The 288,358-nt window shown below is 37.0% G+C and overlaps 1 protein-coding gene across 1 annotated transcript; it reads right to left on the bottom strand.

Moving 5' to 3' along the window:
- Window positions 1-151,415: 151,415 nt before the first annotated feature.
- LOC142053108 (cadherin-10) lies at window positions 151,416-266,167 on the bottom strand. Its single transcript, XM_075084227.1, has 12 exons — window positions 265,678-266,167; window positions 222,979-223,357; window positions 193,474-193,768; window positions 180,563-180,682; window positions 179,769-179,936; window positions 174,447-174,634; window positions 171,308-171,561; window positions 167,465-167,601; window positions 165,096-165,217; window positions 155,786-155,894; window positions 153,594-153,845; window positions 151,416-152,739 (listed from the first exon to the last, which is right to left on the bottom strand). The coding sequence occupies exons 2-12, from the start codon at window positions 223,207-223,209 to the stop codon at window positions 152,246-152,248; spliced, it is 2,370 nt and encodes a 789-aa protein (XP_074940328.1). The 5' UTR covers window positions 223,210-223,357; window positions 265,678-266,167; the 3' UTR covers window positions 151,416-152,245.
- Window positions 266,168-288,358: the final 22,191 nt, after the last annotated feature.

Here is a 288,358-nt window from a genome sequence, read left to right as displayed (position 1 = left end):
TCTCCCTACCTTGAAGTATCCTGGGTTTGGATTCACAAATATGAAACAATAAAATATATTCAGCTTGGAAGATGGACCACTGATGCCAGTGAGCTTAATATGACTTCAACAGGCCAAAATTTGAGCACATCAGACACTTTCTTGACAGGGAGTAAGGTTCTCTTCTGTTCCAGATTCTTTATATCAACACAGTCTTTTCAGATGGAAGGAAATAGGAATAACAAACTCTATCGATACTTATCCCAAGGATTGTGGAATGTGGCAGAAGTAAAAACTGAACCATACTTCTACTGGAATCTTAAAGTTCAGTAATAAGATCCATTCTTCATTTTTTGTGACTATAAGAAAGACATAGATAATACTACCAGACTTCTTAGTCTTATGGGTGTGATTGTTTGCACTGATATTGAAAATATTAACTCATCAAGTCAGGAGGTATATTTTAATATGTATAATATGGTATGCTATATATATGCACTTCCAGAACAGAATGGGATTTATAAATTTTGCTTAAAAAAGTGAAATGGAGAACTGATATATACTTGCTGAAAAATCAGAATTGCCCAGGAAATCTGACAGCTGGAAGCTTAAATAAGCCTCATTTATTATTATTTTTCAAAGTGTGTTTTACTAAGCAGTCAGTGGAATGTCGTGACTGGAAGTGACTGTTGTTGGACCACTAGTCCAAAGAAATCAAACTTGGAGATAGACTTCCAATGGGAAGATGACCTTTTCAAAAAGGTCAGTTTGCATTAATGGCATCATCTACTTGTTACTGGTCTCTTCAGAGAGAAAAAAAAAAAAAAAAAGGAAAAATCTGAGCATTGGCAATGTTTCTCAATGCTACATGGTAACGGTACCTTCAGTAGCAGGTCTATTGTATTTATGTCATTACATTCTTTTACTTCAGTAGTATGTTTGTCAGCCGCCACTTCTGATTCAGCAGTCCTATAGGTTGATGAGATGTAGCGTCTAATACATGTCTTAAAGCTTAAGAGAAATATTCTTTCTGCTTGTCTATGGCAGAGTCAGTCATTTCCAGAAGGTCACAACCATTACTCTGCACTTCGCAAAGGGAGTCTGTCTTTGGCAGACTGACTGTAGCATTAACTTCTGCTGAAACAGCTTGCTTCTCTTGCATACTACAGATCCTATAAGTAACTGTAATTTCTTCAGCCTGTAAGGAGACCCCAGAGTTCAGAAACCTTCCAGTAAGATGCTGACTCTGAAGAAAAAGCTTCATAGTGAGAATGTTCATATTTCAGATCTGATAATGGTCATAGGAGATGAACAGTCACAGTTCTGCAAGACTACTGCTGGCCATTTGAAAAGTTACTGCAAAGGGAACAACTAAAGGCTGACAGATTTGTTCTTTCAACTTACCTAGACCTGTGAGTATGTTTCTGTTATAAAAGAAATCAGAGAAATTCTGCCTCAGCCTGTTTTCACTGCAGGTTATCTCAGCATTTTCAGAGGATGAAAAGTCAACACCATCATAATTACAGCTTCTTTTAAACGGCATGTCTGATGTATTTATTGGGATTGTTTGTCCATTGTAAAGAGACAGATGACTAGTTGCCCTCCCAAAACACTTGATAGCCTCCTTCTTTTCAGAGTGTTATGGTAGGTTGCAAAGGCATCAGGTAAGGTGTTCTGTTCAATTCCACATGTTTACATACTCCTTCCATATCTTTCTTAAAGAGATACATTAAGTATAATGTTTTCTGTCTTGAAAAGTTCAGTATTGTTATTGGACCCAACTCAGCCTGTCTGACATATCCATGACTGACTGAGAAATCCTTGGATTTTTGGATCCTGTGCAAACATCCAATACCTGACTTTGGTCTTTCAAGTAGAGTATCAGTCCATCAGACACCAGTGGAGAAACTGTAGGTCGCTCTGGAGGTCAGAGATTTACCTTTAGATTAGTGGCAAAATCTGACAAGTTTAGGTATTGTGAGAATGGTATTCTTCCATTACCATCCAGAATCTTAGTAACAGATTAACTTCTTTTGGCTTGCAGGTTGACCCAGACTTAGATTTCTTACTCTTTTTCCAATATTGTCTGAATGTCTCAAAACCTGGGCTAAATTTCTACCAATGATCAAATCAGAAATTTGCTGCTTCTCTATCAATTTGTATTGCTTGTACTTGCAATGAATACACTGTCAGGCAGTGGTATATGGTTAATAGGTCCTGATAGGTAATAATCTGATCTGTATGATTGTGATTGTAGTCTTTTAAGAAAGATAAATGTGCTATTCAATACTCTTTCTCAGGAAGGTATTATTTAATTAAAATTTTTATGATGAAACAGTCCAATTCCCAGGCCCTCCAGAACAATTTGGGCTGGCAGCTGTATCTTCCTCCCAAAGTCTCTGCAATCACCTGTCAGTCCAAGACAAAAAGTTTTGGGCACTTGCATTGTGAAGCATGCATAAAAGGGGCAAAGAGCTTGCACATCTGTGCTGGACAGGGGAGAAGTCACATGCTAGAAAAAAATAAAATTAGTTCTTTCCAATATATTCTGCAGAAAGAAGTCACAGCTAGCTGCATTTTCTTCTCTAGCATTTCTAAGTTATGCTTTTCACTCCTCAAACATCATTCTAGGGATTAGTCTTTCCCAGGTATTTTTAATATTGCCTCTAAGCATCATTTTGTGCTTCTTGTAGGCTGAGGTAGTTGTTCAGTTTGTACATACTGTCTAAGTATACTTTAGAGATTCCTGACTTAGACTACTAATAAATAGAACAGCTATAATCCTCTACTCCAGAAACATTGCTATTAGTCCAATAGCAATGTTTCTGGAGCTTTAAAGCAATGATGTCTTCTACGCAGACATTCCAGAACTTAGCTGATTATAAAAGGAAATAATTGACTATGGAAATGCACCTTATCTTGTCCATGACAAAATACTGACTCCACGGTCATGAGCTCCTAGAATGCTCTTGCTGTTTTTATAACAGCCAGTTAGAAAATTAAAATTTCATTCAGATAGCTACTGTGAATGGAGCTATTTTGAACTGCAGACAAGACATGTCAAACCCTCCTGTCTCTGCTGGCTGTTTATGTTGCCCTTCCTAATTATGGAAGAAATTCACTGTATTGATTATTGTTTTCCTTGGTGTACTGGCTAGATTGCTTCCTGCAAGTTTGGGAGACTTATAAAACCTGTTTTGCACATTGATAGAATGAGAATTGATTATTTATTGCATTACCCATTTCATAGCTTGAGGTCATTTGGCATACAACTCTGGACATCAGCTGGTAGTTTTAGTCAAGAACATGGACCAGGGTATATGAGGTACAGGTGTAATATTAATGGAAATATGATGGTTTTTAAAATATTGCATTTCCTGTCATGGGAATAATCACTCTTCAAAGTTCATGCTAGAAAAAAATGCTGCAACATTTTCTTTATGTATGTCTTTGGGTATGCTACCTCTGAAAAAAGTCATAAGATGTCTAGTTATAAATCTGATGAGATGCCAATTCACTTCTTCCAAAGAAGTCTCTAATATAAGCTAAGACTACATTGTAATACATCAAATGAAAGTATAATCAATCTTGTCCATTTCCTGCAGTACCTTGTTTAGTTGGTCATGCTAGTTTAGCTTATAGATCCTAAAAAAGTTCAAAACATTATTTCCAGGTATAAAACTTTCTACTTCAGGATTCTTTAAAAGAAATTTATCCCATTATATACAGGGAGATAGAATGATTATCTAAAAAGTTTTATAGTATATGACTTGAATATATTTTTGTAGTAACATTTTTGTTTACCATTCTTTCTTGTGTATGTCAAGACAGCACAAGCAAATCTACATGAAACCACTCAGTTGTCAGCTTTGCCCTTAGCCAGCAAGAGATTCTGAAATGAAAGTTTATAAATATCACTGACTATTCAGAGTAATGATCTAATTTCTTACTGTACCTTGCTTTCTTGATTTTGATTTACTTAGTAATGCCTTGTTTAAATCAAACTACTGGTGTCTGAACGTCTGTGAGAGAAAACTCATTTTTCTTTTTTTTTTATTTTATCTGTTAGTCACTGTTAGGATGTGGCTTTGGCTTTTGGTGATTCTTGTATCAAAAAAAAATTCTAAAGGTAAAAAAAAAATTTTTTTGATTCAGAGCTTCTTAATTTTCCTTAGTCTGTGGCAAGGATGATCTAGGACAGACAGGAAGCACCCTGAAATAAAAAGGGATTCCATAAAACCATAATAAAAGTTTGTATTTAACAGATTAACTGAGGAGTCAGTCTAGGTTTAGAGTTTACTTATATTCACAATTATTTTCTAACATCCTTAAGTTCTTATACTTGGAGACAGATTCTCAAGGAAAGCAAATTAATATAGTTCCCCTGAGATATTCTAAACTATACCTATTTATATTCATCATTAACTTGATATTATTTGATTAATAGTTTTCCTGTAATTTAGTTTTGTGGTTATTAATATTTAATGACATAGAAATATATTTACTTATCTTGTGATTGACTTTCTGTGTTTTTCCTCACATTTTTCTGTGTTGCTAATCCTTCTATAATTGACACAGCACAGGCATGAACTTTTAAAAAATACTCTTTCATAGAAGTGTATTAGACATTGGTCTTTAAACACGTAGTGGTAACTGAAGATGTCATAATCAAACAAAGCAGCATTCTTAAAAGGTAGCTGAAAATCCTATGCCTTTCAAATTGTTTGCATTTCATTTTCTTGAATACTTTGATGTCAATTTCACAGTTGCCACAGATACTTCTCAGCATGGGCAATACTAAATTTATCATCCAAAATGCAAGCAGGAAAAAATCCCAGTATTTTGCTGGTTTCAGAAAAAATCCATGCTGACTTTATGTATATTGAGATCATGTAAGTCACAGGTGACACCAGTAGCAATCTAGGCCAGCCTTTTCCATCTAATGGTGGTTGATACTAGTTCTTTCACAGAAAAAAGCAATAACTCATAATGAACAATAATGACCTTAAAGGAAGTTTCTTCCAGACCCATTTCAGATGGTGATTGGTTTGTGCCTTTAGAAGAAATTTGAAATAAAACCAGTATTGTCTGTTGTAGTTTTGAATTATTGAATCCTCTTCTGTCACACTGTGATAGTGACCTTCTTATATATATTCAGTGTTATGTAGCAGAATATACAGGTCATTCTGGTTACCATATTATTCTTTATAAATGTAAAAACAGCCAAGTTAAATTGAGCAGTTTCTTTCCTGTGTTTCCTGTTTCTTCTCCCAGTGACAAATATGTAAGTAATGAGTAAAAGACATTAAATACCCTAGCCTTTTGGAAAAAGAAGGGGGGGGGGAGTACAAGCTGATCTTATTCTTTTAAAATAACAAATTCAGAATGAAGTGTCATGACTATGCAATCCTTTTGTGTTTTGTTTTTTTTGTGTATGAAATTTCTGTGTGATTTTTATCCTGCTCACACTGGACTGGAAGTGGTCCAGCACAACACCAGAATCTGGATCTGTTTTTTAATTTTGCTAGATAGGAAGTTCACTTGTCCATGTAACTGTTTCATCAAGAGACTGTTAAAGTAAAGCAGTTGCACAATTGTATAAGCTAATTTTCAGGCAGTCTTACAAGGAGAAACCTTAGCCTAAAAACGGAAAGTTTGAGAAGAGCAGTGATTGACAAGAGGAGTTTTAGCTACACTGTAAGGTTTGTAATTTGTTGATATAGAAGTTCTATCAGACCTTATGCCAGTGTAGATGGCTTCTTTTGATAGATGGATTTTTCTTCTGCTGATGTGACTGCATTGCCTTTTCATGTGATGTGTACTAAGATGTCAAAAGTTTACTTCTTGGCAGGCTGTCTAGACCTGTTTGAGCCCTCTTTATGAAATGTGGAGAGGAAGGGGGAGGGGGGTTTTAGTACCTTCCGGCATTGTGCCTGCAGTACTTTGTAGTTCATATGCACTGGGACAATTAGGACAATGGAAGAAAAAAAGACAAGCATTCTTAGTTATATTTGTTGTTAAAATTCACAACAACAGAAGTACAACACGTTTATAGACAATGTTCATCTTAAAAGATTCACTATATGATCCATTGTAATCTATTTTACATGGGGTGGTTCTTAGATATGCTGGAGTAAATTTCTTGATTTTTATGAAGTTGCTTTGGATTTGTACCAAAAATACATATGTATTTCTTTTTTCACATTGTGTATGTCAACCTGTCGTTCTCCAAAGCTGCATATAATTTACTGTGTACCGTATTGCTGATGAAAGGTTTGTTGCCTGATGAACTTAATTGCTACAGATTATCCAATGCTATACAGGTCTTTGAGAAGACTAGCAGTTTTACATGACTATAAAATTAGTCTTTTACTATATAATTAAAATAATAATGTTGCTGTCCCGATTACTTTATCATTTGATTGACATGCACACATGCATGCCTAAAATAGTTCACACATATAAAAATGAAATTTTCTCTCCCAGCCTTGGTCATTCAGAAATTATATACGGCAAGTACAAAATAGTATACAGTCTAGTGATTTAGAGAAAGACAATGAAACAGGAGATAGGATTTATAGAGCTCATCCTGTGCCATTTATTCTTAGGGATATGGGACGGAATTTATGATCTACTCTGCTTTTTCTCTTGTGCGTAAACACAAATAACAGAACAATTATTCTATTCGTGACTGTTTGAAGATGGAAATGATGCCTTAGGGGTAAGTTTATCAACACCATGCAAGGCCTTTGTTGTAGGGAGATGCGTTACTGGTAAAATAGATGTACAAATACACATGCATGTATGTTTATATACCAATGGAGGGCTCTGACCCGCTGTGTTACTGAGGAAGAGTTTACAAAGAACAACTGAATTTCAGTCTGAATAGGGTGGCCTTCTTTTCTGGGTGGTGCAGCTGCCTCTGAAGAAGAATCTACATTAATAGGGTATTTTCACATCCGTTTGGCAAGATCAAGACTCTTCTTCTGGCAGAGGAGTAAAAAAACCAGCAGGTAAGAGATGCTGATGGTAACCCTCTATATTTGCCATATTTTCATTAAAGGGATAAATGTTTTGTAGTCTTTGGCAAAGGCCAGTTGCTGCAGTAACCACTGCCTTCTATTACTGCTTCCTTTTCCCTTCTTGCAACTCCTGTCATCATCTTCAGGATACTTAAATAGATTCATTCTTCATACTGTTCTTTTTAAGAGGCTTTTTGGGATGTTTGTATCTCTTGGGTTTGTTTTTGTTTTTCTTCCCTTCCATTACACCTTACAGCTTCCTCTTGGGGCAGTTATTCTATCATGCTAGAGTTATCAGAGCTCTCTCTTCTGGTATCAATGTGTATTCCAGAAAACTGCTTAGATATTGTTTGTCAGAACCTTCACCTTCAAGGGTGCTAAAGTAAATGCAGTACAGTGATGAATTCCAAATTCCTTTATCTTGGAGCTATTTTAGTTCATGCTAGTGTAACTTTTATTTTTTTGTTTAGTAACTTTTGGTGCTTGTAAACTTGAGGTGCAACCTCCATACAAATGCATCTTTAGTTTTAATTAGAAAAAATCCAATGCGCCACAAAGTGTTTTTTTAGCTTCTTAAAGGGTGCTCTGTTACTAAACTGCTGAAATGGACTGTCTTCATAACTGAGGTCGTTTCGAACTGTAGGGTTTTTTTCTCAGACATTTTAGTCCAAGCTTTCAAAATCTGATACTTGTCCTTAATTTGACATAATTTTGCATGGAAGTGTCTTCTGAACACATATCAAAACATCCAGTAGTACATCAGTGCAAATCACTTGATTTTAGGGGAAGGTAGAAGTGTTGTTTGGTTGTCTGTATTTTTAATTTGCCACAGCTGAAATGGTCCAATGTGCAAAAGACCCATTAGTGTGAGCTCAGAGCAGTACAAGAGAGGACAGACAATATGCTGTCTCTCTTGTAGTACTGATGATAGCAAACATAAGCATAGTCAGATAGCTAAATGCCATTGAGCTTTTTGGAGTAAATGGAATGCTTTAAAAGCCAGAATAGATGAGTGAGACTTAGAAATATTTATTAAAAGTGAGACAGAAAGAGAAAATATATTGTATGAGTTTAACTTTTAAATTCCAAAGCTATATTTGAAATGCTCTGTAAGAAGTTCAGAGAACAAAAGCAAGGTCTTTGAATCTTTCCTTATGTTCTGCTTTGTCATAAGTTTTTCTTTCCCCCTTGTAGTTAAGTTAACTTATCTGGTTTTAAATGTCACCAGTAATTATTAGAAAAGAAGAACACAAAGTGGTAGCTCAGTAGATTTGAAGCAATTTTGTTTTGTTTTGTCTATTCTACCTTATGGGGTTTTTTTTCCTGATATTTGCACTAGAGTTGTGATGCTTCTTCTATGCTTGCATGTGTTGCTGCTCCAAACAAATTTTAAAAATTGGAATAGTTGCTGCAACAACTCAGAAAGAAGCAACAGAGGGGTTTCTTCTGAAGTGCGTTGTGTGCTCCTGGTAAGATATTATATCTGGCTATTCAAAAGTCCAGAAGGAAAGAAATTGAGGACTCACATTTTCACTCATTGTTTAAAAGCTACATATGCCCTTTTATTTACTCAGCCTATCTCTCCTAGTTGGCTTTATTTATATAGAGAGAAAATCACAGTTTTTTTGAGGACTGAGCTATTTGATAGGAAATGGAAAGCATAAGTATGTTAATGCTTTCTCAGTTAAAAGAATGCATAATATACCATACCATTTTTGAATGAAATGAATAGCATTTAGACAATTTGGAGCCCAGAGTTTCTAATCAGCTTTTCTTTGAAACAGCTGTGGTATGAATTCTTGGTTGACTACCAGAGTGATAATGCCATTTTTAGAAGTAGTATGAAATTTTTCTAGGTTTCTCATTTAGCAATCACACAGTTAAAAGTGGCTTTAGAATTACTATAGATTAAAGACTGACAAGTTTTTCTGTCTGGAACTTGATTTGTTATAGGAAGGAATAATTTTGTTCAGAATCTGAATGCTTTAAGTCATCAAAATCTACAGGGAGATTCAAATTAGGACAGGTATTAGGTTTTGTGGCCTCTTTAATATGCTTGAAAAACAGTTGAGGCTTCTGTTGACATCAGCTGGATCTGGAGTGGTTTGTTATCACTTAAATAGGTGCAATTGTGTAAGAGATGCTGTCATCACAGTATATGCTCATCTTGATATTTAGGCCAGTGCACTTCAAAGAGCAAAAGGGTTGTTAACTTGTTAGTTCTTGACAGTGTAAGTTTGAGCCTCCCCTTTCCTGACAGAAAGAAGGAGTGCTTAGCTTTTTTTTTCTTCTCATAGGGAAAATTCTATTTCTCTTCCTTCCAGCTTCCCTGATTAGCACAAAAGTAAAAATAAGCTTCCGCTCTATCTCTCAACTCAGAGTAGACAAAGGTAGTCTAGCAAGACACAAATGTGTCATAAAGAAGCACGGTGCTCAAGAAAGCAAGCATGGGTAGTGAAAGTGTCCCATTTGCATATACTACGTAGATCATGGCAAATCTGCCACAGCCCTTCTCATTGGCTTTTATTGCATAAAATCGTACAGATCTTGAAGTAGGAAAAGGAAGAATTGTCCTAGCCTTTCAACAGTTGAATGTAAGCACTTGGTCTGGTTCACTTCTCATCCAGGCAAGGAAGATCAGCTTATTTTGACACCTGCTGGCAGCTTAGGTGATGAATCAAAAATTATATTTACAACATGATTAGCTACATGTGCATGTGTGAATGTGGAAGTGTTTATATGGGGGGGTGGGAGGTGGGATTGTTACTATTCTTCCACCACATTAATGTCATTGGATTTTGGACTGGATTGGATTGTATTTTGTATGGAACCGAAGAGTATACCTTTGCTTAAGCATGTATCAATACAAATGTGTGCAACAGATAGCTCCAAATCTATTTCTTTACACCTCATTTAAAAAAATAAAGCAAAATGTCTTCGATTGTTAGACTCTGTTGACATCTAGCGGCTACTGGAGCAATAGCAAGCTGTTTAACCTTTCCACGTTGTATAAAGGAAGTTTGTGGGGAGAACAAGTCAAATTTTAGTCCTTTGTAATACTTTTTTTCTGATGAGTAAGAAAGGTGAAAATAGTTATGCTATTTTAACTCTTCTGGTGATTGGTTGAGATCTTTTACTACAGAGTTTGAATAGCTATTCTTGAGCTTTATTACCCTTTGAGAACTGAAGGAAGAATGATTTCTAACATTTCAATTCAATTAGAAACATAGATCTTTACTTCTTTGTTTGGAACTAGTAAGATTTAGTATACTAAATCTTAGACTACTGTCCAAAATAAATTCCTTCTTACCTAAATAATAATTTTTAAAAACCCTATTTTTCCAGACAATTTAGAAAACTAAATTAATACTCACCTACCTGAATATTTTTCATTCTTCCATGGCATTTTTTGGTCAGGAAGGCAAATTTTCAAGTCTTATATTGTTTTCTGTTATTAAACAAAAGCATGTTCGTCTCTTGTTTTCTGTCTCAGTTATGCCTTGGTTGTGCATTGGATATGGACCCTTATGCAGCTAGGATCCTTCCCACAAGAAAATGACAGTGACCAAGTGTGTTATCTTTATTTGTATTGCAGTAGTGCTTTCTTCCTGTGCAGCAATAAACAGAGTCCCCTCATCCCATCAGCTAACCACTCTGCCAGAAGTTACCTATATCCTCTGGGGACCCGTCTCAAGCATTCTCAGTAGGACAGTGGGCCGTGTGTTCTGAACCAAAGCATTTCAAATTTCCTCAAGCTCAGCATACACTTTTTTTTTTTAATTTCTGTTGCCAGGCTTGCTAGGTCTATGACCCTCCATTTTTAAGATGAATTGTGTAGATCACAAGTGGCTTTCCACTTGTTATCTGTAATTGTACCATTACAGCTTGCAGAAATTTGAAGATGTACTGGAAAGTCAGATCCGGCCTCTGTCAGATGGTCTTCCTTGTACCAGTTCTCAATACTTTCCATTCCTCACCAGTTTAATTTTATGTAAATTGCCAATTTAATTTGGACCTTTAGGGTGTTTTGTTGGACTTAATACATTTACAATTAGTTCACACCACATCCTTATCATGAGGTCACACTTCTTGGTTACTGGTGTTGGATGGTAAAATCTCACTTGTTAATTTTCTGACTCGTCAGGCAACAGTGTTTGCTTTATTTTATCTTTGCAAACTTCTGATGTATTTAACATATAAATTATTCTATCTTGACAAATGTTTTGGTGCTGTTTGATGTTGCTATAAGTTGAATGACATTTCAGTGTAAATTTAGCTTATCTTCATTTTTTTAGCTAATAGTAGTTATCTGTTTCATTCATCTGTGACTACTCTAAAGCTTCATAAACAAAAATTATGTGAGATAAAACAATATGAGCTAAAATTGTAATGTTTATCTAGTATTGCTCTGGATATCAGTATTTTGGAGATACTGGAGCAAGGAAGCAAATGGCAGCTTACACCAATATTTCACACCTCTGATAAGAGATAAAGGATTCATAATACAGCCTCTGAAACTTCACACAGGGCCTTAGTTATGTGTTTCCAAAGAAAAATTCTCCATCCTGTTTCCAGAGACTTAGTAGGGTGTCTTTGCAGTATTGATAAATGAAGAAAGCAGTATAAATGATAAGGGACACATATAAAGAAAACATGCAGTGGAGGACCTGAGTCTGAAATAACAGTAAGGCATTTCATTAAATTACCTGTGGAGAATGCAGTGCACAAAGCGCTATATTGAACGGTCAATAGATAGGTACTGTGAAGAGATGGGGGTAGTTTTAACTATGCCTGGTACTGGTAGTAAAGTGAAGAAAAGTTAATCAACATGCCAAATAACATGTGAAAACATACATTTAAGTCCTAAAGCCTAAGGATAATAGCATTCTTGGTGGGAACTAACGGAACTTTCAGTTCAACAAATTAAATGATCATTTTATTTATTGAATGTTAAATGTAATAAAGAAATTACAGAATAAATGCATATTTTTCCTGTGTATCTTGTTCCTGGAATGACTCCACAGCAGTGCTAAGGAAGAGACTAATGAGGAGGCTGAGACAAGTAAAATATAAAGCAAAATGGGATTAAGCTACCCTGAAAAAAATGTTTTCCAGTGTTGTTTAGCCAGTGACATTTCATTTACGATAACTGGGGGATGTGGTGGTCTGGTGTGAAATTTTAGTTTTAGAATCAATGTTTCAGGGATTTAGATATAATTTTTTTTAAACATTAAGTTATTTCAGGGTGTAATTCCCCTTTATTTTGAGTAACGGTGAGATAACCATACAGAATTATAGCACTATTTTACTTTGTCAACTTAATTTTTATGGCTGGAAAGACTTGTTTTAATATGCTTTATACTCTACCCAGTAGACAGTGATAATTCATGTTAATGTTTCTGAGCTAAGGGCAGACTTCTGCATCTATCAGACTTCAGGCAGTTTTATGTTTGGTACCCTAGCTAGTTTTCCTAGGACTTGTCCGTTTTACCTTTTACTCAGTGTTTGATCAGTTTTACTTAGTGTTTCACTGTTCCTTTCTGCCACACCGATCATCTTTCTACTCATCATCTAGTAACTACTTTGCACTTGTCTTACAAGGACTGCCATGTGAGACAATAGATTGAGTTCTGTATCTGTAAAACAAAAATTCAGCACCCCTGGGATCAGTAAAAGCACTAGGAAAAGTGGTGGGCTAGTCAACGTTGGACAAACTAGACTTATCCTTGTGGTATGTGGTGGTATACTTAAGGATACTCCTTTTCATGATATAAGATAAGGTCACTGCACTTACTAATGACATCTCTGACCAGATGGTTGATGGCAGATGAGCAAGAAGCGTAAGAACTGCTGCTTATAGGAACAAGGCACATCAGTACTTCTCAGTCTTTGTTATTACAGGAAGAATGTATACAAATTTAGCAAATTTAGTGGCACAAAATGACATCCTTAATATCTCAGTATTATGATATTTTTTTTGACCCAGCCAGGATTCCCATAAATACTGACCAACTACTTCAATAGCATAGCCTTATCCATCATGTCATTACCACAGAAAACACAGGGCTTCTATTTCTTTCAAAAAAGCACTTTGGTATTTCTGTACCCAGGTACCTTGGTCATGTTTAACAACAGAATTAAAATTCAGAAGACTTTTAACCTTAACTTTTAGTGCTAGCTTGATCTTCTCTGGATGAAATCCTGACCTTTGGACTCTGTTCAGCAATTGGTGACATGGTACTTTTCCTTTTTCTCACTTTTATACCTTGGAGGGAAGACACTTAAAACTTCCATCCGAGAATGGGGTAGCTCAAAAAAAGGAAGTGAAGGAGCCAGGTAATAACTAAACAAACCTCTACAAGGAGACCATTCAGCCACTACAGCAGGATCTGTAGTACTGCTTTAGTGATGTAAAGTCCCTAATTGCCTTTGACCCTGAGTAACTGTAGAGAAAAGGGAGCTGCAATTTACAATCTATGCTTAGATTTAAGTATTCAGTAATACTAGTGGCAAATCATGTTCCCTACAGGACAGACCTCCTCTTGCTCTCAACTAGCTGAAATTTAATAGAATGTGGTTTTTTCCCTATATGGCACATTCTAAAGCTGTGATGAGATTTACTTGTCAGAAGAACTAGAGCATATGCTGCATATTTAATGTTAAGAGAATGAACATATTGTATTGCTTCTAGCATGTTTGCTGTATTACAGGATAGTATTACACATCTACTTTGCTTTTCAGACCCTTTGTAACTGTATCTGACACACTAGAAAAAATTCACTTCATTGTATGCATGTCAGCCTTTCTTGTGAATCAAGGAGATACATCACCAAAGCACAGGCAGTTAATTAGTCTGAAAGCTACAAGACAGAGACATGGAGTTTTTCCCAGCGTTACACAATTAGTAGCAGCAGCTAGGTCCAATGCCAAAACCAGGAGATGGGTAATTGGTTGTTGCTATTGAAACCTTTTTTTTGTTGCCCAGAGAAAGGTACACCTTGTTATTCTCCTTTAGGATATCATCACTGAAGAATTAATGACTCTATATGCATGAAAAGGTTTGATTCTCTGAGGTGTGTAATGCAGCACTAAGTACACAAATTTTTTTTTTGATCCTTAAAAATAACTAATCTAGGGTTTGTGCACTTTTTGTAACTAAATACATGTCTAGGTATACACATATCAGGGGTCACTGTCTTTAGAGTGTTTAAAAGACTGACAACTCAGGTCAGTTTCAAATTTCAGAACAACACTGGATTGACATTAATTAACAATACACACTGCTAATAATTAGTTCTTACCCATTATCCATTATTGTCACTCTGTACAGAATACAAGTAGTCATTTAACAATTTTTCTACAATTACCAGGAAGTTGATGCCATAAAGTTAACACTGATGGCTCTGATCCTTAATGGTCTTATCCATTGAGATCAAAGTAATGAGGCCTGAGAGCTCACAATAAGGGAACTGCTGTGAGCTGCTACTTTATTCCCTGCCTTTCCAGTTCTGTTGTTTCCTCATTGTTTCATTTCCATTCACTGTTTCCATGCTCCTCAGCCTCCTCTCCAGAGGCAAATAGAGAGATTTGGTCTGCGTCTGATGTAGTTAATCTTAATTTTTTTGGATCAGGACTCATTCTAGTTTTGTCAGTCATTTTTCTTGTTTGTTCTGCAGGATTATTTTGGGTTTACCACATATCTTTCCTGCTTGCTTTAGTCCTTGGTTCTCATCTTGCAGATTTTACTATGTGCATGCTTTCCTGTACTTGTTTAGACAACTATACCACAAGTCCCTATTTGTCATTTTGTGGTTGCCCATTATTTATACCTAGTGGCACTACAGTGTTAACAAAAGCTTATGTACCTGTTATGCATGTTTCTATGCCTTGGTTCAAGGGCAGCTGTGGTAGGTTAGCCTTTGCTGGCTGCCAGGTGCCCACCAAGCTGCTTTCTTAATCCCCTCTCCTCAACAAGAGGATGGAGAAAATACAATGAAAAAGCTTGTGGAACAACACAAGGACAACGAGACCACTTATGAATTATTGTCATGGATGAAACAGACTTGACCTGGGGAAATTAATTTATTGCAAATTATTAACAGTATGCTAGTAAGAAATTAAAAATAAAACTAAAAACACCTCCTCCCCATCCTTCTTCCTCCCAGACTCAACTTCTCTCCTAACCATTCTACCTCCTCCCCCTCCCCAGGTAACATAGCGGGAGGAATAGGGGGTTGTGGTCTGTTCATAACGCTACATCTCTACCACTCTTTCCTCCTCACACTGTTCCCATGCTCCAATGTGGGGTCCCTCCCACAAGATACAGTGCAGATATCTGCTCTGACATGGGCTCTCATGGGCTGCAGAGGGACAACCTGCTTCACTGTGGTCTTCTCCATGGGCTGCAGGAGAATCTTTGTTCCAGTGCGTGGAGCATCTTCTCCCCCACCTTCTGAACTCACCTTGACATCTGCAGGGTTGTTTCTCTTACACACTTCTCACTCCTCTCTCATAGCTGCTGTACAGATTTTTTTACTCTTTCTTAAATATGTTATCCCAGACGTGCCACCACCATCACTGATTGGTTAAGCTTTAGCCAGTGCTGGGTCTGTTTTGGAGCCAGCTGGACCTGGCTCTGTCAACATGGGGGCAACTCCTGGCCTCTTCTCACAGAAGCCACCCCTGCAGCCCGTCCTACCCCCCCAACTTCCCACTACAAAAACCTTGCTACATAAACCCAATACAGAAGAAAATGTCAAATATATATTGCTTAATCTGCTTCTGCTTCAGGAGTACTCAATGCTTATATGAGAAAATACCTGCTCAGGACTTGAGACAGAAAGTCACTATTAACTAGTTACTGAATATTACATCAGAAACCAGTGAGCTGACAGACCAGATTCATTTCCATGTCCTGAATTGAGACAGGAAATGTGCAGTAAGAGCAGGTATACATACTGTGGTTCACAATTAGTCTTCATTTTATTTCCTCTGAGGACCACTAAGCTTGATTCCTAAGGGAATGGGGGAATAACAATAGCCAGACCATATAACATTTTAAGAAACCAAACAAACAAAAAAAGAAACCCACACAAACACCAAAAAAAACCCAAACCACAAAATACAAACAAAGCCAGATCCAACCAAAGAGGATCATAGGAGATAAAGGAATTATATAATTTTTTTAACTATGTGATGAAAAACAGATATGAGACTTCCAAAATAATAAACAATATGGTGAGGAGACCTGCATGTAGAATTTGCTTGTACTTTTGCACAGATCTAAAAATAAAACTAAACTGCAGTTTATTTTTAAAATTTTTATAAATTTTTATAGCCTTTTCTAGACTATTCAGTTTTATCCTACAATACGTTTCTGACGAATATTGATTGAAGTCTTCAAATTATTAGAAAATCAATTACATTGGAAATCAATTATTTAAGATCAGAGGGTCGCACTAAATGAGGAATTAAGGCAAATGCTTATGGTGAGGTCCTCTATAGACAGAAAGGAGCAGCCTAAAATTCACAAGCCCTGGTCCTCATGGGGACTTCAACCTCCCTGATACCTGTTGGGGGGACAGCACAAGCAGTCCACGAGGTTCCTGGAGTGTGTTGATGATAGCTTCCTTCTCCAAGTGATAGAGGAGCCAACAAGGAAAGGTGCTATGCTGGACCTTGTTCTCACCAGCAAGGAGGGGCTGGTGGGGAATATGAAGCTTAAGGGCAGCCTTGGCTGGAGTGGCCATGAAATGGTGGAGGTCAAGATCCTTAGGGCACTGAGGAGGGTGCACAGCAAGCTCACTACCCTGGACTTCAGGAGAGCAGGCTTTGGCCTCTTCAGGGATCTGCTTGGTAGAGTACTATGGAATAAAGCCCTGGAGGGAAGAGGGGCCCAGAAAGCTGGTTAATATTCAAGGATCACCTCCTCCAAGCTCAGGAGAGAGGCATCTCAACAAAGCGGAAGTCAGGCAAAAACACCAGGAAGCCTGCATGGGTTAATAAGGAGCTCCTGGACAAACTCAAACACAACAAGGAAGCCTACAGAGGGTGGAAGCAAGGACAGGTATCCTTGGAGGAATGCAGAGAAATTATCCTAGCAGCCAGGGATCAGGTCAGGAATGCTAAAGCCCTGATAGAATTAAATCTGGCCAGGGACACCAAGGGCAACAAGAAATCTTCTAGGTATGTTGGGGATAAAAGGAAGACTAAGGAAAATGTGGGCCCTCTCTGGTAGGAAACAGGAGACCTGGTTACCCAGGATATGGGAAAGGCTGAGGTACTCAACAACATTTTTGCCTTAGTCTTTACCAGCAAGGGCTCAAGCCACACTGCCCAAGTCCCAGACGGCAAACGCAGGGACTGAGAGAATGAAGAACCATTCTAGGAGAAGATCAGATCCGAGACCATCCAAGGAACCTGGAGCTGGGCAAGTCCATGGGACCTGATGAGATGCATCTGTGGGTCCTGAGGGAACTGGTTGATGAAGTTGCTAAGCCACTATCCATCATACTTGAGAAGTTGTTGCAGACTCATGAAGTTCCCACTGACTGGAAAAGGGAAAATGTAACCCCCATTTTTAAAAACAGGAAAAAGGAAGACCCAGGGAACCACAGGAAAGTTGGTCTCACCTCGTGCCTGGGAGATCATGGAGAAGATCCTCCTGGAAACTATGCTAATGCATATGGAAAATAAGGAGTTGATTGGTGACAGCCAACATGGCTTCACTAAGGGCAAATTGTGCCTGACAAATGTGGTGTCCTTCTATGATAGGGTTACAGTGTTGGCGGATAAGGGAAGAGCAACTGACATAATCTAATTGGACCTCTGCTCAGCATTTGACATCATCCCACATGACACCTTTGTCTCCAAAGTGGAGACACATGGATTTGACAGGTGAACTACTTTGTGGATAAGGAATTGGCTAGATGGTTGCACTCAAAGTGTTGCAGCAAACGGCTCAATGTCCAAGTGGAGACCAGTGACAAGCGGCATTCCTGAGGGTTCCATACTGGGACAAGTATTATTTAACATCTTTTTCAGGGACATGGACAGTGGGACTGAGTGCAGCCTCAGCAGGTTTGTGGATGACACCAAGCTGTGTGGTGTGTTCGACATTCCGGAGGGAAGGGATGTCATCCAGAGGGACCTTGACAGGTTTGAGAAGTAGGCCCATGTAAACCTCATGAAGTTCAACAAGGCCAAGTCCAAGGTCCTGCACATGGGTCAGGGCATTCCAAAACATGGAAGTTGTGGCTGCCCCATCCAGGGAAGTGTTCAAGACCAGGTTGGATGGGGCACTGAGCAACCTGGTCTAGTGGAAATTGTCCCTGCCCATGGCAGGGGGATTTGAACTAGATGACCTTTATGGTCCCTTCCAACCCAAACCATTCCATGATTCTATGTTGCTAAAAGTCTGTGCTTATATCTTATAATCTGCTGTCCAGCTCTTAAGTATTATGAATACATGTCAGTCAGATGTGATGATATGCCTACTTTATCACTTCAATACTTTCTGAATTAAAGTGATTTCTTCACTGTCATAATTATGTATGTGATGCTATTTATTCACCAGTGTTTCATATGGGTGTTCCCGATTTCAACTGTACTGAACTAAAGTGACTGCATTTCTTTTCTAGTTGTCATGGTTTAAACAAGACCTGCAACTAAGCAACATACAGCTGCTCACTCACTTCCCCACAGTGGGATGGGGAGAGAATCAGAAAAGTAAAAGTGAGAAAACTCGTGGGTTGAGACAAAAAGAGTTTAATAGGGAAAGCAAAAGCCATGTACACAAGCAAGGCAAAACAAGGAATTCATTCACTACTTCCCATCGGCAGGCAGGTGTTCAGCCATCTCCAGGAAAGAAGGGCTCCATGTATTGCAGTTACTTGGGAAGACAAACACCATCGCTCTGAACATCCCCCCTCCCCCGCCCTTCTTCTTCCCTCATCTTTATATGCTGAGCATGACATCATATGGTGTGGAATATCCCTTTGGCTGGTTGGGGTCAGCTGTCCTGGCTGTGTCCTCTCCCAGCTTCTTCTGCACCCCCAGCCTGCTCTCTGGTGGGGTGGGGTGAGGAACAGAAAAGGCTTTGACTCTGTGTAAGCACTGCTCAGCAGTAACTAAAACATCCCTGTGTTATCAACACTGTTTTCAGCACAAATCCAAAACACAGCCCCATACTAGCTACCGTGAAGAAAATTAACTCTATCCCAGCCAAAACCAGCAGACTAGTACTTGGAAAACAAAAGGGTTTGCATAATCAACCATAATACAGCATTCTCTCCTCTTTGATCACTAAGTGCCTGCACAATCTGTGAAGAGTCTATACCTGTTGGGACTTGTTCTTTTTGACGTAGCTGTTCTTTATTCAACCTTTAATTCGCACCAGATATGCATCCGGTAGCTATATTTTCATAGCACAGATAGAAGCAAAAAAACCCTTATATTTTCTGTTTAAAATTTTTTATTATTTCAAAAATTTCCCTTCATATATTTTCAGACTTCTTTTAGCAACATATCATATTGTAGTTCATATTTCAATAGTATCTTCTGATTATTGTTAATGTTTTTAACATTGTAACAGAGCTTTTAGGGAAGAAAACCTTTTCTATTTATTTTATTTAAAGAAAAGCAAGTAAGGGTGTCAGATAATTTTATAATGAATTTAGTATCTAAATTAAGTAGGACTAGTTTGTATGATATATTCTTAAATTTGCTTACTTCTACATAGGCATCATAGTAAAATATATATATAAAAAACCAAAAACAAAGGAAAACTTTACAGGATGAAAAGAAATATATTTTAAAAACCAGCTCATTCACTAAGGCTTTTTTTTTTTCTAATTGCTGTGCATTAGGTGCATTCTGTGAGACCAGGGATATCAGGTCTTCACTGAAGATTTAGAGTGCAGTAAGAATCACTGTAGTTAACCTAATTTCCTGAATAAGTTGTGAATTTGAGCTTCATGCTGCACAAGAAATATTTGCATCTTCAAATGGATATAATCCATTTACTGGTAAATACAGAAAGCTCTTCTCTGAAATCTCACTGTCCCATATGCAAATGTAAAATTTGCTTGCTATTTCTTTGATGTTGATATAGGAATCAACGAAGTGTGCTAAACTTGAATCAAAATACTATGACTGTGGATAACAGGAAAGTAGCCAAAGCTGTTCTGAAATAGAATAATTAAAGGTAGTGCTCCATATATGAAAGGTTGAAGAGAAATATTTTTAAAATTCCTTACACCTCTGAAAGGAGAAGGTTGCCTTTAGTTACTGGAATAAAATAGAGATAGCTCCACATCATATGGTTTTCTGAGTATTGAATGTACTCAGGTGGATATTTGGGGGTAGGGGAGGGTACTCTGCAAAGGTGCAAGTTTTTACCGTTTCACATAAAAGCCTGAGTAAGTGTCTTAATATCTTTACTTTACTGGAGTATAATGGTCATCGTTACAAACTCCCCCAAAAAGGTTTGATAGAATCATGGAATGGTTTGGGTTGGAAGGGACCATAAAGGTCATCTAGTTCAAATCCCCCTGCCATGGGCAGGGACAATTTCCACTAGACCAGGTTGCTCAGTGCCCCATCCAACCTGGCTTTGAACACTTCCCTGGATGGGACAGCCACAACTTCTCTGGGCAATCTGTTCCAGTGCCTCACCACCCTCACAGTGAAGAATTTCTTCCTTGTCTCTAATCTAAATATACCTTCTTTCCATTGAAAGCCATTACCCTTTGTCCTATCATGACAGGCCCTTGTAAAAAGTCCCTCTCCAGCTTTCTTGTAGGCCCCCTTCAGGTACTGGGAGGCTGCAATAAGGTCTCCCTGGAGCCTTCTCTTTTCTAGGCTAAATAACCCCAGTTCTCTTAGCCTGTCCTCATAGGAGAGGTGCTCCAACCCTCTGATCATCTTCATGGCCTTGACAGGTTTGGTTCTGGTCTTGCTCCGACAGGTCCATGTTCTTCTTACGCTGGGGGCCCCAGAGCTGAATGCAGTACTCCAAGGTGGGGTGTCACCAGAGTCGAGCAGAGGGGCAGGATCACTTCCCTCAACCTGCTGCCACACATCTTTTGATGCAGCCCAGAACATGATTGGCTTCCTGGGCTGCAAGCGCAAATTGCTGGGTCATGTTGAGCTTCTCATCAACCATTATCCCCAAGTCCTTCTCTGCAGGGCTGCTCTAAATCCACTCATTTACCAGCCTGTGTCCATGTTTGGGACTGCCCTGACCCATGTGCAGGACCTTGGACTTGGCCTTGTTAAACTTCATGATGTTCAGATGAGCACTCCTTCCTGTCCTGAATGTTCCCATATAAATACCTACCAGGGTGCTGCTGGTCATCTCTGTAGCCAGAGCACGCTGCTGGCTTATGCTCATCTTGTGTCTGCCAAGGACTCCAAGGCCCTTCCCTCAGAGCTGCTCCCAGCCTCACAGGCACCAACCTCTGCCCTTGCACCAGTGCTTCCTGCCCAGGGGCATCACTTGACACTTGTTCTTGAACTTCATGAAATTCTTGTTGTTCCATTACTCTACCCTGTCTAGGTCCCTCTGCATGGCCTTGAGTGTATTGACTATTCCCTCTAATTTGGTGTCACTGCAAAACTGATGGCATCCTTTTCTGTGAGTTGTTGATAAATATATTAAACAGGTTGTTCTAATGTTGCATTTCACTGAACCAGGTCACATGTGATTTCTTCTTCATTGTCAATGGTAGTTATCAATATCATGTAGGAATCCTAGTCACAAAGTAAGAATATTGTCTTCAGACATTTTGCAAATGGTAAACCAAAATTTAGTCTTTTTCCTAAACTTATTTTTTTGTTCTTTTTAGTTCTCTGCTCTATAGTGAAAGATTCACAATTTATATACATTTAAATTTTTGTTAGGATTTTTGCTGCTCCACAAGTTCTATCTATCCAATTCTATATCCTTCCTTTGAAGAATTGAATTATTGTATATTTTCACATGCACAACTCAGCTTGTGAATATGCTTGCATTAGCATAATTGTATGATTGGCCTCTTGTAATAATACTTAGAGTTTCCCACTCCCAGGATGACTATGACAGTAAATATTCTTTCAGTCAAGGAAGTTTTAAAATAAGATCCAGCTGTGACTACTTTTTGTGTTTTTAGGGATTCTAATAATGGTAGGTGATAGGTTCCTGATATATGACTAAAGAACTTTTCAAGGCCAAGAGCTGAGTTATTTATTTATTTATTACCTTGGGCATGTTCATTTAAACATGAACATATTCAATACTTTGTACGTGAAAGGGAAAATTACTTGAGGTTTGTTGGTGTCTATATGACACTCAATAGATGTTAGTCAATCTTCTGAAAGATATGAGGTAGGTTTCTTTCTTCTCTGCCTTCTCACTTTCCTAATTTCCTATAGTATTTTCAAATAATGTCTTAACTGAGAGATTAATTTCCACTGCAGAATCAACAGCCAGTTTAAATGCAGTTGAAATATAAGTATTATTTTAATACCTTTTGTGTGGAGAGATGTAGAAAGGGTTGTAGTATTTTGGAAAATTTTCTTAGAATCTAAAAATGAAAACAATTTCTTTTGCTTATTTTCCAAGATTTGTTTCTGTTTGTAGAAATCTGGAGTTAAAATTCTTGACAGGAAGAAAGTCATCATTATTTATCTGTAGAAGGATGTTTCAGATCACAGATGCTTTGTTAATTTGCCTTGAAAACCTCTGCTTAGTCAATTAAACCTTGAAACTGCCACTTACCCCTTGATTGCAATTAGCAGAGCTCTTTTATCACTGTTACTGCTTACTGCTACCCATTTTCTTTATTCTTTGACCAGATGCATCACCTTTTTAGCAGCACTCATTACTGGAGTATCTTTTACCAAGAATTAGTTTTCTGGTTATATAATTATGAATACCAAGGCGGTCTGTTAATTTTACTTATTTTACTTATTTTATTTAGTACTTTGTCTTTGTGGAGTAATGCTTACAGATATCAGAAAGATTGTGCAACCTGCAGATTACTGATTGTCCCTTATATAGTAAAGGTACACATTCATTTTCTCCTTTTAAATTCCTGCAACATTCCCATTTTGGAATGTTGCTCTTCTTGGGATTTGCTGACTCCTCTTTACTAACTTATTCCTCCAGATTAATGGTTGGAAGATTTTTTGGGGGAGGGGTGTGAAGAAATTTGTTTTCCTCCTTGCATCTCTTCTGTTTATTTAGTATATTACAAAAACAAGAGCACCCAAAAGATGACCATTGAATCTTCTTTTATAACTATGACATATATGATGTTAGCTGTTACTTCAGCTTTTTTAGATCAATGTTATCATGGTGGATATTACTTGACTTTCAACTTCTGTGAAGAGCTTGAATATTTCTCCTGTGGTGGGAAAGGATACATGAATACCTGACTCATTTCAGCAAGCATTAATGTTGATTCCAAAGATTATACATATTTGCCTACTGAATTAAGAAAATATAACTGATTTCAATGTAAGTCTCAAATCTGCATCTTCATTACTTTATACAGTTCAAGATTGGTCATATGGCTGTTTTGAAGACAACAATGTGACAGTGTGATTGATATAACTGGGAATGCTTCTAGCCTGTCCAAGTTTCACCATACACTTTTTTGTTTAAAGCACTTGCCTTATTCTTGAATGTTACAAAAATAAGAAATGTTTATTTAGGAGTGCATAAATTCTTGTTTTTGGAGAGGACTTTTTGCTGCATAGGAAGCCTATTTTGCAGTGTAGTCATGGGTCATTTGTAGCACTGAACAAGGCATATTTGCAAGATAAGGATTTTAAGTGATTGATAAACTAAGGGGAATTTTCAATAAGTACTTTAAAGAAAAATGCATATTGATGATACTCTGACATTTTCTTTATAAGCAAAGTAAATCAGGGTGAGAGCTAGATTTCTGAAGCATGAAGCCCTCAGCTTTTAACTGTGAAGTCATAGAGATACCTATATGATGTTGAAACAGGGAGTGATCTGGGTTTATTACGTGGAGGCCTACTGAAATTCATTTTTCTTATGCTGTCTGTGTTAAAAAAAACCAGTGGTATATGTTTGTCTATACATACAATTTTATTCTACAGAAAAATGTTTTTAAGATTCGTTCATAAATATCTGCTGTGTTTTGCGAGCAATGCTTGAAGCACCTACGTTCTGGTTAATTTCTATTTGTAACTATGTGTTGGAAAGTGAGCACACTGGCAGGAAGAAGGAATGCTATAGTTTTTGCTGTTCTCAGGATAATAGCAGCCTGCCTAAGTCTCAGGTAGGGCACAAAAACTAGGAGAAATAGCAAAGTGTTTTTTATCTCCATGTACCAGGTAAAGGAAGCATTTCCCTTTTTGTGTGAAAAAGAAGTCACGTTTTATTGATGAATTACTTTCAAACTGGTATGGATAATTTATTGTCCTATAAAGCCTGCAGCAGCATTTGTCTGTTCATTCCCAGTGTCCCTGAACAGTCCCAATTTGTGGTGAAAAGAAGAAGAATCAGAAAGGTATGTCAAAATGTAAAGTTCTTTCTTTTTCTTTTAATTTTTTTAATTATATGTGTGCACACAGTGTAATTGCTTTTCACAGAAATACCTAATAAAAGACAGGAAAAGCAAAAGAAGAAATAATGGCAGCACATAAATGAAATACTAAAGGTACTGTTGCATAAAATAGATAGGAAATTTTAAATCCATTCTGACAGAGGAAGCTTCTGAGAGTTACTGAAAAAATGTTTTTAGCTGATGTTAAAGCGTAAAGGGGCAAAGGGGTTTGCCTTACTGGGGCCACTTTAATGAAATTTAAAACAAATCTACACCTCGTAAGTAACTTTTTCCACACTTCAATATTAACTGATACCATCATCAATGCTGCTTTTTATAATAATGAAGAAGATCATATTCTTCTAACTGAAGTACAGGTGTATCCAAAATAAGTAGCTGTTTGGCTTCACTGCTGTCTTGCAGAGGAAACACTGTTTCAGTAACATATAGGAAGCGGTTTGGGCCTACAGCCTTCTTTAGGAACGTCCCAGGAATTCTCCCACAGAGGTACGGGGCATCTTGGCACGATTGCTCCTACAACGTCAGGAAAAGTAGGCTGAGGAAAAGGATCCAATGCTTTCTAGAAAAGCCATAGTACCATAAAATAGATAATGCCGGTGCCTGTAGAAGCAGTGTCCTCTCTCCATAACTGGAGAGAATTTCTTTTGTTCTGAATGAGAGCTGGGGTGCCAAGACAACCAGCTCTTTTAATGTGTCAAGCAAAAATACTCTGCTTTCAAAATCCATATTTAGTTTTTCCTGGTTGACTGCTGTAGGACAAGTCAAACATTGCTGAGTCCAAATCAAAGATGGAGTACTATTCAGGAGGAATAATATTCTGTGCAGTCTTAAATCTTCATAGCATATAGAACTGCTGTGTGACAGAGCAGTTGAATTACAAAGCAGTTGAAGTTACAAAGGCAGAGTAAGTAGAAGAAGCACTAACATATATCCTCTTGCGTGTTTATTACTAGAGGTTTCTACTAGACTAGCAGTTCTGGATACTACAAGTATATAGTTACTCACAGGACAATCGAGCCACCATGCATCCTGGCTGCAGGTTCTTCTACTCTGCTCTACTGTAGTGTGCTATTATCCAGAGAGTTTCTTAGGATAAAAGTCTCTGTACTAAAACGGCTGAGATGTGTAGTGTGACACTGATGCTGACATAAAATTCTTTTCCACCCCCCTCGCTCCCATGGGACTCTGGTTTTTATTAAGCTTAATATATTCTGCAGTAAACATAGCAGCCTGTGCAAGATTCCATCCTTTCACTTTATTTAAAAATATTAATATCTAGTTCGATTTTTGATTAGGGATTTTACTGAATTTTCTACTGATACATAATTTATGCTAACACTATATACAAGGGGTGTGCCCTTACTCACTAGCCAAAGAGAACTACAAGATTATGCTGCATATTAGCACTGTAACAAACAGGGTTTATTTGAATTGTGTTTGTTATTTTTTCTTGCAATGACTTTTCCCGGAAGGATGAGGTAACAGAGAATGATAATGTAGAATTGTTCTGTAAAACATGATAGTATGCTGTAAATGTTTGACCTCTCCATCATTTAACCAACAAGACACTCCAGGGTGTGCTGTTGAAGCATAATATTAACACAGCTCACCTACATTGAGTTTAGTATGCATGCAGATATCATACAGTAATGGGCACCCTGGAGTGTTTTACGGAAGTATAAAATGCCAGATAAATTGTTAGAAGGAGGTTTCTTATAGATAAAATGTTAAATGATTAACACAAAGTTATATATAAAAACAAAACAAAACAAAAAACTTAACCATGAAGAGCACTTAAACAAATACAAAGGTTTTCTAATTATATCTATTTTTTTGTATTCAAAGGCCAACTTAGCCTAGGGCATGTTGCCATAAGCTCTAGTATAAATACATACTAGTAGAGACCCCTGTCTGGAGAGAGACTAATTGAAGTAGATAAACTAGCTAGTTTTGTATAAAGTGTAATTACTAAATAGGATTAAACATATATGCAATCACTTTACTTCCAGGTTTGTGTATTTTCAAGCTACCCAGTAGCTCAGCTACATTTGATGTATTAATTTCCAGGGTTTTCATGCAAATGTATATTTTTATCTCTTCCTAATGTTTTACTGTGTCCCTTGCCTTCATTAATTGTTAACTTCTTTTTTTATTTTTCTTCTTTCACATGCTCATGTATGAATTTCCCTTGCCTCTTTGTATTCAGTAAAAGCCTTAGTAAGATTTAGAAAAAAGAATATATCAAAAAGTTCACCTAATAATTTCATTGGAAAACTTGTTATATAGACCTGATTTTGCCTTATAGCTTTATCCTGGAGCCATTATCTTTTTTTGCAGAGCTGGCTTCCTGGGGAGTACGGCTTACCAAATTACAAAGATAGTTTGGATCTTGTAAATGTGGGTAGAAATATTTCCAAAATAATAGAAAGACAGTAGGAAACCTGTTGCCAAGCTATCATATGAGTTTGCATGTGCTCCTGCATAGTGTCATGGCCTCATCCACATCTCTGATAGGCTGTAGATAAAAAACAATTATTCTGTGGATCAGCAACTTGGGTATGGCTACCACTTTAACCCTTGAACACTCACTTTTTATGGTTGATTCTCTGAACTATTCTACTTGAACCATAATTGTAAAACTTATACCATTTTTAGCCATTTCTTGGGATGTTGATAGTAATGGTGCTACAGGAAAATTCAACATGGATGCACAGAGACAGTTGCCAGCTAAGCACAGTACAACACAACAATGTACTACTGAGCAGCTTCTGGATAGGATAAAGACACAGGAATTGTCATGTGTAAAGCTGGATAAGGAACCCAAAACCTGACTCCCTCAGAAATTAGATCAGCTGCTTAAAACACAAGCTTCCTCTGTCTTAGGGTTTTTTTTCCTGAAGGCAACACAGGAATTTGCTGTGGGGTGGGGTGGATGAGAGGGGAAGGCAGGGAAAGATGATAGATGATACCACATCCAGTGATACCAAAAATTGTTAGGAGTCACATGAGATGAAATGCATACAGGTGATCCAACTTAACACAGTGTAAAAGTTGTTAATCTTTTGAAGCTTGTGTTAGATGAGATATAAAAAGTGTTAATTATTTTTAGTTGTCTCTTTTTCTCTCTTACAAACAGTTGAAAACTTATAAACTAACCCTACAATTACTGACATTATATATAAGCAAAAATAAATCAATATTAAACAATGCATTGCCATAGATAATTGACTGCAGTACCAAAGTAATCCACATGCAGATTTTTGAGCATCTAACAACCTTCCTATAATGCCATGTATAGTTCCCAGATCTAAAGGAAAAGGCATGTGCAGTGGAGGTGAGTGTCGTGGTTTAGCCCCAGTCAGAAACCAAGCACCACGCAGCCGCTCGCTCACTCCCCCCTCGTGGGATGGCGGAGAGAATCGGAAGAGTAAAAGTGAGGCAACTCATGGGTTGAGATAGAGACAGTTTAATAGGTAAAGCAGAAACTGCGTGCGAAAGCAAAGCAAAACACAGAATTCATTCACCACTTCCCAGGGGCAGGCAGGTGCTCAGCCATCTGCAGGAAAGCAGGGCTCCACCACACATAACGGATACTTGGGAAGACAAAAGCCATCACTCTGAACGTCCCCCACTTCCTTCTTCTTCCCCCCAGCTTTATATACTGAGCATGATGTCATATGGTATGGAATACCCCGTTGGTCAGTTGGGGTCAGCTGTCCCAGCTGTGCCCCCTCCCAGCTCCTTGTGCACCCAGCAGAGCCCGGGGAGCTGAAAAAGTCCTTGACCAGTGCAAGTGCTACTTAGCAACAACTAAAACATCTCCACATTATCACTGCTGTTTCCAGCAAAAATCCAAAACAGTCTCATACTAGCTACTACGAAGAAATTTAACTCTACCCCAGCTGAAACCAGGACAGTGAGGAATGCTCTTGTATTACAAAAGGCAGATACAAAAGTATGCCTTGCAAATGTAGCAGAAGGGAGCTGTCACATAAAATCTTTAAAGAAGTAAACTCTCTTCCCAACAAGGGAATTATCATTAACAATAAGAAATTATCTATCCTGGGATAACCCACCAGTAAAATGATTTCCATTTAGACCAGGAATTTTGGTCATTCAAACACTCAAATTTTATGAAATCTCATACATCATCTGAGGGAAATGCATATTGTTCCTCTGTGTGTTTGGTTTTGCCTTTCTAAAAACTCAGTGTTATTTTTTCATATAATTTTCTTTTGATGAAGAAGTGCGCTCTCCTTTATTGATGAACAATATCTGTGTGGAAGGCATATTCTTGCCGTATTCCATATAGCTTGACCACAGGGTGCATTTATTTTTAATGACTGGCACCAGCAACAATGTGTAGTGATGATCTCCTTTACAGGTGGACAGATTAGTAATGTAGTGTTTCTGCATTACTGGAAGAAGTACAGATTCAGAACTAAAGCTCACATCCCTCTCTTCCCTGATTTAGCTTTGGCACACACCTGAGTGGTTAAAACCATTCATGTTTCTATTGTGGAAGCAAGAGAGTTAAGGTCTCATGGGCTTTTGCAGGCCTCACTAGTCAAGAAACGTTTGCAGCTAATGGTCTTGCCAGTCAGCAGGATTTAGTTAATAAAGGAGTGGATTATTCCTAACAGGGTGCACTGTCTAGAGCCTCCTTATCAGAAGGATTTTAACAGCTGTTGTTATTTACCATACCCTGCTTACCTGGCATAGCACTGGTGAAGAATGGGTAGTAAAACCTAAAGGTATATAAACTCTGTCCCATTCAGAGTTCATGTCAGTAGTCTGATACGTTGTTGCTGTGTGTTTCTCGTATAGCTGCAGTAACACTCTTCTGTCCTGACCCGATGTAAACGTTATTACTTTTTTTCCTGCAACATCATTAACTTTGATGAAAAGGCAGTTTTCTGCAACATCAAAACTGCTGTTTCCTTTAGGAGGATCTGTGGGACAAACTTCTGTAGAAATCATGCTCTGAACAGGATATCATGTTTAATAGTATGTTGGATCAGGAACACATGTATACATGTCTGTAAATTCCCTGACTGAGATAGAAGAAAACAGTTCCTCATCAAGAAAACCTGAGTTAGGATTAATGCTGTTTGTTTAGACATAATTTGACTTATTGATCCAGTATGTACCTGCAACCTTTAACCAACCTTTAGATTCCTGATCCTATTGTTTTCCTGAAAGTGGGTTCATTCACCCAATGTGCAAAATGCCATACTACACACACAACAGAGGCATTTTATTCATGTTTGCGCAAAGATGGGTGCTAGGTGGTAACTCCACAAATCTAGCATGCAGCACCAAGAAACTACAAGGTATTTATACAGTTAAACGTGTCAGTAACAGCTAATATTCACACACCCCCAGCTAATCATTGGTTAGTTTCTTTCTTACTTCATCTTAAAGGTACAGCTCCCTTTAAATTTGCCACTCACGCTCATATAGTAAGGGGCTTATTTGAGTAGGAGGCTTTCTGGCCTTTGGGCATGAATTTTAGTATTATAATGAGGATAGTTCACCTAAAGGACACTTAGTTTTGGTTCTTATCAACATGCATAAAACATCCCAATTAGTTGTTCTCCTTGATTTCATATTTTATTACTCAGATTTCAAATTCTTCTGAGGCTGGATGTTCCCTTTTATCAGTCTCTCAGTTCTTCTTCAAGGATATAGTTGTAAAACAAATGCTTTCCTATCTCTCAGCTCCCTCTTCTGATAGCTAGATTCTGTTTTGCAAGGTTCACATGGTTCACTGTTATTAGTTAGCAGAAAATTCAATTTTCTGTGGGATATAATTTTGTAGGGTTTTGTTTTGTTTTGTTTTGTTTTTTTGTTTGTTTTGTTTTTAAAGGAGGCCTTGGGCGTAAGGGAAAAGTTTTCTTGATTTGTGTACAGAAATAGTACAAGATACCTTAAACATTATGGAAGTAGAGCGATAAGACCACTGTATTTGTGCAGGTAATATATATGCATAAGTGAAATGAATATAAGTTTGGAAACTTCAAACAACATATAAACAGAAAGTTACATATTAGTGAACATGTAGTCTATTCTGCTAGTTCAGAGAATGTATTAACTTTTGTTCTTATTTTACGAATCCTCTTACATGGAAGCCCAAGCAGGAAAAAAGTTTAGATTGGGACTGTGAAGCTAGACACCATAGATTGTTTGCCTGATTACCTATAATGACTGTAAAGGATAAAAAGCTTGTGATAAAGACATAGTAAACGTGACATATGCTGTGGAATTCCATTAAAAAAAAAAAACAAACAACAAAAAAAACCTGTGACATATCAATGACTGAAACTGGGTAATTAATTTTATTAAAATATATATTTGTTACAGAAGAACAGACCCCTATCTAGATAAGACGTAAGCAAGAAAAAAGTTAATTGCCTGGAAAAAGTATGAAGGTCAGACTCAAAGCTAATAATTACAGGGACAAGGCCTCTTTAAATGAGAATGAGAATGAAGATAAACATTAAATTTCATTACTAAGTGATAAATGACTTATGATTGATTTAGTTTTCATTGCAGTCACACATTTCAAAATGTCATATTTAGACTCAAATAACCTTTCCAGGGAAACAAGAATCTGTAAGGGATGTATAAATATTTTGCTAAATGGTCTCATGCTTCACTGAGTTCTTTCCATTTGCAATTCATTATTTTGTTCATTTAAATGACAAGTGGTGTAAAAGCTTTTTTTAAAGAAACCAAACTAAAACCCCCATTCTTTCAAAATATGAAAATCACTTCCTGCTCTAATATACTGCAGAATATAATTAAACCTGAATAAAACATGTAGAATTTTGATTCTTAAATTGTTTTCAAATGGATTTATTTATTTGTTATTTAGACCTTATAGCAACAGTTGTTTTGTTTGGTTGGGGTTTTTTTCCCCCTGAAAGATAATGAAGAACATTTTGAAGGAAAGGGTAGGATATAAATATAAAACTATGTCATATAAATACATTTGAGTAACTTTTAAAAAGTCCTTCAGCCTGCGTGCAAATTTCTCACCATCTCATGATGGCATGTCACTGAAAGGTCAGAGTCGTTTAGTTCTACTTTCTCTGACAATTTTTCAACATTTTGTTCCATCAACCTACAATATTCAGCACCACAGGGCACTAAAATAATACTGTAGAATAATGTACTTGGTGGTGAGGGGAAGTGGGGAAAACCCTGTGCAAGCTAGTACACGGTATTTTTGTTTCTTCCTGTGATACTTATTTGCTTCTAGCATCAGATCTGTCACTATGCTTGCAAATAACTTTTGGTGTGAAGTTTGAAAAACAAGATGATTTTACAGAGGCAGAAAGCTTCAGATTTTCAGCTATGACAGAAATAAACTCATAGATTTTGAGAGAAAGACAAGTTACGCATAATGTTCTGTCTGCCCTGCAGGCAGTTACCAAAGAAGTGGTGAAGCATTCCATCCTTTAAGGTCTATAAACTTTATAGTTCAGTATAGAGGTTATGAAGGAACACTTTTACTCACCGAGAAGGACATCTACCCTAAAGTGTTTCTAGGATGAGTCATGTTCACAGAGGAAAATACGTGTAGCTGACTGTGGATTTGTTATACAATCAAGGAAGAACAAGATACTTCCTTAATGCATTTGATTGCCTCATGGAGTAAAGAAGCAAATGAAATCTCATTAAATATTTCCTAGAGGTGTGGGTTTGGTCCACTAACTGCAAAAAAGAGACTGGGTTACTAGCTCAGATGAGAAACCAAAACTAAGGCAGGATGAACTGTACTACTCTACCTTGTGGCCTTATAAATGGTTACTTAATAACACATACCACCACCACCCCCAACCAGCTAACCAACAACAGCAAAAACAAACAAACCAACCAAAACAAAAAAAAACAAACCCAAAACTCCAAGCACCATTTGTAACGATTGGTATCCTTAGAAAAGAGGTTAAAAGAATCCTAAGATAAAGAAGTTTCAGCTGTAGTAGCAATTTCTACTTGGTCTCCAGCTGAGGTAATGATACATACTTTTAGACAATGTATGAGAAGGAGAATGTCCAAAATACAGTAGATCTTACTAGAAGGTGTAGAAACACAAAAAATGTAGATACTTTTAAATTAGGATAGGAAGAAAGATCTTCCAAGAAATGGAGAACTGTTAGAACAAGAATATTGGGAAAGAAATTAGCTATGTTGCCTTTTAAGCCCAGAAGGCAGAAAGTGTACTGAACTCCTGAAGGTGAAATATGTCTTGTTTTAGCTTAAAACTGAAGAAATATTGAAGACAAAAATGATTTATTTATACAAAGAACATCTCTGTCAGCTCAGAACTTGGAACTATATTGGCCCACTTGCTCAGTATGATGTTATTTATTTATTTCAGAAATTATTACTATTTAAACTGCAATGAAGAGAGGAATGATTGTTTATTAGGCCATTTGATAGCAGAATCACAGAATCATTAATGTTGGAAAAGACCTCTAAGATCATCAAGTCCAACCATCAACCCACCACCACCGTGCCTCCTAAACCATACCCTGAAGTGTCACATCTTCTCATTTTTTTAACACCTCCAGGGATGGTGACTCCACCACCTCTCTGGGCAGCCTGTTCCAATGCCTGACAATCCTTTTGGTGAAGAAATTTTTCCTAATATCCAATCTAAACCTCCCCTGATGCAGCCTGAATCCATCTCATCTCGTTCTATCGCTAGTGACTTGGGAGAAGAGACCAACACCCAATGCACTACAACCTCCTTTCAGGTAGTTGTAGAGAGCTATAAGGTCTACTTTCAGCCTCCTCTTCTCCAGACTAAGCTCTTCCCTAGTTCCCTCAACTGCTCCTCACACAACATGCTCTCCAGACCCTTCACCAGCTTCGTTGTCCTTCTTTGGACACACTCCAGCGACTCAGTGTCCCTCTTGTGAGGGGCCCAAAACTGAACACAGTATTTGAGGTGCGGCCTCACCAGTGCTGAGCACAGGGGCACAAGCACTTCCCTACTCCTACTGGCCACACTATTCCTGAGACATGCAGGATGCTGTTGGCCTTCTTGGCCACCTGGGCACGCTGCTGGCTCATGTTCAGTCGGCTCAGGTGTCAACCAGCACCACCAGATTCTTCTACACCAGGCAGCTCTCCAGCCACTCTTCCCAAGCCTGTAGCATTGCATGGGGTTGTTGTGACCAAAGTGAAGGAACCAGCACTTGGCCTTGTTAAACCTCATGCAACTAACCTCGGCCCACCTATCCAGCCTGTAGCACTGGTTGGGAGAAATTATTAGCAGCATCTGGAACAAAGGAAGGCATCCACTTATTGCAGAGTTAAGAACCTGAAAGAGAAAAAAGAGGACTATCTCATCCTCTCTGAGGGTTACCATTCTTCAAGGAAAAATAGATGTCTGCCGCACCTTGAATGATTCCTGTCCTTTCCTTTGCTGTCTTTTCATCTAAGATCAAATGACAAACTCCTGTAAAAATTAGTAAAATATATTAAAAATAGGTATGTAAATCAGTTTGGACTCAGTGCATTAAAAATCAGTATTGGGTTATAAATTCATTCATTGATATTTCTAAAACTGCAATACACTGAAAATTAGTACTTTCAAATTATTCTGTTACTTATTTAGTATAGAAGTTACAAATTAATACATAAATCATGGCTTTAGTTTGTTGTGTACTAGTACTTTTATAAGCAGTTTTATACACGGAACGCATGGTTTTTAAAGCATAAACGCCTCTGAATTCCAACATGTAAATTAAAACTTCAGCCTTTATTTTAACCTGTTATCAGTACGTACTGAGACACTAAGGTTTTTAAGGCACAAAGGAATATTCTGAGTCTTGAGAGCTCTTGCTTTTTGTATTTTAAAACCATTAACTTAATATGAAAATTGCACACTTGGTAGATAGGCTGGAATTAATAGTAACCTTACTTGATAGAGTCCATATGTTAAGCAGAGGTGTTCTTTGATTTTTGGCTTGCTCTGGCTACAGAACTGTGATGGTATTCAGTCCTGAGGAGCAGCTGCCTGTGATTTAACCAAATGAAAGGACAAATTCTGAAGTTCAAATGGACTTAGCTGTGAAAATGAAATAAAAACATTCTTGCTCCAAAGACTGGATTTGCTTTACTGTGTCATAGAGGTCATGCAGAGTGTGTGATAAAGATGAGTAATTTGTTCTTACACCAGTTACTTTAGTTTAGATCGTGACTTGCTATATTTGGAGCTATTTTCTAGTAGCATGTACGCTTTTGTCTTGAACAGTTAGTAGGTATGGCCATGAAGAATTTCAGTCCTTAATACAAAATCATGCTGAAATGCATTATAGATGCCCAGCTCTGTGCTTTCTGTCTCTCCCATTACCCTTAGCTCTGTGCTACCCCTGTCCCCCTGAATGTGTTTTGTTTTCTCAAACTCTTTCACAGGGACTCAGATCCTTCCTTCTCCCACAGTCAGTATGAATTTCTGCTGGTTGCATGCTCTCTGTAAAGGCTGGGGAAGTTGAAAAGGTCCTTTCTCTTCAGAGGCATGAATTAGTTTCAAGCTTGCCCTGAACAGTTGCAAATAGAACTCTCAAACAGCCATATAATCTGAGTTATTACGTATGTGTAATAGGAATGAAAAAGGTAGGATGAAATATCTTAGGAATTTTGAAAAGTTTATTCAGAAAAGCCTGAGGAAAAGAGTAAGTTGGATGGGGATTGAAGCAGTTAAGACATATACATTTAAAGTCATCTGCAGGTATGGCATAGAATGTTACCTTCCATCCTCGGAACCGGAATGAGAAATGTGATAGCCGTGAGTGCATGATGATACCTACTCATCTCAGTATAGCTGTATGTACCATATAGTATTAGCCTAAAAAGAAGTAAGGAGTTAGCCAGAGCTTACAAATCAATCTTTCTAAGCTTTTCTGTAGTAGTGGTTTTCTCAAAGGAACCCTGAAAGATTTTGAGACACAAAAATTGGAATTTTTCAGAATATAAGCTCCCATATTTGCAATTTCTAATAGCATGACTATGTAACATATTACAATAAAAAGGCCTATATAAATAACTCCCTGCCTATTCATGGATCACTGCAAGCTGGACCGTGCTTCTAGGCTTAGTTTCAGTCTACTCAGTGTCTGTTATTCCAAAATCTGCAAAATCCCCTTCAGATCTTTTTTCCTGTCCCCACAGTGGCCTGCCTGTGTACTGCCTGCTTCCTTCAGCAGTCTGTGCCTTTGCATGAGCTGCAGTCTGGCCACTTGTGCAATGTCTGCTTGGTATAATTGGCAACATGGAAACGTCTGGTGCATATTCACTGTCTCCAGGCATATCACTGCCCTCTTTCCAGATCTACCTTGTGTGGTCACCCTTCTTGAATGAACAAAGCACACAAACAAGAGGTCAACACCTAAAAGAGATACTGTTTAGAAGGCTCCCATTTCACATACCAACTCTGTTATAGTTAGGGTTTAGAACTGCAAAGGACCAGCTACACTTGTGATGGATGACAGGAGTGCATAGGAAGCAAGCAAACATAAAACAGTCAGTTATTAATGTAAGGCAAAATCCTGCAGCATCATTGGTGAAAGCTTGACTGGAACAAGGCTGGACAGCTAGAATCTGTACTATCATGGTTTGCTTTCTGTGTTGCGGTTTGCATGATGTGGCTAGTATAGGTCTGAAAAAATGTTTGATTAAAAAAAACAGTTTTTAGGTGATGAAATCTATTGTTTCAGTATTAATACAGAAAATTTGTCTCAGGATCTTGGAATTTTTGCGTGTGTAAGACCATGGAATTAGATTCATAATGCTTGTGTCATATTTTAGCACCTAATACAACCACAGAATTGTAGAAAAGGTCAGATTTTTTTTTAATTTTAGGCTCCAGCAAGCCTGTATAACTAGGAAAATAATTCTATCAGACAGACAGGCTTGTCTGCAACTTACATCACTGACAGTAGAACTGAAACATGATGATGGTGCTCTTTGTAATATAATTAGTGGGAAACATTAAGTAAATTACTGAAGAAATCTTCTGTCATAGTAATGCACCTTCATCCTAATAAAACAGGTGGCATTTGGACTATTTTCTGTGGGAGAACGGAGATGGATGCAAGGAGAAAGGCTGATGGAACATGAATTAATATGCACAGTGATGATAATTTACCATGTTGTGCATTTGCTATAATTACTTGAAAGTAGTACTGTGCCGTATCAGATCAGTGCTACGTTTTTATATTGGTTTGAGAAAACTTTTTTTTCTCCTTTATTTTAGGTTGAGGCCAAAATAAAATTTTCATAAGTGTATAGTAATGTCGCTTTTCATAACCTGTTTGGATTCCAAAACGATTGATAAATATTGAGGTTTATAATTTACAATTTACTCTTCTGGGTACTAGTTTGTTTTCTTCACCATGTGGAAAGGTCATGGACAAAAAATAGAAAAGAGTTGATGGCAGCACTTATAAAACAACTTATTATTGTGCCAAAAAATAATAATTGGTAGTGAATCCTGTCTAATCACTGATGTTAGTGAATGCAGGCTTACTGCCTCCATTATCTGTCAGTGCTGATAGGGCAACACAGTCCACTTACAAATTTTTATAGGCTTTTAAAAAATACCAGGCTAGCTGGTAAACATTTCAAATTACTTTAGATGACAACTGTTGGTGTGCTTTTCATAGTTTGTTATGTTTGTTTTGGGGACTTTTTTCCCCCTAGTTGATGAGTTACAGTGGAAGTGATTTGCAGAGACTTGTTTGTTTTCTTATTTCTTTCTATTAGGAATTATATTAGCAGCAGTCGAGTAAAATAAAATTGAGACAGAATAAGACTAGCAATATGGGAGGATGATAGAATGTAATCTACCATAGAACAATACTATACTAATGTTTCACATGTTTCACAAAATAAATGAAATAGCTATAAAAAGCAATTCTCTTTGGTCTGAGATTTCACAAGCACAGCAATTACAGCCTCATTCTTGCCTCATGGAATGTATGGTGCTTTCCACCATTGACTTTAGTCTGCATTAGTCAAGCTACAGTTTAGCCTTCAGATTGTCCTATGTTTTTCTGTTAGTTGCATTTATTTTTCTCAGAAGATAAATTCATGTTGTAAATTTGTGGTTTTTACTGGAAATAAATCTGCTGACCTTAGACAATGGCAAGTAAACACAAGCTTCCTTTTTTGCCACCGAAAGAAAAGTTACTTGATCACTTGGTCTGTCAGTATGTATGCGTCTGTGAGCCTGTGTATAAAATTACTTTTTTTCCTGAGGGAGAGAGAGAATTTGACAACCTAATGTATTAATGCAAGTACCTCTCTATATGCTTTTTTCTGTGAAGAGCTGAGTTTTATGACTGTTGTATTTTCTTTGCACAGGCTACCACTCTGCTCCTCAGGATTTCTTTCTCTGAAGTGTTCAGGTGTGGTTGGAATGCTAGGCTACCAGGATAACTTGCAGAAGTAGGCTAAAGCAAGACACAGTAAAAGATACCCTTGTGCGACTGTAATAGGAAGATACAGTGGCTGAGAGCAGGGCTCTTGTTTGGTTAATACACCACTGAGACTGTACTTGTGGTTGTAGTTTCCTTCAACAGCGGAATGGAAGCTTGGGATCTGCATGCATAGCCTGTAAATATGATTTTTCCATCATTAGCAGAAACCTGGTGGTGTCCTGGGGCCTGCAGAGCTGCGGTCTGGTCATGGTCATGGTCCAGGTTGTGCTGGCCTCCCCAGCTGCTGGGGGGTGAGTGACCCTCACCCTCCCAGGGTGAGCTGGGGCTGTGTAGTACCATCAGTGGCGTGGGCCATGCTGAGTGAAAGTGCAGAAATAGAACCCTACAAGCCCAAGGCTGAGGAGGAAGAAAACATCAACATCTTGCTCCTTCTAGACAAGAGGAAGAAGAAACCCTAACCATGAACTTCTCCTGGCAAGGTCCTTGCGTGTGACCTCCTTTTCTCTCCCCAGTGCTTTTGTGTAAGGAAGACTGAAGCTGCCTGTGGGAGGATGCAGAAGTGCATTGCAAGCGTGAGTTCAGAACCAATGAAAAGGGGTCAGTATTAGCAGTTTTTCTTGTATGGTGATTTTAAAGGTGATATTATTAATGAGGTTTTACTGTGGCAGTTGGACTATGGATATTAGTATTACTGGACCAGTCATAACTGTTGTATTTTGGTTAAATTACTAACATTTTCACTAAGCTAACAATGGTTTGGTGTTATTTTCTGTGCGTATGGTGTTTTCCCTTTTTGTCAGTAATAAGATTTTGAATGTAACACTGTCTAGTCTAGCTGCTTTAGGTTTAACTAAAAAGTTCAGTATTCTGGTCTATATTCTAATGAAATCTGACTTTTGAGTTTAATAAAGGGCTTTTTGTGCTTATTATAGGAAAATGAGTGACCTAAATCTTTTCCAGGCTTCTGAGTCCATCACTACAATCTTGCAAAGATCCAATGAGACTCGTCCATTTTTCCACATCGGTGTGGGTCCTCTTGAAGTATGCCATCTTTTAGAGGAAGAAATAAATAAAAATCTATCTAGTATTAGAATATTTCAGAAAGATTTTACAGTTTAGTATATTTTTCTATTTTTCTGTCTGGAAAATGTCATGCATTAGTGCATCCTGAAAATCTATGCATATGCCTGAAATGTTCTGCTGAAGGAGGCGGACTACTTTTAGTATTCTGACACAAGGAATGGCATTTATATTTTCCTCTCCCAAAATATAAAGTCATTTTTCCTGTTTGTCCTGCAGTGGTATGAGAAGTCACATTTTAAATCTGTGCAGGACTGCATCTTGTTTCTCTTTGACTTTGTATCTATGACATCTTATAGAGTATATTAACATCTAAGGTAGAAGAAATGTTGCTGTCCTGGTTTCAGCTGGGATAGAGCTAAATTTCTTCATAGTAGCTGGTATGGGACTGTTTTGGATTTTTGCTGGAAACAGCGGTGATAATGTGGAGATGTTTTAGTTGTTGCTAAGTAGCACTTACACTGGTCAAGGACTTTTTCAGCTCCCTGGGCTCTGCCGGGTGCACAAGGAGCTGGGAGGGAACGGGACACAGCGGGACAGCTGGCCCAAACTGACCAATGGGATATTCCATACCATATGACGTCATGCTCAGTATATAAAGCTGAGGAAGAAGAAGGAAGGGGGGACATTTGGAGTGATGGTGTTTGTCTTCCCAGGTAACCGTTATGCGTGATGGAGCCCTGCTTTCCTGGAGATGGCTGAGCACCTGCCTGCCCATGGGAAGCAGAGAATTAATTCCGTGTTTTGCTTTGCTTCTGTGTGCAGCTTTTGCTTTACCTATTAAACTGTCTTTATCTCAAACCATGAGTTGCCTTCACTTTTACTCTTCCAATTCTCTCCCCCGTCCCACGAGGGGGGAGTGAGCGAGCGGCTGCGTGGTGCTTGGTTGCTGACTGGGGCCAAACCACGTCAGTTGCTTTCTCTGGAAAGTTTTTTTACCTTTCTAATTTTTATTTTTTAATAAATCCTGGTTTAATGTGAAAATAGATCCCAGGAAGAGGATTTAGTTACCAGATAGAATATGCAATTTTATAATCATTTTAATAATAATTTTTTTATCAATTTATTTTTACACAATGTATTTTTATGTGTGCATACACAGAATGAAATCTATCTGCTGTGGTTAAGTAAGGGAACAAAAATCATCAAAACCTGGCATTAAATTTCACATGGAGGTGATTATTTTTGTATTAGAATGTAGGTGGGGGGAAGGCAGATGACTTTCAAATTTATTTTCTTTAGATTAATAAAACCTTTTGGAGACTTGCCTGGATGTTGTGGCGTCAACTTCTTGAAGCAATCTGATAATCCTCAAAGGAATGTTTTTTCTCAGATTAGGAAGTCCAGGTCTAGATTTTTTCCACCAGAGCATATCCACTTGATTGTCTTAAAAAAGAAGTTTTGGTAGAGAGTCCGATACTGTGAAAATTTCATTTAAAGGATTTGCTTATAATTAAGCTTACTTTTGATGTAAAAAAAATAATTTATAAGATATGTGGTAACTGAAAAAGAAAAAAAAATTGCCTTGTGGAACCTGGAATCTGCCTGAAAATTGGAGGGTGGGGGGATTTGCTTGTGTATATCATCATGTTTATGTTTATGATTTCTTTTTCAACACTGTGATTTTTTTTTCCTCACATAGCATATTGTTCAGATACTGTTAAGTTTTTTTGGTGTTTTAAGAAATGTTTCCCTATATGCATTCTTGAACTCATTAGTCTGAACTTTTTCAGTCTTTGGTGAATTCTAGGTGAGCTCATGGCAATGTGGCGTTTGGAGGTTTACTGTGTTTTTTAAACTTCAGTATTTATAATAACATGATGTATGTGAGTGTCCTTCATTCCTCCACAAATCCTTGTCGGAATAGTTCTAAAAGCATTCCTCAGTTCTGTTCAAAACAATGACTAAGCTTAAGTTCAGGAGTGAAAAAGTAATACAGTTCCTATGACAGCAGCTACAGAAAAAATATCTCATAATCCTAAATGTTTCCAAATTAGACATCTCTGAGGGTTTCCTTAGTGACTGTATGAAGGTTATGACTAATTTCAGGTTTGGAGAAGCAGTGGCTTCATAGGTGATCTTCTGTGGAAAGTGAGGTGAAGAGCTCTCTTTAGGAAGGGATACTTCAAGAGAAATCATCTGATCTAGAAGGTCTCCTAGGTAAAGGTGACTTTTCAGTGGTACTGAAAATGGGAGGAGAGACAGTGAAGTAACCTACAGGCTCTTGACTGCTACGCTACCTGCCTCCCAAACCCAAACAGTAGGAAGAGGCCACAAAACTGTGAGCTTTCCATTGCAGTTTTTCTGCATAAGAAAGATCTTGTAAACATGTCTACTCTGCATGAGTCTGTTCATGTACCATTGGTTTTCACGGCATAATTGTTCACATTACACAATTTTTGTAACTGATTTAAATTTGTCTACAATGATTCTACAATGAAGTTATTCCAGGTGGAACAAGAAACAGTTATCTTGAACTTTTAGGTTTGACTTTTTCTGACCTATAATGTCAAATATTTTTTCTTGCTACTAGCTTAACTACCTAGTATTTCGAGAAGGAATGGGAACCATTCAGATCCTGTATAGATAAATGGTCTTCTGCTGACCTCTAATGGAGAAGTTAAATCTGAAACTACCTTGTAGCCAATTTCATGTTCATAGCTCAACAGAACAAGAACTTATAGCAATAATATTGTGATAATACTGTCCTCCTGTTAAAAGCATCTTGTTGTATGAGTGGATATGAAGAAAATGATATGGAAAAATAATAGGGCAAGAATTGGCTTGTTTTGCAAAACTCAAATCTACTTTGGACTGAAAAATCTGTGCCTGCTTTTAAAACATTTTAGACAGAAGTTGAGAGTACATATGCTTGTGAACCTGGCTATTGTGCTAGAAATCCCTGCACCCTGTGAGCTATTGCCAGTGTGGAGTTAAAGACAGCAGAATATAGGAGTTACAGTGCCAGATTAAGCAAGAGGTTTTACATAAGGGATCTTCAACATTTGGTGTAGAGGAATAATGTTCATCTTTGCTTTGTCTTTAATTCATAGGTCTAGAAAATTGTGCCACAGGCAATTGTATGCATGGAGTACTCATTTTCAGATTTTTTTTTTAAATCAAAAATCAATATAGTATTGTAGAGAGAAATCTTGTAGTAAGTCAGCTTCATGTGTATGATATTTTAGAAACACAGAATAGCTGAAGCACCAGAAGGCACCTCTGTAGAGTGTCTAGTTGTGAGGGTTGACCCTGGCTGACAGCTAAGGCCCTACTTAGTTCCTCATTCTTTCACCTCCAGCAGGATGAGGGAGAAAATCAAAAGGGTAAAAGCGAGAAAACTCGTGGGTTGAGATAAAGACAGTTTAACAGGTGAAGAGAAAAAAAAGGAAAATAGAAGGTGATGCAAAGGCAATCGCTCACCATTTCCCACCAGCAGACTGATACCCAGACAGACTCTGAGTAATGGCTACCTTGGAAAAATACCCCCTACCCCATAGTTTTATTGATGAGTGTGATGTTATATGGTATGGAATATCCCTTTGGTCAGTTCAAGTGAGCTGTCTTGGCTGTGTCCCCTCCCAACCTTTTGCTCACCCCCAGCCTGCTCACTGGGGGAGGGGAGAGGCAGAGAAGGCCTCAGTACTGTGCAAGCACTATTCAGCAACAGCTAAAACATTAATGTGTCAACACTGTTTTGCTCACAGATCTAAACCCAGTACAGTAAGGGCTACTATTGAGAAAATTAAATCCATCCCAACTCGTACACAAGCCAATCCCCCCCTGCTCTGAACAAGGGAACCCAGATCTAGACGCAGCCCTGCAGATGTGTCTCACTGGGGTGAGCAGAGGGAAAGAATCACCTCCCTTGACCTGCGGGCAGCAACTCCTCCTGCTGCAGTCCAAGATGCTGTTGGATGCTTTTGCTGCATGGACACATTGCTGGCTCATGGTCAGCTTGTTTTCCAGGACCCCAGGTCCTTTTCTGCAAAGCTGCTAATTGGTATATCAGTTTTCCTCTTTAACTGGGTACAGCTTACCTGCTTTATGCCAATTGGTTTTGGACTGATACCTAACACAATTCCATAAGCCTGAATTTCTTGTTAAACTCCCGGTAGTTTTTTAATCTGTTGGACAGTTCCAACAAAATTTTCAGATAGCCATTCCAAGAAACAGCTAACAGTTTGCCAAACAGCACATGTGCTGGTAGAGTACGCACATAGTTCTGACTATCCAGAGTCTGAGCAGCTATTGTCTAGTGAAAAAAACCCTTCTTTGAAGGCGCTTCTGTGAAAAGAGCTGTGTATCACGCTGCAGAGGAAGGCAGGCACTAGTGACATAGAGGGACTTGGCAAGGTTAGGAAGGTTATGTGCTGGGAGACACAATACACGAGTCTGAAACCATGCTTCATTAGTTACTCTGCTCACAGAACAATTTGCTAAGCTTGCTGCATATATAAACATTTATTTAACTGACACTCAATGCTCTGCTTCCACCATAAAGAGTTGTAAATGCTTCATTTACTCCAGAAGATGGTGCTCTCTGCATTTATTTTAGAATTTATTGTGACAGAAACAATTTGTATCCAATTTAGCCTTTGTTGAGTTATAAATTATTAAGGATACCTTTGTAATAGGAGCTGTTAATGCAGACCTGCTCCTGAGGCTTTCACATTTACAAATAATTTGCATTACATTTCCACATGAGAGGTTAGAAAACGCACTTCTCCAGTAATCTTACATTAATACATCCTGATTTTAAAACAGTCTTAGTTATTTTTCTACTACTAGAACATACATATTAGTTTAAAAACAGACAAAATAATATTTTATTCAATTCAGTAATTGCAAAGTTGATTTTTTAACAAGAATAATTGTAAATTCCATTGTTGTGATGATTTTTAATGGAAGATATGAGGTCTTTGCTATAAATATTTATACATGGTTATAGAAAGATGCACAGAATATGCATATAACTATTGCTTCTGATGTAATGTATGAACTGTAATGGCGAAATCGTTATGAGAAATTACTCTTTGCAGTACTGAAGTACATCCTCAAATTTGCTTCAAGCTTCACCTTGAAGTGGTATGCTTCTGCTTTTGTAATTGATCTTTTACTCCTGTAAAATTAAATCAGAATTTTCTAGCTTTTTGTCTTTCTTTTCATCCTGTTTCTAGGGAAGATACTAATATATCTTGAAAAACTTTCTAGGATAAGCATACATTTTAAGTGCATACCACAGCCTGTGAAATATTGCAGGTAATTCACCTTTGTGCAGGGTATCAGAACAGATGACAAGCTCAAACCAAAAGAAGCATTGAACTCCTGCCTACCTCTTGCCAGTAATCACAGCTGTTCCTGATCAACCTCCCATGTACAGGTATCATGTTTATTATTTTGTACTATTTTGCCATTTTGGTACAGCTAATGAAGTTGTTTCATGTCTGGGGTTTGGGTGAGAAAGCAGAAAGATGTGGGAGAAGTAGAAAATCTGAGGAAAGAACACAGAAGTTAGTAAATAAGATGTGTATATTATAGACTAGGACTAGAGAATAGCTGAGATTGGAAGGTGTCTCCCCAGGTCATCTAGTCCAACTCACTGTTCAGAGCAAGACTGATTTTGATGTTGGATCTGGCTTTGTAGTTCAATCAGGTGGCTCAGGCTTCATCCAGATCTCATTGGGCACCCTGTTCTGGTGTTTGACAGACATTGTGAATTAGTTTTTTTAAAATATCTGACCAGAATTTCCCTCATTGCAGTTTGTACCTGTTGTCTTTTTGTTGTGCACAGTCAAGAAAATGCTGGTTCCAACTTGTCTGTAACCATACAATGAGTAGCTGAAGACAGCAGTAAGATCCTCCTTTAACCTTTCTTTCTTTAGGCTGAACAAGTCCAGCTTTCTCAATAAGTACTTCATGTCTTATATTGCAGCCCCTTTATCATCTTTGTGACTACCATCTAATAGGAACAAGCGAAGTGTGAAACTCTAAAGGTTCTCCTGTGATGTTCCATGTTTCTCATATTGCTCTGGTGTTATTGTTCTGCAACATACAGCTTGCATTTAATTTTAATATATGTGTGAAATATTTCTCTACCCCATGTGTGCAAATTCTCTCATAACTTTGTTGATGTTGTGGTTTAGCCCCAGTCAGCAACCAAGCACCACGCAGCCGCTCGCTCACTCCCCCCTCGTGGGACGGGGGAGAGAATTGGAAGAGGAAAAGTGAAGGCAACTCATGGTTTGAGATAAAGACAGTTTAATAGGTAAAGCAAAAGCTGTGCACAAAAGCAAAGCAAAACATGGAATTAATTCTCTACTTCCCATGGGCGGGCAGGTGCTCAGCCATCTCCAGGAAAGCAGGGCTCCATCACGCATAACGGTTACCTGGGAAGACAAACACCATCACTCCAAATGTCCCCCCTTCCTTCTTCTTCCTCAGCTTTATATACTGAGCATGACGTCATATGGTATGGAATATCCCATTGGTCAGCTTGGGTCAGCTGTCCCGCTGTGTCCCGTTCCCTCCCAGCTCCTTGTGCACCCGGCAGAGCCCAGGGAGCTGAAAAAGTCCTTGACCAGTGTAAGTGCTTCTTAGCAACAACTAAAACAGCCAAAAGACATTTTTAGGTGCTGCTTTAAAATTTAAAAAGGCATCATGGATGTTTAAAAAAATAGAAAGAAAAGAAAAAATTAATAAACAAAAGAGAGATCTACAGTTTTCTCTGTATATATCTGTGTTTATAGATATGTAGAGAATCATCTACACTGACTTGTTTAGTAAGAATATTTCTAAATTATGCTGGGCAGGCCAGGCTAATAGCTATAATCTGAAACACTGCTGTTCTTGTTTCAGTGGATACAAAGGAATAGTCAAACATTTAGGTTCTGTTCTTATGGGTAGGATATGCTTATCACTGATAAATAATGTTAACAGTGCCTCTCATAAAGAATTAGTACATATAAGAAAATCAGGTTATTTCCCCTTTTTTAGATTATTTCATTTCGTGTTGTGACCAGAAATTAGAAATTCAAGATTTAGAAATTCTAAAAGTTTTTGCACCACAATTTGTGCTATGCAATTTCCAGTGACTCAGAGTACCCTCTGGGTTGAGAAACAACAGTGACCTTAAAAGCTTTGTTTTCCAATTCACCTGTTAGTGGTTATGCTGGGGCTTCAGAAACTGTCTCCAAAATAGTTGCCTTTAAAAACAAGGTAAAGCATGATGTAAATTCAGTCTTAGGCTCTAATCGAAACTCCTAATTCCTTGCTTCTTAACTGCCTGGCTGTCTGTATATTTTCTTTTAAAAGCTTTCCAAGCTTTCAACAGATCAAAAAGACCTCTTTCCAGCCTGCCTTCCATCCCCCCCCTCCCCACCCTGGTTTTTTGTGTTTCCCAAAGTTCAGATGTACAACATCAAACTCATGGTCAAGGTCAACCTGACCTCTTCATCATGTAAAATTTAGATTGATTGACATGTCATAATGTGTGTGGTAAAAGGCTATATAAGACAATCTTTAGAAAAGAATTTCACCATTGATAAAGGGTGCTTAAAGAATTAGAAAGGGAGTGAGCAGGTTGTGAGGGTTATGCATGATGCTTGAGATGCTGGAGAAAAACAATGCTGAGAACTCTAGTTATTGTAGAAAGCTAGAAGAAGATTTAGGATAGCTTAAATTAATTGAGAAAGACTTTTGAACTTAGTTTTGATGGCAGTGCTCTCATTGTTACTTTACTACGTCACCTTTGTGGAAAGAAACTGTGCCATATCCACACTGTGCCATTCCAGCAACCTAAAATAACTCAGAGATTTGTGTTAAATAAGAATGAACAAACCTTATGGAATTAAATGTTGAGTCATCTTCCAGATTAAACTAATTGTCGTTCTTTTTATTCCCCCACAGTTGTAAAGCAAGGGTAATTCAATTGATATTTATTATGTATTTTCTGACTTGCACTTCAACCTTCTTCCTTTTTACTTAAAATAATTCTTTTAAATATTTTTTCTCCACAAGGTTGATCTGATTTGAAAAATTAACACCTTTGTCTAGTCTAAATGAAATATTTTATTAAGATTAAGTGTGGAAGAGCTTTGCAAACCTTAGACTTGTCCGTAATAATTCAGATTTTATAAAATATAAAAAGGAGAGCTGACAGAACGTCCCATCTCTTTATTTTGACAATAACTAAGAAAATATATTTTATTTTACACAGGAAATTTATTTTCCAATTTAGAAGAAGAAATTCTATTTGTGATTCTTAATTATTCTAACTCAAAAAGTATGTATTGATAAATGAATGAATCATAAATATAAATAGTTATTAAAGCAGTAAACCTTTCCTTAGCTTGGTTAGGAACCAATAAACCTAGGAACTGGCATAATCTATCTAGTCATAGATCATAGTCAAAAGATCTTTTTATTCAATAAGAGGAAGCCTGATAATTCAGTAATAATTTAATAAACCCTATAATTGTTAAGAATAAATTTCTGTAATGAACACAGAAAACTTATTTTGGATAGTGAAAATAAATTAATTAAATGTTTATATGTTATTGATCATAACAATGATTCATTTATCTGAGTAATTAAAACTAATAATCTCAATTTTTGAAAAAAAAAAATCCACAGGGTATTAGACAGAATAAAGATAATTCATTAATCCCATTTGGTCTCCCACAGTAATCTAAACACCTCAGGTCTTACCAGATATGTACAGTTTAACTGTGAAAAAAATGAAGACAAGTATTTATAAAATATTATTGTCTGAAAATACATTTGGGAACTTTTGACTTCTGTCTTTGGAAACTTCAGTACTGTGAAAGAACATTTAAAAAATCTCTGTGGATTGCTTAGAGAAAAAAATACCTCAGAAGCTATGTCTGTTGTTAGCAAGTTTACATAGGAGAATCTGTTTTCTTACATAAAATAACAGTTAAAACAACGAGATGTAATTATGTATTGTTTAAATGACCTTTTTAATGCCTTTTTATTATTCAAATTACCCATATCTGTGGAAAGACAGAATGAGAAGGGCAGATCAATCAGAGGAACTATTGAATACATCTTCTTTGATTTTATTTAACTCTTTAGTGGAGCATAGAGAAGTATTTTGGAAAAGCGTTGAAAACTGATTAAATATGTTCATTTAAATCTGATTGAAAGGCTTTTAAATAGCTACCAGGTACTGTGAAAGAGTACTACAGAAATCTCTCATAATGATTTGATGAACAAGTATTGACATTTAATTTTCTTTCTCTTGTTCCTCTACTCTCCAAGTATTGCACATTCAATATTATTAAGTTTTCTCACTCTTACTTCAGAGATTAATCACTTGGTCTGAGCATAATGCAGATGGAGCCAGGCGATAGCTCCCAAAATGACATGTTTACAAGGAGTTATCAGGCCATTACCTTATGATTAAGGTTATATAAATGTTTCCCTAACAAAACCATTTTGTATTTGGTAACTTAGATTTTTGCTGAACCTTAATTTTTAGGGAAATGAGTCCTGCAAACTGTAAAACCCTCTGAAAGGTTTTGCTGTGGTGTTTTTTTCTGGTGCTATGAAAATATTCTCATTTTATCTTGGTATACATCTGCAGACACAAAAAATAATGCAAAACTCTCTCCAACCTCATATCCTATTTCCTAGTTACTAATTTTGAATGAAGCAGTCTGAAAATATTTCCTGAAACTAAGCTGTATCACTAACTTAGGGATGACATGACGATTTCTGCAGGTAACTTATTTGAAGAAGCCTGCTCTGAGGACGATCCTTTAAAGCTTCTCTCTGGGACTGAGATTCTCATCTCACATTCCTATGACCTCCCCATTCCTTCTTAGGGAATCCTGTTCCTTGAGCTTCCATTGATAAAATGGAGATAATTATAGAAGAAAAGCTTTGGAATAGACCTTAACATATCCAATTGTCTGTCCTCTGGATTGTCCACACCTTTCTTGAAAGACAACTGTTCAGACAGCATTTTCTATAATATTATGTGTATGCTAATATGATTTGGTTCAATATCTTGATTCATGTTCAGTTTGGGTAACTCATTACAGACTCTGATTTAATTTTTGCAAAAAAACCTATTTACTTCATGCTACTGCTAACTAATGATTACTCTTTGCTTTTCTCTACATGTAGTTGCACCTTATTTTAAACTATTTTTGATCTTTCAAATAGTGCTGCATTATGATCCTTTCTTCCAAATCCATAAAGCTCTTCCATCTGCAAATGCAAATATTTTCTGCTCCTTTCTCCTTTTTATTATTACATTGAATAGCAGTGATTACAAGACCTACTCTGGCAGAACATTACCGGATACAACCATCCAAGGTAACAAAGAATATTGATCAGAGTTTTGAGTGTTTTCATAATTAATTCTGTGCCCACCTTTTAAGTATTTTCATCTAAAATGTATCACCCTAAGATCCTTGAGAGATTCTCATAAGACAGGATGAAAATCTTTCTCATATTTGAAATATGTTGCACCTATTTCTTCCCAAACTACCAAGTTTTATTATTCAAATAGTTTCTAGGAATTTCTTTTGTTAAGCTGTCTAGTTTATAGTTTCTTGTGTCCTTTTCTCCTTCTATCACTTTGAAGATACTGTAAATATTTGTCTTCTTCCAAGCTTACTTCTTGTTTGTTCTAAATCTTAGCTGTTAACAGTTCTGAGACAGTCTCCATAGGTTTGCAGAGTAATTTTTAGCAATTTTCATGGCCTCCAACTGGTCTGAGAAAATGTACATTATGTATGCAGTCTATACACCATTCTTTCAATATTCTGGTTTGTGTTCTTACTCCTTTATTCCTGTCTGTTGTGTCAATCATCTGTTCTGTGATTTAGATTCAGTCACATTGGGACTGATGTATTAGAGGACAATTTTAAATATATTCTCTGTAACCAGTGAATGAGGCATATTCCAGAGTCAAGTTCATGGTCACAGTTTCCCAAAATGGAAGATTTACTTTCATAAGATTTTGAAGTAAAAAACCCCCTTCTTTTGCAAGACTTTTGGTCCTGCTCCTTTGCTCCATGTTTGTACAGGTCTTTCTAGATTTTTACTGACCCATTCTGAGCCATAATTCACATTTTCACAGTCTGAGGCCTTTTCTTTCTCTGAGACACTTGTCTATGCCATACCATTATTTCTTCTGCAATTTTCATAATTCTTAAGTGGAGATAAATTTGAGTCCATCTTTTCCATTGGAATCTAGATTTGTCCTGCTGATTCTTTAACAAAAAAACATTTGAAGGAGTCTAGGGCCATTCTGGAGACCTCATGCTTTTTGTATTCAGTGAAAAAATTCAAATAAGACCTGAAGAATGACATTGAATGTGGAAGATAGAAAGAAACTCTCCCTAAATTGAACAATGCAGAACCCTTGGAAAAAGACCAAATGCAAACTGTCAACCAGTCAGGTAGTAAAGACTATAGGGAAATGTGCATGCAGTAGGAACAAATTAAGGAAGCACGCTAATATCTCTAATATTTCTGACCTTTGAGTGCTTGGCTTTGAAGCTTTCCATACAAGATTTTTTTTTATTATAATGTGTTTTACAAGTTAGCGTACTAACATTCTGTGGACATTTCATCCATATTTGAAAAAATCTTTATACTATAAACACCAATCTCCTGATTCCAGTGCAATTTTTTCCATTGTTATAGATTTTGATTTCAATACAGATGAGTTGCAAGCCAATTGCCTTGGAAAAGTAAAATGCAGTACTATGCCTCATGTAAAGGGAAAACAGGAGAGAGCTGGGATGTTAAAATGGTAGCTTGCACTAGAAAGATTTCTTTTTTCAGAAGAGAAAACAAAATAATTTGCTCTAAAAAGTTTTATTTCTGCAAATCCTTTCTGTATAGCTGTCGTATGAATATTCTGATGTCTTCTGAAGAAAGCAAGGTTATCATTTTTCTTAATTCTGATTGTATTCTTTTGTCTTGTGTAGTAAGATATGTCCTGTCTTACTACACTTTCACAGATGGCAGTGCATTTTCCAGTCCTTTTCATATTAATTATTTCTCAGATATAATTAGGAGTATTACAAGTTTGTTTCTGCCTAATAACTCTTAATCCTGAAAGGGATACAAGGAAAGAAAAATAAGAAAACCCTCCAAATATTATTGTTTGATTTTAAGAATTTTAAAAATTGGATAGTCCAATATTTTTTTTGTAGTATGTTAAGACACTTAATGAGCAATAAGAACTGGTTAAGTCATCAAGGGACAATTTCTTACATGTCCTTATACAAGTATGATATTTGGCCCAAAGAAATATGGAAAAAAATAATGCTGCTCAGCTTATAATTTTTTTTTTTAATACTTCTGGGTGCACTAAAAAGATGTAAGTGTTGAACTGATATGAGGCCAGACTGGTTTTGTTGTCTTTTAAAGAAAACATTTTTTCATCATCTCACAGTGACAGCTTTCTGACATGAAAACTGTCATTAAAGGTGTTTTCCAAGTTGAGATGGAGAAAAGCAACGTAAGCAGCTAAAAAAAAAAAAAAAAGTGAATAAAAATGTCAGAAATAAAAGACAGTTCTTTTGATCCTCACTTTCACATCTTATCCAAAATATCAGTGATTTTCCTTTCAACACAGATGACTTCCCTAGGCACTCGTGTGCTTCTGAGGTGGCAACTGAGTCAATACAAAGGCACACAGGGTTCTGGTGCAGATGCTGTGTGGTTACATGGAGACCTATCAGGTTTTAGAGTGGGATTGGGTTTTATTAATACTTAGTTTTTCTATTATTGTTACTGTACCATAATTTATTAATATTTCACAAAAACCCAAAGAACAGACAGTATATATTGTTCATGTTCACAGATATGCCTATAAAAGCACTAGAATCAACAAAAAAAAGTTTATGTGTAAGGATGGTATCCAAACATCTACGAAGGGAAGTCAAGATAAATAATGTGGTAATGAAGAAAGCAACAGGACTGTAGTAGTGCTTCCCTCAACTATATTTCTTTTCTACTGGTTGAAATGGGTCAGGGGAGAGAGAATGCATTCTATATGTCCTTTTTTTGATTTTTTTTTTGTTCTTTTATGGAGAGTGAGTAATTTCTTTTCTGTTGAAAAAAGGGCTATATTTACTAGGTGGAAGAAAAGGATGAAGTTTTAATCTGTGGCTCCATTGTATATGCTTGTTACTCCCATCCCCGTATGGTCCCTGCTTAATATTTATATTTTGCACTTTTAATGTAAAAAAGGATGCTTTCTGTGCATTTAGGTCAGCAGCACAGGAAAAATATCATAAACACAGTCACAGCGTTTAGGCTTTAGGCAACAAGCAAGCATTCAGTAGCAAGATTTTGGAAAAAATGTTATAAACCAGATGTTGCATCATCACCAACATAACATGTTAGGCTTCTTAGTGATGGACAGTTCACACCAAACTGGCAGCATTAATGAACCACTAAAATAGGTAAGATTTACCAGCCCATCACTGTGGAGATATTGCCCTGTTATTTTATTAAAAATGCAAACAAAAATTTCAATTTGAAAAGGAGTGTTATATCTCTTGTCTGAGGCATTGTGTTCTCAGTGATGAGCATTTTAAACAATAATGGCTAGTTCTCTTTCAACATGAAATATTATTTAGTACATGAATTGTTATGGGAACTTGACCCCTACAAATTGATGGGCCCTGATGCCATCCACCCGAGGGTGTTGAGAGAGTTGTCTGACTTCATTGCGAGGCCACTCTCCATAATCTCCAAGAAGTCGTGGAGAACAGGGGATGTCCAAAAGGACTGGAGGAAGGCAGTCCCTATCTGCAAGAAAGGCTCGAGGGAGGATCCGGGTAATTACAGGCCCATCAGTTTTACTTCAACCCCCGGGAAAGTTATGGAACGAATCCTCCTGAGGGCCATCACAACTCAAATGAAGCATGTGATTGGGAAAAGCCAACATGGCTTCCCTAAAGGTAGACCGTGCCTGACAAATCTAGTGGCTTTCTATGACAAAGTGACTTGTCTGGTTAACATGGGACAGGCGGTGGACATTGTCTACCTGGACTTCTCCAAGGCTTTTGATATGTTTCCCCACAGCCGCCTCCTGGAGAGATTAATGTGTTATGGCCCAGACAAGTGGTCTGTGCAGTGGGTGGGGAATTGGCTGACAGGCCGCACCCAAAGGGTGGTGGCAAATAGCCCTTTCAAAGTAGCAACCTGTCACAAGCCGGGACACCCAGGGATCAATATTGGGCCCAATGTTATTCAACATCTTCATAAGTGATCTGGATAATGGCATCAAGTGTAGCCTGATGAAGTCTGCAGATGACACCAAACTGAGTGGGGAAGTAGACACTCTAGAAGGGAGAGCCGCTCTGCGGGAAGGTCTGGATAGGCTGGAAGAGTGGGCCAGCAAGAACCTTATGAAGTTCAGCAAGGACAAGTGTAAGGTCTTGCACCTGGGAAAACATAATCCGGGAGTGCAGCACAGACTGGGATCCACCTGGCTGGAGAGCAGCTCTGTGGAAAGAGACCTGTGGATCCTGGTGGACAAAAGATCAACATGAGCAAACAGCGTGCTGCTGCAGCCAAGAAGGCCAACAGGATGCTGGGTTGCATCAAAAAGGGCATCACCAGCAGAGAGAAAGAAGTCATCATCCCGCTCTACTCAGCGCCTGTCAGGCCACACCTGGAGTACTGTGTACTGTTCTGGTCCCCGCTATACAGAAAGGATGTGGACAGGCTGGAAGGGGTCCAGAGAAGATGATCAAAGGACTGGGAAGCTGCCATACGAGGATAGGCTGGGAGAACTTGGTGTGTTCAGCCTTGAGAAAAGGAGGCTCAGAGGGGATCCCATCACCATGTACCAGTACTTAAGGGGTAGCTACAAAGAAGATGGAGACTCCCTTTATACAAGGAGTGACATGGAGAAGACAACGGGGAATGGACACAAGTTGCTCTTGGGGAGATTCTGATTGGACACCAGAGGGAAATTTTTCACAGTGAGGACAGTCACCCATTGGAATAATCTCCCCAGGGAAGTGGTTGACTCGGCCACGTTGGACACCTTTAAGAGTCATCTGGACAGGGTGCTGGGCCATCTTGTCTAGGCTGTGCTCTTCCTAGAAAGGTTGGACTAGATGATCCCTGAGGTCCCTTCCAACCTGAGATTCTTTGTAGTGTTTTTTTAATCTTTCTTCAATCACAGAAAGCAACAACAAACAATGCAACAAGGCAAGTAGGCTTCTGTTAGTAATTTTCAAGGTGGGTCCAAATCACTAATTCATTGTTTTCTCTCATGTTTTTAAACACCAGTCAAAACAAAATGATAATAGTTTGCAGTAACTGGCACCAGAAAAAAAAAAAGTGCATTCTCTCTGCCATTTAATAATAATATTGTTATAAAGATAAAGATAAAGATAAGGTGAATGTTCTGTGACACCTGAAGCTAAGAGAAACTGGAGTAGGATGCAGTTCATAATTCAGAGACCCAAAGTTGGATGTCTGAGTTCCAGTGTAACCTACAGAAGTATTCAGCTGTCATCTACTGTCTCACATTTTGGAGTGGTTATAATTTCAGATCTGTATCATTTGTTGTCTTCAATGTTGCAGACACATAAAATTTTACTTGACTTTTTAAATTATTTTCCAGAATTTGTGAGATAACTCAGTTTTGTTTGGTGCCTGTTTGTTTTTATTTGGGGATTTAAACCTTATTTTTAATCAAGCCTGTAGAGGAGTAATTGTGCCCCTGTACTCAGCACTGGTGAGACCACACCTCAAAATCCGTGTTCAGTTTTGGGCACCTCTCTAGAAAGAACAACAATGAGGTGCTGAAGAGTGTCCAGAGAAGGGCAATGAAGTTGGTGAAGGGTCTGGAGAGCAGGTCTTTTGAGGAGCACCTACCTGAAAGGAGGGCGTAGTGAGCTGGGTGTTGGTCTTTTCTCCCAAGATAGCAGTGATAGAATGAGAGGAAATGGCCTCAAGTTGTGTAATGGCATGTTTAGACTGGATATTAGGTAAAATGTCTTTACTGAAAAAGTGGTCAGGCATTGGAACAGGCTGCCCAGTGAGGTGGTGCAGTCACCATGCCTGGAGTTATTAAAAAAATATGTAGACATGACACTTCAGGTCATGGTTTAGGAGGCAAGGTGGTGGTGGGTTGACAGTTGGACTTGGTGATCTTAGAGGTCTTTTCCAACCTTAATGATTCTATGATTCTATGAAAGTGTTATGAAAAGATAATCAAAACAGAGGAATTACATTAATGACATTATTTAAGAGTTTAAAAAATTTCAACTTCTTTTCCTTATGAAAATTTAATTGGGAGATACTGACTTGTGAAATTAATCTCTAACTAATCAACTATTGCATTGTTTGTTTGGTTTTGTTTTAATGTACATGATGTGCTATATTATAACCTTCTGTTCAGTCTGTGATCAAATATCTAATTCATGTTCTAGAAAAAGATTTATAAGAGAGACTATAAAGCATTAACAATAATATGTGTAAAATATTTGCATTTTGAAAACACTTAAGGAAATTTATGGTCTCCAATGCTATTTTTCTGTAATACAGAGAGGTTTATTTAAAATGCTTTTTCTCTATTATGTTTGACATAGATACACTACTAATGTTGAAGATTAAAATTAATCTTTAATGAAATCTGTTAAAGTACAACTAATAAAATACATAAGGACCTACTGCCAGAGATTAACACCTCTGATATATGAGAATCTTAGAAAATAATTGATACGCTAAACAACATAATTTTTAACAAAAATTTAGTGCTTTCATGAAGTAACAGCATTGTAATAATGGTGATTAATCAGTGCTGTAAAGAAGAAATTATAACTTGCTACCTACTGTTGTTCTATTGACTCATCTTATTTCATAAGTGGCAGGACTATATTTCAGCAAAAAGAGGAAAGTTTATAAGCTTTCCACAGACATTCCTTGTAGTCTCACTTTTTAGGCACAAGGGGTGACATGAAGTGCCAGATGCAATAGTAAGTTTTTTGTATTTGCTTGCTTAGCACAAACCCAAGATCTTTATCACACATGTAAGCCTGCAGCATCCGTTTGCATAAGTGACTACATCTCAGTATAAAACAATTGAAATACTGCTGTGGAAAAGAACTGTGAACTGATTTCTGGTTTGCATGCTGCACCCTGTCTTGCTGAATGCAGCAACAATGATCAAAATGTTTGAGTTCCTTTAGCACAGGAAGCAAGTTTGACAAAGTGTAGAAAGGGCTGTTTTCTTGAAGTTGCATTATACTATTTTTATTATGGGTTTCTGTTATCTTTTACTGTTTTAATTCTCTGATCAAGTAGCTGTGTTACACGTGTGTAGGGAAACACAAGAACCTTATCCCAAGTCTCCATCTTGCCCAGCAGTCATTTTGCTCCTTTTCTTCACAAAATCTGTCTTGTTTGAGCTTCTCTGATGCTTCTTACCCTCATGTTCGAGTCTATTTTTGAGAAGGTTATCCAAATGTCATGTTATATAAAGGAATATATGGTATATCTGATTCAGAAATCATTATCCAGCATTTTTTGTTCCCTACAGAACTGTTTGCACTAGTTCCTTACACACAGATCCCATGTTCAAGGTTGCTGAACTGATTTTCAAAACATTATATGCTTTGGACCTTAGGTGTTTGAAAGATCCTTTCCCCTTTTCCTCCAATTTCTTTGTTCCATTGAAAAACAGAATATGGGGACAAACATCTCCTGTCATCTAGGGGAAATAAAGTTTTCACAAGAATTAAGCTAAAAATTCAGAACCCAGCACAAAGAGCAGTCTGAACTTACCCTATCTTCTAAACAAAATATGAAACCTGCATCCTTCAATTCAGATGCAACTATTATTCATCTTTACACTTTCACTATCACTCTATACCATGTTCAGTATCTTCTTGCTAGTTTGGAGGTGGTTAATTTTTTTTTTTTTAAGGATAGATAGAGAATGATCAGATCTGGACTACTCTCATAATAAAAATACTGGAAACTTACAAAAAGAAAATCACAAAAACCTTTTAGGTGGACTTGTGGAGCCTTTCTAAAATGCAGTAGGTCAAACGCATGTTTGATGTATAAAGTAGTCAAGTGCACAAATCAACTGCTCTAGGGGAAGCTGCATCCATAAATCAATGACAGAGTTACATACACAGCAAGTTACATCTACAGCAAGTAGATATATCATCTGGAAAGACATATTGTATCAGATACTCTTAAGCATTTTGTGTCTGAATTCCATACAAATGCCTTGATCAAATTCATGGAACAAAATGTTTATCTGACTGGTGATCACAATGCTGTGTAGGATGGAGATACCAGGAGAGCTGACAGAAGGGATAAGCTATGTAAAATTTAAGATTAATTATATGACCTCATTTCAGATAGTGTATTTTAGAGCCTCTTCAAACTGGTTAAATTTCTGTTAAAGTTATGACCAGATTTGAAACCAGGTCAACTAAAATGAAGGCATTATAGAATCATAGAATTGAATCATAGAATCATTAAGATTGGAAAAGACCTCTAAGATCATCAAGTCCAACTGTCAACACAACACCACCATGCCTCCTAAACCATGCCCTGAAGTGTCACATCGACACATCTTTTAAATACCTCCAGGGATGGATATTCACAACGTTTCTGGGCAGCCTCTTCTAATGTCTGACCACTCTTTCAGTAAAAAAATTTTTCCCAATATCCAATCTAAACCTCCCCTGATGCAGCTTGAAGCCGTTTCCTCTCGTTCTATCACTAGTGGCCTGGGAGAAGAGACCAACACCCAACTCACTACAACCTCCTTTCAGGCAGTTGTAGAGGGTGTTAAGGTCTCCCCTCAGCCTCCTCTTCTCCAGACTAAACAACCCCAGTTCCCTCAACTGCTCCTCATATGACCTCCTCTCCAGACCCTTCACCAGCTTCGTTGCCCTTCTTTGGACACACTCCAGCAACTCAATGTCCCTCTTGTGAGGGGCCCAAAACTGAACACAGTATTTGAGGTGCGGCCTCACCAGTGCCAAGTACAGGGGCACGATAACTTCCCTACTCCTACTGGCCACACTATTCCTGATACAAGCCAGGATGCTGTTGGCCTTCTTGGCCACCTGGGCACACTGCTGGCTCATGTTCAGCTGGCTGTCAGCTAACATCCCCAGGTCCTTCTCTGCCAGGCAGCTCTCCAGCCACTTTTCCCTGAGCCTGTAGCGTTGCATAGGATTGTTGTGACCAAAGTGAAGGAGCCGGCACTTGGCCTTGTTAAACCCCATACAGTTGGCCTCGGCCCATGGATCCAGCATGTCCAGGTTCCCCTGCAGAGCCTTCCTATCCTTGAGCAGATCAACACTCCCACCCAATTTGGTGTCATCTGCAGTCTTACTAAGGGAGCACTCAATCCCCTCATCCAGATCATTGATAAAGATATTAAACAAGATTGGCCCCAACACTGAGCCCTGGGGAACACCACTTGTGACCGGCCACAAACTGGATTTAGGTCTGTTCACCCAAACTCTCTGGGCTCGGCCATCCAGCCAGTTGTTTACCCAGCAAAGAGTACACTGTCCAAGCCATAAGCCTCCAGCTTCTCTAGGAGGATACTGTGGGAGACAGTGCCAAAGGCTTTGCTAAAGTCCCGGTAGACAAAATTCATAGCATTTCCCTCACCCACTAGGCAGGTCAAATGGTCATAGAATGAGATCAGGTTGGTCAGGCAGGACCTGCCTTTCATGAAGCCATGCTGACTGGGGCTGATGCCCTGGTTGTCCTGCACGTGCCTGATGAGCACACTCAAGAGGAACTGCTCCATAATCTTCCTCCATTCCGAGGTCAGGCTGACAGGCCTGTAGTTCCCCAAATCCTCCTTCCAGCCCTTCTTGTAAATGGGCGTCACATCAGCAAGCCTCCAGTCATCTGGACCTCCCCTGTTAAACAGGACTGCTGATAAATGATGGGGAGTGGCTTGGTGAGCTCCTCTGCCAGCTCCATCAGTACTCTTGGGTGGATCCCATCCAGCCCCATAGACTTGTGAGTGTCCAGGGGGTGCAGCAGGTCATAAACTGCTTCCTCCTGGATTATCAGGGGTTTGTTTTGCAATCTGTACTTGACTTCCAGCTCCAGGGGTCGAATATCCTGGGGATAACTGTTCTGACTGTTAAAGACTGAGGCAAAGAAAGCATTTACTACCTCAGCATTTTCCTCATTGTCAGTTGCAATATTCCCTTCCACGTCCAATAAAGGCTGGCGATTCTCATTGATTCTGTTTTTATTGTTGATATATTTGTAAAAACATTTTTACTATCCCTTACAGCAGTGGCCATGTTGAGTTTTAGCTGGACATTTGCTTGCCTGATTTTCACAGACTCCCAGAATCATAGGGGTTGGAAAGGACCTCTGGAGATCATCTTGTTCAAACCCCCTGCTTGAGCAGGCACACCTAGAGCAGGGGGCACAGGAACGCATCCAGGCAGGTTTTGAATGTCTCCAGGGAAGGAGACTCTACAACCTCCCTGGGCAGCCTGTTCCACTGCTCTGTCACCCTCACAGGAAAGAAGTTTTTTCTCCTATTTAAGTGGAACTTCCTGTGTTCCGACTTGTGCCCATCACCCCTTGTCCTTTCATTGGGCGCTATTGAAAAGAGCCTAGTCCCATCCTCCTGACATCCACCCTTCAGATATTTATAGCTGTTGATGAAATCCCCCCTCAGTCTTCTCTTCTCCAGGCTGAACAAAGCCAAGTCTCTCAGACTTTCCTCACAAGGGAGATGCTCCAGTCCCCTGATCATCTTCGTAACTCCCCGCTGGAATTGTTCAAGCAGTTCCACATCCTTTTTAAACTAGGGGGCCCAAAACTGGACACAGTACTCCAAATGTGGCCTCACTAGGTCAGAGTAGAGGGGGAGGATAACCTCTCTCAATCTGCTGGCCACGCTCCTTTTTATGTACCCAGGACACCATTGGCCTTCTTGGACACAAGAGCACAGTGCTGGCTCATGGTCACCTTGCTGCCCACCAGCACTCCAAGGTCCTTCTCAACAGAGCTGCTTTCCAGTAGGTCAGCCCTCAACCTGTACTTGTGCATGGGGTTGTTCCTCCCCAGGTGCAGGACCTTGCACTTGCTCTTGTTGAATTTCATCAGGTTACCCTTGGACCAGCTCTCCAGTCTGTCCTGGTCTCACTGGACGGCAGCACAGCCTTCTGGTGTATCAGCCACTCCTCCCAGCTTGGTATTATCAGTGAACTTGCTGAGGGTACACTCTGTCCCATCGTCCAGGTCATTGATGAATATATTGAACAGGACTGGACATAGCACAGACCCCTGGGGAACACTGCTATTGACAGGCCTCCATCCAGACTCTGCCCCATTGATCACAACCCTCTGATCTCTGTTGTTGAGCCAGTTCTCTATCCTCCTCACTGTCTACTCATCCAACCCACACTTCCTTAGCTTGCCTGTGTGGAGGCTATGGGAGACAGTGTTGAATGCCTTACTGAGGTCGAGATAGACAACATCCACTGCTCTCCCTTCATCTACCCAGCCAGTCACGCCATTGTAGAAGGCTATCAGGTTGGTCAAGCATGATCTCCCCTTGATGATTCCATGTTGACTACGTCTGATAACCTTCTTGTCTTCTACATGCCTGGAGATGGAGCAGTTCATCCTGGAGGTCATCGCCTTTCCACGGGTGGAGGTGAGGCCAACTGGCCTGTAGTTCCCTAGGTCCTCCTTCTTGCACTTTTTGAAGATGGGAGCAACATTTGCTGTCCTCCAGTCCTCGGGCACCTCTCCTGTCCTTCATGATCTTTTAAAGATGATGGAGAGTGGCTTGGCAAGAACAACCGCCAGCTTCTTCAGCACTCGTGGGTGAATCCCATCGGTGCCCACGGATTTGCAAGAATCCAGTTTACCTACATGATCTCTGACCCAATCTTTCTCAACCGAAGGTAAGTCTTCCTTTCTCCAGATTTTGTCTCTCTCCTCTGGGGGCTGGGATGCCTGAGGGCCAGCCTTAGCAGTAAAGACCGAGGCAAAGAAGGCATTCAGTAACTCCGCCTTCTCTGTATCCTGCTTTACCAGGTCCCTTCCTTTTTCAGCAGTGGTCCCACTGCATCCCCAGTGTTCCTTTTACTCATGGTGTGTTTAAAGAAGCCCTTGTTGTTATCTTTGACTTGCATTGCCAGATTTAATTCCAAGTGGGCCTTGGCCTTCCTCGTCACATCTCTGCACACCCTGACAACATTCCTATATATCTCCCTGCAAGACCCAACAAGGTCTCTGTACTCTTCTTGTGGTACCTGCCCTCTTCTTCCAAGAGCAGTAGACACTTCTTTTTTTTCCTTAGTGTCAGTAGAAGCTTCCTCTTCATCCAGGCCAGTCGTCTTCCCTGCCGGTTCATCTTGCGGCACTTGGAGACATCCTGCTCCTGTGCCTTCAAGGCTTCCTTTTTGAAGAAAGCCTGGCCTTCCTGGACTCCTTTGCCTTTCAGAGCAACTCTCCCAACCAGTGCCCTGAACAGGTAATGTCTGTCCTCTGGAAGTCCATGGTAGTGGTTTTGCTGACCGCTCTTCTTCGCCAAGAATCAAGAACTCTATCATATCATGGTTGCTAAACCCAAGGTGGCCTCTGGCCACCACATCTCCCACCAGTCCTTCTCTGTTTCTGAACAGGAGGTCAAGCGAGGCACCTCCCCTGGTAGGTTCACTTACCAGCTATGTGAGGAAGTTATCTTCCACATGCTCCAGGAACCTCCTAGGCTGTTTCTTCTCTTCTGTGTTTTATTTCCAGCAGACACCTGGTAAATTGAGGTCCCCTTCCCCCACAAGAACAAGGGCTACCGATTGTGAGACTTCCACCAGCTGTTTGTAGAATGCTTCATCTACATCTTCATCCTGCTTGGGTGGTCTGCTTCCCCCTCATCCTTACCCATAAACACTCAACCTTATCATCACAATCACTGGGCTCTACACAATTGAAACACTCCCTAACATACAGAGAACGCCCCACCGCCTTTCCTTCCTTGCCTATCCCTTCTGAAGAGCTTAGAGCCATCCGTTGCAGCACTCCAGTCATAAGAGTCATCCCACCATGTCTCTGTGATGGCAACTAAGTCATAGCTATCTCACTGCACAATGGCTTACAGTTCCTCCTGTTTGTTGCCCATGCTGCGTGCATTGGTGTAGATGCACTTGAGCTGGGGTACTGATTTCACCCCCAACACTGGCACACCACCCCTAGTTTCCTCCCTAGTGGGCCTGGCTACATCCCCTTACCCCTTTGATCCTAGTTTAAAGCCCTCTTGATAAGCCCCGCAAACTCATGTGCAAGAATCCCTTTCCCTCTTTGAGATAGCTGAACTCCATCTGACGCCAGCAGGCCTGGTGCCATATGAACCTCCCCATGATCAAAAAATACTAAAATTCCACTGATGGCACCAGCCTCTGAGTCATGTGTTAATCAGATAAGTCTTCCTGTTCTTTTCAGTATTGTTATTCCTTGTCACTGACAGGATTGAGGAAAACACTATCTGCGTTCCCGATCCATCAACCAGTCACCCCAGTGCCCTGAAGTCCCTTCTCATTGCTCTTGGGCTTCTCTCCACGACCTCATCACTGTCCACCTGCATAACCAGCAGCGGGCAGTAATCAGAGGGTGGTACCAGACCAGGGAGTTTCTGGTAATATCTCTGACCCGGGCCCCAGGGAGGCAGCAGACTTCCCTGTGCATGGGTCTGGTTGGCACATTGGGCCGTCTATCCCCCTCAGAAGGGAATCACGTACAACAATTACCCTCCTTTTCTTCTGAACAGAGGCAGTCATAATGCATGGGGCTGATCACCTCTCCCTAGGTAACCCCCCAGATGGACCTTCACCTACACCCTCATGTGCCTGGCCCTCAAGTTCCAGAGCCCCACATCTGTTGTGTAAGGGCAGCTGGGAAGGTGAGGGAGGCCGGGAGGGGATTTGCCTGCCACCCCGAGCAGGGACCTGTTTCCATTCCCCCCCATCTCTTTGATTCACTCCTCCTTGTTGGCAAGAGGGCAGGGGATCCTCTGCCTCTTGTGGAGCCTCCATCCGCTGACTTGACCCGGGGGATGATAATGTGCAGCTCCACCGATTTGTCTCCCTCTCACACTCTCTGATGCACCTTAACCTTTCCACATCCTCCCTCAGCTCTGCCACCAGGCTGAGCAGGTCATTCACCTGGTCACACCACAAGCATCTGTTGTCTCTGCTGCCCTCTGGTTCGAATGCCAGGCTCAGGCACTGCCTGCAGCTGGAGACCTGGACAGCTGCGTGTTTGTGAGGGGGCTCCATCTGAGTTGCCATGTTCCTTCTGGCGATGGTTCTCAGGCAAATGGATACCATGGCTAGGGTTTCTCCTGGAGGGTGACCACTAGCTGAGTCACCCATTAAAGCCAGGAAGGGAACTGCTGCTCCAACTGTTGCGCCATGGCCTGTTTGCCAGTCCTGGTCACATGTGGTCCCTAGAGGCCATGTAAATCTCCCACAGTTGCTCGTGGCAACGCCCAGGCTGCATCAGCCTCCCTCGCGAGAGCTGCCAGGCTCTGTGCTTCCTCAGGCTTCCCTGGCTCTGGGAACCCCCCTGTTCACCCCAATCTAGTGCCCAGCCATGGAACTCACCATTGCCACTGCTGCATTCGTCACCGACCATGTAGTCCTATAATTAACGTCAAGATGATGCAGGCTATTTAATGCAGCAGATATGTTTCAGCCCTAGACAATTCTTAAGTGAAATTTTCATGGATATATTCCCGTAATCATAGACTTAACAAGCATACTAAAATTGAAGATTCAAGAATAGGGTAACTTTCATAAGGGGATTAGAGATTTCAAAAAAGCTTTTTGTTATAGATAACACCATTTGTTTTCTCCTATTCACATTCTGCTCTAATTGCCTAAAATGAAACTGTCAGACATTAAAGTAATTTTTTTTTTGTTCAGCAACATTGTGAGTCCAAAAGCCATAAAACTTGAACAAAAATAAAGAAGAGGGGGAAGAGAACAGAAAATAAAAATGCAGGCTGTAAGAAAACAACTGTTGTTACAGGTGGGAAAGCGTTAGTTTTCCTCCAGAGATGAGGTCTCAGAGAACAAAACATAGAAAGCAAATTTACATACATTCATCATTGTTGTGGTTTAGCCAGCCGCTCAGCCCCGCACAAGCACTTGCTCACTCCCCCACCAGCAGGATGGGGGAGAGAATCAGAAGGGTAAAGCTCATGGGTTGAGATACGAACAGTTTAATAATTAAAATAAAACAAGAACAGCAACAGTAATGTAATGAAAAGGAGAATAATGAGAGAGGCAAAACCCAGGGAAAGGGGGAAATAAACAACCACAACAACCCACATGCCACCCTCAAACCACAGCCACCTCCACAGTTGGGGTCAGCTCTCTGGGCTGTGGCCCCGCCCCTCCAGGACTCCTGCCCATGTAGTAGAGCATGGATAGCTGGAAAGGTCCCTGGCTCCTACAGGTGCTACTTAGCAACACTTAGCCACTACTTAACAGCAGATAAAGCATCAATGTCCCATCAGCATTTTGCCAGCTACAGTGAAGAAAATTAACCCTATCCCAGCCAAAACCAGCACAATCATCCATACTGTTTAAATCAGTGTGAAGACCTCATTCATGTTCTTTTTTTAAAAAAAATGTTTGTAAGCCTTTATATACTCCACTTCTGGGACCTCAGTTCACCAATCATTGCTTAAATACCTCTCACATCCTTAGTCAGCTCTTCTTAGTGCTCTGTGTTCAACAGTACCTATCTTCAACTGTTTGTCTCATTTTTTTTTCCAGATTCGATACTTGTTGTAGGATGTCTTAATTTAAATCTTTACTATATACTAATATGTAGGGGAATAGACAGGGATCGGCGACCGGAAGATCACGGGATGTGACGGAAAGATAGACTCCTCCCCATAGGAGTGGCAGGAACAGGAAGCGCAGGAGCTATATAAGCGTGTGATGCAGCTAAATAAACGGACATTTTGTATCCATCATATCGATGTCTGTGCATCACTGTCCCCAGGGTGGGTAGAGCCCTGTGTCCTGGAGATATGCGGCCCAAGATAAGTTCTCCCGTAGAAGCGTACAGCTACACTAATATATGTATTTTATAACCCTTTCTTTTCTCCAAGTAAAAGATCCCTTCTAAAGGCATGTGAAGGCAACTGTTACTTTTCAAGTGTTGAAAGACTTAATTCTTCTGTTGAAAGAAGTAGAAGCTTAATTTGAGGATTTCTTTTAATGGCTTTGACATGGTAATTGCTTTAGAGATAATACTTGATTGAACTACATGTGCTAGTATGCCAGAGGAAATCTCAAAACTTCAAACAATCATATTAGTATTTATTTCCCTTCCATATCCTGGATTTATACCAGGTGGCACATATACAATCCTAGTTGTATAGTAGGACTTTTTAGTATTCTCTGTCATGAAAGCTTTTTTTTCCCTTCCCTTTCCTCATTTAAACACTCTTCTACTTAAATTCTGATACTGTGAGGTAGGAGCTGCAACTGATGGATATCTCTCAGGAATAATATTGAAGCCTCCTAGAACCGTTCAAGATGACAATCAGGCAGTATCTCCATGGAAATTTGAGACAATTGAGCCTCTTCATACCTGTACAATTACGTGACTAAATATGTTAAATACTCAAACTACTAGTCAATTGAGACAGTAGGTTTTTCATTGGCTTCCCCCCCCATCCCATACATGACAAGGGATTTATAGCTAGACATATGCTTCAACTAATTAATGTCTTTACAGAGCCGTGTGCACATGAAAGGATACATTAACTGCTACAGACAAAAACTACTAAGAAGCAATAGCCTAAAATTGAAAATAAGCAACAGTGCAGTAAATAACATTTAAATACCATAAGTTTTTCTCATCTCAGATAACTAAAGCAAAACTTAACAAAACTTTCCTTCATTCTTATCTTTGAAAATCTTAAGGAACTGTGTTGTGATAAAACTATCGACTAGTTATAGAAAGAAATGTATAAATCACACACTAAAGAGAATATTAAACTGAGTAGAAGTTTTCTTTCTGTCATAAACAAAAACCCAAGCAACAGTTTTGGAAAATTACATGCAAGAACAAAAAGCAAGCAAACAAACAAACAAAAACAACTTAAAAAGGTAAACGCTGACAGTATCAGAAGTATGCCGAAGAATATAGTCATACACTACAGATGCTACATCTTCAGGCTGGTAACATACAATCGCATTGGTTATGGGAGAGGAAATGCAGTTCTAAAAAAGTTAGTAGAATTAAATTATAAAGATGGCCCTTACATAACAGTACATTACCAGCATGCACTAAGGAGCATTATCAACCTTAACAGATAAGCAATGACTAATACTACTAAAAGAAGTGGTTAGCTAGGACTTTGCAAGGACCTGAAATGAAGATATACCTGCAGTGATGAAGATGGGTACTGAGCTCCCTAAATCTAACATGAAAACACACATTACCATCCCAAAATGTAGCAAATGTACTAAGCCCAAATTTAAAATTCCCAAATTAATCCCTTCTTTTCAAGGAGAGAGGGAAAGGGAAATAATAATGAGTTGTCCTCCAGATGTTAAGTCAAACTGTGCCCTCCAGAAGAACAATGCTCACCAATAATTGTGTACACAGTCAGAAAATGTAGTCTTCACTGTTTTTTCTAGTATTTACCATGTTTTCTACCATTCCTTTATGTGCCATTTGGCTATTACAAAGATTTAAGGGTAAGTCTCTATAGTAACCTTCCCTCTGGTTATCCTCAGAAAGGACCTGAAAATAGTTTATTATTTTTAAGGCTATTTGTAGCTTCAGCTCCAATGTTTGCCACCTCAGATATTGCTGCAAGAGGCACAGAGCTTTCTGTCCTGGTCTCCCAAGAAACAGATAAAACATACAATCTCAAGGCAAGTGTAATTAATTTTTTATTCTTACAAAGCTTAAACATTCTCTACCTGAAAAAAATATGGTCAGTAACAGTCTGCATTCTCCAAAGTTCATATTATAATAATTAATTTTCATCTTTCAAATGAAGATTGGAAGCCATGTTTATCCTGCTCACTTGCCATTGTTAGTGCAGGAAAAATACATTTTTGTCCATCATTCTTCATATCTGCACTTCTTTTTTGATATTCGGTGTAATAATGGGCTTCATGAGTATGTTTTCTTTGTTCTTTCTTACTTCAGCAAATATGATGAGATATCTGACCAAGGTGAGTCAAATAAACTGCATTTTATGGATGTATTTTATTTAGATGACAGTGAGAATTTAAGCTCCATATCTAATATGAAAAAACAGAAATAGCTGAAAGAAAAGCTTTCTGTTATCTGATAGATAAGCAAGGTAATATACAGTGTTCACTACTAAGGGTTTTTTCAAGAGCTTAATCAGTCTGTGAATTTCACTTGACTTAGAAAGTTTATGTATCTTCATATCTAAAATGTTTTATAGTGAAATAACTATATTCAGACAGTATGGAAAGAACATTGGCATATAATTTTTTGTGTAAAATAACGCATCCAAAATATCTCCAAACGTACAATGGTATCAGGTACCAGCTACTCTCTCTAAATGTATATATAAACATACATATAATATATGTCAGCATTAATCTACAAAAGAAAACAAAAATTCACTTAAAGTATATTATGTATAAATTATCTTCACTGAATAGTTTTGTCTAGAATCAACCACAAATTAGAATCTAATACAGTAATTCCTAATTGAAACACAAGCTATTTCAATGCCTCCTGTCCAATGATAAACTTGAATTACTTTATGGTACATTTCTGAATATCACACCGAGATTTCACATATCAGGTTAGCACAGGGCCAAAAGGTGCATCTGGCCCATGAAGATCTGCAGCTATGGCTGTCCTAGTCAGTCCCATAAACCAAGGAACACTATATGTGGTCTGTTATTCCAAAAGGAAGAAAAATGTTAGTGCAGGTATAGTATTTTTATTATTACATACCTGCACCTACTCAGTCTGTTGGAGGTAAGTTGAAGGTCATCTTCTGGAAAAAACAGTGTGGATAGGCAAAATTTTTTAGTAATAAGTTACAGGAAATTGTGTATGGAAACTTTAGATTTGTTACTACTGTTTCATATCTTTGTTCCTCTTGTAGCAAATAAATATATTTGCCAGATCTATGCCATGCCATTCCCACATCATCACACTAGATATTTTATACAAGGAGAATGATGTCATCAAAATTAAATATATGGATGATTGTGGGGGCAGGGAGGAATATGTGTATATGCACATAAAGACATATATATGTTTTATAACATAGGTAGCAATCTGGGGGAAAAAGATTGTAAAAAAATCATTATAAAATACAGTTTTACAGTAATGTGAAAAGATAAAAGATCTAGGAAATTTCTCTCAGAAAGGTGACTTAGAAGTACTCATCCTGTAATGGACAGACAGATATTGCTTACAAGGTTTAATTAAACTTCAGGTCATTCTAATTTTACATGACAGCATCTGTAAATGCAGAAAACTTTACTCAAAACTGGCAGTCACTGTAAGATATGTGAGATATATGTAAGATAAGACTCTCCTTTGGTAACTCTATGTTCCACACCTCAGTAAAATGGGGATGGCTAACCATGGTCTGTTACACTACAATAAATATATATTTTAAATATTATTCTCATTTTATTATCATTATTTCAAGAGAAAAAAGAGTTTGATCCTGAACATAAAATCAAATGGTCCTTTCCTCTGTGTGAGACAAAACTTGGAGTCAACTTTAAATACAGGTGAGATAAATCTGGGAATATTAACCAAAGCACTGCATTTAACTTATAATTTGCATATACATTAAACTACATGATTAAGAATCTATTCCTATAACTGAAGTTAATATTAGAATTAAATTCAAAATAACTTCAGAATTCAGCATGGACAAATAGAGATAAGAAGATCATATAATGTAGATTAGTAGAAAAAGAAATCATACCATTTGCCTTGAGAGTCTGATTAAGCAAAATGGGTCTTCAGTTGTCGTTAAACTTGGGAATGTTTTAATACAGAGTGTGCAGGAGCTGGTCTGTTGAATAACTGAAACTTCTGTCCTACCTGCATGCCATGCCAAGAGAAATTAATGATCTTGTTTGGCCAGAGGAAAACAGTGAAAGAGCATTGGAAAAAACGTTTGTGTTTGGTAATGTTGAATTCTGTGTAAAGAAAGGAATAAAAGATACTACAGAGCATGAATGTTTTGTAAAGCAAAAACTATTTAGTATACAGATGGTGATAAAATGTGAGTTGAATTTTCTTCAGCTTAGAGCTAGACTTAAAATATTCTTCCATGTGTAACTTTTTGGTTTGCTGGCTTTTTTTTTAAGTGATAGCAATTTGTATAGGCATAGCAAACTCAGATGAGACAGGCTGGTTTCCAGGACTTTTCTTTAGAAAGAGTAGGCTGTGGATAATAATGTCTGCATCTAAGACAGTGCTAGCAGACACCATGTAATTACAAAAACACCTAAAAGGTAACATTTGTGGAGTGTAAAAAATGTGTTGGATAAACAGAAACCTCTTCCAATAAAATTATTCATGTATTTGCTTTGTTTTCATGTTAATAGGTAGTGGGGGAGGGGGTAATGCTACTAAAAATTCTTCTGCTTCCTATCTGAATATCATTTATTCTTATTAAGCCATTCCAAAATTACACTAATTTATCATGAGCAGAAGTCAGCCCTGCATGTATATTATTCCAGAGAACTTGTAATTCCATATATGTCTGGAGAATATATTTTTGTTCTTGAATGATTAAACTTCCTAACTTTTTGATTGGAGAAAACGATAACATAAAGGGAAGGAAAGAAGGAGAACAGAATTTTCTGAAACAAAGAAAACTATTAAATGGCAAAGGAAAATGTAAGGCTAATCAGAATCTTAACCACTAAAAATATTCAAAGACACATAGACTGTGGGATTTTAATATTTTATTCTGCTAAATCAAAGCCATATTTTTTCTAGCTATCTTGGGATTTGTTCCTGGCATGACAGTCTTGAGCCTTCAGCGTGCTTGATTTATTCGTATATAATCAAAGATCACATTATATAAATCCCAATGCAGAACCCGAATACTTAATTTAAAATAATCATTTCCATCACCTGCATAATAAGTAACAGTCTATACAGTCAAATCTCTGATGCCTTTTTCTTTTTCGTTATCAAGGAAATGCAATCTGAACATCATATCAGAACTAATTGCAACATATTATTAGCTGTAAGATCACCTGCAAGCCTTAAGAAATGCAATTCTACTCAGCTAGCCATTATCCTTTTTTTATTTTTGTTGATGTTGTTTTAAATAATCAAGATTAGCTGGAAGAAGACACTATAACTGACAATTGTTGAAAAGAAATCAAATTAGCATAGATTCTTTAATTAATGAATTAATTAAGACTGACTTTGATGAGATACTGTCACGATATCTGCCAACTTGCTGAAAGACCGTAAATTATAAATGCCGCGGACATAAAACCAATAAATTAATCGCACTAGTAAATCAAACTGGGGTAAGTTTGCAATAAGAAATGGTGTTTGGAAAAATAACACTGAGAACTTTGCCAAATCTATTTTTCTGGAACATCTTAAAAGCACAGAAAATGTAACAAGCTTTTAACAAAATCTGCAGACTGCTCCAATTAGAAGGAATTGTCACTAATGGCAGAAAAAGTAAAATAGTCTCACTGAAGTAACTTTGATTCTTCCAGATGCAGCAATAGTTGATCCTGCATTAGGTTTATATGCATCTTGCATGCATGAACTCTCAAATCTTGGGTTTGCTTATGCACATTGCAAATCTTTATGCTTCTTTTCACCTGAGTGCACAAAAGCCCTGCTATGAACAGAAAGACATGGTGAATTCTAAAGAGAGACAGTAATAGCAAAGATGCACCAGACTACGTAGCTTCCTTCTGTCACACAAATAATTTGGAGAAGTACCCAAATAATTAATGTGTTGGCCTTAGTGGAATTAAGGTATGGGCATGAGGTTTTGGGTATGAGTTTTTCACAACTTTTGGGGATTGAGCTGTCCTTATTGAATAAAATCTATATGGCAGTTCTGCTGTAACTACCATCCGTTTTTACTGCTGATTTGATAACTACAAAAATGGTCATGTTTCATTATACTTTGGATGAGAACGAGCAAAAGAATTTCTGGAGTTAACATCATTTTAACATCAAATTAGGAAGGCAAGGGAGAAAGGTAGACCATGGAACATCCAGGAACAAACAGCCAAACATAAACTGAGTACTGAAATTGCTGTTACTGTTATTCCTTTTTGTTGCTACAACTATAGCAGAGAAAGGGTAATCTGCTCCATATTTTTAGATTCTCATGTGAAAGCAGTAGGGACATACGCACAGCAAATATAGAAACAGTTTTGAATTTATGAACGAGGTGTGCACAATGTCAAAGAATATATACTTATGGAACTATAATAAATTTAGAAATAAAGAAATAATAACATTTATCAGTGAAATGTTCATGCTACCTTATTTGGAAGAAGTAAGTATTTAGGAAGAATTAAGGTTTGGTTTTTTTCCAAAAAAAATGAAAAGAACTAATAGTGAAAGAAAAGCACTAATAGTGAAAGAAACTGGAATAAAAGTAGTCAAGAAACTGGACATGAATTTCCCATTAAATATATCAGCAAATAAAAATTCACTGCTATATTTTACTTTACACAAATAGAATTTATGGTAATGTTACTCTCTAAGAATAGAGATCTTCACAAAACATACAAATTCAGAGATCTAGGGAAATAACTGAAGATTTAAGTTTTTTTCTTTGGAATACATTTTTCAAGTCTTTCACCTCCATCTTTGAATATTCTGCTGTTTTCTTAATTTATTCTACATCTACAGGGATGTTTAAAAAACCTGTTTTCCCATCACTGTCTCTTCACTAGAGAGAAGCTACTTTTTCATATATTTATACTCATCCAGGAGGCCCTTGGGTCTTGTAAAATCTCTGCACAAATCCATACTCCTGCTTAATATTGGCACCATTGTGTATGAATAGTTATTCAGCAAGAAATTTGGAGATCAAAAATACATTCTTACAATCACATTGATCAATCAAATTTTAAAGGGGCAAATGTAATTTGCATTTGAGCAAATATTATCTTGCCTGCAGTATTTGATCAGCCCTGCTAACCAGATGTCAAGCAGCTCATTTTCCCAGACTAGCTTTAGGTTACAGGTACCCTTTCATTCACTCATGTAGATTTGTGCCTGTAATCTTTACCTCTGCTTTTCTTCATTTTATGAAATGAATGTATGGCCAGAAGACAAAAAAAAAAAAAAAAAAAAAAACATATCCTGAAAGACGTCTTTTACCAGACGCCACTAATCAGTGGAACATATTAACCTTGATTCTTAAAATAGGCAACAACTCAGGAGAAGAATTCCGAATGTTTGATCAAATGACACTGCTGATAGCACTTTTGAAAGACACATTTGTGTGCTGAAGCATGAAAGGTTTATACTTTTATGCAATAATCTGAGAAAGAAATGTCATAGTTACTAGTTTTTATTTTGTAGATTTATGTTGTTAGCAAAGCATTTTGAAAGAGTTAACTAGCTGACAGCTTTTACGTCAAAACTTGTACTTGGCCTACTATAACTGAAAAATAGCCCTTACCTCCCTGCTTGCACAGCTTTTGTGAATATACTCTGTTCTATCACATAAGGAGTCATGGTCTTCAGGGTTCCATTTTTGTACTAAATTGCTAAAAATCAGTCATAATTTCAAACTTGCTACTTCAGGCCACCTAAATCCATTTGTATATACACAATTTGGAAATCTTTATGGTTTTTTCTATTCTAGGTTATGCCCACATTTTCCTGAAAAGTAATTTTGCCTCCCCTCTTAAGACAGATGAGCACAGACCAGTATGTAGTACCTAAAATCCTCCTTAAACTAAGATAAATTTCATTTATGCCATTGCAACTATCCTAACGCAGATTGAAACTAAACCTTAAATTCAGTATCATTCACTGAGGAGAAAACTTTTATCTGAATCAAAATCCTAGATTTACCAAAAAATGCTTGCTTTGATTTTATGCTAAAAAATCTGTAATTTGCAGTTCAAGTTTAATGTCAGATTAGAATTACAGCTCAGCTTCAAATTAATCTGTTCTCAATTTGCTCAAAGGGTCAGTCATAATGTTTTATTCATGACGGACCTAAAGATCTCTGTGTTTTGAGCTACTGAGAGCCCTGAGAGGCTTCAGGAGACAAGTTTGCTTCAAGACTTTGACACCAAAGTCCCTCCAAATGAAGGAGTGCAAAGTCAGAACTATAATTGTGTTGCTTCACTGAAGTGTCAAATACCATTATTTATATTGTTGTACTCAGGTAAGCTGTCTTCCTTTTTAGTTCCATACATGATGAAGTTGCTCCAGTCCCTATACTTTTATGCAAGACTCTCAGTCTGTACTTGTGCTGTGGTGTTTCTGCTTACCAAGTCACTGACTTCCCTGTCTCTGGAGCACTTGCTCTCCCTGAAAACATCTCAGCAATCCCCATTTGTGTCCCCTCCTGAGTTTTCAGGCTGAGCCAGAAGACATCAGATGGGGCAAGGCAAACAAGCACCTACCAATGTCCAGCTGTGCCCCTTTGAACAAACATAGCATTCAACACCCTCAGAGAATTAAATAAACAAATAAAACCCCAGCCACTGATAAGACTTTCATGAAGGTTTGTGTTAGGTCTCCCAGCACTCATTAACCAGAATAATTACCAGTGGTCAGAAGTTAGAGGTCAATGGCTCAATGTCCAGATGGAGACCAGTGATGAGTGGTGCCCCTCAGGGGTCTGTACTGGGACTGGTACTGTCTGATGTCTTCATCAGTGACACAGACAGTGGGATTGAGTGCACCCTCAGCAAGTTTGCTGATGACATCAAGCTGAGCAGTGCAGCTGACACACCAGAAGGATGGGATGTCATCCAGAGAGACCTGGACAAGCTGGAGAAGTGGGCCTGTGAGAAGCTCATGAGGTTCAACAAGGCCAAGTGCAAGGTCCTGGGTTGGGGCAACCCCCAGTATCAATACATGCTGTGGGATTAAGAGATTGAGAGCAGCCCTGTGGAGAAGGATTTGGGGGTACTGGTGAATAAAAGGCTGGACATGAGGCAGCAATGTATGCTTTCAGCCCAGAAGGCCAACCGTATCCTGGGCTACATCAAAAGAAGCGTGGCCAGAAGGTCGAGGGAGATGATTCTGCCCCTCTACTTCACTCTGGTGAGTCCCCACCTGGAGTATTGCATCCAGCTCTGGAGTCCTCAGCACAAGAAGGACATGGACCTGTTGGGCTGGGTCCAGAGGAGGGCCACAAAAATGATCCAAGGACTGGAGCACCTCTCCTATGAAGAAAGGCTGAGAGAGCTGGGGTTTTTTAGCCTGGAAAAGAGGAGGCTCCAGGGACACCTTATTGTGGCCTTCCAGTACTTAAAGGGGGAATATAGGAAGGATGGGGACAATCTCTTTAGCAAGGCCTTTTGTGACAGGACAAGGGTTAATGGTTTTAAACTAAAGGAGGGTAGATTTAGACTGGATATAAGGAATAAATTTTTTACAACGAGGGTCGTGAAACACTGGTACGGGTTGCCCAAAGAGGTGGTAGATGCCCCATCCCTAGAAACTTTTAAGGTCAGGGCTCTGAGCAATCTGATCTAATTGAAGCTGTCCCTGCTCACTGCAGGAGGGTTGGACTAGGTGACCTCTAAAGGTCCCTTCCTACCTAAACCATTCTATGATTCTAAATCAATGAGCCTCGGATGAATTTGCAGATATCCTTCTTAGCATATACACCATACCTCCATATTTTCAGATACCAAAACACTCTCACAAAAGAAACAAGAGAAGTACAGTGTGTCATCTCAGCCGGGTCATTGCATGTCCACAAAAATATTTCCAATTCCCATGTTACCACTTCAGAAAAGGTTGAGTTTGTTGCATTTAGGAGGGTCTATTCCAGTACCATTGAAACAAGTAAAACTACAAACCACTTGCCAATTCTCACATGAAAAATAAGTTATTTTTCATTTTTCTGTACATGTTTATATTGTTGTATACTGGACACAATCATGCAATCTCAGCCAACTAACCAGCACAGGTCAAAACAGCACAAGAAAAAAACAGCACAATTAAAACCAGCACAAGAAAAAAATTCTTTAAATTCTCTTCAGTGGATAGATTGATGAAAGTTAATTTCAAGGCATTATTAGCATTCCATTTTGATTTTGAAATGTTTTATTTAAAAATAAAAAAGAAAAACTTGTGGACTTCTCCAAGAACCAATGCCATAAGTAAGATTATATCAACGGTCTTTTCTCAGATGATATTGAAAAAGGGAGATTTTAGATTTCTAAAGCGCATTTCAGAATCATATGCCAAAAAAATCTCTTGATGTACTTCTGCATTTTGGGAAAAATTGTAAAATTCTTCTATTTGTTGTGTAAGCAATTAGGGTAACTTAATTGCTTTCAATAGAATAATACTAGCATGTCAAAGCAAAATTTGGTCCTAGGAATAGGGCACAAGGCTGTGCAGTGCTTAAATTACTCTGTTGTGAAACAACAGCTTTGATAAAGAATTTTGAATATGCTGAAGCTCATCACAATGCCTGTTCAGCAGTGGGTCACACACCTTTTTAGTGGATCTTCTTATAATAACAATAGCTGTGAGTATATCTCCTACTGAAGGGTTCATCATATGTTTGGGTTCAGGTTCTAGCTTTACATCATTTGTTATCAAAAGATAAAACAATTTTTTATTTTCTGACAGATTTTTCTATTTTTTTTTTGAAAAGTTGACTCATTTGAGGCAAAAATGGGCATAAAACTTGGTTGTCTTTTTTGCCTGTAGGAGCCTGAAGTCACAGTAACTGTCTATAGCAAAATTTGTTATGGCAACTACAGATCCTATTTCCTGAGTACATAAATTCAGTTTTCAAACTGTAGAGTTGTGCTCATTAAAATAAAAGATATATAACAAAGTATACCTTCAAAAAATGTTAAGTACTTTTAGCATGTTCCCTGTACACTCTGTAGAACAAAGCTTTTGTTATTAACAAGATTAACAAGACATTTACTATATTTTCTAAATTAAAATTTAAAAGGACTCTACTGCAGTAGTTTAGGCCAAAGCAATCAAAATTATTTTGGTACCAAAGATATGACTGTTTCCTTTCACGATTAAACTGTTTCATTGAGTAGCATTGCCCTTATTTACACAGAAATGGAAAGACTTCAAACCTTAGACTGAGAACCAGACCATTACTGGTAGGCTAAATCATTTAAGAAGAGATCACAAACCCTTTACATATATTGATAAGAAGCACTCCTAGCTTGTTAAATATTTAACATCTTAAAGAATTAAACGAAATAGCAAAAATACAGGTAAAAATAGGAAAAGTAATGGAGGGAGGGAATAAGAAGAGAAAGTATGAGGATAAAGAGAAAATCATGAAGAAATGGTGGACGGTGAAGAGATGAACAAAGAGTGACAAAAAGAATGACCAGAAGATGTGGAAGAACACAGATTATACCATTCTTGCAACGCAAGAATATAAGTGAGGGATAGACAATGAGATTAAAATATTGGTTTTCACCAGAACTGGACATAGTATCATAAATCAAAGAATAAAGCAGAATCAGAAACTAAACGTGTTGAAAAGAAAGAAAAGACTCATGGAAAATGCAAGAGAAAAAGTATTTTCATATTCTTACAGACTAAAAAAATTTCATTCATATGAAGGTACAGTATAAATGAAAATAAAGGGATAACATAACCAAAACCTCATTGTTATACCTTTACCTGAGAATTGCTGTAAGATTGTACCATTACATCAGTTTCATAATGGCAACTGGTATCCAAATGCAGAGAGTAGATCACTTTTACTAAATAAACATGACATCAAGAGGCTTGTAATTCTAGACGATCTCAACTGACTTTAAACATCAGGCTTTATGTTTTTAATAAATCAATTTTTGAAAATTTTTAAAAAATATGTAAGAACCTATATGACCATTCACTGCTTACAACATTTATGAGTTTACTGATCCCCATTATGCTGTCCTTAAAATTTATTTTCTCAAATTAAAGAATGCTTAATCTCATATATGAAAGCTGGCCCACTCCTCCGATAAACCTTGTTGCCTAAGCTTTCACTCATAAACTGCACTTAGTTTTTGGCATGATGCAACCAGAATATGGTTTTGGTTTTTAATCCAACTTTTCCCTTATTATTCATAACACTCTATTTGTTCTTTTCATCACAGTAAAACAAGTTTTTGGACTACAGTCCACAGTGGTTTCCAGATTTCTTTTCCAAGTAATAATTGCCATCAACGTGTGTAACCTTAGAAATTTTTTATTCATGTACTTTAAAATGTAGTTAACATAACTGAATTCCACTTATTATTTGGTATACCCAGTCACTTGGTATCATAACACCTTTCTGTAAGATTCTATTTCAACTCCAAATTTCAGATCAGGTATGAATATATTCAGCTTCAGAATTTCCTTTGCTACACACAGGTACCCTACATCTCTTGTGGAAAGGGACCATGTATTCTTACTATCTTTTTCATCTATCTTTCATTATGTTATTAATCCATGAGAAAACATACCCTTCTAAGGAAAAGAAGTCTACATAGGATAAGAGTCATATGTAAGGCTCCTTAAATAAAACTACTTGAAATATTCATATACCTATTATTAAACAATCTTATCAATACCTAATTTACTTCCAGTGACAATGCCAGGTTTGTGACTCACAATTTGCTGACTCTTCCCAAATACATTATTACACATTTGTTTAAATATCTGTATTCTTTTATCTATTTATCCTGTGTAGAAATCAATTAGCTCTGGCAAGTACCTTTACTCTTACTGTTTTATTATATTCATAATTTTGTTCTAAAATCTTCTTCTTAAATTCATATATGATATCTTTCTCCATTAGGAGTATCTCTGCTCTGATAATCTTTTAAGATTGGTTGTCGTAAACAATGACAGAAAGAATTTATCTTTTCTGTCATAGTCTTAAAAGTCCTTTTTGTACCATGGTCATATTTACTTTTCTATGATGTGTCCGAAGAAATCTCTAACTTTAGCTTTTATACCTCTAACAACAAGCTCTTCAGGTTTTTTTGTTGTCTTTTTTAAAAATCTTTTTCTTTCTTATGATTACACAACTTATTGAAGTTATGTCTTTCCTATTTCTTTTGTTTAGACATGATGCCTACATTTTGAAGGGTATCTTTTTCTTTACATTCCTCCTAAGAATTCATTATGGTTACTGTTACAGAGTGGCTCTTTTCTAGTTAAGTATTTTGTACCATTGAAAATATTTTGCCTTCCTTTCACACAGTGAGGTAACATTTACCCACTTTGTATGGAGGTTATCGAAAGTGCCTGTCTGTGTTTTTATCTGTACATCTTCCCTAATCACCATAACCTTTTGTAATAGCTGACTTACTCCTGATCAATAACAATCCTGTCCTCTTCCTACATACTTATATATTTTAAATCCATTTAAAAAAAACCCCATGTAGTATGACTATATAGTTTATTTTTTCACTCCTTTTATAGCAATGCTTCTGTACAACTTTCTGTCATTCCTACATCTGCAATTCTCGTATTGTAGAAACTTGAATGTAGCAGAACTTTTCTCAAATGACAACAGAATCTGTGATCACTGCTTCGAGAAAAATCCAAATCCCAAAGATCTAACCTAAACCTAGATCCTGAATAAGTCTTTTATACCAGAAGTACATGCTATTTCTGTGAAGCCAAAAGACTGATCTGCTTTTTCCTTTGACTGTTCTGGTTTCTTATACAGGTACTAAAACATTCAGTTGGCTTCCTCATCCTTACTCAGATGTTAATACTATGTATTTAAATACTTGATATTAAATAAAACTTGTGTACAAAGGAAAAGCAGAATGTAAGCATTTTTCCACTGTTAAAGCAATGGATTTGTAAATAAGAAATTATTGTTTTACTGTTTTATAGAGTCTCTGAAATTATTTATAGACTACATGACATAACTTCAGTTTGAATTTATTTCTTATGAAGTGTTGAAGATGTTTTTTTTCCAATGATCTATTCTTATATCTTCAATTGTGAGATATCCCACCTGACGGTACACACATTTATGTTCCTATCACATATCACAAAATAATTCAAAATAATACTTAAAATATTTCAGGAAATCTGAAATATACTTCAAATATTCACAACCACTACCACCAAAGTCTGCCTACCTCACCCCCTCTCTGAGATATATTTAACTAAGATTGTTAGGAAAACTACTGATTACACAACATAATGAGGTTACATACTAGGCTGGGCTCCTACTGTCAAGACTATAAAAAATGAATATATAAATTACTGTTGTGAGATTACTACAATTTGGCAAGGCCTTTACATGCTGTCACCTAGTTAAAACTCAATAGGCTGTTTACCTGTTTCACGATGGATGATATGAACAATATTATACTGAAGATGCTATTAAAACAAGTCATACTAGAGGCCGCTTTTCTTGATAACTTTCCCAGATACTTATAATGGAATTTCACAAATGCTAAGAATGCAAAGATACCAACAGCAATGACAAAATAGTTAGCTAATCACGCAAGCACTTCTGTTCTCTTTCCCAGTCCTTGTAACTATAGAATCTACCTGTTGACTGCCCTCTGATTTGTATTGCAGCAACTATAACCTATTAGGAATACACTATAATATTATGATGTGTTAAAAAGACAGCCTTATTTTCTGGTGGTAGTGGATAAACAGCAGGGCTATGAAACCCAAAGCAGTGCTTAGACTGAGAAAGGATGAGGAATGTTATTGAACTTAATGAAAGCTAAAAGCTTTTCTTATATTACAAGTTCCAGCACAATCATGGAATCATATACCTAAGATGGAGAAATGTTAAAATCTAATATTTCCATGAAGTCGCCTTATTTTTAAATACAGATTTATGGAGTCCATCTCCCCCCAGGAAATCCTGCTTATAAGTTTGTGAAAGGTAGTGGTTTCATTGGCAGAGAGCTGTAGATTTATGAGCTTTTAATCACTTGTAAACAGATTATTTTACTGTAAAGCACATTCACTTTTGTACCTTAAGAAAATGTCAATATTCTATGAAAGACCTGGACTGAAACAGGCTTCCTGCTATGGATGTGATGTAAGCATTACAGGCTTGATTAAAAATAATGTTTAAATCCCCAAATAAAAACAAACAGGCACCAAACAAAACTGAGTTATCTCACAAATTCTGGAAAATAATTTAAAAAGTCAAGTAAAATTTTATGTGTCTGCAACATTGAAGACAACAAATGATACAGATCTGAAATTATAACCACTCCAAAATGTGAGACAGTAGATGACAGCTGAATACTTCTGTAGGTTACACTGGAACTCAGACATCCAACTTTGGGTCTCTGAATTATGAACTGCATCCTACTCCAGTTTCTCTTAGCTTCAGGTGTCACAGAACATTCACCTTATCTTTATCTTTATCTTTATAACAATATTATTATTAAATGGCAGAGAGAATGCACTTTTTTTTTTTTCTGGTGCCAGTTACTGCAAACTATTATCATTTTGTTTTGACTGGTGTTTAAAAACATGAGAGAAAACAATGAATTAGTGATTTGGACCCACCTTGAAAATTACTAACAGAAGCCTACTTGCCTTGTTGCATTGTTTGTTGTTGCTTTCTGTGATTGAAGAAAGATTAAAAAAACACTACAAAGAATCTCAGGTTGGAAGGGACCTCAGGGATCATCTAGTCCAACCTTTCTAGGAAGAGCACAGCCTAGACAAGATGGCCCAGCACCCTGTCCAGATGACTCTTAAAGGTGTCCAACGTGGCCGAGTCAACCACTTCCCTGGGGAGATTATTCCAATGGGTGACTGTCCTCACTGTGAAAAATTTCCCTCTGGTGTCCAATCGGAATCTCCCCAAGAGCAACTTGTGTCCATTCCCCGTTGTCTTCTCCATGTCACTCCTTGTATAAAGGGAGTCTCCATCTTCTTTGTAGCTACCCCTTAAGTACTGGTACATGGTGATGGGATCCCCTCTGAGCCTCCTTTTCTCAAGGCTGAACACACCCAGTTCTCCCAGCCTATCCTCGTATGGCAGCTTCCCAGTCCTTTGATCATCTTCTCTGGACCCCTTCCAGCCTGTCCACATCCTTTCTGTATAGCGGGGACCAGAACAGTACACAGTACTCCAGGTGTGGCCTGACAGGCGCTGAGTAGAGCGGGATGATGACTTCTTTCTCTCTGCTGGTGATGCCGTTTTTGATGCAACCCAGCATCCTGTTGGCCTTCTTGGCCACAGCAGCACGCTGTTTGCTCATGTTGAGCTTCCTGTCCACCAGGATCCACAGGTCTCTTTCCACAGAGCTGCCCTCCAGCCAGGTGGATCCCAGTCTGTGCTGCACTCCCGGATTATGTTTTCCCAGGTGCAAGACCTTACACTTGTCCTTGTTGAACTTCATAAGGGTCTTGCTGGCCCACTCTTCCAGCCTATCCAGACCTTCCCGCAGAGCGGCTCTCCCTTCTAGAGTGTCTACTTCCCCACTCAGTTTGGTGTCATCTGCAGACTTCATCAGGCTACACTTGATGCCATTATCCAGATCACTTATGAAGATGTTGAATAACATTGGGCCCAATATTGATCCCTGGGTGTCCCGGCTTGTGACAGGTTGCTACTTTGAAAGGGCTATTTGCCACCACCCTTTGGGTGCGGCCTGTCAGCCAATTCCCCACCCACTGCACAGACCACTTGTCTGGGCCATAACACATTAATCTCTCCAGGAGGCGGCTGTGGGGAAACATATCAAAAGCCTTGGAGAAGTCCAGGTAGACAATGTCCACCGCCTGCCCCATGTTAACCAGACAAGTCACTTTGTCATAGAAAGCCACTAGATTTGTCAGGCACGGTCTACCTTTAGTGAAGCCATGTTGGCTTTTCCCAATCACATGCTTCATTTGAGTTGTGATGGCCCTCAGGAGGATTCGTTCCGTAACTTTCCCGGGGGTTGAAGTAAAACTGATGGGCCTGTAATTACCCGGATCCTCCCTCGAGCCTTTCTTGCAGATAGGGACTGCCCTCCTCCAGTCCTTTTGGACATCCCCTGTTCTCCACGACTTCTTGGAGATTATGGAGAGTGGCCTCACAATGAAGTCAGACAACTCTCTCAACACCCTCGGGTGGATGGCATCAGGGCCCATCAATTTGTAGGGGTCAATCTCCTGTAATAATTCATATACTAACTCTTCCTTCACTGATGGCGGGTCTACGCTTGGATCAACTGGGAATTTCGTTCCCAAAGCCTGGGACCCAACAGTGTTGGTAAAGACAGTGGTGAAGAAAATGTTGAGGACCTCTGCCTTTTTAGCATCGTTCGTGATTGACTCTCCTTTTCTGTTTAACAGTGGCCCTATGTTTTCCTTCTTTTTCTGCTTGTGGTTGAAATACCTGAAGAAACCTTCGTTGTTATTTTTTATGTCTACAGCCATTTTCAATTCAAGCTGGGCTTTTGTTTTCCTAACTGCATCTCTGCACACTCTGGCAATGCCCTTGTAGCTCTCAACAGATAATCCTCCACTTCACCTCTGGTATGCTTCTCCTTTTGTTTTGAGTAGGTCCAGGAGCTCATGGTTGAGCCAAGGGGGCTTTTTGCTCCGCTCACTTCCCTTACCTTTGTAGGGGATAAATTGGCTTTGTGCTTTCAATAGAGTTCTGGAAGAATTCCCAGCACTCACTAGCCCCTTTGTCTTCCATGGAAGCATCCCATGGAATCCCTCCTTACTGAGGTCTGAGCAAGCTGAAGTTTGATCTTCTAAAATCTAGAACCCTTGCCTTAGAGCTGACCTTCAGCATGCTCAGCAGGATCCTGAACTCCACAATATTGTGATCACTGCAGCCAAGGCTATCACTAACTGAGATATTACAAAGCAGGATTTCTTGGTTTTTGAATAGCAAGTCCAGCAGTGCCTCATTCCTGGTTGGCACACCTAACTAACATTTGTACGAGGAAACAGTCCTCTGCGCATTCTAGGAACTTGGTGGATGACATGCGAGCTGCCATATTGTTCTTCCAGCAAAGCCCAGGTAAACAACATCCATAGCCTTTCCCTCATCCACTAGGCAGGTCAAATGGTCATAGAATGAGATCAGGTTGGTCAGGCAGGACCTGCCTTTCATGAAGCCATGCTGACTGGGGCTGATGCCCTGGTTGTCCTGCACGTGCCTGATGAGCACACTCAAGAGGAACTGCTCCATAATCTTCCCCCATTCCGAGGTCAGGCTGACAGGCCTGTAGTTCCCCAGATCCTCCTTCCAGCCCTTCTTGTAAATGGGCGTCACATCAGCAAGCCTCCAGTCATCTGGACCTCCCCTGTTAAACAGGACTGCTGATAAATGATGGGGAGTGGCTTGGTGAGCTCCTCTGCCAGCTCCATCAGTACTCTTGGGTGGATCCCATCCAGCCCCATAGACTTGTGAGTGTCCAGGGGGTGCAGCAGGTCATAAACTGCTTCCTCCTGGATTATCGGGGGTTTGTTTTGCAATCTGTACTTGACTTCCAGCTCCAGGGGTCGAATATCCTGGGGATAACTGTTCTGACTGTTAAAGAATGAGGCAAAGAAAGCATTTACTACCTCAGCATTTTCCTCATCCATTTTATTTATTAATATTTATTAGGGCTGGTTTGTATTTTATGTTACAGCATTTTGAAGAGGTGTTAAGTATTGTTCTAAAAAAAACTGAAAAATTGGGACATTTTATTTAAATGTTTATTAAACCTAGTTTGAAATGTTTGTTTTTCTAACTGAATAGAAACAGAAAAATAAAATCAACTCCCTGAACTGTGACTTGAAGCAAAGCTCAACATTATAGTTAAGTTCTCGTCACTAATTATCATTGTGTTCTGAGCTGTTACAAGTCAGATACTTTTGAATATTAAAACTAATTTCTGATATGTGGTGGATCTTCTACTTTGTTTGTTTTATTGTGTTCATTGTTACAACCTTACCAATCTTGTCTTTTAATTTTTATAAATTATCCATTTATCTGAAGTATGTGAATAGGGTTAATGAATATGAAGTGCGTTTAACTCAAGAAACATGTATGTTTCCGAATCTTTGAAATTTATAATTGGTCCTCACAAATAAATTTTTTTTCTTTTTCAGTATGTGTGCTTTTTGCTATAAATAGAACTCAATGACACTTATTAGTCAATTATCAAACTACATTATCTTTAAATTGTAAGTAGTACAACTTTTACACATATTTATGTTTAAAAGGCATGACAAATTGCACAGGAGAAAACCCAAGAAAAATGTAAGCTGTATCCTATTCAGAGAGTCAAGGATCAGAAATCTTTTCAATAGGTTGAAAAGAGATAGCTCAATATTAACATACACATTACATCTACTTATCTGATTCTTACAGCATCAGTCAGAACTTACACATTTGAAAATATTAATCTATAGAGAGAAGTATGTATCTATGTAATTACCTCTCAGGCTGAGTAATTTGTTTAAGGGGGGGGACTAAAACATTCTCAATAATTTGTGAAGATTAGCAGAATCTGCTACATGTAACAAAATGCATATTTGGGGACAGACATCATATCAAAACCAATTTGAATTTGGACTGTCTATCAAAAGTAGCACCAATTGTTCTCACCTTAAATTCAAGTTCCAAAATTTTATCTGCCTTGTTCAAATGTCTCCAGATGAAGAGAAAAAAATGGAAAAGGGTAAAAAAAAGAGACTGTGTTCTTTTCATGTCTGTCATTATCCACACTGCTGATTCTTTTGATGCTTGTAGCAGGAGGACTATGAACTCCTGGAGGGCCAGTTCTGTTTTCAGTGCAGGATTAAGCCTGGCCTCAGAGCAGGTGTTCAGCCAGTTGCTTAGCCCTTTGCCAGCTTGGTTGCAGATATGTTAAATAAAGCTGGCTGGTGCCAGGCAGGGAAAGCAGGAACTTCCTGGATGTTCCTGCAGGGTTGGTAGGGTATATAGGTTGTTTCTGCTGGCATGTACTCTCATTGCAGAAACCACAACTTTTATTCATTACTGAGAAGGAGGGAAAAAATCAAGGAAGAGAGACTCGTAAAATGAAGAAGCAGTAATGCACAAATATTTTTTTGCTCTTAATAGATAATTTGTGATGTGTATTACTGAAAACTTGACTTAAGGTGCTACCAAAGCAAGAATTTCAAACGTGCAGGTTAAAAACAACATACTTGGCTACGAATGTGCTGTTGATTTCAAAATGTTGATTGTAATATTACTCAGATATATTCTGGGGGAAATAGAACATTATATTTCTTTTTAAAGATATTTTTCTTTGTGCTCATAAGCTAGTTTTGCTGTGTAGAAGGCTTTTGTCCCAGGAATAGGGTGATGCAATTACCAAAGTATGACAAGCTGACAACACTCAGGCATTTTACATTGGCATATAATCTTGGCCATGTGAATTACTTTTTGTAGTCTGCATCAAAGGGTCTCTATTTGTTTGACTGTGGATTGAGGAAGAGAAGATCTGAGTTTAGCAGGAACTTCAGAAAAGGTGTGCAATGTTTTTTAAACAGAAGTAATTTTACACACATGTGTTTGTGGGGAAAGGAGTTAGAACTAAAGAAAAGAGATAGGGGACTAGAGTGAATGAGAGATGTTGAAGACAGTTGTAAGAGGATGGGTGGCTGGAAGAAAATAGAGGCTTAGGGAGACCCAGCTGATCAGCTGGAGAAGAGGAGGATTTGAGAATGTAAGAACAAGGAGAGGATCATGCTGGAGAGAGAGATGGAGGACCAGGAATAAGGATCTGTCTGTCAAGTTCTTCCTTATATGTTCCTTCATCATGGAAACTGAGTAATAGGGGATTTTGTCCTTCTTGGGGAAGGGGAAAATTGACGTTCATGCTTTGTTTTGTATGAGAAAGCGTAGGTGTTCAGGCAATATTCCACCATTATGGGGTGCAAAGATCTGAGCTCATCATCGTTCTGATATCAGGATGTTGTGGCTGTATGAGCTTGTTTTTCTGGCCCTCATATGATCCACCATTTAGGAAAACTTTTCTGTTTTAAGTTAACAGTAATCATGCTAGAGAGGCATATCTGAATACTGACAAGATATTAGCCTTGCATTATGTGGATTAAGTAGATGACTGCAGATCCCTTGCCCTTGCAACAAGCATTGCATAACAAGGACAAACAAAAGCTAAAAAGGGAAAATATATTGATCATGTAATCCTTAGTGGCCATAATAACTTCCTCATGTAAGGCAGTTAATGTGCCCAATAATGACATGAGAAAAAATTACTAAAATTAAGATCTAGAGAAATTCTAAGTTCTGGTAACTTTGCTGAGAAAAGAAAAAGAAGATCATATATAGAGAAAAACTACAGGGTTCCTATAATGAAAGGAAGGAAATATAGGCAGGAAAATTCAGGCAGCAAATAGTAGTTAAAAAGGTCAGGTTGGATGCACTTGAAACAGCACAGGGTCAGATCTCAAAAGAACAGGTGAGAGGAGAGAGAGGAAGGAGCTGAAATCTAAACCAGGAGAGTAATAATGAGCAAAAATTTATTTAAGGGAAAACAAAGGGAACACCAAAGAAGTTTTGCAGTGGTAGTGTAAAGAATGAAAAATGAAAATGTATTGTTATTGGAAAATTATGCGGGTAATGAAAAAGCAGAAAAGCAAAATATGTGATAGACAAGACAGCAATATTCTTTTCAGTTACTGGACACAGGAAAACTGGATCAGCTGTTAACTGTCATTGAATTTGCCTTAACATTTCCTTAGAAGGCAAATGGAGAAACAAAATACCCACATACAGAAGGGAGTCACATGAGGTTGAATTGTGGAGTACCTTCCTCATTAGTATGTGAAAAACCAAGATCAATAGTGCACGTTACATTAGGAACACAGTATTGAATTAGAACATCAGAGCAGGCAGAATATGCTAGCAGAAGACCAAACCGGTGAAGGAAGAGGAGGTAGTGGTACCCATTGTTCCACCAGCTGTTGGAAATGGAGTCTTTCTGTAGGGAGCAAGAGTGGAAGCAATGAGGTTACAGAGTGCTGTGGTCTCTCTCACCCCCTTTTCACTCCCCGACCCCCACCCCCATCCCACCCCCCAGTTCTGTTGACCACTTTTTAATCTGTGGTTCAAATAGTTTTAATATAGCATGTTTCAAACCAAACCATAAGGAAGCTAAACGTTTCAGCTTATCAGCTTAGTCTTACCATTTGCAGTTGATGCATATTCACATAACATTTGGAGTCAAAAGCCTGCATCCAAAAACCTTGGCTATCTGATATTCAGACTTTGATTTCTGATCCACAGTTACATCACTGATATAGTAAAAAATAATTAAAAAGTGGAAACATAAGTGATATGTTATTTAAGAGCAATGTCTTTTAGACTATCTATAAACAAAACTAGTATCAGTTGTATCCTTACTTTGAATACAGAAATTTAATGCAAAGGTCCTGTGTCTTACTTGGATAAAGGTATGAAAAAATATAGGTGTTTATTTCCAGACCTCTTTAGTATCCCAATGCTTTATGGTGTAGTGTTTTATCTTACTGCTAATTATTAATAAATGCAGATTAGGTTTAGCAATAGGAAGTTTCTTTGGGAGCCTTCTGAGTTTAAAAGCACTGAAATAAGAAGTATCTTGCATAGTGTTTTATTTCTGTATCCAGAAGACTTTCATCTTTGATAGTTATTGAAAGGTGATACATATGCCAATGACATTGTATTGATATTCTTGTTGTTAATGAGAGGCATTACTGCAACAAAATGCCATCCTGGCACCATGTAAAATTTTTGAGCATTTTTGCACTGCATAAACTACTGATTTCTAGGCAAACAGCTGCATTCTGCATTATTTAGAACATTTGTTCTTTAGCTAATTGACAGTTAATTGATGCTTTGAGAGACAGTCTGCTAAACAGCATGTGAATAGATTCAGGCCTTTCTTCTCATGGAGACAAGAGACAGTTTATGAGCTACTTCTACCAGGGCAGTACTCTCCTCTCTTGCCAGAGACAGATTGGAGAAGTCACTGCTTGAACTGCAAAAACATTAACAATAGTCCACAAGACTGTTGAACAAAGCTATCAGGTGTATTAGACCCTGGGATGAAAGAGTAGATATTACCTTATAACATTCTGAGAAACAGAAAAACAGTTTTTGAAGTGAGATGTCAGCAAAAAGAAAAAGACATAGGAAATCTGGATTATTTTTATTCTGAATGCTTTTCAGGATCACCAAAGAACATGGAATTTGTTTTTGTGAAAGTCATGTACAAAAATAAATTATGAAGATGCACAGTACAATATTGAAGGTTACTTCAACATTTAGAGATCTACAAACTCTACCTATTTTGAATCTGCAAATACATTTTCATACAAGGGTTTCCAGGTTACTTCAACAGCATCCAAAACATCTCAATACTGCTGTCAAAATGTTAAATTGTTTAGAAAAATTCTTCAAGGAATAGGACAATCATACCAAAATAAAATAATATCTGGTGGCCTAAACTCAGGATCCTCTCTTAGACTATGATTTAACATCAGGGGCTTACGGAAGACCAGAAGAACAAGGGTAAGCATGTAGAGCTACTTCCCTAAAATGTTCTCCCTCCTACTACGAACTTGGAGTTCTTCTTCTAGAGATAGTGTCTTTCTTTTGAGGAATTACTGAAGCATGCAGAGGGCAGCACATCTATTTATGAAATGCCTTGTTTTACCCAGTCTTGTTTTCTCTCTCTCTCTTCAAATATCAGATGTATGTATAGTAATGGCTTTGGACCAAATGATACAGCACACAAGAACAGCAACTTGCAAATTCCCAACGTTATTTTGGGCTTGGGAACAAAGTAACTAATTTTGTACTTCTAATGTAGTACCCTTTTTTTTTTTTTTTTTTTTAAAATTAGAAATGCCTTGCCCAGTTTGCAACAGTGCCTTCCCTCTTATGGAACTATATTGATTGTCTTCTGTATTTCAATACTGGTTTTAACTACAGTGCCCATCTGACTGTTAGATTTTATTGTCTTTGGATGTTACACTGCCTGTTTCCTCAGTCACTTATTGTTAAGGTGTTACATAGGATAGCAAGATTTATTGAACTGAAACAGAAGAAGTAGAATCGGACTTACATGGGACTTGTAAATCAAAGAGAAAATACAGTGCTTAACTTATGTAGGTGTGCATTTGACTTCATGAAGTACAGAGAAGCTACATTACTTGTGCAGCATTTTTGTAACATTAAAGATTTGCTTTGTATGGGAGAAGGTTGTGATTGTTTTCCTCTAGATGGCAGGTTTTGCCAAACTTTGTTGTAGATGTATAACTAAAGAGTATTTCAGGATAAATTACCCAGCTTAGGCACTAGCTTCATCCTACTACCTTCTTTCGCTACCCCAGGTGTGTGTGTGTATAAAAACCCTTTCTGGTAAGAAACTGGTCTTCAAACCCCACCAGTTCCCCAATCTCCATATTTAGTCAGTAGATAAGAATGAAACCTCTTGTAGGTAAAGATCTTAAAAACCGCTTCTAAAATGTTATTGAATTACATAGATCAGGAACATCTAGTTTTATTTTAAAATAACTATAGAACTTATAGCCACAGGAAAAGTCAGAGGAAATCCTAGTTTTCTATCACTTTCTGAAACTGTTTAGCTGCTTATTAACTGTTGAAGGATAGTTAAGCCATAAGTCACTATCTTTAAATGAAGGAATTTGTAGCAATTGCATCCCAAAGGATGACAGAGTGAAACAACTCTTTTGGAGACTTCAGGTATTACTTATGAATTGTCACATCTTTCAAATACAAAATTCTAACTTCTAGGTTTTTGCTAGTCTAAACATGTATTTGCATAGAATGGAGGGGAAAAAACCTACTTAATTCCTTAAGCAATGTTAGTTTTCTTTTTAATAAAATAAAAATATACTATGTATTTAATCCACTTGTTACACTGAGCATAACTAGGCTTGTATGAATAAGTGTGTATGTGTGAGGAAACACCAATATATAAGGCAAAGCTCAGGATGCAGAACAACTGCATTTTTATTTTTCCAAAGAAATTCAGATTTATCTTTCTGTGAAACTTCTGTGGTGTTTCTTTTTAACCCACTCTCCGTATATTATTTGTGAATATGAAATAACACTAATAATTTAAGTAATATATTGCCAGCATTTCAAAATCAGAATTCGGTAATATTAATGCCACACAGTAATGAAAATTCAATCATATAGTTTGCAATGCTGTTTGAATTAGACATAATATTCATATCAGCTTTTCAAACAGGGCAGCCAGGGAACATGTTTTCTAGAATCTCTACAGCTGCAGAAATGCATAGTGACTGAAATGTTGCTAGAAAGGATATTGATTGCTGTACTTGCCACCATTTCATACAGTAATATCCCATGCAAACTCTTCTGTACTTGTGTGTCCCATATAATTTTCCATTCACTGCCAATAACTAAACCCACAGTTCCTGCAATCACTAAAGTTTGGATCTTTATGACAGTCCAGGAAGATAATGATGTCATGAACAGGCTGTCGAAGAATAATTGCTAGGATTCTAAAGATTATACTTTGAAGTATAAACAGGCTTTTGTGCAGTAAGATTGTATTCAGCAAGAATTGCAGGCTGCCCTTTAGGTAGCAGAGAAATGAAGAAACAGCAAAATGTTCAAAGAAAATGCTTAATGGTTTTTCAGGGAACAAAATATTTCCACAGTATCATTACATCGTTCAGCACTTGGTTTGTGTGTTGCCTCCGCATGTGAAACTGCCTTTTCTCAATGGCAGTGTTTAGGGAAGTGTTCTCTGTTTTTTACAGTTTTTGTTCTGAACCAGGTTTCCATAGATAAGATTACCAAAAAGCACAGTGTTGACAAAGGTGTGTAAATTGACAGATTTGTGGCTAATAGTACCTTGTTCGTTCCCTCTAAAATGTCACAAAAATTAATAAGTTGTAAAAACAAAATTAAATGCTCGTAGTTCCTCAGTTTTTCCAGTAAAATTTTCTTCTCAGATAAAATTTCTAGGTGTGAGAATAATCACCATATGGGGGAAAAAATGACACAACTGTAAACAACACAATATCTGTCATTTAGTCAAGGGAGAGTTCTCTCTTAAAGACTGCTTTTATATGCTGTCCTATAGTGCAAGGTAAGTTTAAGTACTTTGGCTTATACAAACAAACACTAACCTAAGAAAATGGAGAAAAAGAGGACTTACATCTCTTGTTTACTGGTCTGAAACATGTGCTGTCTCCTTGTCATTGTAAGTACATCTCTGATCTCTCTTTCTTGTCAGAATTATTTCCTGACCCTGAAGGTAAAGCAAGAGGTTTTTTAGAATACCCAGGTGTATGCCAAGAAATGCTCAAATATTCAACAAGATAGCCCTGCTATGTTTTGGTATTGGGTTTATGCACAGGGTTTATTTTTAGTTTAAAATATTGTATAGATTCTTTTGGGATATGTTGCTTTACTAAGCTCTGCTTTGTAAAGGCATATATTCAAACAATGATTATAAAAAATTATTTAAATGATGAAAATTTCATCACTGTTCTGTACATAGGATAGTATTTCTGATACCTGAGGGGGTGGAGTAATCTGCAGGTTTTAACAGCTTTCACTTTGTAATTCTTTACTTCTGTGTCACAAAGGAGCAATACTTTTGCCCGCATTCATGATGACAATACTTTAGTGCCTCACAAAAGGTATTACTTGTGGTTATCGTTGTTATGTGTCATGTGCCTATCACAAACATATAAACCCTAATCCAGGAGATTCCTCCTATTAACAGCTTCTTACGTCCACCTGTTCATCAAAAAAAGAGCTGCTAGAGACATCATCTGCATATGCTACCTACTTTAGCTTTTCTAGTGATATTTGTGAAATTGTCATCCACTTTGAGGCAGAGTGATTGTTCCTCAGCAACCAGGATTTTATCCAATTATTTTAAGTAGTTATGTCCCATGGTAACTGAATTTAAAAATTTACAGGTGAAAGCAGCCAGCCATTCTACTGTAAATACTAAGTCGGTATATGTAACATTTTACTTATTAAAATCATACTTATGTTTTCTTAAGAAAGTACTCTAAACAGTTTCATATTGTCTACACATGGGAAAATTAGTCAGTTCCAGAAAACTGCATGTGTAAAAATTGCATGAGCAGGTTCTCAGGAGTTGCTGCACTGCACTCAAATAAGTCAGGTGCTTAATAAGGAAATCAATATGAAAATTAATGCTAAACAGTTAATGTGTAATATTATGCTTCCTTTGCAGTTTCTGGCTCCATTTCAGTTCCATTGCCTGTTTCACAGTGCTTTCAGGGACTTGGCCACTGAACAAGGAGAACCAGGAATTAGGGCACAGAAGAGGGGTGAGGAAAGGACATTCTGGGAGATAGTGAGCATGGAATTTTTAAGGGCCTGTTTTGCTGCAGCTTTGAAAGAAATTATATGTTTGCCCAATATCATACAGATGGGTGCTCAAAGCTTCACAGAAATAACATTGTTGCCAATGCAAAAATACTCCAGCTCCCAAAAGCTGGAACAAGTATAAGATAAATGAATGGTGGGTTTTGTTGTTGCTTTGTTAACAATATTAATATGCTGGTTGTATGATTTATTACTTTTTGTAAGTTATTTTTTAACAGATCAAAATTATGCTTTTGAGAATAGCTACTGTTCCCATTACCTAGGTCTCTTAAGAGCCCTTCTGCAACACAAAGAGGAGTTTGATCAGTCAGTTCTTATATAGGTGTTTCTAAATAAATTAAAGACAAGATTTAGGCATACATAAAAAAATAGTCTGCCATTACATTATTTCTATTCAAATTGCTATGTTTTGGAGCCATATTGTTTTACGTATTATTGGATTAGCATGATCTCTGCCAAGCATTCAAGATATGCTATTATTATTGATATTTTCTTGTATATATGCAAAGGTTAGCTAGTTGAATTGAGCACAAGGTTTGAGCTTGAAGGCAATGAAGTTGTAGAGGATTGCCTAAGAGCAAAATGTTGCCTAGAATAAAATTTAACTAATATATTTCTCACTAATGGCCTTATGTAGACTTGTGTGTGGTGTGCAGTTTAGTTGTAGGCATGACCGGTTGAATGGAAATGCACAGCAGTTTCAAATAATCAGTGAAGACTGCTTTATCTGCTTGTAGTTCTAGTGAGTTTAGACAACTAGGATGTAATTAGGGGTACTGGGATTTTGCCATCCCATTCGAACACCTCTGATTTTTGAGTATGTTGTAAAGGAATCTTTAATGAACATGAATGATTTCAGCCTAAATTTTATTGTCTCATTCCAAAGTTAGTACTTTGACATTGTCAGGAAATATCTGCTACCACAGATATTAATAAGGTACTCCCTGAGAAGACAAATGCTGTTAACACTGCTGAGATGTCCTTCTACTTAGTGTCTTTAAAAGCTGAAAAAAGGCATAGTCAATGGACTGTAACTTTTTTCTTGTTTTATAAATCTACATGTGCTTGTCATATTTGGCATAATAATCAAACTAATAAAGTTTCCAGCTCTGAAGATGATTCTAGTTCATTGCACTGGAATGGCTGAATCCATAAGCTACCCACTAAAACTAAATCATTAAGTAGCAACTAAAATGAAATATGTTTATAAAGCTATTTTCAGGTATTATCTAATGGATGCATATCATTGTACCACATAATTTTATTTTCTCAGCAAATTGTTTTTAGGGGATATGTGCAGCAGAATACTTATAAAATTTAATGCAATTCAATGTAATGAAGAAATTTACATTTGAAGCACAGTCACTTACAAATGTTATGGGACAAGCAGCATTCTATTAGAAGGCATTTCAAATGTTTCTGAACAGCAGCTGAGGAGGATATTTCCTGATGTGGTTCTATTACTGCAGTACATTTTCTCGTCATCTGTAACTACTTCTTAAAAATAGAAAAGGCAAAACGGAAACTTCATCTACTGGAGAATACAAAGACATCAATTCATCTTTTGAGAGATGTAATGAGCAGAAGGCAGCAGTTAGTCATCAACTGAAGCTTTCCAGTGGAGAAACTCTGATAATTTGATTGCTTATTTTGAAATAGAAGTTCTCCGTGTCCCCGGAAGGTCTTTCTTTCTCTTGGCAGCTCTGATAGGTAGTTGTTTCATGACAAAAAGGTAATGAATAATGGCTTATAAAATTTTCTCTGTCAGACTCTCTCTTTTGCCATCCTCCTCCTATTGTTTCTTCCAGATTTTTGTTGGAAAAGGACCCAATACTCTTCCTGGACAGCAGCCTGAGGAATCAGGCTCTATGTATGACCAGTTTATAGAAATCTGTCATAAGTCATCCCTAGGCTACCAAAATGCCAGTGCAACTTCCCTGTTCTCATTTTGTAGTCTCCAGCTATAATAGTCTCTCTCTTCTTTATGTCCGTGCACACAAACACCTTCACCTTTATTCTTTATTTTTTTTCTTTGATGTATCCCAAGTTGTTTTGTGTCCCAGAGCCTTCTTCCAATGTATTGTGGGATTCTGCCACGCTGCATCCTGTAGCTGTTACTTTTGCTATTACTAGAAAACTACTTTTGCTAATGTTTTAAAATACAATGGAAAAGCATGCATTCTTTGTAGTTCAATGAGGCACAAGTGTCAACAAACCTTCTTATACCCCTTAGAAAATATTGGGCTCTTTTGATGTAGAGTTGAGCAGAAAGCTAGGTGGTAGAATCAATGTAAATGTACAATGCTGTACATGGAAAATTATTATTTCACCTCCACAGTAATAGTAATCTCTCTGCAGCTATTCCCTATTGATATTTTTGAGACTCAATTAGAAATTTGTCTGCTTTGTTCACCATTTGGATTTTAAACTGCTTCCTGTTAATCATCATGTGACAACTAAAATTTTAACTGCATGCCTATAAGAATTTCTATCATAGCACACTTATTCCTGAATTTTTGCTGAATTCTTCCCTGTTTCAACAACTTGCTTAATGAATCCTGAAAGACCGTAGTGGGGAATTATATTTTAGAAATTGAGGTTATTCAGTATATTAAAGGATCAAGATATCACACAAGATATAGAACGATCAGTTCAAAATGTCTTGGTCCTTCTGAATTTGATCATCTCAGGACCATTATAAATCAAAGGCATGTAGCTATAAATGTACCCTATGGAAAGATATAGACTCCACAACAGTATGTTTCATCAACTTATTTGGCACTGTGGCTTAGGTGGAGTGACATTACATAATTTGTGATTACTTTGTTCTGACATCTTCCCATCACAAAGGATTGATGGACCAAAGTCACAGAAATGTCATCGGTGATAAATTCAAGCTAGACTTTAATCTTTCTCACTTGATGTAACATCAAAGAGGAATAACACCGCCTGCAAGATACTTTAGACAACTTATTAAAGAAAAAAAGATCCACAACTGACAGATTGAGTGAAAATTGTATTGATAATTTAAGGTGTATTTTCCTTCTGAGTTTGTACGAATGCCACGGATAAAGGCTCAAGTTAACCAGAATTTCCAAAAAGGTGCAAACCTTTGTAATTCTGCAGTGAGTGTATTTCCTATCTTCCCAGCAGATTTAATGTTAATTGTTAAAAGGGCTTTGAAAAAGCAGTCTATTCAGTACTTGATTTGAATACTAAAAATATAGTTATTATTGAGAACAATGCTGCTCAGTGCTTGTTCTTGAAATTAGGACACAAAAATTATACATAAGGTCTATGCACTTTGTCCTTAAAAACTTCAGGCATTTGCGTTAAGTGCCTAAAACAGAAGTGAGGTTGTCCTTGGGTCCTAGCATAATCAATGAATAAAGACAGGCAACTCCAAAGAATGAATGACTTCATAGCTAGGTTTTGGTGAATTTTTAATGCAATGTAATACTTGGGTTTTACTCCTCCCTTTCCATATTAAAAATCTAATCTTCCTTTTCAAAACTAGGAATCACAGTCTGTGTGCATTGATCAAATTCTGTTTTGATCAGTGATGTTGACTTTTGTCCTTCATGAAAACCTACCTGTACACAGTTTGGAGGCTTTTTTAGCCCCTTGCAGTCATCTGGAGTATTTCTGTTCTAATTGTCTTAATTTCAACCACTATATTCTCACATCTAGTACTGACTAATGTATTGAATTTAATGTCAGTAGAAAAACTGGTGATCAAATGGGGAAAAATTGAAGCAAAATATTGAGGCAACATTGTAAAAATATAACCTCTTCATAACATTTTTTTCAAAAGCTGTTAGGTTATTAGGAAAAATTTATTTACTGAAAGGTGGCCAGGCATTGGAAGAGGCTGCCCAGGGAGCTGGTGGAGTCACCATCCCTGGAGGTGTTCAAAAAACCTGTACACGTGGCACTTCAGGGCATAGTTTAGGAGACATGGTAGTGTTGCATTGATGGTTAGACTTGATCATCCTAGAGGTCTTTTCCAATTTTAATGATTCTAGGATTCTAATGTCTCCAAAACAAAAATAGAATTGCAGTATATCCAGACCACGGAGTCCTCAGGAAGAATGTATTTTCTTTATATTGACTAAATCTTTGATCTTTCTTTGCTAAGGAAAGTGAGAAGTCTATGATATTTCAGGTTTGGGTTTTGTGGTTTTTTTGGTTTGGGGGTTGGGTTTTTTAAATTATAAATACTCATCCAGTAGAAAGTAATATGATATTGGTACATCGATTCACACACAAGTCACAAAAGGCCTTTACTTGCTATTAACTTTTGGCTGGTACTAAATTGGGCTCAATTTGAACCCATGACCTCAAAGTGAAAGGCTCCAGATCCCATTACTAAACTTGTGATCCATGTGGTTCTTTTCAGTGTATGGGTTTTTTTTTCCCACTGTAGAAGTTCTTTTGCTAAACTGACCTATATTTAAGTGCAAAGAAATGGTTAGACACAAATTTTAATATTCCTATGCCATTTTTATTTCATTAACACAATTGCAATTACTGCCTTTTGCAAAAGCTAGTCCCTGCCAGGTTGTTTTTCTTTTTTTTTTTTTTTTTCCTCATGCTAACAATGTCACTCTTTTCACCCTTAGAAACTGTTATTTTAAGAGACATCTTGGAATATAAAGCAAAAATATTACAGAAAACTTCAATGTTTCTCTGATTTCTTCTTCAGTTTAATCACAACAAATTTGACCGGATTAGAGTGCAAAAACACAACTACCTCATCATATTTTGGACTTTGTTTTTTTAAAATGCACAATAACAGATGATAGTTTGATTGATATATTAAGCAGCAGTTCCTTTAAAAGCAATGCCCTCTCTATTTCGGTAAAAATAATGCAAGGCCTGAAAGGTTATTGACATTTCAGCAGAAGAAATAGATTTTGAGTTGCTAGCTAGCAACATGTCCATTAGAATTTTTTTTTTTTACATTTCACCAAAGACAGTGTAATTAACCTTAGAGCAATGGATAAAACCCACCCACATCAACTGACAGAATAACTTTTATCTTCTAATGGCTACTGGTCATGCAGTGTTCTTTCAATAACACTGTCCTTCATGTAAAAATCTGTTTCAGAACTCTTCACCACCACCTCAGCTATAATTCTACCCCCTCCCCCTCTACAAAGATACCTTCTTCTGTTATTTAAGAAATGTGGCCTGTGCACTGAAGTTGAAGCAATAGCATAATCAAAAGAAAGACAACAACAAATAATTCTATCATGTGAGGAAAATAGCACCAGAGTCAAATACCCATGAGCTTTATGTAGTAAAGGAATAGTGGGAAGTTTTTATTTTTCTTATCTACTTAAAAACTTGGGAGAGGAGAAGGAAAAGCCTTTGCTGGTTTAAATATTTGGTTGTGTAGTGCATAATCTTTATAAATTAAAAAAATATGTTATCCTATGCTGCATGATTTATGCCTGCAAAGATAAGATTTGCTGATGTTAAAAGGAAAAACATACATGCATCTCAATAAAGGAAGTCTTATGAAAGAGTAAACATATTCAAGAAGAAATAACACACTTCTCACAACTGCTACAGGTTAGTCTACAGTGTTAAATAGTTATATAATGCAAATAAGTTTTACAGCTTTTTCTATAGATGATGTTTAACATGACTAGCTTTATTTCATTATGACCTTTGCAATTTGGAATATTCCCTTTGTAAGTGTGATGTAAGGTAATTCTTTCTTTTAATATCTTGTGGTAACTTGTGTTGATGGTTTCCTTTACTGTTAACAGATATTATTGGCTAGGAGACAAATTCACTTTCTTGTTTTGATGTAATGCCCAATTTCATTGGGCCAACATATGTCATTGTAGAGAATTTATTCTGCTTATTTCTGTCTGCTAACAAAAGCTTAGGCTGAGAATAGCAAAAGGAATTACTCTAGGAGATCATATCAGAATTAGGGAAATGTACAATCATATTTGAAAATGCTAAGATTTAGAAGGAAATAATAGTTACTCCAGATCAAAGAAATTAAAAAAAAATGTTGATTTTTCCATGATAAAAAAAAAAGAAGAGATATCTATAAATATTTTTCTCACTCCTTTGAAATATTGGTAGGTAGCTTTTATTAGTTCTTATATATTCTTCAACAATCCAGTGTGCAAATGCCAACAAGATGATCTTAATAAAAATCATAAATGCAATAGATAATGACAGTCTTGTCCTCCCTTGCAATTTGCGTCTTTTAAGTACTTCATGCTTCCTATTGTACTTGGTACATTTTGTCATTAGTTCACTACACAGTCCTGAATTGGTCATATTTACCATATTTTAATTCTGGTTACCCTCTTACCCTCACAATTATCATCTCCCCTAACCTGAGCTGTTCACAGACTGCGCATCCTAACTTTTAATTAATCTCTTCTTTAAGTAAATGGCTTTTCTGTTCAGCCTCTGCTTTCCAAAACTTCAGTAATATCAGTAATTTCTTTTCATGCCCTGGCATATTTTAAGACTTCTTGGCAATGATTATTTTAACATGGATGTCTCCTAAGCATTTCTCCCCTCCCTGGTTCTTTTTGGACTCTCTGTCCCTGGGCTGAATCTCTGCGTGGTCACAGCAGTTGCCTCATTACCTCATCTCATTCTGACAGATGTGTTTTCTTTGTTTTTGTCTTCTGTGGTTCTTCAGTTCCCATAGAAACCTGTTTAGATGCTCAGCCAATTCAACTTGATATTTTAGCTTTCTGTTGTCTGGATACAGGAGTGGTACCCCCAGGTGGAAAGACTGCCTGGGCATGGCTCCCCCAGCCTGAGCATGAGCAATAAGCATGCCTAACCTGTAAATTCTCACTCTCAGGGGGATTGAATCCAGAGTAACCAAGGAATCATTATGTTCTGTGATGCTCATTACAGACCTTCATTTCTTAGGTGCAAGCCAAATCACAATTCCTATGAACACTAAAAATATGTAGTGCTTCCAGTGTTTTTAAAGTTTTGACAGCAGCTGCAGCAATAACAGCTCCTCATTTCATGCCTTTATAGGGTTTCTTTACAACCACTCTGAATATAAACTCAGCTTTTCTGAAAACAGGGAAGGAATTTTCATACAAATCAATGATTTCAGGTCTTTCTTGCCTGTGAGAACTTCCTATTTGTCTCAGGTGAGGAGGACTTTGTGGCTATTTTTTAACGTGCCAGGTAGAGAGGTAAGACTGCAGTGGAATATCAGGTTTTCTAGGCAAAGAGATATGAGGCAATATCTGTGTCTCTGCCAAACAGAATCACACCCAACTTTATGAAATTAAAATAAAACATTTAAGAACCTGGAAGTGTAAATTAAAGCATAAAATTTTTAATGGTTATTAGTGTCTCTGCCTAAGCTAATGCATCTGCACATTGAACCTCAACTATATTTGTGACTATATGTCTTAACTCAGCACCAAATCCCACATATCTTTTTCACATTACTACCCTGCTGAACGTCAGCAGACCTGCACTTACCGTAGAATCAGAGATATAGATAGAATAACATTATAACACTTGATTAGCTGATTTTGAAGTTCTTGAGGTTTTAATGCTGTGTAAATCCTAAGTAGATGTGCGGTGCTATAAAGTAGTAATAAGTGTTTTTCAGGAATTTATTTCCAACTATTGTTAAAATGTTATTGAAATATGAAAATTACAAGGGGGGGGGGGGCGGGAAGTTGCATCTAGAATAGACTGAAAAGCTCTTTTCATCTCCTGACTGCTCCATCTCTGGATAGATTTTTCTATTTTTCAACACACTGTGTAATGTGGTCCTGAATACTGATAAGCAGCAATGAGCTGGTAGAAAATTAAAGACACAATAAAATAAATGTTCAATGAGTAGTGATTGATAAGGCAGGATATTTATTCCTATTCAGGCATCTGCACCTTTATTGCTCAAGGTCTTTCAAAGAAGTTCAGGGATGTAGAATACACAGTTTGGGTGTACGCACAAGTCCTAATAAATAGAATAATCCTGTACCTTCTTTTGTTGCTTGTGTTTCAGAGACTTGTATATGAAAAACAAAAAAAAAATATTAATCTCTTATTTCATTTGACGTAATGCTAGCTATCAGGTGAAAAGCATTCTCACTTATGTCCCAGTCTTTGTAATTAAAAGTAGTTGTTTTTATAAATCCATCGAGCTCCTGAAAAGAGAAAATAGGTGATGCAAATTCAAAGATGGAAAATAGAAATCACAATACAGTACGAAGAATTAGACTCCTAAATCTCTGAATGAACCTCTGCAGATTCTGAAAACTTGCTTACAACAGCTGACTCATTTTCAGAGCATCTGAAGGAGAAAACTATAATTTCTTGGATTTGTCTCCTTTAGAGCATGAGACAAATCAGTTCAGGGGTTTTGTCTGCTGAATTCTTAATGGTGAATTATTGATAAAATATTTGCAACTTAGCACTTGTCAGTCTCTGTTTTCTTACTGTAATTTTAAATGTTTCTCTTCCTCTTAAAAAGTAAATAGGAAAAACTATTGACTTGATGAGAACTGTCCTACTTTAGACCATAGATACAATTATAGGAAGGAAGGTTGGAGATTCTTCCTCTTTTCTAGGGCTAAATTTTGCTGGCCATGAAGGGAATTGGACAAAGAAACAGAAAGATGTTAAGTTCTTCAGTACCTCAGTACCTGAACTGTTTGGGTTTTTTGTTTGGTTGGGATTTTTGTCACTCATTTGTAGAGAGATGCATTTTCTTCTCTCTATTGATAGGCTCCAGTGACCAGCTAGCTCAGCACCTTTCTAGTTTAGGTCTTTCCTTAGGATTATTTAAGGTCTGAGGAGCAAGAGAATAAAAGTCCTCTATTCTTTAATTAAAAAAAAAAAAAAAGCCTCATGGGTGCATATGTAAAGAAGCAGAGGCTTGGGTCATTGTAGAAAATCACAGGGAGATGAAAGGGAGATATTTGAGGAAAAAACTAAGAGTGAAAATAAGGCTGTGTGGGGAAGGAAGATGCCAAGCTTTAGGGAGAAGAAGAAGAGAGTAAAAGTAATTTAGAGAGAGGAAACTGAAATTTAATAGAAGTGGATGAGCAGAAGTGTGTCAGAACAGAAAGAAGCAATGGAAGCATATGCATGGAAGTGGAGAAGCCTAGGAGAAAAGTCCGGAGGGAAGAAGAATGTATTAGTGGTGTTAGAACAAAGCATGAGTCTGTCAGATTGCGCAGTAGGAAAGAAACAAATGAAGATGTACTTGTACTTGAGGAGCTGGAAAATGAAATGTGTGAGCTTTTAGAGTTATCAAGAAATCTATTACATAATGTAATAAGCAAAATTGTTCTATCCTGCCCCACTTTATTAAAGATCATATGCTCTATTGAGGGTTTTCATCAGTATTGTGATCCTCCCACACTTATAAAAGAAGTAAAGGGTTAATACCCTTCCTTGAACAAACAACATATGTAGGGCTGTAAAGACGTTCAAGTCAAACAATAAAAGAAACAGAATATTTTTGTGAATGTTAAAATAATTTTGAATTATAGCCTAGTCTATTAAAATTCCTTTAATTGCCTGTACATCACCTGTCCACCAGTTTAAAATAAATGTCAGGGCAGCATTTGGCCCTTCTCTAGTTAGATGTCAATGATGTAAGGGAATGTAACATGGTAAAAGAACATTTCAATCAAATATGCAAAGCAATTATATATAGACATATAGTCCTCATGCTTTTTATGAGGACTATTCCCTGAAGTAGAAGAACAGCTTGGACATCATCTGCACTTGTTAGAATTTCGTTCGATGTTGTAGATTATTTTTTGCTAGTAATTTTTGTTACCGTTGTATTTGGCTGCTTTACTTAAAATTCTTAAATGTTGCCTACGTGAAAAAACGTCTGAGAATTGTCAGTGGCATGTTAATTTTTTATCTCCTTGCTAGTAATAATCATAATAGAATATGATACATTTTCCAATTCTTGTTAATAAAATGCCAATTACATTGGGATTGTTCTTGAATGATCAAAAATTTCATTCTAATGGGCTAAGATATTCAAATGTATTTTGATGAATGAGGAGTATACTGATGGAAATTAGACAATCTAATTAGTTCATGCAGATGCCATACCAGTCTGCATGATATGTACTGGTAAGTGACTTACATTGTTACTACTGATTTAATTCATGGATAAGAAAAAAACATTCCATGCCAATTCAGCATATAATAATACACCATGTACAGTATGTTTGCTTTATCTGTCCAAAGACAAAAAAAAATATTAGGGTACATATAATCTAACAATCCCTTAAACAGTTGCATACACAAGCAAAGTAAAATAAGGAATGCATTCACTCCTTCCCATGGACAGGCAGATGTTCAGCCCTCTCCAGGAAAGCAGGGCTTCACCATGTGTAATGGTTACCTGGGAAGACAAATGCCGTAACTCCAAACGTCCCTGCTTCTTCCTTCTTCCCTCAGCTTTTATTGCTGAGTAGGACATGGTATAGTGTGGGATGTCCCTTTAGTCAGTTGGGGTGGGCTGTCCTGACTGTGTCCCCTCCCAACATCTTGTGCGCTCCCAGCCTACTTTCTGGCAGGGCAGTGTGGGAAATAAAAAAGTCCTTGATTCTGTGCAAGAACTGTTCAGCAATTAGTAAATCATCAGTGTGTTATCAACACTATTTTGGTCACAAATCCAAACACAGGACATATGAGCTAATGTGAGGAAAATTAAATCTACCCCAGCAAAAACCAGAACAATCTTGCATTTAAGGTTCACATTTGGAAACTAGGAAACTTCTATGCTTTGCTACTGGGCACAATTCTTATGAAATCTTGTAAAAACTACTTAAAGGCAGTGTTAAAGAATGGAAAATAGATATGATCCGTGTATCATTCATCTTTGAAACTCATTTCTCCAGCATGCTACTTGACACAGAAATTACTGGGGGGGAAATAATATTACTAAATGGGTATTTAATGAGTTGCAGTAGTTCCACGAAAGATTTCTAGTCAATGTTTCTGAAGGAATACAGCTGATGACTTTGAAGTCAAACCCCTTGCTCTTACTCACAGGTGCTAGAGATGACTTTCCGCAAAAGCCCAACTGTATATACTCCAATAAGGTGATATTAATTTGCCAGATTTTTCAGTGAGCAATACTTACATGAGTATGCATCAATGTGCTGGGTCACCTCAACTTGGATTTTTTCAGTGGTTGACTTTACAATGTAGCTCCGCAGAAACTTGTGCTGACAAAACTGAGGAGAGAGCAAACTGTTTGTGTGGAGAAAAGGTGGGCAGCCATGGCTGAGAGACACTTGGAAATTCTTAATCTGGCTTCATAGTCAAATACCTCATGTGTTGTAAATAAACTCTGAATGAATCCAAAGATGCCAGAAAATCTTCCACATACAGAACATCAGGCTCCCAAACTTATAAGGCATGGGAGACATCTTGGAAAGCATTTTCGTTTTCTATGTTATTTAGCTATAACAAGTCCACCACAAGTTTTCTTAATTTGTTGCTTTAGAATAGATTGATAATAGGTATCAATTGATTAATAATCACTGATGGATATCCATGGAAGTGACTGACCATGTCCAAAATGAGGTAGCCTTCTAAGATTTTAATATGTCTGTTATTTCTTTTTCACAATCACACCTCTTGGGTTATATGGTAAACATTAAATGCAAAACCATATTTTAAGAGCAAGTATGAGAATATATTTACTGATAGGTAGAGAATGACTGAATGATTAATATTTTGTGGGTGAACACTTCATGTTATTCACCCTTAACAGTATAAGTATATCCATTAATAGGAAAGTGAGGTTTGATTAAAATAGTGGTTTTGTGAAGTGAATGGTAATATTCTTATAAGAATTGGTAAATTCTTATTAATTCCTCATCAAGAAACATAGTATAAAATGAATTCTACCCATTCAGTATATTCATTATATCATTGTCTTTATGGTCTATAAAACAGTTATGTAAATGTATGCAAGGCACACAGACTTCAAAACAGACAATGTCTCTGGTCCTTTCCTCTACACATGGGTCTATTACAAGGAACGCTTCATTTTGCTGGTCAATTGGAGAATGAATTGATCTGATATGTCATCTCATTGACAACACTTACTTGTCTTTTGAACAGTTCATCTGCTTTTTATGGATCTCACTTCATAAAGATAAACATTGCTTTGTTCTGAGCTGTCATTGAGACCAATACATTTCCCTATTATTCCCAAAAGCTGTGATGTAGAGGAAGACAAATAAGTTTCATTTTCTTTGAGATATTTTCATAATATTTCCTTCCTTTAAATATTTTCCGAGTGCCTTGTAAGACCAATCATATTTTTTCTTCTAAAGCCAGATTATGGGGAATGAAATCCCCACTTTCCCCCTCCATCAGCCATGCTGGTAGTGCGTCTGTGATACCATATTTAAGAATGGGTAAAACCTGCTGTGCAACAGCCGGAAGACAATAGTGAAAATATGTGACAGAAACACCTCTGCAGACACCAATGTTAGTAAATAAGGAGGCGGAGGAGGTGGTCCAGGCACCAGAGCAGAGATTCCCTTGCAGCTCATGCAGAAGACCACGATGAGGCAGGTTGTCCCTCTGCAGACCTTTGATGTCCATGGTGGAGAATCAGAGGATCATGGATCACAGAATCACAGAATCACAGAATGGTAGGGGTTGGAAGGGACCTCCGGAGATCATCTTGCCCAACCCCCCTGCTTGAGCAGGCACACCTAGAGCAGGGGGCACAGGAACACATCCAGGCAGGTTTTGAATGTCTCCAGGGAAGGAGACTCCACAACCTCCCTGGGCAGCCTGTTCCACTGCTCTGTCACCCTCACAGGAAAGAAGTTTTTTCTCCTATTTAAGTGGAACTTCCTGTGTTCCAACTTGCTCAAGCAGTTCCACATCCTTCTTAAACTGGGGGGCCCAAAACCGGACACAGTACTCCAAATGTGGCCTCACTAGGTCAGAGTAGAGGGGGAGGATAACCTCTCTCAATCTGCTGGCCACACTCCTTGTTATGCATCCAGGACACTGTTGGCCTTCTTGGACACAAGAGCACAGTGCTGGCTCATGGTCACCTTGCTGCCCACCAGCACTCCAAGGTCCTTCTCAACAGAGCTGCTTTCCAGTAGGTCAGCCCTCAACCTGTACTTGTGCACGGGGTTGTTCCTCCCCAGGTGCAGGGCCTTACACTTGCTCTTGTTGAATTTCATCAGGTTACCCTTGGACCAGCTCTCCAGTCTGTCCTGGTCTCGCTGGATGGCAGCACAGCCTTCTGGTGTATCAGCCACTCCTCCCAGCCTGATATCATCAGCAAACTTGCTGAGGTTACACTCTGTCCCATTGTCTAGGTCATTGATGAATATATTGAACAGGACTGGACATAGCACAGATCCCTGGGGAACACCACTAGTGGCAGGCCTCCCCATTGATCACAACCCTCTGATCTCTGCTGTTGAGCCAGTTCTCTATCCTCCTCACTGTCTACTCATCCAACCCACACTTCCTTAGCTTGCCTGTGAGGAGGCTATGGGAGACAGTGTTGAATGCCTTACTGAGGTCGAGATAGACAACATCCACTGCTCTCCCTTCATCTACCCAGCCAGTCACGCCATTGTAGAAGGCTATCAGGTTGGTCAAGCATGATCTCCCCTTGATGATTCCATGTTGACTATGTCTGATAACCTTCTTGTCTTCTACATGCCTGGAGATGGAGCAGTTCATCCTGGAGGTCATCGCCTTTCCACGGGTGGAGGTGAGGCCAACTGGCCTGTAGTTCCCTAGGTCCTCCTTCTTGCACTTTTTGAAGATGGGAGCAACATTTGCTGTCCTCCAGTCCTCGGGCACCTCTCCTGTCCTTCATGATCTTTTAAAGATGATGGAGAGTGGCTTGGCAAGAACAACCGCCAGCTCCTTCAGCACTCGTGGGTGAATCCCATCGGTGCCCACGGATTTGCAAGAATCCAGTTTACCTACATGATCTCTGACCCAATCCTCCTCAACCAAGGGGAAGTCTTCCTTTCTCCAGATTTTGTCTCTCTCCTCTGGGGGCTGGGATGCCTGAGGGCCAGCCTTAGCAGTAAAGACCGAGGCAAAGAAGGCATTCAGTAACTCTGCCTTCTCTGTATCCTGCTTTACCAGGTCCCTTCCTTTTTCAGCAGTGGGCCCACTGCATCCCCAGTCTTCCTTTTACTCATGGTCTGTTTAAAGAAGCCCATGAAGTGGACCTCACTCTAGAGGAGAGGAATAACTTTTTGTCGTATTTTCTCCCCCTGACCTGTTAAGGAAAGGGAATGATAAAATGGCTTGGTGGGCACCTGGCAGGCTGCCAATGTCAACCCACAACATACAAAACATAGGATGCTCTTACTGAACTATAGCAGGGGAAGGCATTTCCTGGATTTTAGAAGACCAGTGTTTTACAATTACAGACAGATATAATTTTACCAAGCATTCCCTTAATACCACTTTATTTTCTTTTTCCCATTATTCCTACTGCAAGACTGTACATCCTGGATGTCTCTGTCAATCACCTTAATTCCTATCTTAAATATATCCATATTGATTCTTGTGCCAACATCTGTCCTTAAGTTTTAATCGAGTTTGCTGCTTCCGATTGGCCACATCCTGATAACTTTAACGAAAGCAACCAGATCTTTTGTTGGGCTTAACTTTCTTAGATCAAAACCACTCCTCTCTTCTCTTTAATAGCAAGATGTCCATTTTGCACAGTCTTGTCAGTGGCCCATCTTCATGTCTGTTCCAGCTTGAATATTTTTCTCTTCATTGTAGGTGAAATGTACATGATGGTTTAGGTGAGGTATTACTTCTCATTTTCTTCACTGGAAATACCTGATCTGCAATCACACAGCTATGCCACATTGGTAAATGCATTGCATAATCAAGTAATCTTATGGCCAATCCTGTTGTCTTTGTAATTTCCAAGAGATTAGTTACCAAACACTAGTATTTCTTGTTTTTTCCTAACTGTGGTCTGATGTGCACCATACTATTAAGAATTTAGGCTGCCATTCTCAACCTATATGAGCAATGGTGAAATGTAAGTGAGACATATACACCTGCATTCACTTTCAAATCATACTATAATAATATGAACCAAATTCAGTTATTAATATTATTCTTGCTAATCTCATAAAGGAAATTCAGTTATTCTTCATATGGTGGGGAAAAATACAATGATTTTCCCAGTTCTGTTACACTTCTTAAAGGCCTGGCGTGATAGAATACAAGGTCTTAATCTATTTTTGTAAGAATTTCAGAGGCTATTTTTATTCTTCTGGGGTTCTTGTTATTGGAATGTTGAAATATGTAAAACCCTAATGGAAAAAAAAAAGATAGTATGGTATAAATAATATACCTATTAAATGTAACGCTGAATCCTAACACCTAATACTTTACTCACCTAATTCTTTGCTCACCTCTAAGGAAATCTTCATTGAATTGGATTTAGGATTGCTTTACTGCTGGAGTAAAATAAAGACGATAATATTTACTGAATTCTGACTTTAAAAGCTGATGTTTTAAAGTAAATATGAGGTGAAAAAGTAAATATTAAAAATAAATAAGAGCAATGGATAGTAACTATTTCTTTGCAACAGTGGGATTTGTGAGCTGCTGCAATTAAAGTTCCCTGCGTTACTGGTTGCATATTTTGTTCTGTCAGTTATGAAAGCTGTAACATTCATAATAATGCAGATGACTGCAGAGTGGTACAGGTTGTCATACCTTTCTTTTAAAAAGAAATTAAATATTTTTTGATCCTGATTTTGTCATAAAAATATATTATATTTCAAAATCTGGAGCAGCTGATAGTCATGGCAGAACAGAAATTCTAAGTTCCTATAATCCACCTTGTGTTTATACATAATAGTACAGAAAATGGATGTTTAATTTTGTCCTGGTTTCAGCTGGGGTAGAGTTAAATTTCTTCGTAGTAGCTAGTACGGGGCTATGTTTTGGATTTTTGCTGGCAACAGGGGTGATAATGTGGAGATGTTTGGGCTGTTGCTAAGTCGCGCTTACAGTGGTCAAGGACTTTTTCAGCTCCCCGTACTCTGCCGGGTGCACAAGAAGCTGGGAGGGGACACAGCTGCGACAGCTGACCCAAATTGACCAACGGGTTATTCCATACCATATGACGTCATGCTCAGTATATAAGCTGGAGGAGAAGAAGAAGGAAGAGGGAACATTTGGAGTGATGGCGTTTGTCTTCCCCAGTAACCACTACGCGTGATGGAGCCCTGCTTTCCTGGAGATGGCTGAACACCTGCCTGCCCATGGGAAGTAGTGAATGCATTCCTTGTCTTGCTTTGCTTGTGTGCGCAGCTTTTGCTTTACCTATTAAACTGTCTTTATCTCAAACCATAAGTCACCTCACTTTTACTCTTCCGATTCTCTCCCCCGTCCCACGAGGGGGGAGTGAGCGAGCGGCTGCGTGGTGCTGGGTTGCTGACTGGGGCCAAACCACGACAAATTTGAAGTCAAAGTGAATCTTGCTATTTTGAGCCATGCAATATCTGAGCAGAAGTTGCTATTACTCTCATACTCAAATCTGGACTATATGAATATGTAGTTTGTCCTGGTTTCAGCTGGGATAGAGTTAATTTTCTTCATAGTAGCTGGTATAGTGCTGTGTTTTGGAATTTGTATGAGAATAATATTGATAACACACTGATGTTTTAGTTCGTGCTAAGCAGTGCTTACACTAGTGAAGGACTTTTCAGCTCCCCATGGTCAGCCAGGGGCACAAGAAGCTGGGAGGGGAAACACCCAGGACAGCTGATCCCAACTAACCAAAGGCATATTCCATACTATATGACATCACATTCAGTATATAAAGCTGAGGGAAGAAGAAGGAACAGGGGGAGAATATTAGGAGTAATGGTGTTTGTCTTCCCAAGTAACCGTTACGCATGATGGAGCCCTGCTTTCCTGGAGGTGGCTGAACATCTGCCTGCCCATGGGAAGCAGTGAATAAATTTCTTGTTTTGCACGCCTCTCTCCAGCTTCTGTTGCCTTTGGTTCCCCCCCGCCCCCTTCTTTAAATGTTATCCCAGAGGTACTACCACTGTCGCTGATGAGCTCGGCCTTGGACAGCAGCGGGTCTGTCTTGGAGCCAGCTGGCATTTGCTCTGCCAGACATAGGGGAAGCTTCTGGCATCTTTTCACAGAAGCCACCCCTGTAGCCCACCTGCTACCAAAACCTTGCCATGCAAAACCCAATACAATCTTTATTATGAATTTGTTATCTACTTCAAGATAGTGATAGAAAAACATTCTTTTTGGTTGTATTAAAAGACTGACATTTGACAGTGGGGTTTGATGGAAGGGTTAGCATATTTGTGGGGTTTAGCCATATTTTGTACCTTTTTTTTAAATCTATCTGCCATGTTTATCTGATTTCTTTGTACTGCCACTATTAATGCTATCTTTCCTGAAAGATGATTTACTCCTGCCTGCTTTGGATTAAAATGTAAATGAACCATGACTTGTCTTTAGTTTCAAGTTCACCAGTCAAACTTGAGATAGACTAATTTTGAATAAAAGTAAATAAATCTCCTTGCACTGTTCAATGTAGTAATCAAAAGACTTAAAATGGGATATATATATTTTTATATATTTGTATGCAAATGTGCAGCTTGCCATGCCCACTTCAGTCATATAATTCTTTGGTCTATTGGATAGGTCACTGATAATTAAGGTATGACATATTTTAAAACTGCATATAAAATGAAATCTAGGAAACTATGCTTTTTGACCCAATAATGTTACATGGTAGTCTATCATCTTAAATGTTTTTGCTGTTAGCAGATGGAGGTAAATGAGCAATTTAACAATATATTAAAATATTCTGTGCATTATGCTTTACTTCATCTGTAAATTGAAATGTCAGAAGTATTTTATTTTAGCTCTTATTTAAAAAGCTGAAAATCAACAATATATTTTTGAGGGAGGGCGGGATATCAGGATGCAATCAAATGCCTGTTCAAGCTATCTCAGCAGTTTCATGGATTCAGCAGATATTTACAATCTTCTGTCTTTCATGCTGAATTTTGTATCTTTATTGCTATCAGTTGAATATATTGTGAAAACCTGCAGAATTATGTTTATGAATTCTCATTAAGATTATTAATGTTTTATATGGATCTGTATCATGTTGGCATCTGCAGTTCATACATAGAGCCTTTTGCTTCTCTGCTGCTTTTTTTCAGCCTAGTCTTCAGAAGCAGCTCAGAAAGAGGAGAGTTCAGAGCTAGCAGCAGAAGGCTATTGCTTTAAGAGCTCCATTGTTGACCTGTAATTTTTCTTACCAACTGACTCCATTTAAGGAAAAACTGGTTTATCAAAGGGAGACTGTTGACAAATTAACGATTCCAATCAGTTTTCCCATCAAGAAGAGCAAGAAGAAATGCAAAAAGGAATGGAAGTGAAGCCGTTTAATTTTCAGTCATGTTCAGCAGTTACGGCTGAGAAAGACTGTCTGCATCCAGAACCAGAAATGGGGGAGGGATCCCTACAACAGTCACACCACCAGTGCATATGTTGTTGAGCATGAGGGCCTTTTTTCATGAAAGGGCCTTGAACTTTTGCCATCAGATAAAACAGAACAGATATGTTGTATTCCTTACTAGCAACCCATCAAATAGCTACTACAATAGTTGGTAGGGTGCTGGTGGACAAAAAGCTGGACATGAGCCAACAAATGCTGGACAGGTCTCTGAGCAACCTGGTCTACCTGAAGATGTCCCTGCTCACTGCAGGGAGGTTGGACTAGATGTCCTCTTGTCATGGTTTTAGCTGGGATAGAGTTAATTTTCTTCACTGCAGCTGGCACAGTGCTGTGCTTTGGACTTAGTATGAAAATAATGTTGATAACACACAGATGTTTTAGTTGTTGCTGGGCAGTGCTTGTACTAGTCAAGGACTTTTCCAGCTTCCCATGCTCTGCTGGGTACAAGTAACCGGGAGGGGAGGGGGCACAGCTGAGAGAGCAGATTCAAACTGGCCAAAGGGATATTCCATATCATGTGATGTCATGCCCAGTATGTTAACTGGGAGGAGCTGGACAAGGGGGGGAGCAGTCGCAGCTCAAGGACTGGCAGCATTGGTCAGGGGGTGGTGAGCAGTTGCATCACTTGTTGTTTGGGGTTTATTTGTGGTTTTTTTTTCCCTCCTCCCGAGTTTTCCTACTTTGTCCCTTTTGATTCTCTCCCCCATCCCACATGGGTGGGGGCAGTGAGCGAGCGGCTGTGTGGTGTTTAGTTGCTGACTGGGGCTAAACCACAACACCTCTAAAGGCCCCTTCCAAACTGTTCTACGATTCTATGATTCTGAAAGATACTCAGTCATATTTAACCTCTTAATCTTATACCTTTGTTCATTGGGATTCCAGGTAATGCTAGTTGGATGTTTGGTTTGGATAAGTGACAGTGGTGTTACGTATGTTGAAAGCCTATTATCTCCTTGTTAGACTTCCCGTTAGTCTAGGATCTGTAGACCAATATGCACCAAACATGTCACCAACTGAGTGAATGCAACAGTCATCTCATCCCTGGAATAATGTTCTGACAGATCATAAATTATGGTATAGCCAGAAAAAGTGTAATTTGCATTGATTCATCATATAGTGTAGAATAAGTGAGCAGGAGATATTTTAGCAGGAAACACAGCTGACAGGAGGAGGTGTAATAATCTCCATAAGGAAGTGACAATCTATTCCCCACTTATCTCCATTTTTCTATCATCTGCAACTGTAGGATCCAATTTATAGCTGAGGTTACTTCTTGACATTCTAGTTTTACTTTAAAAATAAGTGATTCCCATTTATTTTAGGTGCCAGATTTGATCAATATTGAATGCAAATGTTTTGTGGACCCTTGGAAAAGTGAAACATATACAACTTTTTCTGTTCTGTTACACAAGCCCCTTTTTCATTTTAGTGCATAGATGTAGTTTATTGCTTTTATGTACATTAATTGTTTAATACATTGTTTAATTTATTTTAAAGAGACATTTCATACAGTCTAAGGGATAAATTGTTAGATATAATAAAAATAGACACTTGCCATTTATGGTTGTAGATTTAATAGACAAACTCCACAAACTTTGCAGTTGAAGACATAGTAAACAAAAATTTGGGGAAATAAACATTTAAGTTCTAATTTTCCCTTATTCTAACCTGAGTTTGAAGTGGGTTTACCCTGGCCAGTGGCAAAACACCCACCCTGCCCCTTGCTCACTCCCCTCTCATCAGATAAGGAGAAAATCAAAGGAAGGTGCTAGAACTCTCAGATTGAGGTAATGACAGTTTAATAAAGAAAGCAAAAGCTGTGTCTGCAAGCAAAGCAAAATAAGGAATTTACTCAATACTTCCCATCAGCAGGTAGCAGTACAGCCACTTCCTGGGAAGCAGGGCCTCAGCACCCGTAAATGTTGCTTGGGAAAACAGCATAACTATTAATGTCCCTCCCGCCTTACCCCCTTCCCTGAGATTTTGTTGCTGAGCACAACATCATATGGTGTGGAACATCCCTTTGGCCAGTTTGGGTCAGCTGTCCCAGCTGTGTCCCCTCCAAACCTCTTGTGCTCCAGTCTACTTGCTGTGAGGTGAAGTAGGAAGACAGAAAGCCTTGATGCTGTGCAAGCATTGTAGAGCCAAAGCACTGGTCTGTTATCAACACACTTTTAGCCACTGTTTTAGCACGGCATCATATGGTCTGCTATGAAGAAACTTGACTCCATTTCAGTCAGACCTGGTACAGAGTAGCTTGTGTTGCTGAAACTTCTGATGAACAAATGCTGTACCTATATACCTATACGGATGTCAGTGTTCATGAAGACAGAACAGGAAGACTCTGTTAAAAGATTAAAAGACAGTTAAAAGACTGTGGGGAAAACTGCAAATTGTTTACTTCTCCCAAGTAAACTATTCAGTAATTTTATGTAAATTCATTTTGAATCTATTAATCATACCCTTGCTCTGTGCTTTGCAATGCAGCATTAGGTTTTGTAAATGATAGTATCATTTACCTTTATATTGCATTTTCCAATGCATGTTATGTTCTTGTTTGACCTTGTTAGGCATGTTATTTGCCAAGCAGCTAAGATACAATTACTCAGGAACCTATTTATATTCTGAGATAAAGCATTTGTCTTATGTTCTTGGTTTCCAATTATCACCTATTACTTGTTCTCTATTTCTAATATGTGAGAAGCAGCATTTTCACTTTTCTTAGAAACCATCCCTAGTTAGCTACTACTGTATGAAGGAAAGCAAAAAGAGTAATCCCAAATAAACTGACAGCTCTGTTTTGCATTAACATTCCCCCATTTGAAAATATGTCTATTTTACAATCATCTTCTAAAAGCAGTCTAGTATTATTTCACAGAAATTTCACATAAATGTTTCTTTTACTTCTCTGTTATCTTCATAAACTTGTGAGTGCAAACTACTTTCTGTAAGATAAATTAAAATAAAGTTCTGAATATTGCTCTCATGATCTGTAAAATGTGGGGAGGATTCTTAAATTTGTACTTCCACTGCAAGTAGCAAAACCATACTAAGAAAACAAAACTTCCATGAAGCAGGGTGCAATATTATAGATATACTTTTAAATTTTAGCATCTTCTGTAGAACCTTTGAATCATCTGACCTAATACAAATTCTGGTGACAATTAGCCACAACTAGCTTTTGTGATGCCTATTCACTTTTTTCATCTTTTACTTCCATTAAAAGTCCTCCCACTGAAAATGTTTAGTTTTTGCACTGCAATAGCTTTCAATAGCATACCAGTCTCCCTCCTTCCCCTTTATGTTTAACAACTTACCAGCACTTTATAGGCAGGGCTTCATAAACTGTTTATAACCAGAACTGATTGGTCAGGAATAGACAGCTGGTGATAGGAGTTTTCTGTATCACCTCTGTTGCCAAAGAAAATATATAATCTAGCTAGTTCCACAGAGTTATTATCTTCAGATAATATTTTCATAATGCGTAATTTCAGAGGTTTGTTTCTTGAATACTGTATTATTTTTATCACATGACATTTTAGTTTGCTATATATATAAATAAATGACTATATATCAGAGAACTAAATATCTGTTCCATGGCATTATGCAATATTAATAAACTTAGAGAAACTTTAAGCAATAATTAGAACTGCAAAAAGATGGTGATGGCTGGTAGTTCTTTCACCATCACACATTTTTCACCATTATCCCTATGACTGCAAACTATGAGCTATGATAACAACGTAGTTTTTGTGAAGTGGATTCTTTTTCTTTCTATGTATATGTGCATACTCATATATGTATATGCATATATGTATATGCAAGTATATGTGTGTATAAACACAGACATATATATTTATAAGTAAATATATATACAAAAAAGGCACAGTAAGAGTTTGATTTTTTTCCACCAATGGTTTTATATTTAGATTATAAAGAACAGTTAATTTTGGGAAAAACACAAAGTTTCTTCTGAAAAGGGGAAAATGGGCTACCATGATATTTTTTATTTTTTAATTAAATACATTTTAGAGTTATAGAGCTGTTAGGGATACTAATTAGCTACTTGCTATTTATTTACTAGCTTAAGGCAGGATTTGGTTAAAAGGCAAAGAGCACATTTACACTTGAAAATATGGTTTAGACCTGTGAAAGTACCGTAGTCACTACTGACCACTTTGGTTCAATCTTCTTTGGATACTCTTTTTCAGTTTTCTGTAGTAGTAGTAAGACTTAACATTACTCAGTAATAACTCAGCAAGTAATTGTATGTTGGTTATGTTATACTTTGGGAGACATTTTGTGTTATAGGAAGGAGGATCAAAGTTGAAAAATCAGAGCAGGATGATCTCTTGTAGCCATTGAAACCTACTGTTTCACATGGGATGTGTATTCAAATAGGGCAGATGGGAACATTTTTAGAAGCATCTGTTGTCCATCATTCTTCTGCACAGCAACCCAGATGCTGTTGACAACTTGTATGTAAATCATGCTGACAATTTGTTCAATGTCTTTCCTGCTGTGACTGAGGTTGTTCTGGTCATACCATCTATCAGATATAGAAGATACTTTGGTTCTGCAAGAGTGGCTCCAACTGTTTTGTGAGCCAATGAACAATGATAGTCATTAAATTAGTGAAAAAGTTTCTCTACCTAGAATTTATCTCTATCTTACAGAAGGAATTGTCACCTCTTTCCCTGATTCTGTGTGCAAACGAACATTAGGTACTAAATGTTATGTAGACTAGAAAAATGCTAAATTGCTTTCTATGATTGTTCTTATCCATTTTACTTTATTTTTTTAGTGACATTGGCAGATATTTCTCTGACCTTGTGTTTTAAAATTACTTTCATCTCAAGAATGTGACATACAGAGGGGAAATTATGCATGTATTATTGTATAAATGCCAGACCTTTTACTTTACAAATGCTGCTATAAAATCCTTATGATCATAGGAAGTTGATTTAGACCCTGTATCAGGCTTGAATCTACATCTTCCTTATTTTGTAGCCTACATGAATCAAAAAGATTTTGATATTGTATTAAGGGTGTGGGGAGGAAGAAATGTCTAATGTTTCTTTAATTCATAAAGTTCTCCAAATAATGAACTAAACCACTGGATTTTAATAGATTAATATAGAACTGTTATATGCTGTTTAAAATGTTTGTGTAGAATGATATCCTACTCAAAGACACTGGAATAGTACAGATCTATTATGAGGTGGGTAATGCATAGTTCTTATGTGGCAATTAAGAAAGTCTTGCAGCTTAGTTATAATTAGTTTTAGTATACCAGACATTAATAGCCTGGTGGTGGGACTCCCATGATCAAAGGTTAATGAATACAAGTTTCATAGGATGGCTTAAAGAATCAGAGAAAGATGTTGTATAATGATCTCCAGGTGTTTCCTGAGAAGTACTGAATATACTCCTAAATTTATGTAGCCCTTAATGTATGAATATTCTGAATAACTTGCAAGAACTTGTAGAATTAGAATACCAGAAAACTTTATATATCCGGAGACAACCCAGTGTCTGTACATTGTTAATGTATCTAATAATCTGGGTTCTGTTCATGTGAATGCATTAGTTGACATTCTTTGACGCTACCTAGGTGAGTGCAATGAATAAAATCTAGTCTTTAAAATTTAGTTCAATATATGTAACTTAGACCATACTTCGGCTAATGCAAAATTACAATGTTTCCCATTTAATGATATAAAAAATAAAGGAGTTTTAAATAGCTTTCAGAAATAAAGATATTCAGAGGTCCAGATGAAATGATCACAATGGTTACATAGTCCCTAAAACTTCACCTCTACATCTTTACAGGATGCCATGTGATGGACTATAATATGTTTTAGGAATATGCCTTATGCTTATTTACAAACTTCATTACCTTTGTTAATTTTTTTTTTTATTTCAAAATTTATTTATTTTAGTCCAAATTTCTCTACCTTTATTTTCCCATATTTTTTCTGTTACTAAAAGTACATTTCATATGATGAACATCAGCTGTTCTATTTCTAAACACATTTTAATCTGTTCTTAATTCATTTTAATAAGAAAGGTAGACAATAATGATAGAATGCTTAGTTTGAAGTGCTACTATATCATTGCTTTCTACTGTGATTATAATGGTTTTAAAATATCACTATAGTTATTTATTTTATGAATTATTTAGATTCCAACATGCAAGTTTTAGGTGAAAAACCAAACACTCTATACTTTGTGACAGTTTTTTCATAAATTTATCCTTTTAATAGAATATTGCACCACCTCAAATTATAATACGCATATGTAACAAGATACAGAACATTAATAGCTCTTGAGATGGAAGATTAATGCTTCATTATGGTTCTACACCTGACTGATCTACGGCATGTGCATTATCCAGAAACAGGTATGAGGTCTGTACTTTGTAAACATGTCTGAAATTAAGAAACCATGGATTCCTATGTTTCCAGCTGTAATCAGACATAACAATTATATTGCAATAGTCATCATAATAATAATATTTAAATTGCAGAGAAGACTGAAACTAAACAGTGAACCCATGGACTTATGGTTTGTTACAACTGTGTAAATCATACGATGTATTTAATTTCTGTTAGATGGTGCAGAATCCCATGTAATAAAAACATTATTCCACTGAAGAAGATAGAAAGTGGAGCAGGCATATACCAATTCAGGCATTTTCATGCTTTTGTAAACTAATGTCCAGCAATATACCTAAAAATTATTATGTTAGCTATGTCTGAGTAGAGATAAAAAAAAGAAAACAAAACAAAACAAAAAACCCAAAAATATTAGTTTAATGGTGTGTCCCTCTATTTCATGAAAAGTGACCCTGAAAGATTTCTCAATTAATTCCTTTCATGGTTTTTGTCTGTTCCAAAAAAATTAATTGGGTTGTTTTGTTTGTCTATTGCCCCTAATCTGACTCCTTTGACTGATACTGCTACAGTATTTTTACAGTGCTTTTAAGAAGCCAACAAATACCCTACATGTCGTACCCCAGCTATTGTGGGTTCTGACACCTGTATTTGGATGTATGTGGGTATGCTGAAAGAGTAAAGCATGAAACAAAGAGCTCTATCAAGACTAGAGTATTTCTTTCCCTTCTGTATTCTGATGAATGGGTGTCCACTTAATAATGTCTACAGTTACCCAACAGCTATAGACCCAGTTTAAGTGTGAACTAAGTAAAATATTATGATAATTATTTGCCTTCACATTTTTTAATATTTTAATATTAAATGTTGCTGTTCCTAGCCTTTTTTATATATATATAATTCGTTTAACCACACAAATTTATGTATGTGATAATGTCAAAAAGAAGGGTTTGATAGTGAATAATGCAAATCAGAGATTATGGATGTTTTAGACAATAGGCTATTTCTTAAATATATATTAGGTATATTCTTGCTTTCTGTGGTGCTACTTAAGATATAATTACGGATTTTGAGTGTTCTGCATTTCCCTTATTTTAATGTATTTCTTCTCTGTTATTTGAAATTTACCTCTAATTTTCCCAGTTTACAGTGCCAGGTGAAGTATCAGTGCTAGTATTTTATATCAAGTTGCTGCTCTTTATACTATATTGACTGAGTCTGAACTTCTTAACTTTTAAGAACAATGAATTATGCCACACAGTTAAGAAAATTCAAGAAAATCTTACCTTATACTAATTTCTGTTGTGTGAAATATTAAGTTTAAATGGCTACAATAACTAAAGTCAACTCCTTATGTTCTCTCGGAGATTTTTTGGACACTTGGGAATGTATTCAGGCGAGGTTAAATATCTGCATTAAGAACCTATGATTTCTACACACAACAGATAGAAGTAAGCTCTTACTTAGCGGCAAGAAATTGGATGCTCCTCTGGTTTCTGTGAAAGCTACATAGTAGCTACTACACTAAATGACTATAAGTAAATTATGTTATTACACTTTTTGAAAACTTTTTTAACAAATTCTAGATTTTTTTTCACAATTTTTCAATATCCAAATGTTAAACAATAGCATATACTAACTAAAAAGCTGATTGCACAGCTTTTGCTACTGAACAATGAGTAACATGAAGTGGCTGAGACAATAAATAAATTACATCAAAAGTGAGCAACTATTTAGTCAAAATATTGCTTGGTTACCTTAAATAAAACAGTAAATAATTAAGCCTGAATTGTCTCTATTGCAGAGAGGTAACTACAAAGTCAGTTTTAACCTCACTTTGTACATTTCATATCTGCATTTCAGACTTTATGTTGATATCACTATTGTGGAAGATTATGGATTTGTACTCTTTATTATTTTGACTAGCATTTAGGTAAAGAAAGACAGGGCAATAATGTACGTGGTAAAAAATTAATGAGAATTAACAAAACTGTTTGTGAAAGGGAATGTCAGAACAAAACCAAGATTTAATGGTTTTTTATCCTTAACTTACAAGCACTTACATACAATTACCGCCATGGAACCAAAACTTTTTATTATTATTATTTTTAATACGCCTTATTAACTGTATTCATTTTTGCAGGGCCAAGACCTAACCTCTAATCCAGAGCACTAATGCTTTATTTCTGTCATATGGACACCAAAAAATTACCTCAGGATCTAACATATATTGGTATATAGAGGTAAAATATTAACAAAGGTGAGAGTTCATATTTTTATAAGACAGGAAAGCATTATTTTATTAAAATACAGACAGCTTCTACTAAGTTATAAGGCTGTCACTGTAAAACAAAACTCCTCACATCGCTAAAATAAGCAAAGATCTCTGAATTTCATAGAAGATTCTGATAAAGTAAATCACCATGCAATATCAATGCTGCTAATAAAGGCTGAACTGCTAGTTCCTTGATAATCTTTAATTCTTAATCCCAGAAGAGTCAAAATATTCTGGAATGGATTCTATAGTTTCATGAAGTATAATGTATATCACCAAATAATTATTTGGAAATTTTCTGTGCCAGTAAAGTCCTAATGTTAATCTCATATTTATAGAAGTTTGTTGACATTCCCGTTTACATCAGTCTTAGTAGTTCTGAAAAGTTTCCTCTATTCAACCTCTCTAGCTTTTGAGGTGAAGAAAATGAAAGTTCTCATTTCATTTCTATAATCTGGCCAAAAAGTGTGGGAAGAAAACACTGGCAAGACAAGAAGGCATGAATGAAAGTACCATATTTTAAAGAATGTACCCAGCATTAAAAATTAAAACGAAGCATTAATTAGACTGTGTCAATACAAACATACAAGAATATAATTATATGGAGGTATTATGTAATATTTTATTTTATAATTTGAACTATATTTGAAATAGCAAAGTATTTTCAGCTCTTGATGTTATAATGTTAATCAGATATCAAACCCTTCAAATTGCTTAATATAATGATACATTTAAGATATATTTTGCTATTCTGAAACCAGAAAGAGAACCTTCTGTTGAATTTGTTAGTTATGTGTTAAGATCTGTTTTTAAATTCAGGGTTAACAGAAATTTTACAAAATATTTTGATACAAAATGCAAACATATAGATGAAATTTTATAAGAACAAACAGGAGAGAACTAAAAGGATAATTTTTGTGATATATTTTAAATTCATCTTATAAAGACAGGTCATTCTGAGATTTTAATAATATCTCCCAGTGGCTTTAAAAAAGGCAGAAATGAGATGACACATTTATCATTTGTAGAAAGGTAATTGGTTAACTTTGGGCAGTTAGTATCAGAATATTATTGAATAAGAATGATCTCTTCCAAAATAATTGTGACACATCACACACTTGCAAGTTTGTAGAGCAGAAGCCTTCCTGAAAAACTACAGACTTTGAATGAAAATTATTGTAATCCTGGGATGTTACTCAGAATAGAGGTTTCTTTAATTGTTTTAGGAAGATTGAGACCACATTCTGGTTCTTAATCCAGTTTTTTGGAAATATGAAAGAAATTAAAACAAAGGTCTCTGCCAACAATAATTCCTGTCTATGTAGTTCAGGTAAGAATGAGATAGCCACATTCTGCTCAATAGGTACTTTAAGCATTTGTCATACATATTTCAGAACAAATTCTCTGCTCTAAGGAAATATTTAGTTAGCAATGCTATAGCTATAGAATAGCACTATTCCATAGTTATAAACACCATGTTCAGATTTAGAGAGTGAAGGATGGATAGAATGATACAGACAAGAAACAACAGCAGCTCTCTCATCCTTGTTTTGAAAGTAAAATTTTGATATGCAAAATGAATTCACCATTTTAACCTATTGCTTATTTCTATAGAGAGATTTTTCATTTCTTTTTGAGTTTTTAGGCTCATCAGCCTTTGCTAAACTCTTAAAATATTCTTCTAAAATTATTTTAAATAGCATTCACAGATAATTCAGGGTAATTTTATAATCTTAAGTGGTAATTTGGTGCACTTTGAAGATACTAATGTTAGTTTGTCACATTCATGATTAATTTCTTCAGTGTAGCCTCTGTCAAGGTTTTTTATAGGAGTGTGAAACGTTGCTTGCTTTTTTCATTCTTATTTCTTTTGCCCCTTCCCTTTATAGCTCTCACTGTAATCTGTGGATGCCCTTTAGTTATACGATTCTATGCCGGGCACAGTGAAACTAGGCTGTAAAGTTAAAATACCATAGGAAACAATGTGTCCTTCTGGGACACTGATGAAATATAGTTACGCTTCTTTTTAAAATTTCTATTTCACAGCTAATCTACACTAAAGCTTTAGAGTATATTCCAGACTTGATTTTGGTATGTTAATTCATTTTACTTACTTTTTTCTCTATCATCCTTTATATTTTAAAATATAATTATTAAAATACTTTTCAGTATTTAAAGAGTTAGTCTTGCAGCTAAATTGGAACCCAGAGTGCTTCTTATTCTGCAAAGCATTTATGCCTGGACTTGAATATGATAGGTCTGAATCTGTTTTTTTATTTTAGTCCAGCTCCATTACATTCAGGTTACTTCATATTTCTGCTGTGACATTAAATTCTTCTCTGTAATGGTGCTCATTACTTGAAGCAATTTATATGAATATCTTTTTCAGTAACACTGTTTTTAATTTCAATAATGCATTTGTCCCTAGATATGAATGTCAAGATCTTTATTTCAGTTTGTTTTATTGTCCCTGTAAAGCATCTGGGAAATCATTACAAGTAGCCAGACATTTGTCGTCATAGCTGGGTGAACAACAGCAGGATTTTCATCACTCGTTTTCTTCCTGGAAGATTTAGAAGAGTTTTGAGCGAATGAGGATTCTTTTAGCCAACTATAACTCATATCTGGTATAGAGCTAGTTCTCAGGCAAAAGAGTTAGGAAACACAAAATTGAGGTTATATATTGGTACTGATAACAATAATAACCAGGTTCAGAAAAGTTACTTCTTTTCCTGCTCTGGATATATAAATGGAAAAAAAAATATTTCAGACACTGAAGTCTATTTCTACATTTAGTAGGTGCTGGATCATGACTGCTATCTACCTATTTCTGTTTGGTTTGAGGTTTTTATAAGTTTTCCTCTGAAAAGTTTATAAAAAAGGATGCTCCAAATAAGCCCCAATCTGATAGTCCTAATGGGAAATGTACACTGGAAACAATGTTATGCAGACACTGCTACCATTAAACCTCTTTTTCTTTTTTTCCAAGAGAAGCTCTGAATGTGAGGTGCACAAGTCAAAATGGATGGAAATACAGGGCCTCATTAAGTTCTGTGGGTCTTACTGCTAGATACACTGAGGTATAAAGAACAATGTCAGAGTTCTCTAGAAACGAGATTCTTCTTGTTGCTCTTTAAGGAGAGCAATTTAGGAAATTAATTCGTATCATCAAGGGTCATGAATATTGGTTGAACCCTCTCACCAACTAAGTCACAAAGTTAACAGCTCTCTTGATAAGGGTAACCTTCTTGTCATATCTGACTTAGAAAAGAATAGGTATTTTTTAAAATGTTGTGGTATAGGATTTGTGTGACAAGGTTTTGGTAGCAGGTGGGCTACCTGGGTGGCTTCTGTGAAAAGATGCCAGAAGCTCCCCCTATGTCTGGCAGAGCAAATGCCAGCTGGCTCCAAGACAGACCCGCTGCTGTCCAAGGCTGAGCTCAGCAGCAACAGTGGTAGCACCTCTGGGATAACATTTAAAGAAGGGGAAAAAACTTCTGTGCAACAGCAGCTGGAAGAGTGGAGTGAGAATATGTGAAACAACTCAGTAGACATCAAGGCTAGAGAAGAAAGAGGGGGAGGAGGTGCTCTAGGTGCCAGAGCAGAGATTCCCCTGCAGTCCATGATGAATACCATGGTGAGGCAGGCTGTCCCCCTGCATCCCATAGAGGCTAATGGTAGAGCAGATACCCACCTGTAGCCTGTGGAGGACCCCATGGCAGAGCAGAATGGATGCACCTGAAGGAGGCTGTGACCCTGTGGAGAGCCTGCACAGGAGCTCCTGGCAGAACCTGTGGACCCATGGAGAGAGGACCCCATGCTGGAGCAGGTTTTCTGGCAGGACTTGCGAACATGTGAGGGACCCACGCTGGAGTGGTCTGTTCCTGAAGGACTACATCCTATGGAAAGGACCCACACTGGAGGAGTTTGTGAAGAAGGACCCATGTTGGAGAATTTCAGTCCTCTCACTGTCTCCCATGGCAGGGACCCCATGCTGGAGCAGGGGAATAATGTGAGGAGGAAGGAGTAGCAGAGACAACATGTGATGAGCTAACCACAACCCACATTCCTCATCTTCCTGTGCCGCTCAGGGGGAGGAAGGAGGGAAAATCAGGAGGCAAGCTGAGAAAGGAGGGGTGGGGAAAAGGCATTTTTAAGATTTGTTTTTATTTCTTTTGGCTCTACTCTGTTTTGGCTGGTAATAAATTTAACTCACTACCCCAAGTAAGTCTGTTTTTCCTGTGACAGTAATTGCTGGGTGAAATTCCTGTCCTTATCTTGACCCATGAGCTTTTAATATTTTCTCTCCCCTGTCCAGATGAGGAAGGGGAGAAACTGAACAGCTTTGGTGGACACCTGGCATCCAGCCAGGGTCAACCCACCACAACTGTATAAGGTAGGAGCATGCTGCTTGTGAAATATACTCAGCTTAGTTAAGGTAGAAATCATTATAGGATATGAGTTAGTTGGATGGGTCCTATAACTCTGAAAGAAAAGCAGAGCAGCTTTGATCCAGAAATTGGATATTTTTAATATACAGATAGACAATCTGTACTAAGTTCTGTTTAGAATGGTTTCAAATTAACTTTTGGTGGGAGAGCTCTATCATCAGAAGTCTTTGATGGTGTTCTAAAACAACAAGACTTAAGAGATCAGTGTCTGTCTTCTATCTTTCAGTTCCCATTTATAGCTTTTGAGTCCATTGAACAGTTACAACCAAATTTTTAAAAGATGTGAAAGTTTCAGAATTTAACTTCATGTAATTTACAAAGTTGGGAGACAAGTAGAAGAGAGATACCATATGTCACCTCAAGAACTATGCCTGGCCTGTTAATTACTTGGTGTCTCTTGATCGGGAAAGAAAATGTGGGTACTATGATAGAAGTAAGTGGAAAAGGTGATGGAGGAAGTATGGGAAACCTAAGTAGGAGGGACAGAAGGAAGAGAATTATAGGTATGTTTGTCACCTCTAGGAAATTAATTTTCATTATTCCATTTCTCCTTGGAACAGCTTGTTTATTGTTAGGAGAAAAAAAACATACTGGAGCTGCTCTGAAATGTGAAGTCTGTCACAATTGAGCTTTAATAAGACAGGTAAATTCTCTTTCATGTGAATCTTTTTATGATCCTGGGCTTCCAACCAAGATTTTCAGTAGTGATTAGTAATGTTATGATTTTTAATATTTTAATAGCCAATACTAGGTGCTGTAAAAGTAGTTAATTTTCAGAAAGTACTAAATACAAACTTTGAAATTTTTGATTCTTCTTTTTTGTGGTGAAGGAGGGTGGAGTTAGGTCTGAGGAAATAGAAGAGAGGAAACTGGGAGATTACAGGTAGGATGCTTCTTTTCAGTCACTGTCATGAGAAGCTATAGGATTGGTTACTGTCAAATGAACCATGTTCTGCTGTTATGGTCATTCTAGTGTTGTCTTGTTTAGCAATTAGGATTCTTTAATTGGCAAATTATTCCCAGGGAAGTTTGTTGTACATTATACTACCTACAGCTACACTTAATAGTTATCTTTAAAATGTTTTCTTTCTCATTATTTGTTTTGAATAAAAAAGAATAAATAATTAAGTAGTTCTCAGACTGTGTCAGTTTAAGTACATAATAGTGTAAGCTAAAAAGATAAAATTTTGAAGTGCTGTTTGCAGTATAGGTGGGAAGAGAAAACAAATTGTCTGAGATTTCAATAAGTAAAAAAAGAACAAAGGAATGAAAACATCACTGGGGTCATCATATCTAAATCACTTTATTATCAATCAGTCCATAAAGCTGCGTAATACCTTTTGTGAATGTCATCAAGAAAGAAATCAAAACCATATCAAAATTACTATATTATTAAATGAAGTGCAATACAAACAATAGAAGTTTGTTCTTACAAGTACTGTAGTAACCTACTGTTTTCCAGTGCAGTGCTTTAGTGGCTGTGACAATAACTAATGTGGTAAGTTGCTAATATATACTACTGTGTATGTGGAATAATCACTGGAGGTGACTTAGAAATTAAACTTTTGTTTTTAGAAAAGGTTCAGCATTGAAGAAGCTGTCAGGGTGAAGTGTAGCTGATATGTGAGGAATCCATTCCACAGAAGTTCCCTAGTAACCTTAGATGTTGGCAATGACAGGAGAACTTGGCATACTGACTCTTAAGAGTTGTCTGGAGGGTGGAGGCATCACAGCCAAGCTTTGTGATAAATAGGAACTCTAGGTACCATGGAGGTGGTACACTGCATATTTGCCACCCTGGGCCAACAGTCATCATTCTTTTGGCAAAATGCTGTTCTTTTGGTGAACTTTGTTCATTATAATATCATTATAATACCAAAACACACCTCCATCCCAAAAGTTGTCCTCCTCTAAGGTGCGACCACCCCTCATTGGGCATGTGCTTTGAATTTCTTCTAGTCTACACTTTTAAAAGTAAAGTGAGGAAATTTTACACCAATCATAATAAAGGTATCTATAACTGGAGTCACTCAAGCTCCACCTGAAAGGTAAAAAATAGTATAAAATGTGTGAAGACAAAAAGGGTGTTAGGGAAGATACCATCATGTACCACTCTGATTTCTGGGACCGGTAGATGGGCTGAGCCTCTCTTCCTCCTCATTGGGACACCTTTGGGTAAGATTGGAAACTTTTGTAGAGTCACTTTAAATCTCTAACATATTACAGTTGCTTTGCTTCATATTAGAGCCACTTCATGTTTGTTTTGTGTAAATCTCTAAGGCATTGGGGTCACCGTGTAAATCTCCAATGCATAGAGTCGCCTCATATTCATTTAGCATACTTGTAGCCAACAGTGTACTCATATCTTTAGCATTTATGTGTGTCTTGTAACCAGCAATCTTATCACCGGCAATCCAAAGAACCTGTGTATCTGTTGCTTTAATAAATTGCATTATTCATTAATCTGGCCGTGATTGTTCTCATTGAATGCGACCAGCCGGGGCAGCTGCCAAATTAGTTACTAACAACAAATACTCTGATGAGCGGTTACTTCTTACAACCCTTAGAAAATAAACCATTGACCAAACCTGAGACTAAGACTGGACTTAGCCACACCTAGACTCTTCTTGGAGAAGGAGTTTAGAAACCAAGGGGGTCCTGTCTGAACCTCGTGACTCAATGGTAGGGTCTCTCCCTCGCCTCCTCAGACTCCTACCATTAACGCAACAGTGGTCCAGTCTCATCTTCTTAGCTACTTTGAGTGTAATGAAGAGGTCTCACAAAACTTCAATATTTCTGTAGCCTGTGTTTTTGATATAATTCCATATCGTATTTCTGTGTGTATGTGCTGGTTTTGGCTGGCATAGAGTTAATTTTCTTCATAGCAGCTAGTATGGGGCTGTGTTTTGATTTTGTGCTGAAAACAGTGTAGATAATACAGGGATGTAGGGATGTTTTTCATTATTGTTGAGCAGTGCTTACACAGAGTCAAAGCCTTTTCTTCTTCTCACACCACCCCACCAGTGAATAGGGAAATTGGGAGGGGACACACCTGGGACAGCTTACCTAAACTGACCAAAAGGATATTCCATATGATATGACATCATGCTCAGCAATATGAAGCTGGGGGAAGAAGAAGAAAGGGGAGGGGGATGTTAAGAGTTATGGCATTTTGTCTTCCCAAGTAGCTATTATGCATGATGGAGCCCTGCTTTCCTGGAGATTGCTGAACACATGCCTGCCAATGGGAAGTAGTGAATGAATTCCATGTTTTGCTTTGCTTGCACGCGTGGCTTTTACTTTCCCTATTAAATTGTCTTCCCAACCCACAAGTTTCCTCACTTCTACTCTTCCGATTCTCTCCCCCATCTTATGGAGGGGAGTAAGCTAGTGGGTGTGCGTTGCCTAGCTGCCGGCTGGGGATAAAACATGACAGGCTAACCCTCAAATGTTAATACAGAGGGAAGCAAAATACTGCATGAATAGGTATGAAGAAATAAACAAAAAAAGAGTAAGAAGCTTAGATTGATTGTGCTTTTATTGGCTATATAGTCTTTGGTCATAATTATGATGAAGTCAAACTATACCACATATATCTTGGTGAAAAAGGCATACTCATGAAAGAAATACTCAAAGAAGCTCTGAATATCTCAATTTTATTCCTACTGTGATGGTTGTGGTTGAGTTTTCAGGTAATTTCATTTCAATCTGTCATTGTTGTACAATTGCTGAATGTATGTAATGGGCATAAATGTACTTCCATCAGCAAGTTGACTTTCTAAACAATTACTTGAGAAAAGGGTTCCTTCAGAGGATAGCTTTGAATGGAAGATTATGCCTTGAATACTCATCAGGTAAGTGTTTTGGCCAGCTCAGGTGCAGTATATGTATTATTCTTGGGGGAATTATTACCTCTGTTTTTTCCTTTAGAAAAGGAACCTTAGAAAGGAAAGCCTGTAGGATGTGCTGTGTGGAAAACTGTTCAACAAGAAGGCCTGTAAAACTGTTCTTACTATTTGGTCACCCATTTTGCCTCTAGAGGCACAGGAAACAGGTTCCCACCTGTCCACTCAGGAAGGATAAAGTCAGCAGGGAGACTTTCACACTATATGATATTGCATTACCATTTTTTACAAAGTAGTATTGCAAAAGGGATTCCTTCTGGGAAGGGCAGGGTTGCTTCACACATACCTGGGGTTTTCAGCATCATAGTATCAACCAGCAAAGCCTGGTCTTTGGGATAAGTATGAATCTTTGACCTCCAGTTCTTTGGTCTCAAATTTCTTGTACTATTAAGTAATGTAGATCAGAGCAGTCAAAGTCTGGTACTGTAGGATGCACAGGGCTTAAGTCCTTAAGAGAAGATAGGTACCTAAGGAGGCTGAGCAATGGCTACAGGCTAATTCACAACCTGAAAGTTCTTCATAAGGTCAGGAGCTGTCAACACTGAAAAAGGGTTTGAAGACCTACAGTTCCTGAGGATTGAACCCATCATTTTGGGGTTTCCAATTGGAGGATATGAGTGGTGTGCTATTCCTTTGCATTGGACCCTGTCTGATCTTTCGGTGTATCATTTTCATGATGTTGGAATAAATCAAGATGTGAGCTGTCATATAAAAAAAATAAAAATCAAATGGATTGTGTGATCTTTCAGATACTCTTTAGGTTCCTACCCAATGGTGGAGGAGCCAATACAAAATTTCTGAACTGTCTTCCAGAGAAGTATTGTTCTCTCTACAAACAACCTCGTAATTTATGCATCTAATTTTGCCTTTCCCTCTGAAATACAAGGCATTGAAACTAAACATGTGTGAAGCATTTCTTGTCTTCTACACCATTTCTGTTTGTATGTTTGTAGACTTTGTTATTTTAGCCTTTTGGAGAGAGAATCTTCAAAATTCAACTGTGAGCATCTTGAAAAACACTAATTTCTTTAAAGACTTCCATCTTAAATATTCACCAGCTATTTTCTTCTGTCTGTACTCTCTTTTTTCTAACTACTTCACTGACGAATTCTGTCATGTAGAGACTGTAGATCTGATAGAAGTCTTTAAAAGCTGCCGCATTACACATAATAAATTAGTACTTCATTCTTGGAAAGCTGAATATTCCTCGATAGTAAAAAAAAATAACAGACTCTATATAAACTGGGAAATGTTTCTTGACATTTTAGTTTAGATTGCTCTCACTAAGTAACTGGAATATGTGGGATTGCTCTTTTGGTTGCATTTACTTTCTTCTCATTCATTGTTCTCCATGAGTCTTGTTTCCAAATGTTTGCTTTTTTTTTTTCTCTCAAAACCTATCCTATCACATTACTTCCTTCTACAAAGAAGTTAGTGCTGCATTTGAGACTGGACAAAACATTACAGTATTTTATTTTTATTATTAATAAAACATGGATAATTTTAAAGGAAATTATTTTAAAATTAATAACAAGCTATCTTGTAGTACAAATGTTCAACATCTATAGGGATGCTATGTAGCTCTCCTTTATTACACGTAATCACTGATATCTCTTTGCTGTGCCTTACAGAGCACTGTAACAGCTTATTCTATAGTCAGGAAAGTATTTAATACTTTTCCATCTTACAAACCTCTTCTATATATCTTACGAAAATGCAGTAACCATTACAGAAATGTTGTATAAATCTTATTAATATTACAATAACCATTAGGATGATATATATATCTTAGTAATAGAGCAATAATCATTAAGCAATCTTAATAAAAGTGTATGAAGCTGTCATTTTAATATGCAGCCTTAGTATCTTATCTACACAGCTCTATTATTGTAATGTTAAAAAAAATATTGGTCAATAAATACAGCAGACATATATTTTTGTGTACTGTGAAGAATAGTTTGAAACAATCCCTATTACTCAACAAAAACTAGAAGCTGGGTGCACACTATGCTTAGGTAAATATACTTCACATCTAGACTGATTAATCAGTGAAAACATTTGCATACCTATTTAATGGATTGTAGTTGTTATTGCTGTATAATTTTTCCCATTAATTCCTGTTAACTGGAACTTATATTAATGCTCAGAATCTTTGAGTAGCTACAAATAATTTTCTTAAAAATACAGGGAGTGGGAAGAAAATGTTGACCAAATTGTGATTTTATGACCTTGTATGTCTATGACAATATAGTGCTAATGAAAATTTTACAATTTTATGTATGCTTTCCACCCAGTGCATAAACTATTTTTTCTTTTTGTTTTGGAAATTAAAACAGGAATTTTCTGCAAACAGTAGAACGACTGAAACCATTTTTCTGGTGGATTTGAGTCCTCAAAGTATAGAGCTCTCTGGATTCCCAGATTACTTTTCTGCAGACTACAGAATAAATATATATGTGTTTTTCATTTCTACCTGGATATTTAGTTTCATGAAGGCTGTAGAAAAAATACTGTTTGAAACAATTTGCATTCTGCAAATGTAATAGAAATCAGGCAGCTGATTTGCAAGTCACTAGTGAGGGATTTACAGGCGACAGCCTTGCTTCTATGTCTTTGTATGTGTGCATATGTGTACATATATAAACACCCCATTTTCTTACAAAATCAGGCTATAGCCAGTAATAACCAACAAATGAAATGCTGTTTAATGCATTCTTAGGGCTTTGCAAGCTATATTAGTTCTTTCTTTACAACTTTCATATAGGATAATGCACTTAGAATTAAAATATAAGAATATCCTTACTATTTCAAGATGTATTAAGAAAACAAAAGTAATATCAATTAACAGATGTATGAAAACCTGAAAATACGTATATATCTTCATGTTTATTGTCACTAAGTGGACAGTACCTAAGGGACCTAAATCTCATTCTTCAAGCATACAATTTCTGCGTGCATACACACTAACTTTACTCACTGAAATAATCTAATTTTTTCAAGTGACTCAATTCCTAATTTTCTGAAACATGAGAGGATGCAGCCTGCATAAATGTTTCACTGGAATTATTTGCTTGTCAATTTTTAGTACATGCTATACCTTATAGAATCATAGAATCATTAAGATTGGGAAAGACCTCTAAGATCATCAAGTCCAACTGTCATCCCAACACCACCATGTCTCCTCAACCATGACCTGAAGTGCCACATCTACATGTCTTTTAAATACCTCCAGGGATGGTGACTCCACCACCTCTCTGGGCAGCCTGTTCCAATGCTTGACCACTTTTTCAGTAAAGAAATTTTTCCTAATACCCAAATTAAACCTCCCCTGATGCAGCATGAAGTTGTTTCCTCTCGTTCTATCACTAGTGGCCTGGGAGAAGAGACCAACATCCAACTCACTACAACCTCCTTTCAGGCAGTTGTAGAGAGTGATAAGGTCTCCCTTCAGCCTCATTTTCTCCAGGCTAAACAACCCCAGTTCCCTCAACTGCTCCTCATAAGGCCTGCTCTCCAGACATTTCGCCAGCTTCGTTGCCCTTATTTGGACACACACCACCAACTCAATGTCCCTCTTGTAGTGAGGGGCTGAAAACTGAACACAATATTCAAGGTGCGGCCTCACCAGTGCCGAGTACAGGGGCATGATCGCTTACTTACTCCTGCTGGCCACACTATTCCTGCTACAGGCCAGGATGCTGTTGGCCTTCTTGGCCACCTGGGCACACTGCTGGCTCATGTTCAGCCAGTTATCAGACTGGAACATTTGGTAAACATTAAGCTACAAATTCTATGCTAATATTAAAAAATATATTTTGTTCGCAGGTATAAAAATATTATGGTTTAAAGCCTATATTTTAAGTATGAGGACAAAATTCTCAGTTCATAAGATGTCTTCAATGCTTGCAAATGAGTTCCAGAAAGGATTTTAGATTTCAAAAGTTTCAGCAAAATAATGTTCTGTGTTTTTTCTGCCACATTTCTTAATTCCCATTGACTGGAGTTTTGGGTGCCCTTGATATGAAAATGCAAATCTTAAGCAATTCTATGCAGAAGAATGCCAGCCTACTGTTTATGTTTTCCTCTTTTTTAATCCTACATTTCCCTTTCAACAGCTTTGAAATTAAAACCAAAAACAAAACCCCAAAACAAACTTCTTAAAAAATATCAGTACTATGACCTATTTAATTTGTTGATGTATCTTCAGTACTGGGATAATAATTTATTTGCTTAATGAGAATGAAAAGATCAGTGATAGTAATAACTTAAATTGCATTTTTCACATATGTATGTTGTCTTTATTTACATGGTATCCTTAGTTTTACAGGATCCATCTGACCAGGGATAAATAATCCACTTTGAATTCACTTTTTGTAGATTACAGTACAGAATCATCATTAGAATAAATTGTTTCACTTGAGTAACATAAGGTATTTCTTTTCAGACTATGAAGGCTATATATTAGTAAGGAGAACTATTGGAAAGATACTGCAGAGTTTGTTTTATTGTTGTTCTTCAAACATATAGTTTTAATTAATAGATAAATTAAATTTTAATTTATAGATAAATTACAAAGGAAATTATGCATTTGTAATAAAAAGATAATTTGCCATGAATAGTGAGGCAGTAATTATATTAAAGATTCCAAGAGTGTTATATGTGATTTAATAGCTTTCCATGTTATAGACAATAATAGCTGGAAAAAAGGTGGCATTTGCAACGGACTGACACTATCATCAGAAGTAATTACTGCATGATTGTAAATAGGTCACTACCAATTCACTTCAGTAAGCACAAAAACTCTAGTCTGTGATTAGATATGCTTACTTATATGACCCCTCAGAATTTCATTTTTACATTAACTTTGGACAGCACATTATTACATACCTGTAACAATACAGTAATATTCACTGGGGATGACAAAAATAAGCAAGTCTAAGCAGAAAAGTGTTACAAGTAATATCTCAGAATAAGAAAACTGTACAGCATGTATCCTTCTTTAAAGTGTTTTAAAATGCTTCGTAATAATGTATTTTAATATATTTAACTTCTAACTTACGTGCAATTACTTGATGTGCAATACCCAAAAATGTTTCACAGGCTCTGACTTCATAAAATGTAGACCTAGATGATCTTTACATAAATGCAAAGACCTATTATTAGAACTTTTTGAGGTTTTAGCAATAGGGAACATGAAAGGAAACTCAGAATGTAAAAACTGCAAAAGGACTAGTAGAGAGGGTCACTATCACTGGCCACAAATTTTGTTTATTGGTGGCAATATTTATGGATAATGTGCCATAGTTTACCAGTTTGGGTAGCCCCCAGTGCTGCTTAGCCAAAAGCCAAGACTATGGGTAACCTTTTTGAAGCAGTAACTTTGGGCTTGGACAGCCTTTCCTCTAGAAAATGGCGGCTAAGAAGACTTTGGTACTTGTTCAGATATCATATAATTAGCATAATTTCAGTAGCTGCTGTGCATCTAAGTCCTGCTGTACAGGCAATGCCAGGTGATTTTGCACATGGACAGTCAATTCAAAGAATCTTTTCTGTGTAAAGTTTTGGAAGATAAGAAATGGAGAAGTATATCCCACAAAGAGTAAGAAGAAGTAATATTTTGGCCTGACTTCACATTTCATACTTTTACAAGTTGACCGAAAATAAAGATGTGTTGAAAAGTGCTTACCGGTAGTTGAGAGCTACCTGATAGTACTGGGGAGATTGAACCAGTGACTCTTTGAATTTTGATCTAAACTATTAGTTTTGTAATAATACCAAGGAAACTGTAATCTTCCTACTCATATATACTAATGAGTACTAATATATAGTATACTAATTCTGACATCTGTAAACTATATTAAATATATTTTTGGCAGATACGGGATAGTAGGGATTGTATGAATGGATAGTTGCAGAACCTACCCTAGAAGATAATAAATTAATCTAATTTTAAAGAGATGCTGAGATGATCCTAAGTAAGGTACAAGTTTAGCCTACTTTTTCTCTCACATTTTACTTAGAGTGCTTTGTGCTAAATAATCAACTGATATTAATCATTCAGGTACCATGAAATACATACAAGCCCTAGGGGCAGTACTGTTAAATTTATCTTATTGTGACAGAACTGGTGCAGAAGTGCCTTAAGATTTCTGTATTTCTACAGTGTGTATAATGTCACCTGGAGCTACCCCATGAACATGTGGCAGACTAATCAATTCTGTGAGCTTGCTTCTTCTCTACTAGCTGATGTAGGAAGTGTAAAATGGAGGCGGGAAGACAGGAGAAATTATAAACTTAACTGTAAAACAAATGTCTCTGGGAGGGTGGAAAAATAGAGAGAACTCTTCCATTTGTTTTGGTATTTGGCTTGCTTGTCTATTTGTTTCACTTAATCATCTTTCACAACTACAACATGTATGTATGTGGTATTTCCTAAGCTTTTGCTAGACTAAAAACTGTGGCCTTGTTCATATCAATTCTAGGTAATTTTTAGTCCGTTTAGATCCTGTCAAAATATTATGTGATGTGATCTTCAGGATCTTCAGGATGTGATGAGGGTATATATATATATATTCTATTATTCTAGTATAATTTGTTGTGCCTAAATGTATTCATAGACAGAGGTGTACTTAAATAAATTTGCCATCTTTTCCAATTATCATACCATTGGAAAACTGAAGCTAGATTAGTCTGGAGCTTGTTTTTAATATCCTTTGTCCTTCTAAATGGGGCTATAAAATCAGATGTCAAGTACTCACTTAAGTACTTTACTTTGTTCTGTAACATTTATTTATCTGTTCTGTTGGTCAGAATGATGTACACATATTGCTGTGAATTATGAGTCAACAGACATCTTCAGACTGGCACAGAATGCTAAATCAAACCTATGCATCTTCTCTTTTTTTTTGGAGTTCCAGAAAGTGCTTTGTGCATTGATCAAAAAATCTTCATCAAGAAGAAAAGTCAAGACCTAGTTCACAAAAAGGAAACTCATGTAGAAAGAATTCAAAGGAGTTGACTTATCCTGCAACAGGTTTATACTGCTGGTTTTTATTAGCTTCAGCAGAATTAATCCTGATACACACTAATGTACATGTAAGCAAAATTACATCCTAAGTCTTTAGACATAATTTTGAAGAACATCCTGATAAAGATATACTCTGGCACATTTAGCTTTAAGCAATTAAAGATTTTGGAAACTAAAGTCTCAAACTGTTAAAAAAAGATTTCATGTATTTAAAAAGGAAATTAAAATTAATTCTTACTCAAGTAATGTGTATCAATCAGATGAAAATTCAAAGCTTTTTTTTGCTGTTCTAATTAGATATATTGTTCATTCTAACATTAATGCTTCAAGGAAATATTTAGATGCTGCTAATTTTAAACTACTGGATTTAAATGAAAAACTGAGGGGGTTTTTTGCCATGTAGTAATCTCATGGCTATTCTTGGATCTACACTGCATAGAAAGGAGTGATGTGGTTTAGTGAAGACCTGCAGTCAGTGGAAAGGAAAGGAAAGGGTGTTAGACCAGAAAAAGTAGCCTCTAAAGGAACTGTGTCATCAACACAGAAGACATAGTATTATACATAGAAGAGTATTTAAATTTATTTTATACATGTGTATATACAAATATATAGAAAAAGGATATATATATTATGCATATACACATATAAAAAAAAGTTTAAAGTATAACTGTTCATTACACAATAATCAAAATATATTTTGTCCAGAGCTAAATATACGCTACTTTTCGACATATCAAAATGAGAGTTGTCCTTACCAGACTTACAAGGAGTAATGACTGTTTTCTAATGCTTGATGCAGACACATTAATCACCCAAAAACCTCTCCAACTTCTTCTGGTGGACCTTGGGCTAAGTCAAAGCATCCTAATCATGTCTGCTGCCTTCTATGCTGTCATTCCAATTCACCTGGTTTCTTCAGGCTTAAACATTTTCCACAGACTATTATCCTATCTACACTTGGAGACAAAAATGAAATATTTAAAATAATGAAAAACATACATCAAGTTCATGACTCGTTTTAAGATTCTTCTTCTTGAGAAGCCAGCTTCTCCTCCAAGTGAGTCACAATCTGACTATTACACTTATCTCAAACATTTACTAGAAATTTGTGCATTACATTGCATCATACACTGAACTACTATGTCAGATCCCGAGTTCATCTGAGCAATCTTAATATGGCTAACCTCAGACAGAAGCTTGTTGCTACCAGAGATTCCCTCCAACAGAAGCAAAGCATATGCTTCTTTTGCTTCCTTTGCAATTACTCTATTGATCCTCTGACCTTTTTCTGAGCAGCTTCAAAAGAAATACAGCTGTTCCAATTTAAAAAAAAAAAACAAACAAAAGTATTCTGCTGGGTTGCTGAGATTAATTTACTCTCCATTTGGTCAATTCCTCAACAGTCACTTTAAGAAGTGCCAGAGATAGCAAGTAGAAGGTGGCAGAATGTTGCAGAAATTCAGCAGATGCACAGAGAGAACCTTGTGAAGAATAAAACCTCTGGTTTTGGTGTCAGCATGCTACTAAATTAACTCATATGTACTGTTTAAATATGTCCCTGTATGCTAGGCAGTGAATTCAATACCCTTCTAAAAATAAACAGAATCACAGAATGGTAGGGGTTGGAAGGGACCTCTGGAGATCATCTTGTTCAAACCCCCTGCTTGAGCAGGCACACCCAGAGCAGGGGGCACAGGAACGCGTCCAGACAGGTTTTGAATGTCTCCAGGGAAGGAGACTCTACAACCTCCCTGGGCAGCCTGTTCCACTGCTCTGTCACCCTCACAGGAAAGAAGTTTTTTCTCCTATTTAAGTGGAACTTCCTGTGTTCCGACTTGTGCCCATCACCCCTTGTCCTGTCATTGGGCACTATTGAAAAGAGCCTAGTCCCATCCTCCTGACATCCACCCTTCAGATATTTATAGCTGTTGATGAAATCCCCCCTCAGTCTTCTCTTCTCCAGGCTGAACAAAGCCAAGTCTCTCAGACCTTCCTCATAAGGGAGATGCTCCAGTCCCCTGATCATTCTCGTAGCTCTCTGCTGGAATTGCTCAAGCAGTTCCACATCCTTTTTAAACTAGGGGGCCCAAAACTGGACACAGCACTCCAAATGTGGCCTCAATAGGTCAGAGTAGAGGGGGAGGATAACCTCTCTCAATCTGCTGGCCACACTCCTTGTTATGCACCCAGGACACTGTTGGCCTTCTTGGACACAAGAGCACAGTGCTGGCTCATGGTCACCTTGCTGCCCACCAGCACTCCAAGGTCCTTCTCAACAGAGCTGCTTTCCAGTAGGTCAGCCCTCAACCTGTACTTGTGCACGGGGTTGTTCCTCCCCAGGTGCAGGGCCTTACACTTGCTCTTGTTGAATTTCATCAGGTTACCCTTGGACCAGCTCTCCAGTCTGTCCTGGTCTCGCTGGATGGCAGCACAGCCTTCTGGTGTATCAGCCACTCCTCCCAGCCTGATATCATCAGCAAACTTGCTGAGGTTACACTCTGTCCCATTGTCTAGGTCATTGATGAATATATTGAACAGGACTGGACATAGCACAGACCCCTGGGGAACACCACTAGTGGCAGGCCTCCCCATTGATCACAACCCTCTGATCTCTGCTGTTGAGCCAGTTCTCTATCCTCCTCACTGTCCACTCATCCAACCCACACTTCCTTAGCTTGCCTGTGAGGAGGCTATGGGAGACAGGGTCGAATGCCTTACTGAGGTCGAGATAGACAACATCCACTGCTCTCCCTTCATCTACCCAGCCAGTCACGCCATTGTAGAAGGCTACCAGGTTAGTCAAGCATGATCTCCCCTTGATGATTCCATGTTGACTACGTCTGATAACCTTCTTTTCCTCTACATGGATAGAGATGACCTTCAGGATGAACTGCTCCATCACCTTTCCATGGGTGGAGGTGAGGCCAACTGGCCTGTAGTTCCCTAGGTCCTCCTTCTTGCACTTTTTGAAGATGGGAGCAACATTTGCTGTCCTCCAGTCCTCGGGCACCTCTCCTGTCCTTCATGATCTTTTAAAGATGATGGAGAGTGGCTTGGCAAGAACAACCGCCAGCTCCTTCAGCACTCGTGGGTGAATCCCATCGGTGCCCACGGATTTGCAAGAATCCAGTTTACCTACATGATCTCTGACCCAATCCTCCTCAACCAAGGGGAAGTCTTCCTTTCTCCAGATTTTGTCTCTCTCCTCTACGGGCTAGGCTACCTGAGGGCCAGCCTTAGCAGTAAAGACCAAAGCAAAGAAGGCATTCAGTAACTCTGCCTCCTCTGCATCCTTCCTGCATCCAACATTTGTGGTGTGTTTTAGGCTTCTTGTTTGTTCTACCTGTGTATTTAAATGGGTCTTATGAGTACCCCTGTGACTGCAGCAGACAAAAGAACCCCACCCACCAACTAATTCAGTACTTTGCCTTTCTGTCTTGATAACGTATGTAGGTATTTAAATTGAAATCTGGCCTAAGCTGGCTATCACTGTCATTCTCCTGAAAGTTTAATGTCTCCACAAACTTATTTGGACTCATTTAGCACAAAAAAGCATTTGCGTCTCCAGTTGTGCAATGGTATTGCTTCGTAATGTACTTCAAGTTATGGGGTCTTTGTAAAAGAGAAAAACCGAAAACAAAACCAAAAACCAAAACAACAACTCAAAACTAATTTTCATTGTTTTCCAGAGTTTTGATTACCATTTGTGTCTGGCTGTCTCATTAAGATTGAGACTAAAAGAAGGAGTGTTGAGGGAGGAGGCTGCAGTGAAGGAGTAAGAGGAGCAGAAGCCAGTCCTATTCAAAATCCAAACAGGTACTCACCATCCAAAATTCAAATCCAGTGTAGTCATAGGTTTCCAGATCTTGGGTAATCTTGGGTAGTAATAGTGTTTAAATAAAACCTGTGGTAATGTATTTAAGATATACTTTGATTGCATGTGGGATCTGCAGCTGTGTGCTTTAACCCACCAACATAAGGCGCAAACACACTTTTGTTCCAGTTGTTCATTTGTAGCTCCAGCTCTCTGTGTTCAAACAGATATGACAAAGAATGTATCAAAACAATTGTGTTCACCACCAATCATGTACAGCTGCGTAATGCAGTTGTTCAGTGCAAAAATAAATTACATTTGCTGGCTTCTGTTTGTCTAATTGTCCTGTTAACAGTTAGTTAGCTAAATCTAAATGGTGATCTTTTTAGACAGAGATGACTGTATATATAGAGAAAGTGGGAAAATTAACTAAAAGTTTAGGCAATCTCAGCAGTCATTCAAGTATTAATGCTCATCATCCAGATGGCTTTGTTTTGGCACATTATTGGCAAGTTTAAAACAGCTCTTACTGCTATATTTCATACTTTTTAAGGTTCTTAAGATGGCATTTGGTCAATTTTGAAAAGGCTACTTGCATGCCTAGTCAAATTAAGAAGCAGGCATTTTCTGAAGGCAAGTAGGAAAGCTGAGAAAGTTAAGGACAGAAGCAATGTATAATGAACTGAGAAAATTCATAGAGCATGGCCGATCAGGATTGTCTTTAGGAGCCTTGAGTACGATGCTGTTTTCAGCTGAAAATGAGCTAAGACAATTCTGAGACCTGATCCCTGAAGAGCTCTAAAGAAGGTTACAAATTGTCACCATACTTTCTTTAATCTATGCAAAATGCATGCATGAACTGGCACATGCATATTAACTTGCTACATCTAAAAGGAACACCATCACCATATGGCAATTACTCATTATTTCTAGCCTTAAACAGGTAAGTACAGTTCCATCCCTCTCTGCTGAAATGTTTCTCACACTTGAAAAGCATGATGATGTGAAAACAAGGATTGGAGAGATAGGACTCACGCCTGGAACCTGAACAATTTGAAGACAACCAAGTTGGACTTGGTCAGTTTAATTGCTGAGTTACCTATGTTTCGTACTTGTATAAGGAGTATTTGTGTCAAGAATGATCAATGACTCTTTATGCAGTAAAACCCAAGTGTAGTCAAGAAAGATGGAGCGTTTTCAGTTTTAAACAAAACTGTAGTTTTGTTTAACTACAGTACAATGCCTTCCAAATATCTATTCCAAACTTTGGCAACAGGCAATGTTGCAACATATATTTGGTTTGGTTTGGTTTACATTAAAAACCAAACTGTCTTCAGTTCGGTGTCTTAGAACATATACTGTATGAATAAAAAAAAAAAAAGAGCAAATTTTCACATTCCTGGCTGGAAATGCTGTTCCAACCTGCCCACCTCCCAATAAAAAAAAAAAAAACAAAACAGCAACAAAAAAACTTGAAGCCAGTGATGGATGTGCACATGTGGCCTCTGGTCACCAACATTCCTTGTCCATCTGTTTGTGTGGCATTGTGTTTAATCACAAGCTAAACAAAACTTTCCACAACAGTCTTGTGGTTTGGCAAAAATAAGTTTGGAAGAAACATTTTTTATTAAGCTACATATACCATTTTTCCTCTATGCTAGCATTTTATGTTAGTAGATTCTCCTGCATTTGATCACATCTGTTCAGTTCTTAGCCAAATTCTAGTAAATAACCAAGAGAAAAGGAAAACAGTTTATAGACAGTCAAGCCTTGCACAACAGATTGCATAGCAGTGGGTGTTTGAGAAAGTCAGAATTCAGATTTTGGCTTTAATAAAGAAGAACTACTCCCTCACAAGATGGTGCCATTCACTTTATCGTGCAAACCCTCATACATTGCCAGGAAAAAAAGAACTGTGAAAAATGTTTGAGATAACTAATTAGCATGAAAGTAAGGAGCAGTTCATAGGGTGTAAGACCCACAGAAATAACGAGTGAAAAGCCTTTTCAAAAGGGTTAAAGGAAGTAAGGATTTGTGCTTTTCAAAGAAAACTACTGGCTATTTTTCCTCTGCTATTTAGAATTCTACCTGCAAAGGATATTTAAAGAAAAAAATCTCAAGTGTTTATCTGAAAAGAGCATGCCAAGATTTTATTATTTCCTGTTAAAATCTCAAATAACTTCATTGAAATGTACTTACTCTCCTTCATAATTTGCATGGGGGAAGATTAGATCAGTTTCATTGATATAAATGTTATCATGGGAAAAGCTGAATTGGCTAAATCAGGTGTTCTATTGTCATATTTTAGAAAGCATTTTATGAAATATGAGGTACTATACAAAATTGTTTTTTGTCTTGGCCTGAAAGATGTGTTCCATAGCCTTCTGCAGCTGCTGATCTAGCTTTCCTGAAGAAATTATATGGCCTTCCTTTATTCAAGAATGGTCCAAATTTAAGGAGAAAAGGTATATGGCTCCGGGAAAGCTTTGAACACTGTTATATTTTCATATTGTGGAATTTGAAAAAACAATACAGGTCCTTTTGGCAGTACGTGAACCCTCCCAACAGTTTTCCATGGAAAGAATGAACAGTCATAGCCTCAGGCACCAGACATAGGATTTGACTGACCAAGAATGTCACTAGGACCAGGATGCCATTACCAGCTGAAAAAAGAGCTAAAGCAATTCTAAGACTTCCACTGAAAAGAGATGCTAAAGGGAGTTGAAATTTTTTTGCTACACTTACAGCCTGTATAAAATGTATTGAGAGGTTCTTGATAGAATTTTACTGAGATATGCAGTATGGAAGTGGGACATGACACCATTTATTAGGAAGATAATACTATTTTAATATGAACTCCAAAACCAAATTTTTTTTTAAAATAGAATTCTTACAGATATTTCATTAGTATGCAAAATCACTTAACAAACATCTGAAGTTTGTCTTTTTTCTAATTCTTCCAAGTAATTTACGAATTGCATTGATAATGCAGTTCTACTACAGGACATCTAGTACTTCAGGATACTTTAAGTAAAAGACTTAAAATAATACAGTTAAAAAAATAATTATTCCAGCAATCTCATATTTCATGTGGTATCAATTCATGTCATCATATGTGATTGAGTCCAAAACATTAAGGTGAAAGCAGTTTGGCAGTATTGTTGCATAATATGCCTCTGATCTGTCCAGTTAAAAAACAACAACAACAAAATTTGGTGGGTAAGGAGGATGCAAGACCCAGAAATCAAAATAGAAGGATTTGAAGCCTGTGAAAAAAAGTGTCTCTATCTCCAAATACAGGAGTAGATTATGTTGTGATTTTAGTTCTGTGCTTCTTTTAATCAGTTGGCACATCAATTGTACTGAAAAAAGTCTAGAAATGTTTCACCATGTCCTGATTTTTTTATGCCAAAGCAAAAACTCACTAGGCTAATCAGAAGTATAATAAGGGTGCTTGGATAAGCTAATATAAACACTTTTTTTTTGTCTTGGTGTAAATCATTCTTTTCCCACTTGTAACAGTGCTGAAGTAAAATGTTATGAGTGGGAAGTTGCTCACTTGGGGATGAGAATTAATTTTCAATGGTTAACCTTGTATTTGTAAAATTATTTTGACTAGAGAAGAAATTTCAAGTGTTTTAATTCAAAGTTCCTAAGCCATTTTCTATGCTTCTCTTAGTGGTATGAGAGTATGTCTGCCTTGTGCAGTCACAAAACTATATGACATGTTTCCTGAGCTACCCCATCTTTGTGAAATTGATGCCTTTAACAATATAGTGAAATGTGAACTAGACATGCTTTAATAGAGCGAGCTGATCAGAGCTCTGTCTATGAGACACCTGATACATCCATATTGTGGAAATGTTATGACATAGCCTAGTACTTCTGAAATACTTTCTTAGACTTCTGTACACTTTAAAAATGTATTTTGCTAGAATGTAATGTGCAGTTAATATGGAAGTCAGGAGTTCAGTTTGATACACGTTCTTGGCAATATCATAACACCTAACATTTAAGAAACTTCCTTTTTTTCATGTTGTAAAAATACTGTTACTTGCTGAATAATTGTCTTTCTATTTAAGTATACTTGAGAAAATATAACTGAAATATGATGATCTTTGCATATTCAACAAAACAGATACTATCTTCCACAGACATTAGAAATATAGGGCTGCTCACTGAAAGACAGAAATATTCAGGAATATAGAATATACTGTAGACAGTTGTACCTTGAATCTGTCCCTAGTGGCCTAGGTGATATTTTTGAAATGTATGCATTTTAGGAAGAGCACTATCAAAGAAGAACACAAAATAGACCATGTCTGTATAATTTTTGCCATCTTTCACAACTCTTCTGGTTAAGATAACAGCAACTTGTTACTGAATATATTAAAATCAATTAATAAATCTGGTGTGGTATTGACATATAAACCCGATTCTCAGAGAAATTATGAAACACTAACAGTAACATTTTCCCTGAAATATAGTAATGCCAGGTAGAGATATGGGTCATCTTCAGTCACATCCAGTTTTCTGAGAGTAATAAGTAAAAAACCCGTCATACTACTTCTGGTTGTTTTAATGAATCAGGGCATGGCCACAGACTTTGGAGTTCTGTTATCTTTTCCCTAATCTCATTTTTTTTCTCCTTACCCATTTGTGATAGATGCCATTAAAGTAAAGTAATGGTGCTCTGGAACTACACACATCTGAACTTTGAAAGCAGATAATTTGAGGATTGCTCACTTGCTTTCTTAGCTAAAATACAAGCTTTCAGTTTGCAAGCATGTTTTACATACACAAGAATGTTATGTCCTGAACCAAATGTAAAAGGCTACAGCACTTTATGTGAGTAATTTCACATTAGATATGTTCTTAAGAGTAGAGGGAGAATCTACAATATTAGTCAGGTCATGTCTGTGAACAAAATGACAACAATAAGTCAGTCTTATTCGGGTGTTTCTTAATGTGCTATCAGAAAGAATAAGTACAGCAAAATTATTAAATCTACTTTTAACAATACTTACAATTTATTATTCAATTGTGGTTTTACCCTGTGCAATGGAATTTTAGGGAAATAAATAAAAATTGCTTTTATCTCTCTACTGACATCAAGGCTTTCCTTTTTTAATGTTTTATTATTTGAAGGTTTGGGGTATTTTTTTATTCTGCTATATGGCAGAAAAGCATTCTGAAGTTTTATTGGTCAGTTTAATAGAAGAATCTGGGTTTTAGGAAACAATAATCTGATAGACCCTCATTTAGAGGAAACAAAGGAACAAACAAGTTTTCTTTGCATCTGAAATAAACTCAAATATTTAAGAATGCTAAAACTACAAATGAAACCTAGACCAGCCACATCTGAAAATTGTACCTATGAAATGGTTTATCACACATTTGATAATTCGAACTTCTAAAGAAAAAATTTATGACCTTTATCACATAGTTATTAACATCATGCTCTAAAACTATATTAGTTAATATTATTAAGATTGCAAAGGCAACACAGGAAATGCCATTACTGAGGTTGTTTGTCCTTATTTCTTCATCTTATGTTTGTTATGAGTTAGTTTTAATAATGCAGTGGTTTTTTCAAGTTTGTCCTTTACTGAATAAAAGCTGGCCTGTAGTTTCTAAGTAACTATTGTCCAATGGATAGCCATACATTTCATTTTTTTCATTCTGCTTACAGTGTGCTATCAAGTATTACATTTTTTTCTGGCATTCCTATGGTGCTCATCACTATAGAAGATGAGTGTTTCACAATTAATTTAGTCAGAAAAATTGTCATGGCCTATAAGGTTTATTTATCTGTATTTTACAAGTAAGAAGCTGAGGAATAACTACTAAATTAAGAAAATACCTCTAGCTGAGATATGTAGCTCTGAATTCTTGGTCTTAAGGATTAATGGTTTTGCATACTAGGAACATTTTTTCACAAGTTTGGAGCTCAGAAATTCAACAGTATATAGGTTACAGATACCAATACTTATTTTAAGACTCTGTAATAGAAAACTATTATTTTATGGCAGCTAAATTAACTATAATATCCTTTCTGTGTTTGATGGACTTTCATAGAGAGTGAAATAGTCTAAATGGCAATTTAAATATAGTTACTTTAAACCTAATGATTGTTAGCTCTTATGCCAGCAATGTCTTGAAAATGTAGCCACTAAATTTTCTTCAAAAAATTCATAGTTTGGACCCACTTATATTAAAGTGGAACTGTAGTGAAGGCAAGGTGCATTTAGCTGAGTACAGGTAAAATAACATTTTTTCTATCAATACCATCTACCATTTTTCTGGTCTATTTCTCTTCTGGATACTGTTAAAGCATTTTCTGAAAAAGTATCCCATGATGATTCATCAGCAGTTGCAGATATAAAGAAAGAATGTCTGATGCAAAAGGATGTCTGATCCATTTGCATTCAGAATTATAGGGTCGGATTTGTTTTTGGGGGCACAGGGAATGTAATAAAAATGAGAACATGTGAATCATTGTACCAGAAATCCAAAGGTCTATAGACCCTGTCTTTGATGGTGGCCAGCTGTGGATGGTTGGAAAGAGTAAAAGTAAAAAGTAAACATGCGGTGATACTTCCACATAGAAATTACTTCTATGATCGTTGGCAATGTAAAATTCTAGGGCTTCTTGAATGATCATAACTTGCATTGAAGAGCTTTTGAAACATTTCCTTCAACAGTTTTGTAATCCATTTAAGAAATTAGCATCTACAAAATCATGCAGCAAGGAACTCCAAGGAACCTGATATTTGTTGGTTTTATTAGATCATTCTTGTTTCATTTCATTGAAAAACACAGCAATCCTCTATATCATTCATGTTTTCATATGTCTGTCACATCTCCTGTCAGCTGAAGAATCCTAACCTGCTTCATTTTTCCTTACAAAGAAACCATTTTCTGCCTTTGATCATCCTTTAACCTCTTCTTTATCTTTTCTATGTTTAGAATATCTTGACCATGGGAGAACATGGTAAGGACTGCAATAAAAGCTTCAAAATAAGGACATGACAGACATAACAATTTTTTTCTTATTTTCTTAATAATTCTAAATATTTTATGTCCTTTATTTACTTAATACTGAGGTAAGGTGTGGTCACCATTAGCTATTATAACTACAAGATCTCATTTGTGAATAACCATGTCCCATCACTGCATCACTTCACTTTCATCTATAGTGATTTTATCTGGTAATTTATTGTTCAGTCATTTACAGGTGCAATGTGCCTCTTAATTTCTTACAACTGGCTGTTTCATTTATGGGTCTTAGACCTAATAACAATCACAAATAAGCTCTCTTACCCCATTATTTATCTCCCTTTCTAGGTCAAAAGATTAGATGATGAAAGAGTCCACTTTTGGCCTTCCTCTGCTAAGATTATTGAATATTTCTCCTATCACTGATTTTCTGTCTTTTGCCCAGGTGAGGACTTTCCATGTTATTCTATGGCAGCTTAATTTCTTTAGGAGTTTTGATGACAGAACTTGTCAAACACCTTTTGGATAGCTAAGCAGACTATGAAATCTGGAGTTCCCTCCTCTGCATGTAAAAATTGTTACTGTCTTGATTCATAGCAAGTAAATGAAGTTTCTGAAGGTAATCAAATCTTCTGACTTTCTGTCCTTGTGAACAAGCAGATTACCAGATACCCAGAAACCAGCCAAAATTACAAATGTTCATTACTTCTGTAATTCTTCATAATGATGAAATTCTTGAAGGAATATGTATACTAGAGATGTGCATTATGATTAAGTAATTCTTTATGCACCATTGTTAAATACAGCAAAGTTCCTTCTTAAATTAAAGTTTGTCAACACTGTCATGACTTCCAAAACTTTTCAGGAGTTATTGATTAATTAATTTCTTAGAATTGCTGTACTTTTGGTGAATGTACAGCTGCAAATCACACTACTTTGTCACCCTAAAGCCTGTTTGGAACATAAAAAAATCCTTTCTAGGTTTAACTGTTGGCATTTTAATTACCGTTATACAATTAGAATTTGTTCTGTTTCCATCAAAAGAACAGATACAAGAGAAGCTTGTTGAAAGTTTCCACACACAGTACCTAAACATCGGTGCAAGTATATTCAGAAAATGCTTTCCTTCCAATGCTTGATAAATAATAATAAAAACATTGTTTTACAAACTTCAATGGAAAAGTTCAGTAGTACTTTGCCAACTATATGTTCAAAATATACCTGATCTCTCGTTTGTAGCCAAAAATTAAATAAAGAGTATGTGTCATAATTTCTTTCAAAGAGTTTTTTTATTTTTCATTGTTTACTGAGGTTGACATCAGCTTAAAGACAATGAAGTTTTCTCAAAAGTTAAGTGTTTGGTTTGAAAATATTTAAAAAAAAAAAGAGAAATGTATTCAGAAAAAAAAATTAGATTATGATTGACTATAATCTTTTAAATGAAAACAAAAATAGCTGTAAAGAAGACAAGAGAAAAAATTGAAACAATTAATTCTGGTTGACTTATTGCATTTTTTGATTCCCATGTTGTTATTACTTTATTTTACATCTTCAGTTATGTGGAAAGTGACTTTTCAGCCAGTTCAACCATATTAGACTAGAGCTTGAATAAGCCTCTGAAAACTGGAGAGACAATAGAGAAGCCCACGACATTCTGTTGGAAAAAAAAAAATTGTATTCACATGTCTCCTTGTATTTTATATTATCTCCTTATGTTTACTATTTACATAATGATTTTGGACATATTAGATAACACTGTCATGAATAAGTGAAATTGTTTCAGCTTAAACATCTATCTGCTCATCTTGCTGTGAACAGATTACTCTTGGATGATTTCTCTGCTGTTCAAGTGAATCTGATAATGATAATACAGTGTTTGAAGGTTTTTGGTAACTTTTATAGTCAGATCTCTAGTTCACTCATTTGACAAAAAGTAAGAAAGCGTAAACTCTTTTGTTGATATGCTTATATCAGGTATATGTTACTACCTTGCTTCCTATAAAGGTTCATTCACTTCTTTTGAGTAGTTAGTGATGGGCCAAAAGAAAGTATTTTTTCCCAAATGTTGGATAAAACTAGAGGAACACTGTGAAAGAAATTGACTTCTGTTGGAATAAAGGCAAACCAGCTTGAAACAACCTGGTATAGTAATTGGATTTAATTGTGTAATTGGATTCATGATTAGCATAGCAAGCAACTCTGTATCCCTTGACAGGTATTTTTGTAGTTACTCCAGTAGGAGCATATTATAAGAGGCTTGCAGAAGAATAGTGTAGTAAATTTGGTTCTTTTTCTTCCAACTTTGTGTGGTAGGTAGCATAAGAAGCATTTTTAAAAGCATTATAGGAACATCTGATTCAAAGGCGAAAGAGTCACCCTGCACAATAAGTGAGAGGAATAACGGGTAGGCTCTTGACGGACAGTAATGTAATTGATAAATAGTTTGGCCTGGGAATAGTATTATATGTGGTTGAAGGACAAATGGTGGAAATGTGACACCTTGTAACAGTGAATTAGTGAAAAATATTTGCATATACAGGGCTGGCAGCTGGTGGATACTGACCTGATGAGGCACAATGTGAGAATTTTGTTGATTTAGGTGCTTGTTTTATTCCCTCGTTTTCTTTAGTCTGCTTAGACAGTTCTTACCGTCAACCTTTTCCCTGAAGGCCTTATGAAATGATACCATTTTTGTTGCTGTTTTTAACATGAGAACCTGGACACACCTCCTTTCACAAAATCCCTTTCTAAAAAAGAAAAAAAAGAAATTTTTTGCAACAGACTCTAAGAACTCGCTGTTTCCTAAGAGTCCAGTGGCTGCAATACTTTTGATAGGTTTCAGAATTTTTAAACATTCATAAGGTCTGTCTTGTGTATCATTTATAGGTTCCTCCTGAAATGCAATATTAATGTATTTTCTCTTTGTTTTGTGTGGTCCTGTGATATTTTTGTAATAAGAATGTATAGAAAATTCATTCAGACTAAACAATACCAGGGTCTTGTTTACTACCTGTTGTTAGATTTTGTTAAGTTTCATACAATTTCACATGGCTAGGCTCAGGCGCTACTTGGGAAGCAGGTGTTCTATATTACATTTTCACCACTTTGAATTGTGTGGGAGTTTCACTTTCCAGTTCCTCACTATTGTAAGGGTGTAAGAAAGACTTTGGGCTATTGCCTTTGATTCCTTTCTTCTGCCTTTCCATGACATCTGATGTTTATGGCTTTTATATTTACTATATGGCCTTACATCTGTCTAAGCTGTTATGACTCTTCTGTGGCATGTAAGGGTACGGAGAACATTGTGGAATATTCTGTGACTATGCGTAATATTAAGGACTGGACTCAGTTGCTTAAATGATCCAGCTCCTAAAATAAATTAAATATGACAATGAATTATGACTTCCTGAATGCTTTTTTATGATTTGTCTGCACAGGTGACTGCATGTTCCTATGCCCACTTTCACTAGGCTGAGGTATTTGTACAGTAAAATGCTACATATTTGTACAGTGAAATGCTATTTGCACGGCAACATCTATAGTGCTGAAATTTATTTTTTCTTTTCCTTTTCATAAAAAGTGTTGGGAAATAAGACTCCAAGGATATGGCAAAGGGTAGAACAAATTTTCATTTATGTTATTTATATAATAATTTTAGTAGTGTTGATATATTTTTATATACTCCCACAATGTATACTACTATTTTAGTTAATAATGCATACAGGATTAAATTTTAAACATTAGGTTCAGATTCTGCTGAACAATTATAAAATAATTTCCTTAAATGTAGTGAGTAATGATAGACAAATGTTTCCACATAGTTATTATTCAGAAATACATACTGTAATGCAAATCAAAATAATAGAGTCATATCTGATATTTGCTGATATGTTTGAGTGAGGGATCTGTGTATGTTTGGTTTTTCTTTCTGGAAACAAAACAGATTCTTACTGTTATATGTAAAAGTGTTGGCCAGAGCTGTTTAACCAAAATCTTGTTTTTAACAAAGAGGTAAAAACCAGCTGTATTACAGGCTATTTTATTTTCTGTCCTAATACATACTGAGTTAAATATGTAGGGTGTCACTGATCTTAATGTTGCTGCAGACAGAAAACAGGACTGGAAGAGTGCCTTTTGGCTATTTATGTATTTAATGAATGAATTTTGTTTGTTTGTTTGATCCTATTACATGCTGCTGAAGAACGAATGGAGATTAGGAAGGAACAAAAAATTAGGTCCATTTCACCAGGTAATCATAAAGAAGATCAACTGTATGGCCTGTAAGACTTCTACAAAGCTTCGCAATGCTGATTATCTAAGATGTTTCTTAATATTCCAAGAATTATTTTCTACTAAGGAATATGAAAATTCCTTAGTTAATGAAAGTATTATTGAGTGAAATGAAGAAAAATCCATAAACTTCACAGTTCCTTAATAGATTAAATAGTTTAACTTGATATCAAGTCAATAAAAATTTGGTTTCCATTGCACCAAAATAGCATGCATAATGGCACTGCATTCAGCTTTCAACTTCATTGCGTTTAATCGCTCCATTAAGGAGAAAAAATATCTGATCAAATAAGAATGCAGCATTGCACTTTTCAAAGGACTAATATATGTTCAATATCTGTTGATTTTATGCCAGTAAGAACTTAAGAGAGACAGAGGAGTGATTATCCTTCAGATGTGTTTCTTCCACAACAAATAAGTAAATACAGACCCTATGACATCCTGATTTTGCTCTGAAATGATTTCATCTCAGCGATGATTCAAAATCAACGTGCTTGTTTAGTAAATAGATTTGTGCAATCTAAAGTTTGAAAGAGAAAAGAGGGATCTTAAAATGTCTTGCAATACCTACTTTGTTTTGTGATAGCTAACGTACCATTTCTGTTACAGTTTGCTAGTTGCTCAGGTTTCTTTTTACTAGACGTTTCCAAGCGATCAGAAAACTTGGTAAATTGGGTAGGGGGTGTGCTAGGTTTACTGACACTTTGTCAGCCTTCAGCCTGACAGCTTTAAAGATCAGGTTACTCTCAGATGGTTGCAATACAACACACAGTGGTTTGTCATCAAATGATTTGTCTTCGAAAAGGATGGTGCTTAAAAATGATTGTATAAACATCTTTTTATGCTTCATCCATTGCAGTTACAGATCATTTCTGATTATGCAATTATGATTCAAACCGGAGAACTATAGAACAAATAAACTCACGTTTTGAAACTATTTTTATGTGTTTGGATGGATTAGTTGTACCAGCATGTTTTTCGAGAATAAGGTAATTCATGTTGAGACAAAATAGTAGTTCATCTTTCTAGAATAGAATATCATTAGTTCAGCTCAAAAATAAAACAAAATTTCTCTTAAACATGACCACTGTAGGAAGCAGCACTTTTAAGCAAGCGAATAGGTCTATAATTTGATCCCCTGTGAGCATAAACACTTCAGACTGTGTTAAACATATGGAGAATACTGCAGCATAGAAGTACTAGCAGTTGGCCATGCTGTCGTCGCAGAAATTTCATGGTCTCTTCAAGCCTGGAACTGATGGCCAGAACAGGCAGGCAAGCATAAACATAGTTGTAAAAACTGGTTTATTTCTTAAAAATAAATACAAAAATATAAATATAAAACATTGGCAGATAGAATTTGATGAAATGAAGTTGCACAAACTTTTTTTTTTTAAACCAGCTGCATATTACACTTATTAACACCACGTGTACATTTTGTTTTAATTTTAATGTACAGAACAGGACATACTGGATTTTTTCTTCTTTGCCATCTTAAAAGCTGCATTTGCAAGGATAGGACATGTACCTAACAGAAGCGGCTTGTACATGAGGTTGCTTAAGGGATTACCAGCCTGTTCAAATTTCTGAAGGTAAGATATTTTTTATTTTACTTACTAAAATGGACAACACTGAATTTCCATAGCTTTGGCTCTTGGAAGGCGATTAAATAAAATGCTGTATATATTCCAAGTGGCATCCTACTAGAAAGAATGAATGACATTAATGGACAAATTTAGAACAAATTTTAAAAGGAAACCATTGTGCTGAGTGGCAGGAAAATTTTCCTGAATGTTAAATACTGTTGAGTGCAGAAGGTGTCTGTAAAATTACTTCCGCTCAAAGGAAACAAAAATGTAGCCTACTGTAGGTTAAGAAGTGTCTTTGTCACTTTCTCCTCCACCATACATTTCAGCTAGCTTATTAAACCGAGGGCCCCATTCTCGGAGGTAATCATAGTTTTGGTCTCCTTCAGTCGTACCCGACTCCAAGGAGCTCAAGGATTCAGCTATTGAATCATTTCCTTCATAGGCATAGGTTGCAAGTGAGTCATACGGCGGTGCAGAAGGATCAGTATCGTGCTCTTTTAGCCTTTGGTTAATGAAATCTCGGACATCTGTGTTATCTGGTGCTGAAGGAGTCCTCCGTGGTACAAACAACGTTTCAGGGATAATGTCTCGTCGAAGCTTCTTATCTTCGATAGCTGCAGGATTCCTCAGTGTGCCAATATCAAAGGCTTGGGTGTCTTCCTCTCCACCACCTTCATCGTTATAACTCACAATGTTGTCTCTGATATCCTCTTTAGAGAGGATCAAAGGCTCCTTCTTTCGCTGCCTCTTCAGAGCAGCAAACAGCACCACTATAACTTAGAGAGAGACACAAAGAATGGGTAAATACCTCTATTTAACAATTTCTTAGTAGCAGACCCACCAGGTAGAAGAGCTTTATTTCAACTACATTTCAGCAATTGATTTCTGTCTGATAACCATCTCCACCTGTATTATGGTAGCACAGTAAGGTCTGTATTTTGCACACACATGCGCTCTGCTTCACAGACCCATGAGCTTGTCTACATGTTCCTTCTGCAACTTTAATCAGTTTTAAAATATCCAGGTCTATTCTGAAGATCTTTTCCCTTTTTTAACCTCAAAGTATACTGCCAAAAACTGATTCTGAGTTGGATTTTAGGTCATTAAATGATATTCTGGAAACCTCAAAATGGAGATTTTACATAATTTACATTTTTGTTTTTAATTTATTACAGCACAGAAACCTCTGGATAGACAGTGCTTTAAAACAGTAAAAATACTATTTACTGGCATATTCTGTGTGAAATATATACTGCACGTTGACTTTAGATAGTTAGTTAAATAAAAAAGATACATTCCCTAAAAAAAATAATTAAAATTAAAGGCATGAAAGTCATTTTTGATTATGCTATTCCTCCTCTCTGATCTTCTTTATTGGACAACTTAACAAAAGAACAGAAATGAGCTTCTGGATGCACACTGATAGTTTTGATGGCCTGAGACTTGAATTCTTATTTACAATGTCCAGTTCCCAGACAAACAGGTTTTGCCTTTTTTTCTTTTTACGTTGCAGTTAAATTCTTCTTGCTAAATCCATTATCATTAATTTTACCAATCTGCATAGTTTTGTAGAATGAGTCAGGCCTGAAGCATTTGTTCATGGCAGGAAAGATGTATTTCTTTTTCTTACCTAGCAGGATAATGATGCAGAGGAGAATGGCAACCAGTGCCCCTGTGCTGAGGCCAGCAGGGAGGAGCAAGGCCTCAGCATTGCAGGACTGCATGTTCCCCCGGCTGTCACAGGCGCACACTCGAATGGTCAGCGTGCCAGTGCTGCTCTGGATCGGGTAGTCATTGTCTGATATCACCACTGGTAGAAGGTAAGTACTTATTTCATGTCGATTAAAGCCATTCCTTCTTGTCAAAATTCTGGCAGTGTTATCTAGATTGATTAAAATACACTGTTGTATAATATGAATATAAAAAGTGTATAATTTATAGTACATGCAAAACATCATCTCTTACATCACTGGTAGCATTTGAAAACTGTTCCTGATATCATAGTGATATCTCTCTTTTCCTAATGATATTTCCATCTGATCAGAAAGCTATTTATAATTTTTTATGTACATCTGCCCTGTTCCTCTGTGCCTTTGCAGCACCTTCGAAAGTGATTTAAAAAGAGGATTTCTTAAAGCTTAAAACGTTTTATAGATTAATGCATGCAGTGCATGACACAGTTCCAGATCAGGGCTGAAGCCCTGAAATGAAGTGGCCAACTGAGAAAAAATAACCTTCCACTTCATGCTGTTCAACAAGCACAATGTTTTGAAAGATTCTTTCTATGGATCTTCTGTTACAACACCCATGGGAATGCTATCTGTAAACTCAGTTTCAGATTTTCCACACCAAAACACTTTCAACATACTGTAGAACAATGAATTATGTACCCAGCACACAGAGTAGATTTTTGGGGAAAAAATTGTCTTGGGAATTAAAAAAATGTGAAAGACCGTAGGTATTCCTGCACAGTCTTGAGAAGTGAATTTACTAAACTGTATTTGTAGCAGACAAATCTTAGCTGGGTGCATCGAAAGCTGTTCACTGAGTGGCCAGAGGGAAGAAGAGGAAGGAAAGGAATAGATAACATGGAGGGACTATTTCTTCTATTAGGGCGACAACACTAGAGTGTGAGGCAACACTAGAGTTGCTCACTTTTTAGTCCAAAAGAAAGAAAGTACAGATTTAGTCTCTTTTGGAAGGAAACTTTGATTTTCATCATATTTGTGGATTTCTTGAGGTAGGTGATTAGCTATCTTGCCAGCCAACTTCAGGCTGAATTATAATAAGCCATATGAAAAAAAAGAAAGAAAATAATTACATATAGAAAAGGAATAACAAGATCTATCCCTTTTTACACTCAGAGCCTAGTCACCAGGATATAATCTTTGTTTAAAATACTAAATGATATCTTTTTTTCATAGCCTCTATGATGTGAAACATCAAGTTTTCCTTGATTACATCCCTTCATTGGTTGTGGGTATTTGTATGCTACTTTTTTTCACTTGACATCAAAAACTATGTGTCTGATGGATCTTTAAATACCTCTGTGGCTGGAGATATTATGAGATAGTCAAACAATTTTATTTCAATTCTTCACTTTCCCTATTGTAAGAATTTTTTTCTCTATCGAACATAAAATTCCTCATGTTGTTTGCAGCCTATTACTTCCTGAAATCTTCATCAGGGAAAGAGGATTATTCTCATTGCCTTTATGCCTTTAACACATTTGAAGGCTGGTACCATGTTCCCCCTCATTTATTTCTTCTGTAATCTAGAGCCCTCTCAGTTAGTCATAGTGATAACAAAGGCCAAAATGGGTGCATAATCCCTCTTCCCCAAGAGAACCTTCTAAAAATTTTCTCTGATAAAGCAAGACTGAGGAGGAACCAAAATTAAAGCCAAAGTGGTTATGCACTCAAAGCCATTACTTTCATTAATGGTCAGAAAGAAGCAAAACAGGAGACCAGGGGAGTCAGAAATATATGACAGAAGGCTAAAGTGAAAAATCTGAACTTGTCAGCTGAAGCCATTTTTTAAACCTTATTCTTCTCCTTCAGTCAAGCATTCCATCTAGCTACTCTCCCCAAACCAACACTTTTGCTGATTTTCTTTATTTGTTTTATCCCATTTTTGCCTCCCTTACACAAATGAAAATGCAGAAGTCCTAAACAACAAACATAAGGTAAAATTTTTATTCTTGCCAGCAGCCACCTAATGGCTTCTCTACATATTGATAGATATTGAAAGCAAATATATTTCAGGAATGTACGCCAGACAGCAATGATAAAACTCCTTCCCTGGAACAGGCATGAATTTTACCTTCATTATCCTGAACAGTGAAGTTAGGGTTAACAGCAGCTAAACTGAAGAAAAATTTTTGTCCACCAAGAGGGTCATCTTTGTCTACTGCACTTATGGTTTGAATAAGCTGCAGGAAAAAAGCAAGCAAACAAACAACAAAAAAACACCAAATGCACCTAAGTTTTTGACACAGCTGTCTGATTACTTTAGTAGACTAGAAGACGACTAGACAATTTCCTGTTCAAACTATACGCATACTGATTTACTACTTAATCTGTAGAACATATTAACTGAACAAATGTTAAACAAGTGTATCATATAAGTTTTTCACACAAAAGCATCTGTACGTGTTTCATGCCATGGTACATGTACATGTGTGATATGGCCATTTGACCTTTTTTTTTTTTTTAAGTAACTACAAAAAGGACTAAATTTGCCAAAAATAGCTTTTTCTTTAGTTTAGGTCATTGGTATTCTTCATCTCTGAATGCCATTTTAAATTCAAATCAACACCTAAGACAGGAATTCAGAGGATAATTTATATTTTTGTGATAAAACTGGTATTATATCAAATAGATGTTTCTGATAGGGAAGTTAAAGTTTCAAATTAAATTCCAGAATAATAACATTTGTTTCTAAACCAAGATTTTTCTAGTTATTACTAAAGCAGCATACACCAATAAGATTCCTAGGATGAAAAACACCAGTTAGGTGTTTATATATATATATTTTTCAACACTTGCAAAATATTGTAGCATACTCTACAGATGCATCACCTCAGAGTGGGATCACAATCTGGTGTTACAATTCTCAGAGAAAGCTGCATCAGGTCAGTTCAATACTTGGATTCAGTTCTTTCTGTAATGCCTACAAATAGGTTTGCGTACTTTTGGGGCAAGTATGGCAAGCCCTTTATCAACATTTGTTTACCTGTCAGGTTAATGAATGTGTGGCTTTTTTTCACTGAAGTTTCTATACATAAAGGTGGCAAAATGTTATGTCCCCAACAAAACACAGTTTTTGACATCTTTATTGCTTTATTTCAGAGTAGGTTTTTATACTATAGCAATACAAGCTGTACCTATGGTTGAATTTTTGTGCATGCATGCAAGAATTTTCAGTTATGTTCTTTAGTTTAACTTCCAAAAATAGGTTAATCTTTAGCCTAGGTCGTTTTTATTCTTCATTTCTGATCCATAATTTTAAATTGCAGTGTTTTTTTCAAGCATAGAATTACATCTAATTTTTGACACTACTCCTTCCTTGTGGCATACTTGTTAAATCCTGTTTGGTTTTTGTCTTTCAGTTCTTCCAGATACAGCCATTTCTCTTCATATCACAGCTTTTGTCAGGACTAATCATCTTTAACATCAACAGCTGCAATGTACTCCTGTTTGCCTTAATAAATGCATGATTAACTCCCAACTTCTCTCTTGTCCATCCAGAATACAGCAACAAGTTTCTTCATGAGACAAGGATTGGATTTCTTTTAATACAGCAGCTTGCTTGCTTTTTCAACTGGAGTTTTGTCTTTCTCTATATTTGTTTTCTCACATAAACTTCCAATAACTTACTATATTAACAAACCAGATAATATAAGCATAGAATATTATTTGTTTTTTTAAAGAATGAACTTTTAAATTATTTAGTGAGCAGTTAGCAAATAAGCCTTTAGATATTTTTGCAAAATTAAGTCAAGAAAACACTAGTCCATTTTACTTCACAAGCAGAGATCATGAATGCAGTCAGTTGTTGGTGTTAATACAAATCAGCTTCTCCACTTCTCAGTGTCTATACCTGTAGCTTAAAAGGAGAATGTAGAATTTTTCCTAGCCTAAAATCTTTTCTGGTTTTCAGGTTCACCTACTAGAGCACTGCCAACCAGTGTCCCTTAGCATAACAACAAACAGCAAGAAAATATCTCCTATTAATTCCCCCATTCATCATGTGTTAGAGTCATACAATCATAGAATAATTTAAGTTGGAAAAGACCTTTAAGATCATCGAGTCCAACCATTAACCTAACAGTGCCAAGTCCACCACTTAACCATGTCCCTAAGCAGAGACTGACAGCCACCTCTCTACAACCTCCTTTTGGGTAATTGTAGAAGGGAGGCTGTAGCAAGCTGGGTGTTGTGGCAATTGTAGTTCTCTGGGAACTTTGCTGTTCAAATACTGATCATGTTTAGCCTTTTGATATATTTTGCAAGCAAATTCAGCTATTTTGCTTATATTAAGGACAAGAAACTCCCTTGTCTGGGTTTTTTTTTTTTTCTTGCAAGCATCATTTCAATATTAAAATGTAAGGATAATTAAAAATTGTGAGCAAACATTTGGCTGACTAAATATTATGCAGTTTCAAGTTACTTGCTGCTACGTTTCTTTAAAAGACAAAGTTTTAAGGATGGTCTTAGTGAAACTTACAGCACCTCTAAATTAAATTGTAAAATACATCGCAAACAAAAGCATGATTTGTTTTGCTATTCTGAATTAGAACCTCAACTTTTAAATTTTTTCTTTATTTTTTAAATGAGGATATTACTAGAAATTCACATAGGAAGTGCATTACTATCTCCTTTTCAAATGAGGTCATGCTCACATTACAGTAGAGCAAGTATTCATCATCTCCTGTGAGAGCCTGGAAAGTTCTCTTTGCAGTATCACTAGTGTTCTCAAGTTCCTCCTGTATGTCACCACAAGGAACATGCTATTCACCAGATTGGATGTTCAGGGTAGATGACGTTTGTTTAGAGTTGGCCTTTGGTCTTCGGAGGGAGCAGCATCTTCCTGTTAACTTTTTGAAGCACTGCACGACCCTTTGTGCTCTTTCAAGGCCTGTACATGAAGCAAGCTTCAGACGACACATGGACACAACATACAAATGAGGAAGGGGGAAAGCAGATTCCTCCTGCATTTCTGGGAAGCAATAAAAGTACAGCTGTAGGTCATAGACAATGACATAGGTTGTTTTGGTGATTTCTTTGCTTGCCTACTCCATCTCTTTTGCAGAAAATTATAGCAGTATCACAGGTTTGGATGTCCTAAATAGGACATAGGACATATTTGTCCTGCTGATTGTTGACTTGAGCAAAAAGGGTTATCACAACTTCTGTTTGAGAGTAGGTTGAGGTTTGGAATCCCTCTCAGCTGCATTCCTTTTTTCTTTTTCTTTTTTTATTGATCTCATGAAAGTGGGTCTTTGTTCACTCAAATTTTTAATTATTTTCACAAATCTAATCACTTTAAGCAGACTGTACCACAGTATGACAAGTAAATCCAGTGACTCTACATTTTTTATCTGGTTATTATCCACTTGTTTGTGGGCACAGAACTGATAGGAGTAATTAAGATTGTAACTAACCATGAGAGCTGTTTTGCACGAACTTTCCCTTTCACACAGTTGCTAGGCAGCCACTTGCAATACTATCCATGTTTTACCAAACCTGGACTCGTTTTTGAAGCTTCAGGGATGGATAAAGCCTTCAGTATACTAGTTTTTAGCCATTGCTTGCTTGACTCTGAACCTCTGGGATGTAACTGATGGCAGGGTAACTACTTAGAGTCTCTTAAATATATACAAATCCACTTGAAGATAAAAGAAACATTTCTTATTCGGTACACCTATTTATTTGTAATCAACATGTACATTAGCAGCCTTTTCCCCTTCTCGGTGGCTTTCAAATATAAACCTGCAACTCGGAGGAATTGAAATCACAGAGTAAACTGCCTTATAGGTCATCTACCCCACAGTGTTATACTGTAGATATAGACAATAGGTATTTCAGATAACCTGCTACTGTTAATATACATTTTTTTTATTTTGTAGTAAAACTGAACAATAATAAATCATTACAGGTTTTAGTCCTCATTTTCTTAAATATCTCGATACTGTTTTGTACTATATTTTAAAAAAATGTAATTAAACAAGCAGCAGTAACTATCTAGGAAAGAAGTACTTAAGCCTCATTAGGAAATCCTGTTTATAAATCCTGTTATAAGGGACCCTTTGAAGGAGGAAGTAAATATCATTAACTTCTACCATCCCCCTTCCTTTCCATGAGAAACTGATTTAACTAGACTTCTAGAAAGAATGTGACAGTCTACCAGGAAATAGTTATTTGTCTGAAGAAGTTTAGCAGTTATCAATATTATTCCAAAAATGGAAATCTGGGAAGTCTTCTGTTTCCCTGGAATTGTAATAAAATTATTCTCCATAGTCTTTATAGTTAAAGTATCTATATGGTAATGCACTGACACAAAACAGTACTAATCATCTAAGGGATGGTATTTTCCCCTTAGACCAATCAACCATGGGATACACCATTTACATCCACAGTAAGTTGCTTCTCCTTGCTAGCAATGTCACAGAACACTAACAGTTGCAGGGAAGCCAAGGATGTTACTCTGTCTGAAAACAGCCAGGAAAGTAAGGGCCCAAAAGTAGACAAAGAGGATTGTTAGCCAGTAAAAACTGATAAAACAGTGGAAACGAGTTTGCTGCGTAGGCTGCTTATTCCAACACTATTCACCTTAGTGCTTGGTAGGTCCTCTTTGAGCATGAGTTCTACCCACTGTTTAAGGAAATGTTTATTTTTTTCTGAAACACACAATATATTTGCTTTTAAATTCTGTGCAAAGAACAGAAAATATAATTTGCTGTTAAGAAAAAAACCCACAACTATTTAGAAACCCTATATTGATTTGCTTTACAAAAACTTTCTCTTACCAGAGTAAAATGAAGTGAAACTTTGAGAGTTCTTGAAAAAAATTAAAGGAAGAAGAGAATTCAGATACTGTAAAACTACTGGAAAATATAAGACCTATGGAAATATACTGAAGGAACTAAAGTCAGACTAAAGAGACAGAAAAGTAAAAGAAAAAAAAATGCAAGTAAATTGACCACAAATTGTAGTATGACAATAGAAATGAGGGAGATGCAAAAACCAAAGCTAAAATAACACTTCAGGATCAAAGGATAAAAGAAAGTTCTACAAAAAAACTCTAAAAAAAGGGAGGAGAATCTGAATTCCTATAAAAATGAAACAGCCAGGAATTTGGTTTTTCAATAGATACATATTTTAGTTATTTTTTCAATAAAAGGAATAATGATTAGAAAGACACCTGGTGAATATAATAAGGAAATTGCTGGAATTATAAAGATACCAAAAGCCATGTATCAGCAAGGTTATGGTGGGAAAAATATCCTTGATAAATTTTTGTATATGGGTCAAATGAGTTGCTAAGAAGAGGAGCAACATAAAAATAATTGGTTCAAGAAACCTAGTGTGTTTATACAATCTATGCTGAATTAAGATATACAAAAAAGAAAATAAGAATCATTCATTCACATTTTAAAATGTCATTGAAAGAGAATCCATGATGAGTTAGACTGATTTATATAACATTGGGACATGTGAAAAGGGAGTGGCCATGTGTAGATTTTGTAAATGAAGACGAGTAAGAACAAGATTTTAACAAGCATGCTTGGAGACCCAAACAGATGAAAAAGCAACTTTTCTCGTTACTTTTGAGGCTTTGAAAGGTGCAGGGAACCATGCTGTTTACTTAGTTCCTACCTCTGGCTCAGGCAGGTAGTTCTTCAGAGAAAGGGCATGACCTTTGAAAGTATGTGATTTGGTATGTGTTTGTTATTCAATATTTTTAAGTTTTATGTATATAACCCCCCAGACACACATGTATATATATTACAAACACCAAAGCAGGAGAAGATGATGAATGGCCAAAGGGAGATAAAAGAAAACCAAACAGTTTCTCATTTAAACATCACAACGTGCTTGCGACAGCTGCAGGTGCCCCGGTGCCGGCAGCAGCCGCCGCCGCCGATGGGGGCAGCCGGGGCGGCCCCGCGCCGGACACAGCCGGTTCCAGCCGGCTCCGAGGGCGCCACCGCAGGGCCCGGCTGAGCCCCTCAGCCCCGGGCAGGCACAGCCGGGGCACGGAGGGAGGCAGGGACGGAGGGCAAAGGGCTGCCCGGCAGCCAGGGCTGAGGGAAAGGGGGTGAGAAGGAGCCCCGGGAGCCCCGAGGGGAGGAGAGCGGCGGGAGGGGAGGAGGCGCTCCCGGCGCCCCGGCACAGATTCCCCGGCGGCCCCGGGAGGGACCCCGGCCGGGCGGGTGTTTCCCTGCAGCCCCTGGGAAGGCCCCGGGCTGGAGCAGGGGGAAGGGTGAGGAGGAAGGAGCGGCAGAGGGGGGCTGCTGGGGGCTGGCCACAGCCACCTGCGCCCCTCGGGGAGGGGAAGGAGATCAAGTTGTTGGAATGAAGGTGTCAAGGCGAGCCTGGGAATAAGGGGGGAAAGAAGGGAAGGTGGTTTAGTTCTTTTGTCTTTGTTTCTCACTATCCTACCCTATTTTTAACTGGCTGTAAATTAAATCATTTTTCCCCAATTTGAGCCTGTTTTGTCAGCGATTGTAATTGTTAAGTGATTTCCCTGTCTTTATCTCAGCCAATTTTATTTTTCATTTTATTTTCTGCCCCTGTCCTGTTGAGGGATGGAGTGGCTGGGTGGGTACCTGGCTGCTGTCCAAGGTCAGCTCATGCCTTCTTTTCTTTTGGCGGGTCATTTACAAAGGGAGAAGAAGGACCCCTCTTCTGACCCTTACTGTAGGGAAAGTGAATGTGTGGAAAAAATACACTCAGCTTCCATGTAAAATCTCTCTAAAGTAAGAGTGACTTCTACTTTCTACACTGATTCTTGTCTTTTACATTAGAGGACCTTTGGAGGCTCCTGCTGAGCTGCCAGGCGTGTGGCAGCTGGGAGCTGACAAAACCAGTGGCAGTCCATCTGCCCAGATGCCCAGCTCTTAGCTCTTCCCACCTGGGAGTGGAGGACAGCTGAACTTCTTTGTGTACAGGACTGCAACCGTCCGAGCATTTTACTCCTCTCTTCCCCTCAACTCCTACTGAGCCAAGCTTCTATAGCCCATATGGATGCCTGTGTTCCCTTTGTGCTGTCACACCAAGACTGTCCTCATTTTTGGGGGTCAAAAGAATAGCAACCATCTAAATGGCATGCTGCCATAGCTGCTGCTTGTTTGTAGCTTGAGCTTTTTGGAACAGGGATTCCCATTGTTTGGAAGACCATGGTACAGTCTGACATCAACAGTAATAGCAAGCAGGAGAACAATCCCAGGCTTTTGGAGTCACTCAGACCCCAAAAATAACATTTCATAGAAGTGCTCTCCCTTTCTCTCTTGCTATATATATACATGTATGTGTACGTGTATATATATGTATGCACACATGCACACACACATATATAGTGTGTGTCTCTATAGATGTAAGTATATATATTATATATACTTCTATATAAATTAAGGAAATGAAAATTTTAAGCGATAGTAAAGAAAAAGGAAAATTCTAACATTCATTAAAATGTTTGTCAGTAGGAGATAGGAAATATTTAAATTAATACCACAAAATATATGACTGATGAAGTATCATAATAGTTTCAGTGACCTAATGGAAGATTTAAATTTGATCATGGATCAAACGTAATTATGAAAACCTGAAAGGAAAGCAAAATAGCATAAATGTGGGAGGAACCAAACTTAGAGAACCATGTTTAGTATGAATTGATTAGATTAAATCCCTCAGGACAGGCTAAATTCCAAAATAACAAGTCTTATTTATGATCTACCATTAAGCAAGAGGAATATAATTACAGTCAAATAAATTATTCATGTTATCCTGTGCTGCATTTTTTTCTCTTCCTGTGAATTGTTTTCTTTAACCAATCATTTGAAACTCAGATTTTTTTTTAAATGCTTGTAACTATAGCCCTTTTAGTAAATTTGGTACTTTTTTTCTAATAAATGATATACTACTGAGCTCTATAACAATTTAATAAACATATACATGCACTTATTTAGCTTCTCATTAGTCATAAATGATTAGTGCGTGTTTTTTCAAGTTTTAAACTGACAGCCTTTTCTGAATGTAAACAGAAAACCAGTGTAATGCAGAAATAACTTTTATATTTATTTTTAAATTATATTGACCTCAATATTCTAGTTAGCTCAGAAGAATATAGTTCTTCAAAATATGTTTACATGTAAATATAACTGTTCTATTAAGCATTTCCTATATCCTCTATAGCTGGCAACCTGGACAGGGCAGATTCTAAAACCTCAAACAGAGTAAGGTTTATGGATTAATGCATTTCAAGGTTTTTTTTAGCCCAGGAAATTTCTGTGATACTGGAAGAGGCAAATTCAGCGTTCTACTTTTCCAGTTCTTAATCCATATCTCATATAGAAAGTAATTAAGTTGTTAGTTTAGTATTTATACATGACACTACAAATGTCAGAAATTCTAGATGATTAGCCAGTGATATCTATTTATCCAACAGCTTAAATTATCTTACAACTCTCATAGCAGACAAATGCCCTTGCTCAGTACCTTTAGATATTTTATGCATTATAAATTTGGGCCTTTAATCCTCTGTTCTAATTTCCAACTGCTGTTACTTTAGAAAGAATAATGGCAACCTGAATGTAACATTTGTAATACAACCTGAATGTTATACCTGTAGGACTCAAGCAGTTAAGACAAGCCGACACTTCTCCCACGTTCTAATCAAAGCTGCTAAAATGATTGCACTGAGGTACTACTGCCACCATTTTAAAGGATTTATTATTGGCTGACTGTGCTCTGGGACATCTGTGCTGTAAGAGGAAAACAGTTTTTTAACAGTTCTATTAAGCAGCTGCCTATTAGGAACTAGGTATTAAGCACTGCAGTCATTTCACTTAAATTGAAGTACACGTTCTGTAGCCTGTCAGAAGCAAAACAAAATATTATTATCTTACCAGTTCAAAAAATGTATGTTTTGTATTTTCAGAAGTTTTTGGTGCGATAATAAAAGATAAGCCTAACAACTGCAAAAAAACCCAGCGTTGTGACAGATATAGATGTTTGTAATCACCATCAGCATGGATTGAAATACATCTGAATTTTGCTCTTTGAGAGTTATTGAAAAATATAGATCAAACTTCTTAGTAGCTACATATAGTATTTTACTTTGTGAAGATAATGGCAAAACTAATTATGATCATGCCTCTTGGACATATCTAGTCGGCATTTAACAGTGGTACAGGATTAAGTAAAGAAAAGTAGTAATTCACGCACTGATGCTGTTGTAATATATTAGTATTTCAATCTAAGCCTCATCTACAGAGGTACTTTGCTTTCATTTTTAACATTTCAAAAGCTGTTTTGGACATGATTTCTCCCAAGCAACAAGCAAGAATGTTCTACAGTGGAGTGCCATAGCAAAACTGGATAGTGGAAAGTGTTTATCAAAGGCATACCTGTCCAGCTCTTGCATTTTCACAGACAAAAGTATCGTAGAATACAGCAAACTGTGGGGCATTGTCATTAACATCCAAAATTCTTACGTAGACTGGTACACGAGTAGTATCTTTGGGGTTGTCTGACAGGAGAAGAAAGAAGAAGGAGGAGTTTATTTTCCCACTAAAATTTTTCTGTTTTCTTCCAAATTTCATGAGCAGTAGACATGCAAGACTACTTATGAAACTGGTCAAAATTTAGCGTACAAACTGATACCAGGTATGAATGAGGCCTCCTGAAAAATAAAGAGATGTTTTGCTTAGAGTGGAAAATAAAATATTGGTATCTGGTGAGTAATTCAGCTTTTACATGAAAATAAGGGCTGCAACTGTTAATAATCTTTGCAAATACAGAATATGAAAAATATGCCCATTACTATCACGACGTATTTGATTATTTGGTGGGATTAAGTATTATTTTGCTGGAAGGTTTTTATTTTTAATTTTAAAATTATTTGTGATCTGTTTTGTTTTACAGAGAAAAGACATTATTCACTTTGTGCATACATATTTTGAAAATTTTTCAAGCCTGACTTTCTTCTTTTGTGCCTTAATAAATAGGGAGAAATCCCCAAAAAAATCTGGTAAAGAATTTATTAGAATCAGATATTTAATGTTTAAATTGCCTTAAAAATATGAATGTAGATTTTCAGACCTTAGGTTATGAAACAAGAATTGTAACCTCCCCCTTGCCAAATATCAAAACCCTACTATTATTTAGAGTGCCCTGTCATTAGTACAGGTTAATTTGGGAATAAAAGTGTCCCCTGTTCCTACTTGCTGATCTAGTTGCCATTCCAAGAATCTGAAATAATGCCTGGGAGTAAAAAAGTGCAGCCATTTCTTGGAATTTGGCTGGCTGGTAGCTAAATACTATATGATGTTGCAACTTCAGTGGAATACGATCAGTAACAGTAGAGATGATTAAAAATTACTGATTCCCCCCCCCTTTTTTTTCTAGGCTGCTTCAAATAAAGCAGTAAACATTTAGGAGTAGCTGGCATTAAGTTCACTTGTTATTAATAACACCTTTGCTAAAGAGTGTAATGTGGATCTTTTTGACATCCTGAATTTTTTAAAATGGCAGGTATAAGGCACTGGTTTTTGTAGCCTTTTGCATTTTTGTATTCACTTTCCAAATGGGTTCTAGTCTTAACACTGTTGTTCCATTGTGTTGTGCTTCACAGGTAATATTTTTAGAGATGTAAAGACCCTAATCTAGCCTACCCCTTCACTTCTTCCTCCAAAACTAATGTACCTCTTTGGAGGATGGTAGGTACTCCAACTAGGTCCAGAAAGTACATTTGCTCAAAGTATCCTCACAAGGAAATAAGTTTGGAACTATGATATAAGCATACAAGGATACTAAGTTTTTTTTCATTATAGAAATACTTCTGAAAAGTATTCTTACAACATTGGACAGCAACATGAAGGATTCTAAGCTCAGGAGTATACATCGCAAGAAAAAAGAAGGTTTGAAAAAAAAAAGCACAGCTACTGGGTGCACTCGATACAACCAGCCTGTTGCTCTGGACTACAGAAGTGGAGACAGGCAGGCTAAGGGTAGTTAATTGGCTGGACACGATGTTCCACTTAGTTCACTGCAATGTAGTTCTTGCCATCCATGCCTCACTGCTGGTCAGCAGCTTTCTCTGACTGATGTAGAACTAACCCTAAGAGAACAGTGTCTTTGAAAGCAAGTGATCCCAATTTCAAAGATCAGACCTTTGTCCCTATAGAACATTTTTCTTGGGTGATTAGAGTTCATCTCAATAATGTCAGAGGTTTAGGAGGATCTCTGCTTTCCTCTTTGTATTTTTAACCTTAAAATATCTACAGATAACTGGTTTAAATAGTCCAGGAAATGCTACAGCTTAGGGATCAAACTGAACCTAACTTCTAAGAGGTATTGATCCCAAGAGCTGTAGGTGTAGATACAATAGGAGGAGGTAATGAAATTATTTCTAAGGAAATTAAGAAAATGATAGAGACAAAAACATAGATTACCATCCTGAACTCTGCTACTTTAACAGCAAAATCATGTCATTGTCCTCAAAGAAAAGGAAGAAGACAGAATTATTCCAGTGTTGTTATACAATTGGGTCACACTTCAGAAGTAACTTGGACATTAAAGGTCAGTGGTGGAAGTCGGTGAAGAAATAAGCAATGAGGAGACAGCTTCTGTTGGCTACCCACCATTTACTTTCCCAGAATATCTAATAGAAGAAGGCAGGGGTCGGGGAGGAAGGGAGATTTTTTCTCTTGACGTCATAGCTGTAACTTTGCAGTCTAAGGAAAACTGAAAGGAAAAAGAGACCAAATTGGCTTACTGATCTCAGCTGCTATAACGCTAAGATTGTGCCATTGTGATATCTCACGGTCAAGTGGCTTAGAAGTATAGATGGACCCATTTCCAGAGTGAATATTAAATATCCTGTCAAGGTCTGTGTGGCGATCCAGGGCAAACCTAAATATGATAGAGAAAGAAGAAGTATTGTCAAAATGATAGAAAATGGAAGAAAGCATATGGTTCACAACAAGTCAATATAGGTTTTAGGTTATATTAAAAAGGTTAGTTTTGAGAAGACATATATTTAGTTTCTATAAACACTTATGAAAATTCTCAAAGTTAATTCCATAGAATGAGGAATAAAAATTGCAGGAATTTCATAAATATTATACAATAGTGTAAAATTTTATCATCTGAGCTTTTATATACATGTATACGAATTATAAAAAATAAGTCAGAATTGCAGTATAATAATTAAATAATTGTTTTAATCCTGAAAGGAAAATTATCTTTGATGTACTGTTCCTTCAGACTGAGACTGACTGTTAATTTATGAGCTTTTCAAAAGTACTGTTACAAGCTTAGCTTCTACACTTTAGGATATATTAATTTACTAGAGATCAAGTTAAAAAAAGTCTCTATACAAATAAGTTAACATGCAGAACTTTCATTTTCATGAATATACTGATGTTAAAGGACCTTCTGTGTTGCTACAGTTGCTATACTTTGGCAGGCAAAACTTCTACTAAAACAATAGAGCAGAATGCCAAACTAGAATCAGAACACTGTTCTTTCCTGCATTTTTTCTAATATTTAACACTGCCTTCAAAGTTTGGATTGAACCTTTGATGTGGAATTAAATGTAGGATTTTGCAAAGTACAGAATATTTATCTAACTACCTGGCAGAATTGGGCCAAATTTAAAAAAAAGGCCGCTAGTACACTTGTACAGTACAATAGAAACAGTTGTTCATGTTTCTATGAACTTTTATGCATGATCTAAACAGCTCATCAGGTGTATATGTTTTTACTTACAGTACTTAACTAAATTGAGCCAAATGAAAAAATGCTGTAATATGAAACGAGTATCTGTAACATTTTGGTGGGTTTTGTTTGCTCACTCCACCACACACAATAACATAAATATGTAAAACAAATAAACAAAACCACAACAAACAAGCTGACACCAAAAGGAATACAAAAGCAAAACAAAAGGAAATTAGAACAGCCAAAACAGACTTCTGAAAGTGCAGGACAGATGTGCTGAAATTATTATTTTATTTTTACTACTAGCTGACGATATTACCTGTTAGAATGAAACAAAAGCTTGCTATTTTTCAGATAAATCATATTTAAGAGTATTTGGCTTATATGATAACCATTTGATCTTACTTCATCCATGGAAGGACTTTTAATGAGGAAAATAACTTATTTTGTCATCACAAACAGTTTTTCAATAGGCAATAATCACTTCTCTAGCTAACAAAATCTATTCCACATTGTTCTATTAAAAATTCTATACCATTTGATAATAGCCATGAAATAAGCATGTACTTTTACCCCGTCATATTACTTCTAATGGCGTGCAAGTGCTACTAAAATTATTATTTTCAGAAAACACCTCCATATGCATTGAACAGACATAGAAATTAGTGCAACAGGAAGCAATTGGCCCTCAATTTATAGGAAGCCTAACTTATATAGAATTTTAATAAACATAAACTAATATTTTAAAATAACAGCTTAACAGAAAAGAAAGAGAAAAACTGAATCAGTTCTACAACCCGAAGCTGTAATGTTTTTTCTTAATAGCAGTTAAATTAAACTGCCCTAATTTCAAAATATGACAACTTTCAAAATACTTCAGTTTAAATGTTAGTTCTTCACATCCAGGGTAAACACACAGTACTTTCTATTCTACATTGATATTTTATGAAGTAAAAGCTTGTAAAAACTTACCCTAGGTAATTGTTGTTTGAATGAATATACAAGGTTACTTTGGAAGTTAAGGAACAGAGCAAATACTAAAGAGAATTCGATCTACTCTGTGCAAATTGTTTTAAAGTTCTTGTCTTCAAGTAGATAGCTTTAAATGAAAGCTAAAAGAAATGACTGTGCTATGAAGAACATTACGGCATATATCTTCAATATTTTTCTTGAAGTGAACTAAATCTAGGTTCAATGGTCCCTTTCAATTTTTTAGATGTTTCTTTGGTCTTATTACTATTGGTTTGCTCCACCTGCCTCTGCTAAATTATGTTCTATGGCAGAATGAAAAAAAACATTAACAGGACACAGAAAAATTATATAAAATAATTTTTAGGTTGTTATTCTTTGTAAATGGTAGTGATGAGTGAAATACCTGCGACAGTTCTTCAATTCATTAAGTTGTGTCAGGAGCAAAATGAGCAAAAGCTCCAAGTTTGTTCTTTTTCCAGTCACAGTTAAGAAAGTATTACTGCTAAAATTGTCAGTTGTCTCATGCAATTAGAGTGGATAAAGATGCAATGCTAAGTTATTTATATATTCTTAAATTTTAGAAGCTTGGTGTTATCACCTATCTTTTCCATACACATGAATCACCATAAGAGAAAATTAGATTCAGTTTAATTTCCTAATTCAGTTTTACCACCTGGGCCTCATTAAGAAGTATGTGGCAACTGCCTTCAAAGTTAGTAAATAAGGTTCTTTTGCCAGAATGTAATTTTTGTCCTTGTTCGGTATTTCAGACAACACACATCCAACTTGGACAGCGTTGTCTTTCCTGTTTCTTAAAGATTATGCATTATAGAAAAACAAAAAAAACCCACACCAAAATATAGTTTACTACATTCAACTAGATGTGATGTAGCGTGTAGCATCTAGTGGCATACATAGAAAAGATTTTTAAACATATTAATCTTTCAATGTCTAATTTCTCAGGGTATTTGAGCACACTTTGTGATAATTTTATTCTGTATAGCTATCACTCTGGCAAGCCTGCGAAGCAGGAGGCACAAACCAGAGCAGGTGAGATCCGCACTGCATACTTTCCAGGACAGACCAGAGGAAGCATTATACAACTCTATGCCTTTCCTGGGCCATGGGCTTGTTTGGCATCTTTTCACAGTGTGAAGCAAATAGTCCTGAAGAGCCTACTTGAAATCAATGTGTAATTTTATAAGTTTTCTGAGAATTGAAGTACTAGAAAATATTTCCTGTGTCTCTTGTGTGCAATTGAATCGCTGTTCCCTGAGGTGTTCGGAGGCTTACAGATAGCATCGTACTTGGAATCACAGTCACAGAATGGTAGGGGTTGGAAGGGACCTCTGGACATCATCTTGTTCAAACCCCCTGCTTGAGCAGGGGGCACAGGAACGCATCCAGGCAGGTTTTGAAAGTCTCCAGGGAAGGAGACATCACAGCCTCCCTGGGCAGCCTGTTCCACTGCTCTGTCACCCTCACGGTAAGAAGTTTTTTCTCCTATTTAAGTGGAACTTCCTGTGTTCCAACTTGTGCCCATTGCTCCTTGTCCTGTTGTTGGGCATGACTGAGAAGAGTCCAGTCCCATCATCCTGACACCCACCCTTTAGATATTTATAGGTATTGATGAAATCCCCCCTCAGGCTTCTCTTCTCCAGGCTGAGCAAACCCAGGTCTCTCAGCCTTTCCTCATAAGGGAGATGCTCCAGTCCCCTGGTCGTCTTTGTAGCTCTCTGCTGGGCAAATTCTCTCTCTCTGTCTATTGCTGGACTCAATTCTATCTATCTCTAGGACACTAATAACAGAAAAAAACATTGGCATCTTCTTCCTGTGTACACCGTGTATGTGAAAATTCTTGTTGTATTACAATTTCTCTTAATTACTTTAGCAAATGATGTGTTTACAGAGACTGGAGTATTACCTTATTGGACTTGAGGCTGAATCAGGATCCCGTGCCATTACTGTTCCTATTATTGTCCCCAACTCAATATCTTCATGCACTTCAAAAAGGTAAGAAGATCTGCTGAAGACGGGAGGTTCATCTACATCTTCTACAGAGATTTTCACAATAGTTGTGTCTTTGAAAGGCCCAAGATAATAGAAACGTGGATCCACATGGGTATTCTCAGCTTCTACTTTCAAGGTATAAAGTCGTCTTGTCTCATAGTCCAGTGGCTAAAAGTGAAGGTGATGATAAACTTTATTAAATTACATTACATATTGACAGATGTTGACCTATATACATAATGGAAACAGAAGAGGACTCAAGCCTTATCAGCTCTTGTCCTGGGTTGGGGGAACCCCAATACACTTCAAATCGCTTTCTCCAGTAAGAATTTCCATTGTTTTTAGAGGAAGTTTCTCTTCCTAAATATTATTTGAATTGTCATAACACCAATAACAAAAAGATTTTCAGTGCAAATTTACTAATTATTTAGTGAATTCTGCAGATAGTTCACAAGGGTATGGATTTGAAACAATCATACAAGCATTTAAATATTTGAAATACAGACTTGAAATACATTTCAGAACAAGATACTTAATACTAATATTTCTTAGAAAATCCTATAAACTCTTGGATACTGAAAATGGCCTCAGTGTCCTCATTGTCAAACAAATGTAGCTGGCCTTAAATATCAGGAATGTTTTAGGTTTCTTTTAAGGAGGGTGTGTGTGTCAGAGTTCTCTATACCCAAGGAAACAGTAAGAGCTTAATCTTGTTCCTCTTCATTTAATTTAATGAATCCAACATCAGAGATTTTTTTTGTAAAATAGATTTGACATTTTTGTCAGCAGTTCCTTTTTAAAACGAAATGAGGAAAGGTTCAAGGTTATAATTAGAAATCATTTTGGATAGAAAAGAACCTCTATTCCTCAAATTTTTCTAACTGTCATAGATGAAAAGTGTTAGCTAATTAATGATACTGAGGAAATGAGCAAGCTGAGAATTTACCTTTCTGACACAAAGAAGACTTCATTAACTCCCCCCAGATTCTAGGGAGATATCAAACTGGTGGTTTTCATTCATCAAAATGGGTAGTAGAACACTTGTTTTTTCTGCCTAACTGCTTTTAAATGCAAATTAATGTTAATGAAAGATGCCAGAGTGACAGCCTAGAATTTCAGTATTCCATTTAAGAGCAGAAGGATGCAGTCCAGTGAAAGAATGAGTTTCCCCACTGCCCAAGCTTGTTTTAAAAAAGTAGTTAGAGCAGAAGGGAGAATATCTATTAATATAATTGAGAAATGCAACACAGTGCTGCTGCTTAAGCTAGATCTGAGACTATTGGTGTGTCTATAAAGTACAGCATGCTACTGTTAAGGGATGCTGGCTTCAAGCCTAGAAGCAAAGAAGCCATGTTAGTTCTGCTTTATTCTAATTAGCTGGCATAATTTGCCAGAAGGTGCACCATGCGGATGTAGTTAACTTGTTACTAATACATTCACATCCAGTTTGGACATCTCTTCAGGCTATGCTGCAAAACATGGATGTAGAACATGTGGATTTTACAGGCATTCCTACATGTCACCAATAATGAGCAAAACCATTGCCCAAATATATGAAATTGTGGCAAAGGAATTATTTTGTCTGTGAGAACTTGTATTAAAAAAACTGTATAGACAAAGTTCTATTGCAGCAGGTTTTACATTTAGACTTAGTAACTTAAACTTAAGGGCTCAGTAAAGAAACACCAAGTATTTGTAGTTATTCACCATTGAAAACAGAAATTACAATCAATGTGGCTAAATAATAAAAAAATAGAGAATATTTTCAAAAATTAACAAACTGAGCCTATCTTCTTCCTTGCTAGTTAATGCTGTTGTCTGTGCTGTCCAAATAAGCTACTTATTTATCAATAGGAGAAAGCATCCTGAAAATAGCAAAATGTGTCAGATTGCTAATGATAAAATGAGATGATCTTGTTCATTAGTATTTATTGGTGACATTTTTGGAGCTGCTGTGTTATAACTTATGAATTTTTTATGCTTGATCCAGTTATTAGACTGTTTTTTCAAGACTTTATTGATTTAATATAATAGCAGTCTGTGTGAAAAATCTGAAGCAAGCAAGAAAGCAGCATCCCAAGAGAAGTCTTCACAAACTTTAGGAAAACGAAATATATTGCGCCCCAGACTTTTGTATTTTCATTCCTTCCCAGGTAAACTACAATGCTGACTATGAGCATAGAAGAACATAGAGATTAAAACCGAACACACTCTGATCTTTGCAGAAGTTGCCATTACCAAAAGATGTGGAGATATATTTTATAGTAGTGTTTAATTTAATTTGTTATTCTATGCTTCAGGAGATTTGTTTTAAAAGCTAATATATAAACAGTGCTTCATGTTAGAAATGTTGCCCAAACTCTTTCGAAATAGATCTCAAGATCCCAAAGAAAAGGACTGAGGGACTTTTGGAAGGGAGACTGTTGAGGAGCAGGAGAATGGCATTTCTAAGTGTGAGACCTTATTTCTTTGAAACTGCTCTGAGGTGCAAGACAGAGGGCAGAACTAAAGCTAGCTGTGAAATGGACACCATCATTGTTCGCTGCTCATGTGTTAACCAGCTGACATGCTGGAGACAGGAAGAAAACAAACAATAAAGCTTGCGACTCAACTTGCGTGAGTGTCTTTGTGTTCTGGCATACACTGGTTGCCTAAGTTGGTGAGAACCTCCTAGATAAGGAAAACTTATGTCTTGCAGTAGTGAGTGAACTGCCTATTGCTTGCTGAAGAAAATAAGTTACATGAATACTATAGAAGTCTGCATTTGAAATCACAGGGATAATTAGTACTAACACATTGGGCGTGGTCCAGTTTTTTACATATGTTGCTGGCAATAATGCTTTAAAGATAGGCTGCATCTCAGATATTGTTACCACCTGTTATTTCCAGTTCATCTTAAAAGGAAATAGTACTGTTCAGTCACTGATGGGGAATGCTTGCAAGCATTAAGCAGTTAGAACATGTCATCATATGATCTAAGCCCTTTTTTCCAAAGAACATTTGTGGAATAATATTGACACCAAAATCATTTAGTGAACGGTGTTAATAGACACCTTTCGCACAGTTATGATGCCTTCCTGTGTGTCCTTCTGTGTCACAATATCAAACATATCTGTCCCATCTCCATCTACAATTCTGTACTCCACTTCTGCATTTTTTCCAGTGTCTGCATCTGTGGCTTTGACGCTGCCAATGGCTGTCCCAACTGGGGAGGACTCGGGAATGCGGAGGTGGATGGTACCTGTCAAAGAGAGAAAGAGCCACTCAGGAGCCCCACAAACCATTACATATGCCTTAAGTAACATTATGTCAGCATTAAGTAGCATTATGTCACGCAATAGCTGATTACATATTTTTGTGTATCTTTTATTCTAGAGAACTTGCCATTTAATACTGGGAGGATGGGCAAAATGTGAGGCAGAGAACTATGCAGGGGAAAACTTTAGGTAGAAGATTGAAAACAAAATTGTAGAAAAACAAAATCATAGTAAAATAGATTGAACAGGACCTTTATTCTCCTATCTCAAAGAAGAATCAACTATGTTTGTACTTTTCGTTGAATGTCTTTCCTGAAACATCACCTGCAAAGGCTGCTCTGTGCTCTTTTTAGGCTTCACTCTGCTTTTTCCCCCTTAATATCTAAGATGAATCTTTTGGGATACATTTTGCATCTATTTTATCATGGAAGCAATACAAAGAACAGAATCCTCTGACTTCATTGGCCAATTCTAAGCAGCAGATTGACCTTTCAGCTTTCAAAATTAGATAGATAAATAAATTTGAATGACATCTTAATGCAGGGGTAGGTTTTTGAAAATCCACAAGCAGAAGGTGTACCTGTACTTGTTAAAGAGGTTAATTAATACTTAAATCAAGCTTATGAACATTGCAATTTTGGTTTTGTGCTACTTTTCTTAGCTCAGTTGTATCCCTTTATTGCGGGGATAGGCTGATAAGAAACAGCTGATAAGAAACATAGAAGTAAAACTGTCATCTTTCAGACATGCTGCAATAAATTGAAATAAATATCTTACCATACATTTTAGTATTCTATGTCCTAGCCTTACTGTGAAAACTGTAAATAACGGTTATCTCTTGTCCCATCTGTCAGAACATACGGTAGGAAAACACGTGGGACACATAATGCACTATGAAGAAATCTCAGAGTAAGATTTTAAAATGAATGCAGATACAGCTGTCATTCTAAAGATGAAAATTAAGTCATCAGAGCTCTATTGAAAAACATTTCCTTCTCTGGCCTCAGTTAAGTGTTCCAAGATTTGCTGTTTTACTTATAGACTTCATCAGGTAAGTAAAGTGAGTTAGAAAGATAGTTCAGTTAACAGTAACACAAAAGTGGAACCAAAACAGAGAAAAGTTGAACAGGCTATCGAAAATGCAATTACAAATTACAGATTGCAATTCTCATTATAATATAAAGTTCTCATTACAAGTAAGAAGTACAGCAAAGTCCATAAAGGGAGTTACTAGTTTTGTGCAATCAGGAAGAATTGTGGAGAGAGAGCAGTGGCAAGGCAGTATGGGAAGGGCACTGGCAACATGATCTTATCTTCAGGAAAGAACAGGTGAGTTGTGAGGATTGTCAGTGTGTGTTAACAGACTGTATCACAAGCTAGCTACAGAGTGACAAAGGAACTGGCTTTGGTTTTGGGAACACTCACTGAAAAAAACCCTTATTATTCATTGGGATGTTTGAGACTTTCCCTCATTCTACAGGACTATTTTTTTCTGTTCTGTTAGAGTTTGCCAAACCTAAAAAAAAAAAAAGGCAAAAATTAAAAAAAAAAAACCACATTCACATATAGTTTGTAATTAAATGTTGAATGAAAAATATTGAAATTTAATTTCTTCATATAATTTTACTTAGGCAGCTTTTGATATGAAACAGGAATACAGCAGCAAAATTAAGACTTTATGGCCATATACACTCCACATTCTATTTATATGAATTTATTTTTCCTCAGTTACATTTTGATGTTTCAATCAAATGATTTATTTTGCATTTGCTCTGACATTTTCATTACCTTTCTCTTAATACCTAAATCTGTGTACTTTGCTACGTTAGTATATAATCTCTCTGTAATCGCCTAATGGTTAAAAAAAAAACAGAAGCAAAAATAGCCTCTGCTCCCATTTAGCGTTTATTCAGTACCATGTGAGATTATGGCGAAAGCCCACTTTTTTTTCCCCAATTAATATTTATATGTTATAATTAGTTTTATGGTGTGCCAAATATTCCCCGCATTTTTTTCTGACGTGCTTAAAACTACATCCACAAGCTATGCCTTGTGGACACTGACTCCCGCTGCAATACCCAACTCATTAATTTAGTCTACAAACTGCTAAGACCTCATATCTTGAATTGCTAATAAAGTAGTGGAAATAGAGTGTGAAAATAACCAGAAACCTATCATCTGAAAGATAATTTTATGTCTAACCTATCCATTTATAGAAATCTTCACCACAGAATGAGAAATTTCATTTTATTATTTTTGTCACTGAAGATATTTAATGCATTGACTAAGTATGGGTTGCAGTGCAGCTTTAGACACTGTATCAGAACACAGACTACACCAGACTAGAATTATTTTTGCAAAACTCTCCAGTTAATCCTTTTTTTCTCACTTATTTTCTTCCTCAAGGTGAGTAATTTAGTGTTTAGATTTGCTCCAGTGAGTAATGCCCTTTCATTTGTCTGTGAGGAATAAAAATGGGAGGATCAAGGAGAGTAAAAGCTTTTCCATATACTAAGGAGAGTGGAAATCAGCTGGAAATATAAAGTCTACGCCCTTGTGTCTGGAAATACTTCATTCAGTCATAAAGAATGAAAAAGCAATCTTATGCATGTTTACCCTTATTCCCATTTACTCTTGAATAGGCACATAATGTAAAGGTAAATATTTTTATAGACTAATACAGGCTATAGTCTCACAGGAGTCATGGGCTGACACCATTCAGCTACACTGAGTTTCAGTCAGATTCAGGCTCCTAAGTCCATAAGCCACTTTTCCATTTATCATTGATCATGTCCTTACTTCTGACGACACTTGGAAAGATTACAATTGAAAGAGGGATCCAATATCTGAGGTTCTGATGGCCTTTCTGTGCAGAACCTTGATAACATTTTAAATTTTGTAATGTTTCCTCAGAAGAAAAGCCAATGTTACCTACATGGTTTTCAGGAGATCTTTGAGAAACAAATGCTAAGGAGTCCTTGCTCTGTAAACTAAAAAAGAGGCTTTAATGGCTCTTTTGGGTTTTTTTGAGAAGGTATGATAAAATACAATATGTAGAATTTTCTACAATTCTGAGTTTCTTGTGGGCGAAGCTTAATCTGTTATGAAACATTTTATTGATATGTAGCTGTAATATGCTACTGAGTCCTGTGAAAACATAATAAACCTTATAATTTTTTACCTGGTAATGTATAAATCTGATATGAATATGATTGTCTCACAAACCTAATACACATCTGTTTTTTATTAATGGAACAGAATAAGAATAATTTAACTTAATCAGTGTCTATTCCAGTAGTCTCACTAACTCCATTAAAATGGAAATCATTATAATGTGTGTTTGCATTTTGAGATTAAATATAAAGATTTTTTTTAAAGTCAATAGCTATTATTATTTTCATATATCTAGTAAAATGAGTCAGCTTTATAAATATTTTAGTTTTCATTTCCAGTGAAACATACATTTATATCTAGCAAAGCTATTGGCAGAAAGAAAGTAGAGAGAAAACCAAACCAAAACAATAATGCCCCCCCCCTCCCCATGAAAGTAAGACTAAAAGTTTCTTTAAAGCAAAGGTCACAACTGATTTACACTGACGTTAGTAGAAAAAAAGCAGAGATATTTCTGGGATGCTACATCAGATCCTTATCTGACTCAAATATGATGTTGGACTGGCAGATAAGTCATGTAAAAATGGTCTAGAAAGTTGATTCCACCGCTCTATGTATTAACACACTGTCTAAGAAACAAGAAAAAAAGAAGAGCATAAATATGCATGTTTGATGCTTATATGCCGTTTTAAGTGTGTAAATTAGCTTTTCCGTAAAGCTTTGAATTTGACATCTCTCTGAATCGTCTTCCTCAATATGTCCAGAGAGAAGTAATACAGCATTCCTCAACTACACAGCCCTGGAATTACCATAATTCTCTATATACAAATGGAAAGAAGAAAAATAATAAATCAAAAAGTTGTGGAAATACAAAGAACATAAAATGACAAATTAACAAGAAATTCTGTCCAGTATACGGCCTGTGTGGAAATGCACAAATTGTAAGTACTCAGTTGTTCATGATTTTTCTAATTTGAATGTGTATATTAAATCACATGCTGATAAACATCTGAGCTGAACACATATTAACTACATTATTAAATTGAACAAAATTATGTTCTCCATTTGTGCCATAAAAAGCATGTTAAAATCAGAGTAATCTGAACCTGAATCTGTTATTTTGAGCCTGAAGGCTGATCATCAGTAATTACTGGGTTCAGTAGAGCTATATAGAAGAAAAAATAGGTGATGAGGATACTCTGAATCCTTTAACTGTTAAGTATATCCACACCATCTTGCAAATATTACAGCTTCAGTATATGCAAAAATGCTTCAAATGTATGTAAAATGCTTAAACTTTGACAAGTTTGATGTAACATAGGTTAATATTTCCATATTACATAGAGACCAAGAATGTTTCTATATTTTACTTCAAGGATACAAAGTCTTGATAGCTGTACTATAAGAAGTTAAAAAGATTTATAAAAGGCTTTGGTAAACTTAAGGTGGAAAAAAATGGTTAAATGTCATTTACCTTACTTTGGGAAATTTTCTATTAGGTTTTATAGCACTGTAACTAGAAGAGTACAAATCTGCTTGATTCCCTTCAAGTAATTTCTTTTCCATGTTCTTCATTATTAAATATTTAAGCAGATACTATAATTCAAACATTTCTGCATATCTAGAATTACTACTTGTTTTATTTTGCGGGGTGTGTGTGTTTGTGTGTGTGTATAGGATTTAAGCTATAGGTAAGAGAAAAGAAAAACATTGCTCTAATGCTCTTATGGATCCACCTACCACCCCCACCCCCTCACCCCCTCCACAGCATTGGAAACTATTCCAGGTTTGATGCAGTTATATTTGACCACATAACTGTTTTCCTAACAAACAAATGCTGCAACATGTAATATACTGCTTTAATAATAGTGAATAAATCAGTACATAAGCCTTTTGTTCATGTGTGCCCTATAATCTAGATTTACTCTAAATTAAACCAGATGGTGGTTGCTTAACTCTTTAGTTTGAAGCTCTTACAGTGCAAGGCAACTATTAAATGCAGCTTACTCTGGGGAAATCGTGGTGGATTGTCGTTGACATCAGTCAAAGTGATGTTCACGGTGGTGGTCCCTGATAATCCACCCATCTGTCCTCCCATGTCCTTTGCCTGGATAACTACTTGGTACTGTTCTCTGTTCTCTCTGTTCATGTTTGGTAAAGCAGTCCTGATGATGCCTTAAATAAAAGAAGAAAAAATGAAGATTGTTAATAATCTGTTTGTTTTTGATGTACAGCAATCTGCTGCATCTTTTTGCATTAGTCTGTGAAATATACTTCTAAAATATTAATTTCATATTTTAAAGTACAAATTTCTGTTCATAAGCCTTATAAATTGCCTTCAGTACAGGCTACCTGTTTGTTAAACAAACCTTCACAAAACATCATAGCTCCCTTTCCAGTTTACATTTCATGCTGAAAATTATTCGAGATATTTGTGCACAAGGTTTATGAGTAGAAAGAACACTTTTTATTAGTCTAAATAGAACCATTAAGAAAAAAAAAAAAACCACGAACACTTTCTAGGATACAAACCCTTCTTCTTCCCTTTATCAGAAATGTTGTCACTTAGATCATTAAGCTATCAATGGTACCGCTGTTAAGTTACTTATGCTTCATAGTGCCAGCTCTAATAATTCTAAGTTTCTATATTTTTAATAAGAATTATAAATTATGATGAAAAAAAGCAAGAAATATTATTTCATTTCAGTTAGTTTTTAAAAATAAGTTTTAGGTGATTTGAGATTTTTAAAATAAAAAAGCCTACAGTTCATGGTAAATGGAAATAATGAAATGTTCCTGACCTGTTTCTGGTTCCACAGAGAAATATGGCTGTCCCTGAAGAATGCTGTAAATTACTCTGGCACTGTTCCCATATGAAGGGTCATCGGCATCAGTAGCTGTGACTTGTACCACAGAAGTACCTAAAACATTCAAATTCAACATAGTTTCACATGATAGTAAGTGGAGGTCCAATAACATCAATTTCCATTTGAGCAGACCCCAAATAAAATTTCAGCTAATGACTATTGGGCTTTTCAAACATATTTATGATCCTATAGTCAACTTCAGGTACTTTCTTCCCTATTTCAGGATCTCATTCTACATAAATTGAATCTAAACCTCCCTAATCACACAAGTGTGGTTAAGATCTAATTAGCAAAGGTAAATAGCTATAGTTGAGCTGAATTTTTATCCTTACCCAGCTACAATCATTTCATACTTATGTACTCACTTCCTCTTTTCAGACAACTTATTTGTTTTTATTACAATAAATATCTGCTTTCCATTACATAGAATAGAAATTTTTTTTTTCCAATGATGTCAACATGATATGAAACTACACATGCAGGAACATGACAGGAAAAGATGATTAAATAAGTCATTGGAACTTGGAAAGAACTAGTCATCAGTTCTCCCTTCCTTCTAAGTATTAATATAGATAGATACTAATGGAAGAAATATTGCTATATGGACTTTGAAATCCTTTTATTAATTAAACTCTAGAAAACTCTTTAATCTTAAAGATCATTTCTAAAATTTAGTGGAATATACCAGTCCTTCAAAACATGAAATGCTTACCATTGCCTCTGCCATTTCTTGCTGAATTAAAATAGTTTCTACATCCTGTACAACTCTTCCACCAGAGAAATTAACTAGAAAGAAGGCTACTGTACCTCCATAAAGTGCAGAAAAGTTTTTAAGTATATAGGAAAGAAGTCAAAAAACCCCAAAGAAAATAAAATAAATCATCATATGCGTGTGACTACTTAGTCACAGGCTATTCTGAGGATCAGAAGACTTTCAGACCTATTTCTCCTTTTATCCCAATTCTTTCCCTCCACCGAATACTGCCAAATATTGTGAAATAAAGCACCTGTAAATCCAAGCCTCTTGGCACAACTATTTATTCCCTCTCATAGTTTGACTACATTACTTATATATTCTAATATACGTAGAAGTAAATCCTAAGCTTCCTCAGTTTGGGGTTTCAAAAGATGACAACAAATCTGCTTTTGACAAGTCGATTCTTCAGTCATGTGAACAATTGCACCAATATCAATGGAATGAGCATGTGCCTGTTGAATCAGAGATGAGTTCTCAGAAATGTTCAGTTTTCAACTGTTTTAGAACAGAAATACTTGTTTTAGTTAATCCCTAAAAGTACTTGCATCTCATAAAGAAGGGAAATTCCTGGTTGTATTATTACAGATATTAAAATGGAATGAATCACTGATTTAACAGAACAAAGCCTTAAACACAAAATAAAATTTTTTAAAAAGATAAAAAATTGCTAAACAAGTGTAATGAAAAAATAAGATTAAAAATTATGAATACTTTCTACTGTACTAATGATTACTTTAGTGATCATCTAGGTTAGGGCTGAAAGTGAAAATCTGAACATCCTTAAAATATAAGAATGTAGGAGTGGTAGAGCTGTCCTAAAAACTTCATCTGTTTCCAGGTCACAGGTGTGTCATATCTCCAGCCACACTGAACTCTATTTGCAGATATATGTCTATATAACTATTCCATTAAAAGATACAGAAGCCTTTTTGTTGAATGTATTTAACTTCTGAGTAGTATTGCCTTGATTCTGAAATGCATTTTTTAGACCATCTGAGTACGTAGTAATCTGCAGTGTTGGAATGTATACTTGCTCCTAAAGAATATTTTCTCTGAAATAGCAAAGAGGTGTTGTGTAAAAGATAAATAAGAACAAATCATGTTCAGTAACTTAAGTGTTGCAAGTAAAAAAAAAAAAAGAGAAAGCAATAGAAAAAAAATCAAACCACCATGTACACTGATCAACATCAACATAGCATTATCCAACTAAAGTTTACAGTTCCTCCATTTTACATCTGTAAAAAGAGAACAGTCATCATCAAGGCACCTGCCACAACAGGACAATGTATTAATCAGAAAAGTCTACATTGCAAACCCATGAAAGGTGATATTTTGTCTCTATTACATGTAACAACTATTTCTTGTTTCTAATTTTCACGTTTTCTTCATATGTTCAAACTAGCAGTGTTTATTAATAGGTCAATTGTATGAGATTTTTGTTTCATTTTAGTTTAAAAAATCATGTAGAATCAGCTTTGAAGGATAATTTGGAAAAAAACCTGAAGAACATGTTTAATAGCTTTAAATTAAATAAATAAAAAATCCATTTACAATGTAATAATATGTGTCTAATAGTTACTGCTGCCTCAGTTATGAATGTCATAATACACGTAATATATTAATTCATGCTGTTTTAACACACATATACATGAAACAGAACAAATCATATCAGCTATCCTTCTCTCTAGCTGCAATGAACATTGTGCAAGGGTACTGCTACACTTCTGCCTGCCATTCAGTATGCAGGAGTCACCACTTTGATCTTGGCCCTTGCTCATAAGAGGAAGAGAGACATGCTCTCCCGGCTTCCGCTGAGGGCCCAATGATTCCTATGAAAAACCTGATTAAAACCATGCAAAGAAGCGAACAAGAGGAGTATATCAGTATATCAGTTGCATTGTGCACATCAACTGTCAAACCACCAGCTTGTTTTGCTTTGCTTCAGTTCACTGAAGTCACCGAAGACCAGTGATGCTCAGTACTACAAATATATTGTTTGCTTTGCTGTGAAACCTGGACCAGAAATCCCAAGGCACTGAAGGTGATCAGTCGTGCTGGGATTTCAAAACTACAGTGCAGGTGCGACTTAGTCAACACTACTTGGTCTGGGTCTTGCTCTGTCTTTTACATAGGCACAGATTGCTTCTGATGAAGTTGGTAAGAGTCTTTGGCCTTCAGGATTTGAACTCTATAGGACGGCATAAAGGAGACAATGAAAATATACTGGAGAATATGCCATCAGCTATGTTATTAATAAGACATAGGAATTCTGTGATTTTCTCCTTTAATACTTGCAAATTTTATGCAAATTTTATTATATGATAAACCAGGATTATACAGTGGAGAGCTAGGCCCAGAAATAAACTATCATTTGTCAGATTATTGTGGTTCTCAGAAATCATATTTTAACATAATTTTAATTATAATGTTTGCATCTCCCTAGGGTCTGGTGCTATAATAGTAATTAATATATTTGGCCCTTTTCATTGTGTTCCTTGCAAGTATCTTCAAACACCATACAAGTATTAATGACTTTGACCTCACAATACGTTTATGATGTAGACATATTAGATAAGACTCAGTGAAGATAATTAGCTAGGAAAAAGAACCCACAGCATATCCACTGTAGAGCTGAATTTGAAACTTACATTTCCTTTTCCTTCCTCCCAACTGAATTATGTGATATTTAACTACTGCAAGTACCCTCCCTAGTAAATTATCCATACAAATAACAAGTGGAATTAATAGAAATTTTCTGCTTTTTCTAGCGGAAAAGTCATGAAATAATGACACTTGTTCTCCCCTGAAATAAACTGTTTAATGAAGCAGAATAATAGAGAAGAGGAAAAGGCTGCATATTCACAGAAGTCGATGTCAGAAAGGTCTTTGGCTACATGATATTCCCGTAACTTGGAAAACAATAACCTGGAAACAAGCACATCATTGGATATTCCCAATTCTTTTAAGATGCCCCTTTTAAAGAAAAAAAAAAAATCTTGGGGGTTTTTTTGTTTTGTTTTTATTTTTCCCCCTTTTTGTTCCCACTACTTATAGTAGGTTTTGTGTGAGGAGTGAAATTGGAGTTTGTAAAAAATCTATAAATGTAATATAATCGTTTCAGCTTTCAAAATCTGTCATTGATATTATGAAATTATAAGTCAGAAGATGCAAAAGGGTTTGGTAAGAGAACTAAAAAAAAAAATTTGAAAAATCTTTGTTAATAGGTAACAAGAAGGAGATATTGTAAGATAAATGCTATGGCAGAGAGGAGTAAGCATTGGGAATTTGTGGAAAAGCACTAATGAGGGAGTGTACAAAAAGCCTAGGGAGCAAGCCAAGCAATAGTAGCTCTAAATGCTCTCTGAAGAGAAAGACAAAAGATAACCACAGGTAGAGATGACAGGCTAACTGTGGGACACCCAACATATAGTTCACATGTAAACACAAGGGGGGTTACGTCTCATGAATCATATATTGATATCCCTAATTCAGAAGCTAGAGATTATGACAGATAGTAGAAATAGTGCTGAAGATGCAGGATGGAATAAAGATAAGGAATGATTAAAGAATATTAGGCTACAACAGATGAACGGAGAAACATCATCAAAGAAAAGAAAGGATGTGATCATAAAAAAAAGGTCTAAACAGCAGAAAGTTCTGAATGCTTGTCTAAAAGAGACAAATAGGCGAAATCCACAGGAAAAGCTGTGTAGGGGAAAACAGACTCATCTGCAGCTCTGAAAAGAAATGTTCAAATGAGCAGGAAGAGATAGATGAAGAATATGTTGGACAGAGCAGAAGATTGTAGTCAAAACCATAAAAATATTCTGAGTCATATACTTTGAATGTAAGGAAAGGGAAAAAATGAAAGACAAAATGCCTGGTAATCAGTACAAAGACTCTAGGAGAACAAGATGTCTTCTAGGATATTGACCCTACTGCAAGATCCTAAAGTTGGCCCATTTATCTCTGCTTTTACTACGATTAATGAGCAGCAGAAGAAAGATGAACAAGACAACAAAGAATTTTGGGGCCTTTGTCAAGACACTCTATTTGATAATAGAAGTAGCCGCATTCTCAGGTATCCATCTGGCTAATACCACAGCCTGAGGAACAAATCAAAACCTCTGTTTCTGGTCTGAAAGCTGCTAGTGTATGGCTACATCATTATCTGATACCTTAAGGATGGGGGTGCAATAACAGCCTCCATTTATGAATTAGTAAAGAAATACCAGTGATTAAAAGTTTACCAGTTTACTCAGTTATTAAGTAACAGTGACATGGTGGTATGCTGATTAATTGAATAGTACATGCAATCTTGCTGAAAACTTAAAATATATAAAGAAAATCCCAATAGCCCTGAACTGTAGTTGCTATCTGCATTACACATTGTAGGTCTAAAAGCAATGAGGCATATGAGTAAACTTACATAGTATGAAATGCTATCATGTCTGTCTTCTTTCTGGTATTCAGATGAGTGCATGTAGACTTAATATGAACATTTCATCAATGTGGTTGCAGTACAGGTGTGTACAAATAGACAACACAGCTGCAAAACTGCACAATAGTTCACTATTTTTTGACACTTCTTAAAATAGAGATAATATTAAGCCCATCCTTTGAAACAATGATATTGATATTCAGTACTGGGATTGAGAGTGCAGGCACCAGATGATAGCAGATGTCTTGAGAATGGAGTCCCAGAATAACATACCAGAGGCCACAAAGGCATAAATGCAAGTTGCAACTTACTGGTCATATTACAGAGTGGTTTGAATTTGAAGTATAACAAAGAAAGAACAAATATCTAATATCTGTAAAACATCCCTTGTATGGTAACAATAGAGGGAAGATAACTAGAGGATATAAAAGTTGATAACAACATCCACAAGAATTGGAACCAACAAAAAAAAAGAATTTTTCCAGTGTTGTCTCCCCCAGTAAAAGGCATGACAACTGACCAATATTACCATCTCTCTGGAGCAGGTCCTCTTTCACATTTGGTAGTGGAAGAGCCATGCCTTTTCATTTGCTCTTCACCACATTTTGCTTTTACCACTCACCAATCATCTTATATATAAAAAAATCTTCCTCCATAGAGTGGATTTAAATAAATTGTAATTTTAAAAAGCAGTGTTTGTATATGTTTATATGCCTGTCTAGTGCTCCAAACTTCCCCCTGATAAAGTGATTGATAGCGAACTATCAAACTTGGATGCTTGGATAGTAGGAGGAATGCAAGGCATTCTGTAAATATATAGATACATTTTTAGTGAATAATTTTATTATGGAATCATAAGATCATAGAATATCTCAAGTTGGAAGGGACCCATAAGGACCATCAAGTTCAATTCCCTGCTCCTTGCAGGACTTCCTAAAAATAACCATATGACTAAGAGCATCAGTCAGACACTCCCTGAACTCTGACGGGCTTGGTGCTGTGACCTCTTCCCTGGAGAGCCTGTTCCAGTGACCGACCACCCCCTCAGTGAAGAACCTCTTCCTAATGTCCAATCTGAACTTCTGCTGACGGAGCTTCATTCCATTTCCTCGTATCCTATCACTGGTCACGAGAGAGAGGACATCACCACCTCTCTCTCCACTTTCCCCCTTGAGGAAGCTGTAGACTGCGATGAGATCACCCCTCAGCCTTCTCTTCTCCAAGCTGAACAAGCCAGGTGATCTCAGCCACTCTTCGTAAGTCTTGCCTCCAAGAAGTTTCACCATCTTGGTTGCCCTCCTCTGGACACACTCTAATAGTTTGATATCCTTGTTATATTGAAGCACCCAAAACTGCACACAGTACTCGAGGTGGGGCAGCACCACTGCAGGGCAGAGTGGGACAATCACCTTCCTTGACTGGCCAGCTATGCTGTGCTTGATGCTCTCCAGAACACAGTTGGCCCTTTTGGCTGCCAGGGCACACTGTTTGCTCATATTCAACTTGCCATCAATCCAAACCCCCAGATCTCTTCTGTGGGGCTGCTCTCCAGCCTCCCATCCCCCAGTTTGTACATATAACCAGGATTACCCCAACCCAGGTGCAGAATCTCGCACTAGCTCTTGTTAAATTTCAGGCACTTGGTGGTTGCTCAGCTCTCTAGTCTATCCAAATCTCCTCGTAAGGCCCCTCTACCCTCGAGGGAGTCCACAACTCCTCCTAGTTTAGTATCATCAGCAAACTTTATGTACATTCAATTCCTGCATCGAGATTATTTATAAGAACATTGAAGAGCGCTGGCCCTAAAATTGAGCCCTGGGGAATCCCACTGGTGACTGGCCACCAGCCTGATGTAACCCCATTTACTGTAACTCTTTGAGCCTGACCCATCAGCCAATTGCTCACCCCACGTATTATGGACTTGTCTAGCTGTGTGCTGGACATTTTGTCCAGAAGGATGCTGTGAGTATCAAAAGCTTTGCTAAAATAAAAAAAAAAACACCCCATATCTACTGGCTTTACTTGGTCACCTAGATGGGTGACCTTGTCATAAAAGGAAGTTAAGTTGGTTAGGCAGGACTTTCCCCTTGTGAACCAATGCTGGCAATGACCAATGGCTGCATTGTCTCTGAAGTGTTTTTCAGTAACTCCCAGAATAACCTTCTCCATAATTTTACCAGGCACTGATGTAAGACTGACAAGCATGTAATTATCAGGGTCTTCCTTACCCTTCCTGAAAACTGGGACAACAGTTGCCAGCTTCCAGTTGACTGGGACCTCTCCAGACTCCCAAGACCATTGAAAAATAGTGGTGAGAGGTCCCACGATGACATTGCCCAGCTCTTTCAGTACTCTGGGATGAATCCCATCGGACACCATAGATTTATGCACATCAAGCTGCAGCAGCAAATCTCTAACTAGTTCAGAGTTGTCTGGGATTTCATCGTCCCCCCAGTCACGGTCTCCCAATACAGGGCTCTGGGAGTCCCAGGGCCCGTCATCGGTGTTGAGGACAGAGGCGAAGAAGGCATTAAACGTCTCTGCCTTGTCTACATCCCTATTTGTGAGGTGACTGACCTCATCAGGTAATGGACCAATGTTACCTCTGATCCTTCTTTCGCTGTTAACATATTTTTAAAAAGCCATTTTGTTGTCCTTCACAGTGCTGGCCAGCTTGAACCCTAATTGAGCTTTGGCTACATGAATTTTCTCCTTACAGTGGTGAACAGCATCTCTCCCATGTCGCTGGTCCTTGCTTCCAATGTTTGTACACTTTCCTTTTCCATTTAAGTCCTAGAGGAAGATCCCTGCTCAACCAAGCTGGAGTTCTGACACCAATTGCTTGACTTCCAACGCTTTGGAATTGTGTGCTCCTGCACTTTTAAGAGATGGCTTTTGAAAAGTGACCAGCACTCATGGACCCCAATACCTTCAAAAGCAGATTCCCAGGGGACCTTACTGACTAGCTCCTTCAGCTGCCCAAAGTCTGCACTCCCCATATTCAGGGTTGAAGTTTTGGTGGCAGTTTTTCTCCTATCACCAATGATCTGAAACTCAACTACTTCATGGTCACTGTGACCCAGACAGCCACCAATCACCACTTCGCCCACAAGTCCCCCTCTGATTCTAAAGAATAAATCTAGTAGGGCACCTTTCCTAGCTGGCTCCCTTAGTGCCTGCACCAAGAAGTTAGCTTCAACATGCTTCCGAAATTTCCTGGACCTGTTTGTGTCTGCTGTATGATATTCCCAGTTGATGTCTGGGAAGTCAAAATCACCCACAAGGACAAGGGCAGTTGATCTAAAGATATGCCTTAGTTCCTTGTAGAATAATTCATCGGTGTTGTCATCCTGGCTGGGTGGTCGGTAGTGGATTCCCACAACCACATCTGCTTTATCATTTGCTTTCACCTTCATCCTTACCCAGAGGATCTCTACCATGTTGTTGCCAACTATAAGCTCCAGACAATCCAACCTCCCCCTTACACACTGCTCCAAGTCTGTCTTGCCTGCCCTGCTTTTCCCTCCTGAAGATCCTATAATTGTCCATCACAGCACACCAGTCACAGGACTCATCCCACCAGGTTTTGCTTCTGCTGGTGATGTCATAGCTCTGGGACTGGGCCAAAGCTTCTAGCTCCTCTTGTTTATTCCTCATGCTGCATGCATTAGTATAAAGACATTTCAAATGTGCTCCAGTGTACTCAGCACATCGTGGAGCAGACTGAAGAACCTTGCTAGCACACCAACCCTCCAACACTGGCATGCCACCCCCAGGCTTATCTCTAGTGAGCCTGGTTTTATCCCTTTCCCCCTTCAAATTTAGTTTAAAGCTCTTTTGGTGTGCCCTGCTAACTCCTGTGCAAAGATCCTTTTCCCCCTTTGAGAGAGATGTACCCCATCTGTTGCTAGCAGGCCTGCTGTTGTGTAGACCAACCCATGATCAAAAAAACCCAAAATTCTGCCAGTGACACCAGACTTGGAGCCAGGTATTGATCTGCTGGTCTGCCTGTTTCTTCCCTCATCAGTCCCTGCAACTGGAAGAATAGAGGAGAACACTACCTGTGCTCTTGATCTCTTAACCTGTTGTCTCAAGGCCCTGAAGTCTATCTTGATTACTCTTGGTCTTCTTGTTGCAACTTCATTGCTGCCTACCTGAAAAAGCAGTGGCAGATAATAACCCAAGGGCCATACCGGGGTAGGATGTTTTCTCTTCACATCTTTAACCCAGGTCCCAGAGAGGCAGCAGACTTCACTAAGAAGTGGGTCAGACCTGTATATTGGGCCTTCTGTTCCCCTCAGAAGAGAGTCTGCTATGACAGTGACCCATCTTTTTTTCTTTATAGAAGTGGTTTTGATGCAAGGCGTAGGCTGACTTAACCTTGGTGACACCGCCAACCTAGATGAACCTTCATTCTCATTATTGTTCAGTCCCACTTGCAGAGCCTTGTAACCTATTATGCAGGGGCACCTGGGAAGGTGGGATAGTCACAGAGGAGACATGCCTGCTGCACTGGGCAGGAACTTGTCACCATTCCCTGCTATGCCTTAAGTCACTGTGTTCAGCCAGGCGGAGAGAGGATAGGGAATCCTCTGTGTCACGTGCCCTGTCTGCCTGACAGACCTGTCCCAGGGAAGGCAGGGTGCAGTTCCATTAATCTATCTCTGTCTCAGACTCCCAATCTAGTGCAGTGCCATACTATGTTGACTGTGCTGTACTAGATAGTGAAAATATTACAGTCCTGATAGCACAGTACTTTTTACAGAACAATGTAACTCCTATCTACTTGCCCAGGTAAGAGCCACAGTAATTTGGCTTTGTAATTTCTCTTTCTGGTACCTATGCCTGAGACAATATCAATATCCTAAGCACTGCTTAATGTTTTCAGACAGTTACAGAAAGGTTATATGTTTCTATATGCTCACAGAGGTGAGTACCACAGAAGAAGACAGATTCAATGCAACAGTACAGTTACATTTAAGACTGCAATTTCTCTCTGCATTCCTTACATCAACAAGTCTGACACTTTCTTAGCCCATGGCTGACAGTACTGGGCAAGTAATGGGCTACTCACAATACTATAACTGAAAACAATCATCTGGACAGAGCAAAATACAGCAATGCAGGAATTTCTTCCTATTTTCCTTTTGATGGTGAGGTGCTGTTGTCATAACAAAAATAAATTTTTATGTTTATTTTTTTCATAAATTTCTCAATGTTCAGTACTAAAAATTGATTGGATAGTATGATGTCTGGAAAAAAACTGATTTTAAAATATTTTTAATTAATTATGTGATATGATATTTAATTATTATACAAACATATGCAGATTTTTTAACATACTGCGTTTAAAATTTCTAATTAATTCTATTTGCCTCAAACATTTTATGCAGCTTGTTGTTTTAGAACTTTTCTCCCCTTCTCCAGTCAGCATTTAGTTTTGAGATTGCAGAGTAGGTTTATTTAAGTTGGAAAATTAAATTAGTGTTATGAAGAAATGAATCACCTTTGAGGAATACCTCATAAAATCATGTAATCCACTCATGGACTGCAGATTAACATATGTCTCTAGGGATCAACCATAAAGCTAAAAGCCATAAAGCTAAAACAAATTCTACCTATCATGTAGTTAGTAGCCCAGAAGCTGAAAGACCACATATGTAAAATCCAGGAACATGATAGTTTTTAACCTAGTTACAGTTCTCTAAATTGTGGTCATTTTATTGACAGAACAAAGTGTATTTGTTTGAGCACAACTATTTGTGCAAGGTACAGGGTTAATACTCTAAATACATCAAAACTTTCTTGGTTTTTTACCCATCAGTGTAGTTTTTTGGATATTTTCCTTATAATCTTTATCTTTTACTTGTTTTTATTTTGTTGCAGTGCAGCAAAATTTGCACTTTCAAAATCTGTATGATCTATGTGAACATACAGATACACTGGAACCTCACATCCTGCGTATTTTAGAATCATTGAAAAATTATCTTGGATGTTTGAGTCACTTAAGAAAAAACTGATCTTTATGTAAATAAGACTGACAAAATTAGGAATCAATAGATTATAACTCTATGTTATATAATGGCATAATAGTTAATGAAAACACTGAATCATTTTCATAAAATCTTTCCAAGAATATTTTAAGCAATGCCTTCTGGAATTTTTAGAAAGAACATGAGAAATAAAGTGGAAGCTCTAAGACATCTTTTTTCTACTCTACTGTAATCTTGCCATATGCCTCTCTAGAAAATGCAGCAATGTCTTTCAAGATGCTCTGCCTAAAGCTATATAAATTTACTGAAATGATTGATTCTAGAGAACCAATCAGTACATTAATAAATCAATATTATATTTTGGTCTATTTTGAACAGTAAAGGAAGAGGACTTTTAGTTTTCCTCTTTATGGGGACTAGTTTAATGGGCTTCCAGTACAGCACTATGCAATCATCTAACAGATTTCTTCGTCTTTCTCTTTTTATCTTCCTTTATATTAAAAACTGCTTGCTGAATGTTGGGACTTTCAAAAATGATTCAATCACAAACTAAAAGTAGATTGAAATATCTTATTAAGAATAGAAAATTATTAGTATGATGCTTCCACACATTGCTGCTCAGCTTTGCAGAGAAAATTCTCTTTCAATCATTATATATTTTCTTGCTCTTTTAAAAATTTCCAAAGCCCAGGAAAGTAAGTACTAAATCTTCAATACCTGTATATATAAAACATCTCAAAACACTTTTTTGATCTAGTTCAGGCAGTGGTAGTAATTAAAATAGTCATAAAAGCCAAAAGATGTATTGAAGTTGTCATTTGTTTTCTGAATATTTAGAAAATAGTATTAGATCTACAGTTATACAATGAATAAGTGATTATTGATTTCTAAAAAAAAAGACTTTATAGATTTTTAAACTTTTCAGAATTATTAATAAAGAATTGTATTCACTAATTAATAATAGCTCATCTTCCAAAATGCAATTGTTTATGAAACTAACCACCTGGCATGATCCAGGCCACAACTTTGTAGTTACGATAGGAAATGAAAATACACTGCAAGCAGAAGAAATATTAACTCAAACAGCTGTGTAAAATTCTTGAAGGTGCCATTCAGGAGTGAGTTAAGAGAGGAACTGAAAGCACAAGAGGAGTTGTCCATACACTAACAAACTGAAAGCAAAGGGAATAAAGAGGGTGTCTACCTTCAGACAGTGCATCAACAGCACATGAGTAAACATACAACTCTCCTCAGCCACAGAAAGAGAGAAAGTAGAGACAGCTCTCTATTCAGTGTGTATCACCACTGGAGATCTCCAGTGAAAATGAAAGAAAGAATTCAGTGGGCTTTCAACAGGCTATTTTCGTGATCTTATTCTAACAGTTCTTAAGGAGGAGGGTGATTCACCATTAACTACTTTCTATTTATATTCCAAATCACTGTAATTTAATAATTTGAATATTATAAGTAGAAAAATATCTCAAATCACAAAAATCTGGTTCTGGTTGCAGTTCTAATATTTGAACAAAAAAACCCAAACACTTAGCCCATGAGGTAGAATTCCGAATATGACTGACTTCAGAAGATGGGGAAATTATTAATCAAATAACATACAGTAGCATTTGGCATTGGTGCCTCAGTGCAAAGCACTCACCCACTACTGACATTTCAGGAACACTAGCAGTGTAAATTTCTTCTGGAAATGTTGGTTCGTTGTCATTGATGTCATGGATTTTGATGACAAACTCAGATTCAGGTTCCACTGGTCTCAGAGTTCTTCTATTAATAGCTTGGGCACGCAGGGTGTAAAAGGCTTTTTCTTCCCTGTCAATTCTCCGAGTAGCATGAATGTCACCTGTTTTCTCATCAATTATAAAAAGAGTGCCAGCCCCATCTCCTGACAAAATGTATTTGAGGGATCCATCTCCCTTGTCCTGGTCAGAATGAAGCTGAAAAGGAATAAAAATAATATAATTTTATTTAGAAATAAAATCTTAGAAAAGGTTTTGTTTTGTTTTAAATTATTATATATGAAATCATTCTGTGTGCAACAAACATGTTTAACACCAACAAAACAAAGTAATTTTCAGTCACCATTGATTGGCAGTATGGTGTCATACTGAGGCATTTGTTTCCTAACTTAGCTCCAAGAATCTTTTAACTTGACTGTTGTGGCAGATTTTAGTTTTCCAGCAACACTCGTTCTCTACTAAGAAACCTTTGCACCACAATCCTTAAAGAAGATTTTTATGTTAATACTGACCTTTTCCTTCCTTGAAGAGATCCTATTAAAAATTCACAACCTGCTGTGGTAGTTGTAAATTCACTAAGCAGATAAAGAACATGGCAGAATACATGACAATTAAGGAAAATAGAAGAACTGGTTTCATGTCATATTATTTTTTTAAAAAATTTATTTCATATTATTTATATTTCTCCTAAATTGGTGAACATTTCATTTTAAGTCATTATCATTTTCACTCTATCAACTAATGTAAATAGCCTAAAGGAAAGAAACAAATGTATTAAGCATTCAGTATTGATTTAATACCCATTATGCAAGTAATATAAAGCTTAACTTCATCTATTAATGACCTGTAGTACTGTCTGACTTTAGTACATCCATAACAAAAAAAAATTGTTCAATTATGTTGCTTTGTTCAGTAGAGTAATGTGGTTGGCTCATTTGATCTTTTGGATACACTTACCATAATTTGTCTCATCACCTTGTTGGAAAGTTCCTTCCAGTCTCATTGATTTCAAAATTAACTGACAGAATCTGGCATTCAGATTTATTTTCACTGTGAAATGTATACTTTTTTATATTGGGTTTAACAGAGGATCAAATCAAGTAGAATCTCTGATTACAAAAATTAAGTTCAAAGATAAAGACTTTTTAAAAATCACACTCAAAAAATATCAGAATGATCCCAAAAGTTTAAGACAGAATCATAGAATCATAAAATCGTTAAGGTTGGAAAAGACCCTTAAGATAATTTTTTTCCTTTCTAAAAATAGTTATTTGAACACACATTAACAACATCAGTTAGAACTGCAATAAGATGGTATTTAGTCATGTGAAGGGTTTTTGTTAATTTAAGCTCCCATTTCAGATAATAAAAAACATTAGACATGTAGCTTAGTAAAAATATCTCCCTTGTCATGCCTTCATGAAATGTTTCTCTTTTTTGTCTATTGTGCCCTCATTTTTCCTTCCCTAGCACCCATTTTAAGTCAGTGTCAGAGGTAGAATATTCAGCTGTTAGGGTTTTGAATGTGGCTTTCCTTGCATTTTGTGCTGAAAACAAACATACAGAGTGGACTGGTGGAATAAGCTACCGTCAAACAGTAAACTTATCTGCCATTAAACATTTTCAAACACTGTTTCCCACACACTTGCAATATGTGGAACAGAAGGCGCTCATGTGGCATCTTGGATCAAAGCTTTTATGATAGAAATTTAGAAAACTATCATTGTTCTGAACTTTAATTTTCTATATAAAGGTTTTCCTATTTTCTTTCAGTTCAGAAATAAACCTTGAGAAACACTGTAAATATTTGTCAAAGAATGACAAATTAAATTTTTCTTACAGTACATATGTGTATGTTTACTTTACAAAATACACATTTTCCTACTACTCTATTTCATTCTCTAATAAGTAAAGAAATAGGAAGCGCCACCAAATATGAAGAGTTGTAAAGTAGGTGTTAAGAGAAATCTTTTGCAAATAAATCCTATTCTTTCTTTTCCTTCCATTTCTCTTGCTGACTTCAAACTGAAGGTTTCAAGTCATTCTCACTCTCCTTATGGAGAATGAATTTTTACTGTGAACTTTAATCCCTAATGCTCCTTTCTTGATGGCTTATTAAAGCTGCGACCTTTTACCCTTTTAAGTAACATTGTTTTAGGGGACCTGACAGTATCTTTCAGGCTGTGGCCCATTTCATAATGTCATTTAGTGTAATTAGCCCTGGAAAGCTAAAAGGATGAGCCCTATTGTGTTGTTATCTTGGTCATAACGACTTGGGCCCCAGGCAATCTCTGTCCACACCTGGGCCATCTGCTCCCTGACTTGTGTACCAGAATTGTGGCCAGAATGTAAAATATTGACCAAAGCCAATCATCTCAATCCTGTAACTAGTGATCCAAGAGGGATACCTTCTGAGCTCTGTGGTACTGCAGCAGGCTGTGTGACCCAGTATCTTCCCCTAAGCTGGGACACCTCTCGGTAGTTTTCATGAGGATTGAATGATTGTCTGTTAACAATTTAGTGAGGACTCAAAGGCCTTCATTTAATCTAGAATCATAGAATCCTGAGTTGGAAGGGACCCACAAAGATAATCAAGTCCAACTCCTGTCCCTCCAGAAGACAACCCCAAAATTTACAACATATCTCTGAGGGTGTTGTACAAGTGCTTCCTGAATAGCATCAGGCTTGGTGCCATGACTGCCTCCCTGGGTAGCCTGTTCCAGTGCTCCACCACCCTCTGGGTGAACACCCTTTTCCTAATAGCCAACCTAAACCTCCCCTGGCACATCTTCCTGCCATTCCCTCGGGTCCTGTCACTGGTCACCAGAGAGAAGAGATCAGCACCTGCCCCTCTATTTCCCCTTGTGAGGAAGCTGTAGACCATGATGAGGTCTCCCCTCAGTCTTCTCTTCTCTAGGCTGAACAAACCAAGTGACTTTACCTGCTCCTCTTACAGTTTCCCCTTTAAACCCTTCACCAACTTTGTGGCCCTCCTCTGGACACTCTCTAGTAGCTTTATATCCTTAATGTACTCGGACGCCCAAAACTGCACACAGTACTCGAGGTGAGACCACACCAGTGCAGAGTGGGACAATTACCTCCCTTGACCAGCTGCAATGCAGTGCGTGATGCACCTCAGGACACGGTTGGCCCTCTTGGCTGCCAGGGCACACTCTTGGCTCATGTTCAACTTGCCCTCAACCAGAACCCCCAGGTCCCTCTCTGCAGAGCTGCTCTCCAGCCTCTCATTCCGCAGTCTCTATGTATATCCAGGGTTGCCGTGCCCCAAGTGTAAAATCTGGTACTTGCCCTTGTTAAACTTCATACAGTTGGTGATTGCCCAGCTCTCCAGTCTATCCAGATCCCTCTGCAGGGCCTCTCCGCCCTCAGGAGTGTCAACAGCTCCTCCCAGTTTTTTGTCATCGGCAAACTTAATTAGTATTCTTTCAAGTCCTGCATCCAAGTTATTAACAAAGAGATCAAAGATTACCAGCCCTAAAATGGATCCCTGTGGAACCCCACTAGTGACTGGCCACCAGCCTGGTGTAACCCCATTTACTATGACCCATCAGCCCAACCCACTAGCCAATTGCTCACCCATTGTGCTATGTGTTTATTGAGCTGTATGACAGACATTTTGTCCAGGAGGATACTCTGAGAGACAGTATCAAAAGCTTTACTGAAATCCAAAAAGATCACATTGACTGGCTTTCCTTGGTCAACTAGGTGGGTAACCTTGTCATAGAAGGAAATCAAATCTGTTAGGCAGGACTTTCCCCCTGTGAACCCGTGCTGGCTGGGACAAATGACTGCATTGTCTTTCAGGTGTTTTTCAATAACTCCCAGAATAATCACCATAATTTTACCAGGCACAGAAGTGAGACTGACAGACCTGTAATTACTGGGGTCATCCCTGTTGCCCTTCTTGAAGACTGGGACAAGGTTTGCCTTTTTTCCATTCAGCTGGGATCTCTCCAGATTCCCAAGAGCATTGAAAAATCATTGAGAGAGGTCTCGCTATGACATCAGCCTGATTTTGCGAGGTTCGCCAGCTGTGCACTGAGGAATGCCAGCACATAAAAGTGAGTATTCATGAAACTCGGGAAAAGGGAAATTTTATTCACAGGTTAACTTCAGGGTGTAGGTGTGTATGCAATTTGACTACACACACACATATATAGATATTTATATTATCCCTATTCATATAAACCATTGACCAAGTTCTGAGACTAAGATTGGACCTAGCTGCACCTATATTTCTCTCTGAGACAAGTTTAGAAAGCAAGAGGGTCTATTTTGAACCTTGTGAGTCAATGGGAGAGTCTTCCTTATCCCCTGCATCCACAACCCCTCTGTGAATCATTCTAAATAGAGCATAACTTAATTTTCCTTTGTGCACTACTTCCATGTAAGTAATAGAGAGAACCTTGCCATTCTCGAATCTTTAACTAAGTCACTATGTTGACTGTAAAAAATTTAATCAAATTGCTGGTTTAAATTGGCTGATGCTGGTAAGATTATACAACCTAATACTGTAATCCACCTCAAAAACATTAATAAATCTTAAATTGCTAACCAAAGCCATGTAACAAATCATACTGATGACAATTTGGTGTAGTCAGCCATATCCACAAGGCTGTATTTGCAACAGTGTTTTCTTCTCCAGGTCTTCTTAGTATACCACCTTATCTTCAAAAATGTTTTGGTCGTAAGAGCTCACTGGTGGTCCATTACCATTAAATACAATACTTTCACAACAGAGTAGTGAAAAGCAATTATAAGAGGCTGCTTTTCTTAGACATGTGCACCAGAAATACAAAATAAAGGCCCATTCGAGCAAGAAAGATTGGGGATTGGAGGGGAAGTCTTTAAATGGGCACATTACAGTTTTGCCATATATTTTCCAAAGTCAGATCTAGTATTATAAATTTCTACAAGCGTTGACAATAGTACAATGAGGTTGCAGTGCCTGTTCCTTAACTCAGAAATCAGTTAGCATTGTCTGGCAAAATCCACTCTAACAAATTCTCTACCTCCAGAATAGCATAACCTCATGCAGACAGTTCCCAGGAATAGTATCTGGCCAAATTTAACTCACAAATCATGCATGGAAATTGTTTTGGTGAGTGATATTTAGCAAAAGCACACCAAGAACTTGTAAAAATAATTTAGCAGTCCCAATAGATTCATTCTGCTGCCTGAGAATGTTGCCTGGCAGGAGAAGCACAAACAGTGTAGAGAACAGAACTAAATCAGAAAACTAAGAAAACCCCTACACTACAAAATATGAAGCTTTTGAACAACTCTATTTAGATCCAGTTCAGGATGTAAAGATCTTTTAAAATACTAATTTGACTAATATGTAAGGTACTATCAATGTTGATGGTTTTCTATTCTTTTTCCTGTAGCTACGTGTGTGTCAAAAATTCTTACTAAGCTGATCTAGAAGTGAAAAATATTCTTTTGACACCACTCACAAAATCATTAACCTCTTACCTCCACCAAATTCAAACTTTCTAGTTTTTTTCACACCTATATTAACCAAAAGACTGGAAAAGGAGTTTAATATAAGAGTTTGAGACATCCACATAACAGCTTTTAGGGAGCTCATAGTTGCACTACAGAGTAACATATAAGGAATGCCAACCTGCATATTTCAGAAAAACACTTTAAGCTATAACACTTTGCATTTTATAGAAAAGTTTAATAATTTCACTTTGGATTGGTAATCCAATTTAAATTTCATGTATGCACATAACAGTCCACAGTTATTTTAGAAAACTTTCAAATTCAGAATGACATTTCAGAAGGTCTTCTTGGGTTATCAGGAAACACAAATCTATAGATACAGTGAACAAGGCTTCCAGACATAATTAAAGGAGTGAAAATGTGTATTATATATAAGCAAAGAAAGAGAATACCTGTTATTTCATTTTCTTAGCTCTTAATTCAATACAGGTGTTATTAGCAGAATTATGATGGCTAAAGGCCATCCTATGTGCTTGAAAGCCTTGAGGACTGAATCGCTACCCAGCTCTAAAACACATGAGCAGTGTGTCAATCAGCACCGCAAAGTTTTGTCATTTTACTCTAATATTAAAAAAAGTTACGTGAAATATTTCTCTGCTACTTTTAGTATAAAGTGTTTCCTATAGTTATTTTGGCTAATGGGCATCTGTGATTCATGTCAGCCAAGCTGAGAAGTGGAGAGACATCTGTTTCATTTAGCAATTTTATTGCACAAAATGATCAGCTGTGAAGATGTGGTTTTGTTTTCATATCTGTCACTGATATTTTGCAAACTCTCGTTTCAGTGAATTTCTTGCTGTTCTCCCACAGAAATACTTCCCTTTTCAGCTGTCAGTAGTATACGTACTTTATATATAATTTTTCTCACTGTATTGCAAATCAGAATGTGTGTTGGTTTTATTTTATATAGCCCTGTTTCATCATACAGTAATTGCAGTTACTGTGAAAGATAATTTTGTATCTTTGGTCATCTATTTAAACCGATTAAACAAACTTTAAATAGAGAAGGATTCCATATGAATGAAAAAGGAAGGTATTGCTGAAGGGAAGATAATTAATATATTGAGAAGGTAATAAAATGGAGTGCTGTGTGAATATTTAAAAAAGAAAATGAGTTACCAGTCCAAGACAGAGAGAATAACATGTTTTAAAAGATGGATTTATTTTTTCTGCAATTACAATAAAAACAGAGCCAATTAATATATATTACGTAGTTCTTCAAGGTAAATGCAACCATAAATAAAACGAGTTAATGAAAAGATGCCACGATCAAATTCAGCTCAGTATCTTTTCAGATCTGTAAAAATTCTGTGTAAAATATCTTTCAGAACACTTCAGATGAACAACGTAATAATTCTGCTTTAAAAATGTATTGAAAATTACAACGTGGGAATTCTGTGCTAACTGACTTCCGATGTTTCAGATCAAATCTGCCAATTACAGGAATGTGGGTTTTCTTTCCCCTTCCCCTATGAATTCCACCTAAGTCTGAAATCTAACTGAAGTCATGGATGTTTTGCTAATAGCATACAAAGTGTTAATCTTATTTTCACCAAAAAAACCCCAGAAGATGTTACTGTGAAAAACAGAGAGCAGATTAGGTTAGTCAGACCCATTTTGTCATACAAACTACTTCTGGAATTTGAAATCATTTATGAAAATAACAGATAAAGACTTTAAGATTTGTCACACCTCTCTCTATTTGAATTTCAGATTTAGAATCCTTCTAAATTTTCAGTGATTGGTATTCAGATAACTAGAGACCAAAGTATGACTGAATTAAGAAACCAGCCTTTACTTTGAATTCTTACTGTAGGCATTAATACAGTTCAAGTTGGTTTTTTATCTGAATTTAATATGTTAAGAAAGATAGGAGACTTTGAAATACAGTTTACGGGGTTTTTTGTAGTCTTTACCAAATGACAGTCTATTTCACTAAACACATTTTTACTCTCCTACTTTATAGTAGCCATTTTTATTTGTATAATCTAGAATTTTTTTTCTATTTTTTCTGCAATATATTTGTCAACATTTCAATTTAATCCAAGAATAGCAGTAACAATGAGATCTTGGTACACTCCTGAATTTCTCTATCTTTCAGACTTTATTCAAGTAAGTCATGAATTTCTCCTAATTCTGAGAACAAATTTCAGGGCAAATTGTCACCTATTAGCTCTTTTCTAAGTAATCATATTAGCCACGTGAGGCCAAAACCTGTGGAAGCATTCACAATTTCACTCTAAGTTTTCTACAGCACATATTATAATATTAGCACCTGGATACTTTGTAGAATAATAACAGAAGTCTTTCTAAACATAATTACAACAGTGGGCAGAGTTGCTATGAAATCACCAGAGAATAATTGATATAGAATTCCCACAATGGAGATATTTATTTTAAGCATCATAAACTAAACTATTAAATGATGCAGTTGTCCAACATTAGCTGCACTTATTGTAAAAGATTTTCAGACTAGCTCATGTCATGTGCAGTATTCTCTTAGTTGCCAGATTTAACTGTCATGGCTTTGAGACAGATTTTACTCACCAAAGAGATTCACTTATTTCAAGTTATCCTTAAGGTACCATTTAGGGCAACTCTCTTCAGTCATGCAAGAATTTGCACTAAGTTTTAATGAGACATGTCACACATTTAATTTTCTCGCTCACTTATATTGTCAGTTTGCAAGTTTGTCCTGTGCCATTGTGTGTTATTTAAAAGAAGAGGCAGGTGGAAAAGGAAAAAGGCACATTTCAAAATGAAAGTTTTGTGAGACTGGGAAAGATAAAGGAAGAGCAAGCTAAAATGGAAGCATAACACATAATGCAAGATGAGGAATGCTCTGAAATTCTTTTGCTTGCTGAGAAGCAGAAGCAAACAGAAATTAAACCCTCCAGTCTGCAGTGCATTTCCAGATTATATTCATCTACTTTAACTTGATTCATTATCCAAAGGAAAGATAAAAATCATTGTTACCATTTCTGTTGAGAAAGATTACTGTAGTTTCTTGCTGTTCAAGATTCTTGTTTATTCCTACTGATGGTTTAAAACGGTAAGAGATAAATTAAAATGAATAATATTTTTAGGGCTTTTTTACACATCCTTGGTGAAGCAATGGCTATCACAGGATTAGAAATGTTATTTTCCCAGCTCCCTACAATCATCACTACCAAGTGATATCATCTGCAAGATCCTCAATTTCCACAAACTAGTTATAGAGCAAAGGTATTTTTTCATGACTAGGCTTGCCTCTTTTCCCCATTATTGTAGCTTATCCTAAAGGGAGGATTCACAATCTGGAGAAGGTAGGTGGTCTTATCACTGACAAAGTCTTCTAAGATTTTGGCTGAGAAAGGCAGTTTCTTTTTTTATGACACATCACAAGAGCAGCAGAATCTTACATAAATGCACTGAGTCAACGTGCCAAAAACCGAATTTCCTCCTCAAGCGGTCTTTGGCTGATGTTCAGAGAGCTAGAACAAGAAAGTTTCGGCTTCATTAGACTGTTGCAACTTCCACTCCAGAAGATGCACAAGCATCGAGCTAACATGAAGTAGAGACTAATTGAATTTCATACACCAAAGAGTTCTTGCATGAGCCAATATGCATGTTCTCTTCCAATTTTAATGTAATAAATTCAGTCCCTACATCAGGTAAAGATAGAAAGTAGAGAACTGTCACTGAAACTGAAGTGCCCTTATTTTTCCCAGCTTTGTCTAATACCTCCTGTAGATGACCGGGTATGAATAGACAGAAGGGAATTCTTGTGTTAAAGGGAAAAAAAATCCTGACCTGTGTCTTCTGTCCAGGTTCCCATTCATTAAAAAAAGTGGACTAAATGAAGAAACATTCTTTGGTCCTATTCTTACTTAGTTTGATGTGACACAAACCTATATTCCTACTTCCATGCATAGTCTCTGTACACTAACCTATGGTCTTAGGATGGAATATGATTTTCCTCAGACAGTTGTGGGTTTTTTTAACGTACGTATTTTTTATGTTTTATGTTGTTTGGCTGATTCTGGAATAAAATAAAAATCTATACTAAATGTTATATAAAGGATTAAGGAGTTTCCACAACAATCAATCTATTCCACCGAGGAATAGCCTAGGAAGTCTAATATGCTAAAAACCCACATATCTTTCATTTATTGAATTCAGAACAGCTTTTCTGTATTTGAAAGATTTGGGTTTTTTCTGTTTAGGTTTGGGATTTTTAAAAGAAAAGTCACCACTCCCTATGCTCTCAGCATTAATGACAACAAAGAGGTAGTTAAAAAGCAATTTTAGGTAATTTTTTGTTGTTAACAAGGATTTTTTTATTACAGTTTGTATGTTTTCCTCAAGTAGCCTAGTTATTGACAAAATAACCATTAAAACAGCGTTAGTTTTTATATATCCTAATGTACAATTTGCACTACACATAAAAAGTATTGCAATTTTTATACAAATGCAGAACACCATTAAGAATAGTGATCCTTAGTTCATTACGCCTACTGCTGGAGGCCATTTAAAAACTCATTAAACAAGACTGTCTTTGTTTCCATCTGAAATCACTGCAACATGTAAATTAGTAAGCTGTGAAGATTTTCTACCTTTATGATGTGTGCGGTTCTCCTCATGAATATCCTAAATCATATATATCTTTGGAAGAGTTATATTTAGGGGCAACACCAAATACACCATGGAGAATTGAATGGCAGTCTGTCAACTCAGGAAGTGGAGAATGTCAGCTAAGGTGGAGGGTATACATCAGAATTAAGGAATAAAAAACATTAAGGGGATATTTTAATAATCTCCATAAGAGTGTTATCAACGGTAATATAGCATTATTGTTAAATTTAATCCAGAGGAAGGGAAGAGAGGGAAAGAGAGAGAGTAGGCATCTTTTTCATGTGTCTCAGGAAACTACTGATGAATCTGAACTGACGCTTTATCTAATATTATATGATTTCAATTGATGAGGGATGAAGATGTCTTGGATCAATCCTGGCTTCATTTTATATCCCAGTGAGATCAGTGGGACTGTTCATGTAATAGATGCATAGTCCAGGACAGATACATTGCTATAACACTACAGGAGTAGTCAAGGTATGAAAGGTAGATCTGTGAGGAAAGGGAGGTGGAATATGTATAAACCCCTAAATGCAACTTAAATTTTTATTAGTGCATCAAATTTGTCTCTCCTTCTAGTAAAATAAGAAATCCATTATTCTAGAGAATAGTATTCTCAGGAAAAATACTGTCTATATACCAATTACTAAGTAAAGCAATTATAGTTTACAATTACATTACAGAATGGTTGAGACTGGAAGGGACCTCTGGAGGTCATCTTGTCCCTGCTCAAGCAGGGCCATCTATAGCCGGTTACCCAGGACTATGTCTAGACAGCTTTTGAATATCTCTAAGGATTGAGACTCCACAACCTGTGCCAGTGCTCAGTCACCCTCACAGCACAGAATTGTTTACCAGTTTTCAGAGTGTTTCAGTTTGTGCTCATTGCCTCTTGTCCTGTCACTGGGCAGCACTGAGAAGAGCCTGGCTCTGTCCTCTTTGCACCCCTCTTCAGGTATCCTTCAGAGATCCTCCTCTTCTCTAGACTGAACAGTCTCAGCCTTTCCTCATAGGAGAGACGCTCCAGTCCCTTCATCATCTCAGTGGCCAGGAGGCCAAGTGGCCAATTTTGCTGGATTTTCTCCAGTATGTCCAAGTCTCTTTTGTACTGCAGTGCCCGGAACAGGACACAGCACTCCAGGTGTGGCAGCCTCACCGGTGTTGAGTAGAGGGGAAGGATCACCTCCCTTGACTTGCTGGAAATACTTTGCCTAATGCAGCCCAGGATATGATTAGCCTTCTTTGTGGCAAGGGCACATTGTTGGCTCATGTTCAGCCTGGTGTGCAGCAGAACCACCAGGTCCTTTTCTGCCAAGCTCCTTTGCAGCTGATCAGCACCCAGCATACACTGGTGTCTGGGGTTGTTCCTCCCCAGATGCAGGACTTTGCACTTCACCTTGCTGAACTTCATGAGGTTCCTGTTGGGCCATTTCTGCAGCTTGTTGAGGTCCCTCTGGATGGCAGCATGACCCATCAGTCACTCTTCCCTATTTGGTGTCAGTGGAAAACTTGCTGAGGGTACGCTTTGCCCCGTCATCCAGCTCATTGATAAAGATGTTAAACAGGACTGTATCCAATATTCATCCCTGGGGTATACCACTAGCTACTGGCCTCCAGCTAGACTTTGTGTTACTGCTCAGTATGCTCTGGACCTGGTCATTCAGCCATTTTGAGTGCACTTCACAGTCTGTTCATCCAGCCCATACATCAACAGCTTCTTTATGAGAAGCTCTTTATGAGAAGTTCTTTATGAGAAGTGTCAAAGGCCTTACTGAAGTCCAGGTAGACAATATCCACTGCTATCCCTTCATCCTTGTGGGTCCCTTCCATATTAGGACATTCTATGATTCTATGATCTTCCAAGTCAGTCACTTAATCACAGAAGGTTATCAAGTTGGTCAAGCATGACTTCCCTTTGATGAAGCCTTGTTGACTACTCCTCATAATTTTCTCACCCTTAATGTGCCTGGAAATGGCTTCCAGGATTAGATGCTCCAACACATTGCAGGGAATGAGGTGAGGCTGACTGGCTTCTAGTTCCTTAGGTCCTCCTTGCCCTTCTAGAAGCTGGAGCAACATTTGCTTTCCTTCAGTCTTCAGGCACTTCTCCCAGTCACCATGACTAGTCAAAGATTATTCAGAGGGCCCTTGCAATGAATCTGCCTACTTCCTCAGCACTCATGGGTGCATTCCATCAGGGCCCAGGGAGGTCCAATTTGTTCAAGTATTCCCTGGCCTGATCCTCTTCCACCAATAATACACATTCCTTGCTCCAACCTTTCCCCCATGTCTCTGGGATTCCTGAAGGCTGGTCTTGCTAGTAAAGACTGAGGCAAAGAAGGCATTCTGTACCTCCATCTTTCCATTTCCTGTGTAGCCAGGTCCCCTGCCTTGTTGAGCAAGTGGCCCACATTTCCCCTAGTCTTTCTTTTGTCTCCTATATACTTACAGAAGCCCTTGTTGTTGTCTTTGACATCCCTGGCCACTGAGATTCAATTGCACTGCAGCTTTAGCTTTCCTAACTTCACCCCTGGATTCTTGGACAATGTTTCTGTATTCCTCCCACGTTACCTGTCCTTGCTTTCACCCTCTGTATGCTTCTAATTTGTGTTTGAGTTTGGCCAGGAGCTCCTTTTTCATCCAGACAGGCCCGTTGGCATTTTTTCCTGACTTCTTATTCATTAGGATAGAGCTCTCTTTAGCCTGGAGGAGGTGATCCTTGATTACTAACCAGCTTTTGTGGACTTCTTTTCACTCTAGGGCCTTATCCTCTTCCAAGCAGATCTTTGAAGAGACAAAAGTCTGCTCTCCTGAGTCCAGAGTTGTGAGCTTGCTTTTCATTCTGCTCCCTCCCCTGAGGATCCTGAACTGCATCACTCATGGCCACTGCAGCCAAGACTGCCTTTGACCTTCACATCCTCAACAAGGCCCTCCTTTTTGTTGAGTATGAAATCCAGCAGAGCACCTCTCTTTGTTAGCTCCTCAGTCACTTGGAGGAAGAAGTTATTATCAATGCACTCCAGGAACCTCCTGGATTGCTTATGCCCTGCTGTGTAGTTTCTCCAGCAGATATCAGGGTGTTTGAAATCCCCCATGAGGATCAGGGCCTGTGAATGTGAGGCTGCTCCTATCTGTCTTTAGAAGGTGTCATCCACTTGTTCTTCCTGGTCGGGTGACCTATAGCAGACACCCACTATAATGTCACCTTTGCCTGTCCTTTCTTTAATCCTAATCCATAAACTCTCTGTTGGCTCCTCTTCCACGCCCAAGAAGAGCTCCATGCACTCTAGCTGCTTTCTCACATAAAGGTCAACTCTGTCTCCTTCTCTTCCCTTCCTGTCCTTCCTAAAGAGCCTGTGTCCCTCCACTGCAACACTCCAATCATGGCAGCCATCCTTCCACATCTCCATAATCCCAACGAGATCACAGCCCTGAAACTGCATGCAGATCTCTAATTCATTGTATTTATTCCCCATACCACATACATTAGTATACAGGCACTTAAGAGGGAAATCCCAGCATGTTGTGTTACCAGAGAGGGTTTGGGGGATTTGTCCACAATGGTGCCTTGTAGACAACTTCTGGGCACCTCAGTTACATAAGGAATTACAAAGGGAAATTTAACTGAATTTATCATGTTTATGTTAAGACTGGGTAGATAGCTATAATTAAAATTTTAATTAAAAATCCTCCTATCAAAGCAGCGTATTTTTTCCCTCTATCAGACTGTAAGATACCAAAATAACCAGATTTGGATATAAATCTTGGCACAAGTCCTAGAGAGCATTAGACCTTATGTGTGTATACATATAAGACAGCATCATCAGCCCAGTGAACTGTATTCCTCAACTATTTTTATTGGAAACAGAAAGTCCATCCTGATCTTTGCTGCTACAAATTAAGAACTGTACTTCATAGTAATTACTTTCCCTTGCAATGTTAACTGCTGTTTTCAAAAATGTGTTCTGTGTACTACATCACTGATGAAAAATTATTTCTAACTTATGTGAACTCCGGTAATCAACTGATAGGCCCAGTCAATATTTGCAAAACGCTTCTATGACATTTGCTGGCGTTTGTAAGACATCAGAAACACTCTTTACCTAATCTCCCTTTTCATAATTTCCAATAAAATATACTATATTGGTTACATTGTTGGTGTTTGGGTTTTCTTTGTGTTTTTTTTTTTTGTTTGTTTTTTTTTTCTTTAAATATCCTTGGTTTGGCATAAATTACTGCTTTATCATTTGTACCAAAACCCTCTATTCTTTTTGTTTTGTCTATAGAACCACAGGGATCTTTTGCATTCTCTTTTTTTCCAAAATTAGGCCCAGTTTCATGAAACTTTAGTTCTTGTCTTGTGTACTGTTAGCTCCTATTTTCTTCCTTTGGCAGTAAAAAGAATTCAACACTGTTCCTAGAAAACTTCCTAAATCTCTTTTATGATACAGTCTTACATGGCACTTGAAATAGTATTCCTTGCTTCTTCAATGACTTTTTTTTCTATAGCATGTCCTTATCCCTTCCTAGCAAATACATCAGTATTACTGAAATCTCTACCATTATTCTTAAATAATAAGCCTTGATTAATCCCATGTAGCTGTTTTCAGTGTCACACCACTCAATACTCCTCTAGCTAATACATTTATTTTACTTGGCTTTTACCAGAAAACATGCCACTCCTGAAACACAGAGAATGGTCTGTCACATAACCTGACCTAACTAAAGAGATAATTAAGCAATCAGTTTATCTTCCAACTGTATTATTTATATAGTAGACTCATTACCCTTTTTGAATGACCTAAGACATCCTGCTGATCACTAAAGGTATTTCTAAGTCTTCTGATGAATACTCTGTGGAGCTGGCATCCTCAGTAGCATCATGTGTAAAAATGTGGCCATATTCCTGCACAGTAGTTCTTACAAGTGACAGGTATTTTTAAAGACAAAAGGAGTGATCTGAGAGATTTTGCAAGCGAAAAACCTAATATCAATTTACAAAAGTCCTGTAACTTTCCTGGCTTTGTCCCCTTATAGATGTATTTATCTCCTATTTGGCTATACCCATTTGGCCTCTCCTAAAGCTCATATATTCTGTTACACTAATTTAACGTTTCACAAGTAACTCCATTAAAAGTTTCCCTAAATTTTAGTAACATGGACTGGAACACTGCATTACCCTTCCTATCCTTTCTGTTTCCTTCCTCAGAATGGATTATTTAATGACATTTATTTAAATACCTACTCTTTAAAATGTAAAATTTATGTAGAACTCTCATTTTATTCTCAATTTTTCTCATTTTTTCTTCACCTTTTACAAAATTACGTTAGTGATTTTTCTCATTGTCAAAATTTCAAGTATCAGTACCTTTTCTGCCATTTAGTACTAAGCTAGATAATTTATAAACATGGTAGTAATAGATGTTAATTATTATATTCAATTCAAAATAATATTTCTTAAATATTTCTACTTCCTAAAGACCCCATTTGTAGTGGAATTAGCAATCACAAACGTGGAGACCCAGAATTTTTAATTTATGCATATATTAAATCAAATGCCATACCTCAAAAAAAGATATGCAAAAGTTCTCATTGGAAGATGGATTTCTTAAAATAAAAGGAAGAAATCTTTATTACTACTTGATGTCTCTACATATCAAGTGTAAATTATTCTACTAAACACTATATTGTAGCATATGTACTGCCAAATTATATATAATTACACAAAACTATTAAAACTTTTTAGGAAGAAAACCCAGAAAAGCATTTTCATAACATAAAACTCTGCCTAAACTAAATGTGAGGAAAGAGAGGTTACTTCTTTACTCAGCTGTTTTTAGATGAGGAAGCGACAAAGTATTCTGCATGATCATCTCTACTGCATCACACAGCACTTTACAAAATACTTAGAATGGCAATTTTCCGAGTTCTTCTACAAAGTAGGTTTTTTGGTTTTGTGGCCTTTTTTACCACCACAGTTTCACCCTAAAATATTTCAAATCATCCAGTCCAACCACTGCATCCAACTTTGTTGTCTTAAATGTCATTTGCTTGAGAATTATTAAGAAATTACAACCATTCTTTGGGCAATAAAAATAAATCAGAAGTCACCAAACTATTGGCAGTGAAGGACAGTATATGATTACCTCAGGCTTTACACCAAGAGGAAATTTAATATGGTCATGTCTTCCCACCACAGCTTTGAGATATATTTGTAGGCAAGTTGAAAGTAAAGGCAGGTTCGAAGGAAGTTCAAAAGCAGAGAAAGCACCTACACTTTTGCCTAAATATAAATGTGCCAAGAAAAGTTATTTCTGTGTGGGTCTGCATTGCATGTAAAACAATAATGCTAAATCCAGGTAGCATAACTGGACTGAAGACCATAGATGTCTGAAATAGAAGAAAGGCACAGAGTATCAGAGTAAGCCAATATGAAGGAGCAAGGCTTTTCTGCAACTAGGAAAAGGGGAACAGAACAGATGAACGGAACTGCAATTGAGCACTGAGGTTTTCTTCAATTTTTACATATTCTTGAATGTATCCAGAATTTTTTTCCCTACAGAAATTTTGTGTGCCCAGCCATCTGATTCTTACAGTGCAGCCAGTAATCTTTGCAAATACATAGTTTTCAAAAGTACAATATCATTAATATCCCAGAACATAATGCTCCTTCTTTCAGCTCATATTTTCCTTCTAGATGCTTGCACACAGTTTGTTTGCACATGCCTTTTAGCATGTCAAGCCACCTAATTATTAATTAGGTGCCTTTCTAAGTTGTAAAGTGCATTCAGACATGTGAGGTAACTTGCACGTGCATTTCAGGCAACTGGATGGTGTGTGAATTGGAATTTTGAAATGAAAACAACAGAGCTTCTTTTCTCAGACTTGAACAGTGTATGAACTTACCTATGGTTGCACATTTAAAACTGCTACAGGCCAAAATATTGTCAAATTAGAGGGCAATTCTCCCCCTCAGTGGTCCAGTCTTCCTTTAACACTCTTAGGTAAATAGCTCTTAAAAGACTCCAGAAACAGAAATAATTTAGTTTGAGGAAGTAACACTGATGAGATGGACAATTATGTTTGCTTAATTCTGCAAACAAATCATACTTTGTCTGCCAGGGACTTCAGATATATTAACTGTATAGCTCCTTATTGCCTCAGAACAGAAATAGTTGGAGGGTTTGAAAGAACTTGTGATTACAGCCTTTTTCGTTCATCTTATTTTTAATTATCTTCAAAGACATAAGCACTCTTATAAATATAAGGAAAAACTTCAAGCAGGAAGTCTTTTTAAAAGGGTAAACATCAACTCTTAACTCTTGGAACTCTCTCCCTCATGGGTATTTTGCAAGTCACTGATTTTCCCTCAGTTTTACCCCCGGCTCTTCCTTGCTATCTGTGTATATAGGATATTTAAAAGGTCATCTGCATCTGATTTTAAAAAAAAAAAAATTAAGAGAGGAAAAAAAAAAGCCCCTAAAGCGTCAGCTTTTGGATTGCTGTTGAAACTATTGGCTGTTTATACTTTTATCTTTTCAAACAAGGTGTAGGTCAAACCTTTCTAAAGCTCCCTTTTCTATTATGTTTTTTAATTCCTTGAGTGAATGAATGTACTGTGATGAAGTGGGCTCTACTTTTCCTGAAGCTATGACTTTGAATATAAATTATTTCAGTTTTATCAGTTCTTCCCTTTTTGGAGTATCTTTTAATGACAAGCAGATACAAGTTTAAAATTGAAAGGGAAATTGAACCAGAAGAAACTGAAGAGTTCAGACTAAACTACTTCCCTGTTTCTTACACTATTTTGCAGCAAGATGCCATTTTAAGTGCAATGAGTAACCATGTACAAACTGAGTTTGGAAACCACCCAAAAGAGCCAGAATTCATCTCCATAAAGGCAACAAAACCTGTCTTACCAGTGATTTTAGACTTGCTGGAAGGATGTCCATAACTTCGACTATCTACCCTCTAAATCTTCCTGACCACTGATCAACGCTATTGTACTTTGAGCTTTCACAGAGTGGAATTGTCTCTTTTAGTAGTTAGTTTCAAAGTGTCAGATCAATACTATTGAATTATTAGAAAAAAGAAAGTCAAACATTTTTAAATATTTTAAAGGCAGTGTTCTGTATTCTTCTTTGAAAACAATAATGGAGTATATTAATAAAAGGCTTGCACTGAAATACCTATGTGTAAAAAAAGTAAAAGGGAGAAATTCAGTAATCTTCTTCACTCTTGTATCAAAACTAGCAAGTTTTCATCAAACCTTTCATACATTCCCAGTAGCTTGCATTTGCAATACTACCTTGTAGCATTGAACACCATTAGATGTAGCTTCCAGTTACTTGACAGAAAAAGAGGAAGGAATATTCAGCTATTAGTTCCTACTCATATTTGCATTAGCTTTTGAGTAGAGTTGAAAAGTATTTGCATTAGGGGTAAGCATGTGAAAGCAATTAGATAGATGTAGAAAATAATGAAGTGAAACTCCCACACTGTTTTGAAAGTGTTCTTTGTGAAATACTCACAGCAGATTAAAATTAAGTATGAGCATAGTGTATGATTCAACCATACTGAGATCTATTGACACATAGAAAAGGAAATTACAGAATCACAGAATGGTAGGGGTTGGAAGGGACCTCTAGTGATCATCTTGCCCAACCCCTCTGCTTGAGCAGGTACAACTACAGCAGGGTGCACAGGACCGTGTCCAAGCAGGTTTTGAATATCTCCAGGGAAGAAGACTCTGCAACCTCCCTGGGCAGCCTGTTCCACTGCTCTGGCACCCTCACAGGAAAGAAGATTTTTCCCTTATATTCAGGTGGAACTTCCTGTGTTCTAACCTGTGCCCGTTGCCCCTTGGCCTGTCGTTGGGCACCACCGAAATGAGTCTGGCCCCATCCTCCTGACATCCATCCTTCAGATATCTATCAGCATTGATAAGAACCCCCCTCAGTCTTCTCTTCTCCGGGCTGAACAAACCCAGGTCTCTCAGCCTTTCCTCATAAGGGAGATGCTCCAGTCCCCTGATCATCTTTGTAACTCTCCACTGGACTTGCTCAAAGAGTTCCCTGTCCTTATTGAACTGAGGGGCCCAGAACTGGACACAGTACTCCAAATGTGGTCTCACTAGGTCAGAGTAGAGGGGGACGATAATCTCCCTCAACCTGCTGGCCACACTCCTTTTTATGTACCCCAGGACACTGTTGGCCTTCTTGGACACAAGGCCACATTGCTGGCTCAGAGTCAACTTACTGTCTGCCAGCACTCCAAGGTACTTCTCAACAGAGCCACTTTCCAGTAGGTCAACCCTCAACCTATAATGGTGCATGGGGTTGTTCCTCCCCAGGTGCAGGACCTTGCACTTGCTCTTATTGAATTTCATTATGTTCCTGTCAGTCCAGCACTTCAGCCTGTCCAGGTCTCGTTGGATGGCAGCACAGCCTTCTGGTGTATCAGCCACTCCTCTCAGCTTGTTATCATCAGCAAACTTGCTAGGTTACACTCTGTCCCTTCCTTTCCAGGTCATTGATGAATATATTGAACAGGACTGGACACAGCACAGACCCCTGGGAACACCACTAGTGACAGGCCTCCATCCAGACTCTGCCGCACTGATCACGACCTTCTGAGTTCTGTTGCTGAGTTCTCTATCCTCCTCACTGTCCACTCATCCAACCCACACTTCCTTAGCTTGCCTGTGAGGATGCTATGGGAGACAGCGTCGAATGCCTTACTGAAATCAAGACAGACAACATCCACTGCTCTCCCTTCATCTACCCAGCCAGGCACACCATCATAGAAGGCTATCAGGTTGGTCAAGCATGATCTTCCCTTCGGTGAATCCATGCTGACTACTTCTGATAACCTTCTTGTCATCTACATGGATGGAGATGACCTTCAGGATGAACTGCTCCATCACCTTTCCGGGGATGGAGGTGAGGTTGACTGGCCTATAGTTTCCCAGGTCCTCCTTCTTGTACTTTTTGAAGATTGGAGTGACAGTTCCTTTCCTCCAGTCCTCGGGCACCTCTCCTGTCCTCCATGACCTTTCAAAGATGATGCAGAGTGGCTTGGCAAGAACATCTGCCAGCTCCCTCAGCCACTCATGGGTGCATCCCATCCCATGGATTTGCAAGAATCCAGTTTCCCTAGGTGATCTCTAACCCAATCCTCCTCAAACAAGGCGAAGTCCTCCTTTCTCCAGATTTTTTTCTCTCTCCTCTACGGGCTAGGCTGCCTGAGGGCCAGCCTTAGCAGTAAAGATCAAAGCGAAGAAGGCATTCAGGAACTCTGCCTTCTCTGCATCCTGTGTCACCAGGGTCCCTTCTTGTTCAGCAGTGGGCCCACTGTATCCCCAGTCTTCCTTTTCCTTCTGGTGTATTTGAAAAAGCCCTTATTGTTATCCTTGCCATCCTTGCCAGACTGAGTTCCAAGTGGGCCTTGGCCTTCCTCGTTGTATCTCTGCATACCCTGACAATGTTCTTATATTCATTCCAAGTGGAAGTCTCTTTTTCCACTTACTGTGAACCTTCTTCTTCCATTTGTGTTTCTCTAGAAGCAATTTGCTCATCCATGAAGGTCTCCTGACTCCTTTCCTTGACTTCTTCCTCTTAGGGATGCACTGATCTTGAGCTTGGAGGAAGTGGTACTTGAATATTGACCAGCTCTCTTGGACCCCCCCTACCTTCTAGAGCCCTAGCCCATTCCATTCCTCCAAGAAGGTCTTTGAAGAGGCCAAAGTTGGCTCTCTTGAACTCCAGGGTTGTAATCCTGCTTGTTCCCCTGTTTCTTCCATGCAGGATCCTGAACTCCACCATCTCATGGTCACTGCAGCCAAGGCTACCCCCAACCCTCACAGACTCAACCAGTCCTTCCTTGTTCGTTAGTATAAGGTCAAGCAGTACATCTTGCCTCATTGGCTCCTCCACCACTTGCATCAAAACGTTATCCTCGATGCTCTGCAGGAACCTCCTGGTTCATGCACACCTCACCGTGTTGCTCTTCCAGTGAATATCAGGGTGCTTGGAGTCCCCCACGAGAACCAGGTCCTGCGATCGCGAGGCTACTTCGCAGGGTGTTTTGATGGTATTTTGACATACCATCAATAAAAAAAATAAAGGTGTTTTGACCTTTGAAGGGTCATTTTGATCAGGAAGAACTAGAAAGATATTTAATTTTCAACTGATTAATAAGTCTGTTCAGCAGAATTTAATGTTTCAAGACCTGTTTCAATGAGCAGCTTCCTCTACTTTGCACCTCCTACAAGAAAAGGCATGCAGTTTTAGTTTGTTTTCCGTAAGGGGAAAAAAAGAATAATGATTAAAACCACCTCATGCTTTCCAAGATCTATTGCAGTTTCCATGCTTTGAATTTCAATTAAAGATCATTAACAGTGTTAAAACTACATAATACTTATGGCCCTATAGAGGCCAAGAAGAATAAAAGCAGACTATCAAATTAATATTTGCTTGAAAGATGAGCAGATAAAACTTTAAGAGATTATATCCCATTTCATTCACTATAACTCTCCCAGTTATCATGAATTCTAAAATTATGCAAACTATGTATAAAACTCTACCACGATACTTCCCATCTTTTCACCACACCAGTTGGTAAGGAAGACATATCCATTTCATTACAACTATATTAGTGCTGTTAGCCACTGTTTTTCCCTAGCAGGACTCATACAGGCATTGGCATGCTCTGAGCTCTTTCCCTTGTGTCCAACCAATACAGTAATAAAAATGTAGGACACACTGCCTTTCAGTTCTGTCAAACCAGATCTTCTCTGTTAAGCCAGGGTTTGAATGGCAGCACTGTTAGTCTGCTTTTTCATCTTTTTAGATATTTTGGTTTCATTTTGCTATCTTCACCTATATCCATCCTTCCTTCCTTCCTTCCTTCCTTCCTTCCTTCCTTCCTTCCTTCCTTCCTTCCTTCCTTCCTTCCTTCCTTCCTTCCTTCCTTCCTTCCTTCCTTCCTTCCTTCCTTCCTTCCTCCCTTCCTCCCTCCCTTCCTCCCTCCCTCCCTTCCGCTTCCATTCTCAGTGTGTGCTGTATCTCCTCTAATACCTCTTTTGACAGTTTGAGCTACCAGCATCTGATGAGGCCCCACTGGTTTTATGAAATATGTCTCTTACAGCACTAGGTGGTTCTGGTTGGATGAACAGTCCTATTGACTTTTCTACCCCAGAGAAACAGCACGGTCCCAAAGCAGTCTGCCTGTTTGGTCTTTAGGGACAGATTTTAAGCAGAAAGTCATTCAACTCATCCAGCATTTCTCTTTAACAGAATAAATACTGACACTGAAGTCCCCAAGAAGGGCAAAATCTACCCTCAGCTCTGTTGGACGCGGTCTGCGCCCCTATAAAAAAGTCTAAAAGGACAGTAATCCATTCCAGTGCTATTTCTCTGTGAAGCACTGGAGTTTCACTCTAGGTCTCTGTTCTTCCTCACCCTTTCCAAGATTTGCCAGTCTAAAGAGGCAACTGGGAATGCTCCCTTAGGTCCTTCATTTACAGTGACTGGCACATCTGACCAAAATTACCATCAGATAATTTGGACACTGGGAATCGTCCCCTTAAGCAGTTGGATTGAGTATGCCCTCAGTATGCCCTACCCAAATGACCCAATCCCTCTTTCCTTGTTACCAGACAACACTTTTAAGAAACTCATATGCACAGATATCTGTTCAGGGCTGGGAATCCGTAACCTTTGGATAAATATATCTGGCTTTGGATTCAGGCACAAGACACCTGTGGCTTCTTAGGTCTTCACTAAACGACTAGTAGATATTACAAAGCCTTTGCATTCTTTAGCAACTGCCTGTTAATTCTGTCTTGTGTCATCCAGCAAAACCCAGTGTCTTGTAGGGATACATGCAGTACTGTAGCTAACAAATAATCAAATTTTTATGGGAATAAAAACTTACTATTCAGCCAGGTCAGCTCTTTGCCACCAGTACCTTCTGTTGCTATTTAATGAAGCAAGTCAGGGACTCCAACATACACTGAGGTTTCCAAAGGAATAGCCCTTTTGCAAATAGAAAATATAAACCTTCTGCACACTCCAATCTAGAGCAAATGATTAATCTAACCAGTTATAGTCATAAACTCCCTACTAAACTGGATCCCAACAGAGTCTGAGAAAGAATTTAATCTCAGCACTCTGAAAATCAGCCAGCCTCCAGAACAATCTTACAGGAAGCTTTTGGTGCGTCTGATGTTAATGGAAAAACAATGGTTGTACCATGTGATTTGAGAAGCCATCGTAGTTCCTGTGTTCTGGACTACAAGAAGAGGTAGAAAACCAATCCTTCAAAAAGAAAAGAAATTGAAACATATTTCACTCTGACAATCCTGACCTGTGCTGAAATATGCCCCAAAAACAGGCTTTCATATCCTTGACATAAATTGGTGCCTGAAATAACCCTCTTTACAGCCTATGGGTTAAGTCTTGCTGAGAAAGAAATAATTTTCTAAATGTTGTTGTCCTTCAAGTGTCAATTCCACCACACTGCAGTATCTTCAATGAGATAAGATTTTCAAAGACACACCGCTGTGAATAACTTACTTTTTGCATCTGGTAGAGTTACACCAGAAGAATCCCACATGGAAACTGTTAAAGGACAAGCTGTCCTCTTTCACCTTGGCAGCTGAGTCCTAGACACAGCAGATCACAATTAATTTATTCTTCCTTTCCGTTCTTCTTTATTGATCCCTAACACAAGAATCTGCTCTAGCTGAAAATTCAGCCTCTACAGAACTTCAGTGCCACAGAGTCAATTCCCTTCCTGAAAGGGAAGGCATTTTATGCTCAATCAGATCTTCACACCAAATATTATGCCTGCATATGAGCACTTTCAATTAGAAATCCTACTCTTTAGTCTCTCATGGCACCAAAGGTCATTACAAAAGAAAGAGATATGGTAGAAACACTCTTCAGGAATCAAAATACAGAAGTTTTTAAAAGGGTTTGGTAATTTTCATTTACCACTACAACAGCAACACTTCATTTGGATCTTTTTTTATTTTGTCCCACTTGATAGCGAACCCCTTGAAATCAAGACAACATGCTCTTTTCTATTACCCTCTACAAAACCAGTAGTTTTGGTAGTTGCTGCATCAGAAAGAAAAGCCCATTCAAAATTCCTGTCTAGGATGGTTTCTGTCTTTCTCTTCCTTCAGGAAATGATTTTGTTTGATCTTTCCTTAAAACTGACTCTTTCTGCAACAGTGACAACTCTATGCACATCTGGTGTTAGCCAATCTTTATCCTTTTACGTTGATAGAATGTGGACTTTCAGAAAAATGCATCTTTTAACCTCTGATGTTGCCAAATTCTGTGTAAAATATTTCTCATTGGATTATGCACTATATGAAGCAATACTAAGCAATATGAAGGTATACTATCAGTACTAATTTAGTGTATTTATTTCCAATATACATACATTTAATTAGAGTACAAGCAACATCTGAGGCTTCCTTACTTTATGTCTTTATGTCTTGGCGGGAAGATGTCCTGGGCTCCACTCACAGTTTTGTTACACACTACGCTCTTGCTGAGGTGTCTAAAAGCAATGCCACTTTTGGTATAGCTGTCTTTAAGGCTTTATTGAGTTCAGGATGTGGAACCCTTCTTCATGTACCAGTTCTGTGGTATATCATCCACAGTGTCAATAGACACAGATAGTTACTAAAAGAAAAAGATAGGCTACGAACCAGTAACTGTTGTTCTTGAAACTGTGTCATGTATGCATACGTTGCTAATACTGCAAGTCCTTTCTTCAGAATCCTGTTTGTGTTGGAGTTCTCGAACTGAAAGGAACTAATTGAGGTTGACATGTTCTGCTCTTTACACCAGCAAAGATAATGGGTGCATTTAGAAGCATGCAATTATGCATACTACCAGGATAATCCTTTCTGATAACAGTTCTAATATGGAACATGCAAAATTACATACAAATTTATGTGAAAATAGGTGATAAATTATCTTTTGAGATACTAAAAAACACTGCAGTGTAACTAAGAACATTCTCTCAAAGTAGTGAAATATTCATGTCAGTTGATCCTTTATGCAATGAAACTACTGTGATGAAAATTGCTGGAAAAGGTCATTATCTATCTCAGAAAGTAAAGTGGGAAAAATAACGGCAAGAATGAAACGAATGGCAAGATCTGGTGAAATAATAAGGAAGGAAAATAAACTTCAGTGCGTATGAAGAATTTATTTGTAAATTTATTTTTCAGTGACTATGGATTTAAACACTGTTGCTGCACAGTAGTGCTTTCTTTAGGTGACGGCTATTAGAGTATAATCTTTAGATTTAAAATAAATATGTTTTTTCTGGATATACTCAAAATAAATTGAAGTTTTTCAGAACAAGTTTGAAACTGCGTAATACTTTATAATTGCAGCACTTTATTTGAAAAATAATAACTGGGCCTTAAAATTACATACTAGCAAAAAGAAATAAAAATTATGAATCAGATTGCAGAACATTAAGAAAGAATAATAAAGCATACATAGGCTTCCTGCACAGAAAAAGACATAAAGGAAGTATTAACCATAACTCTAACCCCAATGTGAATAAAATGTCTTCTCTGATATGAGGTTTAAGGTTGTTTTTGAACATCCCTGCAATGATTATCTGAAATTAGAAGTACCTTTTCTCAGAATTACTGTCTCCTAGTATATTTTTGCAAAGATAACTCAAAGAGAAATTGTGTCTTGTTTCCCACATTGCACTTTAATGGCTTCAACCTTTACTAGAAATTACTGCTGTAATTATTGTTTGAGGTTCTGCATAAACAAAATTCACTTATAAATTTTTGATTTCTACCATCAGGATACTGTGTATTATATGAAGGAAAGGATGACCATCCTCCTGTCTTATAATAACAATAAATACTGACCTGAAGCAACCAGTGAATGCCCATAATCAGTCAATATGTACTTTTCCACCATTTCATAAGCATGGTTGACTTAAACAAGGAACCCTTCAGCTGTTACTGGATTAGGTATCCCATTCATTCATTGAACCTCATTTCAATCATATTATTCTAGTAGAACCTCATGCTGACTTAAACAGTGAATAAATGAATGCATAAATTACATTGTGAATTGTAGACACTGGTTTCAAGAGTAATGTGAGACTCAACAGTTTTCAAGCTCCCTTGACAGATATATAGATGCAGGATAAGAAACAATAAAAAATATATCAATCAGGAGCTCAGAAAGCAAGCATGTGTAAATCACAAATCCAGATGAATCTGGCAACCTCAGTTTTGGAATTTCTGCTGATTATTTCACTGGCAAGTTTGTCATTTAGCTATTATTGTCAATTTTAAAAATCACTCTTAGTACTTATTTTTGACTGAAACCTCTCCATGACATTCTCTCCTTGTCATTTACTACAAATCATTGAGTTCTAACTTGTGCTCTTACTATCTTACATAATTTCCAATTATTGTCTCCAAATACGTTGCAGAGAAATTAACAGGAAGGTGGCATTTTATGCTACCTACCCAAATGATTTTGTCTTTGGATAAAGTCAGATAAAATGAAACATCCAGAAACGTTTTGACTATACAACCCACATGGCCTTTGGAAAGGTGAGTGCAAGACCAGGAAAAAGAGATAGCTACTATAAAGTTTATGAACTACTATTTTCTCTAATAATTTGATAATTTGGACTATCAGATTTTTAAAAAATTAATTAGAATAACAATCAATTTTTAGCTCCACTTATAATCTCTGTTCTCTTTTACTTCTTTGGTGTAAAACTCTCCCCATGCAAGTGCAATACTCTTCATTTTACATGTGTTTTCTACACTTTTCCCAAACCTGTCAGGAAATTACTACAAGGCAACTTTATATACTCAGGTTAATTTAAAATTTGCTCTAACTAGAGAAAAAAAGGTGAAAGTGCCGTCCTAACTGCTCCTCAAGTTTCTTCTCAGTTCTGTACTCTTTATTTGCTACTTTGCTTATCTTTATTTATCACTTCCCATTTGTAGACACTTCTTTTCTCTCAACCAAAGTAGTTCTGTGTTTATCAACATTTTTTATTTTTTTTTAATGCAGATAAGTTAGCTTATAAAAATATTTACCCTTTTCCCTCCAAAGAGTCTTCCTTCACTCATCATGACTGGAAGAAAATTATTGACACCACTCACACTTCATGATATGGGATCATAAATATTCAAAAATAATGCAATAGAAAAAAGTAATCAGCAGGTTTCTGAAGGAGCCTAAATACTTTGAAATTCAGGGTGCCCTGCAAAGCTATTTATTTCCTGGGACTTCTGGGAGCAATAAACTTCCAAATGCAATAGCATAGTGTTTTGATACAGCTAAACTTATTTTGTGGGCAAGGTCAATTTTCATAATCTATCAGTCTGGCTTGGACTGAGGAACTGTCCTAGATACTTTGGAACATTTGGGAAGCATGACTTTACACTTGGTAAGTGTTTGAAGTAAATATAGGGACTATTTACAAGGCTCTCAATACACTTTGGAAATGGCTGAATCATTCAAATGCTAGTGCTAAAGTTACAGATACAAAGCAACAAGTAATTGGAAACCAAAAGGCAGTTTATTCACTCATCAGGTTGCAGTCTTAAATTTTTACTTAGTATTTAACATTCTTAATCCTTTCAAGAAACGCTTTATAATATAAAAATCCCATGCACCAGTACATGCTGGAACCAACTGGCTGGAAATCAGTTTTGCAGAGAGCTTGGGGTTCCTGTGGACAGCAAGCTGACCATGAGCCAGCAATGTGCCATTGCAGCAAAGAAGGTTGACAGCAACCTGGGCTCCATTAGAAAAAGTATCACCAGAAGACCAAAAGAGATGTTCCTTCCTCTCTGCTCTGCCCCAGTGAGAAACATCTGGAGTGCTGAGTCCCATTCTGGGCTCCCCAGGGGAAGAATGATATAGAGCTACTGGAAAGAGTCCAGCAAAAGGCCACTAGGATGATTAAGGGACCGAAGTATTTTTCATATGTGGAGAGGCTGAGAGAGCTGAGACTGTTGAGCCTAGAGAAGAGAAGGCTCAGCAGAGACCTTATTAATGTATATAAATACTTGAGGGGAAGGAGTGAAGGAGACAGACCCAGTCTTTTTTCAGTAGTACTCAGTGACAGGACAAGAGACAATAGGCACAACCTGAGATACAGAAAATTTCCTTTAAATATAGGAATAAACTTTTTACTCAGTGGTCAAACACTTGAACAGGTTGTCCAAAGAGACTGTGGAGTCTCTACCTTTGGGGGATTTAAGATCTGATTGGACATAGTCCTAAGCAAGCTAGCTGACCTTGCTTTGAGCAGGGAGGTTGGGCTAGATGATCTCCAGAGGTGCCTTAGAATCTCAGCTATTCTGTGTTTCTGTGATTTTCAACAAGTTGGCATTTCTCTGCAGTATTTTACAAGTTCAAAACCATGCAAAAATGAAAATCTGTATTGCAGAAAATTATATTTCTGTGCTTATCACCAATCATTGGTGCTAACTGGTACCCATTACTGCCGACACTAACTTCCACTTTCAAGCAAATCGCCATTTCAAATTAATACCTTGTAACGGTTTGAATATTATTGTGGCATTATACGTTATATATTTTTTAATAAATTACATGGCAAAACATAACCATCAACTGAAAATAATGTGAAGGATTTTTCCAATGCCCTTTATGTATGCATCTAGTATGCTATGCAGCCATATGCGCAGTTCCGCCAACGTCTGTTGTAGTACACTTCCTAACCACCTCGTTTCTATCACATGGTTGTCAATGAATTTTACTCACTGCATTCTACTGAAATTTAGGGAGAGTTAAAGAGAAAAAAAATATTTTTTCTTCGGGATAGGTTGTATTCTACAAACATATGTACAGGAAAATAATGCCTTATCTTGTATGAAACATGAAATATTTAGAGAAAGATTTGGAAAAGAATTTTATAATTAATTATAAAATATTTTTTGATACAGAAGATATACTGAGTGGGCTGCTGGTAGGAACAATGTGCTAAAGCAAACAAATTTGTCAAAGATATCTTCATTAACAAATTCAAACATTTCTGAATAACTTTAGCAATATTGATTTAGTGATTCTAGTAGGACAAAATATATATATATATATATATATATATATATAGCCTGGAAATCTTTCTTACACATGAGAATAAAACATAGAAACTAGGGCTCTGTAGAAAGATAAGTAAACTTGACAACTGGACAGAAATCTTAATGAGGAACCTACCTTGCCTACATACTGATAATCCGATCCTGTGTATTCCTCTAACAGGAAAAACTGGTTCCACATCCAGCCTCGTTTCTGGCGGTGAATTGCTTTTCCATCATTCCCTGATGCACGTCCCCCAAAGCTTTTGCGTCTGAGATCAGGAGTCCTTCTGAACAGCATTTCTGTATGGCAGGGATGCAGCAGCCACATCCAGAGCAGCAGAAGTAATAGGACTTGCTGTATTGTCATAGTTCTCCACTGCTGATGCTCTTCAAGCTGGTCAGCGATGGCGTCTACAGTTTTGTTTTTCTTGACTTGCTTTTTATGTCTCTTAGTTGCTGATGCAGCCAAGCAGTTTCCAGCAACTCATCTCCGAACTGTGCATAGTATCCAAATCCTGAAAGTAAACAGAGAAGAGACAACGTGAGTTGAAATGCATTCACTCCCTAGTGTCCAACACCACTGCTACTTGCCCTGCAGACACGAAACATTATGATGTAGAAAGCAACCTGGTTAGGAATATAAAGGTTTTCCAGATAAGGAGAACACTGTCAATATGTTAGGTAGCTGCTGTCAAAACAGTTCCTAAGAAGAGTAAGAGTGCCCTGAGATGATCAACTATTTTCCCATTAAAATCTTTCAATTTAGCAACTTCTGAGAGTGTTCCTTATATAGACTGGGGGATTAATATTGCCGAAACTCACACATTAAATACTGCTGCCTTTACTTCAAATGTTTTCCATCCAATTTCATTTGCAAGAATTCCATTGTTTAATTAATCTTACTATCAAGAGGACTGAAAAGCCAACACAAAGTAGTTTTAGAAATGAGGAAACAGTAAAACACCAGTTCTCCAGAGTGTTTTAAATGGTAAAAGAGAACATCATATGCATTGGAAAAAATATAACATGACAAGAAGCAAACTTTTAAATAGAAAAAGTTCTTGAGAAGATCTTGCACTATGGAGTGCTGCAAATTTAGCCTTAAAATGTAGGAAGTATTTAAAAAATGAAGGCCTGTTTTGCAAGTGTCCTGAATGACTTTCATTTTGGAAAGTACTGAAATTAATCTGACTGTGGGAAGTGATATTGCAGAGAGAAGACAAGCCTCTCCTAACTCATCTTTGTTTTGTCTTCACTTCTTTCTTGTTTTGTTTTGTTTTGCTTTGTTTTCTTTTAGTTTTTCCTTCTTCTAACAGAACCATGAGATGCTATTTCAGCAAGAGAAATTTAGCCAGGTTCTCTTCACTTTACTTCCATTCCAGCATTTAAAGAGTAACACTTTTTGCTAGTGAGATCATTTGGTAATGTGTTCCTTCAGTAAATCATGAAAACCTATGATTTGTCTCCATAATAGGGTATAGTTTCTGCAAATTTTAATCAGGGTGGTTTCGGGTTTTTTAATCATGCCCACAGAACACAAAATGCATGGATGGTTGTTACAGTTCCCTGTATATTCTTCCATATGTGGCAAGTAGCAAATAACTTTGGGGTATTTTTCTCCTGTTTTCTGATTTTGATAGATGAGTAACATTGCACACAGCAATCCCATGTGTCCTCTGGTTTCAATAGCATTATATTAGAGCTCACTGTCGTCTTAAACATTCATTTTTTTTAAAGTAGAGCTATGTAAAACTTGCAGAAATTCTTTCTGAGTTTCAGTTTGATATTGATGTGCTATTTAAGATGTTTCCAGTAAGCCTGTGTTAACTAAAAGAGTTTGCTATAAAATGTAGCGTGGAAAGTCTATGAAACGTAGTGATTTCTTATAGGTAAAAGACTTTGTGTGTATGCATGCATGTGTGTGCATGTTAATAACTGAATAGATGCAGTTCAGGAACCAGCTTTTGTCTTCAGAATTAAATTCTCTCAGGAGAACATTTACCCCTCTCCTCCAACATTTAGAAGAATAAAGAACTTCTCAAAGCCACTGCTTTCAGGACTTCAGCCCCAAGATTGTGCACAATAACTCACAGGTGTTCAGCTCCATTTGTCTAAATAAAGAACAAGTTTTGTATAATTTCATTTACCCCTTCTTCCTTTCTCCTAAAACTTTGACTTTACTTGATTTGTGAACCTTGAATACTACCTAGAACAATCTGTCCTAATATAAACCACTAGTAACTGCTAAATATGCTGAATTATATCAGCATGTACAAACTGCAGATGTGGTCCTCCACCTTGGAAATTATTTATCACAACTCATGTTTATGGTCTTTTGAAACAAAAGCATACTGAGTAAGACAGCAGGACTATGATTTATTCTCAGATACTTAGAAATGTTTCTTCTCAAAGACCACAGGATTTTCCAACTTGATATTAGCTCTTCAAGAGCTATTATTAGTTTCCCTAAAAATTGAAAAGCTATTGGGTTTTTTTAAAAAAAGATACATTTTCTTTCTTTTTCTTTTTTTTTTTTTTGTTCTTTTTTCACTTTCTTATTGCCATCAGTATATATATTACATTATTCACACATTATTATTTGATGTAGATGTGTTGTTAAATTCCTCTTGGGAAATAATGCTTCAATATCAGGGGTTGTTATTGAATTTCCTTCTTGTTAAATTAGGTCAACAGAATGAAAGCTTAGATGAAATTTGTTAAAGTAACAAAAGTAGCTAATGCACATGGACTTGGCAAGCACGGCTGCTTAATGGATATATGTACCAGCAAGGCCTTTTCACTCCTTTGAGACTCTCAACAGAGCAATAACATTTACCTTTAAAAATAAGCTAGCGAACAAGAAAAAACAGACTGAACTAATAATGATTAAATAAAAAGCACTGGAATAAAGGAAATATTTGAAGATAATTAGATAAAGGAAACCTTTTAATATATAACTACAGAAAATAAACAGAAGTCCCAGCTCTGTAATGCATTGCGTATTTGGGTTCTGTACTACCCTGCCAGAGCTGGAACACTAAATGGAAGATAAACTTATCATATTTTTTTTTTTTTTAATTTCCTGGAAAACTAATTGGAAAAACGTCTAAATTTTCGTGAAAATATTATTTTAGAAGAAGGTCTGAAAACTCAGCAGAATTGTAATAGTTTTGCTGGTTTCAAGTAAGTATGGTTTGTTTGGTTGCTTTTTTTTAAAAAAAGAACTGAAATAGTTTAAAGAACTTTAAATAGTTTTAAATTAAACTATTGCACCAGTCTCTCACCTCAGATCTCTCCTACCTCTTCTTCCAGAAGATCATTTCTCAACATTTTCCCATAAGAGCAAGGAAACAAAGGAAAAAAATGTAAAGCTTTCTAAAAACTATCAAGTATGTGCAAGGTTCCATATTTCTGTGTAATATCCTTCTAAATTACATTAAACTTACTACAGAGGAACATTGTGTCCAACTCTGCTCTTGTTTACACAGGCTTTTGTTTTAATGAGTTTTCTTGGAACAATCTCTAGTATGGAGGAGACGGATCAATCACCACTGAAGCTGCTAATCATTTCACCACTAGCTTTTAGCTAACAATTTTAAAACAATTGGGCACTTCTCACTTTCCACAAGTTAATCACTTCTATATCTCTCAGAACTTAGATGAAAACATTTTAATGCAACTTCTGCTGTATTACTGTGATTTCAAATGTTATTTTTGCAAAATTTGGAAAATATTATATTTTGCTTGCTCAGTCATGCAAGCCCCCTAATAATACTAAAACATACTTCACACCATTTGAAACTCATGAGATTTGATGGACACATAAGATGGGCCATGAATACCTTTAACTAATGTACTTCTTCTCAATTAGACTTCCATTACTGGTTGCTCCAGGAGGTTGATCTTTTACAGCTGAGATATTATTTCTTTAGTAAAGGATTTTCTCTTTTCGTCTGTCTTTTTGCATTAACATATAGCTGCTTTTGGAAGTCAGCAGATTTAAACTGAAGTAAAAACTGATATGGAACAAAAGCTTTTCTATTTTTTTAAATAAATAAATTTTAGTAAATTCCTCTGTCTCCTGTGGAAAGCAAATTTGAACTGCAAAAACTTTTACTTAGGATAGCTACCGTTTATTATTTTTGGTCCGTATTTAACCTTGGTCAAACTTGAACTGAATTTTAATCGTGTAACATTTCAAAAAGCTTGTTTAAAGAAAGAAAGATACTTATGCAGTGCCATTTCTGTTTTCATCATTTCTGCTTCAGTGGCAGCCATTATCCATTCACATCTCTAATCTTGTCTTTCAGTCCTTTTTTACTATGTTTGTACAAAAGAAAGATATTTTTGGAACCAAAGATGCTTCATGACAAATTAGGTTAAATTCCACTGGAATTTTATGAGAACAGTCTTTAACTTTATTACAATGGAAGACACTGGAGCATATTTTGTTCTTCTTTTGTTCTTGCTCTGCAGAGGTGACACCGATAGAGCTATTCATATATACAGCCACAATGAGAATTTTTTCTTATTTTCTGGCCCATTTCTCCAAATCTTTGGTCCCCCTCCAGCCACCAGTATAGAGCCACCACCACAGGCTGAAGACCCTCTTTCAAAATGGCTACAGCCATCAGCCATGAGGCACAGTTCCTAACATTTTTGTTTCCTCCTTCAAGTAACTAACTTGGTAAGGTGCCTTGCTATTTCATTAGATCTCTGAAGCCCAGCTTACGATGTCATATATGAAATGCAAAACTCTGGCTAGGTTTTGAAATAATAGGAACTATTTAAGAAGCCACTAAAAATGGAAGTAGGAAGGCAGCTAACTGTAGAATAATCTGCATTTTCAATGAGCTTCAGAAAAGCCTCCAGCTCAGCTAATTTAGTAGTTTTAACTTATTTGCCATCTCTTTATCAAAAACAGGAAGAAATTTCTAATGCTCTAGAGCACAGAATGAGGAAGCATGTACTTTAAACAGACACCCTTGCAAGAGACTCCTTTTCAAAACAGAAGAAAAAAATTTCCCTCTGTAAGTGTAACTTATAGGTGTAAGTTACCCCTTAAGGGAAAAATAAGGCAACACTTTTTATAAAGGTTTTTAAGAGTACTTGAAGCAAACAAATGAGCTATTCCAAATGATCAATTCTTAATGGATTCCAATCTCATCATTCCTTGTATTATAGATTTATGTTTCTTGCTTTATCTATTATATCCCAATGAAGTTGCCTAAAGCCATTCATAATGTAATTGTCTAGTTCTGAAATAAGGAGATAATTGGTAAATTGTCAATAAGCTGCTTATTTCGTAGCCTCCAGTGGAACACTTACACACTGCAGTGATTAAATTATAACACGAATTTGCAAACTAGTCAGTTATACCTTTGAACTTTAGAACTCAATCCTCTTTATGAAGTCCTGCAACCCTTGATCTTTTAGGGATTTGAATTGAGTGTGCATACTTTGATGCTAATCTAAAAAAAACCAACTAACATTTCAGGAACTTTGTAGTTTAATTAGTAACAGCAATCATATATCTCAATAGTCAAAACTACTTCACTCAAAAGAGAATTTTTCATATTATTTTCATAGTTCATGGGGAGAAAGACTGAAAAACAAGCAGATGAAATAAAGGAAAAGGAAATACTGAACATTAAATCCAGTTGGTGACCAGTCACAACCAGGGTTCCCCAGGGCTCAGTGCTGGGGCCAGTCTTGTTTGATATCTTTATCAATGATCTGGATGAGGGGATTGAGTGCACCCTTAGTAAGTTTGCAGAAGACACCAAATTGGGTGGGAGTGTCAATCTGCTCGAAGGTAGGAAGGTTCTGCAGAGGGACCTGGACAGGCTGGATCAATGGACTGAGGCCAATTGTATGAGGTTTAACAAGGCCAAGTGCCAGGTCCTGAACTTTGGTCACAACAACCCCATGCAACGTTACAGGCTTGGGGAAGAGTGGCTGGAGAGCTGCCTGGCAGAGAAGGACCTGGGGGAGTTAGTTGACAGCCAGCTGAAAATGAGCCAGCAGTATGCCCAGGTGGCCAAGAAGGCCAACAGCATCCTGGCTTGTATCAGGAATAGTGTGCCCACCAGTACGGAAGTAATCATGCCCCTGTACTTGGCACTGGTGAGGCTGCACCTTGAATATTGTGTTCAGTTTTGGGCCCCTCACTACAAGAAGGACATTGAGTTGCTGGAGTGTGTCCAAAGAACGGCAACAAAGCTGGTGAAGGTTCTAGAGAGCAGGTCTTATGAGGAGAGGTTGAGGGAACTGGGGTTGTTTAGCCTGGAGTAGAGGAGGCTGAGGAGAGACCTTATAGCTCTCTACAACTGCCTGAGAGGAGGTTGTAGTGAGTTGGGTGTTGGTCTCTTCTCCCAGATCACTAGCGATAGAACGAGAGGAAATGGCTTCAAGCTGCATCAGGGGAGGTTTAGATTGGATATTAGGAAAAATTTCTTTATTGAAAGAGTGGCCAGGCATTGGAACAGGCTACCCAGAGAGGTGGTGGAGTCGTCATCCCTGGAGGTATTTAAAAGGCGTGTAGACATGGCACTTTGGGACATGGTTTAGGAGACATGGTATTGTTAAGTTGATGGTTGGACTTGATGATCCTAGAGGTCTTCTCCAACCGTAATGATTCTATAATTTTATGATTATAACTTTTGCTACCAAAGTTAAGTAGTATTTTAGGCAGCAGGGAGCTTACATAGAAGCATACCTTATGTCTTATTTTTAATCATATTTATATAGTACAAATCCTAATTGTTATTAAAAACATAAGGTAACATGAACTATACTGATTTCAAAGTGGAAAAATTAAAGATTCAGTCTGCCTTTTACTGGTAGTTCAGTGACATCCAAAAAATAGACAAAATAACCTCAAGTAGACATTAAACTGAGGAGGAAGAAAGCATTAACACCTCACTCCTCCCAGTTCTTCTGCTGCGGGGAACATTGTCATTCTCCCTGTAAAGACCTCTAGGTTTCTCACAGCAACCCTTCCTTTTCTTAAGGAAGACTGAAACCCTCAGTCTTAAGACACAGCAGGACATTGAAAGGGTGAGCAGAATGCCAAGAGAAAACGTAGAAGGTATTAGCAACTTATCTTGCATAAGAACTTTGACTACTGATTAATGAGGCTTTTCTGTATTAATTAGATTACTTGGTTACCTAACGATAATTCTTAATATATGGTGAATTAACTTTTTTCTCACAGAAACACATCTACAGTACTGCGCTATTATGGTAATTCTCTACATAGACATTTAAATTTACCTTTGTGTCTAAAATTTTGGGAGAGAAGTTATGCAGGCAGCAGTGACAAAGTGGTAGGTGACTTGTGGACATACAAAAGTTATTTAAAACTTTATAATTTCTGTACGCTGTGAGGTCTCTATAGCATTTCATTCCTTGCTGCATCTTGTTATCCCTTGCAGATGACTCTTTCCTCTCTGATTATACATACTGAGTTAACTTTCACAGGTCTTGATAGCTTCCCAGTATTTTTATGCAGAATTTGGATGAACAATTAGAGAGTTAATTTATTAAATTTATAGACCGCATAACCCCCACCCCTGGAATTAAAAAGGAAAACAGAATTAAAAGTCAAAATATTCCCCAAAATTAAAGACATTATTATCATGTGCAGGATATAATTAAAAAAAAAAAAAATGAAGAGGAAAGGTCATAATACGTTGCACAACATAGGAAGGAACTACCTAGGCACAGTTCTGGACAAAATAATTGAGGAATAGGAGTATAGTAGTTCTGAACACACTCAATATGGTGGATATTTTATCATTCAACTTTTTTTTAAAGAAGGGGGGAAAAGATTTGTGAACAGAAGTAGTATTCTTCAGAATTATGAAATAATCCTTCCCCTCCACTCAGCCTCATTTCAAATGCTGTGTCCAGATTTGAACATCACAGTACCAACACGTAGATAATCAGAAATCAGGCTAGCAACAAAATGCTTAGAAAAAAAAAGTGTTATTTTTGAGGAGAGAACCACTACACTTATTTGCCTAGTCTATAGGAAGAAAAAAAGATGAAGAAGATGGTATGATTATAGTTTTCAAAAACAGAAACACTACTGTAAATAAGAAATTATTCTCAATGGACACCACAGATAGTATAAGCAATTGATTTCAATCACAATAATGACGGTTTAGGTTAAGAATTAAGAAAAATTTCCTATGTATTTTAAGGGGTAGTCAGCAGCTGAAATGTGACTGAAGGTTTGGAAGAACAGTCTGAACGAACTGCTTTCAGTAATGGGCTGCCTGCAGCTGGTGTGACCAGAGGATTTCTCAAGGTCTTTTCTAGCTTTGTCCTGTAGAACTCCATCCCATCTTTTCCATGTAATTTTTTTTCTCCTCATTGTGTCTTCCAACCTTTTGTGCCACCATTACCAGTGGCCACCCTATACTCCTGTATTTGAATATATATTATTCATTCCAGCTCAACCCCATCCTTTTCCATTTATCTGATTTAATCTCAAAAGCAGCTGTAGTTTTACTGTTGTGGTTTGAAAGCAACTTAAATTCTTTTGCTAGTCAGGCAGCATAACACGCTTTTCCACATCAAATGATACAGTCTTTGCCACACAGTTCCCTCGCATTTAGATAAAGTCTGTGCCAGTCCTTATAAGTCCTCATAAGATTTTGGAGTTGCATTTATCCCATAAATTGTCTGATATATTCTCCCAGAGAGTGAATTTAGCTCTTTCCTGCTCTACCCCGGATTCACCCCAGGTACTCCTTCCTAACTGATTATCACCTTTGTGTTTAGCCCATTGCCACACTGCCTTCTAAAACATCCACATTCCATTATTAGCAGACCTTTTTCTTTTACAAAGAAGGTAGTCTATTTACCTACTACTAAAAAAAAAAAACCAAACCCCAAACCAGTTATAGCTTTTAGATTCAATTATACTTTCTTTTTCCTTTCTTTCTTTAATTAAAAACAAAACAAAACTGAACTAAAAACCACCTCTCATAATTTTAAAAGAAACCTGTTCTGATATTTGGCATGCATGCTAGGGGAAGGGGAGAATAGAGTGATGGTTAAGAGAAGGACAATGACCCATTCTGATGGGAAACAGTAATCAAGTTCCAGAATGTGGTTTTCTTTTCTGAATAACTATGGAGTAGGAGGAAAACAGTGATTTATCACAGAAGTAAATATATTTGCATCATTATAACACCATAATTTAGACACAAGATCATATACTAAGGAGAATTTGTTAACACCCCATTTTCTTTTTCTTATTAATTTCAGTCTATCTTTGATAGACCATGATTCTTCTGGAAATGAAAAGATCATAAAATTCTGTCTGGATTTTGCCAAGAGCCAAAACTGAGAGATCACTGAATGTCTAGACCTGGGGACTGAATATTCTTTCTCCTTGTACTGAAGGGTTTTCCTGAATAGGGTGAATTGAGAGTAATAATACCGAACAGCTACGAAAAATACATTCTTTTTCTTCAGGGCAGGTGGAATTTTAGATCTCCTAGTCTTTGCTATCCAATGCTTTCACCTGCCAGCAAACTCTAAGCCTTATTAGAGAAATAGAAGAAGCACAGAAGCGTGCCAGATATCTAAAAACTCACCATAATCTCATCAGGAGTTTATATCTTCAGCTCAGGCTGAAACCTTAGAGCTTCAGAGAGCACAGGCAGTTCGCTAAAGCATAAAGAATTGGGGCATTGAGAGACCGTGCCTGCTTAGAAAACTGTGTAATTCAATAAAGTGTTCATTGATGTCTACACAGTGGCTCCTCAAACTTGTGTTAGTGCCTGTGCCTACAGCATGGATAGTCCCATTCCTGCTAATTAGATGACAGCAGAAGGATTACATTCTTTCTCAGCAGACAGGGAGAAATGGAAACAACCATTTCTCATGGAAACTCACAATTGAAAAACGTAAAAGAGGATCACATTTTAGGAAAGTTTGTTAAAGCATATGATTGTATTTCTCACAGTTTTTAGAATAAAAGTGTAAGTACTGAAAAATGCATTTCATTATTCACAAATCCCATAAATGTTATATTTGGCATTAAAAAAATAAGTCTTGAATGACAAGAAGGTATATTTGCAATGCATTTGAATTTTTTTCCTATAAATATTTTTTAAAGTGTTTGGAGTTTCACCTTGTGTTCAATTCCTTTATAATTATTTTAGTCTATTAAAAAGTCCTGCTATGGCACTTTTTATTGTTCTCAGTTTATACAGCAAAATGCAAGTCCCTTTATGGGGTGACCACAGTTTGTTGGACCAGGATGACCTGAAATTATGAAAAAAAACTGTCAGGAGTGGTAATATAATTTAATTTACTGGTTTGCTGTGGTTTGATAAATTATCGTAATTTCTTCACCATTATTGACTCAGCATTATAAAGCCTCCTTTACAACATGTCTGTAAATTGTTTAGAAAGAGAAACGTCTTAAGAATATACCACATATATGTATACTGTATAATAATCTGTAGCCTTTTGTGCCTAATATTATGCTGTCTACAGTGCATTTCAACAAGGTGAAGTACTGTACATTATATATATTCAATTTAGGCCGTATAATATTTGATATTGACTGTGCCATGTGAAACTATCAGTTGGACGATGTACGCATGATGATAACAGCTAATTAAAAGATCATACCCTATTTTTTCCCAAATGGTCTTTGCTTTAAAACAGTGCACAGCAGGCTATGCTGGCACATTTTCAAAAATTAGTTTTTCTTCAGGATTGGCTATAAAAACCTGCAATTCGCAACACAAAAATTCAGGTTTTTTGTGTATTTCAATAATGAAAAGGATGTGTCTTGACTGGTTTTGAAAAGAGAGATCTGCTCTTAAGTAGCACATCAGTCTTACAATAAGGCATCACATAAACTTCTGATGGACATGGGTCAATAAGAAACTTCAGAGGTAAGGAAATTTTCTCTTCAGAATGCTTTTGTGTACTGTAAAACTCCACCAGTACTGTAATTACACTGTCAATCAGAGAGCTCTTCACACTTGTTAAACGTCATTTATACATACACTGGCACTGCTGTGTAAGAACATAGAGGTAGACATAGATCAGATGATAAATGAAATTATTCATATTATGACCCTGGGCTCCACACTTGTATCAAGACAGTTCTGAATGCCTCCTGCAATATCTGTATAAGTCTATGCTTTATACAATCTCTGTTACTGTCTCAGTCTTCAAGGTATAAGAAATTACGCCAACACAATAGCTTCTATTGGACTATCAAGCTTAGGTGGAAAAGTCAGATAAATTTGTGGATTTCAGAAATATTCTCTGAGGAAATCTGATGATATTTAAGAACATGTTTATATAGTTCAACTTTTTTGACATGTTTTTCATGGTTGCTGTTTATGCAGACATGTAGATGTTGGTTTTCTGGTTTTCTATATGCTGTAGTTTAATGGTTATGGTTTTTTATGGTGACCACGGCATCTGAGAAAATGGTTATAATACAGGACTATTACAAAGAGAGACTGAAGACAGTTACTGAATTTGTTGTGAAAGCCAGTAAGGAAGTGCCTACTTTTCCCATCCAGATATCATCTATGTAGAACGCTACTTGACAAAACAAATACTTAAAAATTGTAATTTCAGGAAAAAAATCAATGTGCTGAAGAACACTTGTAATATCCACCTCAATAATGTGAAGAGGAACTCTTCTCAACAGGAACATTCCTCTGGAAAATAGATCACTGAATTCTACATGTGTTTTTTCCCCATAATGCAACTTGTTTCACACATTGTGCTGTATGCTTTTCTGATAAATACATGGGTGCAAATCAGCGACCACTTTGCACTGGAATGAACTTGCACAGGTGATTAGTGAAGGACTACACCCAGCTGCTGAAGGAGACACTATTTTTTTCTTTCAAAACAGTCATTCCATCTCTGATCTTTCACTCCCCATTTCAATGGAAACCAACAAAACACCTTTCAAAGATAAACCTGCAACAAAGCTTCAAAACTCATTGGAAGCCAAAAACAATGGAGTCAAATGAGTTTCTGGTTTTATTGAATTTTATAATCTCTCCCTTCCCTTCTAACCTCTGTATGTCCTCAGGTTATAAATTACCTACCTCTCTCTTTCCTTTGAGAGCTAAATATATTTTTTTTTACTCTTCAGTACCCTTCTCGTACCAGACTATTTCATTGGTGGCAACTATATATATGTATTTTCTTTACAGAGTTCATGTAATTGATAGCTATCTAATTAAAATTAGAGAAATTGTCCTCAACTTTTGTTTAGTCTTTAAGTCCACTTTCTCTATTTTAGATCTTAAAAAAAGGCCTCTATGCCTGAAATAATGTAATTTTTTTTCCAAATACAGCCAGACAAGCTAGTAAAATATTTTTACTTTATTAAAAAAGCTATACCTCATCTGTAAGTCATTGGATCATTACAGTTACAGCAACATTAGCAGTCTTTATGGCATTCTTTATTGCTTCATCCAAGATGCAGAGAAGTAACATAGTATTTCCTATGACTCTGCAGAACACAATAATAAAATATTATTCTATTATTCTAGTCTGTTATTCTAGGCTGTATGAATAAGAAACTCGGGCAACGGCAAAGTGATTACCTGAGACTGCAGAGCAAGTATGTGACAGGCAAGGAGGCAAACTGCATCTTTTGAAGTCTTGAGGTACAGTACTGAGTGGTCTTTCATTTACTGTCTTCTGAGAGGCTTCTATTCTGTATCCTATACTTAGGTACCCTGTTTCAAGACTGTTTGATGAGGTCATCAAATTTATAACTAGTAAAGAACTTACTGTTAGCCAAGTGAAATCATTCAGCTGCTCAGTAAGGGGTATGTGTGTGTATATAAGAAAAAAATAGTAAGCTCCGACCTGTACGATGAAGCTATGCTCTGAAGAGTTATAAATATACTTAAATTATTATAGCTGTATAACTCAAGTGATAGACCATTGACATAACTGAGTGTGGACAGATGAGCAACTAGAAAATGGAAAAACAAGCAGAATCTCCTTAGTCCACAGGAAGACAAACAATGTTGTACAGAAGTTATCTATGCTGTTACATGAGAGATGATGTGCAGACCAGTAAGTGTCCATACGTCACTTTCAAATACGAATTAAATTAATTTAAAACTTGGTGCTGGCTGTCATTAAAGTTTGTGAGAGTACATATGAAAAGATAAAGTTGATAAACTCGTAAAACATGAATGCCAAACAGTGATGAATAATAGAAGAATGAATCAAACATTTATAAGGAACTGTTAAAGTGATATACAGGAGAGATATTGTTCTCCAGAAATAAGTTGCTGAAAACCGAAATCACTGAAATAGTAAACACTTCCTATGTACAGGTAACCAAAAACTATCTGCTTTGCTGCCCTAAATGAAGAAACCTATGTGTCAGATTAAATATTGTGTGAGGTTGTGTGGGTAAGCATGAGCAGACCTTGTCTTCAAAAGATGTGAGATATGAGGCAAATTCAGGAATCCATTTTTAGTTGGTGCATGAACAGTTCTGTCCTGAAGGTGTAAGTGTAGTTCACAGTGTCTGGAGAACGAACAGTTAAACAATATATATTTTGGCAAGCAGGACAAACTGGAGAGTGAGAAGAAAAAAAGACTGTAGAGAATCAGAACCCTCCATGTCTTAATTTCCTCTCCACCACCAAACCTTGCTTAACAGCAAGCAACAGAGTAGCAACATCCATGGTGTGCAGCATGAAGATATTCCAGAGGAATGACATTTGCAAGGAAAGGGTTCAGGCAGCAAGCAAGAAAGTAGATCTGACTCATTATACAATTTAAAAGGACTGATTATCCCATATTGGTATGTGTGTATATTTATTTGTTTTAGCTTGGGAAGTAAAGAACTTGCAATGTAAGTGGAAGTGAGCTGACACAGTGTTTGGACTTAAGGAAGCCAGGTATAATATCATACAATTATAGATAAACTTGTTCTTAAAAGAGCTGTAAAAGGAAGAAAACACGAGAATGTCTGGGAAATTCCCCAGATCTCAGCATTCATCTGAGATGTTTTCTGGTGATCTACACAGACTGTCTGAAGGAGGAAAGATGACAGACAAATCTTCAGGAAAAGTCTACTGGATTTGAGGTTTTGAATTTAAGTTTTTAATATATTTTGTGTTGACCAAGAGTGCCTTAAAAAAAAAAAAAAAACAAAACACAAAAAACCAGCTTTACCTACAGTTGTGGTATTAAATTTTATTTTCTCTTCCCCAGTTTGTCGTGTATCATGGCATTAAGCCCATTAGGTGCTATGTGTAGGCTAAACATTGTAAAATACAAACTTTGAAAATTGTTAATGAAAAAAGAAAGATTTGTTAAAATGGTAGGGGTTTTTTTGCTTACTCTCCCCCAGCATATTTCCTCTCCAAAGTATGACTTCATTAACTCCAAAATCATTAACAAATTCAGTACAGATGGCAGCTAATCAGGCAGAGATGTTAACCAAGGCCATTCTTCTCCTGTTCTGATCACTATATCTTATGGTCTCTCACAGCCCTTCTCAATGAAATTATTCAACACTGTAGATTTTTCATAGTTGATGAAACATAGGAAAAAAAGGTAAGAGAGAATGACAGCTGCCCAATAGTTATGCCATTCAAGAAGTCCTCAGAGGAAGAAAAATCAAAGACAGGAAGAATATTATATTATAGTTGTCCCTAATCTGCTTTCTGGCACTCTCTCACTGGTCTTGCCTTCTGCTTGCAACACCAATTAGTATCTCTAGGAACCACACAAAAAACCTGAATAAAACAGTGCTTTCATTAATAATTTCCAAGGTGCAAACACGTTTTGAAAACATATTTAAGACTTGTAAGACCTAATTTTTCATATAACAATCACAAAAAGCTCCAATGACCCATGAATTTTGGTCTAACCTTGTTGTATTTAGGGACTTGGAAACTGAAGTGCTCTAAACTTGTGGACATCTGAACAGGTTGGTTATGATCCTTCTGACAGAAAAGATTTTCCTCCTCCCTCTCCCCAATGTCCATTAGTATTGCTCTGAAGCAATCATCTAACAGACTGTATTAAATTTTTTGACAGTAGCTAACAGAATATAACGTTCACTGGGTACCATTTTTAAGGGGGTTGTTTTGGGTTGTTTGTGGGGTTTTTTTTGTAGCAGAACGGCATAGAGTATCATCTGCAGAGTACATAAACTTTACTTTGTAACATCCTATAGTAAAAAGAGGCTTCCTCATAATTTGCAGATCACTCAAGAAATTTAATACACAATTTCTTTACAAGAGACAATTCAGTCAATAAAAGGAATTTACTGCTTTTACTGTGGGCTTTTGGTATGTATAAAACAATGATTGGAAGGTGAGAAGTAAGGATTACTTTGGTGACAGATGCTACCTTTTTGTCATTACAACAGTTTTTGGCCAACCAGAATTCTAAGTTAGAACACTGGAATATAGTGAATTGTCAGTTGGTAATATACAGCAGCTACAGTGCCTATTTGTGTATTATTTAAAACTAGCATCTCCTGGAGAGTTTTCATCCTTTTCACTGAAAAGGAGAAATTATCCTTTTGGACAAAAACTAAGATTGAAGGAAAGTAAGAAAATAGTCATATAAGAAAAGCAATGGTCTGTAATAACTTTTTAAAATCATCAGGAACTAGGAATAACATAAAAAGTTCAAGATGAAAAAAAGCTGGAGAAGGACAGATACAATTAGATTTTTTGATAGGTTTTAGTATTACGCTGTTGTCTTTCTCAGCTGAATTCTATGAGATAATCTTAATTTCGTGAAAGGCTTTAGAATCAGGATTACAAAACTGGAGCTCTTCAGACAGTAATGACTTTATTGCAAGTGCTATCTGAGAGATTATTGGGCAGCTGACAAGATTTTAAGTTATCCAGTTCTGGGTGCAGTTTCTTGTTTGTTTTGTTTCTACATATGAATGTGTGTATGTATACACTTTGAAGACACAGGGATACTTATTCAGCAAAGTGGGAACATTATATAGAGATAGAAAAGTGTCTGTTCTGAAGGGAAACTAAGAAAAAAATAAAAACACTCAAGACTTTATTTGCATTCCAATTCCGATTTATATTTTATTATTAAATCCCTTGAATATTCTGTTTCACGTAAACCCACTTCCTGTTTCTCTGATAAGTCCCCTCTGATCAACTGTGCTTCATTTGTTCTCTTGGTTCTTTTTTTTTTTTCTGTATCACTATAGTCAGAGATTCATTTTACACGGCTGTTGGACACTCATAAATTGGCAACCAATATTAACTGTTCAACCAATAATGACCAGCCATCCATGTCATAGCCAGTGAGATCATATTTTGCCTAACAGCTCTCTTTACCCCAAACTGAAAATGCAAAGCTGCAAGGGCCTCTACTAGGTAGAGTCTTTGCCCGTCCACACTAAATCCAAAGTGACAATAAGTCGTGCTATTTCGCTCAAATGACTCTCCAACTGCACCTACAACAGCCAGAACACAAAATGCGTACACTGTGTATGTTTTAACATTTAGCTAGCAAGCAAACAACTACAACAGGCTGCAATACGATATATGGATATTGTATTACAATAGCAAGGTAGCTGTCATGGTTAAGTGAATATGGATTCATATGTTACAGGTGTATCCAATTCCCTCTTTTGTTAAACAACAAATAGTTTCAGTTAAATTTATATATTTCAACAAATAGAGTTAACTAGAAAACCGATCATTTTCCTGACAGATTCTGGTGTAGAATTACCTTTATCCCAGTAAAACTCAATGATTTATATCAATATACTTGTTCTACTGTGAATTCTGTGGGTTTACATAAGTAAATAAATTATTTTATGATGCATGCAGTATTTATAAAATTTTCCAATTATATCTCTCCTTTTTTTGTATTTCTAATCTAAGATGAATAAATTACTATTATAATTGGAAACCAAATCTTTATATTTTAAGTGGAAGTCATCTAGGAGTCAAAACTTATACTTCTGTGTGAAAAAATGCTGTTTATTTGTATTTAATGTGACTGAAAAAGAATTGTACAAGAGAAACAGAAGACATTAACACTACTGGAATTCTTTATGTCTGACTATAATCTAGTCTCTGTTTTGTTTCTTTTTAGAATTAGGGACTGTTTCATCACGATGTGCACAGCTAATAATTTAACTTAAGAGGTTTTTTAAACAACATACGGTTTTCAAACTGAAAAATTATCAGTGATTAATAATGTGTTGAACTTCGAAGTTTATGGACTACAAAGCAATTTTTTTCTACAAAAAATGTTTGAAGTGTTTTTACAGGGGCTTATTCCTATCTTGTGCTGTATTATATGCAACATCTTAATATCATACCTGAATGAGTGATGCTGTCTTAGGCATCTTTTGAGGCATTGTCTGAGGAAATACGTAACATTTTTCTCTACAGAATATTCTTCTGTAAACTTACCAAAGGTCTAGAACAGCAAGTGTGGAGAAATCTCTCTTGTAAAGATCACAAATAGGTAACCATGAAGGGACTGCAGAGAAATAATTCTCTAATTCCAAGAGTCAACAGTGTACTCAAACAAAGTGTCTACTCACTGATAAACAGACTTCCATCCCATCCTATCCTCATAAGTTTAAAAATAATGATGTAAATACTACCTAGTTCCCTGAGAAAACTGACTTGAACAAAGGTGTTATTCCTAGGCAACAGGAATTTGATAGCTCTCCCATATTTAAAGGCAAACCCCTTCAAATCTGCATATGTGAAATATATAGATATATAGCATGCAACTAAGATATTTTACATAGAATTTACTAACACTATCAACTAATAGCTTGGACAGCACAAAATATTTCTGCAAAACTATTAATACTTTAAAATATTCATTCAAGTATGGTAAAAAAAGCAAGGAAATCTTACTACTTAATCCCACTAGATGCATACAATAATAAACTAGAATGCCTCGATTAATTTCCCCATTGTACTGATTTTCGCTGGGAGAGAATTTATTTTCTTCACAGTAGCTCGTATGGTGCCGTGTTTTGGATTTATGACCAAAACAGTGTTGATAACACAGGAATGTGTTAGTTACTGTTGAGCAGCGCTTACACAGCATCAAGGCTTTTTCTGTTCCTCACCCCATCCCACCAGCGAGCAGGCTGGGGGTGCTCAAGAAGCTGGGAGGGGACACAGCTGGGACAGCTGACCCCAACTGACTAGATGGGTATCCCACATCATATGATATTGTGCTCAGCAATAAAAGCTGGGGAAAGAAGGAAGGGGGGACATTCAGAGTTATAGCATGTCTTCCCAAATAACTGTTACGTGTTACTGCTTTCCTGGAGATGACTGACCACCTGTCTGCCGATGGGAAGTAACGAATTAATTCCTTGGTTTGCTTTGCTTGTGAGCACAGCTTTTGCTTTCCTTATTTAGCTGTTTTTATGAGTTTTCTCACTTTTATCCTTCCCTTTCTCTCCACCATCCCACTGCAGGAGGAGTGAGGGAGCAGCTGTGTGGTGCTTAGCTGCCTACAGGGTTAACCCATCCATTTCTTTTCTCACCAAAAGCTATCTAAAATAAAGGTACTCTCTCAGGATAACAAGAACCAGATGACCTGCTCATTCCTTCAAATCACTTGCATAGAGGGAAGCACTATAGAAGATCACAGAACTATTTTTAAAAGACTCTCTTTACCATTCTTGGGTTGCAAAGTTATCAGGAAAATATGAATCTCATATCTACTAACACTATTGTCTAAAAGCAATGTACTCAGACACCTTCTGCAAGAAAGTATTCTGGGAAGTGTCGATATAGGAAATGTTGACCATCTCCGATCAAAATGACTCCTGAGGAAGCAAATCCATTTTCAACCAAAGCATACCATGACTTAAGTAGTAGCTAAATAATTACTGTTTTATCCAATCTGCCTTCATATTTTTACAGAATGGCATCCATCTTCTCACTTCTGGAAGGCTTATGTCAGGCTAAATCTCTGTCATACTGTTACAAACATTATTTGCTGCAATTGCCAAGAAAAATGCATGGATGCAAAACTACTGTCAGCACGGGAAGAAGCAATGCCGAACATTTAAAGATTCCTATTCTTATTTATAGCTTGCTTTACAGCATAGGACTTCAGACAAAAATAAGAGGAAGGTTACTTTAAGTCCTACATCCATTCATTGAGGAACAATGGTTCCAAACTAGAAGTAAAAGTGATTCTGAATAGGCTGTAAAGGTCACATAAATTAAATGGTAATGCATCTTATGACTCCTCCTGTTCACTTCTGCAATTTCCATCCAGTATCATTCATGAGTTATTTGCTCTAGCCTATATTTTGAACATGGATTTCCCTTGGTATGTCGACAGCTATCCATTGCTTTCCTAATATTTTCATTTTATCCCTGGCATTTCTTTTAATCTCTTCCAAACACTTGTTTGAGAAAGGCAGGCTAGCATAAGACTCTAATGTCAATGAAAGTGTTATATTTATGTTACTACAGGAATGTCAAGGATCTGTTCTCAGTTTCAGCAACAAAAAGCCAGTTACTTCAGTGACTGAATTGTTCTTGCTGAAGACATTCACAGGTGTCACTCAGAGCACAATGTGATATATATTTAAAGTGTATATTGCCATATTTAAAGAAACTATGGGGATTTTTTCCAAAGTGATGAGAAGCACAGAACTGCAATGCCATAATATATATATACATATTAGCAAAACTTACAGAAAATGTCAAGCAATTATTTCCTCCCTCTCCTTTAAAAACAAAGCAAAATAGATATATTATCCCTAATAACTGTTATGAGTGAAGATCAAAGAACTCAAGTGCAAATTTTTCCTGTGCCTATGAAGAAACCTTCAAATTTGCAATGTCTTCATCACATTACCGATACAACTCTTTACAAGACAGCTGTATGATAGTGAAAAAGAAAAAAACAACCAAACCCAAAACCACAATGAATACACCAGCTCTAGGAGATGGACAGGTATTTAAAAAATGGCTATACACAAAATATGATATAAAGTCACTTTCACGCTGTTGAAAGTTTTGCACTTTTCTGGCAACTTGTCACATAAGATGTCAAATGCCACCTGGCTTACAATGAGGTAAGCAAGAAGTCATGTCACAGAGCAATTAGTATCATAGAAATTCATAGAATTGTTCAGGTTGGAAAAGACCTCTAAGATCATCAAGTCCAACTGTCAACCCAACACTACCTTCCCTTCTAAACCATGCCCTGAAGTGCCACATCTACGTGGTTTTTTAGCATTTCCAGGGATGACGACCCCACCACCTCTCTGGGCAGCCTGTTCCAATGCCTGGCCACTCTTTCAATAAAGAAATTTTTCCTAATATCCAATCTAAACCTCCCCTGATGCAGCTTGAAGCCGTTTCCTCTCGTTCTATCACTAGTGACCTGGGAGAAGAGACCAACACCCAACTCACTACAACCTCCTCTCAGGCAGTTGTAGAGAGCTATAAGGTCTCTCCTCAGCCTCCTCTACTCCAGGCTAAACAACCCCAGTTCCCTCAACCTCTCCTCATAAAACTTGCTCTCTAGACCCTTCACCAGCTTTGTTGCCGTTCTTTGGACACACTCCAGCAACTCAATGTCCTTCTTGTAGTGAGGGGCCCAAAACTGAACACAATATTCAAGGTGCGGCCGTACCAGTGCTGAGTACAACATCCTCCTAGAGAAGCTGGTGGCTCACGCTTGTACAGGTGTAGTCTTTGCTGGGTAAAAAACTGGTTGGATGGCTGAGCCCAGAGAGTTGTGAACAGAGTTAAATCAGTTTCGTGGCCAGTCACAAGTGGTGTCTCTAGTGGGCCTGATTATACCCCCTTCCCCCTTGAAACCTACTTTAAAGCCCTCTCAGTGAGCCCCACCAACTCATGTGCAAGAATCCTTTCCACCTTTGAGATACCTTAACTCCATCTGATGCCAGCAGTCCTGGTGCCATATAAACCTCCCCATGATCAAAAAAAACAAAATTCAACTGATGGCACCAGCCTCTGAACCACGTGTTAATCAGGTGAGCCTTCCTGTTCCTTTCAGTATTCTTCCCTGCCACTGATGGGATTGAGGAAAACACTACTTGTGCTCCTGATCCTTCAACCAATCACCCCAGTGCCCTGAAGTCCCTTTTGATTGCTCTTGGGCTTCTCTCCGCAACCTCATCAGTGCCCACCTGCATAACCAGCAGCGGGCAGTAATCAGAGGGCGGTACCAGACCAAGGAGTTTCCTAGTAACATCCCTGACCCGGGCCCCAGGGAGGCAGCAGACTTCCCTGTGGGATGGGTCTGGTCGGCACATCGGGCCCTCTGTTCACGTCAGAAGGGAATCGCCTACAACAATTACCCTCCTTTTCTTCTGAACAGAGGCAGTCATAATGCATGGATCAAGGCAGCAGCACTGCTGCTGTCATTTGCATTCTGAGTCCTGACAGGTGCTGCATGTGTGTCCCTTCTTCTGGTCTGCAGTCGGACAGCAGTCTTTTCAATACCTCTGCACCTCAGTGTTTTTCCAAATCCTGTTCCACATCCTTTTCCAATTAATTTGGAAAATTTCTACCCAAAAGCTCTATTTATGCAAACTGGTGTGGTCTGTTACAAATGCCTATCCGTGCCAAGGTATGCAAGTTTTTCTCATAGTATCAACATCTATAACAACCTTTTACCCTTTTCATTAGCAAGCTCCTTTTATTCAATATCACTTAGAGAATGTTCTCATTAGGAAGGAAACATCAGTTCTGTAGAATAATATTCTGGAAATAAGTTCATGACTGATGGTGTCACCTGGACTGTTTTGGCTTCCTCACTTAAGGGACATTGTTCATTGAGCTATTAGATAAAGATGAATTCATTCTTATGGGACCTGAAGGGAAATAAGGAAGGAAGATTCAGTTACTAACTTAGTAAAGAGGTTTTTAAAATAAGATGAAACATGGGTATGTTAACATAAACATGTAATTTAGGTATGCACAGAAAATACCTGGAAACCAGCCTAAGGGCAAGGACAACGAAAAGGACAGGTGACAGCAAGTCAGAAAGGATGAAGAAGGTACTGCATTAGTCATCTATCAAACGTCTTTCACATCTGTACATTAATACAAAAAAGCAGAGTGTGCAAACGTAGAAAATCTTGAAGTCTTGTGTTTTAAAAGTTCTAAATCATATAATAAACATAATAGAGAGCTGGTGAAGTATCCCATAGGACTGGAAGATTATGATAATATTATGTGCAGGAAAGACAGGAAGACCAAAGGAGGAGGTAGTTTGTGAAAGAGAGTATATGGCACAAACAAAAGCTTTTCTAGTGCAAAAGTGGGATAAGGAATGCAGTAAAGACCAGGCTTTGACTAAGTCACTGTTACTTAATTAAAAACATAGGGAACCAAGTGTGTCAAAAATATTAAATATATTGTATGGCTAAATATGAGTATAAAGGAATAGCAAGCAAAGAAAGAGGTAAAATGGACACAGGGCACAAAATGAGAAGTCAGAGACATTTAGGCTGAAATAATTCTGTAAGAGCATCAGCAACAGGAGCAAGTTTAAAAACTTTGGTTCAATAATCAATGGAGAAATAGTGCTTTTACAGATAGAATGAAGGATGTTGGAGAATGCAGTGTCTTTTCTCAGAAGCATTGTTTCTAAAAGTAAATTTAGCACAGGTAGCTAATGAAATTAATATTGGCAGCAAGATGTTATCACCTCAACATCAAACAGGAAAAACTCAGGATAAAGATTAGCTGAAGAACTTAGATGAGAGTGCCCAGTCTTTGCAATCCTATTAGCTGTGTAACAAGCTGGGTTTGCAACCAAGAGGCATGAGACAATGGAGAAATAGGGAAGGAAAGACACTGCACAAGGTGTGCAACCCAGTTAAGTTATGGGACTCTTTCAGTGACAAGACATTCAGAAAACCCAGCAACCCAGTATCAGCACGTTCATGTGTTGATAAATAAAACCACCTCAGCATAGGAATCAGGCATGTTCAAGGACCACATACTGTTCACTGCAAATTACAGGTTTTTAAAGTACTGGGCCTAATGAATTTACTACTAGCATAGAACATGAATTGGCTGAAGCAGTTGCAGAATAAGTAGTCATTTTCCTATTTAAAAATATGGTTTCCACTCCAATTCCACTCTAAATTATTTCTGTAATGGAATAATTATCATGCCTTGTGGACAGAGAAAAATCAGTAAATGTCAACCGTCTTAATGCTAGTGAGGCAAACAGATCACTGAACATGATTTAATAGCATCATCTGGATCCAAAAAAGAAACTGATATATAAGGGGGATACTACCTCTGAGAAAAATAAAGTGTATCTTCTCTTCTCAGGAAACAATGGGAAGGGCTCAGCTAAAATAATAAATCCATTTTTGAACACCACACCTTAGGAGAGGTGTGGAGAAGTCAGGGTAAATGAGGAATTGTCATGACTATCCTGGTACAAGTGAACAAACTGGTGCCACTAGGTTATAACTGAAAAGCGTGTGAGAGGGGAGAGCAAGTTACAACTTTCAAATATGTAAGACTTCTGTAAAAGAGACGGGATAATCTGTTATCCATATCTACAGAACGTGACAAGAAGTAATGGTTGAGATGATTTGTAGCTGGGAGAAAAACACAAAACCGAGCCCAGTAAATGAATTTTTTTGTAACTTTAATGATAATTGCACCTACAGACAGAACTAGCACACATTTACATAGTACAATTTGTCTCTTAAGACTGTCTTGGAGATTAACGTCCCTTTCCACCGCTATCCATCCTTAATCTTGCAAGTGCTATACCCAGCAGACCAACCCTGAACTTTATTTTATTTACACTGAAAAAAGTAATAAAAAGCTATTATATAATATATTGTTTCAGACATCTTTCACTTCCACACAGTAACTGAACGAAGTAGGAGAACCAAATTTTCTGAGCCAATCTCAATCATACAGACCCTATTTTGTGAAATAAAAAATAATAAAAAGGTGTGTTAACCTAGATTCAACATAAAGTAAGTAATATTTGCAGGCTGGCTTCCACAGCCCTCTGGGGATTAAACATAATTTGAAAAACTAAATGCCTACTCATATTTTATTTAGTAGTAGCTCACCCTACATTTGTTTTTTTAGAGTTGTCACTTTAGACTACTGGATTTTCAGAAGTACCTTTTAACATCACTGGAAACAGGAAACATAGCCCAAGGGCCTGAACACACTATGGCTAATGCTTATATACCTGCTGTGTCTTCAAGGAAAGGAAGATGGAATGATTCCAAGTATGCAGAAGAAATGCTGTCTGAAAGAGGAAAAATAGTATGAAAACTGTAATCACATTGCTATTAAGGATGACCTGTCTCCAATATGATGTTTGATTCTTTTAGATATTTCAGCCATTTCAAATCACACTTAGCTCTAATGTGATATGTCATTTATCATCAAACATAAAATGTTACTTTTCCTAAGAGATTGTAGTGGGAAGAAGCAGAGGAAACAAATCAATACTTTTAAGTTTAGAGAAAAATTTTTTAAAAAAAAGAAAAGATGAAACAGAGATGGAATGCCGTTCTCAACATCTATGCACTGATAACTTTATTATATATTATTTGATAATCTCAAATAATCAACAAGACTTGATTTTAGGTTTTACCTTGGTATACAGTGGCAACAGCAGTGCTCCCTCGTTAGATTGAATACTGATTGTTAGTTAAGTTTGGATTCAAAACAAAAAACATCAGTCACAGAATTACGAACTTTTCTATATTTCACTAGATAATCTTGGTATGCTGCCCAACCATCTGTATAATTCAGAAAATTTCTAGGAGTTAATAGGACTACAGACTAAGAGGAATGGATATAGTCTGTGGGGTTTTTTTGTGTTAATTAATTATAATGTATATTATATGGACAGAAAGAAGGCCTAAAGCTCTTCATTGATGCTGAAGCTCTTGCTATTCTCCAAACAACCAGGCAGTGAACAAATAGATAAGAGGACAGTGCCTAAGCACACACATTGTTGCAACTCAAAAAACCCCCAGTACTTCAAGTACCTATTAATAGCTAATAAGTGATATATGATAAAAGCTAACTTTTCTTTATAATTTATTAAATCTTCATAAATAATATCCTTTATATACTGAAAATAATTCAGGAACTACAGCTGTAGAGCATGAATGTTGTCAGTAGCATTGAATATTCTTAAGAGGCCCAAAGCATACCATAAAATCCATGTTTAAAAATGAGCAAGAGACTGAACAAAACAAGAAAAAAACCCTATTTGTAAGGATATACAAAGTGTCATAGAGTATCCAAGAGGCATCTGGATGTGTGTTCTGATACCTAGCGATAGTCTATTTTTATGGACAGATATAAAGGGACTTACCACATGAATGTTGATGTCTAAACAATTTTTTAATGTTTCTCCTTGCTAGTGTGCCACATTATTATTATGTGGCATGTTTCTTCAGGGCATTGCTACTCAAATTAGGTCTATCAAATTTTAACCAATTTTTGTAGGTCCTGGTGATACAGCCCAGGAAGACCATACCTGGAAAAGGTATGACACAATAGTTAGCTACCCACTGGAACAAAAACTTTATATGCCCTGCCAGAATTCATATCTTTTGTTTTAAATAGAGAGTTCTATGTTTCAGCTACATAATAAAATTTTTCACAGAGGACTTCAGGCTCCTTTTAGCCTGTCACAGTGAACCCCAGTCTTGTTCCCAAGAATTGGGATTTCAAAGTATTCAACTTCTGTTTTGCTGTATTACGTCACACAGATGAAAGTCAAACATCTGTGGTCGGCAGGAACTACGAAGTGAGAAGCAAAGAACATAAGAAGTATGTCCTAAGCAAAGAACATGACACGTAAAAGGAACACCAAAATACCAGCACCTGCACAGCACAGAAAGCAAGCACGTGATCCAGTTCTGAGTAACAGTTGGTCAACAACAGGATGTATGAAACATTAAAAAACACTGGTTATAATTTTGGAAACTTTATAAACAGTAACACATAAAGACTAACACACAAACATCAAGGGTAAAATATGTGTATGAAAGAAAGCACAGAAATGCAAGTTTGTAATTTGGTTTCCCTTATAATTTTATGTCATAGTCTTATGTTGAAGATTTAATAATTCTAAAATATTTGGCAGTGTTTAACTTACAACACTGTAGCCTTTTTAGTGAGATAGCATGTTGATATTTTATCAAATATATTAGTCTATATATTACTTTGGATGTGAAAATTTCTGTGTAATGCACCCTGAAGCAAAAGTGCAATTAAGTGCTTTCTAGGTAATAAGAATGATCAACTCAGCGTAGGTTCTCATTTTGCATTTCTCTTCCAGGACAAGCTCTGATCACATGTATTCTATATATAATTCATTCATTCCGACTGTCCTCTGCATTTCATTAGTAAAGCAGAATGCTCATCTTGGTCTTTAAATCAATTAAATCAACTACCTGACAAATTCTTATTGTAGATCATCAAAAGGTTATGAAAAAATCACTGCCGTCTAAGAATTACGTGAGGGATGAAAATTGCCCTTTTATTAAAATCTAGGTGAAAACCAATAAAATGCCTGTAAAAATTAGAAGTCCTGACCACAGTACTGCTAAGTCTGAACCAAGACAAAGACAGATAAGGTTGATGGTTAACAAATATCCAGTTAATCTCAGAAATACAGAGCCATTTTATTCTTATTTTCTGCTAGGAAATTAAAGTCTCAGAACAAGGCACAGCTTTGATTAAGGACCAAATTGGTCAAAGCATATGAGTGTGTACATATCTGCACAGTGTTAAAAACAATTTAAATGTGCTTAAATTTATACATATGATCAAATCCTGTCAACGGTAATGGAAATTAAACACAAGCTTAAGTCATTTGCAAAATGCTGGGGTCTCCCATGTGCAAAAGCACATTAGTGTAACAATGTATCACAGCCCTCAAACTTTTGCATTTTAGTACATCCTCCAAGACTGCAGTACATAGTAGGAGGTGGCTTTTAATCCTCCCTGCAGCCAAGCTCTTTCCCTGCAATTAGGAAGAGGGCATCAGAAATCCACTGACAATGAGGCGCTTCCGCAGTGCTGACCAGCCCCGCATCTTCTGGTTCTTCAAATGCACGCCGCTTACGCGTGAACAAGTACGTGGTATTTCAAGCATGGCCTAACTGACAAAAGCACCTGACTGCTGCTGTTAACCAAAATGCCTTTCAGAGAATGTACCAAAACACACAGAAAGCGGCAGTGTAAATTAACTCCTATTTACCCTCCTTCAGGATTTTTTTTTTTAAATAAAGAGCAAGAAAGGCTCTAGTATGGTCTTTTCAAAGTGCAAAAACTGTGGAGTTCTTGTGGATAGCTATGTTGACTAACAAAGAGAAAGCAGGAGAACTGGTCATTGTAACTATTCCTTTCTCATGTAAATCAGCAGTCACAAACTCTGAGGAGCTAGAAAAGAGCTGTAGCCTGATCTAAGACTATTATAAGGCTACTGGAATATCTGGAGATTTTTTTTTCCTTTGGCTGAGGAAAATTTGCTTGAATGCTGTTGGAGAGAGACAGTTCTAGAAATACAAGGTTTTAGTTTCTCCGAAAATTTTTCTTTCCTATACAAGACGTTGTGAGTCTATTGCCAAATTATTGTTAAATTAGGGGGAAAAATAATGTTTTAAAAATGTTTAAGGCAGGATTTTTTGTTCCCATTTGTAAGGAACTACAATTTCTTCTGCCTTTCCTTTCCTGAATTCTCTTTACAATACTCAAAAGTGACAGCTATCTCCATATAAGTGTTTCAAAGTTTGCTCTGCTTCAAAAGACATGGATATAAATCCATTGCAGGAAAATACATTTTTATTTCTGAAGCACATAAAATTCATTTCATCAGTCCAATGAAATATAGTTTTACTTTTTGTCTTATTTGTATATTCATACCTCAAAGACAGTTTAAATTACTTCTACACTGTAAAAGGTAGGGAAGGAAACGAATGCTTCATCTGCAGCTAATGTATACACAGGCTTCTCTGTTCATCTTCATGAGAAAACTGCCAAGTTCACTTTGGCAAAGGAAAGATCTTTTAACCTAATGCCAAAAAGTACATAACCTGAAATACCAGCATCACTACTCTTATTTTAGTAGTTCCCTTTTAGAATTAAATAGCATTTCCTGGTTTGTGCTAAATACTGTAATCTCCGAAGGCTAAGGTCATAGCAACAAACTAATTCAGACTGTTTCTGCAGTTGTCTGAAAAGATGGTACACCTATGTCTTGTGTGTAAGAACAGCACCCATAGTTGTTGTGATCTGTGCTTTTGTGACCCTTAGATTTTGTTCAGAATTTCTCTAGGCAATCAAGCCCTGAAACATGTCAGTTATATATTACTGCAGCTGTACAGCAGGATGAATTTTCTTCTTTCAGTGCCACAGCCTAGGTGCATGTTACTTAGACCAGTGGGTATTCATACTAGACATAAATAATTTTGACAGTCAGAGAAGAACACACTAAACATAGAAGTTCCACAGGCCAGCAATCAATCTTATCTGATGCACTAATCACAGAAACAGCTTTAAGAAACATTTTTTCCTTTTGATCATCTAGACAAGTTATGTGACAGACACTTTTCAGTCTCCCCCTTACATACAGGATCTAACAGTTTCCAGCATAAATAATGTATGTACTTACCTACCTAAAATTCTAATTAAATTAAGCACACTGGGATTGAAAGAGAAAAATCTACTCTTCAACATTTGTAATTTGCAGAGAGGGTATACAAAAGATTTGGCAACTGAGATGAAGAAATTCTAGCAACTCCATTTCTTTCAAAAATTATTCTGAAATGGTACTATACAGATTTCCAGGCATTCCTGACTATAATCACAAAATCATTAATTCCTCTGTTTTCTTTTCATCTCCAGAAGCTCCACAAATAGGAATAATCACTTTAATTGATCACATTTCCTCTTCCCTCTCTAACTTCAATGGAGACATTGATACTTTGGATTATTTCATCTTTCCAAGACACTTCCCTAACTATCTACATTCCCTTTTATCCCTTAAATTTATTTTACATTCCTCTTATCCACATAACATTGTCTGTAAATTCTCTTAATCTCATGTCAACATTATTTCTGCTCAAATCCTTGGCCAAACCATCATTTTTTCTATCACTGAATAATATGCTGCTTTTGCATATGGCCTCTTCCTTCATTTTTGAAGGCTGGTGCAGTATGTTCTCATGTGAATTAAGACATGCAATCTTTACAACACTTTCCTTCAAAATATCAGAACTCTTCTGTTCAAATAAGCATTCACTTAATTTCCTGAAGTGCTTCAGGTATGCATATCAATCAATCCAAGAAACTCTCTATCTTCTCCTCCACAACATCCATTCACCTACCACAGTTATATTTCTGCTTTTTGCACTGCATAAACACAACCACTTCTCATTGGAGATTTTCTCTTTGGTAACTTATGACATGCCACAACATCTTTCTCTATCTGTGCTTGATTTGTTGCCTATGTTAATCCACGTTTCAGGTGAAGCATGTTGCCTGCCTTACCTGCAGCTTTTATATGTAAATACATTTAAAAAAAACATAAACCAAACTAACAAAAACTTTAATATACATAGCAGAATTCTACTTTTCCCCTCTTGAATATTCTTTAAAATATTCAGTACTCAGTTTGCACTAAATGTAACCACATGAAAATTACAGTGCCATGCATACACAGCTGAAAAGTATACATCCAGAATTAGATGTTAAGAAGATATACTTTTGGTAAGTAACTTTCTAGAAAGCTTTTTAAGATTTCATTTTTACAGACCATTCACAGGTTACATTAAAATAACAGAAAACACTGTTTAATAACTCAATACTGACTATATTTTTCAATGTAAGAAAATGTAAACTGTTCGAGTCCTAGAAATTATAGCTGTAGAAAATGTCTCTATTAAGCCTAGAAAGCATATCATAGAATGATATAGAAACTGATTTTATATGGATTGCAAAAGGTAAAAATTGTATTTTGGATTTCAGTGTAATTATTCTTCGCATATTAAATATGTCATAATATCATAACTTTATTTATACAAATATTATTTAGAGCTATGCCTTAAGCTTCACACTATTCTATCAAAAAGCCTCTGACACATATTTAGGTTTCTTTCTTGTAAGGGAATTCACTCCATATGAATCTACTAGAATGAGCAATTGCAATTCTTTCTTTAGTTAATTCACCTACCACTTTAATCTTGTAGGCAAAGTACACTATAGACAACACCAAAAGATACAGGAGGAGAAAGAAGCATTCAAGTGTGTTAATTGTCAAGAGAATTTTACTGGCATGAGAAGGAAATATTCTAACAAACACATCATCACATACATGTACAAAACTGCTGAAATTCTATATCTTATTACATTAATGTTGTGAATTTTCCCTCCATTCCTGCTGATAGACAATGGAGTTTTATCTCTAGCTAACCCAGCTAATCAGAGAAATCACACAATCTCTAACCATCCAAAAGGAACCCTTCAACTGTTGGCTGATTTATCACAGTCATGAGCTGGTGCAGCATACAGCTATACCTCAGCTAGTGATTTCTTATTAAAAATCACTTTCTAATTACTAAAATTTTAAATGTATACCATATAATTGCTAGAAAACATATATTAACATCCTTATATTTTAATTTTCTGTAAAATTTTGGAAAGAATATAATACACAACAAGGCAGTATTGCCCAGTTGGAATAATTCTTCCATTTCAAAGCTGAGATCTTAAAGAGTGTTCTCATTCAGTACTCATTTTGACAGATAGTATTTCCTCCTTCAGCTGGGAGGATATACCTTCAAAAATAGGGTAATTTTTTTTCTTCTCTTTTGTGGCTATATTACTGGACTGAAATTCAAAATTCCAGTCTGATTTCTAGCCATAAAGTATGAGCACTTTTAATCTTTATATGCATTCATACCCCCTGTCTGAAAAAAGGAAAGGGTATTATAATAACTCACAGAGTTATAATCTGCAATTGATATTTGGATGTTATTTGGACCAGACTATAATAAATACCTTTCAAAAAAAGAAAAAGAAAGAAAGAATAAAATCACCCGCACTTTTGAAAGAATAAGAACAACCGACTTAAGTAAAAACAGGACTGATATCTTGATTTTCTTTCCAGCTATTGACAGGAAGTAATATTTTTGCATCTAGAAGCTTTCAGCATGACTGGAAGTCAGAGATAAATAAGTAAGCAAATATGGACTATCCTATAGAAAACTCCTTAGGAAACTGGGCGAGAATTTGATCTGTACTGATTGCAGACACTTACAAATATTGTCTTCAAAAAAAAAGAAACAAACAGGTATTAAACTAGTATTCATTTAGCACAGAACCAAAACCACCCATCTTGCTGAATCCCAGTGAAAATATAATGGGAAAAGACCCAGCATTCCTGTGCTGTTATATTGCTTTTTTGGATGCAGGCTAGTATGAATTTTCCCAAGCCAAAACCAGAAAATAAAATGAAAAACAAGAATGCTAGCACAAACCTCAGCTTTCTGTTAAACATTACAAGATGCTGAAGTGAATACTGCCTTGAGCTAGCTATGTATTAAAGTATTCTACAGAGATCTAACACATAATACAATAAAAATCTATTGACAATTGCCTTGAACTAGTTAAGTCTTTAAGTATTCTACAGAGGTCTAATGCATTACAGACTAAAAACCTATTTCTATGTAGTAATTATAGTCAATTTTTGTGAGATTTCTCTAATCAATATTTATAGTAATACACTTGAAAGGATAAAAATGATAACAATAAAAAAAAAAAAAACGAAGCAACCGAAGATGACTTTGGCCTGTTCTTGACTTAGTTTGGTATTTTACAGTCGCTATAAAAATTAATACATACATACCTATCACCAAAGCAAGATATTTTGCTGATATGCATAGAAATCGTGAGCCTCTCAGAAAAGAACCTCTCTTTTCTAAAGAGTGCCTCCTGCTTTCCTGTAATTATCCTCTTGCCACAAGATGGCACCAAACGTTTAACAATATCAGCATTCCTAAGGTTCCCATCTGAAATTAACAAACTTCAGGAAATTGCACAAGAAATGTCATCAACATTTGACTTTTGATTTCAGTTATTAATATCAAGCAGGTTATGAATATCATTCTGCTTACCTTGACAAACTGCTGAAATGCTTAGACTTACCATAGTGTTAATGAATATGGAGAAAAAAAATGTTTTATTAAAGATTAAGTTTCCTACAAATTGCAAAGAACAAGCAGGGAACATTTAGAATTATATATTTCCTTTATAGGACAGGGAAGCAAGAACATATGCAGATGCATGAATACAAACTAAACAGACACCCAAAAAAATAACTCCAAACGCATCAACAAATTTATAGTCTCCTGAAAGGTAATTTTATCAAAGTAAAGTTCAACAACTTATACATTAAGAATTTTCCTTTTTCTCCACTCAACTTTCCCTCCAAATTGCAATTAAAGAAAAGAGTTGATCTCAAATTTATTGAGCTCTTAAAAAAGCGGCATGTTATATAATGTGAGAAAACTGACAAAACAGTATTTCTATCTTATAGGAAACTCATTGTCAAGTAAATGCTTTTCTGTTCCCACAGCAAAACCTCATCCTTCACGCTAGTGCGTTAGTGCACTAATGGCGTAAAAAGAAACCAAAACAAAACCCCAAAGCCTTGTGGGGGAAGAAAAATTTCAAATCATAATTACTTCCCTGCAATTATTTCATGTAGTACATTTCATTTACCTATTAAAATACCCCAACAAAATAACTATGAAAAAAGAGTTCACAGCCTCCAGCCAGAAAGAAACCAAGCATCTCAGAACAAAAACCTACGAATTCACCAGCAAATTTAAGTCACTATAATTGTTTCCTTTAAAGAGAAAAGACCCTGAACAATGTCAAGATTATAAAAGAACTGTTTTTGTGTCAGTATTATCCTGATCTTCAATGCCAGTATTTCTGATTGTACAGAAATATACTAAGCTACCTTCAAATATTTTTTTCTGTACATCATTTTAGCTCATATATTTTAAAGCACTAATGGATTACCCTTGAGAAGTCAGTGCTTGATTACACATTAGAATCATTGAGATGAATTCTGTTTACTTAAATAGAATTTAATTTAATCTTTTAAAATATTTTTTCAGTTATCATGCTATTAGAACACTACATTTTTTTCAGGTTATTGTCCCAATAACAAAACGTCCAGTTTTAATGATAAGCAAATAGTTTCTAAACTAGTCCAGAAATCCATTTTTCTAGTGCTGAAGTATCACGATTTTACTTGTGTGCCCTTTTTTAGTGAAAAGAAGGATTTTAATATGCTAGCACTAGAAATTGAGTCTAACCAGCATGGCTGGAATGACAAGAAACCACTCACATAACCAAAACAAATCCATAGTCATGCATACCTGTAAGACAAGACTGTCTGGGTGCTTTTCCAGAGATTGAGCTGGAACCATGTAAACTGGGAGCTGTGGGATTGAACCACCTAGGCTGCTTTTATCCCATTAGACCTGACTTTCACAGGCTGTCCAAGTGGCAAAACACCTCTGACCCTACATACATAAACATTTGCTGCTTGGATTTAATGGCTGAAGCCATAGAGGACAGAAAAGGTGAATATTTCCTCTCCTGAATGTACATAACCCAAAATTTAGCAAGAAGTGGCTGCTGTGTTAACGCAAGGGTTTTTTTTTGTCCTGTCATTTACAAGGCTGAACTACTTTGAGCTTTACAATTTGTGTTTAACTCCAGCTAAGTGGGTGTTGTTAGAAATGAAAACCTAAAAAGTCAATAGTAGATGGCTATTTGTAAATTCTGTTCTAAAACAGTAGCATAACAAGTATCTTTTAAACCCCTGAATGTGAGGAATTGCAATTATACTGTTATTTAAAAAAAAAACAACAAACTTTGCATTTAATTACTTAAATAATTGATTTCTCCTTTGTCACAAACTTTTAGGTATCCAATTTAGAATAGCTCAAGCCCAGTAACCTTTGTTATTCACATTACAGATTCCTAATTTCTCTTGAAGATTTATGCTTATCAAAACTTTAATGGGATTATTACTATAATACACTATGTCTTAGTCCATCATTCTTTTCTAATTCTCATTATTCTGACCTCAAATAAAAAGCTAGAGGAAACCAAGCTACGATTAGGATATATTCAGAAATAACACGTGTTTCAGAGTGGGTTCATATGCCATGCCTTGCCTTGCCAAGGATAGGAAGAAGAAAAAAATGTATTATTTTGTCTTAATTTTCCATTCTGTACAAATATTCCACACACGTACTTAAATTTTGAAAAACAGATCATTTTCCTCTGATCATCAGAATTACTGAAGACTGTCTAAATAATATAAACAAATAAAAAAGTAATATATTCCCATGTTAAGAAAGACTTTCTCAAATTAGTTAGTCAAATCAGGGTACTACTTCATTTGAAACTACGCAAGAAGAGAAATTCAGAGGAATTGTATAAACAAGGAAAAAATATATATTTTCTAAAAGAATAATGTTACAGAGGAAAATCCATCTGTCTATATCTGTACATCTGCCATTCAGATGTAACCATCAGAAAAAAGTACACCTAGTAACAGAACACATAAGCGTTTAAGTTCTTAATCACAAATTGTCAATAAAATTCCCCCAAGTCATGGAGAGAACCAAATGTACCTAATATGCCTGGGGCTCAGTTACTCATTTTAATCAAGGTGTCAGCTTCAGTGATATCTTGACCATGAGCACTATACTCTTACTCAAGGGAAAGAGCACATCTCAGCACACTAATGACAGAAAAAACTTCATCCTACACGGGGGGAGGGGGGGGGTGGGAAATCACACTTCCCCAAAATGGTACTCACAATAGTGTTCTATGTCCTACTTTTTTATGGACATTAAATTTCTGCCAAAAGTCTGTGGAAACTATCCCAAAGGGAAACAGAAGCAGGACAAAAATACTACTTGAAACTTGGCCTTAGGAAGTGGGAAGTGGTGGCATATTTAAGGAACATGGATGTAATATGCTGAAGTAGTTCTTAAACTAACTTTCACGTCATAATGAAATGTCTTAGTTTCCTAATCTTAGAAACAAGTAAATTTTTTCATAAAGCTGCAAAATGACCGGGTATACCTAGTAACTCATTCATAAATTGAGGTCTACACTTTTACTTACCATTTAATACAGGACTATTTTGATTAAAGACTGCTGATTAAATGACTGAATGCTTTGATCTCTGCTGAAACACCCCTTATTCTACGGCAGTGATTTTAAAGATTCTTATAGGTTTTTGTTTTAAACTATGTATTTAACTGTAATTCACTACTAGATGACCCAAGGGTTAGCTAGTTTGATTAACTGGTTTCGTTTCGATTTTTTAGTAGAAAGTCATGAGGGTAAGTTAGTAGCTCTATATAGCTTACTTTGCAGGATCGAGATTATAATGAAAGAAAAAAAAATAATACTACATACAAAATTACTGACATGTGAAAGTCCTCCCCCTACTAAATGATATAAAAAAAAAAAAAAAATAGAAGGCATCTATACCGATAATGAAAATATGATCTATAGCATGATGTAAAATTTTTGTGAAAGGTAATTGCATAATCTGTTATTAAAATTTATTCTTAGAGTTGAAAAGAAAATAAGAGCTGAAATGTTCTTCTGCTTCAATTCATCATGTTTTAAGATTTTTTTGTTTTAAACATAACGTGCTCTTTTTTGCTTTGTCTTCTTTCTACTTTTCTCGGGTTTTGTTTTGTAATTATTTCTAACAACAGACACCTAACAACTGAAAATCCAGGTCATCTTCTGAGTAACCTCAACATTAAAAAAACCAGCCAAACAACCCACATTATTTTAAGAATTTTATTCACCTAAGTAGCACATGTACACCTCTAGTGAACGTATCACTTAGAATCTTCATCATGTAGAGAAATCAATGACATTTAAGCCTACTTTAACTAATTTGCTGATGACACACAGATAAAATGGATCTATAGGTCTTCAAGGAATCTTCTAATGTACATGAAACAGAGAGGGACCCAAATAGAAAATTCTAGATTCACACCTTGTCCGATATGTTTAGGCTCAGATATTTCTCTAACAAAGAACGAAACATGATTGTAGGTGCATGTATTAAAAAAAAAAAATAGAGAAAACAACGTGAGGATTTAAAGAAACCACTTTTAAATTTCAAATTAAATATAGTAATACCACCCACAGTTTTCAGTCAAGACTACAAGAAAGTTAGGTTAGTGTTACTCCCCTTTTTCTCTCTGCCAAAGGCATATGGAGAAAAGATGACAGTCCTTCCCTTAAAAAATAGGAACATTTAGATAAAACATACTACAGTCCCAATTAATAATTGAAGCCCATATGCCTGTCAAAGCCATATTTGATAGCATTTTAAGGTCTACTGAGGGACAATATTGTTAAAAGAACATTATGAGAATGATAACCACCATTATGAGAATGACAACCTGATAAAGAAAAAAATATTTTGCATATTAAACCACGTGGACAGAGTCAGGAAAATCTGTGTTGTGTGAGAGGAAGGGATCTCTTTTTTCCCATTTGTCCATAACTAATTTCAAAAAGGTGCCCAGATCCCTTTTTAGGAGACTTCATCCGTGGTAACAGTACCAGAACAAAGACCTTTGCAGGATTACAGGAGCCTTGGCACTGGAGATTCCAACCACCCCAGGACAGGGGACAGGGGCAAGGATGCAAACACAGTATGCACAGCAACATTACTGATATTGACTGAGTCTTACATTTTGGCATTACATGCATTTATGGTCCCAGCTCCACTCACCATAGAAAAGGCATCGGAAAATGGAAGGTGACTATTTGTAAGAGAAAGGGATTTACACATTTAAGGGATATTGTTTCTTAGAAATCTTAGAAGGAGGATAAACTTGTCCATCCTCCCTCTGTCCTGAATATTACCTCTAAATAATTACAAATACTTTGGGTTCATCCGGGAGTGCAGCACAGACTGGGATCCACCTGGCTGGAGAGCAGCTCTGTGGAAAGGGACCTGGGGTTCCTGGTGGGCAGGAAGCTCAACATGAGTGAACAGTGTGCTGCTGCGGCCAGGAAGGCCAACAGGATGCTGGGTTGCATCAAAAAGGGCATCACCAGCAGAGATAAAGAAGTCATTATCCCGCTCTACTCAGCACTTGTCAGGCCCCACCTGGAGTACTGTGTGCAGTTCTGGTCCCTGCTATGCAAAAAGGATGTGGACAGGCTGGAAGGGGTCCAGAGAAGGGCCGCCAAGATGATCAAAGGACTGGGAAGCTGCCATATGAGGATAGGCTGGGAGAGCTGGGTTTGTTCAGCCTTGAGAAAAGGAGGCTTAGAGGGGATCTCATCACCATCTACCAGTACTTAAGAGGCAGCTACAAAGAAGATGGAGACTCCCTTTTTACATGGAGTCACATGGAGAGGACAAGGGGGAATGGACACAAGCTGCTCTTGGGGAGATTCCGATTGGACACCAGAGGGAAATTTTTCACAGGGAGGACAGTCACCCATTGGAATAATCTCCCCAGGGAAGTGGTTGACTCGGCCACGTTGGACACTTTCAAGAGTTGTCTGGACAGGGTGCTGGGCCATCTTGCCTAGACTCTGCTCTTCCTAGAAAGGTTGGACTAGATGATCCCTGACGTCCCTTCCAACCTGTGATTCTATCTCTTTTCTCACCCTTGTTTAAAAACTCAGAGATTTTGTCCATGTATTTTGTCTTATGTTTAAGATATAAAACATATTCAAGAAAATCTACATACATAACTCTCTTGAGCCCAGTGGAAGTAAAAATTAGATGTACACTTGTGATACTTAGAGGAACCAATGACAATGCACAGCATCTAAGTTTCCTAGACACAGGCATATCTCTTTTATTTGTGCTTACTATTAAGGTAGCATAAATACTAACAAGATAATGTTTTCATTCATTAAGCAGGTGCAAATATCATGTGAACTATTGAGGTGTAGTATACACAAGCACACAATACCAGTTCAGTTAAACATATTTTTATTTTATGTTAATTTGGGGGAAAATATTAGCAGTCCTGTTGGACACTGTATTTTGAGCCTTAATCATAGTGCTGTAAATTACATTGGTACACATACTTTATGTCTTAAAAATCTGGATAGTATAGCATCACAGATTTCAGGAGGATTACATTCATTTTTAAGGATCACAGCCTGATCGGGCTAAGTGATGGTATGTCATGTTCTTTATGCTACAATGCAAAGCACTGAAATAGGATAATACAAGAAATCAATCTGTAATGTGGAAGGTGATTGAATATTAACAGTAAAATCATAAAACATATATATATATATCACAAAATGATAAAAAAAACTCTCAAAAATACTTTATTTGTATAAAACACAGAAGAACACAGTTCTAGTGTTTGAACAATAGAATTCTGGAAACATCTATTTTCAATTCATTTTCTGAATCATTACCTTTACATAAATGCATGTACACATGCTCTCTTCTTTACCTGATTTCCTAGTCTTGGAAATATGATTGAAAGTTCACTTTGAGATACAATTAAGAGATGCCATAATAATGTTACAAAGTAAAAAAAAAAATGGGTGAAGAATAATGTACATCTGGGAACAATATTAAAAAGAACACTTGCCATGTTGCTTTTCGTTATATCCAGTTAACTTCCTATGTCTTTGTATTCCCCTGATGTACCCTGTTGGTACAAACACAGTACTACACACATTCAGCTGACAGACTTGTTTATATCCCAGAGCAGATGCCCTGTAACAGTACAAGCTGGGGAGTACCTCTGAGATACTGCTAGAGCTTTATGCCTCCTGCTGGACACACTTCTTTATCAAAAAAGTGATAACCATTATCTATTTCATATAGGCTAGTAGAGGCAAGAAACTGTAGTGGGAGCTTACAGAAAAAGTGAAGTAATAAAAAGCTGATATAAATTAAGAGAGAAAGTGTACAGTGTTCTGCTTGCTATAATGCAATCCCTGTACAAGACAAAGGTTTTCCCTGTTTTGCCTTTCTGTACACACATGCACACTTGAGGTAACTGGTTCTGATGTTTAATAATCAGGAAGACTTCATGTACAACGAAATGTGTATAAAGCTTCAACTGGCAGGTTTTTGGCAGATCCTCCACATACTAAAAACTAGACGGATAAGCCAGTAAACAGAACATATAAGCTCAATAGCTCTTTATTTGGGAGGTGTTCTGGCTTCCCACCAGATGAAAACAGAACAAAGGAAAAAAGAGTGCTTGGGTCTAGCTGATTTTTTTCTGTGTAGTAATACAGCCTGATAACTGTAGCACACCCAGCTCCCCAGAGATGAGGAGTATTTTCTATGGCTCTGTTGTAGAGCTGCTAACCCATAGAAACAGGCAAGTTAGGGAAGTCACCATACCAAGGACTCAAAGTTGAAGAGCTGTAAATCCAGGGAGAGAAAAGCAAGAAACATACAACATAGGAGTTCCTCTTGGCCTGAAGGGAGATGTGGGGAACATTAAGCTCAAGAAAGAACTCAGAATACCATTGTTTCTTCTTTGCTTCTTTCTTTCTTTTAAGTTTTTCCAGAAGTTGAACAGTAGAGTAAGCATGTTTTTTTCAAAAAAGCAAGCGTTCACATTAGTAGATTTGCGGGTGCAAGATGTGCAGTGCGTATGTTGTATAGTCAGCCAAGGTTTCAGTGACTATACCTTTAGTTTGCATGAGGTTTCACTGATGGTTGCATACTATTCAGAGCAGTTGAAAATGAGTTATTGTGTGGCATCCTTATGTGCAGTGAAGTCACCCTTCATAATGTTTTACTTTGGTATATTCAAACTGCTCATAAGAAAAGTTTTATTTCTGAATTTCATTTTCCCTCCTTTATGAGAAATGATACATGAATCAGTATGTTGTTAAAAAGCCCATAGCAAATACAACAGTAATACAGAATATGTATTTATGTAGTTTGCTTAAGGCCCTCACAACATGTTTCTTAAAACCCTTATATTCTGCTTATATACTTGCCCAAATAATCAGTCTTTCCCTTCCATTTCTGTCTATCATGTAACATTGAAGAATTAACTGTCCAGCAAATTTTTAAAAATCTATGAACAAGGACATATTGAGGAGTCCAGCTAAGATGTCCTGGTGTTTAGAGACTTGGTTTCAAATGATAATAATGAATGAATTAAAAATAATATTATGATAACAGTCAGAAACTTCACCCCGTTGCTACCATTCAACAGCATTTCAATTAAATTTTACCCCCTGCATTAGTGCTGCAACCTAGTGGTGTGATAAGGTATAAAATTATACTAATTCGAGGGCAGTGTGTTATCACCTGCAACCTGGCTGCAAATATGGTTCACAGACATAGAAACTAAGTCACCTGCACAGAATTATCCAGATGAGACAGGGTCTCTCTCAGTTGCTTGTTTCCTTGTGGATATCATATTGAGAACAGGAAATTACTTTCACAGAATCAGAGGTAGATATTATTTTCAAATTAACCTTTTCTACCTTTTAAATTTAATTATTTAGCAAGGAAAAAAAACCATACTGCTGAGCTGAAATTTGTATACTGGTGTGCATGTATGGATGTGTTTCTTATTAATATCTCTACATTTAATTAATCATGAGCTCATTTGCTTTAACATATAGCATTATTTTATGCATTTTTCAACTACAGCTTGGCACAGAAAAGAACAGTAACCACAGTGTCTACTGTGAGCACATTTCAGTATTTCATCAGTTTCTTCACAGATCCTTTGTCTATTGAGAACACACAAGTATGAAGTTTTAGTATATCTAGACTCATTTAGTCTAATAGAAAGCCAACCAGACCATTTAAGCATATATAAATTCCTACATACAGTCCCTTTAGTTTGCTATTTTCTTTTCCATGAACCGTTACAGAGCATTATAAATATAAACTTTTGGCAAAGGAAGCAACCAAGACATATTTTCCAGTGCTACACAAAGTAACGAAAAAATCAAATAACCATCAGTAGTTTTGAGTTTAAATATCTGTATTACAATCAACACTCCTCAGACATTACAAAGTTCCTATTTAAGTGTACAAAATCATCTTGACACTGCACAAAGAAGACATGGACATAAAGCTAAACTAAAATTAACAGAAACTGCTACAGAAACGATCTCTTCATTCATACTTTTATTTAACAAAGTAAACAAAAATATGAGAAGACTCCCTCAGGCACAAACTAGATTACCAGCTTATAATCCAAGAAGTATTCCTCTCTTGATGTAAACCCATATCGACTCTAAAAAGCTGTTTTTCAACTCTTGAGAAAGATAGCTTGCCTCTCCTACTTGCCTTTCCCAGTTCCCTAAGTTCATTCTTTCATCTCCTTCTCTAAAATAGCACAGGCTACTATCATATTCAAAAAGTAAACAATTAATATAGAAGTTTGACTAACTGAAAAATCTCAATAAATGCTTGCACCAGACTCATAATATTCCTAGTAAATGGCATATTTTAAAAGGATTTAGAGATTCAGAAGTATGTTCCAGTCTCCCACTCCCTGCTTTCCCCCTCCAGTAACATCACCATGTAAATTTAAAGCTTATTAGCCTAAAAAGAAAAAAAAGTCATCATTTTTTACAAACCTTCTTCCTCCCACAGTGCACACACTCATATATGCATACACATATGCGTACACAACAAGTTGTATAATTCAAAAAATACCTTAAAAGCAACGGGTGTGCAGCTGCAGTAATACACAGGCTTTTACTGAAATGAAAGCTGAAGATTATAGGCAACAGCTCCATTTGTGTGGAAGCAACAGAGATGATAGGTCAGTTTTAAAATGCTGGTTGCTATTTGTCACTGTTTGCACGTGCAGATGCATTCTCTTAAGCTGAAGGACTGTTAGATTTTTACGGCTGCAACTAGTATCATGTACAGTATTAGCCTATTGCAAATTTCCAATGCAGCTGACAATGCCATCAATAGTTAGTAGCTGGGAACATAGATTTAGACTTGCTTTGTACTGCATTAATTTAACACCACATCAAATATGGATTTTATTGCAGCAGTGACAATAAATGCTCACACAGGTGCAGACTAAATTTTTCCTCCCTCCACCTTTCCCTTCTCCCCCCCCCCAGCTTTACTGAAATGTCAAACCTGGCAATATTTTCCCCATCTGTGTGTATATAGCTCTGTACAGATATTTGAAACATTGCCTGTATCCAGCCTGCTATCCCTCTCCACAGGGATTTCCTTCATAAGAAGCATTTGCTCTGAGGGTCTATAATTATTCTGAAATTCAGTTCAGGGCAGAACACATAGCAGTGAAAGCTGTAACAGACTTGCACTGGTATAGAGAAAGTGAGGGCACATATGTGTATGTTTCATGCTATGTTCATAACAGTTACACTATGAAACAGTGCTTTTCAATTCAAGTAGTATTGTTCCTCCCCACTGAATCTGCAAGAACTGAATACTGATGGAAACCCCTGCTCAAAAGATAGCCTGCTTACTAGGAGAAAAAAAAAAAACAACTATAAAATGCTTAGTATTTCAATCTTGAATAAATATGGTATAGGTTTACTTTGAGGAGCGAATACACAGCAGTTATTTCCTATCCCTTGTCTCATTACTCCTGAAGCATATTTAGAAAACGTAAAAAGTTGTATATAGTAGAACAATTCTATACATTGCATTAAACACCATATTGTTCATGCTATAATAATTATAATAACAACAACAATAACTACAAAGAGCTTAAGGAAATAAGAAAGGGTCCTACCTTTTATTCTGCTGCTGAGAAAGTGAAGTAGTGTCCACCCCAAGGAAACTGAAACACGAGCTATTAGAGTCCTTTTTCTGTTTGTTTGTTTTCTCCTGCTGTTTTCTAAGACTGATCCCACTTGGATCTAACTCAGGCTTTTTTTCCCAGCATCACTTAACTCTGGTTAGCCGGGAACCAAAGCTAAGGGGGAGCTCTCCCTCTGACTGGCTTTCATTCAGAGCTCCTAATTAAAAAAAAAAAAAAAAAAAAAACCACACAAAAAAAACCCCACCACCACCACACACCCCCCGTGCACAGACACGCACACACTCACTCTCCTTCCGAGGACGAGAGCGGGAGAGGCGCTGCCGATGTAGCCGCAGCACTTACCCTGGGAAGGCTGGAGACCAGGGAAGTGCAGGCTTTTCCAAGCACACAGTGATTTGCAAGTGAATGGTGTGGGAGGGTACAGCAAACGCAGAGCTTTTTTGTTAAAGCCTGTCGCCCTCCCTTCGCTGACAGAATGGTTCTCTGTTTTTGAAGTCTAAGGTAATCAGCCTCATCTGCTTAGCTTGCCGTAATAATAAATACTAAAAACACCACCACTTTTTGTGGTGTGTTTTTCTTGATTAAATATAACCGCTTTCTTATACCACCAGTGATCTTACAGCGATGTTTATAAAATTTATATATATATAAAAAATATTTTAAAAAATAGCATGGTGCCAAGTTAAATTACAACCTCAGAAGGCTTAGATGAAACCACAGAGAGTAATTATTTTCTTCATTGAACTGCTTATGCTATTAGATTAGAAACACATTCTGTCGTGCTTCACCACTTTTATGATTAATATAAAACAAGACAGCTTCATATAATATTAAGTATTTTCACATTTCTGGAGGTTATTAAAAAAAAAGTCAGTGTCACTACTAACAGCCCATTAATATTTTTCCCCCCGTTGATACTTGCCATGCCTGTTTTTATTTTCTTTCAGTCACTGTATCTGGACTTCACATTTTGCAACGTGTTCCTTTTCATCAAGGTAATCTGTGTTGGTTTCACGTTTCTAATACAGCAAATTGGACTTAGCACAATCCTCCTTGGATCATATCAAGTCCAATCCTTTCATTGTGATACTGTAGAGGGTTGTGTGTACATTAGTCAGGAGAGATTTAACAAATAGTCACATAAGATTAAACCAATGGATGTCAGTATTGCTCTATCTAAAAAGTGTCATAAGGGTCTTTCTCTGGTTATAAAAAAGTCTTCCTTAAAAAAAAAAAAAAGGCAAATTATCTTAAAACAGGAGCTGAAATATGTTGTATTTGGGAATGAGGAGGAAAGTAACAATGAAACCTATTTCATTATTAGAAAATCTAGTACAGGAGGAGATAGATCACTGGCTGTTGTTTGGCTGTTCAGTGGTAACTATTTTGCTTGTTTTCAGCTGCTAACTATCAGTCAAAAAGAAAATAAAAAAAGAAAAAAGGCAAGATCCTTATCGTGCCTAGTATCATGTCCTAATGTAACCAACTACTGTCATTTCCCCAGACATGTAACCATCAGGAGGAAGAAATGACCCACCACCCAAGTACAACCTTTTGGCCAATGAGCAAGTAGGCAATTAAGTAACATGCTACACTAGTACGTGAACACTTCATCTGGAGATAGAAAGAAGCAGCAAATGCAGCAAAATGCCACGGGGTGGGGTGGGGGGAATGTCTTTTTACTACCTTATGTGAAATTATTTGGTTCTGAAAAATTTATCTACCATTATAGATTTTTAATCTTTCAAGGAAAGACAACGAAGTTCATTGGCTTTGTCCGTACCTAGGCACATGAATACACAAATGCATAACACATCTGTAAAAAAATTCCATTGCTTTCCTTCTCCCTTTCGCATTGTTGTATCAACATAATCATAGAATTGCTTCATTCTCAGTCCTTTCACAGGAAAGGAGGAGACTGCAGAATTTAACTCAAGCTTCCTAATCTCTGTCACCATTTGACGTTACACTATGTAAAAATAGATTCACAGTTCCCCGTGATCCATGTGGAACTGACAATATTGAGACATCTGTGCTGTCTTCCATGTTTACCCATTTATTTGTGCAAAACTGGAAGCATAAGATTCTCTTATTTTGGGCAAATCCTCTCAGATTGATCTGAAGGCAAAGTTCATGGAACTTTCTTTTCTGGCTGTACTAACTGTGCTTCTGCCTGCTAAAATATGGACCCTATAGTAAAAAGCTAAAGATTGTCGTAGAATAAAAGTTGCACTTTCAGTTTGGTAATACAGACAAATTAAATTATTACGAAAGGAGACGAAAATACGTGGAAAAGTATATACATGGCTGGGATGTAGCTCTTTTAAGCTGGACTGCTTTTTGGATGCTAAACAAAATACTGAATGTTGAAAAGGAAGTTAAAAGCTTCAGTTCCTTTTAACATTTTGTCTTCTGTTATTTAAGTTGCCACCTTGAAGTGGGGAATAAATGGCATTTGTGTATATACACAATGTATATGTATATACATGTATATGTTTGTACATACATGGATATGTATATATACATATATATACATTGTATATACATTTGTATAGATACACAAAAGTTTATTCTAGGCATTCTACATACATATACACACAAAGCTATGCCAATCTCTGAAATAAAAGAAAATAAACTAGTGGAATTACTCAGGAACAAGAACTTCAGAGTCACTGAATGTGTGCTTACTCCCTTTTCTGCATAGCATTTTGGTATATTTCTGCTAGGGTTTTATTCAGCTAGAACGAACCAACCTTATCCTAGAGATATATTAATTTATTCAGGCATAGTTACTGCAAGTCACACTTGCACCTTTAAACTGGACTAACTTTGGGAGTTAAGATTTAACTCTAGAAAAGCCATGCTTTGTCACTAACTTCTGTTTTTGTTGGTATGGTCAACTATTTAGAAGCCAGTATTTATTTATACTGATAGCATATGGATATCTAAGGCAAAACAGTTATTCAACCATATACTTATTCATACACATGACAGTAACTTTAAAACAAGGTAGCATCGTAACCTATTTTTAACACTGCCTAACACATCCCATTAGAAGAGGCCTTTTATAGTTGCTTATAAATTTACCAAATTATTTAGGATTAAATTTTCTACACTGATGGTCTGCCTCAGGCAGAAATAATTTAAAAACATTTCAGCCAAAATGATACCGATATTTTAGAGAACGAGGAAAAATTATACAGCTAGAATTTTCTCACAGGAGTAAAACAACCTTCATGCTTTGAAGGCAGAATGTGAAACTCCACAGGGTACAGCTGGCCTTTGAGTCAGAGAAGCTTACCAATGGGGACAGATTAGGTCAAGAAGCATTAAAATAAAGGAAGAGTGGTAGGAGCAGAAGGAGTGGAGGCTGGAGGACGTATTCTTCTCGGCCAGCAAAAAAAAAAAAAAGACACATTTCTGATAAAGAAGCAAGAAGGAAGAAACAGTGGCAGAATAGGGGTAAAGACATAAATTCACGGAGACTGAACAGGAAAATCTGGGATGGAAAAAAAAATAAAGGAAAAATAATTAAAAAAAAAAAAAAACAGGAAGCACACAAGATAAAAAGTTGGAAAAAGAGATACAGACCTTACCAGGGACTGTGGGCTCACTTTTTGCCATCTCTGTCTTCAAGGCAGGCAGATTTATCCTCTCAAATGATAGGTCTACTATGATACATACTCAGACTACATCAGAGATGCTTTCCTTGCTTTTCATTTCTGGTTACAAACTTGGCAGAAATCCCAGCAGCCAACAGTTGCATTTGTAGGAAGATGATGGGGTATAAGAAAGATGAGAAAGAAAATATCTGGAATTAGACCCCATTTTCCTAAGTATCACTATCAGTAAATGTCTGTCAAACCTACTGGAATTCTCTTCACTCAGCATTGGCCCACATGGAGTAAGAAAGCGCATTTTTTGCTTTATGAGCTCATGAAATGGTGATCAATGTGGTGTTTTTAAAGACTCCAAACCTAGCAATGAGCTGCATGGAACCTGATGGTCCCATTTCTCCATGTTTTTATTCCATATTTGTTATGCTTATAACCTCTGTAAAATTGTACAGAGAAACCTAACAATAAAATTCAAGTACTCCAAAATTAGCAAAGGCCAGAATTGTCTATCCATGTATAATGCAAACTAAACAAACAATATTATAGAGAATATATGAAAATAAGCCAATTTATTACACACATCTCCTAATTACTTGCCGTGTCCCTTCATACACTCCCAAAAGTACCCCTCCTCATTGCCCAAGATGGACTGGTCTATGGGTAAGTCACAGCATGGCAATGGTTGTCTAGAAAAGATTGTCTTTTACAGTGTAGAAGCTGAATGGAGGGGAAAACAGAAGTTTTCACAATGAAAACATTCTCCTTTGAACTAGACCATACCCTAACCTCTGCCACCTATGCCTGTATGATGCTGAGCATGTCACTTGAACCAGATTTCTTTCACGGGTGTTTTCTTGTTATGTCCTATTATTTCTAGGTTTCTGACTGAAGAGATGGGTCTGATATAGAGGCACTGAACACTCACAGTTTCAGCGCACACCGTGCTACAAAAAGAGAAAAAATTACAAAAATGAAGTCTGGTGCTCTGTGTATTGCCATTAAATCAGCTTGTACTTCTGACCATGGTCTCTCTCTATGCCTCAAGTTCTAGCTTGTAGAAAAAGGTAAACATTGCCCCCACTTACTGAAAGGATAAGCTAATGTTTGGAAAACATTCAGCTATTGTAATGTTAAGCACTACAGAAGTCCTTAAGAAAGTTATACAAAAGCAGGATTTGAAAAGCATGCCTCAAACAAAGCCATAAACTACATTGAATAATGACACTGAAGCAGAATTGTTGTTAATTATGAAAATATGTGCCTTCAGTACGATAATATAGAAAAATATAATGATTCTTATGCACCAAGATAGCTGCAGGATAAGCAGATAATTTTAGCACTTCCTAATTTCTGCAAACTTGAATCTGAAATCTTTGTAGTGTTCTTTTCAAATGACTGCATGCACATCAGTATTTGAAATGTTTATTCTTTATTCACTAAGTGACCATGAAAGTACTAGGTACTTAGGTACGAAGTCTAGTTCGAGGCCTGTAGCTAGTGGTCTATCCCAGAGATCAATATTGGGTACAGCACTGGCACCAGTTGTACAGAGAGGCTGTGAAGTCTCCATCCCTTAAGACGTTCAAAAGCTGTCTAGATACGGTCCTGGGCAACTTGCTTTAGGTGGTCCTGCTTGAGCAGGGGTGGGTCGGACAAGATGACCTCCAGAGGTTTCTTACAACCACAACCATTCTGTGATTCTGTGAGACCACAAAGACAAAAATATGACAACAGATTCCACACAGAGGGACTTTTTTCCAGAAAGAAGGCATGAAAGGATGGATGACACAACATGAAAAAGTAGCTAAGTGGAAAAAAACCCAACCAACCAAGCAAACAAACAAACAAAAAAAAACCAAACAGGGAAAGAATAGTGATAAATAGTAGAGGGAGGTGGTAGTAATAAAGGAGCAGAGGCTCCCATGTCAAACAGCCTAACTGCTGTGGAGGAAGACATAGATAGTACTAGAAACTAATGGCTGTTCATGAAGGAAGGAAGAGCAAAATATTTCACAGGGCACGTATTAAGAAAAAAAAATTCAACAAAGCAGTACCCAGTCTAAAATATTACCCTTCTAAAAGTCACGTCACCACTCCGTTCCATTTGGTAGTATTCATACCAGCTGCAGCTCCTGCTCTGACAAAAACACCATTTCCTCTAATTCTCCATGCAGTCTTAGCGATGTCTTGCAGTGCCCTGACTTCTGTTATAAATCTCCTTTGATCCACTGTGATGGGAAAAAAAGCCAAGAAAGTTTGAGTTCTTTGTGGCATCTCATTTTAACCCAAACACATTTTTTCCAACTATTGAAAACTGTACGTACATAGCTGTCTCCAAAGAAACAGCTACCCATTCTTTCATTCATTCCAGTTATTCTAGAGTGCACACATCCTGGTATCTGCTAAAATGTTTTTGTTTTTATAAATCATCTGCCCTCTTACTCCTGTATCTGAGCATTTAAATGTTCTGATGTTACAAGTGAATTTTAGTACAGCAAACTAAAAAAGCTTATAGTTACCTGAAAAACATCCATAAACATGGTATAAATGGAACATAATTCAAAGGACTACACACACAAAAGATGAAATTACTAAGAAGGATGTCAATAAAACATCTATATTGTATACAAAGTCGTCTATGGTTTATCTGGCGATTATGAAAAAATTTAAAACAACCATAAAGACAAACCTTTATGGATTATTGATAGCGTTATTCAAATTGCCTATCATATTTTTAGCAACATGAACAGACATGGTGATTTTTGGAAATAATGCTGTATTAATACAACCAAGCAGAACCATTTTGATAGAACATATACACTCTGATTTGGACAAAAAGGTATTATTTCTGTATTATACTACGAAAACAAATATAACAGAAAATATCTTTACTTGACTTCACTAAAACTTTTCTGTGATTTCCCCTTCTTCAAGTCAGTTGGTTGTTATTTTTCTGCTAGTACTTGCTTAAATGTTGTCCAACCTGATAGCCCTCTGATAGCGTGACTGGCTGGGTAGATGAAGGGAGAGCAGTGGATGTTGTCTATCTCGACCTCAGTAAGGCATTTGACAGAGTCTCCCATAGCCTCCTCACAGGCAAGCTAAGGAAGCGTGGGTTGGATGAGTGGACAGTGAGGAGGACAGAGAATTAGCTCAACAACAGAACTCAGAGGGTCGTGATCAATGGAACAGTCTGGATGGAGGCCTGTCACTAGCAGTGTTCCCCAGGGGTCTGTGCTGTGTCCAGTCCTGTTCAATATATTCATCAATGACCTGGAAAGGAAGGGACAGAGTGTAAACTCAGCAAGTTCGCTGATGATACCAAGCTGGGAGGAGTGGCTGATACACCAGAAGGCTGTGCTGCCATCCAGGGAGACCCGGACAGGCCGGAGAGCTGGGCCGAGGGCAACCTGATGAAATTCAACAAGAGCAAGTGCAAGGCCCTGCACCTGGGGAGGAACAACCCCATGCACTGTTATAGGTTGGGGGCTGACCTGCTGGAAGGCGGCTCTGTTGAGAAGAACCTTGGAGTACCAGTGGACAGCAGGTTGACCCTGAGCCAGCAATATGCCCTTGCTGCCAAGAAGGCCAATGGTGTCCTGGGGTGCATAAAAAAGAGTGTGGCCAGCTGGTTGAGAGAGGTTATCCTCCCCCTCTGCTCCACCCTAGTGAGTCCACAAATGGAATACTGTGTTCAGTTCTGGGCTCCCCAGTTCAAGACAGACAGGGAACTACTGGAAAGAGTCCAATGGAGAGCTATGCTAATGACCAAGGGACTGGATCGTCTCTCCTATGAGGAAAGGTTGAAAGATCTGGGTTTGTTTAGCCTGAAGAAGAGAAGACTGAGCGGGAACTTATCAATGCTTATAAATATCTCAAGGGTGGGTGTCAAGAGGATGGGGCCAGACTCTTTTCAGTGGTGCCCAACGACAGGACAAGGGGCAATGGGCACAAGTTGGAGCACAGGAAGTTCCTCTTAAATAGGAGAAAAAAATTCTTCACTGTGAGGGTGCCAGAGCAATGGAACAGGCTGCCCAGGGAGGTTGTAGAGTCTCCTTCCCTGGAAATATTCAGAACACACCTGGATGTGTTCCTGTGCCCCCTGCTCTAGGTGTGCCTGCTCAAGCAAGGGGTTTGGACGAGATGATCTCCAGAGGTCCCTTCCAATCCCTACCATTCTGTGATCCTGTGATTCTGCGATTGTTAAAGCTTACTTACAGATATAAGTCATTACCCTGTGTAAACACAACACTGCTATGCAAGATGACCTTATTAACAATAATGTGAAAGTTACCAGATATCTCTTTTCCTTGGTCTTTCCATTTCTTAGTTTCCATTCAGTGACAACTGCACCAAAAATGTTAAGAGCAATTCCAACAACTTCTTGTTTGATTCCCATATAGCATTAATAATTTCTCTGCATTCACATGTAAATAATAGTTTTATAGATTGCATATATTCAGATGTTTGCCTTAGCTGAATGGTTCTAATTTTACTATCATATACCAATGCTTTTATACATATATCTGTCTCTGGAGGTTTGTCAGGAGGTTTAGTGCCATCCCATTACACCTAAATAAGAATATGCATGTATATGTAATTGCAAATAAATTTAAAAATACACAAGAAATCTCTCCTCCTTTGATAACATACCTAGAAGAACACAGATTAAATGTATCAATTTTTCATCTGGCAAATGTGATGGTGATATGTTAAGAACGGCGAAACTGCTAAACAGCTTTGGATCAATTGCTCGCACGTGAAAGAAGCTCTATTTCTGCAAAGAACAAAATCAAATTAAGCATACTTTTTCAGTCTAGATAATACTAGGAATTACATTTGTAGACAAAAGCAGACAGTAAAGCATAACCCCACTTAGAAAGAAAAAGACAAAAATACAAATAAATGCTACATTTTAACATGTGTATAATGTTGTAGCTATATCACATTTGGATTCAGAGAGACTCAGGGACATTTTAAGCTCCTTATTCATTGAACTGTTCATATGCAATTAGCAGGATGCACATTGGCTCTCTTTTAAGCTTTAATAGATCATGAAAAGTGCTACTTTCATGCTACCTTCTTATTTATCAAGAGGTACACCTTAAAGTTAGGATAGCAGAAAAGAAGCAAAATAAAGGACCTGTATCACACACAAAACCACCACTTACCTGTGCATACAAAACACTTTGTGTATACAAACTGACCAAAACATAGTCCAATATCCAGATGTAAGGACTGAGAGATGGGTAGTACATTCACCTACTTAACTTCACCTCCTGGTGAAGCCTAGATAGCCAAAAGCAGAAAGAGATAAAAACTTATCCTTAGCTAGACTATTGGTAAACAGAAAACATTATTTTCTCTTAATTTTGGGAAGCAAAGGTTGAATCCTTTCAATTATTACCATCATTATTGAAGGTTCAATTTTATACTTCAAGACTCTCATATTCTACGTGAGCAATGATATTAGCATGAATCCCAGAACTGCCAGATTGAAAACCAAAAACTTTTGGCAAAAATCCAAGCAATGAGAATTTACACATGTATCAAATTGGGATGTTATAGAACTTCAGTGAAAGTCTTTTTTAAAAAGTATTTTACTCAAGTACATGAAAATGACATGCACATCTCTTAAAGTGCGACAGTAGTAATTGTGTACACGTATTCTTAGTGTCAGGGTCAGAATTGTCCTGGGCCTCACAGGATCTGATCCACTGCATAAACAAAAGGGTTAAAGAGGAGGAAGAAGGACTGCTGCATGTTGAAACTGAATTTTTATTTGCAATGGCATGCATAATTATTACTAAAAATTCTTTATCTCTGTGCTTAAAGCATTCATCTGGGAGGTAGAAAGTATGAGTAAAAATTGATTTATTTCATTTTATTTATAAGTATGTCAAAACCAAACAAGCTAATATAAGTATATCGTAGAAGTGTGTTTCTCTTCTCCTACTGGAAGACAAATATGGGTTTTATACTTTTGACTCCATTAAACTCTGATATTCTATCATATCGAAAACTATCACTTGGTCTGATCTTGTTGCCATCCCTCATTAGAATTCTTGGGGCAGACCTTCCATCTCCTCCTACCAAATGTTCCCACTTTGGCCTATTCTGTCTCAATACAGTGCCTTTCCCAGCCAGGACAATCTCATCAGTGATTACACACTTCATCATCAGAAGCTTTCAAGTTGCATATATTTTGACAGGGACCTCAAGAACACCATTGTGTGAGACGCCCAAATGTAATCAGATAGTCTGCAAAGAAACAGGACAGACAATGGGTGAAAAAGAAATAATGTAACAGTGATCTATGACAGAATTGGGAAAAAAAATTAAATTTTCTCTTGCCTAGGCTGGTGCACTTTGGCAATACGACTTCCTCCTAATCTAAAAGGCTTCAATTGCCTTCTTCCTTTCTGTCAGGTGATCTGATTTTTTAACAGGTGATGTTTAATTTCTGCTCAGAAGGATATCCTTAAGCCCATGCTGGCTTTCAAGAAACTGAAGCACCAAGAAATATTAAATGCTTCGCCCTCTGCTACTTCGGTTAGACCATGACAGTATCAGGAAGAGTCTTATCAGACGCATCAAACTGCTAGAACTGTCCTCTACACATGCCGCTCTTCAGTTTCTTCTGCACCTGTATTAATAGGATAAGTACTCCCAGAGAAGTTATGCTTGCAATGGAGACTAGTGAATCATGTTTCTAAATCAAGATTTGAAGATAATATCTCAGAATAAATAGAATAAATAAAATCATTAATCATTAATAAACTATAAGTATCATAAAGGCAAATAAATTGGGAGGGCAGTGAATGCTGTAAAGAGAAGAGCAATATACAGTGTTACTGATATATATTTTAGACTAGAAGTAAAGGAAAACAAAAGGGGAGGAAAAGTTCAAGTCCCACTCTAAAACAAAAACTTATATCTTGCATAGGTGGGTGTTAAAATGCAGGTACCAAGCAGCAGAAGGCAATTTTAGTATTCTTATAGTAAAGGAACCAAGGCACCAGAGTAAAAAAATGAGCACCTTTTGTGAACATTGACATTTACCCTAAGTTCCCAATCACCAAGCCAAATCTCTCATCTGTATGATTTACTCTGCATTAAGGGAAAAAAAGGCCCAACAACAGGCTCCCATAAAGTAGAAGGATTATACTTTTTAAAAAAATTGCCAGATAATTCACTGAAATGCTGCATCTGTGCTTAAAACAATGTAGCTGCTGTTGCACAAAGCATCTTTTTTTTTTTCTCCTCGTAGTAGCATGTCTTAAACTTCCTCAGGTGGGCAAACATCTTTACCTCAGGAATAGCAATATCTGTCTCTGAGGAAGGGAGCAAAAGACAAGTCCATCCACCCATTATAGACTGTAAAACTATCACCAATATCTGGAGCAGAACTGTGTGTTTTCTATTCACCTGTTTCACTTTTTTTTTTTTTTTTTTTTTTTTAAATGGAAAACTTAGTCAAATCATCAGCTCTATTCCAAATACACGACCAGAGACAGATCAGTCAGGAGGCTTGTAGGGATTTAGGCATGAAAAAGCACCCTAGATAGGGGTTTATGCTCTTAATATTTCAGTGGGATGCAAAAGACACACAGAACCCCAGGCTGCAGAATGACTGTCCTCACCTGGCAGGAAAGACTTCAGAGTGCAGGTATGTGCTCAACTCTAACCTCAGGGGCAAATTACCTCAAGTCAACAAATGTTCTCATCCATATTTGGATGACACAGTTGCCTCTCCTCAAGCCTTGAAATCTGATCTTTCTGTATTCAGAGAAGTATCCTCTGAAGTGTCACCAAAAGAGTCTAATTTTCAAGCCAGTCTGCCCTTTACTATTCCTGCTAAAAGATCAGCCTCTACTTTGTGTGCAGAACTTTCATCATCAAGCTTTCTGAAAAAGAAACATTAATTGTCAAAAGACAACTTTTAGCCAAACAATAGCGTATTAAATTGCAATTCAAAATCATGTGATAGCTACAGGCAAGTCTCATTTTAGAAATGGATGTCATCAGAATAGGCAAAATATACATCCAAGGCCATGACTATGCAGGTACCTTATACCAAAATTTAGTCCGCAGTTAATATGAGGAATCTTCATCATTTTATGTCCAGTTAGTGGTTTACATAAAATCACTTTATTGTCTTGGACAATTGCCCAATGAATAAGTACCCACATCATAAATATGCACACATAAAAATTGTTATCAGTACTAATTAGAGTAGCAACCTTGTTGGCAGACTCAACAGAAAAGGAAAGATTTGCTTAGGTGACAGCATAACATCTGATGCCAACATAAAAATGGATGAACAAACGTTGGCAGAGAAAACTGCCTATGAAAGCAGATGAGTCTAAAATTTATAAATAAATAAATTGTTACATTTGGTTGTCCCTAAATAGAATGAAAGTTAATACACACACAGTGTGTTGCTTCCTTGCTGGTTTGCATGGCTTAGTCAGAATAAGACAAGGGAAAATTCTTGCAAATAATATAATAAGACACAGCTAAATCTATTCCTTAAGATCACTGTATATTGCTTTTGTGTATGCCTTCATGCTTTTTTCTATAAAATTGTATACTTTCAGACATAAGCAAAAATGAAAGTTATTTTTGTGTTTTGTTAGATATTTTGATAGCAACAGATGTGGACTGTTTTCATTACTACTTGAAGCTTAGGAATTGTTACTTTGATATGATTCCAAAAGTAGATGTAAAATTTCTCTGGGCTTTATATACATAGTTCTTACCACAATGCTATTTCCAACTATTTCTTATCCTTTGAAAAACACACTGATACATAAAAGGAAAGATTTTGAATAAAATAAAATTAATTATATGTCTTTCTAGAAACATATTCCTCTTCAATGAAATATTTTTATGCAGGAGTCAGGAAGTGACCTAAAAGTTATAGGAAGTGAATTTACCTTCAAGCTCTAACCCTTCATCAGTTCATCACAATATGGCCTTTTTGGCAAGAAAAGTAACATAAACCTCTAAACAATGATTCACACTTCCGTCATTTAATGCTTTCTCTTTTCATTCAAAAATGTCACAATAGAGCATAAAATGAATTTTGCATAGAGCTTTCTAAAAAAAACATAAAATTTATCCTCAGGACAGTAACATTAAAAAACCCAAAAGTAAAACAAACAAAAAAATCCTTTAAACAAGGAAGACTCAAAACAGCTACCAGTCTTTTATAGCTTATCTTCTAACTGGACATCAGCCAAAAAGCTTGGGTACACTCTCTTGTTAGGTCATTTGTTGTGCTACATTCTCCTCCCCAAGAAAGCAAATATTTGAGAGTTCCAAGTTCTGGCATTTTTAAATTACACTTCTATGCAGTATAACATGAAGTTATAAGGTATAATGAAGGCCTATGGGAGACTATTAGCACAGGTTTTTAGGACCTAACAAATAGTTTTTAATATTTATTTTTCATAAATACCATACGCAGAATATGTAATTAAAGAGATACAGACAAAAGAGCAGAACCCTGAAAAACAGAATATCATTGTATAACATTTTTATCATACTATGGCCCTTGATTAGTTTTTGCCTTTAAGTAAAAGGAAAAAAAAAAAAAAAGAGAGAAATCTCTTCAAATGTAGGTGTCAGGACAGATAAGTTGAGTAGAATATACAGTACACTCAAGGAGACTACCATGACAGCTTCCTAGGTATCATTGTGAACACTCCTGAATTTTTTAAAAATTGGCATAACTTCAGTGAGTCAAAAAATGTAAAATTTAACACTGAACTGTGAAAATTATAAGATGATGCATGGGACGTCACTCACTATTAACAGGTTTGCTTCAGGAGAAATATGTAGGTAGGAAGAAGCTGATAACAGAAAATTCCTTCTATAGGTATTATACAATAGCTTGTAAACTGTAAAGGCTGTCTAGTCTAACAGCAACTACACATGGCAAGTTCTTGAGATAATCACCTCTATTCCATCTCTATCATCAATGCCTTTTGTGAATTTTGGCCAGTCACTTCTCTGTGTTCATCACTACGATGGAGATATCAATTACTGACTGAATATAATTCACCTTCAATTTGCAAAATGCAAAGCTTACAGTTTCCTTGCATTTCTTCTGAGTAATTAATCATTCAACTTCTCAGCTGACCAATTTTTTTCCACTGATACTTATGCAATGTTGGCTAATTTTGTCTGGAAACATGTATGATACTGTGTTTTTTCTCCTAATTGAGTACGTCTAGCTTTTAACCAATTAAACTTTTGTTATCAGTCACACATATCCACAAATTCCTAATTACCTTCATGAAAATATTGGCAGAAATACAATGGGAAATAATGCCTCAGTTGTCATTAAAGAACATGAAATAACTTCAGTGAATACTACAAAATAATTTTTTTTTGTTTGTTTTTTTATTAATTGGCTTTCCCAAGAACTGTAAGAAATGTCGTGTTAATGTTCGTACCATGTTATTAGAAAGCAATTAGATGTTAACAATAATAGCAATAAACAATAATGATTTACAATGAGTATATGCTTTCTACAAAGGGTATTAAAATACATAATATTTTCATAAGAATGTTTTGAGATTTTTGTTTTATTTGGAGCTGGAAGAAAAATTCTAATATTTGCAGTAAATTTACAAATTTGAAAGGTCACCAGACTCAGTTAGATGTCAAAAGATTTTCCCCAGAACCCAGGAATGTTTCCGGAACAATATTTTACTCTGCAGTGAGAACCTATACAGAGAGAGATAGAAACAGTGTCTGCAAAGAGCAGAAGTTAACTTTTCACTGTGTCAAGAAACATATAGGTAGGCCAAAGAAAATAAAAAAAAATCAAAACATTCTAGCCTACAGAGTTGAGGTCACTGAAAAGTTTGGATTAGACAAACCTGCCATGGATCACTAGAAAGGCAAAAAGAAATCCCAAGTAAAACAACTGTTGTGTTCATTAAAGACATGCTGCTTTTCTGAAAATGGCATTCTTTCTGGGTCAGACTAACAGAAGTTCAGGTTTTCCAGAGAAAGCAATATGCCTTGTTGGTCTTTCACATCATGCAAGCAAGGTACAATTATGGTATTTCGTAACAGCATGCTATATTTCAAAGGCATTTTGTATTTAAATCCCTCTTTCTCACTTTAAGCCTTTGCAGATATAAAAGACAGAAATTAATCTTGTTAAAATACCCAGAATATCAAAAGCAACACTTTTAGATTACAGTCATAGTCTGAAGTTTCCATCCTTTTAGAATCAGTATATTTTACTTTCAAGGTATAAATTAGAAATGTCCCTTCAGATTCTGAGAAAATAACAACCGAGAGAGGCAGGAACATTGTGTTTTACTAAAAGATGACAGGTATTGCTACAGAGTTACCCTTGTAATCTAATCTCTGTCATATGACAGAGATATTACATTTAGGTCATGTACTTACTGACTTTCCTTCTGATATGCTGAGAACATACACATAAGTGAATAGCCATATCAAGATCTACTTTGTTTCATTGTTTGGTTTTCTCTAATGTGGTATATTTTTAAAAATAAAACCCTTTACTCTTCTTGGAAGATTTCAAAAAGGAACCTTTAATGTACTGCGGTGGAAAACAAAAGTAAACAGTACTTCATTTTAACAGTAATTTATGCAGCATATTTTAATGATTTCAAAATGTATTGATCTCAGCCCTATTTGTAAACTTTGAAATTTGCATTTAGCTTTATTTTCAAGCTCGAAATAGGGCTTCACAAAAACAGCTGCAAGCTAATCCTTAAAAAAGGCTATTTCATTATCTACTTACCTTGAGTATGAGCAGCTCTATTCCATGGATTAGTTCATTTCTGAAGAGCCACAATCTGCTTCAAAACTTCTGCTGTGTTTGTATTTACCTGTGGAAAAGAGCAGCAAAGAGGGGTAAGGAGAGAAACCACATTATAATAGATGTATTCGTTAAAACACGGAAGGGTCAACCTTTGACACGTTAACCAATTTTAGGAAATGGCTTCATCTAAATCATACACTGAATTAAAAAAAACTCAGACCATTTCTAGTCTAAGCAAGTATGCAGAAATCATTCCATCTCTCTCCAGCAACGCATAAGCAAATCAATAAGTAACCAGGGCACACAGGCTTATTTCTTGTGTGTGAGTGAATGAACCATTCAGGACAATGGCACAGTGTTTCTAATTTTAGTTGTTGTTACTTTTTCATGTGAATCACAATTGGGAGCGCTTCCACATGGCAAAATAATTATAAAATCATTTGGATTAAACTATTATAGTTGTGACATTTTCTGTAACTCTCTAATTCTCTAATTCTAATTCTAATTCTGTAATTCTCTAATTACTATTCCCAGATTCCCAAGTTACCAGTTAGCCATACAGGATACCTGCAGGCACATACAATAAGGTAGGGCTAGGTTACATATGCCCCAAAGATCCTTCTTCCATTTCACAATAAGGTGAAGAAAGTCTCTTAATATGGCTAAATATTTGTTACCCCAGAGCATTCCACAGAAGCCTGATACAGACACTATATATCTTATTTTCTGGTTAAGAGGATGTATAGTGTGTTTTTTTTCCTCAAGAATGGAAGAGGAAGCAAGCATACGTTACAGTGACCATGATGGGTTTTTTTTTAAATTCTTACTAGGTTTTGTTCTTATCCTTCTTTTACAAGTAACTAAAAGAGTGGGAAATTTAAAAAATATTGGGTCAGGATGATTATGAATGCAGCAGTAACAATTTTCTAGTTTAAAAACTAAACCAAACCAGGATATAGTTAAGGAACTGAAGATAAGTACACACTAGACTGTATCTTGAGATGCACTCTCAAGGTGAAAATACAGCTTTTCAAAAACCAAAAAGACATACTTTTGACTAAAGTAAACCTTTTAGGTGAGTGGCAAGGTGGAAGGTAAAATAAAGTTTCTGAATAAGCTATACTTTTTAAAATCAAAGAAAACATGGCCAGCTGCATGTACAATTTGTCTTAAACTGTTCAGAGGAGATCTGCCATCATTTTCCAACATATTTCTCTACTCTCTTCAAGTCATTGAGGTACATATGCACACATCACATTTTGTGCTATATATCATTTTGGCAGTTTACAGAAGAAACCACAGTAATTCACAAGCTCTGACAAAGGCTCTATTTCATGATACACTACAAAAAATTATGTGCATACAGATGGTTATATACATGTACATACATACAATCTATTAATTTCATGTAGAAAAATGTTACATTACTACATATATAATAAAACTCCCCTATTACTGTCAGCAGATTTTGAGATGGAGGAGTGGGAAGCTGTATGATCTGCATGTCAGGTTAAAATAAACAAATAAAACCCTACAGGAACTAGAGATACACAGGTTACGCAAAAGATGATTAATACTGAATCATTCTTATTCCAGGAAAAAAATATTAGCCTATGCATCAAAAATGAGGGTGAGAGTGAGGCACCTAGCAACCCATGGCAGTGGGGGTGTATACCTCTGATTGTGCCATGAGAGATACTGACCAAAGCTTTTATTGATGTTATGACATTTGTATCACCTCTCCTGAATGAGCATTTTCTTTTATCTAATGAAGGGTGAGTGCAGACTAAATCTTTAGCATAATTTAGCTTAAAACGTCAACCAACAAGAAGAAACAAATACACTGGAAATTAGCATCCTACAAACTCATGTGTCTTCCACCAACTCAGAGCACTATTTCTTTAAAAAAAAAATTTTTTTTGTTTAGTTGATCCTTATAAACAGAATTCCTTACTTCCTATTTTTTATGTCAGCATAACATCTAGAAGGTCTTCAGTTTATTGACTCTCTGAAACCAAGTTCTCCCACTAATCATATACCATTCTTAGCCCATGAACATCTTATTTTATTTCAGTTCTGAGGTTAAATTCCAAAAAGAATGAATGACCAAAAGAAAGAACTATATTCTCTCCCTTGACAGATGCACAACTTTACTTAAGGAGCATTAACAAGTCAAGAGATCTTGAATATTTATCTCAGTCTAGTTTAGTAGAAAGAGCCATTTGTTACGAAAAGCTTTAATGCTATTACAACCGAGATGAAGTAGGGAGGTGGCACCTATATCATTTGTCAATTTAGTTTCACAATTTCAAAGAACACTTATTCCAGAAAGAAATATAGCACCTTGCCTGGGGAGGGGAAAAGAAATATCTACAAAACACAACTGACAGGAGGCATTTTCAGGGTATCCATTACAGTAATAACTGAAAAAAATTCAGTGCTCAGGAGACATCTTCAAACTGATAATACTAGTATGCCAATTTGTTTTTCAAGTTGAATTTTTGTAATTATATAATAGTGATATAATAGTTATATAAAAACTAAAGAGGGTAGGACACTGGTATACACTACCAGTTGTACTCGTCACTAACCATTGCCTGAATTTGTACAGCATAGTCTTAGATTACCATCCACAGTAGACAGGGTATTGATATTAAAGTGGCATTAATGATCACGTGCAATGAGAGAAAGATGATATTTGAACCTTGGTTACATTATTAAAAAAGATCGAAAAGATATATCAGCTCTCCCACAGGCAAAAATTGGTTTAATTTAGTAAAAGGCAAAAAATTTTTGAGTGGGACATAATTTATCAAAAGTCACTAAGTCCCTATCTGTGAAAACAGTATTTTTTTTTCACTAGGACAGCAAGAATTTTTTCATTCTGTTCTGTCATGGGTTTTTTGGCTGGATTTTTTTGTTTGTTTTTGAACTAAGAAATTACTCCATTTAAACTACTGATCTATGCAATTTTAGTATGATTTTTTCATTTAAATTTTTGTTACTTACAGGCCTGCTCCCCAAAAGTCCAATACTGTACATCTGAATAACCATCTGATTATTGTTGATTTCTGAGAATATTTACTAGTGACATGGAATAAAAATACTCATAGCTATCTGCTGCTTAATTGGTGACTATCTTCTGTATCCATGTTACACGGTTGTTTATAGTCTATTTGGACAAGTCATTGGTTCCTATACTTGAAGCTGCCTGGAAAGGCTGCTGTCGGTGTTCAGCTTCTTTTTCAAGCTATCAGTGCACTCTAGGGTATTTAAAGTCCCTTGAGACACATATCCTAGAATTTAGAGAAAAAAAACAACAAACAACACAACTGAAATAAAACTATAAAACTGATACTAGCAAGTTATTCCTATATTTAATAACGTAAAATTTCTCACCCTGTAACCAAAAGGGAATGTACACTATTCCTGGCACCTTCTCTTCCCTCATTCTTCCTTTTTCAAACTAGAAATATCTGGGCACATCAAAGCTACTGTATGGTGCTCAAAATAAGAAGAAAAGGAAAACATGTCACAACAGGAAGCTGATATCCACCAAATCCAAGGTTACCAGATAGTTGTTAGAGGGTAAATATTTCCTATTGGAAAACTATATTTTCATTTATTGTCCTGCTTTGCCTCTCAGCCTGCCAGGCTTTCCATTGTTCTCAGTCAGATATCTAGTTAACTGTATGTCACCGCCATGCTTTGTCCCAGTCTGGCAACAGAGGCCAAAAAGAGAAAGATTTACTAGCCCAGAATAGCTATATATCTCCCTAAACATGAGTTCTCAATATTAACCATACTTCTCTGCATTGCAAAAGGTAAAGCAATTTTCTGAATTATACCAACCATCCCAAAGAGATGCTGTGGCGAGGCTGACTGGAGCTGGCATTAAGTAGGAAGGAAATAAACCACAACAGTTTAATCTCTCCAAGGTTCACTCCACCCTGAATTCCTTCTCTGTACCCTTACATTGTCAGCTACTGCCTGCCACTCTCAAAGTCCCATCACCACTCCGCACGTGGATACCCCAAGGCCAGATGCTTTTTATAACTTAGTTTTTCCTCTTTGTCCATTGAACAACCTCTACTTCTCTAGTGAAAGTGAATACTACTCTTACAGTCTCTCTGACTCCTATCACAAATCTCCTTTTCTCCTTTCTCTGACTAAACATCTGACCTTTTCAAGAGGAAACTGAAGTGAGGACTTCTCATTTCTGGCCTCACTTCATCTTCCTCCTCCCTACAGATACAGGAGTTTCTCATCAGTTTAAATCCTTTAAGCTTCCCAGTGATATTCTTGATCTCACTTACTTCTGGTCTCAAACTTTCCTCCATATTTTATCACTTCATACTTTCATTTGTGTATTCATTCACAATACATACAGGCATAAGTTTATCTCACGTAAGTCTCTTCAGTTATCACTACATCATCTTTTGGTTTATACACTCCCAGACTTTATTTAGTCAAACGGCTCTTCCTAGAAACCTGTAAATTCTCCATTAACAAAAATTATAATAAATTTCAGTATTGTAAAAAACCAAACAAACCCATTACCTTGCTCCTGACTTAAGTTAGAAGGCCACAGAGTGTAGTTAATTCCTTACCTGACTTCTCTTGGAAAGGTGTTGTAAAAATGTTTGCTTGTCTTGTTAACCTTGTGCATTTGGAAAGGCACATTAAATAATGCTGTTTAATAAGCACACTTTTATATAGTGCATAACATAAAAATTGTATATAATACATTGGAGAAAATTTTTACGTGAAACATTACAATAGTATCAGTGTTTGCGTCTTCTTTTCCAAAGCAGCTGTTTGCAAGAATATGACACCTTGTATTTTATATCTGCATGATCGACACATCTCAGCTGAAATGCCTGTTCAATATTGTAGACCAAATGATTTAATCACCTAGCACATTTGTACATCTTCTAGAAATTGAAGATTTTCCTCTTACGCATAGGGTTATCAAATAATTGCTTGAACTTTACACAGTAAGCTGATAAGAAGAATGCAAGGTCACAGTAACAGTAAAACTATTGCAGAAGAGCTAAGTCATCTACAAAGGCCAAGGAAGCAAAAAATCCCATGCCAACAAAATTACGTTTCCATTCTACCAAGTTGTTTGACTATATTTCACTGAATTTCTGAAAATAAAGTGAAGACTTTTTAAGTTTTGTTGAAATTGTTTTATTTTGCTGAGTTCATTTTCAAAATCTTTGCCTCTAACTCCAGTTACTAAGGAAACCTTATTCTCTTGTGAAAGATTCATTCTAATCTTAGGACAAAAGAAAGATAAAACATCCAAAGCCACCAATACACATGCAAAGAAATGTTCCATGGACATTTTTTTTCTTTATATGAAAGTCAAGATTAAAAAAAAATCATCTAACAAAAAATTAAAAATCAGAGAGAGGAATGTTATGAAAGTAGATAACAGCCCATGAAAAAATTAAACAAGAAACATTTATTTTCTCTTGAAAGGAAAGGAAAACGAATGGAAATCTACCTTGGATGAAACTTGAAAACTTTGGAGGATATATACTATGAACACAGGAAGAAAATAATCTAACCATTTATAAAGCATTGAGCAATTATTCAAGCCCTTTCAATCAGGCACTTATTTTTCTAACGACAGATATAGTTTTACTGCAAATTTGAACAAGAAACTAAAATTCCATTTAGAATTCACAGTCCCAAATGTTATGCTGATGCAGCACAACAATGATCTTAGTGATGCACAGGCACAGATTAAAGGACTCTCAATGGCATCCCATGTCATGCATGGATCTGAGTCAGACCTCCATGTATCTCTTCCTTAAATGAAAATATCCCGAGATATCCAAGGACTTTCAATCCTTTGTACTGTTTTATTGCAATATAACCTGGAATTGTGGGACTTGTTTAAGCAGAGAAGATTCAACTCTGCTGAATGAGACAAATAAAAGGTTAGGAAAACAGATCTCGAGACTGTAGCTCTCATTTCAGCACAATGGGATGTAACTCCATGTCTACTGTAACTGCTGAACAAGCAAATGCCATCCTTCACAGGAATGCACACGGTAAATAATACTAGGCAGAAGGAAAAAAAACAACCTAGGAGAACTAAAAACCACTGAAACTGAAAAGTAATTACTGGAAGGCAAAGGGAGGAACATTAACAAGTAGGAGAAATCCTGTGATTTTTTTTTAACTGTATATCAAATCTCCAAAATTAAGTACCTAACGTAGTTATGTCAAACCATTTTATAAGGATAATTTAAAGATATGTTTTCTAATTCAAACTGTGATATTTTATTAGCTAACCAAATGCATTACAATGTTCAGTATTGAATAAACCTAATCTGAAGTATGTAAATGAAATGTAAACATTTGAGATAGTTCTAAGTATCTGAGGCAAGGATTTGGATGGAAACTGTTTAAGTAGAAAACATTAACAACACATTTGTTCACCATTACAATACAATAAATTGAAAACCAAAAATGTACAGCAGACAACCTGGGGAGAGATGACAGAAAGACAATATAGAGAAACATTTTAAATATTTCTAAATTTGTATCAACAATAATTGTTTTTAGAATCTTTATTTAAAAACTGCAGTTTTTGCCAATATATCTTTCAGAAATTATTTTGAATTTGGAAAATGGAAAAATTATCTACAGGAATATTTTGCTTTCTCAAAGCAGCAGGAAAATTTGCTTTTTAAGAAAGAAGCTTCCTTCTCCTGTAAGGAGGTAAATAATGCTAATAGTACTAGATAACTAGATAATTCACTGTCTAAGAGGGAAATTTCCCTCCTCTTCCTTAGCTAAATTCCATTATGTATAAGAATATATACAAAATATATGTATTCTATATACATAAATATAAAGATACATAAGGAATGGTCCAGGGAAACTGATATACTGGTCCACTATGCATATGTAAGGTACTACAAGCAGTTAACAACAAAATATAAGTGCTATTTTGAATTTTCTCCATCTCCAATTTCTGTGGTGAAGAACATTCAAATGCAAAAGTCTTTCAAATAAATGATTGTTAGCTTTTAAAGTCAGTAGAGATGTAACGTTCACAGAAGTGGATGTCCCAGTTCAGAAAAAAAGAGGCACATACAAGACCACATCTGGAGACTCTATCCAGTTTTGGACTCTACAATACGAGAGAGAGAATGCACTGGAGTGATTCCAGCAGCGGGCCACTTAGGTGAAGAAAGGA

The sequence above is a fragment of the Phalacrocorax aristotelis genome, chromosome 2 (assembly GCF_949628215.1).
Source record: "Phalacrocorax aristotelis chromosome 2, bGulAri2.1, whole genome shotgun sequence".
In the NCBI taxonomy this organism is placed as follows: domain Eukaryota; kingdom Metazoa; phylum Chordata; class Aves; order Suliformes; family Phalacrocoracidae; genus Phalacrocorax; species Phalacrocorax aristotelis.
Note: the sequence above shows the minus strand (reverse complement) of the source record. Positions and strands in the feature narration are given on the sequence as shown.

What these genes read in the sequence shown, in the direction of transcription:
- LOC142053108 (XM_075084227.1), bottom strand. Translation starts at nt 223,209, where the DNA reads ATGACAATACAGCAAGTCCTATTACTTCTGCTGCTCTGGATGTGGCTG. An exon ending in TCCTGAAATGTCAGTAGTGG is followed by an intron (nt 180,683 to 193,473) that starts GTGAGTGCTTTG and finishes TGAATGTTTTAG; the next exon opens with GTACTTCTGTGGTACAAGTC. An exon ending in TCCACCACGATTTCCCCAGA is followed by an intron (nt 174,635 to 179,768) that starts GTAAGCTGCATT and finishes TCTCTTTGACAG; the next exon opens with GTACCATCCACCTCCGCATT.